Genomic DNA, 229,750 nt, shown 5'->3' with positions numbered 1-229,750 from the left:
CCTTCCCTTTCTCTAGGACTGTTTTCTCTTAAAAGATTTTGTTACTAAGCTCTGTCTGGTAGATGCAGCTTTAAGCAAATAGCACAAACTGCGGATGGAAGAGCTTGATAAACCACACCGCGTCCTGTGTTTCTGCCCGTCTTTTTCTGTTGGCGGGCGCTTTATTTACTGTGTGTAATTTCTCTTGTTAATTTTTCCGTTTCGCTGTGTGTTTTCCTTGGGCTGTAGCGAAATAGCAAAAAAGCACGACAGCGCCTGAGCAACAATCTGCTTACACACACACGCACACAAACACACACACACACACACGCACCACGCATATCTATCTATCTATCTATCTATCTATCTATCTATCTATCTATCTATCTATCTATCTATCTATCTATCTATCTATCTATCTATCTATCTATCTATCTATCTATCTATCTATCTATCTATCTATCTATCTATCTATCTGTCTGTCTGTCTGTCTGTCTGTCTGTCTGTCTGTCTGTCTGTCTATCTATCTATCTATCTATCTATCTATCTATCTATCTATCTATCTATCTATCTATCTATCTATCTATCTATCTATCTATCTATCTATCTATCTATCTATCTATCTATCTATCTATCTATCTGCAGCTTTAAGCAAATAAGCAAATTTAAGCAAATAACAAATAATAATAATAAAAAAAATAATAATAATAAATAAGCTTTAAGCAAATAAGCAAATTTAAGCTAGATGCAGCTTTAAGCAAATAGCACAAACTGCGGATGGAAGAGCTTGATAAACCACACCGCGTCCTATGTTTCTGCCCGTCTTTTTCTGTTGGCGGGCGCTTTATTTACTGTGTGTAATTTCTCTTGTTAATTTTTCCGTTTCGCTGTGTGTTTTCCTTGGGCTGTAGCGAAATAGCAAAAAAGCACGACAGCGCCTGAGCAACAATCTGCTTACACACACACGCACACAAACACACACACACACACACACACGCACCACGCATATCTATCTATCTATCTATCTATCTATCTATCTATCTATCTATCTATCTATCTATCTATCTATCTATCTATCTATCTATCTATCTATCTATCTATCTATCTATCTATCTATCTATCTATCTATCTATCTGTCTGTCTGTCTGTCTGTCTGTCTGTCTGTCTGTCTGTCTGTCTGTCTGTCTGTCTGTCTGTCTGTCTGTCTATCTATCTATCTATCTATCTATCTATCTATCTATCTATCTATCTATCTATCTATCTATCTATCTATCTATCTATCTAAAAGCAGCAATAACAGTAGCACACGGCTCATCCCTCGTAAATAAAAAAGAAACGGCTCAAGTTCTTACTCCACGATCGAGCCTCCACGGACGCAAAGACGAAGTGCACCGAAAATTGGATCCTAAGAGCTGCCTCGCTGTAGCCCCCCCCCCCCCGTCCGTCGAATATGGAACCATTTTCTTTTCCTTCGGACAAAATTCCATAGCAACACTGCACTTCCTTTTTTGTTCTTCCGTTCCCGCCGGCAGCCAGCCGCCATCTTGAAAAGAATGAGCTCTCGTCGCCATAGTGAATTCGATCGTCGGCTGAGACTGCGTCGACGACGGGGATTCCCCGTGCAGAAGAAGCGAATTTTTGACGGGAAAGGGGGTGCAAACACGCTGGCGTGCCGCCGTGGTGCTGTATCATCCATCCGGGCACCTCAAGGAGAGATATTTGTTCGACGATGTAGTTACTAAAAACGAGGGAGAGAAGAATTTGCAGACACGTAATGAAGAAAAAAGTATCTATGAAAAAAAAAGCGACTTCCCTTAAAGGGCCCTTCACCAGCCTCTGAAGATACAAAAACCGAGCGTGTTATTCTCTCCTGGCGTTTTTCGTCTTTCTGGCGCACTTCGTGACGCAAGAACGGTGATTCACGTGACGTCATTACGGTACGTACTTCACGATTGGTCCACACACGCGAAATATCAGTTGTGAATTGTCTCCCACACTGCTTTGCCATGCAGCCGCCCACCTGTCCTTCCTTGTCTCGCGTGACTATCGTGCGCGATCAACTGATTTCACTTCATTTTGATTGCATCCGATTGCGCAAGCGGAGGTAACAGCGTGTAGCCGACAAGCCCGAAATCCTGATGCGCTCAACGCTTAGTGCTGACATCGTACACGTGCTTTTAAGAAATAAGTGGTGAGGACGAGATATCGCCTGTAGGAAGGCTAGCGAAGGCGAGAAGGAAACCACTCTCTCGTCCTTGAACACGAGGGGGTTAGGGGCTTTTTAAAGGGACACTAAAGAGAAACAATGAATTGGTTTAGATTGATAAACTGTATTCTGAGAACTCTAATGTCGTTAATTTCACCATCATAGGTTTATTAATAGACGGGAAAATCAACTTCAAAGTTTCATTTTTTAAATTTCGCGCCGAAATCTCCGCGCGCGACGTCACGGATTTCAAAGTGTATTTATCGTATTTTGGGGCCATTCGCTCAACAAAATTTCCTCAAACTTGGTATGTTAAGTCTGTGACCCCCTCAGAAGACAGTGTACTTCATTTTTACCGATTAGGAACTACGCAGGATCTAGAAGGCGCCGTGAAAACATGTGACGTCACGGAAAATGGTGCGGAAACTTCAAGGTGGCGTCGCCACCCACAGTTTCTTTTTGCGCGTTTTCTCGCTGATTTAAGCATCTTTTCGCAGTAAGCATGGGTGTTTTTGGTATCGTGAAAGAGTAGTTTACTAATACGAGAAAACTCGTTTTGTTCGTTAGTGTCCCCTTAAGTCAGATAAAAGTTTCGCTTGCGTGGATACGCGGCCTTCCCACTTCCAGTACTACCTATGTGCGTTCGTTTACGTATTTTTAAGCGAAGCTTCTACGAGTTACAGGTTTCGGCGATGGCGGCGGCATAGTTCGTGAAAAACCCGGCGCCGGCGAGCGTACGGACACGTGGCCGTACAAAAATACGGCCCTCCCTCGAGGGTGCGCTGCTCACTTGCGTTTCTCTCTCACTCGTGAGATTGTCGGCGATAGTAGGTCAGACACACACCATGCTTCGCTTGCCCCAATTTTCCCGACAGAAGAAATGGCTCCTGATTTTTTTTTTTTTGCGTAATTTCTAATTATGCAGCTCAAGTTATGCCGTAGTTCCTGTTTGCTAAGCTGGTGACCTAAGGCAAACGAAAATGCTCGTCGAATCTTCCTTCCCCTAGCTTTCGCGGTTGTGCTTCTGCGCGGCTCATTTCTTCAACGCACAGACGTGTTTCCTGTGCTATGTTTTCTACCTTCACATAAAAACTTTACCACTTAGAATGACAGAAAGCTCAGCTTGTTGGTAGGTGTTCGTGTTAAAAAGACAGGGCGTGCAAACACGGGCACAAGAGAGAAGTCAAGACACAGCAGACGCCGAATGACAACTGAAAAGGCGCACAGCGGCGGAAAAGAAAGTAGGTACAAAAACATACTTATCTGCGTGCGCCCAGATAAGAGGCGATACCTATCAATCCGGCACACGTGGGGGCCTACGGGGAAGATAACTGCTCAGGCATTTGATTTCTTATTTATGCAAGTTAATCGACGGTTGGCTCACGCATGCGCTACCACTGTTATCGATATGCCAGGGCTCAACCATATGACGCGTGTATTCATTCCTGTGCTGTATAAAATTGTGCATTCATCGAATTTTGACGTGCATTTACACTCTCGACAATGTAAAGGTAGATTAGATGGTGAGGCGCCGGTCAGCGACCTCTGATGTTCGATTAAACTCTGGTTAACGCAGCGGAGGTTCCACTATGTCGCGGTAATGTCAATTGTGGTTGCAGAGTTCGCTGTCTGCTTTTGTAACAATGTAATAAACGTTACGCGCGTATTCCCATGGCTCGGCAAGCCGTTGTCGAGCGTTGCTCGACCACGGAGGAAAACGCCAACGATTGCTAGTCACGCGCATCATCGCAACATAACGTGCACTCCGTTTCGACAGAACTGACGTCTGTGCTCTAACTTGAGTGCTGATGACGTCACGTCAGACGATAAGCTATCCTTTAAAGCACCAACGTAGCACCAGGCACGTGGTGCCTGGTACTATACGGCAATGGGAGAGAGAGAAAAGGTTTATTATGGCAGAAAAGCTGAGAGGTCGGCCTGAATCAATGTTCTGGCCTGCTACTCAGCAGTAGGAAAGGGGAGAGTGGTAGTATAGAGAGTGGAGAGAAGATGCGGATGATGATGATGGAAAAAAGTGGCGACGAAGTAAGTCCTTGAATGTCCAAAAACTATTTACAGTCTCTCGTCGAGCTCTGTATCGCGCAAAAACATGTTCAGCGCTTTCAGAATATCGCGCTGATGACATGGTGGTGGTCCCAACAGAACTTTTTCTGAAACTTGTTGCTTCGATGGCAACAAGACGGCCGCCATTGAATTTCTTTGCGTGAGGTATCGTGGGCAGACGCACAGGAGGTGTTCGATAGTCTCAGGAGTGCCACACATCTCGCAATTGGGACTGTCGGCACGGCCGATAAGGTGTTGGTAACGGCGAGTGAATGCCACACCTAGTCGTAGTCGGTGAAACAAGCTTGTAATACACCTTTTCATGATTGGTGGGATTCTAACACTCATATGTGGGTCAAGTTCGCGAAGCCGGCGGGCGATGACGATGGCTTGGTAAAGACCAATATGCTGCTGTAGTCTCACTCAGGAGTGTGTACACTGCGGTGTTAGTATCCGGTCGGGAAAAGGGGATAGCTGGCCTTATCATGGGCCATCTTTGCCTCCGCATCGGCTTGCTCATTGCCCTGCAGACCGCAGTGCCCTGGAACCCACTGACACATGATACGATGGCCAGTTTTCAGGGCGACATCGTGTAATTCGGCCACTTCGTGAGCAAGTATGGAATACGGCCCTCGTTTAAGTGCTGAATCTATCACTTGGAGTGCTGGTTTACAGTCACAAAATATAGTCCATTGGTGAGGAGGTTGCGTCGATATGTAACGAATTACCTCGCGGATGGCTACAATCTCTGCCGCCGTCGATGTTGTTCGGTGGTCCAGACGGAAGCGTTCACTGGTCTTCAAACTTGGTATAACGAATGCCGCTGTTGACGCAGTGGGTAACACAGACCCGTCAGTAAAAACATGCACAGAATTGGCATATTCTGTAGATATATATGATAACGTTAATTGTTTGAGGCCACATAAAGGTATGCGCGACTTTTTACTCACTCCTGGAATGGATAGGCGCACTGTAGGTCTTGATAAAATCCATGCTGCTATCTCTGCAACTTTTGCGGGAGCGAAGCCTGAGGGAATGACGTTCTCATGGCGTGAGATGATTACTGCAAAAGTGCTGTCCGGTCGGTGGGTGTGGATCGTTGCCAGAGGATGACGTTCATGCCGCGTCAATAGTCGGAGATAAACTCTTAACGGTTCGCATGAAAGATAACTATCCATGGGAGTTATGCGTGCTTCCGCAATAACTCCTAATGTTGACGTACATCGCGGTACGCCAAGACATGTCCTCAATGCCTGAGCTTGCAAACTTTCTAACGTACGCAGGCAGGACGGGCGTAAGTTTGTCATAACAGGTAAGCTGTATCGTAGGTAGCTTATGAAAAGTGCCTCATACAGCTGAAGCAACGACCTCTCTGATGGGCCCCATTTCGTGCCTGCTATATATCTAAGCATGTGTATGAAGCTGCTTAGTTTGGATCTAAGCATCGACACGTGCTTCGACCAGGCAATGGGAAACTTCAATGAAGAAGCTGCCGTACGACCAAATGGGAAGATAGCCGTCAATGGGAAACTTCAAAAAGTATTTTCTTCCTTAAAACGAAAATTGTAGTGATAAAACTTCCCTTATAAGAAGAACTGTTTATTTGCTTTCGATTTAAGTATAAAGCTGATTTTTACCTGGAGCGCCACGTAGTGTAAATTGCCTCTCAATGTGGACAAAGATGACGATTTTCTGAAATTCGTGATTTTTTCCCGTAATGTTTAGAAACTTGAGGGCTCTGAAAATATTTTTATCGCAAAATATACCTTCCATAGAGTAAGTATTCATTACTCATATATTCATAAAAGATGCACTGTCGCAATGGAAAAAATGCGAACATAGAACATTTTGGCAGAATTCCTGGAGGCGTATGTGGCAGAAAAATTGCGCTAATATTATTGAGCTTTAAACAGCTTACACAAACACTTTTGCTCAATAGGTAAACCAAATTTGGTGTTAAAACAAGAAAATATACTCTCAGAATAAATTTCCTTACAAACAACAACCAGATGACATTCCGGGAAATTTGGAAGGCACCCACGTGACCAAAAAATTTTTTCCCTCCGAAGTATTCTATCAATTCACTGTTTTCAATGGAATAAATCAGCACGATTTTTTTCGAATACATTGGAGATTTTTGACAGAATGTCGAATTCAAATGACGACGTCATCGTGTGGCGCCATCTAGTGACGTCGTGATAACGTGAAAAATATTGCTATATGTGACGCCATGATGACGTCACACGGTAATGTCATATGTGACGTCACTATAGTGGCGTGTGTCGTGTTGGTTTTTTATACCACTTCATTCGCCTCGAGTGTTTCGCTCAAGGGGCCGTGCAACGAGACACTTAAGGCCTTAACAGAGTCTTACTCTGTTAAGGCCTTAAGTTACTTAACATTACTTAACATAAGACCTTACAGAGACTTTAACATAAATTAAACATATTAAAAATGTCTCATCGTGGGATTCGAGCTCCGGGCCTCTAATACCGAAGCCCGATGCTTTAATCACTACGCCACAGGCGAATACCTCATCAGGCGGAATAGGAAAGCTGTATGAATGTTTATATGGAGAGCTACATGAATACGTGGAAGCAAGCGCGTTCAGTCACTTGGCGCGTTTTCTAAAACTCTAATAGCTTACTCTTACTCAAGAATTTCCTTCGTGGAAACCAGCGCCGCAGCGCTGACCAAGTGTCATCCGCTAAGTGCGGTGGCTACTTAGATGGCTACTTAGCAGCGTGTTTTGGTGTGCGTCCATCAAATAGCATAATGCCCTGTACAGTGAACGAACACTGAAAATCATATTCGCAGCGACGATGACAATTAGCAGCAGTCAGTTTCTGCTGCAATATTACGGCAAAGCTGTTATGCCCGCCGTTTTTCCGGTTCGCGATGTAGACAGGAAACTATCATCAACATGCAGTAAAGCGTTCTCTTCGTCATCTTCTGCTTCGCTTCCGAACACTGTGCGCCCAGAGCGCGCTCTCCCGCTGCGCCGATATGTCCGGCGTGGGATGCAATAACTCGGATGGGCGAGAATAGGAGTACAGAGAGAGAGGGAGAGAAAGAAAGGGAAGACGTAGCAAAAGAAAAAAGAGAGAAACTGCGAGAAAGAGATAGATAGATAGATAGATAGATAGATAGATAGATAGATAGATAGATAGATAGATAGATAGATAGATAGATAGATAGATAGATAGATAGATAGATAGATAGATAGATAGATAGATAGATAGATAGATAGATAGATAGATAGATAGATAGATAGATAGATAGATACTAGGAAACGGAAACACCCATTCGAACCCGATCGATACCTAACTAATACTCGTGATTAACAAGGTGATCACGTGAACACTTCGTGCATAGGGGTGTCAATGCACGCGTCCCTAGTTAAACCAGTACCAGCCGAGCCGAGTGCCGACCAGCGCTGCTGTTCCCCAGCCTTGCGCGACTCAGTGTAAGCTGTGCAACATTTTTTTTTGTATTGCCATCTGCCTTTCAATAACATCCTATGATGATGATGATGATGATGATGATGATGATGATGATAATATTAACAATAATAATAACAATAACTGTTGGGTTTTGACGTCCCAAAACCGCGATGTGATTGTGAGGGACGCCGTAGTGGAGCGCTCCGGAAATTTCGACCGCTTGGTGTTCTTTAACGTGCACCTAAAGGCCTAAATATGTGGAGCTTTTTTTTTTTTTAAGAGCCAAATGCACTTGAACTGAAACTGAAAAAAACGCACTTTTTTGCTACTGACAATATGCTCGGGCCTGCTCCAACAATTTTTTGCCAGTGTGTTCCTGTCCCCTGAATACGTCAAATCTATATTGCGGCTAATATCTATATAGCCCACCATCGTCGGTATTCAGGAGTAAAATTTGTATTTGGCTCTTATAGATTGGAACATTTCATTCGGGCTTGAATTAGCTCGTAAAAGAAGTCTCAAACGATTCGAAGGTACGGTACAGTAATATTATGCGATAAAATTAACGTCATACTTGTGCCTCCGTCGGTACCGTTCTTCGTCGCATGGGCGTAATGGCGATGACTATAGACTTGAAGAGCGAGTGGTCCTTCCTGGCAGAAGGCGCACTATTCTGGACTGTCGGCAGCGTTTTTTTTTTTTTTTTTTTTGTTCTTCGCATTTACTGAAGCCCTTAAAAAGTGCTCCAGATCTTCTTCTTCTGAGCTCGTTTAATGCCGTGCCGTTTATGATCGCTTCTTCACCATGAACGAATAGATTGGTGCCCAATATCTTCATTGCAGTTGTCTTCTATTTCAAGTATGCCGTCCTGGAGCGAAAGAAGATGATGATACTGAAGCGCTAAACTCGAAAAGAAACAACAAGAAGCAAAAAGAAGTAGGAAAATCGGCCTCTTTGTATTAGAGTTTTTCCCTACAACATCATGTCCTTCAATAAGTTCCAACTCGCCCTAGAAAAACTAATTGTGGAATGTAAACACGGTAGAAAAGCAACGAGGGCACAAATGAAACAGATTGGATGAGACCGCGTTGGTTGTTTTGGTCACGATTGTTGACGCAGCGCTGGTTTAATGAATGTGGCTCAGTTTTATTGAAACAGATGGGAGATTTGGCTTATTTTTTTTATTAGAAACTACCTTCTTGTGTTGACGTTACAATCAGGAATTGCCCCATTTTGATTCTAACTGTTTTAGAAGTTAAAGATACTTAGGCGCGCTATGCGCTCCCATGAAATTTAGCCCAGTTTCGGTTTCTGCATTTGGCTCTTTCTGAAAAAAAAAACGACACATACAAGTACACGGGCCTCGAGCATTGTGTGTGTGTGTGTGTGTGTGTGTGTGTGTGTGTGTGTGTGTGTGTGTGTGTGTGTGTGTGTGTGTGTGTGTGTGTGTGTGTGTGTGTGTGTGTGTGTGTGTGTGTGTGTGGTGTGTGTGTGTGTGTGTGTGTGTGTGTGTGTGTGTGTGTGTGTGTGTGTGTGTGTGTGTGTGTGTGTGTGTGTGTGTGTGTGTGTGTGTGTGTGTGTGTGTGTGTGTGTGTGTGTGTGTGTGTGTGTGTGTGTGTGTGTGTGTGTGTGTGTGTGTGTGTGTGTGTGTGCGCGCATGTGGCGGAAATTTAAGAACGTCGGCGTCACTTCGCCCGCCGCAATGGCCGCTAGGTTTCCGAGACCATGCTCGGATGCCGTGTTGGTTCTTAGCGTAACGGTTTCACCGTCATTTGTGAAGATGGTTCGTGGAGGTGCTTTCTAATTTTTTGTCTTTATGAATCGAAGCTATGTCTGCTCGGATCCCGGTATTTCTTCGTACCCGTTGACAAAACACAATTCCGAGAATTGAAGAGAAAACTGCCCATCCCTATTGGAATTACGGATGAAAGACGCAGCCTAGTATTCTTTTCGACAAATAGAAACACGAAGCAAGTGTCAAAAACCACATAATAGGAGATAAAGCACCCTCAAACGCTTGAAAGCACGTGGCGTTCGCCGTGTGCGTTTTTCGTGCGGAGAAGAGCCCGCCTTGCAATCGATTTCACCTGTGTTACGCTGGCTCTATGCAAAGGACACGCATAGCTAAGACTCCCAAAGAACAGACTTATGTTACAGTGCATTTAGTTTTCTTGCTGTCAATCATTTCATGCAGGCCATTGCTCAATCACTCAAGCCTACGTCTCACAACTCTATCGGATACCACCGCTGATGCCACATCTTCGCTGGACAGCCACCTCCACAGCTTTAATTGGAGTCCATTTATTCCCCCTCCTTCAGTTGATTGTCAAAAATTTCTCTTTTTTTAGAGCTTTCTGAAATGCACGTACTCTCAACCTAAGTTTCCCCACGAAGACAGGAAGGAAGAAGACAGGGGCAACCAGAAATGCGTCCGATTGTCTACCTTACGCTGGCTACCCTACGTGTGATGACGTCATCGTCTGACGCCATGTTATGTGACGTCATAGTAAACTCACAATACGTCATGATAACGTCACAAATTCCGGTGATTTCTGACTTCATGACTGCGCATATACGGTGACGCCATCACGTGATGATGATTTTTTGCATACTCGTGTGGACGCCGAGGTTCCCTTTTCGCATTTGATGAGGCATCTAAAGCTTTCGCCTTAAAATGTGGGAATGATGATAGTTATAATCAAGATCGTCAGCATTATCATTATAATGATAATTATTATCAAACTATGATAAGAAGTCTCACCTTCGGCAACTTTCATGTAAACATAGCTGGCTACGTGAACACACAAAACCACGTGCACATGAGCACCGCGTTGACAACTCTTTTCAACGAAGGCTTCCTGTGTGCTGCTATAATCCCCTCTGAGGCGTTGTAAATATGCGTGACCCCCAAAAAAATGCACTGCCGAGGCAAGGACATCAGCCTTTGTGCACCCGTGCAAGTCCGCCCCCTCTTTCCCTTGAAAAGGTCTGCTATGCTAGGAGAGAGCGCTCGCAAGGATCGTGGCAGCCAACACAAACTCGTCACACAGGTGGCGGTTGGTTGCTTCCACGAAAATCAAAGGAGCGTTTCGCGTGCAGTGGCGCGACACGCACTTTAAAATAGATTTTAAATATGACCTAGGCTATACTATCCCTCGATATTTCGTAGATGATGCGTGTGTGTCAACGCAAATCTGTCCCACATGTTATCTCGCCTTCAAAATTTTGTGTCGGTACTCTTTTAAATGGCCTTAAGCATAGATAAATAAAGCTTAAAAAAAGCTCTCAAGAGTAAGAGTCCCAGGGCATGTTCTTTCATAAGTTTGTCTCCTTACGCAAGCCACTAAAAGATGAGAGTGTTTACGATTCGCATTCTTCCTCTGCGCGTCGCTGCGATGACGCATCATTTAATCTCCGAACGTACACGAACTCAATGAAACGTACTGCTCCCACAAGGTATGAGTGTCGCATATCTTCTTCGTAGAAACTGTCAGCGCTTAGCTGAACGTATATGCATTTCGTAATAAGTCTTAAAGCAAATGCCAGGTAAGTTCGTTATACGCATCTAAGTGGGTTTTCAATCGAAATTTTTAACCCAATACGTAAACCTCCAAGCGTGAACAAAATGGAATGCATGCAAGGAGGAAAAAAAAAACACTCCCGCTCACTCTTAACCTGACATCGTAAATGTCAAGGTCTGTATTCAGAAAGCTTCGCCTTGCGTAAGTGTCGTACACGGTTGACTATAGTCGCGGCAATGAAATTGCTATCGAAATAATCGCTGTCCTCAGTGATGCCTGCCCGGACGCCGGCCTACGAAGAAAAGTTTCATAAGAAAAGCATTGTAAATTTAGGGGAGGGTCTCGAGAGATCGCTTAGCAAAGAAAGCGTTAAACCATTTTCATTCGCGGCTTCGCTTCGAATTTATTTTTCTTTTTTCTAAGGATGTGCGAATATATGAAAATTTTGAATACTGAATCGAATGTACTATTCTATTTGATTCGGTCGTTGAATCGAATAGTCGCTACGCGTGAGTCCGAATATTGTTTTCTAATGGTTTACGAATATCTTGAAATGCAAACGGCACTGAAATAAACACGAAAATTGGGACAAGACTACGGCAAGCTTTCTATCCGCGGGCACAGTGTATTGGCATAAAACGTAAAAGCTTGCGTAGTTCAGCAGGCTACGTCACCAGGGATGCCAGACTTTACCGGGTATACAACAATGTTAAGCGCTCTAATAAAGGGAAACATTAAATCAGTTTGAAAGGAAAACTTGTGCTTTCAGAACTCCGTTGTCATTAATCTCGCCATCACATAATAATTATTCCAAGATGGAATGAAGGTCAAAGTTCCATTTCTGAATTTCGCGCCGAAACTTTAGCACGTGAACGACAGTGTGACGTCACGAATTTCAAGGTCTCTTTGCGTATTTTGGCCACGTTGGATCAATGAAATTATACGAAACTCTCTATGTTAAGACTTCGGGCCCCTCACAACACAACGTAACCAATCGTTACCGATAAACGATTACGTAGGCCCTTGCAGGCGCCGTCGAAATCTATGACGTCACGGCGAGCTGGTGCGGGCAACTAAAGGTGGCGTCGCCACGTGTATTTTCTTGTGCCTTTTCTCGCTCACCAAGCGTCTTCACGAGGTAACGGGGCTGTTTTCGGCATTGTGAAGTCGTAATTTACAAATACGAGAAAAATTGTTTTTTTCCTTTAGTGTCCCTTTAAGAGTTCCACGCAGGAGAAGAACCAGACATTTTTTTTTTCTTGATGCTCACTTTGTGCTTGGAATGCTAAAGTGAGGAATGTTAGAATGTGAACGCAGTCTCATGGCAATTCTAAAAAAAATCAGGTGAAGCTTGCACTACGCCGCGCTATGCTTGAAACAGCGAAACTGGATGATTCTGAAGACTATACTGGTTGCTTCTAGGCTAGGTTGTTTCTAGGTTGCTTCTAGGTTGTTGCTAGGCCTTAGCTAGGTAGTGAAGCTAGGTTGTTTCTACGTTGATTCTCAGCGCAGAGAGGTTCTAGTTAAACCACACACAGTCACAGACACGACACGGATGTCCAAACTCCGGAGACAAAAACTCGCGCTGAAGCCAAGCGTTCGTATACCTCTGAGAGATCTACGGGCACGTCGTCGTTGGCGTAGGCCTTCCATCGCTTCGGGGTCTTCTCGCAGCCGCCGTTGCCTCTCCCGTTCCCTACGTATTTTCTTGTTGTACGCACTCGGGCTGTCTTCGGCTTGCAGCCGTCGCTTCGCAGCCATTTTTCGGGCTAACTGTTGCCTTCTTCCTTTTTAGTGGAAGTTGTGTGTAGTGGGATTTACCCAATTTCTGTGGCCCATACCCGTTTATGATGAGGATAGCATTTTGGAACGGGGTGAACTAGGAACAATTTGCTCAACAGCTTCGCTCTTAAACTGAAACTACTTGATTCGTATTTGATTGGTTTTCAAAAAAATCACCATTCACGCACCCCTACCGTTTCTTTCACAGTAAACTCCCCAACAAAAATATGAGACGCTTACTAGAGCTTCACCCAGTCAAAAATAAGAAGATTAGGCAAACGAAGGGCAATTGTGAAAAAGGATTTTCTTTTGACGTGATTGCGTTGACACATATTTGGAGTTTCCGAGAGGATGGAATACTTCATTAAGAGATTAAGGTCACGAGGCAGCTATCCGAGTCTCACCTTTTAGTAAACGTGCTGAATCGCTTTCATAATTGCTCGATAAGCTGCTCTAGATCATAAATTATATTGAAAAAATCAGCTACTGAAACTATTTATTCGTGCGTGTAAAGTTCCTTATCGGAATACTGGCTATGAGAGCGCTTTAGTTGCGTTACGTGGGGCATCGCGCGGTTTGAATAGATTTCTACGTCAGATCATTGGTAACAAGGTAAACTTAAACGCACGAGAACTTGCGATTGATGGCTATAACTGTTTACGTGATTACAAAAGGTGCGCCATCGGTGTTGTAAACTAAGACAAGTCGAAAGTTGGCCTATCTTTAGAAAAAAAAAAGAGATTAATTAAAAGTTCTTTATCTAGTTACGTTGGTGTATTGCGGTGAAGTACAAAAAAGTGCCGGAATGGGCAATGTTCAAAGTGACAAAAAAAGCTGTGCGCATTCAGGGACACCATACTAGGTCTGTCATGTTCGACGGACAGTGGTATGAATAAGGTTTACTTCTTCACTTAAGAACGCAGCTTTAAAATTAAAAATAACGTAAGGCTGTTCACACCTGACAATGAGAATCATTCAGTGCGTCGTGGAAGATAGGAAGGCCTGGATTTTCGGGCACTAGAAAAGGAAACCTGATAGCACAAACGTGGTCAACTAGTTCAACGTTACGTCGTTCTAAGCTTTCATAGTAAATTCGTTAATTTCGCTTCGGGCGTTTGTTTGACAAATAAATTGAAAAAAAAAATTTCGGTGACCGTTACGTGCGTGCAGCTTTTCTCACGGGTGTACCTGCTTAATAATTGTTGGGGTTTAACGTCCCAAAACCATGATATGAACATGAGGAACGCCGTAGTGGAGGGCTCCAGAAATTTCGACTACCTGTGGTTCTTTAACGTACAGCTAAATCTAAGCGCACGGGCGTCAAGCGTTGTCGCCTCCATCGGAAATGCGGCGGCCACGGTCGGGATTCGATCCCGAGACCTGCGGGTCAGTAGTCAAGCACCATAACCACCAGACCACTGGGCCGGGTGTGTACGCGCGTACGCGACACATTCTTTTCTCTAGCCAGTATCCCTCGGCAATCGACAAGTAGATGAGTTGCCCCCGCCAACTAGGGCTGATGCGTTCGCATGCGTGTTGATTGTAGTCTCAATGAGCTGGCCTTCGCTGTGACAAAAACAGTTATGACCGATGGATACATGACAACACATTCCACAAGACACTTCTTCACTTCACACACAACACCGGCGTAATGGCGCACATTTAATACAAATATACACAACAAATATTATGCAAGTATATGTCGCAAATAAAAAAGAAGTGCGTACACAGTAAACCACTTTACACCCTTAAGGGGGTTTTGCCGTGTCTGTAACTAACATCCTTACACCCTAGGAAAAGGGTGCTTTCACGTATCAAAACACCCTATGGTATGGGTGTTTTAAGCCCGTTCTCATACTGCCACGCTGTGTGAGATTTTCGACGGTTGGGCGCTCCGCATGTAGGCATTGTCTAACGTTACCTGCTAATGTGACTGCTGTCCACGCCACCTCGTGATCGTGAGAGCACACAATATCGCTGTTGCATTAAGAATCAAGCGAACAAAACGTGAACTTATAGCGTTTTTTTTTTCTTGTTGTTTTTGTTGTTGGCCGCTGGGATTATTGATCCAGTAGTGAAGTTGTTATGTTTATGCGTTTTCTTTGTTTGCGTGATTAAATGATATCGCTGTTATAATATATTAGTGTGTTAAGTATACTTTGGTTGTTTTCTTGGTAACAATCAACAGTGACGTCAATAGACGATCCACATAATAATCAAACAATGGTACTTTGTTGCCTGCAAGTTGGCTTTTCCACAAAATGTTATTATGTGAGGCGAAGCTAGATTGCCGTTTAGCATGTTGCGGTCGCTGTTTCTTAGTCGGTGAAATGCCCTGTTGCTCTGTGTAACTGTTATGACAGGCTGTCAAGACGGCTTTGGGGGGGGGGGGGATATCGGTACGGCTCTACAGTTGCGCATGCGTAGTGGCTGACAACACGTAAGAGTTGCTGTTCCGGAATGTCGATCAGCGTATTGTGCACACGCATAGCAATATTGCGCGATGTGATAGCAACTACAAGCTAGGATACCTCCTATTTCATACGACAATCACAGCATGTGAAAGGCGGTAAATTCAAAATTAAGCCATATAAAACAACCGTCATATCGAATAAAAAAATAGAATTACCATAAATACTTGCACCAATGAATTCTCTTAAATAATGGCAACGCATAAAAGCTCTAGAGAATAAATTATAGTATCTACTGAAACATCGCTTGACCGTTCTTTTGAAATGGAAAGAAGTGAGCGTCGACACATTGAATAAAACATCGCAGCAAAGAAACAACTGCGCGTCATCAAAAGTGTACATCGATATCGCTTTACGAAAACCCCGCTCAAGCTCTAACCGAGAAAATAGCCTTTCAGGCCCGATGCCGACGAATATCCTTCCGAAGCGATTTTGTTTTCTTTCACTTCTTAAACTACTTTGCCGAATGTTATCGCGTTGCTCCCGAAAAACACGGGAGGCTTCTTGTGGATAAAAATGTGTATACAGCGAACCTGAGGTGTCGACGCAAGCGTATTGCCGCGGCGGCGAGCGATCTGCGAGGTTTCCTTTTCGCACGGGGCACGATTTACAATTCGCCCGGAAATCGCCGACGCGTTAAGGAGAGCTGGCGCCAGCAACGCCAGCGTTGGCGCGCTGAGTTCTGACGGCTCAGGGGCGGAATGCATTGTTTATCGCCGTCTGGATGAAAGCTTGCCCGGGTGCCACGTTGCATCGCAATGCAACGGGTGTAGTATAGCGGTGAAAACAAATATATATATATATATATACACGATTGCGACGAAGCGATGCCGCGGCATGCAAGTTACACAGAGCATACAAAGCAGAGACCGCCGCCAGCGGATAGAGGGACCGCGAGAGAGCGGGCTTGGCGCGGCGCTCGCGATAAGATGAAAGCGTTGACGTTGAGAGGTCGGCGGCGTCAAGTTAGACTCCCCCGCTGCCGAAGCAAGAAGAAAGAAATAAAAGAAACACCGCGCGTTTCAGCTGTCTCCAGTTAAAACATCGATCGCGAGATCCGCTCGGAGGATGGAGAGAGAGAGAGCGAGCGGAAGAGACTGGGATGCTGCCTGGGAGTACACGCGACAAAAAAAAAAAAAAAATGAAGGAGCGCCCCTTTGCGAGAGGGAGGGGCGGAATCGTGGCTTAGTCGGAACGCAAGCCCCGCCTCCCTTCGATCCCACCCACGTCGCGACTCTCGGACCAATGAGGCGCCGAGTCGGGGAGACCCATCTAAGCGAACGCGAGCGCGATCCCAATTTGCGCGCTCTAACGAAGCGGTAATTGAAAGAGGGCTTCGCTGAGTCACGCTCCGCAGGCACGCTGCGGCTGGTTGCCAGAAGGAAAGATGGGTGAGGGAGGGGGGGGGGGCGGTCAGAACCGAGTCTGTTCTTCTCTTCCACGTAGTCTGGCACTAACCTCTTCTTCCCCTCTCATCTCTCTGCTTCTTTTCTACGCTTTTGCAGCGGCATCAGCGAGTCGCAGGAACCACCGGCGTGAGCACCGACCGCGCGAGAGCTCCTTTCTGGCTCCGGCTTCGTTCGGCTTGGCTACGGCCCCCTGCGAAACCTCGCGGGGGCGCAAATCGCATTTGCAGCGCAGCGTGCTGCCCGGGAAGCACCCCCTCGGGCTGTGCGTCGCCAGACCGGGGCCCCTCCTCGCACAGACCGTACACACTAGTGGAGAAAAGAGGGGGGGGGGGGGGGGGGGCGGAGGAGAGGAAGACGCCGAGGCTGATTGCGTTGGCACGCCGGGAGAAACGGAGGGGGGGGGGGGGGTGGCACTCGCTTCTTCTTCTTATTATTTACCTCCCCCAATCCGCTTAATGCCACACCACCACCACACGCTCGCGTTTCCTTTCTTTTCCATTAACAGATGTCGGCACGTGCTTCCATAAGCGAGCACTGCGCGCCGCGCGCGTGCGCGCTAGAGCTCTTGCAGGTCTTGCACTGCCGCGGAATCTTCCAAGCGCCGAATGTGTTTGCCCGAGCGGTATGGGCACGAGAATATTTGATATTCAGTTCTCGATAAACGAGGCGACGGCGAACAATCGCTTGTCTGGATTCAGCGGGCAAATATGCCTGAAAAAGAAGGCGATGACGTAAATCCGTTGATGTTGTAAACGAGATGCAATAGAAAACACCAGTATATACGGTGAATTCAGGAAAATAACCACGCTGTTTATGCCGTTCGCTAATTATAAATATCCCGAAACCGTCGTCGAATTTCATTTTTAAAGAGGATGGAAGAAAGAAAGAAGAGGGGGGGGGGGTACATGGAATCAGTGCGCTGAATCTACAACGTTTGGTGCGTAATTTCAGCGCGTACTGAGGCACGACATGGCTGTGTTATTCGAGACACCGTCAGATTAGTACATTTCGTCGGCTATCAGTAATTGGCTTGCAGGGGTGCTTCAAGGCCCCTGTTATGAACTAAAGAACGCCGACGTTACAGATTTTTACCGTGCCCGGACACTCTATCGGCTATCAATTAAAAAAAAAATTAACGTTTACGCCCGACTACTTGGCGACGTACGCTATACGTGTGTACTATAGATTTTCGCTAACATTCTATAAGCACGAACGTCCGAGGCTGCTAAAGGCAGCATCTTTTGTCGGCCTAGAAATATGCGCAGATACACATTATTCACTGGTCTTTACGCCAACGGCGCCAACATCTGAACTAATACGGCGATCTGGGCGAGTTAGTATATTAACATCTTCGGGTAAACGTGCAGCGCGGCACAGACGAAGGACGAGAAACGGACGACAGTCACCGTGGCAAGTCTGGCAATCACCATGTGGCTTAAACGCATTTTAATTTGTGCACGAAATAAATTTTTCAGTTGAGAGTCATCGCTCGTGTCGTCGTCCGTTTCTCGTCCTTTGTCTGTGCCGCGCTGCACGTTTACCCGAAAATGCGAACATCTGCTCCACCGTGCGTTTTTGTCTTGATAGTCTATATGCATGTCATATCTTAGTGGCCAAACGGGATGGTTCTGACCATCAGTTCAAGGTTAATGTTCTAGGACTCGCATCAACAAGAAATTTAAACTGTTTATTAAAAAAAAATGCGAGCACGGTCTGCAACCGCAGCTCCCGTAGCCGATGTTATTACGTTCAACAGTGTTGTTTCCGAGTATTTTATGGCATGATTTTTGTTTATCCGTGAACTGCAATTTTATCGCTGGTGGCGATTCTGTAGTCTGTGTACAATGGTAACGAAAACAATAATTACACTGTGGCACGAGCTTGGACTGCTGCAGCATTGTACGCCTTGCCGCACTGAATATACGCTGTGTACACATATATAGTGTCACCCAGTAACATTGTTGATGTAGGTCCGGGGTATCGATTCCAGTACCTCTGACTATCTTCTTTTGTTTGTTTTGTGTTCATGTACTTGTGTAGCTCTGCTCCCATCTATAATGCTTCGTGTTTTTTTTTTTGTTTTTTAGATTAAACAAATGAAATGAGAAATTGAGTCTGAGTGCACGCTAAAATGATGCCAATACCTTGTTAAGACAACGCGCAAAAGTATAGCGCCGCAAAAAAAAAAAGAAAAAGAACGTGCAGACGAACAAGACACACCTTCGTAAGCGTGCCCACTAAAACCGAAGTGTCCGCAATGGCGGAGTGTTGCTATTATACTTGCAAGTCTCTGCAGGCGTGCCCACTATAACCGAAGTGCGCGCAATGTCAGGGTGTTATATTACCGAAAACGGTAATAAAAAGGCGGCAATCCGCGAGCGGGCGAGTCTGCGGCTCCGCGATCACGAATGGGGTAACACGGGCAAGACGCCGCCGCCGCGGAGACCGGGCCCCCAACTCTTGCTCTGGTCAATTCGTCAGCGACCACGTTGACTCCGCGAGTCACCGCGTCTAAGGAAAAGAAGAAGACGAAGGAGAGGACGACTCGCAGAGGGAACGGCTGTGTGCCCGCGTGGAGGTTCCCGTATATAAAGTCATCCGAGGTGAACAACACATCAGAAAAACAAGCGCCCGCCGGGGCAAAGCGTCGCGAAAAACAGGGATACGCGCTAAGCAAGGAACACGGCTGTATTTCGTTGGCAGAGGGGGGCGGGGGATACGCGCCGATTCCCCGGAGTCTCTGTGAGAACGCCGCACACGTACACTGGCGCAACAAAAAAAAAAGAAAAAAAAAGAAGACGTAAGAACATCTGGGGAACTAGAGGATAGAAATCAGGAAGCGAATGAAGGAAGGTGTTGTTGCCTGCAACACGAGGGCTTCGAAGCGTCTCCTCTGCTGCTGTATTATGTATGGCGTGACGATTATACTGGAAGATAACGTTCGGTGAAATGATGTTACACGAGGATAACTGCTGGTAGAGTTGGGCTAAAGAGAACAGAAGTTAGCTTTCGTCGTAGCTCAGTTGGTAGAGCATCGGACACGTGATTCAAAGGTTGTGAGTTCGGATCCCACCGACGGAAAGGGTGATTGTTCGTTCACTCTAATTATTGTCAATTTACGTCATTATTACTACACTATAGTTAAAAGGCATCAGTTAATGCCCTTTATGCTTTCCCTTCTGTCGTGCTCATTTAGTTGAGTCTAACAAAGAGACGTGCCCCTCGAAAATATTCCCCTTCTTTCACTCACGCGTATATAAAGTGTGATATATGTGATAACTGGTGAAAAAACATTACCTACGTGAAAGAACGAAAAAATAATAATTTCTATGGTTTTTACGTACTAAAACTACGATATGATTGTGAGGGACGCCGTAGTGGAAGGCTTCGGAAATTTTGACCACCTGGGTGTTATTTAACGTGCACCTAAATCTAAGCACACGGGCCTCTAGCATGTTCGCCTCCATCAAAATGCGACAGCCATGGCCGGAATTCGGTGCCGCGACCTCCGGGTCAGCAGTCAAGCACCATAACTACTAGAACACCTCGCCGGAATAAAAGAAAGAACGTAAGAAGTCAGAACCACAAAATTGACCCCATGCTTTGCTTGGCTTCATTGGTCCTTAAGGACCATATTCACTAATGAATGTCGATTTATTGGCGTTACAATATGACTAACAGGGCACGTGATCACATGTGCAGTTGATGGCGAATGCGCACGACACGTGCAGTGTACTCGAAGCAAGCGCATCTTGGCAGTGGAGCGAAGGCTACGGAGGCGGGGCTTCCGCGCATTCGTATTGCTCCGCCAGTAGTACGGAAGCAGCTTGCAGCTGATTTCGGCTTTGCTCGCTCGCACCGTTAACGCGTTTAGAAAAGGATGTACACGAAAAATGCGCCCAATAAAATTTGTTGCGGGGCTAGTTGGTGCATAGTTAAGTATAAGACTGTTTCGTCCTTGTCCCTTTTTGCGCCACCGTCTTATACTTAACGAAAAATGCGAATGGGGGAGAGACATTTCGATTGTTCAGTGTACATTTCAGTGCCATATTACGAGTATATTTTTTCTGGGAGAACTAAACACCGAGTTTGCGGCCACACACTGACCCACACACGTCACGGACGCCATGTTTACTTCAGAAAGCGGGCGCGCAGAAAACGCGGTGCTGTCTAAGAAATGGAAAGAAAAGGAAGGCATTCTTGCGAAGGGAACAATAACTGTATTTTACCTACTACTCCCCGTGACTGTCTGAGCCTTATGATAAATTAAGCAGTGTTTATTTCAACAAGGCAAATGAGAAAATTATCAATAAACTTGGGTACTATTTCTTGGCGCGTTAGCAAGCATGCGTTTCGGTTCTGTAGCTTCCACAGTACTGCAACGAAAAGTTGTCCCCGAGTCATTACCACGCAAGCGCACCGACCGACCTTCCATCTCCTCGAGATTCATCAAGGTACCGGTCCACTCAAGATGCCCACAAGAATTGGGCATATTCCCATCAGCTTTCCGTGATTAGTTAAATAATACAGGCACACGCACCGGCCGCAGTACGGGAGCTACGAGCGCCGTTAATTTTCCAATTCATATTTCAGCGAGATTGCGTTCGGCGGCACGTCTATATATAAATATCCACCGTTAAATAATTACCTTATGTTTGCGAACGCTTCTGCCGCGTTCGATCTATCGCCCGTGGCGTGATTAAACGGAAATTGTAATCGATTACTCGTGAGGGTGTCGGCGGGTCACCGGAAATCGAAGCTGTACTAACTGCGGTGGCCGAATGAGTTTGCAAATTTCATACACATTTAATTATGCCAGTCTCGCGTAATGATTATTACTGCGGCGCACCAATGCTCCTGCATTATTCGTTGCTAACTACTTTACGTTCTGAGGTGTGAATAAAGCTCATAGGTAACTGCTCTTGAATTCATATCTTATTACCTATTGCCACCGGTAAAAATGCGTGAACCTTACTCTATTTGTTTAGGTACCCTAGAGGATATAAGAAGAATCTACATGAGCTTTGTAAAGATGGTCAAAAGTAACTCCTTCGTCATGCTCGTTATGGTAAAACTGGTTTATTTCCTAAATTTTATGTCGGTGTACCGTAGTTTACATTATATTACAGTTGCCGTCAACGGCATGTTGATGCGTACGCACGATTTTCCTTGTTTGTAATTAATTAAATAGCAATTTTTTATTGCACGGTTCCGTTTACTCTATCGTTGCTGATAATTTTTCTACGTTTACCATATGTACAGAGGTACCATTGCAGTTTTATTACGCGACCTCCTTCTGAATATCTCGGCCTGTGAAATATTTTACAATGTGGTATGATACGATATGAGGAGAAGGAAAGTGTGAGGAGTAAATAACGGAGAAAAGGGGGCGGGATTGTGTCGCAGCCGCACTATTCGTGAATTGAAGGGGTGGGGGGGAGGGGGGAAGCACACATACACAAAAAAAGAAGTTTAAACGAATGAAGACAATTGAAAACATTTCAGTTTTTCGTCTTTCTTAAACATCACCCACCGACGAACGAATATACTATCCAGTTACGGAAAACAAGGTCACGTGTGAGACCCCCGCTATCGTGCTTGCTGACTAGCTTTTTTATGCTCCCTCCATAAATGGCAACGCTTGATCGCTCCTTTTCGCTTTCGTTACAAAATTACCGGAATTGGTTGACGGAGGAGCAGCTGCAGTAGTTTCGTGCGTAAGCTTTTATAAGATATCACTAGTTATGCTTATCTTCACGCGTGCATGTTATATTTGAATTCTCATCAGCCTAATTTGCACGGCAGCACAAATACCTTTATACTCTACCACGGTAGTTTTAACGGCAGTGGCCTGCCCACATCTATAATATTCCCAACTCCATCAATCCATCTATTTCTCCGAGAGATCGACTTTCTTTTTCCCTGGGTATTCATTATTACTCACTAATAGACTTACAATTCGTTTCTGACTTATGGCCTTGCAGCGTGACTCATAACCTTGCCTCCACCCCCTGTTTTTTCTTTTTGTTATGAACTGAAAAAATTCATGAAGGAGTATTTCAGTTTTACCATATTGCAGCATCTGGCACGGAGATTCCGTTTGCTGACAACGTCATTGGTATCAACGAATGCCTATTTACGTATTATTTGATCTGCGACATTGCAGCAGGTTCTCCAGTACGGCTGCAACGTCCTAATGCGAGCGTCCTTTCTTTGTCTCTTCAACTTCTTCAGGGAATCGCATTAAAAATAAATAAATAAAAGAAAGCAGTCTTTGTGAGATTTGCCGCACGTAGCTGTGCGCGTGAGAGCGGTCTGACATCATTACGAAAACGGAACGAGCGAACCTACTTAGGTAGGCGACGCGAGCTCGCACGCTGAATAAATCGAATTCTCATTTCACTGGTTAAGATAATCTGCGCTCACATTAGGATAATTATATAGTTTTGCCTTAAAACGCCGAAAGATCGAGTTAGCACCGTACTACGCGTGCCACTAAGGCGTTCTCAAAACAAGAACAAAACATTTTCTGACGGCAAACTTCAGCCTGCAATCCCTTCAGCATCTCGGCTCGGGCGATCGGATTTGCATGCGTAGTAACATTAGTTACATAACCCTTCCTGTGTCTCGCTTATTATACTAGTTACGAGTTTGCCGCTTCGCTGCTTTATTTATGGAACTGTTTGAATGAAGTTAACTAGAAAACCGCGCTGGAAACATCTCTTGCGTCATAAACCTGTGTGATCAGTTGGGATGTATCAATAATGCCATCGCGTTCAAGTCTTTGTTCACCCCTTTTTGCGTTCAGTCATATTACACATCACTGATGAAACAGACTGCGCGTATTTGTCGCTCTGGTGTCCCTTCTGACAGCTAGCTAGCTACTGCCTCCCGCAGCGCCTGGCTTGCTGACGCTAGCGCGTGGGTTAAAGCGATATATACCACTAGTGAACCTTACCAATATTAATAATAATTGAAGGGGTTTTATGTCCCAAAACCACGATATGTTCATGCGAGACGCTGTAGTGGAGGGCTCCGGAAAATTTGGCCATCTGGTGCTCTTTAACGTGCACCTAAATCCAAGTGCACGGGCCTCTAGCATTTCGCCTCCATCGAAATGCGGGGTCCGCAACCGGGATTCGATCCCGCGTCCTCCGTGTCAGCAGTCGAGCAACATAATTACTAGGCGACCATGGCGGGTCAGGGAACTTTACCAAGAATCATCAGTGCTTGCGCAATGATTGTTATTCGGGCGTCTTGGTGTGAGAATTTATTAATACGACACACGCGCGAACACAAGCACACACACATACACACAAGTACACATACACAAGGATATACACGCAAGCACATACAAGCACGAAAGGAAACTAACGACACCGATGTTGACGAAAATACGTTGAGGAGTACTGAAGGTTACAGCATGCTCACTTACATCGCGAAAGAAGATAATTAGAGTAAACTAAGCAAGGAAGACAGTACACGTGCGCTGACATACGATAGGAAGTATTTTGTTGTAAATAAGTAAAAACCAACCTTGTGGATTGCGCAATCCTGTATACAAACAAGGGACCAACGCCCCAAAGCAGCCGTCTTTAGGCAAATAAAGCGGTACGACAACAGTAACGTACCTTCTTATTAATTTTTATCCGAGCAAAACAATTTTAGATGTGGTTCTTGTTCTTCTTCTTGTTCTTTTTCTATATATTTCCCTGCTACGCATTAAACTTCAGTTATAAGTCGGTGTTTGCGCTGTGGTCGAGACGCTCAGTAGCAATTCAGCTGGAGATTCCAGCGTGCGTTTGCTGTTTCGAACGCTTTATCATCGCGTTATGGCGGTTACCACGCGTGTGCGAGTTGTTTTGCGTGCAACGCGGTGTCCGCAAAGCTTTCCGGACTGTGGTGCCTCCATCTAACTCATTACAACTTTCCTTATGCATCAGATGAATCGAAGGCAAAAGCCGTCTTCTTTTTCCTCTCTGTCGATGTATTAGCCATCCTAAGCCCACCTACGAAAGCTTTCTGCGCCTAACGTGGTTTTGCTTTGCCTCCGTGATCAGCCCGCCTTTGACCAGGCGAAGGTGTCATTCGAGGACGTCATAAGTGACGTCATGATCCCGTCACAAAATTTGGCGATCTGTGATGTCGTGATGACGTCATGTGGTGACGTCATCGCGTGATGATTTTCGGCATAAGACAACTGTGCCACTTTCGCAAGGGACGAAGAGCCCGTAAGGAGAGAAGTGTTCCGTGCTTTGAACCCGAGGGCGATAATTTTTGCCTTTCCTGTAAAGCGTGCACCACCACTAGCGTTTCAGTTATGTGGCGAAGCAAACACTACGAGCGCGCACTGGTCTCTATTTTTGCGGATGGCCAGAGCGCGTTTTGAAACGAAAAGAGTAAAAGAAAACTGCTAACAAGTGTCATTTTCTAAAGAGGTTTGGCACATTAGGATTGGAAGCTTGTTGAGCGTACTGAGCAATACTTTATTTCTCAGCTCTTTATTTCTTCCGTACTCAGCAATATATCTTGGGGTTTCAGCTCTTGGAGCATCAGTTATGTGCCCCTGTCTTAGTTTTTTTAAATTTTATTTCTCTCTCTCTTTCTCTCTCTCTCTCTCTTTACCTTGTTTTCTGAAGGCGGTAACTAATTTGAAGATAACTTAAAGGCACGTGCAACTGATCTGAATGCGTTCATCAGAAAAGAAGTTTCTAACTTCTTTTAGCAACAGCTACCAATGATGAGCAAACTTTGCATTTTTTTTTGTTATTCCTTTCGAACAACCATTGCTCAAGTACATGCGATGTGGCCGCCTTATCGTGTACTGACACAGTTCAAGAAGCGCTTTGCAAATGTTGGCGCGTAAGTTTTTCAACATCTGTTATTTCCTATTAATTTAAGGGTGTATGCATCCTTTTTTTTTCGTTTCGAATTAAAGCTATGTAATCTTGTGTTTGATCGCAAGCTGTCAGCGCCAAGTTTAGGTATTTAACCACAGGCCCACTGAGGCATATCTGTAGGCTTTAGCCTGCCATGAATTTTCCTCATTTTGAAGTGTGGAATAGTTTAATTCATTCGCGCTTTCGAACAGCGCCTGACCTCCGTAACGCCGCATTTACGGACCATGTGGGCACGCGCTTCACGCTCATTGGCTACTTATCGAAGACCTGCTAGCATTGTTCCAAAGTTCGTGCAGTGAGTCATCAGAAAATAGATAGTGTTGTAGTAGAGCCAGTCACTATCTCTCTCCACTCGTACGGATCTTGGTAACCTCTGGTACAATAGTACGACTAGGTATGCTGCATGACAATGGAGAATTTGATGTTCGCATTTTTTGGGCAACCAAGTTTTAGTTTTTGTCGAGGTTAAAACTGACGAACAGATGGAACGAAAAATCAATATTTCGAATTTCTTGGAACGAAAAGTCAATATTTCAATGTTTCTTGCGAAATCGGGCAAATATGATTTAGAAGTTCATCAAATGTTGCGAATGACTTACATAAAATATTCCATAATAGAAAGAACTGTGTTCCCAGTATTTTTGGGAAGGTTGTGAAAACCCGAAGGAAGCCACCTCCCGTCCTGCCAAGGAAAAAAATCGTTCATTGTGTGCGTTTTCTTATGCCCATTCACTGCCGAGTGGTTGTTAAAATGATATCAGAAGCACTTGTTTTGATAAATTTGTCCGTTAACACGAATTTGGCTGAACATCTTCAAATAAGAAACAGTGCCAAGTTGTTTCTCGAGACAACGAGGTGACCGGACTAGCTCACTGGATATTTCGTTCTAAACGCGACACACTTGACGTTTCCGCATTCTCTGTCAGTGGATTCAGCTTTGAAATCTCGCCGAGGGAGTCAAAATTCATAAAGTTATTTTTGTTCTCTAGTTCGTGATGAAGCTAATTGTAGGTTGCGTGCACTTCGTTGCCAGCGGAATAAAAGTAAAGCACACGCATGCGCGGCGCACCATATTTTCGTCAGTGTATGAAGCGAACATTGTATATACACTCGGTCACATAACTCTCCGGGACGCGCAATTCGCGTGGAAGCCGAACTTCTCGGAATCCCGGGCAACATATTCGAACTCAATTAAAGTTTTGTTCTCTCGTAATCTTCACGACTTACAAAGAAACCCGTGTCTAGTCACAGCAGAGCTTCGCGTTTGCCCTGTAATCCGCATTCAGTGAGCTCTTATGATCGGCCATATTTGAAAAGTGTTGCATTCCTGGAATATATGCAGTTTCTCACATATTTTACAGCCCCATCTTCATCTGCACATTATGAAAAAAAAATTGAAGAGAGAGAGAGAGAGATAGCTTGGTGTACTCTTTTAAGAAAATTTATGTTGTGACATGCAGAAGCTAAGTTTTGAAGTTTAACGTCTCGAAACTGCTCAATAAGCTAAGAGACACGCCATGCAGAGGTGCATTTCTGGTTGTTCTTCTTTTAACAACCTGTGTTCTGTAATGTGCACGCAATTCACAGTAGACGTACGTTTTCCTCACAGCCGAAACATACCGAAAATAAAACCCGCGTCTTCGCGGTCAGGAGGGTGTCATATCCACCGAATCAGCGCGACATGCACACGAAATGCGCTCGCTGCACACGGATGTACTCACGTGAAGTAGCACGTTGAAGATGAACTCGAGGCATGGCCTGTTGGGTCCGCTTACGCAATGTTGACTCCGGGCCTTACCGTACTTCATTCCTCGCTGCTTGTAAACAACGCCTTATGCATCTCAACAGCGCGAAGCAATCCACAAAAGAAAGAGACACTAGCGCCCGTCCTGGTCACGTGTCGCTTCCTGGTGTGATTGTTTGCTTTGCGCTGTTAAGACGTATAAGTTGAGAGTAACAGAGAGCTGGGCTAGTTGGTAGCTATTAATGTTAAAAAATACAGGGCGTGCAAGCATGGACACGAGAGAGTAGTCAAGACGCCACAAACGCCGACTAACAACTGAAAAAGGAGCACAGCGGCGGAAAAGAAGGTTCTTTTCCGCCGCTGTTCGCCTTTTTCAGTTGTTGTCGGCGTTTGTGGTGTCTTGACTTCTCTCTCGTGTCCGTGTTTGCACGCCCTGTCTTTCTTAACATGTATAGGTTCAGTTACCACCGGCAACTAGCTCAGGTTTCTGCGGCAAATAACATCCTCCGCCGTCGTGTTTTCGACCTGGAAGGGCGCGGTGTTCTGGTATAGGAGCGCCGTCCGCCGCCACTTTTCTGGTCTGGGCAATTTTTATTTCGAAGAACTTACGCACCGCTTTCTATCAGCGCCAACACAATGAGAGGCGGGGTCCAAGCCTCTTCGCGTCTGAAATAAGGTTAATGACGAGACAGACGGACAGACACCCAAATTACCCGCCGCTAGCGCCGTTAGTTTGCCTCTAACGTTTTTTCCGCGCTAACATTTATTGCATTTTTCAAACCCTATTTCCTACCCTCGCTTTCCCGAACCTCCCTCTTCATTTAATCCCCCCCCCCCCCCAATCAGCTTGTCTAGTGCATTAGCCGACAGCGTGGCCTTAGCAACCGGCCCTAGCAACAATAGCGAGCGAAAACTGCAGCGTGCGGCGGTGACGTCATAAACGGAACGAATACGTTGCCGGTTCTTCGTGTTTCTTTGAATAAGTGCGCATGTTCTGTCGCACCAGGGGCACACTTTATAGGTCACCGACAGCTTCTAAGTGGTGTGCAGGCTGGCATCTCAGCGTATCAGCTACGAATATCAAATGCTATGCTTTTCATCACTTTGACCACCGGATTTGATTGCAACAGTCAGAAATACGTCATGGCCACCGTGTTTGCCACATGGCATTCGTAGCGTATTTTTTGAAAATCCAGTACATTATACACTAGAGTCACTAAGAATTTGTTTTTACACTTTATATATATATATATATATATATATATATATATATATATATATATATATATATATATATATATATATATATATATATATATATATATATATATATATATATATATATATAAAGAGCACCTTTATAGTGCCATCTAAACTTGCGACATCTAGCTTAAGTAAACACCCCCCCCCCTCTCCCACTTCCCAGCACGCCTTATAAGTGTCGTTCGCGGTCCCAGCTGTTTTCGTGCCTAAAGTCCCAAGGTTTTTTTTATCTTCTTTGTAGAAGTGAAAAATCTAGGGACTTTATTCGTACCTTTTTGTGGAATACCGTAAGCTAAATTTTGCAGCAAATACTTCTGGGCAGCCACTCAATCGGATTGTCGTATTGTAAGAGGAGGTTCTCAAATATATCAGGAAGAAAAAGAAAAAGAAAGAAGAGAAAGCTCTGAGGTGACTGTTATTTTCTTGAACCAATGAGAAACAGCACTCAAGTGATGTGTTCGTGACCATGGCTTCACGTCCTTGATATTGTCACGTAAAAGTTCAATTAACAGAATAATTTTTGACGCAGGCACTCTACATGAAGGGAACAACCCGTCTTATGGCACCTTCATCCATTCGCACCGGTGCGATTCGTCGAAGATGGCATTAGGCAAGAGCGCTTTGTCACCTTGGCCCTGTTTTCCACTGTGGCGTTGTCGTTAATTACGGTGCTGCTTCTTTGTTGGGAGACAGTAGCACTTCTCTTAAACAGAAATTTGCGCACGCTGACGCTCTTCACTATAGATGTGGCCGTGCTCAGAGGAGCACAGAGTACACCCGTTGGTGCACGTGACCCGATATTGTGTAATCACCCCAGAATGTCAATATTTCTGAGAGCTCTCGTCTTTCGTTGCTCTATGTGGATACTGAGGGACCATTTACTTGCCCTGTAGCGTCTTGGTTGGCGAAATCGAAAGTACGAACTATAGAGGGCAGCAGACGACAAACAGGTGCGCGACGTCACGCAAGCGGCGCTCGCAGCTCCACGACCGGTTAATTCGTGCACGTTTTTAAATTAAGTTTGGCACGATGTGTAATAACTTCAGCCTGGGGGGCTATTTTGTAAGCGTTCTAGCATAAAACGGGGGCGGGATCGAACAAAAGGACGAGAGAGAGCAAATAGCCAATAGGCGAGCTGGGAAATTTAGGAATGTATCCAGTGCATAAATAAATGTATAATTAATATAACTAAGCATCAATATTCAGAGGCATTGTTTTTCGCAGCTTGAAGTTGAAGAGCTCGGTGACTTTAACAATTAACTTGCGTTAATTTCTTGACATAGCGCCAGGTGGCGTCGCACTTTCACGAGACGTTCGGAGGTGGCGCTGGCCACCACGCTGTCTCATCCAGTGCTTCTAGTATTAGCGTACTTGTAAAATTGAAACGGCGCGACAATTCGAACCGTTATTCAGTTGTCGAAACGGCGCAGCACACGCACTTACGATGTCCGCGCGTTCCCGACAACCAAAGAGCTGCTGCTCTCACTTATGGAGCAGCAGCATCTCGAGTTAGCCGTACGCGCTAGCGAACTCGTCCACGAGTTTACAGCAGCGGACAGGCGTCGGCTTTGGGGCGAGCTCTCCGACGCGCTCAACAACGAGGGCCCCGTCACCAAGTCCGTCGAACAGTGGTAGGACTGGTGACGGAAACATGTCCACGACGCGCGCCATGACGCCGCCGCGATTGCAGAACTGCAGCGATGAGTGAACACCAACTAGTCCTACAATCTGCGTGCGCTCGCAGGAGCACGGACGGGGGGCGTGCCTCCGGCTCCCATGGGCGTGTGCTTTAACTGGCTGGCACACTGCGCCTGACTGGCGTGCGGCCGCTGGACTACCAGCAGGTAAGCTCACTGTTCGATAATAATCCGTTCCGAATTGAGCAATGCCTAATATCTGCAATTTGTGCCTTAAGCAGATGTTTACAAAAATGGCACCATCACATTTGCAACAAATTCATGGAGATTTGGTGCAGCTTGTCAGGAATAACGCTCGTATTTATATATTAAGAGGAACGGCCTCTGGAAGCATTCAGGAAAACATGCACTTAAGGAATGGGATCATTAACTACTTGATCATTGCAGGACACTGTTTGTGTGCATCTAGTAGCAGTGAAGTAACTGCTGGATGGCAACACGTTGTATAACTGCTGGATGGCAACACATTGTAGTGAAGGGAGGCTTATATGTGTTCTTGACACTTACCAGGACGATGCACCTCCGGCACCCATGGAGGTGGTGCAGACTATGGAGGCGGCAGCCACAAGCTCCACGTCAGGTAAGTGCCATTGTGAAGGTTTTTTTTTATTTGTATTTATGTATGTTTTTACCTTTTTGCCAAATGTGTGTACCTAAGATGGAAAATTGCATTGCATTCACTCTTGTGCACCAACTGCAGGTGCACGCGAGCCGCCGAAGTTGTTGCTACACCCTCTGGTAAGTGCTGCTCATTTGCAAGCCATTAGTTGAAGTTAGCTTTCACACTTAAGTGAAGAATCCCATTAGCACATCAAATCAGCATCACTACCTTTAGATGTAATGTGCAATGCAGTGCAAGTTCATTAAACATTGCCCGTTTCCAGAGCGCCAGCCCCCTACCGCAGGACCTCGAGGGCGGCCTGCTCGACCACCTCGACAACCACGCGCACGTTGCACTGACGTGTTTGTTGACTGATATGCAGTCACAGTGTGCCCGCGGTTTAGTGCAGGGAGCAGACATGCTGAGGATAAGTAGATCAATTTGTATATTGCAGCTTATTGCAAGAGAACAATTATTTTTACTCTTCATTCATTATGGAATCATGACTGTGAGAAATTAAGATACTGTGAGCACCGATTGGAAATGCATGAGGTATTTGGAAACGGAGTCTGAGCTTCCAAGTGAGCTACAGCCGGGCACACAGTTGGTTAGCCCTGAAAAGGGCTGTTTGGAGGTTTGAGGTGCGTTTGAGGTGATGACTGAAGAGGAGTTCTGGCAGGACTTTGGTCTGTCCGAACGAACAGTGCATGGCTTGTACGTCGCACTTGGCACCACTACTGGATGCCGCGAGGCCAGTGGCCATTCGTCAGAGAGGAAATTGTTGTGCGCACGCAGATTCTTGCAAACAAGAGCTTCCAGGTGACAGCTGGTAGCGAAGAAGTCATGGTTATCCACACGTTCATTTCAGGTGCTCCAGGCCATAAGCTGCAGCATGGGGAGACTGGCCCTGGCTGCAGAGGAAAGTACAGCCCTGCTTCAGCGGAGGCAGCGGAGCGTGCAGCCGCGGCACAAGAGGCCATCCTCCGGGAGCTCAGGGACGGGGCCGGCCCACAAAGAGGTCACTCTGAGGGAAGCAAATAAAAAAAATTATTTTTGTGTTCTTTTGCAACCATTGTACCGTATATATTCATTGCTTTGTTTTGCTGTTTCGTTTTTTTTTACTGCTGCAAGAGCAGTATGTCCAGTATATATTATGTTCTTGTTTCGTTTTTATTTATTTATTTAGTCCTGCAAGAACAGCACGTTAAGCATTTTATGTTCTTGTATCTTTTTTTTTACTACTGCAAGAGCAGCATTACCATCATCCTGTGGTCTCGTTTCGTTTTTTATTCATTTTTTTAACAGCTGCAAGAACAGTATGTTTAGCATTTTACAATCTTGTTTTTTTTTTTTTTACTGCTGCAAGAGCAGTATGTCCAGTATTTTATGTTCTTGTTTCGTTTTTTATTTTATTTATTTATATATTTAGCGCTGCAAGAACAGCACGTTCAGCATTTTATGTTCTTGTATATTTTGTTTTTTTTTTTCACTACTGCAAAAGCAGCATTACCACCAATCTGTGTTTTTGTCTCATTTTTTATTTTTTATTTTTTTACTGCTCCATATGACTGTTGCAAGAGCAGCATGTCTACTGTTTTTCTGCATCTGTTACATTTGCTCTTTGCTGTTGTGCTGTTTGATTCCGCATTTCTTGTCTTTAACTGCCACCTACGTATTTTCAAAGCAAAAATCTTTAAAGTTCACGATTTTTTCTTAAGCTATCTCTAACTCTCGCTAAGTAGTACGACTAAACAGAACCTCTGTAGTGGAGCAAGTGCAGTTTTGAAACTCGGCAGACAAAAACACATTTTCTATACATTTTTTTCTATTGGGCACAGTTTAACAAAAGCAAGTGAACAATGAGGGGGCTCAGCAACGGTCGCGAAAATTTTTTCTAACAGAAATGTTTAGCCGCAAGACCATGTACAGGACAAAGGTATCGATTTTTATCAGCTACATCTGTGATGTGCGAGCGTCACGGTTGGGACACTTAGCATGGAATGATCTGATTATTTTTTTTATCTGTTTGTCAATATGTGTACAACATCAGAACTTACCAGTCCTGTGGTGCCGGTGGTGCACTGTCGCCAGGCATGCCTTGTGCACACTGGAACAGGCTGACGACTGCATCGCGTTGCTGCCTGCCCTTGAGGTAGATGTCATACTCTGCATCGTCTTGGTGTGGATCGCTTGGTGCTTCTCCACTGTCGTCGTCCTCATCGAACAGTGGCTCGCCTGCCTCCAAGGCCATGTTGTGGAGAGCAGCGCAGGCAGAAACAATTGCCGCTGCTTGGTAGGGCCTGTAGAGCAGAGGCCTGTAGTGCTGCAAGCAGCGGAACCTGCTCTTCAGCACTTCGATGCACCTTTCCACAACATTTCGCATGGTGGTGTGCTCCTTGTTGTAGAGGCCTTCGGGGGAGACGGCGCGTGGATGGCCAGGAACCGGTATCATTAGCCACGGCTCCAAAGGATAGCCAGAGTCACCTGTTATACATATATGACAGCCGAGTTCAGGGTTGCCAGCTTTGACAACTTTGCGCCAAATTGGCCATTTTCATGGTGTTGACAGGGGGCAATTTGGCCTGGCTACTTTTCATAAAGCTTGGCCATTTTAAAACATGAACCGAAATGTGTGTAGCTCATAACATGCAGGAATTTAGATTTGCCATTTCAGCCACGCCACTTGAAACCTTTTCAAGCTTGTCCATTAGCATCCTGAATCCAACGTGGGCACTTTCGATTCAACCAAATGATCCAAAAGTTTGAATGTTGGCAGCTTCAGCTACTGCTAATCTGCAGCTATGACTTGAATTGTGTGATAGTGTTCAAGTATGTCTTGTTCTTTCGATTTCAGCCAAATTATGAAAATTATCTATATCTGGTGACGTCTTAGGAGCTGGCTTTCGAACATGCATTAACACAACACTGCAACTTAGACATCTTTCCAGCTCCGAATTTGGCATTCGACTTACACAAGGGGCAATGTTTTTCATTTCGAGGCGGAGCCTTGAGGACTGTTGCTTGGGGCCTTATTTTGCAGACCACTTATTGCAGAATGCAACTTCAGACCGTAATTTGCAGTGAACATGACAACCGAGACTACTCTGCATCCAAGGAGCTCTGCACTCGTCAGCATTAAAAGTCGGATATTCGACGAGCTGCTTTTGCAATTTCTAAGGGGGAGTTGCTGTGTGACAGCAACTCAGGAATACTAGCTGCTCGGACTTCATTATTACGCAACACACGATTACGCAACTGACCACTATGCGTGTTTCAAGCAAGAGAACTGTGATTTTGAGCACACTCGTGCAGTACTCATTGTCACAACAAGTCCTTTTTTTTCTAGTCTTCTTAAAGGGGTACTGACACGAATATTTTCAGTTGTCGTTTTTTTGCGTTAAATGAAAGGTCAAGCCCTCAAGAACCTAGAAAAGGTAGCGCTAAGCGCGAGTGCACCCTGAAAAAGTAATTACGGTATGTTTTTAAAAGCTAGTTTCGGTTCCTACTGTACCCTGACGTCACAACACGGTGTGAGCTTCTCGTCGCGCGCTTGTGCAATATATAGTGACGTTTCCACGGCCGCTCCACACCGTGGCTCCGTTGGTGATGCATGAGCGGCCATTTTGGAAGTTTTGATGACGCACAAGCGGTCATCTTGGAAGCTTTGGTACCTAATGTCACCACAACTAGCCAGACTGCTACGTGAAGTCACCAGAATTTGTACTGTAGCCTGACGTCAAGCTAGTCAATATAGATTTACCAGTGCAAAAAAGACAGGACGTTTAGGAAGGACACACACACATAGCCCATGTGTGTGTGTCCTTCCTAAATGTCCCGTCTTTTTTGCGCTGGTAAATCTATATTGATCATAAACCAACTCGCCCAAGCAGCCGTTTTAGTCAAGCTAGTGTCGATGTCAGTAGGAGTGCCATGGAAACATGGACTTTCAAAATAAAATATCTTATCAGCATTTGCTGAGCTTCCCACTTGCTCAGAGCCATCTTTGCATACAGGAGAAATGTGTATGGCAGAGTAAACTCGCCTTCAAAAAAAGGTGTCGGTACCCCTTTAAGAAAAGCTCCACAAGGCACGTTACGAAATTTCGACTTTAGGGACAGCACAAGAGACTTTGTTATCCTGCATAAAATGGTTGCTGAAGTCCTCAATTTATACATGTACATTTGCGATTCTGATTTCGAAGTATTCATGTTGCGTTTATTTACATGTTTTGCCAAAAGGCTTTAAGTAAGTAAGAATGACACAGTACTCAACTGCCCTCGCCATAAGGTGGCTAGCTTTCCTAATTATTAAATGCGAAGCATTTCTTAGCAAACCTCAGGCACTTTGGCCGTTTCTATCTACGTATCTATCTATCTATCTATCTAGCCGCCTACGTCTGGGCGCTCTCCAGGTCGTCTCCATAACTTGTGATATACCAAAATTGGCATAGCAGGGTATCAGTGTATGACGAACACGATCCACTGGTCATGACATGAATAACGTGAAATATCCGACGCGTACATCATGAAACCCTTTCTCTCAGTCACGTGTGGCACATACCCACATACCAGAGTTCATGTTTTGCGGGTATGTGCCACAGGTGATTAGAGTCTCAACCAACATAGTAACTTCAAACACACACACACTCATTGACACGCAAGGAAAGTGATAATAGTAATAATTGTTGGGGTTTTATGTCCCAAAACCACAATATGATTATGAGAGACGCCGTGGCGAAGAGCTCCGGAAACTTTGACCATCTGGCATTCTTTAACGTGTACCAAGATCGCACAGTACACGGGCATCTAGCATTTTGCCTCCAGCGAAATTCGATCACCACGGCTGGGATCGAACCCGCGACCTTCGGGTCAGCAGCCGAGCACCGTAACCGCTACACCACCGCGGCGGACGCAAGGAAAGTGAGGAAGCTGAACACAGAACAGCCCTGGAAGACGCTCAACTACCATCCACTCGTCCACGTGGTCCACAAGGATTATGCAAAAACTGGGATCAGTGCTTCCTACAATAAATCTGCCGAGAGAACCAGGCCTCTCATCCTTACCGGTGACTTCAACGGCACAATGAAATGACATGAAACACTGACAACGAAGAAGACATAAAGATAATAATAATAATATCTGGGGTTTAACGTCCCAAAACCACCATATGATTATGAGAGACGCCGTAGTGGAGGGCTCCGGAAATTTCGACCACCTGGGGTTCTTTAACGTGCACCTAAATCTAAGTACACGGGCCTCAAACATTCTCGCCTTTATCGAAAATGCAAGACATAAAGTCAAGTGTCGGATCTCGTATTCTTCATTGTCAGTGTTTTATGTCTTCTCGTTGCGACGTTTCATAATCATGAACCCTCACAAATTCATCCAACTGTCAGTTCTCTACACTTCTTGTTGGTGCTCATTTTAATCACTCACCAAGTACATATTCACCAGGCTGAAGTTGTGAGGCGAGGCATTTCCACAGTGGGTTGCGCCTCCACACCCAGGAGTCGTCGCACGACCCTGGAAAACGGGGGTCGATGACCAGTATGCGGAGGTCTGCGTCGCACACCTGCAATGAAAAGTAGTAAGAAATGGTGATACGGGTATGCTTCAAGCAATTCCTTCTACCCATCTCACAAAAACATGTAATGCGCATGCACGTTGGGGGAAAGTTGCACACCACTGAACCGGCAACTGGTAAATAACACTGACACTAACCAAGCCCGCTCGTGAAATGGTCCTAAACATTTTCGTGTTCTACGTACCTCCACAGTTACCAGTGACCAACTTTCCTTTCACCATGGCATTTACCCCTGTTAGCGTTACTTGAGAAGGCCGAGCTTCGAGACTGAAAACATGCATTTTTCTCGGTACTTTCATTTCTAGACATTGCCGAGCACACATTAAGCTTCAACGAGCCCGTATTAAGTACCCCGGATGCTACAGGATGCACTCGCATTGCAATTGTTTCGTTACTACAGCGGGAACAGGCACAGTAAAATTTTAAAAAATAATAATTCCACGATAGCCAATTACAGATGGCGACTACGTTTATGGAGAAGTCAGAGGTGCTTACGATCATAACGTTGAGTGCATAAAACCCCTTCCGGGTCATGAAGCTCGCCGTGTCCGCTATGCTGAGGCCTTCCGGCTTCTCAATGGCGATCAGTGTGCCGTCCACGCACGCAAGTACACCAGGAATGCGGCCAAGTCGCGCGAATGCCGCCTTCGCCTCTTCCTTGGCAGCCGCCGTCAACGGAAAGTCCACCAACTTCCGTCGCCTACCAAGGACGATGACAGCCTCCGCCACTTCATGAATTGTGTCGCTGACGGAGGCCTGAGACATGCCGATGAACTCTTCGTAACCTACACTCTCCTGGAAGGACCCGGTTGCAAAGAATCGCAGGGCACACAACACCTTCCTCTCTGTGGAAAGGCCACTGGCTCGCTGGCATCCGATGATGGAGTCAAGTTCGTCGCACAAGCTACGCACTGTTCGTTTGGACAGACGAAAGTGCCGCCGGAACTCCTCTTCAGTCATCACCTCAAACGCATCTTCTACCTCGGGACTTCGTTTATGCGTGCAGAACGGAGACGCCATTTTCGAGATGCGCGGGAAGCCCACTCGGCCCGCCCACTTCCGTTTCGATCCAATCTAAGTCATTTGCGCAGACTGTTTTGTATCCGTTCCTATGCGACAGTTTTGGGAATTTTTTAGCTTCAAGTCTTAAAGGTTTTGTTTCTGTGCACTGTGGGAGCTGAAGACAAGTAAATACCCTTTTGTTTTAATGACCACATATTGCATTATTTGCATTAGTCCATTGAGAAAAAAACCCGCTAAAGTTGGTCACAATCTGTCGCACTTACAACTGCCATCATTGCCATCATTTCTTGAATTGAGCCACTAACAGCCGACGTGCAATCCAAAGTCACGCGTTGTTGTCGGCTTGCTTGAAAGCGTTGAGCGCGATTGCAGCCGGTGTCGCTGTTATTTTAGATGACTTAACCAAGTGCTGTTTTGTAAACTTATTGTGTATGGTAAAGGCGATCAGGTAAAGGTAGCAAAACGATCTGATCGGCAGGCATGGCTTATTACTCGGCCCACGAAAAGCGGAAGGCGACTGAAGGGGCCCTGGTTCCCGTGAAGAAGCCTCGACATGATCTCGTCTCTGCCTCTGATCACAACAAGCGACTCCAGCTGGCTGTAAGTGGGAAATTTCGGGACCTCGAGCTCAATTTACTCAAGTGTCGAAAGTGTTCGAAACAAATATGGCAAGATCGCGATGCGCAAAGTCAACGCATCGTTCCATTTGCCGTTCGAGTAATTAATACAGTACCATCATCCATGACCACCTCCTACCGCTGATTACTGGCACACACAACGGTTTTGGAACACACGTGTACACACACAAACGCAAACGACCGCGCACATCTGTGTGTACGCGTGTGCATACATGTTTACATCTGTGTTTAAATACATTATTGTACCAGCATGTGTAAGCATATTCCGTTTGTTTGTTTGCTTGTTTGTCTCTACGCGAGACGTATCAGTCGAGACGAAGTATGAGAGCCTCCCCCCCCCCTCAAAAAAAAAAAGACAGAAAGACAAAAATAACAGTTATCGCTCTATTCCATGATGTGGTAAAATATGCTCAAACAGTAAACTGTCGCCATTATGAAATAGACGAAATAAAATTGATTGATTAGTCTAAGCACAGACAGATTGCGTGAAAGAAGAGAACGAAAGAAAGACCCCGTTTTAGGTAGAGAAACATGACTGTGCAATATGGCTTTAGTCGTAAAGTCAGTTGTCAAGTGTAGTGTTGCTTCGGAAGCTCAAGTACTTGCTAATACTGGCCAATGTGATGATACTAAGCCCTATTTCAGCTCTATTTATTTGTACATACTGCCAGTCCCACTGAGGGCTATTGCAGGAAGGCAATCAAACAAGATGGAAAGATGCGCTTACAGACAATGAGAGTGACACTGCACGACTGCAGTTCTTATGCAGTATTAAGCGTAGTTCATAGGAGCATATATCGTATGACAATAAACATTAAGATCAGATAAACGGTACATGATGATCATATTCAGTAACATACATGAGAGAGTTACTAATATAGTATATTGAAAATACAAACAAAATTAACATTGGATGGCACTAATATAAAATAACGTATTCAGTAAAAGCACACTAGAGTTACATCAGTACTTAAAAAAAGTGCACCAAATTTTAACCATGGGTGGTACAAATGTGGTCATCAAGTAAAGTTAAAAATTTATTCAGATTGTTACTACTGCTTATTGATATGGTGAAGCATGAAACGAACACTCGCTGAGAAGTAAAAAAAAATAATGAGCTTTTGCTTCTTGGTGAGTGTTTGTTTCATTCTTCGCCATGTTCTTTCCTCGCCAGATGGGTTTTCGTCAAACTTGTAACTATGCTTATAGATAGCTTGCACGTGACATCATGAACGCAGCTTTTAAAAACATGGTGGCTTTGATAACGTAAGGACAGCATAATCACATTGCGGTTAACATGCTTCAGTGTGATGACGACACGGTAGGAACGTTATTGGCCCCTGTGCGATGTACTGCTTGCGATGTACTGATAATATTAACGTGAAAAACTTCGACTACCACCATGTGGTGCTCGAACATGGCGGTTTTGGGGACATCAATGCAAGCCATCTATACATCCAGGTAATCTATCCCATTTTCTAATAGTCTGCGGGAAGAAAGAATATCCGAAGCAGTTGTTGTTTCTTTTGCTTCACGTCATTCTAAGCGTCGACCGATGCTTTCTTTCAGGATATCAACCGCACATCCAGTTTGGAGGCTCCCATCATGCTCCTTACCGGACACCTGGGTGAAATCTACTGCGGCAAGTTCCATCCTGATGGCACGTACCTGGCCACATCTGGCTTTGACAGGCAGATCTGTAAGTATGCTAGCTTGTATCATCAGACCAGTGTCACGTTTCTAAATGGTCGCCTCTCCTCTTCCACTGGTGCAGTTTTCTGGAACACGCTGGGCGAGTGTGAGAACTTCGGCGTCCTCAGTGGCCACACCGGTGCTGTATTGGACATGCACTTCTCCACAGATGGCAGGTGAGTCACTGTGCTGCTTTTGTGTCTCAGTTTTCTCACTCTTGAGCTGGTGCAAGTGCCCTGACATTTAAAAGAAATCCGAATAAGGTAGAAGTTCAGGGGAAGATGGAACCTTGAAGCAATACAAATCCTTGAAACAAGCCGATGTTTGGACAAGCTTCTTTAAGGATGAAATTTGAAGAACATAAGTCTGCCTGTTGAAACATTGGCTCCAGTGACACCCCTTGTTCCAAGGATTTTTATTCTTGGAACACGAGGACAAGCATGCGATGAAGATGATGAAGTCATACTGCCAGTGATCAGACCAGTGATGTCTGGTGTACTACTAGGTACAGGCTTCTATGTGCTGCTGTTGCAATATAACATCACGGTGGAGGTGCGGGGCTATTGCGCGGTTTGTATTTCGTGGTAATATATATATGTATATATTTGCTTGTGTTCTCTGAACATCAGAATAGTATAGTTCTCTACTCTCTACAATAAAAAAACATGCAGTAGTTTGCAGACATATTTAAAACCACAGTGCTAGGAGGGATACTGCAAAAACTCCAGGTCCTCAGGTCTTTTAATACATTCAACATAAGATGGTTACGTGTTTTAACCACAAATTCGCACTGTTGTTTGTTTTTGTTTCCTTTCTTTCCTTCTTGTTCTTTTGGGCTTGCCTTGCAATGAACAATTCTCAAAACTCAGTGTCAACTACACTATAAAACTCTTTCATTCAAAAACCATAGTCCACATACCTAACTTGATTTTTCATTAATGAAAGGGAAATACAGTGTGGCTTCGCAAAGCTTTCAGCGCCGTGTGGCTGCTTGATGTTTTGAGGGTGGCAAGAGAGGTCTAATTCCCTCTCTCTCTCTCTTTTTTTTTTTCGGGGAAGTGAGGAGTCATCTTGTTTGGAAATGATTTGGTAAAGCGTGGTCTGTGACACAGCCACTTTTGGGGATCAGCAAAGTAAACAAAGAGAACGTGTGCTTCTGGCTGTGACATGCTGATTAGTGCACTTTTTTCACGCATTCGTTCTAACATCAGTGCACTTCACACGAGGTAAAAAATTTAATCCTTAGAGATGACTTTTCTTTATTGCGACTACACTATGCAGGGTGATGAGTTGCAGTATGTTGCAAGTCATCAATTTGTTCGCATTTCATCATGCCTTTATAATGTACGATCCTCTTCCTTTTACAACCTGCTTCTTGACATTGCCGTAATATCTTCTTCGCTTCCTTTCTTGGGGACAATCAAGATGTTATGGTGGCACCCATTGCAAGCATAGAAAACAGTATCTGTTGTATTCGCTGTCTACTCAGTATTTTTATATTTTACGTCGCATTGTAGCGCCGCCGCTTTTGCGTAATTCTAACTAAACCTTTTTGTCCTTCCAGCCTGCTGTTCACAGCATCCACGGACAAAACACTTGGTGTGTGGGATACGCACGTCGGTGTAAGAATCAAGCGACTCAGGGGGCACACCCTCTACGTCAACGCCTGCCACCCAGCAAGGAGGGGCCCACAGCTGATCTGCAGCGGCAGTGATGACAGCACACTCAAGGTAGAGTTAGACTTGCAACATGCACAGGAATTACAAGGCTGCCTGCCTTAGTAGCTTCAGAACGTGGAAAAAATCATGGCACGCTACAGTATCTGGTTTCCGCAGATCTACATCGTTTGCATACAGGGCCTGTCAGTAAAGTAATGAGAGTGGGTTGGGTGAAAAGAACTTATTGATCTCATCGGTGCATATTATTTAAATTCTTCAAAATAGCTTCCGCGGTTGCCTATTTACCAAGTACAACATGATCTCCACACTGAAAAGCGGGGCCGGTGCCGGGGGAGGGGGGTCACAGGGGAGCTGGAGGCCCCCCAAAATTTTCGCCTGCCCCCCCTCCAAGAGCAAACATAGTCAAAACACAATGCATAAGTTCCCTGCCTCCTGGCCCCCATGAAGGAACTCACTTGTCGTGGGTCCCTCCCCCACCACCTCAAAAATCCTGGCGCCGCCCCTGCTGAAAAGGCTCCCTTATAGCCAGCTGAGGCAACCTCTCTCAGAGACTGTGACAGCCCATTGGATGGCGGGAACACCATGGAAACGGGGACCTTTATAGCTGCTCTTGTGATTTGGGAACTGGAAGAAGTCTGCCGGGCTCACATCAGGGCTGTGTAGGACTGCATCAGCCCTGATGTGAGCCCAGCAGACTTGTTCACGGGTCCGTAAAAATAAAACGTAACAGCCGAGAAACAGGAAAAACTGAGAAATAAGAGTAGTGATGAAAAGCACACAATTTTATTTGAAATCTTTTGCTTGAAGAAATTGTGCAGTGCCGCCTAGCGCATTTTTTCACGCCCATCAGTACAAGGTGTCTCTCAAGTACCTGCAGTGCCATGTAGTTTTTGGCGGCGTCACTGCATGCAAATCTCTCCAACAAATCCAGCGCTGTTACGGTTGATGAAGCCATTGGCTCTGCAGACTCCAGGCAGCAAAAACTAATCTCGAAGTGCGTACTTTTGTTGAATGCATCAAAACCAATTTTTAGTGCCCAAACACGTTATGGATGCCATGTTTAGATGAAAAATACAGATCTTGGAGGTCATGTTTATGGTGGGGAGACTTAAAAATGCATCGTAGATGTCGCCCTTACCGCTTCTGGCGGCCAATTCAATCGTCAAGCCACCAAGTGGACCAAGCCATGCCATGTGAAAAGTCAACATAGCCGCCTGGGCTGTCTCGTAGGGCCAGTTCACAACGTACAATGTGGAAATGGTCCCACAGTTGTTACGTAATAGCAGGGTTCTCAATGCATAAGATCCTATGGGAACTATGCCAGGGCTTGCCGAAAACGACGTAACAGCCATGAAAACGCAGCACCTGAGTACGTAACAACGAGGTTCTGCTGCACGTGAAAGGTGCTTGGTGTTGCGTAAAATAAGCAGGTGCCATAGGTTGTGCCAGAATTCTCTCTGGGTGAGACAGCGATGGCTGTGAGTGGAACCTACATTTATCCTTAGATTGTAACCAACTATAGTAATGACACGTGTGATCTAATTTGCTCACGTGCCATCTTCTTTTTCAGCTCTGGGACACAAGGAAGCGCACTCCAGCTCACAGTTTCCAGGAAAGCTACCAGATCACAGCAGTGTCCTTCAATGACACGGCAGAGCAGATCTTCTCTGGTGGCATTGACAACCAGATCAAGGTAAAGAATGTGTCGTCTGTGTGAAATTTACCGACGATTAAGTGTTTGCTCTGCTTAACTCACTACATGCTTGGTGCCAAGGTAAGACTGAGAAGTGCTCGTCTGGTGTTGGAACTTAGTAGTGCATGTATCTGCATAAATGTTTTATTGCGATAGCAATTATATGGACATCCTCGACGGGCGTTTGCCGTCACTGTTGTCATCATTTTTCATATCAAGTCCACATTGATAACATCACCCTGTGCGTCGTATGTTCGACACGTGAGTAAACGAGCACTGGTGACGAACGTGGCTGAAGTGGAGATGAAATGAGCCGGCCATCTCCACTGCACGAAGGGCGCATGCGGTAACATCACCCTGCATGCGAGGCCTGCCATTGTTTGCTCTTCAAGCAGAGAGGGAATGCCCCACATGTCTTTCGCAAGCAGTATGAAGGGACGCCAGGAGGCTGCGTCGCTGAAAGGGCACAGTCGTACGCACTGTCTTTAGAGACATCAGGACATGGCTCGTAAACTTGTTGTGCTTTCAGTGCTTACTTCGCGTTTAGAGGACTGACAACATGAAAACCGCTTCAGTCCCTGGAGTGGCTGTATTCCCTTAAACCAGTGTTTTGTTGACTTACGTAAGATTGTATGCAAAAGAGTTTTCTGCTAGCTTTACTTCATATAATACTTCAATTTCTTGCTATGTATCGCATTCATTGCTTTGGCCTTAAGCAGAACAGTGATTTGTTTTGAGATATTTTAGTGCTTTTTTATAGCACCTGAGAACTGCTGTTTGTTCTTGGTAGCGAATGTGACAGTGGCATTGCCTTTACAGCTTTTTGTTATTATTTCAATGATAGGTTATAATTTTTCAATATTGATGTCTTTCAGGTGTGGGACATGAGGAAAAATGCTGTGTTGTACAGGATGATGGGACACCTTGACACCATCACTGGCCTCTGCCTCAGCCCTGATGGCTCCTACATTCTTTCAAACTCCATGGACAACACATGTTAGTATCTGCACGACCAGTGTGCTTTTAGAGCTTTTGTCAAGATGGGCAAACAAAACAGGGTCGTATGTGCTTATTTATGTGCAGTAAGCATTCTAACATTTCAAGACTGCTGGCTCGATGCGACCTGATTCAGTGTTAGAACAATGCTCATGGCAAAAGGGACAAGACTTTCTTTTCATCCCATTTTTACCTTGCACATATTAGTTACTTCCATTGTATACACCTTCTTGTCAAAAATGTACAGTTAGCACCGGTGATAAATTTGTCGAAAAAAAACAAGTTAGAGCACTGTGACTACAGCTGTCGAATTCACAGTATGCAACGTGGTGGATCCTTTTCAAGGAAAGGTATATACATCAATCCAGTTGGCATTTGAGGGGTAGTGTAGTGAACAAACAGCATCATAGGTGCAACTGTGTGTGGGTGTTCTCACCGGTTGTTAAACACAACCTAATGAAACCAACACAGAGTGAAGCTGAGGAATCTAAAAAGGACATTATAGTAACTAGGACATCAATGGAAAGGAATTAAAGTGGATGAAAAAGTCAACTTGCCACCGGTAGGGACCGAACCTACAACCTTCAGATAATGCGTCTGATGCTGTACCAATTGAGCTGCAGCAGCGGTTGCTTTCCCATACACTTTATTGCATATTTATTTTTTATGTTTATGTAATCCTGGGAGTGGTAGCTAGTGCTGCTCGCAGCCATGACAGCGAGTGTGGAAAACTTTTCTTGGGCCAGCTGGCATCACGTAGCTTGTGATCTTATTACGAGCTGGATGCTGACCAATAAATGCTCGCATACTACCAAGTCTGCCGGAATGAGCCCTCTTGTTATGAATGAACGAAAGAGGGGGGATTGATCCAGGGCTCGATGTCATAATTGCTATGCTACGGTTAAAACATACAACTGATGCCCCCTATACTTTTCTGAGCTTCATTGTCTGTTGGTTTCATTGGGTTGTGTCCAACAAAGAAACAAGCCCTCAATGAATACCCTCTCTTTTGTTCACCAGTTGGTGAAGAATACAAAGTGCGAGTCGTATACATAAAGGAGTAACAGCAGAACGGACGTGCGTCCTGTTTCTCTCTCGTTCTGCGCCTTCGATTGATCTTTTCGCCATTTACACGATGAGGTTCTCCAACCTAATCCTTCCCACTAACCATTCTTCTGCGTATCTGTGTTTTTTCTAACAGTACGGATCTGGGACGTCCGTCCATTTGCCCCGCAAGAGCGATGTGTCAAGATCCTTCAAGGACATATGCACAACTTTGAAAAGGTAAGATTTGCTGTGTGCCTATGTATGTGTGTCGTACGTGGCAGAAAACATCAACCTGTGTACATGCACAGATAACGAGCACTCTTTCACAGTCAAACAGGTGCTGGTATTCGAAATGATCACGCATTTCATGCCAAGGCAATTTCTGCCAACTTTGTATCTTTTACGTGAACATAAAGTCATTGTCGATGACATTTTGGAACATTCATAGGCATGTGCATGGACGGGTGCAGAGGGGGCGGAGGCCCCCGCGTGGTCATCTAAAAGGGGCCGCTAATTCCGTCCCGTACATTTACTCAGTAGAACCTTTCATGTGATTTTTATTGCGCAGGGTTATGTCTGTGCATGTTTTAACGCGATTCTGTTGAAAAGCTTGTTTTGCAGCAATTCCAGTGTCAGTGTTGGTCGGTGTCGTTGGTTGTGAGCGAGAAATCGAGGAAGATGCAAATAAAATAAATAACAAAAATGTTTGGTTCGAGTGAGAATCGAACCCAGGATGCGTGCGTGGCAAGTGGATGATCTACCACAGATCCACGCCATTGCTTGAAACTGCTTGTGATAAAAGCGCTATATGAATGTCGTGTAGTAGGAGGAATCTCCTTAACGCATGTAGTATTGCGTGGCAGAAGCGTAGAATCGCGCCAGGCGTCAAAACATGTGAATTGCACAATGAGTGAGGGTTTTAAAGACCCACCCATTACAAATCGCTCAGACATATTTAATCAGCATCATCAGCAAAGTGAACGGCTGTGTAGGTTCGTGTATTGCCTTACGGACGCCTAGTGGGCCCTTCGCTGATTCGCAAAAGGAATAATCATGGCATAGTAGGCACTTAACAACTGTATTTGCAGTGGGCATTCTGGGATAGTTTGAAACGGCCAATGTTACACGCGCAGTCATTCGTTTCCTTACGGCACGGTTGAGGCATGCACTGGAAACTGAAGCCAGGCTAGCAGTTTAGAAAGCGCTGCTCACGGGGCTCAGCTACGCTATCGCGTTCTACTCTTGACGGCGAAGCTCAAGCGTCCTCCAAGTTTTTTAAAGACGATAGTCTTTCTTGGGGAACTTAAAATGCAGAAATTTTGGTCTGTCTGTCTTTCTGTCTGTCTGTCACCCGATTCAGCCACCCGGCCAAAGTTTAACCACTTGCTCAACGCCCAGCCATCTTGAACTGGTAGCGGCGTTCATACTTGTGAACGTTGTCAATCAAAAAGCAAATATTACGCATACCTGAGGCGCAACATCAATACGTAAGTATTTGGTGGTGTGTTCCTTTACTAGAAAATACATAGATATGTAATTCTAAAGACCCTAGTGTTTCTTAGGCTGCACAGTAATTGCTAGTGTTTTTTGGGCTGCTCTGCAAATGCGACGCTATGAGCCAGATGCGGCGATTCAACATAAAGGAGGAGGACCCATGTAGTACGGGGCCGGCAGAAGACTATCATCTTTCGATGACATTTGCAGCGAAGCACGCAGATGCCGGCCAATTTTTCTTAAGTTGTAACCGACTATAGCCTGCATACTTCGTTCAGGTCATCATAGCTCTCGCTGCTAATTAGCTATATTTGTTTGCAACTACTTGTTGTAATTATTGTGTGCACACAAAAGGCACAGGAGACAATGGTCCAATGCCATAAAATGTAAGTTACGTCGCTTTCGCTCAAAAGCACACTTGTGCATTTCCGCATGCATTGGAAGCAATTGAGCGGCGCAGGCCATGTTATAAAGTAAATTCATTCGCCTAGCAGATGATCACACACGAGAACATTTTGTCCTCAGAGATACAGCGCAGACAGTTATGTCTGTCAGTGCTGCCCCCGAGATTATCAACAACTCGAGAGAGTTGTACATGATATTTAGAACTAAGTGTTATATGGATATGTAGGCACATATTGCACAGTAGATGCTCGGTAAACGGAAATCTCTTGAATGGAACTGCTGCTTAAACAACTGCCTGTAATATGATTGGTTCTGTACTTGAATTTTCCACCTGTGTTCATCTCTCAGTAAACAGAACTCCTGTTAAAATGGAACATATTTTTTTGGTCCTTTTATGTTCCATTTAACGAGGGTCTACTATATATAATGAAGTGAGAACAAGTGCGATACTATTGCCTCCAATGACTTCTGACAGACCTCAATGCAACGAGAATAGTTGTGGCCCCATCACAGTTGTCAGTGCACCTGGCCGCTTGTGTAAATGGAGTTTAATTGCTGCCGTAAAACACGTAGTACCTGTGCAGCCGCGTGTTGTCACTTGTAATAACGGCCAACATGGAATGCTACGTATACTACAGTAGCCACACTTGCAAATTGATTTAGTTAGTAGGATCATAAGCTGGGTTATGGTATGCAACGTCTGTTGTTTTCTTAACCATTTTCGACATTTTTTACATAATTGTGTACTACATCACTTGTTTTTGCTAGTTGTGTCGACTAGTGGCTCAGAAAGAACATGATACAATGAGGGTTGGATAAATTGAACCTCCTGCATAATGAATGTGTTTTCGTTTAACTTCATTTTGCACAATACAAACTCACCAAGTTTGTATAGTGTATTCCTGGTGGCAGCACCACTACCGCAATCCTTAGTCGAACTCAAAAAACGCATCAGTGCTGCAGTGCAGGGAATTGACAGTACTACTATGCTACAAAATGTATGGAATGCGCTCGATTACTGTCTGGACGAGTGTGGTGTCACCAAAGGGGCACGTATTGAACATTTGTAGAGGGTATATTAACTTGGTGTATTTGTGGTTATTTTCATATATGTTTCATGTGTATGTGTGTGTAATGCTTATGAAAAGTTAGCCGTTTCAAAATGAATGAGTCATTTATGCTGGCCCTGTATTTCTAGCCTGAGATTTGATTCTATTTACACAAAAACAGAGCATGAATGACTTCAGGATAAATAGATATTTAATTGCAGTGTAATTAAGATGAATTACTATAACACACATAAACCAACGTATTGTGACAATATCGAGTGCCTTGAAATGATGTTGTGTTGATTTGACACATTTACACACAATTCTTCATAGGTGGCATACAAAGGGGTTTATATAATATAAATTTTTACAGAACCTGCTGCGGTGTGCCTGGTGTCCAGACGGCAGCAAGGTTACGGCCGGCTCGGCCGACCGCTATGTGCACATTTGGGACACCACAAGCCGCCGCCTGATTTACAAGCTGCCTGGCCACAACGGCTCGGTCAATGATGTCCAATTTCATCCCAAGGAGCCTATCGGTTAGTGGCCTTCACGAATGCTGCATGCACACCACGAAGACGATGTTTGCCTGATACAATCTAACGTAAATGTGACAGACTCGCATGCGACACAAAAGCGCCTTTGTTGTTTTTAATGTTCATTATAAATGCTTGCACTTGCACGAGCAGGACAAAGACTTGCGATAGAATCTATGCAGAAAAATGCAAACCTACCTAACGCCACAGCCAGGCAGCAACGGGTGTTCTGTCAATCACTTAACCTGTCTTTTATTGTCTTTATGTTCTAATATATCGCATGTCAAGAATGCTAAGCTGTTGATGTATTATCGCAAATATATAACCATGTTATCACGTGAGATTGGCACATTGGCATGCCACCTGCAAGCTTGCCAAGCTAGGCCGTTTGCCAAAATGTACGCACAAGCCCAGCACAATTGTTAAAGGGACACTAAAGGCAAATATTAAGTCGACGTTGATTGTTGAAATAGCGGTCCAGAAACCTCGTAGTGCTGCTTTTGTGCCAAGGAAGTGCTTATTTTGAAATAAAATTACGTTTTTAGTGGTCCGCATCGCGTTAGCGCGCTTCAAATCTCCCGCCTGAAAATACGACTCTCATACGTCACTGCTGCCGTGCCCAATGTTGCCCGCTTTTACTGCGCGGCCGCCGACACTAGTAGCAGCCGAGCGGAAGTAGCGGGACCCACAGTAGCAACAACGGCGCTGCGGCAAAGACTCGCTCGGATGGGCACATTCAAAGCCGTCACCAAGTTGCGGTTGGTCTCGTAATCCTCAGTACGAAAGTGCAGCGAGCACACACGCAGAGGTTTTGACTGTTTGGCACACTGACGCAATGGCATGACACTAAGCCACTTCGAGCGTAAGGGTTCATTTCGCGGCACCCAGTGAAAAGACACGCCGGTTTCCTTGCTGCAGCACTGGCGCTGTGCACCATTCGGGCATCCGGCAATATCACACGCATGCGGCAATTTGTCGAACTTTCTGTCAGAGCGACTTTCACGAGCGCGCAAAACACGCACGGCAGTACGCGATCCCGAAACTACCACTGAGACGGGCGAGGCACAGTTCGGCGAAAACGGAACCTCTGAACCATGTTTGAACCACGCGCGCCGTTCCCCATGGCAACGCCACGGAGGTTTTGTTTTCCATGAATCAAGCGGAAACGAACAAACAGCATTTTATTACGTCTTTTGATGCTCGGAATGTTCTTTTTTTACTGCTGTTAGTTTGATTACTAGTGATTTATTGTAGGCCGACTTCCCTACGTCATCGGGATCACTTCGAAAACGTCCCACTCGTGGCGCTCATCATGTGATACATTTAGCTTAATTTCTCGGTAAGTAGGGCACTGCTGTTGATAATATTGCCGTTTTAGAAGTTCTCATACATTGGGCTTTCACTCTGACATAAATTGTTATTTGCCTTTAGTGTCCCTTTAACAATATAGCAAGTCATGTGACACTGTCAGAAGGGCTAAACAGAATTTAAAAAAATGAACTCCTTAACTGTTAGAGCCACTGAAGGATGACTGATGCATTTTTAAATGCGAAAGCATTTCTTAGTCGGGCTATCCGGCGTTGTCCGCGGCGCCCTCTCCCATAGCAACAGCTGTGGGCGCGCGCGCTTTTATCCTCGCTCCTAGCAACCGGAGCATGTGGTGCGAGCGAGTGTAGGAGAGGGTAGGTGCAGTGCTTCGCCGCTCCTTCTCTCGCCGTTCGCTCTCTCTCCTCCCTGCGCCCCACTCTCCCGTTCGCTCGCGCCTCACTCTCGACCGTTCGCTGGCTGGGCGCCTCTCAAGAACATCCGCAAATGTGTGCTCGAGACGCCGCTGTGAAACGCCTACGCCGAGCCGAGAACGCTGGCGCCCCACTCTCGCGTCCGCTCGCGCCTCACTCTCGACCGTTCGCTGGCTGGGCGCCTCTCAAGGCGATGGCAGAAGTCGGTGAAGGCGAATGTCTGACGGCAATGGTACCCTCTCTCGGCGCAAGGAATGCATTCGCATTTCCTCACGATTCCCTTCGGGGAGGTGGGGGCATTTTTTGCACACCTGTTGATATAAAAGGCTTCTGTAACTTCATATGTTAGTTTATCTTCATCTGCAAACAAAATAGTATCTGTATCATGAAAAACGGGTTCACAGTGGCATGATTTACAATGATCAGACTTGTGTGTCACATGACTTGCGCCGCACATGCTCTATGCTGGTTCTTGGCGAAAATTAATAAGTTGAAATAGACTTTACACAATAATAAAAAATAGTGGGAGGGCTTGTTTGCAGCTGGTTTGTGTAAAAACATTTGATAACATTAAATGTGTCATAGCTTTCAACTAGTGTTGCATAAAATGCATGACGTGTGAGTGACAGTGATTATAACATGCTTTTCATCCTTCTTCTCGCAGTGCTGTCTGTTGCAAGTGACAAGCAGGTGTACCTCGGAGAGATTGACAAATAAACCCATTCTACAATAAAGATATTCAGCCTACTTCAGTGGCCTCCCGTCTTTATTGTCGCATTGTCAACAAACTCCCATGTGAAATTTGTTTTCCGGTCCTTGATTTTGACCCCTTCACTTTCCAGCTCACCTTTTAGTGCATAAAACAAAATAGCCTGAAAACAAAGGTTACCCTGCCATAAGAAATTTGTTATGGGTTACAGATTTTGGTAGCAGTGGCGGCATTGTACGAGCAAAGCCCGGCGCCAGTGAGTGTACAGAAATGCGGCCCTCCAAGGTGTGCCGGTCACATACGTATTTGTATGCACCGTTTTCCAATAATTGATGGTCTCTCGACGGTGAGCATGTCGGCGATCAGCCGCTTCTGATACGCCAACGTGATCTTTTATCGAAGTAAGTTGTCATTTTACGTTGCCATATTTCATTAATGCCTGTATATGTACGCATGACCGTCGTTGTTGCCTGTGGCAAGTGAAGTGTTGCACTGATAAGCATATGGGTGATGGTCTAGTTCCCGGCATGGTGGAAGGAAACAGTTAGGAGGGAGGATTGCACAATGTGATAGACAGAAAGAAAGAAAGAAAAGTAGTACATCAAACATGCACATGCCAAGCTTCGCTTGCCCCCATTTTCCCAAAAGGAAAAGGGTTTCTGAATTTCTCTGTTTTTTTTCTTTTTTTTTTTTGGCAAACAACTTTGTTTCAGGTAGGCAAGACATACAAGACCAAATAAAAAAGATTTGCGAAGCTTCCACTAAGTTGCGCAAGGCTTGAAACGGCGATTCTGAAGAGTAACGATGTCTTAGCGCGTGAAATTATGGAAGCATACTATATTAGAAAGAAGAAAGAATGCTGTGTTAGTGACACATCTGTTGCGCTGCGTGGGGGCGAATTTAGTTTCATCGATTCATTTTTCGATTAGTTAATCTTGTTATCGCGGGTTTTCGACGTGCTTGTGAGGCGATGTGCGCGCGCAGGGTCGCTGTGGTATATATGACGCTGATGTTCTGGGAATAAAGTTAGTTGCGAGTGACGCCCTTTCTGTCCTGTCCTTACTTTTTTCCTTGATGGTACGCGTCTTTTTGGTTTTTCAGTAAATTATATTTGCTTATTTGGAATCATCCCCGAGTGGGAGAACAGCGCTTAGTTATGGACAGGGTTGCCAGGTTGGGCTATAAATAGCCAAATTGGGCTACATTTTTCTGTACTTGGCGGGATTTTTTGTCGTTGGCTATTTGGCTACTTTTGGGCTATTACCTGCCTTCGCTTCAAGCGCTTGTTTTCCAGTGTTTTTTCTCCTCTTTAGTGGTTGTTGCCTTGGTTGTTGTGACTCAAGTTCGTTGTGAATCAAGTGTTCACATACACAGTTATCTTTATTTACTTCGCTCCTTCTACTATCTTTTACCTGTGCTTTTGCATTCTTTAGGTGTCAGCAGCCTCCATCAGACAATTACAGTAGTCAGTAATATATAATGAATCCATTCCCTTCCTTTTAAGGCGAAGCTTCCTTTGCCGGGTTTCACGATGCTGCTGAGTTGTTCCTTCTCACGGCGGATAAATTTGTGGAGTTAAATACAAAGTGTAAATGAAAGCACACACGTGTCTGTGCTATGCCTACTATCACCAAATTCTACGCATCGCCGTTGATTTTAAAGGATATAATTTACCGCTTTACTTTAGCTTAGCTTGATATGGATTCCAACATATGCTCTGAATGTGATCCGCATCGTTTAACAAAATGAGGAATTACTATATTCGTCTCCTCCATAGAGTTCTCCATTCCTTTGATTACAATCATCACATTGTGTCGTCCCTTCAAAGCTTCAAAGAAAACAAACAAATTAATGAAAAACAATAACAAATTCCAGCATATAAAGCGACATTTTCTTTCTATTTCTACTATCTGCACCACATACGCGATCTTGCAAGCAGCAGCACACTTGGAGACAAGTATATACACTCTCTCTGTATAAAATGTAATAAATAAAAATCTTTTTCTATATTTAATCTCTTTGGCTATTTTGGGCTATTTTTAATAATTGCGTTTGGCTACTTTTGGGCTATTAATGGGCCGAAATTTGGCGGGTAGCTCTCTTAGTACCTGGCAACCCTGGTTATGGAAATAAGGGCTAGTGGAAGCCATGGGTGGTCTTTGAACTCGTGAGGCCTGCCTGCGCTCCAGCCCATTTGTATTCTTCAGTAAATCTCCTTTTCGTAATTAGGCTCTCCTGTTAGTAGTTGGCCCGGGAACAAAAAGGGATAGCAGATATCCTAGTTGACATCAAGCGAAAGAAATGGACTAACTGAAAGATTGGGTTCTGAAATTGGTAGAAAGAACCTTCATTTCAGGCAGAAACAACCGTGCTCCCTGCATAATTTCTTACCCATCGACATCGCAAGCCGCCGCCCGCGTCCGCGCGTCTCTCTCAAAACGTGCTTATAAACATAAAGAACCTGACGTGATCTCAACCGGCAGTGAAGCTTTCGGACGTATATTTGTTTTCACAAGCGGAGCTTGCGTCGACGTCTACAAATTCGCCGTTTGTGTTGCGTGTGCTACGAAATAACGGTGAAGCACCTCGCACAATGCCTCTGCGCTGCTCTGCGATAGGGTGTGGGAAACGCAGCGTCAGGAGAAACAGGCCGTGTCATGTGTTTCCGACAGAGCCAGAGCTTCGAAAGATGTGGATTCGCGCTGCGCGCCCATCGCAGCCAACGTGGGTGCCTTCAAAGCATGACTTTCTGTGCTCCGAACACTTCGAGGATAGCGACTATAACCCGAGCTATGCTTTGTTGCTGAGCTTCGGCTTGCCAGCGAAACGGCGGCGCCTAAAGCCTGGTACTATCCCCACCATTTTCTCGCGAAAAGAGACAGAAGAAACGAATGGAGGAATCGAAGCTGCATGCGAAAAAAGAAGGCGCAGCGAGGTACGGTTTTCACGCTTTTATGGCACATGGGGAAAGCGAAAATGATATCAGCGAAGGCTGACCTTGTCGGCTAGTTGGTTGAACACATCGTAGGGGAAACAGCACGAAAGACAACATGTAGTAAAGGCACACGTGTGGTTGTATGTGTGCCTTTACTGTCCTTGTCTTTCGCGCTGTTTCTGCTGTTTCCCCTACGATATGATATCAGCGGGCGATGAGCGAGAACATGATGCAACCTTTGTACTGCTGCTAGAGTGTATTTCTGTTTCTCTAGAGCAGTGTTCGCGGCGGCATCGTAGTAGGCTGAAGCTTTTCGTTGTTATTATTATTGTTTTTAAGTGCGTAGTACTAGAGTGTACTAGAACTGGGGAGTGCTCGGAACCAGGGTGTCGGAACGATATGTTTTTCGTTTCGCTTTTAGTTTCGTTCCACCGCAAAAAGTTCCGTTCCGTTTCTCTTCCGGAACGAAAAAAAAAAAAAAGATGTTCCGTAACCGTTAATTCGTAACGGTTTTCTTTTTGTATGCAAAAATTTGAAGTTAAGGTAATCATAAAGAACATTGGATTTGTGATGTAGTTACTTGCCCTCCTCTTAAGAAAGTGGGACAAGGGTAAAACACGTTCTGCAGAGGAGCGGAAGTAACTGTACCACGAATTCCTACCAACTAACACAAGCCAGTATTAATTTCAAAGTCATAGTACTTATTTTCTCAAAAGACAAATACGAATTTTTTTAGTGGGCTCAATGCTTTTGTGTCAAGGAAGTGAGCATGATCTCAGAAGCAGAACATCATTGAGTGTACTCTCTGATGTGCGAGACCGCTGTTCCGATAAAAAGATCGCCAGGCCTGCGCGGAACACGCAGCACAGTCACAACGAAAGCTGGAAGAGCAGACTTTGTAGAGCTCGTTGGGAGAGTCTCTTGGGGCAATAATACAAGTACATATGCAAGGTACCTACTACGCCATAAATCATCCCAATTTTTCTGAAGTAGAGAAGTTCCCACTATGCCATTTTTCGTCATTCTTCGGAATCTCGTGGTACACGCTACACATCTGTAAGGCATTATGTGCACCTTGTGCTGTGACTGATGATGATAAAGAATTATGGCTGAGCACTTTGCAGTGGGTGGGACGCAGTGTTGCGGAATGGGTGCCTCCATTCCATTTCAACTCCATTGCGGGGAATTAGAACTTGCCGCAATTCCATTCCTCTCAATTCCTCGGAATGAAAAAACTTAGCCCATTCGCACTCTGGGAATGGCCGGGCAGTTCGATTCCATTCCTGTAATTGCTCAACGTAGGAAAGGCATCTTGATAGTTTTATCGAGTTAAGAATGAACGCCCCATAAAGCTGATGTCATCAGATGCATTAAGAACTGCAGAAGTACACAAAAAACGTTACCAAGGTCGAGGGATAGTAGCTTGGTGACATATCTCATTTCCTTGCCCGACATGACGCCTGTATGGAGTATTTTTGCGAAGGAGTTACAAGCACACGCGTGGCACTGTGGTGGAAGACCCGACTGCCACGCAGAGGGCGCGGGTGAAATCCCATCCGATCCTAGAAATTTGTTTCTATTTTAATTTTTTCTTATATCACGGACACCGGCAGCGGTGGACAACTATGGCGCCAAAATCAGCTGTTGTGATCTCATAACAGCTTTCGCTGTAACAAACTTCAGCGCCGACAATGCCCTCTCTACACTGGCCTGCGTGACAGGCGTGCAAAAGTGCACTTGCGTTAAGATAAAAATCTCTGGTTGCCACTGTTTTCGTTTTTCGCACAATTTCAACATATCTTTCCCTTGGAATTCCTGCCTGAGGTACGCGCTAATACTGTACCCTGAGATATGCTCACATTGCATAAGCTCAGTTGCTCCGGATTACGAAGTTTTCTCGTGAACCGAAAAACGATTGAAAAAATTTCGGTTTCACACCGGAACGAAATAATAGATAATGTTTCGGTTACGTTTTTGTTCCGGTCGAAAATATAGTTTTTTTCGTTTTTGGTTTTTGTTCCGTTCCGACACCCTGCTCGGAACGGCCACAGCACCAATGTATAGAAAGTGTAGCCCAAACAGGGTCAATCCGCTTGCGGCGCTGCGATCGATGGTGTGCACTGTGTTGTCGTTTAAGAGTTGCGCGCGGCTTCGTCAAAGTGGTGCAGGGGTAGAATGCCCGCTTCCCACTAGAAGGCCCGGGTTCGAATTGCAGCTGTAGATGGTGGGTTTTTATTCTTAGTCTCACTTTGTATAGCTGTATTGGTTTTCCTTTGTTTCTTAAAACTGGCTTCTGTTGTTACGTATTGCTACAAAAAGTAACTTAAAATGTGAAATCTCGTTTCGAGTCTCGTATTTGCAAAAATCTCGGAGGCCATACTTTACGTTTTTGTTGAATCGCGGGCGGTGGCGCTGCAAATAGCTACGCTCACTGTCAGATTTCTTCTATTTTACTTCACATTTTGCGTTACTTTTTGAAGCAACACGTAGCAACTGAAGCTAGTTTTGAGAAGCAAAGAAGAACCAATACAGCTATAAAAGGTGACACTAAGAATAAAAAACCCACCATTTACAGCTGCGATTCGAACACGGGCCTTTTTAATGGGAAGCGGGCATCCTACCCCTGCACCACTTCGGCGGAGCCGCGCACAACTCTTACACGACGACAAATTGCAGAGTACCGATCGCAGCGCCATAAGCGGATTGACCCTGTTTGGGCTTCACTTTTCGATGCTCGTTCCGAGCACTCCTCTGTTCTAGTACACTCTAGTAGTACTTTGGGGGCCTGGCTTGTTGTCCAACCATAGGTATCATGTGACGTGGTCATGCTTACAATGCTCACAATCATGTGCTCGGTACAGGCCTAAAACATGGCTAGCAATGCTCAACACCGGGTTAAAGTAAACGAACAAGGTGTCAAGTGGTATAATTAACAGCAATAACCTAAAAATGCTTTAGACACATGCGTTTGACTCCTGCACCGTGCAAGAGAGGGCGCCACCGCCTCTCTTACCTGCCCCTCCCACCTGCACTTCGCTGGCGCTTGCTCGCTACATTGGGGGACGGGAGAAACAACCTGATGGAACTCGCTGCAGACGACACATAGAACTGCTGTAACAAGCAGGAAGTCGATAAAGTGCATCAAAAAGTAGTGCGCATGTTACACACTGAGGCTGCGAATTTCCCTAACAAGATTCTACTCGTGCCGGGAAAACCCTACAAGCTCACCTCAAACATTAATGTCATTGACAGTTTGGTAAACGGAGCAGTAAGAACTCTACTAACTGGGATGGCTGCATGACTATGCTACGAACTTCCTCAGGTTTCGTAGTAGTGGAACTGCATTTCATTTTTTTAAGCACGTCACTTTGTAGACAGCTTGCGTTTGGCTACCGCGCAGTTGTCGATAACCTGCTGTGACATTTTGAGCCTGTTTATTCCACAGTGCTTTGACGCAGCCACTGCTTGATACTTTTGTAACAGTGCCGACCTTTATTTCCTGTGTGTGTACATGTAATCGTTTTGAGCCCATGCGACCTTTGACACCTTTTTTTCTCTCTACTTGAGTTTGCCTTAGATTTTCTAGACCTTTTTATCACTCTCTGCTTCAGATTATTCATGAAAGACCGGAAGAAGAAAACTTGCAACACGCAGTGCCAGTTGCTTCAAACTGCACAGTGTCTCTTGAAGACAGCTTCACGAATCCTGTGACTGGAATTAGCACTCAGCAGAAGCATTGTCATATTGAGCAGCTGATTCATGCTGGAGAGATGCATGATGAAGACCGGGAAGAAACAATGCACATCAGTGATTTATTGCAAATCAATGTTTTCTCAAATGGCCAAACAGGTGGGTAATTAGGCAACACCGTGTCATGTTCATGTTTTTTACGTGTTTGACTTTACTTATGCGAACATGTACTTCTCCAGATTTTTCCAAGGAGAGAGAACACCCAATCGAATTCCATGATGAGCATCAAGACGTGCATCGAGCATCGGAAAACATGGAGTCTGGAAACACGTCGTCTACTGCATTCGTCACTGACAGTGAAGGGCAAAAGCTGAGAATTACATTAGATGTGGCAGTTCAAACAACAATGATCTGTCGAAGCCTGGGTACATATTTTGATGCATTGTGACTATTCTCCTTTCCGTCCATTACTTGAAGAGCTTTGTTTTACTGTTGCTTGTTGCTTATGCATAAGCAAGTCTCCATGTGTTCACATATATGACTGTTAAAACTGTTTGTGATTCCCTGAAGGAATGCAAACGACCAGGAATACGAAGTCAATTGCTGTCCAGACCTGCGCCATTGAGGAACCATAAGTGTCATCACCGGTCTTCTTTGAGCACCAGTCCGATCCCTTCGATGCAGATTTTGATGAGGATTTGGAAGAGAACATTGATTCTTCATTTGCTCCGTCAGGGGACGGTCACCCAAGGTATGGTAAAAACTTACTTCAAGTACCAAGATGAAACAATGATGTGGCTTTCCATGTTTCAGAAGTGATGAAAAACACACACCACTGCCCCTTCACGAGGAGCGAAAATTTGTCTTTGAATATTTCCTGGATGAACTTCTCTTGGCTTACCCAGTGTGCACGCAGCACTGTTCAAACTGCACATCATTGGGAGAGGCCTTCGTCCTGCAATGGACTAAAACAGGCTGAGAATGATAGTGATGATGATGAATACAGCTGTGAAATGCACAGTATGCAATGTGATGGATACTCTTAAAGGGCCCCTAAACTACATCCAACATTTCTTTTTTTTTAAGGTGGGGTGAGACCTTGTTTGGTCGAAAAATTCGATTTTGAGATTTTGCAATCATCTGATAGAGAATTTCTTAATCTTTCAGAAAATTGATCACACTTGGGAACTTGCAGTTTCAAAGATAATTTTTTGTCCATTTTATTCGACACATTAACAGGAAATGTGGGTGTACTTTTAAGTGGTCTCTGCATTTTTTTTTTAAACAACATTTTTGGTGGTTTGCGTACCTTTTCCTTGGGAACTATATGGCACCAACCAACAAAAATTCTCATATGTGTTAATTAGCAGCGTTTACATAACTGGAACTAGAATCAGTAGCCTAGGTGCATGTGTACTTTTCTAGTACAAAAAAAATTCATAAGTGGCAATTTTTATACATACATAAACAAACGTAAAAGAACACAACAAATCTAGTTTTTTGTTGCACGCTCACAATTTTAGTTCCACTTCTGTAAAGCGTTGGTTGCTACCATTTTACAAAATTATAATGCTCTGCAGATAGTAGATTAAAAAAAAAAGTGAATATGTAGAAAAAGTAAGGAACATAAATTCAAAATGCTAAATACAATTTAAAACTAATTTTGAGCCCCAATGCAACCTGTGTCTGTCTTTAAAATTCTTTGCAAATTTTATAGCCATAGCTTTTATTGTTGCTGCTGTACAGCCAAATTTTGAAACCTAATTTTCAAAGTCTCACCCCACCTTGAAATTTCAAGTAAACACGCGCATTGAATTTAGAGTGCCATCTCAATAACCAATGCGAAACACAGCAACTCTACATGCTGCGGGTGTGCCACAAAGTAAAAAGACAACAACATTCCCGGGCTCTTCTCCAAGCCTTTCGGTGTCCCCATCGTTGATCGTGACGTCACCAGGAGAATATGTTCATGTCAGCAGCAGAAAGAACCTGTTTGTCTGCCTGCAGGTACGCACACTTCCTGCTTATCCTCGCATGGCGAGGAGGAACACTCGGCCAGGAGGAGAGACGAGCCAAATAATGGGGCATAGTGAAGGAAAGAGTGAAACGAACGAGCGCCGCATTTCGATCATGAAATGCGTGGAACTCTGTTATAATGGCACCATTTCAAAAAATTCTCGCAGCTTCTTTGTAGCCTAGTGCACAACTGCAACACCACAACTAAATTTTCACCTCTGGTTGGTTTTGGGGCCCTTAAAAGGAAAGGTATATCAAACCAGTTGATATTCGAGGTGTAGTGTAGTGGACAAGCAGTGTCATGGGCACAACTGTGTGTGTGTTCTCACCAGTTGGTGAAGGGTTGGGAGAGCCAATGATAGATGAAAAGCAGAAACAGCTGAACGCACACACGTCCTGTTTCTTTCTCCTTCTGTGCCTTCGATTGACCTTTGTACCATTTAAGTGACGAGACTTTCCAACTCAATCCTTCCCATCCACTCTTTTGCACATCTTTTTTTTCTTAACAGTAAGGATCTGGGATGTCCGTCCGTTTGCCCCACAAGAACGGTGTGTCTAGATCCTTCAAGGACATATGTACAACTTTGAAAAGGTAAAATTCGTCTGTGGCAGAACATACATTTGTGTATACTAATCAAATACCACAAAATCCTGAGCAAGCTCCTTTCCTCCCCCCGATGGTGAAAGATAATGCGACAAGATTTGGGGGGGGGGGGTCCTTTGGTCGTGGATCGAGATTCAAGGTGGCAGCAGAAGAGCCACTAAGAATAAAGAATGCACACGTGTGCTTCTAATGCGATGCTTCATTGAATACGCATGCATTCAATGATTTTATTTGCCCTCATCGGGCAAATAACAATAGTGAATGAAACGGTGAAAAATGGCAGGAGAGGAGAAGGGGCGGGGGGGCACTTGCTTGGTCATTGGTGCATATTTCAAATACCTTGAAAAAGGGAGGGCGGGGTGCTTGCTCGGGATTTTACATTGGGTGCTGATATTCAAATTGGTTCACTTATATCTCATGCCAAGGCGATTTCTGCCACTTCCTATATTTTGCATAAATGTAACCTGAATGTTGGTGACACTTTGAAACATTGACCGTGTATAACAGCTACACTTACTGTGAATTTGCAGTGGCTGTTGCTGATAGTGTTATGGAAGCATGATCTTTTTTTTAGTGCTCCAGCTTAGTTCTTGAATTTGAAAGTTGACCACGGGTACATCGAATAGAAATAAAATACTTATGGTAGTATCTATCAAGCACCTTTCACCATAACAGCATCTATACTAGATGATACCTAATATTCTATTGACTCCTTAAAGTGCAGACTCTTCATACGTTTGATGATTGAATGGCTGCATTTTGATGGGGAAGTGCAAAATCACCTCTGTAACTAGAGTTGCCGCTAAAGAACACTTGCAGATAGTCAGAAATAATCTGGAATCCCCCACCACAGTGCGCCTTGTGTTCATATTGTAGTTATGGCATTCAAAACCACAGAATTTAATTTTTTATGTCACATGGGAGCATAGACTGTTGTGGTGGTCAGCACCAGTGATGTTCCATACCACGCAGAAGGATTCCCATTTTGGGACATTAAAATTCTCTATTTTGGGCACTTTTCCCTGCATACTTCAAACAAAATCCCAAGATACGTATTCCCCTTCACAATGGTAGCAATGCGATTGGACGTACACGCATACATGTAGACATTCCAAATAATATAATGTATGAGTTAAAACCATGACTAGCGCCTGTTCTCTTGCACAACACAAAGGCATAGCCTTAGTAGGCAACTCATGTGCTGTAATTGCATCTGAGAAGAGGTTTATTGGCGGTGCGTTCCTGTGGTGACGCTCTGAACAAACACAGCGAGTCGGGGCAGAGCACCGTCCAGAAAGATGCCAGCGACAAGCAGCGCGAGGCGAGCGTTGGCGATACTGCTGACTGGCGACGCGTCTTCTTCACAATTCGCCCCCGCCGGAAAAGAGCCATCCTGGCGACCTAGGAGTCTGAAGGCAGAGGGCTGTGGTATGGCTTGAGACGTGCCACGTGGACGAGGTCACGTCCACGCCGGCGCATGTCGTCAGATGGGGAAACTGGCTCAATGATAAAGTTCACCGGGGATGTTTGCTCCAAAACACGGTAAGGCCCTTCGTACTTTGGGACGAGCTTTGAGGAAAGTCCAGGAGCTTGGTACGGAACAGCCAGCCATACAAGAGATCCAGGGGAATAGCTGGGACTTGGAAGTGAGTCGGCGTTGTTTTCCTTCTGGCGCTGTTGTTCTTGGGATGTAAAGGTGCGCGCGAGTTGGCGGCACTCTTCCGCTTGTCGGGCAGCTTCGGACACAGGTGGGCATTCGGAAGCGTCCGGACGATATGGTAGGAGAGTGTCGATGGTGTGCGAAGGTTCGCGGCCATACAGGAGGAAGAAAGGTGAGAATCCCGTGGTAGCCTGTGTCGCGGTGTTGTATGCGAACGTTATGAAGGGAAGAACGCGGTCCCAGTTACCATGATCAGATGTCACGTACATCGCGAGCATGTCACCGAGGGTGCGGTTGAATCGTTCGGTGAGCCCGTTAGTCTGCGGGTGGTATGCCGTGGTCCGTCGATGAACAACGTGGCATTCGGAAAGCAGAGATTCGACGACTTCCGAGAGGAAGGCTCGACCTCTGTCACTAAGGAGTTCCCGAGGTGCGCCATGTCGAAGGATGAATCGGCGTAGGACGAAAGACGCTACTTCCCGCGCAGTGGCACTTGGCAAAGCAGCAGTTTCGGCGTAGCGTGTCAAATGGTCCACAGCGACTATGATCCACCGATTGCCATCTGGTGTCATTGGAAGTGGGCCGTAGAGATCTATGCCGACGCGGTCGAAGGGGTTGGCAGGGCACGGAAGTGGCTGCAAGGCTCCAGACGCGCGTGAAGGCGGTGATTTGCGACGCTGACAGTCGGGGCAGCACTGAACAAATTTTCGTACAAAGTTGTACATGCCGCGCCAGTAGTAGCGATGGCGAATACGTTCATAGGTTTTGAAAACTCCGGCATGGCCACATTGTGGATCGTCGTGGAAGGCAGCACATATTTGTGATCTTAAGCTTCGGGGAATTACCAAGAGCCATTTACGGCCTGCGGGAGCGTAGTTCCGTCGGTGTAGCAGCCGATCACGAATGGCGAAATGGGCAGCTTGGCGGCGGAGAGATCGGGATGCAGGAGTGGTCGAGGCTCCCGAAAGAGCCGAAAAGAGAAGCGATCCATGGGTCACGGCGTTGTTCAGTAGCTACGGAGTCAATGTCGAGAGATGTGACTGAGTGTGTGCAGTTCGTTGCGCAGGCCGAGTCTGGAGGTAGAGGCGAACGAGACAAGGCGTCCGCGTCAGAGTGCTTGCGTCCGCTGCGATAGATGACGCGAATATCGTACTCCTGAATTCGGAGTGCCCAACGGGCTAGTCGGCCAGACGGATCTTTCAACGTGGCGAGCCAACAAAGGGCATGGTGATCCGTTACCAGGTCGAACGGGCGACCGTACAAATACGGGCGGAACTTGGTAAGCGCCCATACTAGAGCTAAGCACTCCTTTTCAGTGACGCTGTAATTGGTCTCTGCTTTTGTCAGCGTGCGACTCGCATAGGCGACGACGTATTCGGAGTAGCCGGGCTTACGTTGGGCGAGGACAGCGCCAAGACCGACCCCACTAGCGTCTGTATGCACTTCAGTTGCAGCTGTTGGGTCAAAATGGCGAAGGATGGGAGGCGAAGTGAGCAGACGACGGAGCGTAGCAAACGCGACGTCGCACTCAGGAGACCAGGAGGAGAGGTCTGTGTCGCCGCATAGGAGCTGGGTCAACGGCGACATGATGGAAGCGAAATTTCGGACGAAGCGCCGGAAGTAGGAGCATAGTCCGACAAAACTTCGAAGCTCTTTGATGGTAACAGGCTTCGGGAACTCGGCGATGGCACGAAGTTTCGCAGGGTCGGGTAGAACACCGTGCTTAGATACTATGTGGCCTAAGATGGTCAGCTCCCGCGCGGCGAAGCGGCACTTCTTAAGATTGAGTTGCAGTCCAGCGTTGGTTAAACACGTCAAAACCTGTCTGAGCCGATGTAGATGGGTAGGAAAATCGGGAGAGAAAACGACAATATCGTCGAGGTAGCATAAACACATAGACCACTTGAGGCCACGCAATGTGTTGTCCATGAGTCTTTCAAACGTGGCAGGTGCGTTGCAAAGGCCAAAGGGCATCACGTTAAATTCGTACAGCCCGTCAGGTGTAATAAATGCAGTTTTCTCGCGATCAGCTTCAGCCATCGGAACCTGCCAGTAGCCAGAACGTAAGTCTAAGGACGAGAAGAATTCTGCTCCTTGAAGGCTGTCAAGGGCGTCGTCGATGCGCGGCAAAGGATAGACGTCTTTCCGCGTCACCTTATTTAAGCGACGGTAGTCGACGCAAAAACGAATAGACCCGTCCTTCTTGCGAACAAGCACGACAGGAGATGCCCAAGGACTGTGGGATGGTTGAATAACGCCACGGCGTAGCATATCTTCGACCTGGTCGTTGATGACGCGACGCTGGGTTTCGAGTCTAACACCCAGAGTGAACTAGAAATCGCTCTATACAGTTATCAGAAACAAACCTCAAAGGCTATGTCTTTGCGTGCTGAATGTGCGCGCCAGAACTGATTGCAGAAGCCAAAAGCCACTTTGACCGCTGTGTTTTGGTCATCATAGGGAATTTCACAATTCCTGAAATTTCCTGCAGTATCGCAAATATTCCCTTTTTCCCTTTCGTCCGAAATTACGGCTGAAGATTCCCTGAAAAAGGGAAAATTCCTTGCATGGAACATCAATGGCCAGCACTGCATTATGGTACTCAGCTGTGGAACTTGCGAGTATACACACAGAGCACCTTCCTCCTTGAACATTGTGTACCAGCCTACATATTCCATTCGGTGCATCGTAGCTCTTTGCTAATTAGCTCCAATTGTTCGCAACTGCTCATTGTAATTATTGTGTGCACACAAAAGCCACAAGAGACAATGATCCAGTGCCATAAAATGGAAGTTATGTCGCTTTAGCTCAAACGCACACATGTGCATTTCCCTAGGCATTGGAAGCAATTAATAATAATAGTTATGCTTTTACTACCCAAAACCACGGTATGATTATGAGGGACGCCGTAGTGGAGGGCTCTGGAAATTCCGACCACCTGGAGTTCTTTAACATGCACCTAACTCTTAACTACACGGGCCTCTAGCATTTTGCCTCTATTGAAATGCGGCCGCTACAACATGATTCGATCTCGCGACCTTCGGGTCAACAGTCGAGCACCGTAAGCACTAGACTATCGTGGCGATTGGAAGCCATTGAGCGTCACGGGCTGCGTTATAAAGTAAATTACTTAGACTAGCAGATGATCGGATGCGAGAACAGTTTGTGCTCAGCGATATATCACTTACCTTTATGTTTGTCAATGCTGCCCACTAGATTTTCAGCAACTTAGAAGACCTGTACATAACATTTAGAACTAAACTCTGTGTGGATATGTAGGCACATACTGGATATGATGGATTCAGCACTGGTGCAATACTATTGCCTCCGATGATTACCAACAGACCTTGATGCCACGAGAATAGTTGCAGCCCTGTGCTAGTTGTCAGTGCACGTGCCTGCTTGTGTAAATAGAGTTTAATTGCTGCAGTAAAACACGTAGTACTTTCGCAGCTGCCTATTGTCGTTTCTAATGACGGCCAGCGTAGAATGCCACGTGTACTACAGTAGCCACACTTGCTAATTGACGTAGTTAGTAGGATCGTAAGCAGGGTTATTGTGAGCAATGACAGTGGTGACAAAGGGGGGAAGCTGCTTTTTGGGACCAATTATTAAACAAAAAATAGATTTTTTTAAATGTTATTTCTGGGATTCTGTCATTACTGATGCATAGTTTTCATGCATCCTAGATCATTGTTTTAGCCATAACAGCCACATCAGCAACCGATAGTGTTTTGTTCTTTGCTATTTATTTGTTTTTTTTAGTCATAACCTTACCATCTTCAGAAAAGCTTTTCGCAGCTTTGGAACACTCCCTTTTGATAATCAAATTTTTTTTTCTTGCTGAAAAGCTGAGTGTTTAGTGAGTGCAATGGGATGCCAAATGTTACTTTGGGAAGTTATAAATTTTTGGAAAGGTTAAAGTAAGAAAAATGCCTTTTCTCAGTCTTTCAAGTCAGAACTGAGAAGCTTCATAACTTTTGCTCCGAGAAAGCTAGAACCATAAAATTATCCTTGTTGCACCGTGTGGTACCTGCACGATCCAACGACATTTCATTCAGCAGGATCTAAGTGGCCAGTTCATTATAAACACAATCAAAGGAAGTTTTTACAGATAATTAAAAATGAATAGCGTAGTTACACAAAAACTGAGCTCATATATGATATGAGCATGTGAAAATACATAAACGCCAAGTTTTTATCATCCTAACTTAAATAATAAAGCACTGTGAGTCTGAAACCCTCTTCCCCCCTTAATATAATATAAATTTTCACAAAGCCGGCTGCAGTGTACCTGGTATTCAGACTCCCGGGAACAATGTTACAGCCAGCTCGGCTCACCACTACATGCACATTTGGGACACAGTGAGTCGCCACCAGATTTTCAAGCTGCCTGGCCACAGTGGCACAGTCAATGATGTTCAGTTCCATCCCAAGAAGCCAGTTGGTTAGTGGTCTACACAAGTGCTGTTTGCATGCAGCACATCATGAGGATGATGTTTGCCCCAATACAATCAAACCTCACTGCAACAAACTTGCATCCAACTTAAAAACACCATTGTTATTGCAATATTTATTGTTAAGGTATGCACCTATATCAGTAGGAGGGGTCGCAATTGAGTCTACGTAGAAGAAACGCCAACCTACCCAACAACTCCGACAGGCAAGAAGAGAGTGCTCTGTCAGTTATGTAATCTGTAACTTACCAGCTTCACGTGCCACTATGTCGCACGTGTAGGATGCTACGTTATTGGTAAATTATCACAAGTATACGAGACTGGCATATTGGCATGTTACCTGCAACGTGGCCAAGCTAGGTCATTTGCGAAAATGTGCAAAATGTCCAGCATGGACTACCGTAAAATGCCGAGCAAGCGCCCCCCCCCCCCCTACGGTGAAGGATAATTCGACCAGATTTGGAAGGGGGGGGGGCTTGCTCAGTCCCGGACCGAAATTCAAGATGGCGGCGGGAAAGCTGCTAAAAATAAAAAATTCCCATCCATGTTTCTAATGAAATGCTTTATTAATTTACTGTTTTATTCCCCTTCATCACTGTCAAACCATTGAAGCAGCGACCGGTTACCAATTACGACCGACCACGTGACAACGGAATTTCATAAACAACGTTAGATACACATTCAGTGTACTCATTCTTGTGGTTCTTTTTACACAAGTGATGCTCGTCTTGAAAAAAAAGTGGCCACAGGGGTATACCGTATAGAGGGGCGCTTGCTCGGTCATTGGCGCTTATTTCAGATCTCCCGAAAAAGGGAGGGGGGGCGCTTGCTCTACATTTTACGGTACTTAATGCTTCTCTTATCCGATGTTAACTAACAGTATTATTAGTGCCACCAGAATAAACGTCTCGAACTGCTGAGTTAACAGTTACTTGTCTTGCCATGTGTCTGTTTTTGCACTTTCGGTTTCACTGTAGAAAAATCATTGAAACAATGCATGACTAAGCAAATTTCAGATTTACTCTGTTGTATATATCCAATAATTTATTACCTCCGAGGTCTAGCAGTGTTTGACCGATTCTTCGGTTAATTAATGGTAAATCTGTGTGTAGGTTCTGTGGGTTTACAAAAATCGTTTCCTTCCGGGGGCGCGGGCTTATTACGGTATTCACGTAGCGCAACTGAATGAATGAATTCCTCACACACTTTTATTTACGTAACAAACTGGTAGTAGTGCTTCATAGACATAAGTGCTCAGTTACGCTTTGCGCTACAGAATCAAAACACCTGATGAGAAAAGTAAGGACGACGTTGGGTTCTCCTTTTTCACGTTATGGGCAAGCTTGTCTGCATATAGATGGAATCGCATAAGCATACCTTACATGTTGTGGAGGTTGAATATTGATTGAAGCACAGGGAACGCCTTCTCTGGCTGGTTAATTAAGTTGCCCAGTGATGTGGAGAGGTAGACGAGGTCACATAAGTGGGCTTTGCCGCTTGCTTGTGTGAAAACATTTTGATAACATTAAAAGTGCATTGTTTTTAACTTGCATTGCATAATATACCTGATAACATGTCAGGCAATAGTGATTATAATATGTTTTCATGTTTTTCCTCGCAGTGCTGCCCATTGCAAGTGACAAGCAGGTGTATCTCAGACACATCAACAGGTAGACCCGTTTTACAATAAACGTGTTCAGCCCACGTCACTTGCCTCCAGTCTTTATTGTCGCCTCGTCAACAAACTCCCACGTGGAGTTTGTCTTCCTGTCCTTAATTTTGACCCCTTCACTTTCCAGCTGACCCCTTAGCGCATCGCACGCTTGTAGAAGCACCTTGTCCTTAATTTCCAAAGCATGGTTTCGCACAGCTGTCCTGAATGACACCGCGTCGTCCAACACTCGAACCAACGTCGAAGAGGAACTTTCGACCACGTGAGTTGGAGTCGTAGCTAGTTCCAATCCGAGATTGTGAAAGAAGTCGCTGACGAATTCGAGGCAGGCTGCCACAGCTGCCCTTCCCACGTCGTTATGACTGAAGTTGCTGACGTCTTTTGACTGCGACTGAAGCCTCGTATTGATGTGCGAACTAAGGTGTAACACTGACGACACCGCCTTCGGGTAGTCCAGATCGTCAGCGAAAGCGTTCCGAAGATTGAACCTCGTTTGTTCCAGAAGACTGTACAGATCGTTTGCCACTATACTAGCCGTGGGGACCTGTCCACGGACATAGGCACTGGCGTTGCCACAAAAATCGTTCAACGCTTGTACGGAGCTCTCGGCACCTCGAAGCACATCTGGATTGAGGAGTATGTCGGCCCTGTAAGCCTTCTGCAGGCAGAACATGCGAAAGACATTGGCCGAGTGGTTCTTGAGGAACTCTCGGAGGGGCATGGCGTTGCCCAGGGACTTGGCCATCTTGGTGGGCTTGCCGTCGGGGCCACAGACGTGCACCTGTCCAGTGTGAAGCCAGTGGTTGACCCACTCGGAGACGCCGTGGTAGCAGCGGCTCTGGGCTAGTTCGTTCTCGTGGTGCGGGAATGCGAGGTCCCTGCCGCCGGAGTGGACGTCTAGAGAAGATCCGAACACGGTGCTTGCCATGGCGGAGCATTCGACGTGCCAGCCGGGACGACCGCAGCCCCAGGGAGCCTCCCAGCGCGGCTCTCCGGGCTTCGCGCCTTTCCAGAGGGCGAAGTCTCGGACGTCTCTCTTGCCGACCGCCTTCGCGTCTTCGTCACCGACGCTTCCGGGCGTGCGGAACACGGCGTACTGGGGGCATTTGGCAAGCTCGAAGTAAAGCGAGCCGTCCGACGTCGCGTAGGCGAACCCTTTGTCCTTGAGCGCGGAACAGAACGCCACGATGGCGTCGATGTGTTCGCTAACGCGCATGAACAGTGTCGGGGGCAGGACGCCAAGGTTTGCCAGGTCTTCGCGGAACTCTCGTTCGTACTTTCGCGCGTGCGTTTCGTAAGTGACGCCCAGGTCGCGGGCGCGATTGATGATCTTGTCGTCGACGTCCGTGATGCCCATCAACAGGACGACGTCGAGGTCGAAGAATCGACTCAGGATTCGTCTCACGATGTCGGCGCGGACGTAGGAGCAGGCGTGACCCACGTGCGTAGAGTCGTACACCGTGGGACCGCACGAATACCACTTGACCACGCGCGGGGTATCCAGCAGGAACGGCTTCTTTTCGCGAGTGATGGGATCGTAAAGCGATATGCCGGTGTCGTAACCTCGAGAGGTCGAAACAGCCGGGTTAGATGCATGGCTGCACGCTTTGGAAAGTGTCAGGTATGCAAACGAACCGGGCTTGAGCGAGTGACCACTGAAAAGGCGTCTGCAAGTGAATGCCATGCTTCGTCCATCAACAGGCGTCACAGGCCTCTGTAACTATCTCTGCTCACGACAACTACATGTGTAGTGGTAGTGTAGGGGCAATGTAATATCACTTAACACGTGACAAAGATTTGCGATTTCACCAATTTCACTTTCACGCACTTCCCGGTGAAAGCAAAGCGTGCACCGGTGATGAATAAAAACAAAAAGCAACCGAAGGCAGCCATGACTACAACCACGTGACCATTACATACATAAAGTGATGGCGAAATAAACGTTATTTAAATGACCTGTTGTTTTTAAATCTACAGCACGTTACTTGTACAAGTAGCAAGGTTTTACGCATTGGAAAAAAAAATTTACAACATTGCGGAGTGACATTGCAGAGGCGCTCGTAAACATACCAGCATCGAGGGGCGAATTTTCATCATGAAGACATTTCTACTAAAAACAACCATTTACAAAGCATAACATAACGCAGTCGTTAAATTAAACCAGAGATGATTAAAGGTATTGCTTAACTTGATCAATCAAGTGCGTATTAAAATAAAAAAAAGCAAGAATACGTTGAGAGGAGTAACTGCCTTAGTCGCTCTATCAGTCTATGTACAAACCGCAACCCGGAGTGCATTGTGGGAAAGGAAATTTTTTTGCTCGGGAAGACAGCCCGCAACAGCCCAAAACCAACGCCATTTTTCGCGCCAAGCCTGTAGGTGGTTGCTGCGTCGTCGCTTGGCTCGTGCCGTGAGATTTTGTCACCGTCTGGAACCTCGCTTCTAAGCAGGTGAGTTGAGGTTTTTGGATTCTACCGACGCCCGCGGTGCGAAGGATCGTGTTGTTAACCGGCCGAAAGACTCGTAAATGCGCGAATTCTCGCACCGGCGTACTTGGAAGCGTTGACGCAATCCATTGTTGCTAAGCCTAAGCGAGGTGCGCGGTCCCCGCCGGTTGGTTGTTGCGGAAGAGAAGCAAAAAGGAAAGGAGTGAATTTATTTTTGTGTTGTTGGCGTTCGTTGCGCGGCCTGCAGCTCAGTTGCGGACCGCGCGGTTGTAGTTACGTTTGCCGCTTTTAACGTTTGGCCTTTAAAGCCGGCGTGTTGCTGGCGCGCTTTGCTAAGCCTCGTTTGATTGCCGGCGTGTTCCTCGCGCTACCGTAAATTTTCAGTGTTAGCTGTTCTTTCACCGAAGTGAGTTTGCTGCAGTAGCCTCCGATAGCCTGGGCACATTTCATACGCTCTTTCTCGTCTCCTTGCAGGTGTTACCGCCTTTCAGCGGTGTTTCAGCATGGCGCCGGTAAGTGCCTTTTTTTTTCTTTCTGCGTATCCTTTGTTAGCCGCGCTAGCCCTGAACCAGTTAGGCGCACCACGAGTCAATCGGGAGGAGCCGTGGGAGATTGGCGTGGCTGGCGCTATTTCGGAATGCTCCCTACGCTTAGGTTTGAAATTTGGTGCCTTTATTTTTTTAGCTCGGTGTGCTTCAATTGCAAGCGTTGTGTGCCGCAAGACGTGAATCGTTTTATCGCGCAGTCTTGCTCTTCTCTTTTGTCGTCAGTGTCTTCTTTTAATTGCCTTCATCGCGCAGTTTTAGAACATTGGTTGCCTCCAGTGACCTTGCATGCGGCTTAAAGCACATTCGCTCTTTGTCAAGCGGTATTATCTAACCATTGCTCTTAACAATTGAAGCCAAGGGGTCTTCCGGTCGTTTCGAGTACTCGCTAGTTTGTGTGCAAGGTTTGTGCCCGTCGGTCAAGGTGAAGTCACGAGGTTTCATTAATTGGGAAACTAATTTAACAGTAACCTAAAAGTAGCGGTTGAAATCTGTGAACGTGGCACTTCAACACGTTGGCCTTTGCGAGGATTTTGCGGGCATCTGCGTGCCGAGCTGCGTTCTTGGCGCCCTCTGACGAAGCAAATGTCGACTTAGCACTGCGCCTGCGCGCAGTGCGGAGACCATGTGCTCGCGTAGCGCGAGTACTCAAAAACGCACTTCGGCGCTCGCTCGTTAACGGCCGTATTTCTAAGAGTTGACTTTCAAAATTACCTCCTCTACAAGCAAAGCAGCAGTGGCTGGCTCTCTTATCTGCGTTCGTTGTGCTTACTACCATGGATTTATTGGATGCGACATCTAGCTACTTGCAGTAGGGACGTTTTTGTTGTCAGTACATCTGGAATAAAGCTGGCATATTTCAGAGCGTTTTGATATGAAGCCATTCTTTTTTTTGTGATTTTTTTTTTTTTGTCAAGTATAGGACTTAACTCAATTCCTGCAAAGTTTGAGCGGGTACCTTTGCGAAAAATATGAGAGTAATTTGCAAATTGTCATGTCAAATTCTGTAGCAGAATTTGATTCTCGCAGAATATTAGTTCTCCAGTTAGTTTTCATGAAGCGACTACTTCAGAAAAACTACGTACTAACAAGCCCTCATAACGCTGTTGTTCTTAAATGCAACACTGCCTTTAGCTTTGGTCTACTGAACAAGTGTGCAACATTTTTGTTTTTCCAAAATCTCCATATCGTGACTTTAGACATGCCTCTTCATGGATTATTTTGTAATGCAGTAGTCCCAGCTATGTGAACTTGCCTAAGACGTGCTGGTAGGCTAGCTGCTTGATCATGATAGCTTACACAAACCTACATCACACACAAAGGCACAGAAACATTACTTAGGTGGTAATGGAGGGCTAGTTGGTCGTATACAATCTTCAGAATAGTAGCGCAAACTTTTAAGAAAAAAAATGCCTAAACACAGATGCAACACAGGCACGAAACTTCAACTCTTTCCTTGGGCTTTATGCTGCTTCTGTTGTCAAGATGAACATTAGAATAGACAGAAGTGTACCAGTGCTAATTTATCAGCGCCTCCATTTCTGCCAATTTTGTCTTTACCCTCGTTTCAGATTCGTGCTGTGATCAGCCATGCGAAGTGCTGTTGCACGGGATATCGCTGATGAACACGTGGTGCACTTGACTGTTTTTCAGAGGACAAAGCTCTTTGTGGGCCACTTGCCAGACGGACTCCGCACGGAGGAACTCTCGGAGCTGTTCTCCAAGTATGGCACAGTGACCGAGTGTGATGTCATCAATAAGTATGGTTTTGTGGTGAGTGCTGCCTGCCTGCATGCGTTCTGCCCCCCTTGGCTGCGCGCACTTTCCTCGGCCGAGGCAGAACGGTGCTTCGGGACATTGTCGTGTGTTAACTGGCGCACCGTGGTGTGCCCCTTTTCGGTGCATGATTCGTGCAGCACATGGCCACAGAAGAGCAAGCGGAGGAGGCCCTCAAGAACCTGAACAACTACAACTTCATGGGTTCCACACTGTCGGTTGAGGTAAGCGGTTCGCTCGCTTTGTTTTCTTTGTGATTCAGTATATGATACTTCAATTTTGTATGCGTTCTGTGATAGAATGGCATGAAAAGTCTCGAGAGAAAGCCGCACGGGATTGGTCAAGGTTCACCTGGGCGGTCAGATGTGGGAATAGCAACTGGAAACCGCAGTGCTGTCAATAATTTTGACAAAGAACGGGCACAGATTGGAAGGAGGCATCGTTTTGTCCGATGGAACAATATAACTGTCTCTGGATGACTCAAATTTGATCAAAACGTAAACGCTAAGTGTGGAGAATCAAATTGGCTGGCTTTGTCTGGCTTACTCCAATCCCGTGCCGATAGTTTGTGAAAATCTCAACCAGCCCCTTACCGCTGAACGTCTTGTGAAATTGTGACACCACCTAGTGCCCAATGAAGACATTAACACAAATTGTTAGTCATTGCGCTCTTCAATTTCAAGCTTTGAAAAACACCTGCCAATATTGATGTTCAGCCATAGTAATTCTCTATTCACGCGTTGAAAACATTTTTGAAATCCCTCAGCTCTCCTATTGGCTCTTTGCTCCCTCTCGTGACGATTTTATTTTACTCTCAATCGCACAACACTTGGCGATCGAAGTGGTCACCAATGTGAGTAGCTTAGATATTTGTTGCTGCTGATTTATATCTACCTAAAGGAAAGGGGTTACTTTCCCCCCCAGTTAAAGATGCCCCATCCTGCAGATGGCTGCTGACATTGTGGCAGCCATCCTTCAGATGTGGCTATATAATGGCGGTCTCTACAAAGAAGTCTTGTAGAAGCCTCTGCTTGGTTTCTGCAGTGTTATTAGAGATTCTACATCTTTGCTCTATGGACTATGCAGTATAGGGAAAACTGCGTTGTTAAATTACTTACGAGTATATTTTTAAACTTTGCTGCCAGCGCTCCACAAGCAAGTTCCACCAAGAGCCTGGCGCACCGGGCAGAGCCAAGGGAGGACCAAGGTAAGCTGCGTCTGCGTTTCTCTACTTGCTCTATCTGCATAGAATGTGTGGCATCGCCAGTGGAAAAATATAGTGCAAGTTCATCACCATCGAGTGGCAGCTTGGCGGAGTTTTCGTAGCTCTATATTAACATGCTGTTACGTATTCTAGAGAAGTGCAACGTGTGGTACGTTTTTTGTATTGAAGTGCTTCGGCATATAATTGATTATTGCATGTGCTCTTTGCTTGTAGCCCGTATGCGTACTTCTATCATCCGGCCTACGCTGAGTGGCTGTAAGTGCAATACTTGTAGAGACCTGTTCATGATGCGAAATACGATAGCACTTTTGTCACCTATGTAGCACCGATCTGTTTCTCCCCTAGCGCATTCTTTATGAAGTAAGTATTTAAGATCTCTCCCAGATTGCTGCTTTCTTTGTCATTGCGAGGGAGACTGACTTCCTTTTGTTGTCGTGTTCTTTCCAGCAGGCCACCGTACGGCGGAGGCATGGCGAGGAACGGCTACGACGGACGGCCCTCAGGAGGCTACTACAACGGCGGACCAGGTGGATATGGTGACTACCGCCGGGGCGGGGACTTCTATGATCGGGCCCCATACCGGGCCATGGTAGACAGGCCACGCCCCTACCCAGCCCCGTACGAGCGCCGGGACGACCCCTACGCACCACGACGCCCGCCCCCGGGACCCCCGTCCATGGGACCTGACATGTACGAGCGGAGGCCGGCTCCAGACTATGCCCTCTACAGCCGCCGGTCGCCTCCCCCTGCCTCAGGGTCAGCGGGCACTGTCGCTTTAGCCAGTCTCGTGGCAGGCAGTGCCTTTGTAAATTGATGGGAGGCTTAGCTCTGAGGCATTATAACTCTTAACGCTGGAGGCTGCTTGCTTGTTCGAAATTTACTGCTGGGGCTGCGTTCTTGTTTGATCCCTTGCACAGCCATCTCACTGATGCATGCATATCAGTTGTGCGGAGTCCTGCAAGGTGGTAGAAGGGATAAGAAAAGTAAATCTGAAACCTCGTGGCTTCGTGCTACAAATCGGTGGCCGCCAATTTGCCTTTCTTATCCCTTCCGCCACCTTGTGGGATCCCGCAGAACTGATATTCATTAATATGTATCTATATCTATGCTTCGAGTTGTCGATTAATTTGCACTCGCACTGCCAATTGCTATTTCCTGGTTAGTTCAATTGGTAGAGCGACCACCTTGGAAAGGTGTTTGTCCCAGATTAGATCCCCAGACCAGGACGAATTTTTCGGCAGTAAGCGTTCTTTCAGAGAAATATGCATGGATTTCCATAGATGGTCGTCGATTTCCGTACCACCTTGTAATATTTTAATACAGCTGAATGCTTTTATAAGAGATGCACGTTCGAGTAGTTCATGTTCCTTATATGAGGTATCTTAAGCGGGTGCCACGTTCTAATTTTTTAATCAACCCCTCTTTAAATGCAGGCGCACTGGTGTTTCTTTTTCCCAATTGTCTGTTATGTGATTGAAGGTTACGGTAGTTCCTAATATCGGCGAGACCTAATGAGATCAGCGTCGCACCGGCTTTCTGAACACGATCACACATCTAAGGCTGACAGTGTGTGTGCATCTCAAAGCGTAGCTATGGTGCTTGCACACAAGTGTGCTTTCCGTGCTTGCGCATCATGTAGGAAATCTCGTTACTTGTGTATATTGGGTGGTACAGTGTCAAGCACTCGAGCGATGTTAAAATTGCAAGGCGCTGCCGCGCTCAGGCTGGAATTGCAACGATGTGGAGCCCACTCTTGATCAGAGCTGCAGAACGAGTGTCCGAACCAAATGAGGAGTCTGAGGCCGGAAGGGGATGAATGTCTGCATATTCTGTTGCAAACACACTAGGTGCAGCAGTCAACGTGATCAAATTACTGTTGTGCTCAGAGGTCCATGCGTGTGTGGTGCTCTGAAAGCACTCGCCAAACTTATTCAAACTTATTCGACCAACCGTATGTGGCGCACATCACCAGAGCATTAAAATGACCAGCTGACTAACGTGTGATGGCTGTGTGAATGACGCCAGAGCGTAGCCCCAGTTTGTCAGGTGTAAGTGCATGTGGAATACTGCATAATTCCATAGTGCACTAGAGGGAAAACTGGCACTAGTGTCTATGGGTGCTGCAATGCATGGTGCTTCAGCTAGCATGGGAATGATGTTTATTACATGGATTTGCCCAAGCTTGGTTCTTTCCGGTTTGTGTGGCCTGCAGTCTCATTTCACCATCTTGGCCCTTTTAGGCTGACCAAATTGTCTCGCGAGGTTCATGAGCCATTCTTTTATCCTAAACAAATGTCAAAGCAATAAAAGGCAAAATTGCGTTTGAAGCCGCTAGCACGAAGATGGCAGATCCATGTAGTACCCTTTATTCCCATGGTTGCTGAATGATTGCAGCACTGCACTTCCCTCTAGTAAATATTGTAGGGAACACCATGGAATACTGAAGGGCAGGTGTAGGTTTCGGTTTGCATGCTGTACTCTGCATGTTTTGGAAGTGCCTGCAGTGTGGTTCCTCACGCATTTGTTAACAAGCCCTCGTTCTTTCACAGGTACAGCTGGGGTGCTGGCTACGGATCATCGGACCGCATGGGCGGCTACTCCTACGGTGGCTACTAAGGCGCATGCCACTGGTCTCCCCCCGAACAGGTGAGCAAGGCGCCGCCGCACTGTCTCTTTTAAGTCCGGCAGGCGCGTATTGAGAAAAAGCTCGTGTGCTGTGTGTCGCGTCGGCTAGCCGCACTGGCGCGAAGACGCAGGGCAGCGCGTGACTTGTCGCCTTTGCCTCCTCCCCCGCAGCGACGACCCGTGGGACGGTTGCGCTAGCGCTCGGTCGGAGGTAGCGTGCGGCGGCTAGCGCCCCCTCGCCGCGTGTGACGACCGCCCGACCCGTTGCGAAGCCCGACCGCTGGACCGCCTGCGTGTACCGGGGCGACTGAGCCCTTCGCCTCCTCACGTCACACCATACTTAACCCTGGCCACTCACCGGTCGCCAGCGTCTCTCTCTCACTCTGTTCCATTATTTTTTTTTTATGTTGTGTACACCACCACCCACCACCACCACCTCATGTCTCGTCCGAATGCAGTCGCTGCCCGAGGGGAGCGGGCCAGTTTTACTAAAGCGTCGTTTGTCGTCTCTTCTCAATAAATGTCCATGGTCGCCAACAAGCACCCCGTCTCGAGAATCACTGCTGCTGAGTGCGCTCGTGTGTGACAGACCCGCCGAACGCCGTACGCACGCCCGCACTTCGAGGCATTTGTACGCTGTCGGTTGTAGCGGTCCGGCCACTCACAGAATGTTCCCCTCCTCCCACCTTTTTGCAGCCTGCCTTACAGGTCTCCTACACACACACACGTCCACTACCACTGGGGTTGTTGGTAAGTAGGCCCCCAGCTTCTCTCGGCCCCCCCCCACCAGCTGTTCCAGGGTTGCCGCGGTGGCTCAACGGCTATGGCGTTCTGCTGCTGAGCGCAGGGCACAATTCCTGGCCGTGGCGGCTGCAGGGTATGATTCGGAAACGCCAGTGTGTGAACACTTGAAGCACACGTTAACAAAAGTGGCTAGGTTTTAATGTGGAACCACAGGTTTCAGGTTAGATGAGGGACCAGCACTGGCAGCTAGGGCTTTAGTCTTCTCAGCAGGAGCCGTACATCGAGCCTAACATTAGCCGCTGTTAAGTGGAACCAGTTTTTATGACAGGAGTAGCTTCCTAATTTGCTCTCTTAATTCATTATGAACAAACCATCCCAGCAAGGAATGCCATCAGGTAACTTCTAAAAGTTTTCAGTAGCTGCTTGACCGAAAAGTCAGGGTCTACAACACGGGTATTTTTTCAATAAACTGTTTTTCAAAGCACCCTGTGCGTGTGTGTTCATGGATGGACTCTGCTGCTTAGGTAAGTGAATTTGAAGAGAAAGGAAATGGTCTGAAATGTAGAATTGCTGGAAAATTTCCCCTAATCTTGGTAGTGACTGGCGGTGGCAGAGTCTGCAGTGGAGGGCTCCGAAACCACCACGGATGTTAACATTTCAGGTAAACTCGCTCAGGGTGAAAGAAATAGTCTGCGATCAATTTAGGCCATCGTGGAGACCGCCACGAATTCCGGGCCATTCGGAATCTCATTGGCCGTGACTGGTAATGTCCACGAAAACTTGTCTGCTGGAGCCGGTGCTCGTTGCTTTTGCTCGAGCTGGGAGGAGCGACGGTGCACTGCGGTGAACCAGTGAATTGAGCGTAGCAAGCGAGGGCCGCTACTGGATCACCTCGTAGCTTGTTTTTCTCGAAAAATTCTCGCTGCTGCGTGTTTTGTGCACAACCGCAACTGAATTTCGACGTGTGGGTGGTTTAGGGGCCCTTTTTTAAATGGGCTCTGAAATTCGGTGGCGAACGTAGCTGCCGAGTCGTTGCATTGGTTTCGCCTCGCCGAAGTGGCTGGAAATACGCCCAAATTACTGGGTACCCGTGCGGTGAAATGGTCTGTAGGATGACCTGTGACGCCGACCCCCTCGGTTTTACTCGCCGCCATGGCGGCGAATGGCGCTGACTAACACTCCAAGGTTTAAATGCACATATATACGTATATACCCCATAAAGTGGACGGGAGGATGACCGCCGCCGTAGCTCAGTGGTAGAGCCGGTAGAGCATCGGACGCGTTATTCGAAGGTCGCAGGTTCGGTCCCTGCCGGCGGCAAGTTATCTTTTCGTCCACTTTACTTTCTTCACAATTATATTCTAAATACTACAGATAACACCCCCTATACTTTCCTTGGCGTTATTGTCTGTTAGTTCTCATTAATATTGTGTCTAACAAAGAAAACGAGCCCTTAAGAGTCATCTTCTTTCGCATTGAAAATTCCGTGTCTGGAGATAGTAATGAAACCGGTGCAGGGTGAACCACTCGACCGAATTCACTCTTTTAAAGCTTCAATGACTACCAGCCTTCGGGATTCGAAAGGTAGGTGACCGCATTCCGTAGGTATGTCTTCCTTCTACAGTGTACTTGCTTCTAATACGCGAGCTACAAAACCGGAACTCCTTTTTGATTCTAGTTTTGTTGGAACCGTAGTGACCCTAGTTCAGCTGCATGCTAGCGAGCGGCGTGAGGGAGCGCCTTGTTGCAAGAACTTTTCCTGACGCGGTACGAAGGGAGTAGCGAAAACATGATCCCATTCGTTGGACAATTCGATCAAAGCATCGAGTTATGTATTTCATATGAGGGAGAAGGGGCGCCCATTTAGGCAGACTTCGGGGTGGTTTCTACAGCGAGCTAAAGTGCAAGACGACGTTTTTGTCATGGTTTCCTTCCTCCATGTTGAGGGAGTGCGTGGTCTTCGTAAAGATGCTGCGCGTAATGCCGGCTGGCATAGAGTTTCATATATATAAAGCGCCTACAAGTTCATTGGTTAGATCGGCATTATGAAAGCATTTTCCAATACCCGAAAGCATAGTCTGTAGGAAACTCGTGAATCTGAGAACAGTAATGGCCACAACGCATTTTTTTTTTTCGGACGAGCTAAAGTCAAGGGATGCGCTGGTCAATTTATGGCCTCCGAGATGGCGACACGCCGCGCGCTTGACAAAAGTAGTTCCACGCTGCCCCGAGAGGTGTTCCTCTGGCAACACTGTAGCACCGATCTGCCGACTGTGCTAGGGTAACTGTGCGTCTGTTTTCGAGCGCAAAGTAGTGATTACTCCGCGTACTACGTACAATAACACGCTTTGAAATACTCTAGGAAGCGCAGCGAAAATGCCGTAAGCAGCTGGGAGTTCGTCAAGTCCACCTGTGCGCAAGTGAGTCACCGTCGCAATGCAGAACGAGCTTTCGGACCTGAGGCAACGTGTCGCGCCAATGAACTCCAAAGATGAGCACTCGGCGGTAAGTTGAAAACAAGCAGCCTATGACGCGAAAGCTTGGCTGCCGCGATTGCGCATGCTACGTCAAAGTGATGCCGAGCTAGGAGCCAATCCCTGCACTACGATTAATTGTAGGCCCATCACGACCAATATGAAACTAGCCTGTAACCTGCGAAACAGATCGATTGATCTTTGTGAGGCACAACAAGCTAATGAAACCTTTACTTCTATGTTTTAAATGTGGCACAGCAATTATGGAATAAATGCAAAAGAATTGTGGACAAAAAGGCGACTTGCCGCAGGTAGGGACTGGACCTACAACCTTCCGACAATGCGACCGATGCTCTACCATTCGAGGTACAGCAGCGGCCACTTTCCCATCCACTGTATTAGGTATTTATGTTTTGTGTAATCATAGCCTTGGTGTAACCTTGGGAGAGTTGGTCAGCGCGTCATCCGAAGATTGTAGGTTTGGTCCCTACCTGCGGCAAGTTGATTTTTCATTCACTTTTTAATTCCTTCCCATTTATTTCATAATTACTATACTACATTTAAAATTGACAAATAGTGTGCCCTATAACCTCCTTGGCTTCATTCTCTGTTGGTTTCGTTAGCCTCTAAGCTGCGTTGTAGCACATAGTTTTCCGCACTCATCACTTGCACTACGAGAAATTGTAGGCGCATCACGACCAAAATGAAACGAGTCTGCACTTTGTGTTGTAGTGCATAGTTTCCCGCACTAATTAAAAATGTCGATAGCACATAAGTGAGCATGGCGTGTGGCGGCATTTTATTTATTTATTTTATTTAATTACAAAGCCCCCATAGGCGGCAGCAGGAGTATTGTGCGAGGGGAGATTATACAATATACAAATTCACACAAGTGCAAACATTAAAGCCTATGTATAAGCACGTTGTTATGGTAAATAAATACTACAGAATAACATTTTATAATTGTTAGCAGCAGCAAATGCGACATACAATTAATAAACAATGCAGAGATACTCATTTGTAAGGGTAAATCACATAACTTTAACAAATTTTACAACAGCTGGCAAAGAGCGTGAATATGATTTAATGGAAGGTAGAAGCAACTAGCAACAATTTACTCTAGCCTACGCTTTTCTTTAGGGCTTATTTCAACCCTTCAAAAAGCCGGCTCTCGGCTTCATCGGCACGATCCTCACGGAACTTCGGCCAGTGATGAAGGAGCCACCGGTAAGTATCTGCGGCATGTTGTCAGACGCAGACATACACATGTGATGTGACACAGGTGCTTATCTGGAGCGTTGTACGGGTGCCCCACGGTCCACTTTCATTCACGATTGAGTCCGACAGGAATCGACTTTCACGACTGCGATTGGCTTATTTTCATAAGATGCGCAAGAAAGTCGTTCACATCAAGAAATTCGATCCAGATCATGGCTTGATTGCAATCAAAAGGGCCTGTGCGACACCCATAATGTGATTCGGCCGCATTTCAATGTGGGTGGAAAGCGTTTTTAGGTTCACATTATGAATAACCACAGGTAGTGAAAATTAAGCAAGACACACTTAATACAACATGCCTCATAATTGGTTCATGGCTTTAACATGTAAAACAACCTAGTTTAGTCTAATCTTGTGTACATATCTATATTCTTTAGCACATAGGAGAGCTGTAGGCAGAAATTTGTTTTTTTGGGTGGGGGAGGGGGGTTAACCATCCTTTACTGTATGTTTGTGCATGTGTTTATTCGTGCTTGTGTACATATACACATACAAAATTTAAATACTTCGGGGCGTGGGGGGTTAAACCACGAACCCTTCCTGGCTACTCCAGTGGCATACACATCATTTCCCACTACCAATCTTACCAATTCCTTGTTTTACGCGAAATATATATATATGGGTCATTGCCTATAACCCTTCAAAGCCTTTAATAGTCAATTCTGTCCAAGCTTATTGCATACATACACAATTATGAAAATGGTGTGCTGGTAAAAAATCTGCAGTGATGCAAAACATACTGTGGTCCCACTCAGGCTCTCAATACAGAACAGAAGAATCTCTGTCTAATCTGGTTATGTGAACAAAGCGAATGCTGGCATAGATCCCAGAACACTTCAGCACCAGTTATTTCGCTGAAATATGCGAGACATATGTACATTCTAGTGCGACTGGAAGTGCGAGACAATGCAACTTCCCTGCATGACTAAAGGCTTTGCTCGCCACTTTTGATGTGATAGTGGCGAGAGTGGCGTGTTATCGCATAATGATAAGACATAAGGTGTGCTTATACACTAGTCAAGGACCTACGTCGCCATTCACTTCGTCCACATAATCTGATAGGCAAAAAGTCATCACGGAACCGGCAACAACAATTGAGAAAGTTCCACAGGATATAGGCATGTCTTGTGCAGAGTGAGAACTTTTTTAGATTAATCACTTGGTGAAAAACAGTTGCCGGTAAAACAAACGCTGCATTTGTCACCTGCAGTAGTGGCCTAGTGGCTACGGTGTTCACAAAGGTGCAGGCTCGACTCCCGATCACAGTGGCCACATTTCAATGGGTTGAGATGAAAAAAAATGCCTATGTATGGTGCTCACGGATTGAAATGTGACCATTTAGGCTAAAGAATGCACATACTTCCGTTCCCATGGTTTTCAGTTTGTGTTATATCGGCATAATTTCGACTCTCAGCGCTTACATCAGTGCCAGCGCTACCTTTAACAGCCAGATTCATAGCGATATAGTGTGGTTATCTTGAGCAGTTGTGCATACCAGCTGCCATACTAAAAGTTTTGATGTAGCATTTCAATCCATGAGCACTATGCTTAGATTTAGGTGCACATTATTGGAGCCCCGCTTAGTCATAATTAATATGGAGCCCCACACTACTGGATTTCTTTTGTTGTTTTTTTTTGTTTAATGTACATTTGTCAATGTTTATGTTGTCTTTGCTGCACTTTCCTTTGTGGGCTGGCACAGTGCATATCTTTGGCTTATATGCCTTGCTTTTATATGGCCCGCATAACATACATTAACGAAACTTGTATGCGTGAAAAGTTCATTCATTCTTCTTTTTGTTTATGTGTTACAATAAATATTAGCTGCAGTAGTTCCTTCAACAAAAAAGATCTGGTGCAACCTACAAAAAACACCTATTTTCCTCGCTGTACGGAAAGAGTTGAAATGTACTCTGATGATGGTGCCTTTCAATTTTGACTTTGCACTGAAAGATGCAATGCGTTTTTCATATAGGCAAAGAAGGTCATATGGTTGATGGCAGGAAACATCATATGTAGCTCAGTCCTCTCGTATTGGAGTCGATCTTCTGGGAGTTTAGGTGAGATGTGTTGATTGTAGTACTGCATGTTTTGGTTTCACATCATGAAAAACAATATTTTCCTTAAGTCCTAATGTTGTCTTAATATTATGTTTTTGTTACAGCACTCAATGCGTTTACACAGCTGACACTGTTTGACCTGCTCTGGTAAGCATCGCTTGTTGGTTTTGTCTAATAGCCATTACTGTTTCGACAAGGACTAGTTACGTTTGTCTAAAACTTAGTGAAAGTGATTTTTTTCTGACATCAATGTAGGTAAATTTTTTGCTTTGGAGTGATCTATTAATACTTTAGCTTTGTTAAGTTATCAAGGCTCTAGAATGGGGTGGTTATTAACCAATAAATGGCTAGAGGTGCCGTGCTAGAGCAAAATAGTGACAATCAAACAGGTTCTTTTCCTTTGTTGAACTTGACCTTGAGTAAATTGTTTAGACATGCTGGAATACGGAATACAGTGCAAGAAATGAAGGCAAAGACACATACAATTACAGTGCAAGCACCGACTGCCGCAAAATTTTATTCCTGGGAGTAAAGGCTCTTTGACGTGTATTAAAATGAATATTTATGAGTCACTGACACGTTCAAGCCAAAACAGTAAGCGGGGCCACTATTGGCCCATTGTTGTGTTGGCATGGCCCAGTGCAACACAAGTGTGGCTTCACGTTTGATGATCATTGATTTTAATTGCTGCACTTGTAGAGTCTACTCAGTGGGGCTCAGCTTCGCATAACTTGAAATATATCAATATTTTAAGTTGGTTGCTTTTATTCAGCTGCAGCTAAGGTCTCATGGCAGTGGTTAAACATCCCACCAAATTGCATTGACTGGCATATTTGCATATGAATGTGTGCAAAGGAAAAAAATGGTTTGTGGCAGCAGCGCAGTGCTCTTAAGAAATGTCCCCCCTCCCCTTTGCTCTTTATAGCTTAGGGAATTGCTTACTGGGCATGTGGGTGTCTCAGCAGAAGCCTGGGCCAACCTATAGCTTTGGGTAAGTTTTTTTTTTTCTTCATTGAGATGTTCATTAATTTATGAGGCTGCAAAGTTCATTCTTTTTCATATTATCATCCTCATTGCAAAATAAGTTGCTGTTAATTAGCATCACTGTATTCTGATCTGCTTACTAGCAGATAAGCACAACAGCCTTTGAGCGTTTACTATAGTTTTCTACGCAGTGTTAGTTATGTTGCAGATACGATTGAGGAAATTGGAACAAATAAGATACAATGCAGAATCTGTGACTGTATATGAAAGAAATGCAGCAAGTGATAAAGATTAGACATTACTGAACAAAGTGTTCAGATGTTTTGTACTGCTGACAAAAAGCACAATATGTATATGTGCCAATGTTGTGATAAAGGGGATATATGTGTACATAACAGCATATAGTAGGACTAGCTGATGTCATGAGCTTGCATGACCACAAGAAGGTTGATGAGTATTCGGAGCATCTATGCTTTGAAATTAGCGCAGACATAAAAGTTGCGTTTTTTTGGCCTAGAGTGTCACAGTGCAAAAGCTAAGAAAACTGAATATTTAATTCAAAATGTGATGAACAAGAAGCCAAAGTTTAAGTTAGTGCAACCCGCATTGGTTGAGTCACATTATTTTGTGTTTTAGGTATTTGGTAGTGACAACATAGACAGTGTGAATTTCACACCATTCCTTCTTTCAATCCAGGTACAGAAGATGGGAAGTCCTAGCCATTTTGGCCAGCACGATATTGTCACAGCTTGGCTCGTTCTTAGTTTTGAAGGAAAGGTAAGCACTCGGAAACTAAACCTTGGGCAATGTTGTGCCTAACAATTGCTACAGTGCACCCTACAGTTAACTGTTGTGGGCAGCACTCATTGTTTTCGTCAGTTAATGGCAGTTATATCGGCATATTTGTATCAAGACCACTAATTGACTGCGCATTGGAGTCACACGAACAAGAAACGCAGTCTAGTTTGCCATTTCAATCCTCCAAAAACGTTGAGTGAGGAGTGCCGCACTAGAGCAATCAAATTTGGGTAGGCTTGGGAACCACTTCATGAAATACTGCAAATATGAAATATCGGTTCTCAAACGCAGCTCAGTGGAAAGAGCAAAATAACGACATGTATTAGTGAACCCTAAGTGGCAGATGTCATTTGGACATAAAAAGTAAGTTGTGCATGCGCAGTCACTTAACATGAACGGTGGAAAAAACGAAAGCAGGTTGGAATGAATATGACATAGGTACTTACTACTAACTTATTTACTTAGGTAATGTGAGAAACTGAGTTTAGGAAAATGAATAACAGCACAAGGCACAAGAGGAACAAACGAAGTGCTTTGTTTGTCCCCACGTCTTGTGCCTCGTTGTTGCTTGGTATTTTTTTTTAAGTATCACGTATCAACTTGCCCAAGTTTGCACTCCGCCGAGAAGCTGAGTGCTTGTAATTTATAAACACTGTTAAACTATATAGTAGGTTGGCTGATGCACACAGCAGATAAAATATTGACTTTTCTTTTTTTCAGCCTGGAGAGGCTGCTGGACCCAATTGCTGTTCACAAGTGAGGACTCACTGCTGTTCACATTACACATTTCTTTTTTCTTACAGGTCTTGCAGTTACTGGAGATTTTCCTTTGCACAAATATTACTTACCATCGCAGAGTGCATTATGCTAAGCTGCCTGCTCCTCAAAGGTCTAAAATTCATTTTTGCCATTGTTACATGCAGCTATTCAAATGCTCTGTCAATTAATAAACGGCAACATTCCTTAGTTGTCCAGTTACTGGATAATCATTACAATGGCCTTCTTGTTGACCAAGTGACAGAATTTAATGTTATTATTTAGTTGTTTAGTATTAGCTGTCTACATACATAACGGTACTGCATACAGTGGACTTTTGGATATAACCAACCATATTCCAACCTTACTTTGCTCATCCTGTATTATTAATGCAAATGAACTTAGCTTTCAAGGACCGTGCTACAATGGACCGTTGACTACTGCATATCATCCGTGCAGTTTGTTAAAGTTAGCAAAAATGTTTTTAACTTGCGATCTTTAGTGGCATGTTGACCGTAAACGGAAGACGCATCAGTGCTTTGATGACATTTTGGCGGTGGCTCCAATCTCTAATAGTACTCATACTGAGCAACTCGAAAATCTAGGAAAAAATTGAAATTTTTCATCAGTGTATGGGAGTTTACTGCAATGAGAGTGGACGTTTTCTTATTCTTTCACAAAACCCATTGAGTAAGGAGGGTCTTGCAAATCTAGAATCTAGAATCTAAATCTAGAAGTCCATGTAATTAGGCTCAGGTGCACTTTAAAGAACCACAGGCGGTCGAAATTTCCAGAGCCCTCCACTACGCCTTATTTCATAATCATATTGTGGAATGTGTGTTCACACATTTAATGTCAAGTGGTAGGTTCACCTTAATGTTCTATTCTAATAAAGGCCCATGATCGTAAGGATCTATGAGAGCAGAGTTCTCATGGAAAAATGTATTGGTACAAACCACTTCATTGTTTCACTTTAGTAACCCTTTAAAAAGAGTTCAGAGTAATGTAAGGGTATTGATGCAAGAATACAGTGCAGTAAGTCATAAACATTCGGAAAAAAAAAGCAGCAGATCCAACGCGCTCTCTTTAAATCTACATACATCGAAACTGCTTCACATTACTTGTCTTTCTGCCGGTGTTGAGATGCGTACAACGTGACATCTTTCTGAGCTCGTTCTACCCATATTTCATAACAGGACACGATGTCCACGATGTCCATGATGTTGGCAATCATTTCAGATTGAATTTGTCTCCCAGTCCTTTTATAGCTTGTCTGTCACCGAAAGGGAAGTGTATACCAGATGGACGTTAAGTACAGACCAGACGTGGAAACTGGTGAGCCGGAACTCACTTGGCCGACTGGTAGTGGCATTGTGGAAGTTAGCTACGATCACGTTGGATTCGCAGCTACTTATTTTGAGTGTCGGCTAGACAGCAGCACCCAGCGGCTGCAGCAGCCATGGTCAGCAAAACCTGGAGAGATTCACAAACGAAACTTTGCTTTAATGTGCCTGCTATGTTGGGACCAAATAAAGTCCGGATATTGTGGTCATGACCTCTCACGGTGGTCTGTTAATTATGGTGCTCGACTTCTGACCCAAAGGTCGCTGCGGCTGCATTTTGATGCAGGCAAAAATGCTAGAAGTCCATGTAATTAGGCTCACGTGCACGTTAAAGAACCACAGGCGGTCGAATTTTCCAGAACCCTCGTCTACCCTGTATCTCATAATCATATCGTGGTTTTGAGATGTAAAGCCCCCAAAATTATTATTATTGCGGTGATGTATTGTTTGCTGTGTGCAGTGGTCGCCTGCTGCCAGGTGTGGTGCTGGGTCTCTGCTGGCACTTGCTGGTCCAGCTAAGCGTCCAGCAGCCATCATTGGCCAGTGTCCTGCAGGCGTCCAGTTCCAGTTGGCTCCAGGAGCATTTGTCTGACATCAGTCGCAGGTGATTATGTAGTAGTGAGAAAAAGAGAACAGTATATTGCCAGACGTTGTCTACAAGGCCTTGCAAGCACAGAAGTCTGAAGCTCGACATTTTCATGGAGCCAGGCACTGCACGAGTATATTTAGCTGTTATATTTTCAGCTACATTGTAATTCCTGGACTCTATCGGAATATGCTTTCAACCCTAACTTTCAAATGCTGATATTTTTCCTTCAGCAATCAGAGAGTGAAGCTGATTGGATAACACTATTACTGATGGGTTCTCACTTTACAGGTTTTATCAGATAGCTCAATTGCGATGCAGAGGGCGTGCTTTATAGTTATTTGTGGATTGGCCCATTTGCTGTGTCTTTCTGCTTTCAGAACATTTTGTAAAAAACAAATATTGCTCTTCCATTACACTTCCTCTGTATGTGTACACAGATGCTATAACAGTACTGATGTACTATTGTGGTTACATATGTGTCATCACTGCATTGCAGTTCCCTGTAAAATATGACGAGTGATCCGCAGGGCTTCAAAAAGTTGTGCCACAGGGAATGTCTGTGTACTGTCACCTGGCTTTTGGTGAAAGAGTGCGTCTTGCCACAAGCCCTATGTTGTTGGGTGCAGTGTGTGCAGTGTGGTGCCAGGGCTTTCTGGACTGCTGTTGCCACGTCTGAATCCCATTCTTCTCCTGGGCTGGGCCGAGGCATGCCTCCTGCTCCTTTGCCACACACTGCTGCTTTCCTAGTAAGTAGGCAAAAAGTGCCATTGCGATTTATCAGCAGTACTAACTTGTGGGGAACAAACTTTGAGGTTAACAAAGAAGCTTGAGAAGAAGTTAAGGTCGGACCGTGCAGCAAACGATAGAATGTAAAATGTTAGCAATAACATTAAGAGAAAAGAACGCAACAGCGTGTTGATGATAGAAAAGCGTGGGTCACTGATTTTCCTGTTGGCATGACCATCCACTCTTATACGTATTGGTTTCAGGTGCTGTAAGTTACATAGCCTTCAGTGCTGGTTCGTTAATGCCGTTGTAAAATGTACATGAATGTAAAACGTCAGTGTAGTCGTTGTGCCTGGCAATCCCAGTATATGTGCACAACTGCTCAATTTACACAAACACACTGATTCACCTCTTAACGCTTGGTGTCAAAGCAAAAAATACGGCATAGGCTGCTGCTCATTGACTGCTTCGTATGACAGTGATTCCCGCAGTGCATGGGATCTGCCGTATTTCTTTTGTGCTTTCTGTGTGTACATATTGAAGAACATAAGTGCAATGAAGTGGAGCTGACCTTGCCATGTAATACGCTGGGTACAACGGTTCCTAGGGAAGAGATTAAACTGTATTCTGAATTGGTGATGTCGCCATATTGTCGCTTTCAGCGCTCATTTGCATACGCCTTGTTGCAAAAGGAGCTCATTTGCATACGCCTTGTTGATTTTTTATTGTTTTATCAAATTTCGAAACAAATTTTAAAATGTCGCTTGAATTATACTTATTTGTTGTGATGCAGTGGCTGGCAACATGCGGACACCGTGACAGCTGTTCTTCTTGCCATTATGTGCTGTGCTACAATGTTACCTGTGAGCATCCACTGCGCCTGTGTTTTGCTTCAGGTGAGTAGCAGTGGCTCGTCCTTACTGCTTAGGTCTTGCAAATTAAACAGTGAATTGAGGGTGTCATGATTAAAAATCTTGTCTTCACACCATCGGCAGTTGCAAGAGTTCTTCTGTATATTGTTTGTGGAGTTGACTGCAGTTAGCTGAATGGATAGCTGAAGTGGCAAACAGTTTTGCTAAAATAAAATTTTTTGGAAGCAGAGCTTCTGGAATGGAGACAAATCTGAGCACCTTGGTATGTTATTGATAGTCTCTGACGTGATATTGGTGCCAAACCAGCTGCTTAATGTCTGCCTATTGGCATTCCAGTCATTAAATTGAAGATCAAGCCAGTGATTGGTGCTCTGTATGTGCAGACGACGCCACGTCACTTGCTAGGCCAGCTGGACAAGTGTCTTCGGGAGGCGTCTACATTGGACGGTGTGCTGGAGTTCAGACACGAGCTGTTTTGGACACTTGCCTTTGGCACACTGGTTAGTAGCTGAAGGATCGTTTTGTGAGCACTATTTCCTTGCTCGTTTTGTTGAGCAACTTCGAAATATTTGTGAACAGTGGCGTTGCAAATAGTTCAGCCATCACACCAGTGACATTCTGTTCGTGGATTTATACAATCTTCATGCATGCAGTTTCAAAAGTTTTTGGGGTGTTTTGTTATGCCTTTTGTAATCTTGGCTCCAGCGTTCCAAGAATTTTTCATCTCTACTCAATGCTGCTTACAGTGAGCAACCGTCCTCATGAATTCACTTAACTTTCAGGTGCTGAATCTGTTTTGTTATTCTTTACAGTTTCTTTTCTTTATTTAGTTCTTATTAACGATTTTTTGCAACTCTCTCAATTTTGAACACTATGTGAATTGTGGGGCTGCACAGCTCCGCACTTTGCTCAGCCAGGTGTGGTTGCATGAGCTTATTTCTAGAGGGATTAGCAAAGGGGCTTATATTTTTGTGTGTGCTGGTCCCACGACTCGGTTTGCGATGAAGTGTAGCAAAGGTCACTTCGCTCGCAGCAGCAACCGTATTTCCTTACGTCGGCTTTTTCTCCAGTTACGCCGAGTTGGATGCTATAGGAGTTAGCTGCTAGCCTTACTCTATATAACATTCCAGTTTGTTGCTGCCACATTCATTGCTTCGCCCTGGTGGCGAAACTGTTACTTTTCTTGAGTTTGTGCCTTTTATTGCATGCATACGTGGGGTACAGGGGTTCCATGTGTCTTTGTCGAAATCCATAGATGTCCTTCGAGGGCAGAGACCAGGTGAAACGCTGCCTTTATACCTTGGCGACTGCTAATTAACCCTTTTGTTACAGTTTATGCTCTGGGCGTTGAATGAATGAAGAGCTGCGAGATTGAACTTGCCGCTCGGCATGTTCTCTGTTTTGCAGGCTGGCTCGGTACACGTTCGTGTTCGGAGAGATGCAAATGAGCAGCTTGTTCTGGCACACATCGTGGATCGCCTCTCGGGCCTGGTGCCCGAGCTGACTGTCCAGGTTGGTGTTTCATGTAGTACAGTTAAAACTCGGTGTAACAAAACCTGATTTTACTAAGTTTCCAGTCTAATTAAGAAATTTGCATTCACAGGCAGGTAATCATAGGGTTCACTTTTGTCATAACCCGATTTAACGAAGCTAACTTGGTACCAAACCCAATATAATAAGTTTTTCCTAAAATAAATGGGTAAAAAAAAGCAGCATTTTCCTTCTAATTTTGACACAGACGGGTTTTTCTTCGAGCGCACACTCTAACGCTATCGTGTTAAAACATTCTGCTGCGCCCATGCATAAAACAACGTACTCAACAGTTGCTAGCGTTCTTACATACCAGATGGTGCTAAGGGCAGCGATGGTTGGTTACCTCTGTGAATGCTACAAGAACACTACGGTGATTGCATTTGTTATTTCATGCTTTATGCGAGAGATGGCATTAATAGTCTCCTTGCAACCTTGCTGTTCGGCTTGCACATTAACTGCATTCATTCTCCCTGTCAAGTAAAATGCCTTGGTAGCTTTTGGGTGAGCTCAGTTGCAGTCTTAGATTTCAAAGGACCGAAATATCTATTTCTCAGTATTATGAACTGCTCAATTTAACAAAATAATTGGAGTGTGGTCATCACTTTGTTAAATTTAGTTTTAACTGTAGGGCTTTAGTACACGTTTCTCCTTTGTTTGTGGTCACGGAAACCATTACAGGGCACATAAATGGCACGAATGACAAGGGCGAAAGAAACGTACAACGGGACTCAGCGCCAGACCTGTCGCATGTGTTTCTTACATCCTCATTTTTGGCCCTGTTTATGGCATAAATTGGCTTATTGTCTGGCCACTCTAGGCTAAGAAAAACTGAAACTGACGAAGTGTCCTGTCATTTTCGTTGTTGCTGTAGTGGACACGAAAACTTCACGAACAGTGTGCGAATGTGAATTACTGCTGTATCTGGGTGAAAAGCCTTTGCTTGATTCTGTAGCTGAATTAAAAACGATGCGACAGAGTACATGGAAATGAACGGTAGTGTGGCTGCACTGCATTGTTTGGTTTTCGTGAACAGCAAGCGAACTGGCACAACCATGGTTAGTGCAACCATAGAGTTTCCTACAATATTTACTAGAGGGAACTCTTGACGCTAGTGTCTATGGGAGCTACAATGCATGGCGCTTCAGCCAGCATGGGAATGATGGGCAGTGCACGGATTTGCCTAAGTTTCATTCTTTCGGCTCCGTTTGGCCCCGTGTCACCTGCAGACGCTTTGTTGCGAGTGAAGTTCAGCAAACAGCAGTTCTACTTCACCACCTTGACCTTTTGGGCTCACAAATTCAAATCAGCTCACAAAGTTCACAACGATTCATTCTTTTATCCAAAACAAACGCCAAAACACAACAATAAACAAAACCACAAATTCATTCGAAGCCACAAGCATGAAGATTAGGCAAATCTGTGTACTACCCATAATTTTCATAATGGATGAACAATCGCAGCGCCAGAGTTCCCTCTAGTAAATATTGTAGGAAACTCTACGAGTGCAACTACACTCACACTTCAATATAACAAAGTCACAAAAGTGACTTGGTTATATCTGAAAATTTGTTATAAATGTAGCATTCATAACACTATATCTATGACGAGACCACTCTCCATTTACTTCGCTATAATTGATAATTTCTTATATCGATGCTTGACTACAGTCGAACTCCGCTACAACGAATTACGCTTCAACGAAATTTCCGGTACAGCGAAAAATTCTCGGTTCCCCGTCAACAGTCCATAGGAGTCAATGCATAAATATGCTCGCCACAACGAACACTTTTTCTGCTGCCGTTCCGCTTCAACGAAATTTGGTGATGCCATTCGGGGCTCAAAAATTTAATTTACTGTGCTATAAACACAATCTCGGACATTTGAATGCATTTTAGAACATAAAGATACGAATTCAAAGTCTGAATCGCGTGTTGGAACCACCAGAAACCGCCACTGTTGACTGAGCATGGGGGCCGCCATTGCTTGATAGCGACGGCGATCAGACTGCCCTGCTTTCGCAACTGGCTGTTGCTTCTGAGTCGCAGACAATCCGAAGCCAAAGCTCAGTTGTCAACACTGGGGTGCAATCGCGAAACGATAGCTTTTCCGATGCCTTTCCAATACTTTTCGTGCTTTTTGCGCTTCGCTAGTGGTCAGAGCAACGGCACATCCGCCACATCCGCGTTCTCAACGCGAGCAGCCCTGGGGTGCAGTCGCGGAATGGTGCCTTTTTCAATGCCAATGCTTTTCGCGCTTGGCCAGTGCGACCGGTGATCGGAGCAACAATTCGTCCACGTTATCAACGGGATCAGCCAGCCGCGAGTGGTGGATAAGAATAGCATAGAATAAGGCGTAAGTCATCGCTCCACGATAGCACGCCTGCATGCCGCCGCTGTCAGCGATTAGCTAGCGTTAGCGTGTTGGTGCAACTGTGCAGTTCGTGTTGCGCGCCCATGCTTGTTTGATTCGTTCGCGGAAGCCGTTGTTTCTGCGTGCTTTTCAATGTGGCGTCGCTATGCTTATATGAGAATCGCGTCGTAACGCTGCTGGGGACGCAAAGGAAGCAGCAGACACTTTTTGAATATTGGAAATAAAAGTTTCACTGTTCTACTAGCTCAGGTCAGCCATATTTTTTTCGATTTCACTACAACGAAATGTTCGCTTCAACGAACATTTTTCCGAGCACCGTCACTTTCGTTGTAGCGGGGTTTGACTGTATTTGCTTTTATGGGTTATTTACTACAACTGCTATGCCAGTCATTGCATCATCACGGTACGACGATGGAGCACACTGTGTGGTGGGTTCGCTTTGCTTTATTTCATTCCCGAAGGCTGCCTGTGTGTGTCGCATCCATTCCCTATGAATCGCAAATGGCGATGCACCGTTTTTGTGAACGCTCGTTTCAAAGAAAAGTTGCTTTGTCCCCCAAAGATAGTTGCGAAAGAGCTGCTTCACGTCCTTGTTGCGTGTCCAAGACTTGGGTCCTCGAGTGGCGCAAACAAAGGTAGATGTTCATCTTGAGTACCTTGAGTCCTCTCGTTCTTTGATATTTAGTGAATAACAGCAGACTCTCATTAAATGGAACCTAAAGGGACCTAGAAAATATGTTCCATTTAACAGGAGTTCCGTTTGTCGAGAGATGAACAGGGGTGCGGAACACGAGCCCCAAACCAATCGTATACACTATTTTACGGATGGGTTTTGGTGCCTCCATATTGGGCTGTTGGCTTTGCCATTTAGTATCTTTAACAGCCAAACGAACAGTGCTACGGTAGACGCACGCATGTGAAAATGATTGGGTTTTCATGAGCTTATCAATTCATATCGCGAATTCAAAAATAAGAAAACATTCGTTTAACAGGCCAAGGTGATGGCATCTGTACGTACATAAAAGCGTCTATAAGAGGCAGTTGTTTCGTTTAAGCAGCTATTCCGTTCAAGAGATTCTCGTTTACTGAGAGTATATTGCACGTTGCGTCCTCGGTGTTTGCCTTTCTTTGCAGGTGTTCAAGGATGAATGGGCATGGAGCCGAGCAACTGCATTTCATCCATCACGAGACCAAGCAGCTGGGCTGGATAGACGCGAATCACTCGGTAGTCACTCCGCCCAGCACCTTTCTGCTCCGGCAAAAGTGTGATTTTGTGGGCTGTTAGATTCTGAAAAACGGTTGCAACGTGAAGTTGCTCTGCGGCGAAGCAAGAGAACTGCAACTGTCTGTTCCATTTCTGTGATATCGACGTACCATCAGCATATACTAAAACTTGACCAATAGAAAAAGGAAAGACACTTGATCAGAACTTATGTTGGACACAATTGTCGTTCGAACGTGAAGTGTAAGAACTCTGTACCTGGGCCGGAAAGCGTGGTTCATTCCTAAATGTGTGTTTTTGGAGCCTGAGTTATGTTGCTGTATGGTTGAACCTTGACGTGTTGAAAACGAATATAATGAATTATATGTCACAAATAAAGCTGGGTCGTTTTCCTCTGATAACAATGGGTAACCAGTTATTATATGGTTGTGACAAGCATTGAATCTAGCAGAGGTACTTTCATGTATGATGCAGCCGTTACATGTGAGGTACGACTATACAACTTCAGACAAATATGGAATCGCAAGGCTACATTTCAGTTTGTAGTTTTATCAGCGCATGTTTGTGCTGTTGAACGTGGCAGTGTCGTGTTGCCATGGTGCGTGTGCATACTGTCACCTATGTGTTAGATGCTGTACAGATGCACGACAGACTCGCAGTGTGTTTGGATGCAGTGATGACAAAGCCGTGTGAATGCAGTGTAATGTTACACTTGGTTGCGTTGTTGTCGAAGTCATGACGATGTTCTGCCTTGCACTGCTGCTGTGAACGTTGTGCACACAAGCACTAGCGTTCCTGCTGTATAGCTGTGCTCATGCACTGGTTTTAGTGGGACAGACCATAAACTTCAGTCTACTATAAACATTGACAACATTTCTTCAGTCCCAATGACCGTTGGAATTTATGTTGATCGTACATGTTCATGCAAGTTTCTGCAATTTGTTTTGTGCCAGTCTTGTGCCAAACATTGTGGCCCCATAGTATACAATAGCAATGTCTTTAATTTTTTTTTTTTTTTTCGTAACTGCTGTGAGTTTCTACTTAATGCTGGTATGTAACCTTGTGTGACGATGGAATTGTGTTCATTGTTAGCCTTTCAAATGATTGAAAAGGCTTGTAACATTGTGATGCTGCTGTGTCTGCTACTACTATGGGTGTTACGGTATTAAATGTTACTGGATAATGGATGTCTGCTACCGCTACCACCCGTTCCACATTTTGAGAGACTATCTTGTATATTATCAAAATATCACATGTGACAGAAGCGTTAGGGTTGTGTTTGCTTCAAGATTGGAGTCTGGTGAGGCATACAGCTACATATTGCTCCCAACAGGAACATAGCCAGGATTTTATTAAGAGGGGGAGTGTTTGAATGCCTCCATCTGTGTGTGTGTAGTATGCATACACACAATGGATGTGAAATAATTTTTGGAAATTTGGAAAGGGACAGGGGCGTAGCCAGAAATTTTTTTCGGGGAAGGTTCAACCATACTTTTATGTGCGTTCGTGCGTGCGTTTGTATGTGTGCGTGCCTATATACGCAAGCAAAACTGAAAAATTTCGGGGGGGGGTTTGAACCCCCCCAACCCCCCCCCTTGGCTACGCCCCTGGAAAGGGAACCTGCTCATTTTCACCCTAGGCTATGCCAATACACTTCTATATAAAGGCAGCCATTTTTTGTTGGGCCAACTGTTGCCTTCTTTATTTTTAGTGGACCAATGGTGAGTAGTGGGATTTACCAAATTTCTGTGGCACATACCCGTTAAGATGATGATAGTATTCTGCGCTCGACTCACAAGGAACGATTTGCTACGCAGCTTTGCTGTTAAAAGCCGCAAACAAGATTTTCACTATCAGAAGTCCTTAATGTACGGGCGCATGACCATGCAGGTTTTTGACGATGATGGTGACTGAGGACCCCTAGTAGGCCCGTAACCAAAAGGAGGAGGGGGGGGAGCTAGGGGCCAGGCCCCCCCCCCCCCCGTAATTTTAGTGATGTCCTTTTACCAAAAATAAATAATAAAAATAAGTGTTTTTCTCAAAAAGTCAAGGTTTTCAGCAAGTGCCCCTCCCCCCCGAAAAAAAATCCTGGCTACGGGCCTGACCCCCGGTGATGCATTCCGAGAACTGATTACGTCCCACCATCACCTCAGGAAAGCATGGGACCAAAGGTAGACAATTGTGAGCAGGTTTTCCTTTCTTTTTCATTTTTGCTTCCATTGCCAAGCTCGTTATCTTTCGGAATACATCAAGAGAAAGTTTGGGGGGGAGGGGTGGGGTCACTGCGACGATGCTTAAAGGCCAACTCCGGCGATTTTTTGGCCACGTCAAAGTAATGGTGCTTTTATGTTCCTGAGACGCTCCTGTTACGGGCCCGATAGCAGAAATACTCGGCAAATTGGAGAATAATTTTATAAATAAGCAAAAAAGCGCAACACCGAAACCCAACCGAGTGTACTGTCTACGTATGACGTAGACGTTGTTACGAACGAACCGGAAGTCGTGCAAGGCATGCCGGTAATGCCGGCGCGGAGTATGAAAACTGCGACAGCCGGGACGAGCAGGCGCACAGTGGAGAGGTGAGCACGCCGCGCATCAGCTGTAATGTCTGCGACTGACAGTGCCGCGTCTGATAATGACAGTGTCTCGGCCAGCACAGCAGACGCTCGCTGTAGCGGCCGAAGTTAGCGGTGCCCTCGGCTGCGTCACTTTCGCCGCCTTACCAATACTGACGTCACAGACGCAATGTTGCCAATAATTGTGGGAAGCCAGGAGGGCGTTTGCAGACAATCTTTAAAATTCATTTGCAAACAATCTGTGCATGTCTCAAGCCTGTAATTTGGCATAAATGACGGAAACGTGCAAAGGAACGTACCCAACGAATTTCAGAGATCCATCGACCTCGAAAAATCGCCGGAGTTGGCCTTTAACACCCCTTAATTGAGTACCCCGCACACGCCTATATGGCTACAACTCAAGGGCATTTTTATTGTGAAACTAACCGCTTTACAAGCAACGCAAGTAAATTTCCAGTGAGAAACTATAGTCGTTTGACAAGCAACTCAAGTGAATTCCCAGTGAGAAACTCTTCACCTGCTGATTAACGCTATAGTGAATTCCCAATGAAAAACTTCTCGCCTGACAAGCAAAGCTTAGTGTACCTGCATTGCAGACTGTATCCTGAACGGATTAACCAAAATAAACATTATTAAACTATAGCGCTGATTATTAAATCTAGTCGCATCAGCATTCCTTGGTATCAATATTACAGCGAAATTTTTAAAAAATCCGGCAGATCCCACGCACTGTGGGAATCGATGTAATGCGAAGCAAAGAGTTGCATACATCGCCGTGTTTCTCTTTGAGGAAAATTAAGTCATTCATATAATGACATGTTTGTAATGCATGCATGCATGTACAGTCTTGTATATCATGAAACGTATATTCTGGTATATACAATGCGTGAGCTGTAATTTATGTTAGTCACGCACTCATGTCATGCCATAACAATTTTGGTGTATATCTAGTTGACAAAACGGCTGGAAGCGCAACAAGACAACATCATGTAAATCATGCCGTACATGACATTCATGTTAAGATTTGCGTGTTCGGGCCCGTCATTTATGTTCATCATACAGTCATGTCACACAATACTAGTGTCGGTGTATATCAAGCTAGGGAGAGGGCCGCAAGCGCACCATGAGCGTGGCATGTAAATCATGCTGTACATAAAACGCGTGTCATGAGTGTAATGTCATCACCTGCCATTAGTGTTCATAATACAGTCGCGTCGCGCAATACCAATATTGGTGTATACTAGGGGTGTGCGAATATTCGAAAGTTTCGAATATTCGTCGAATATTACATTCGAAATATTCGTATTCGATTCGAAAATCGTGTATTCGAAAAGTTTCGAATATTCGATAACTTCGAATATTCGAAAAATCGAATATGCGATTCGATTATCATGCATAAAATAGCTCGTCTTCCACATTTCTGTTGCGTTCGTATAGCTAAAAACTTTGCCGAGAGGAGCGATAAACATCGTAAGTACACGGAGGCACGATATCTGCCTGCGACGAGCGCCCCAATACGTATGATTTATTGCTGGTGCATCTCCGACGTGCAGCGCTGTTGGCGATCATGTAACCGTGCATTTTCAATATTATGCGGCCGTAACGTGCCGCACTACCACTTGTTCGCTATGCGGCGCCACTTCTGAAGGACAGTGACCCACGGGACTGGTGGCGGCCTGTAGGCACCTTCAGATACCCCAGTCTGGCAAAGCTTTGCCCCATGTAACTCCCTATACCAGCCACTTCTGTTCCAAACGAGCGTGCCTTTTCAGTGGCAGGGGGTTGTCTCTGTTAGAAAGGAGCGCCTGCTGCCTGATCATGTGGAGCAACTCATATTTCCTCATGATAACATCTAGTCGTTACTTTCATTGTGCGGTGATATTTGCTTGTGTTGTGATGTGCATTGTGCTAGCCTGGACATTGTGTTCTGGAGATAGCAGTGTATGTTGTGTTGCCAGTCAGGCTGTTAATGTTTTTTTTTCTTCAAATAGCTACATGTTAAATAAAATATCGTTATTGTGGAGGCATTTTTGCTTTGATATTCGATATTCGATTCGATATTCGAAGGTGGATATTCGTATTCGATTCGTATTCGAAAAAATTGATATTCGCACACCCCTAGTGTATACCAAGATAGCAAAGCAGCCACGAGCGCACCATGAGCATATCACTTGTAAATCATGCCCTACATGACATGCATGTCATGTTACCGCCTGTCATATATGTTCGTCATACAGTCACTTCACGCAATACCAAATTTGGTACATATCAAGGTAGTGACACGACCGCAAGCGCACCATGAGTTGGGCAAGGATGTCATGGCGTACATGACGTGCGTGTCACGATTTTCAAGTTGCCACCTGTCATTTACGTTCGCCATACAGAAATGTGTCGTCGTGCAAATTTCGGTATATATCCGTCTAATTAAGCGGCCGTGAGACCATGTCTGTAAGTCATGCTGTACATGACATGCGTGTCATGATTTTCACGATAATACCTGTCACCTTTGTTTGTCTACACTCTTGTCAACTCATACCAATTTTGGTGTATATTAAATTAACGAAACGGCCGCAAGAGCACCAACACCGTGGCATGCAAATCATGCCGTTCATGACATTCACGTCATGATTTTCATGTTATGACCTATCATACGTTCGTCATGCAGTCATGTTATGCCACACCAATTTCGGTACGTTCCATTAACGAAACGGCCAGGAGAGCACGAAGTTGTAGGCGGCTGGATGGATGGATGGACGGACAGACAGACAGACAGACAGACAGACAGACAGACAGACAGACAGACAGACAGACAGATAGATGCGCTGAATGTCGCAGAAGTTCGCTAAGAAATGCGTCGCATTTTAAAGAAAATTTTGCTGAAGCTCGGGAGCTTCTGCTGTGAATATTTATTCTGCACGCCACGTGCGTCGGGAATTCGGCCCTCGAAGAAGTCCTTCAATCACGCCTGGCTCGGCACATTCAGTTCGGTCGCCCCGTAGAGAGCCTTGATGTCGCTTTTGTAGAACTCCTCCAGCGGTTTCCTGCGTATCCTGAAGCTCGCCGTAACCAGTCCCGTGTCCGGCCTCCACTCGTCGGAGCACAGCTTCACTTTCAGCGGCACTTCGCTCTTCTGGAGCTTGCCGCTCTCACGAGCGAATGTCCGGATCACGTGGGTGGCGGGTTCCGACACTGGCGTCTTCTCACAGCTTCTTCAGAGGGAGCCGCCCACCCCTGGACCTGCCGATGCCTCGAGCAAGGTTTTGCAGTTGGCAATGGTTCGGCGCAACGATCGCCACGAGGTACGCATGTTTCGGGCTGCCGTACACCAGCACGTTGTCCACTAGCGGACACATCCTGAGCACCGCCTCGACGAGGTGCAGCCGGGCGCTTTCGCCGCACTGGAGGTTGACCGGGCGCAGCTTCTTGCGGTCGATGATCTTCAGTGTACTGTCTGGGAATATCTCACCGATGTCACCCGTGAAATACCAACGCACTCCGGCCTCGTAGCGGAATGCCGTGCGTGTGATCGACTTCCTGTTCAAGTACCCTTGTTCGACGCACGGACCGCCGACGACGATCTTGCCTCGGGGGTTTGGCCTGTCAGTCACGTAGCAGGACCCCTCGGGCCAGTCGACTAGACGGACGTAGGTGCCCGGAACTGCGGCGCCCACTCGTCCTACGCTCTTGTCGTCGATGTCATGGGCGGTGGCCACGGCGCACGTCTCGGTCGTGCCGTACGCCTCGATTACATGGCAGAACAGGCAGGCGAAGCGGCGCTTTCGAGTGGACAGCGGGGCCGAGCCGCAGACGAGAACCCTGAGCCGCGAGCCCAGTACGCGCCGCAGCTTGTTGAAGATGAAGAGATCAAGTAATGGCGTCTCGAAGCCGCGGTCTTGCCAGGAACTCTTATAATCCACTGCGTACTGCAACAACGCCTCCAGCAGAAGCCCCTTAGAGGCGACTGCGTCGGAGATCTCCTTGCAGACCCTGTCGACGATCAGTGGCACGGCGGCCATCTGTGTTGGCTGCAGGAGCGTCGCGTCGCCGCTGCAGCCCTCGGCCAATGCCACTGGCCAATGCCGTAGAAGCGTCGGTCAGGGTTAGCGCGGAGGAGTAGCCGATGGGCGTGCCCGTGCCGAAGGCGAGCAGCTCTGCAATCAGCTCGAACATGTGCGCCAGGGGCAGGTAAGCGATGCAGAGGTCGTCATCGCTACAGTATGCCCGGCGAACGGCGCCGAGGCCGTTGATGGCCGCGATGATGTTCTTGTGTGTCGGACTCCCCTGGGTGCACCATGTGGCCTGTTGTACGTATCGCGATCACGTACCTCGTAATCGCACCCCGTCGTCCAGCCGAGGCTTACGCCCTGTGGTCGACGAGAGCCCTCGAACAAACGACCGCATGAGTCCGACGCCGATGAACAAAGAGCGCGAGGCTTTGTTCTTTTGTAGCGTTAGCTACACTGGCCGAGCCGGAGCGGTTTCGCGTGCACGTCGCGCACGTGCCGTGCTGCGCATGCGCGAGGAGCAGTGATGTCACACAGCTGGCGCATCGAAACGCCAGCGACGCCGGTATGAGCCCGGTCGCGTGTGCAGCGTCGACTGACCGAGTGCGTCCGCTGCTGCCACTGCATGGACGCGCAAACTGCGCCACGGGCGACAGCGCCCCTCTGTGAGGCAAGGTCAGTGACCTCACGGAGGGAGTGCGCAGGCCTTCTTGACCGGGCACGACGCTGCCATAAAGACGCTGCCGTCTCTATGGCCCCAACGCTGTCGCTGTGCCGGGCGTTGGGGCCATAGAGACGGCAGCGTGTTACTACACTGAGCACCGAGCCGTCTTCGTGGCAATAGAGAAATGGCGTTGAGCAAGAAATATACATGTGTCACATAATGCGTACACCATGCGCGTGTCATTGAAGTAGCAGTAAGCATGATAATCAAGCTAATCCTAGACAACCAGGAGAGCTAAGAATATTCAGCTGAACCTTAGCTCACGCTACGTGTATCCTGGCATAGCCGAGCTAAGCCACTACACAACTTTTTTATCCGTCATTTTTGTATACACAGTGTTGTTGGCCCAATGGCCTGTTTCACAACTCTTAGATACAAATTACGGACGTTTTGTGGATAACCATCAGATGACCGCACAGAACATCATCGCATGGTCCACTCGTGTAGGTGACGACCGCTACTTCGTCAGACGTCGGCGCACCTCCGTCCACGACATCCGCGCAGAGGCGTTCGAAGCTCGAAAATGGTATTACCTGCGGCAAGCACACGCGCGGTATAACGCGAGTTGTGTCGTTAGCGCGTCTTTCTTGTGTAAATGATTACGTGTTTGAAAAAAAAATTGTACTCTGGTGTGTTTCTTGTTTAGAGTATAAAGTGTAATCGAATCTTACCTTTGGCCCCTCGTCCAACCGGCTTTCGGTCGTCTCGATGCACACGATGTATCTTAGCCACGGCATTTTGTCGACGAGCTTCCGAATACGTGGCAGGACATCAGTAGATGTGACGAGATGCGTAACTTTCGTCTTGTTTATGGCATAGGCGATGCCATAGTCTCCTAGTGACGTGTTGAGCGTTACTAGGGGTATGTTTTTGCGAAGGCAGGCTTGCGCTGTCAAGAACCACTCCTGGCTGGTCTCAGCCAGAATGGCCAGGTACGGGCTCTGCCTCACACCGCTTAAAGGGGTCATGAACCACTTTTCCAAGTGGTTCATGACCCCTTTCTTCTCCCTAAAGTCCCTAGATTTTTCCCTGGAAAAATCTAGGGACTTTAGGGAGAAGAAGCTCACAAGTAGCTTGACTAGCTCCTGTCCCATAAAAGTACATTTTGGCGAGTTTACAGCAGTGCACATCAAGAGCGTAATTAAAAGGGTAAATAAAGAGCAAGCTAATAGAAAAATATCAAAGGATTGTGGAGAAACAGGACTGTCAGCAACAATGCACCATCTTTTTATTGAAAATACTATTAATGAGTGCACATTTGCAACAACTTCTAATGCAGAATTAAACACCGAATTCCGGAGAATTGTGGATTCACGAGAAATGAACTCGGGTAAACGCCGAATTTCCTCCCAAGAAATAAACTCCGAAGAACGCCCTCCGAATTTCAAGAAAAATGAACTCAGAAAACATGAAGCCCTAGTTGCGATTGAAGCGCGACTAGGTGAGCAGGGAACGAACACTAATATCGAAAAACCAAGTTTTATTCAAGGGCGAAACAATCTTTATTTTACGACTTAAACTTATTTCCCGCACAGTTTTATTAAGGCGCAGTGGGCAAATAATTTACGGCAGTGTTTAACAATTGGAAGACCTTCTTCTCAGTGTCCTCAAAAAAAAAAAAAAAAAAAGCGCGCGCCATGATTAGTCAATACAGCTATAATACAGCCCTGGCCGTGTATAGAACGGCGCACTCGCTGAGTTCGTCTACGACGATACGTGCCAATGCGTGCTTTGGTGTTTTGCATTTGCATGCGTTCTCTTGATGATTGGGGTGAGAATTTAATTTTTTCTGGTGCGCGGAGTTACGAGTGCGTTTCATTGAGGGTGAACGTGTTGCATTACTGCACCGAAAAGGGGGGGGGGGGGGGGGGGGGGTCGGGGGTATGACCACCCTCGATAGCTGTTCCTCTCTTCTTGTCACCGATAGATAGTCCCACATACAACTTCAAGGACCTTGTCGACGTTGTTATTTGAATTCCAGAGGTGGCATGTGATCGAATTTTCCTAATTGGCTCTTCTAATCTTGTCTCCCAGAACGTTCTTTGTATGTATGTGGCTCAAGAAACGTGTTGTATTCACTCATCTACTCCCAAACCGAAAGAGCCGCGTGCTCTGTGGCTCTGCGCTCACTTCCAGTGAAACACCACCCTTGCACGAATGAAGCACCAACCTTGCATCCTTGCACGAATAATCTATATACTTCACGTATCCACTTCCCTTGCGTTATCACCGCGGTCCCGGCACTACCCGGTTACGAAAGGCGAACGCGCTATCAGCGTGACACAGCATTCTTGACATGAAAGTGGCGAGAGCCGGGTTTTGAAGAAAGGAAACGTGAGATGACGATTATAGTTACTCGATTTGTTCTTATACTCGGGGACAACTTTGTGTGGCAATGCGGTCAAGGCTACAGAGCCGATCCACGCCGTTTCATATGAGCCTTTAATAAAGCCTTTCATATGAGTAACGAACAAGCGCACGTTGCAACCCTCATCCACGCCGTTTCGACAGTTTCGCTGCGCGGCTGGAAGTAGTCCCACAAGAAAATAATTTGCTGCGTGTAACCTAAGCATTTCCAAAATGTACAGTTCTTATTTTTAAGCCTCACATCGATAATGCCACACAATTATTAGCCAGACTATGTGGAACAGCATTTTTTTTTTTTGATTACCGGTTTTCTTTTTTGTTGCGCCGTTCTCTACTGGTGTCGCATAGGTTTTCTTCAGAAAAAAAAAACAAAACAAAAAAACATGGCCTCGACGGCGCCTTTTTCCTCCGGTAGCTCGCCACTTTCGCCGCATAGGATTTTCAAGAAGAACCAAAAGCTGTCAAAACAAACGAAACAAGTGGTCTGCAACGTGTGCGTCCAAGTGAGACTGACGCAACCCCAAGCAACGCTGGCCGACTGCCGACGTTTGGCTGATCACTGGCAAATAGCCGGCAGCCGACTTCACTGGCCACCAGACATCCGAAAAGGGTCGGCGGCCGAGTGAACGCCGAGCGCGCCAAACGCTTGTCGGCACTTGGTCGGCTGCACGATTCGCACCACCGTTGGTGGCCGAGTGAACGCCGAGCGCGCCAAACGCTTGTCGGGGCGACAAGTCGGCAACACTTCGTGCCGGCCTTGGTTGCCGGCAGAGGATTCGAACAGCGTGTATTATTTTAGGGCAGCATAAAATACACTGCAGGAAGTGTAAACAACTCCTACAGTGTGATTTTTTAAACATTACAAAAATCACCTGTGACACACAACATACTTGTGGCCCTTGAGCTGATTACACCAAGTGGTAGAGATTATTTGTGCGAACAATCCAAATACATTATTGACTAAACAAAAATAATAGCGAGCCATTACATTCGTGCATGGTTTCTCCAGGCGTGCATATCTACTTTTAAAGATTTTTTCGAGACCATCATTCGCCAAGTGTGCGACAGTATTTATATACATGGGCGTTAAACTAGGCTTTTGTCGTTGTTCGATGCTTAAAACTGATTCTTACAAAAATAAACGTGACTGAAGCAACAGTGAACTTCTGCCTAAAATTTGATGGCATAAATATTAAATCGTAAGATTTCATTCCAATTATTGCAAACTCAGTGGCTACAGTTAGTCAGTTGCAGTAGGTAAGTCAGTGTAATTTTAAGGTCATTAATGAACTTTATTTAGATAGGCGATAATTTATTTTGCTTTTTCATGCAAGTAATTTCACCCGCTTGCATTAAACCGAGCTCACATATTACATTTATGTCATTTCTGAACTAAAACGGCCATTAAAAACCATTCTGTATAATCTAAAAGAAGACAACATGAAGCATGAAAATTTTTGCGTGCTGCCCGAGCAGCGCTGCACACTCAAACAGTCTGTGGATAGAGAGACGCAGTGTTTAGTTCTATCAGCTAGTCCTTTATTATGTAATTTGCGCAATGTAATGAGTAAAAGTTCTTATCTTTCGCTGACGGATAAGTCAGGCAAGCGGAAATACCATATATGCTATGTGAGAAAAACTCATCAAAAGGCGTGGCCGCAATGTAAGATTTTAGTACCAATACACGAACAAGAAATATTCTTTCAAGTTTGTTAGAACGAACACACTCGTGCTGTGAAAAATAAAACGCAGGAGGCGGGAAAATGCGGGAAAGAAGAGGGTCAGAAGGAACCGCGCTGAGCGTGGAGTGAAAAGCACATTTAAAAAAAGAAGCAAAAAAACATGCGCTACGGCGGCCCGCGCCCCGGCAGGTCCCGGTGGGGAGAGGGAAACTTCTTTTTTTCCGCTGTTCTGCGGTTTTCTTTCTCAGCGTGGAGCCGCCTCCTCTTTCGAAGAAGCCGCACATCTGCAGGCCCGCCGTCAGTGCCCAGCAGTGCTTTTTGCCGCCAAGATAAGAAAATGGGACACGTCCGAAACAGCACCGCTAAAGACTTGCGTTTGTCAAAATTTACGCGTGTACGTCTAGGTAGCAACAAATTTTCAATTAAGTTAAAGCGAATTTATCTTTTTTTTATTGTGCAATGTAGTTACACCTTTACCTCCCACAGATAATAAGCTCTGGCTGAAACCAGGGAACTAGACGGGTATATTCCCCGATATGCCTATTTGAAAAGTTTCTGTTATCCCATCACTTTGTCAGAGGTCGCCTTGTATATGTTTGTGACATTCATCCTTTTAGCACAGCATTTCAAATAAAAATGAACCCTTGTTTTTAATAAAAGACAAAGCAGGTACACCGTAACCTACATTATAAAGAAGTTAAAATACTGCACAATTAGGATATCACTGCCTCAAGATATGAAACAATGCCAGTCAGAAGTCGCATTGTGGTCGTTTTATACGTCTTGAAAATACTAAACAAAAAGATAAGCGAGCGAATATGATGCATGGAAATGCATGAGAAACATTCCGCGGATTTGTCTAATCTTCTTACTCATACGTATAAAAGAATCGCATATATTGGAGCATTTGCGGCGGGTAACGCGCAACGCACACTGCTGTTCTGTTGAATCAATGCTAATAAAATGTTTGCTAGTTCCGTTATTTCACAGAATAATAATTATCCATAGGAGCAACACGTGCTTAAAACTGGACGCTGTAGCTTTATATTTCTATGATTCTATGGACGCTGTAGCTTTATATTTCAAGACGCATTAGACAAATGCATAGCTAGTGCCTCGCGGTAATCTGCCGTCGACGGTGCCTCGCATGCAAAACGAAAAAAAGTAATAAAATTACATTGCTAATAGTAGACGCTTCACGTGCCGTTGACGATGTGTGTGGCTGACTGTCTGCGCAACGTGAGCGTACAGTACGTTTCTACACATATGAGAGCTTAATTATCAAGTCCCTTGCCGACGCACCATATGGGACCAGGTGCACTGCTCGACACCGTTAGATTGATTTATATATTTGTCCAGCCTTACACCGGCTGCATAGAGTGATGAGGATTTGTCAGCAGAGCTCATCAATCTAACGCCGTTGTTATCGAAAGCAGAGCAAAATAACGCGACGTGGTGAAAAGTATTCGTCTCTGATCGAGTGACAAGTTGAACACCGGTCAATTTTACTTTGAAATTCAACATTTATGTTTCGAGCTAACAAGCGCGAGCGCGTTCGGGCAGTATGTTGAGGAATAAGTCATGTAGTGCAGCTACAAACGCGATGACGTCCTTTGGTCAAACAAGGAAAACAGCAATGACCGTCAACCACAGACGTAAGGGAAACTTCCGGCTAAGGAATAACATCGAGTTTTGCTCTGAACTGACTGAAGTTAAGCTATTATTCGGATGCTGACTAGACATGCGATGGCCATAATGATGAGCGCATGCATTGACTCAATAGGGAAGTTGGAATTCGTCGGCGTTGTGAAGAATTATTCGTTTGGAGACATATCGTTAAAATATATTTATAACCTTGAGAAATCGCAAGATTTGAACACTCTGGAGATCAATGTATTTGCCACCAGGAAGTACATAACGGATAAGAAAGTGCAATCACACGAATTTATCTTTAATGTGGCTTTACAATGGTCCATTGTGCTGCGGTGTAGAATTGACTGAAATAGTTCGCAAATGGCACTTTGATTGTAACCGACCACGTACATTACACCATCTATTAGTAATAAATATTATTGAAAATGAATTAATTCAATCTTTCTCCCATCGGAAAGGTTTTGGCTGCTTTATAGCGAGCCCCCCAAAATATTAATTTCGTCACACGAAACGTGCGAAATAGAGATCTCGCGGACTGTACAACTTTGCTGGAAAATTTCAGCTGCGTGTTTCAGGGGCGCGAAAGCTCTAACTGATTATATGAAAAGCTGAATTGCCAAGTCATCTTAAAATATGGCGTTCTTGCAGCTTATTAAATGTCCATCTGTCTAAGAATGATGTCGCATTTGTAGTTCTGCTCCAATCAATAACCCCAGCACTAAAGTTATGTTTGCTGTGCCTCAGCATTCCCGAATCCAGCCGAATATTTCTGATGTGCACGTTAAGTATTTGACTAGGAAAAGGTACAATTACGGAGTTGGTTAGGGGCGGAATTTAAATGTCGAAGTTTTTCGCCTGCTTCGCAAGAAACTTCGCAACCTTTAGCGATCGGGCCGCCGAGAATCCTCCGCCGCATTGTCATGAGTACCGATCAAGCCCTACCTCTTATGATGAAGCACTTATATGCTCAATGTACAGTGGTACGACATGAGTGCTTTTCAAGTGTACTGAGCGTTTACGGTTTCTGCTTGAAGCTCAAGAAAACATACCGCCTTTGCATGCATTAGATGCAAAGCACTTGAGTTGAACAACAGCAATAAATGGGAACAAATGCGAGTGCCGAGCAGAAATTTAATTTTGATCGTGATACTATAGCGCGCTAGGCTCTATTAAAATATCTACGATTTTGAACTGTCCACCGAAAATTATCATCCCCGCCTCCGCCTTGTCTATGGGTTCAAGTGGAACAGTTCGACACTTCTGGAACGCTAGCACGGTGCTCACGCTTTAGCACTGTCGTGAATATAAATATATGATTGATCTGATCGAGCCGCATGACAAAGGGAGGACATCAGATATAATTGTTACATATAGAAGTGTGCGAAGATTGAACATTTGGAATATCGAATCGAATATCGTCATACTTGATTCGGTCTTCGGGAATAGCCCATATGCGTTAATACGAATATTTCAAAATATCATCTATGCCCAAATAAACACGAAATTAGCGTAAAAATACGGTAATTTCTACGGTCATAAGCTATACGTCGCTTGCAGAGTCAGAATTCGATAGTCCGCACACACTGAAGAGTTTTAAAATTTCTACTTGATGCTCAGTTTATGGTTTTCATGTTAATTTGTTTTAATGTTAGAGTACCAACGATATTTTGTGTTAACAACGAAAACTGTCCAATTCAAATTCGATCCGCTTCTTGCACGCATTAGCGCTGCCCTAAAATGTTCAGGCATGTGCTTCAGTTGAAATTTCCCGCTCCTTTTTTTTTCTCACCCGAAAGAGCTGATATAAGCAACACGTGCGTTCCTCCGAAAAAAAAAAAAGTGGTGAGATCTCTCTCCCAGAAAGAATGACAAGGCCTGAAAGGAGGAACGGTATGTGCCGGTCTCCGTCGTGTTAAGAGGGAGGCGGGGCGCCGGACCCCGCACCTCTCGCGTTTTCTTTTTTTTTCTTTGTCACAACGCTGGGGAGGGGAGCAAGCTCCATGCGTCAGTTCCCGCCAAATTGTAGCTCTTTCGAGCGAGGAACACTGCACAGAGACGGGCAAGCACTCAGAGGCATTTCGTTTGCCTTGATCCTGGAGGCGGCCTTCTCCCATTGCCGAGGATTTGAAGCGAACTCGTAAGTGGCATTTTATTTCCTCGCTGTATCGCATGGTGAGTTTTGTCTAGCGACAAAATCAAATTTTATTTGCACAATTGATGCGTCAATCTGGTCGTCTCTTCTAGCTGGCAGATCAGAAATGTTCAGGCGAACGGCGGTTATATTTGTCCGTGGACCCAAGACTTCGTTGACGGGCAAATATGTCAGATTTTCTTGTTTTTTATTTGTGGCATCTTATTGTAAGGCCGTGACATATTTTGCCGTTTTCTCTAGGGAACCCTGCAACAAGGACTGTAGTGTGAATAGCGTGCTGCGCTGCTCTCGCCAACTGGAAAGAACTCTGGTAAGATGCATGCTTGGTTACGAAAGTCTCACGCAATCTCTTTTCACATTGAATTTGGTCGCAGGTGTGCTGTAAATGCCGACTGCACAATATGTGACTGGCCCGCCGGCTGCTTTGAAGGTAAGATTGTGTTCTCATTAATCTATTTATTGTACCATTTGTTTTCCAGTGACATAGCCAACAACGAAAACCTCGATTCATCCTCTCTCCACATATTATCTAGTCTGTGCGCTGTGGAGCTTGAAGCACTTCTCGGAATTTCAGCACACTCTCATTTATTGTAAGTGCAGTGTTTTTCTTATTTGTGCAGCGACAAAATTATTTTGTTTAGTTGTGTGAATAGAGTTTCTAGACGCGACATGTCTGTGCAACTGGTCAAGTAAATAGTCTACCTTTCTCACAGTATTATTCATTGTTGTTTCTTTCAGTTTTTCCCGACAGAAGAAAAATGCAAGTTTAACATCTCGACGGTAAAACGTCGCATCTGCGCACAGGGCCAAGAGCACGAGAAGTGGCCGAAAGAAGGGAGCCCATCCAACAGGAATGCCGTCCGTCTTTATATTTATATATGTCAGCGTTATCATGCCGTGATCACATGGACTGTACGGTTGCGTTGCACAAGGGCTGATGCAAACGCTCCGTGCGAACAATGTTGCATGGAAAATTAGTGCATCTATACAATTGCAAAATAAAGATCTAAAGAGAGAAAACTTATATTCACGTCTTTCTTTTATTGCGTGTTACGTATTAACACGTTAACAAGTGCAGACCGTTAGAGGCGTTTAATTCCGTCTTACATGTGCACTCTGCCCGTAATTAATTCAGATAGAGTTAAACGCCTCTATAAACTGCCCGTTCACATTAAATACGACACGAATCAACACACCAGAAAAACAATTGATGCGTTTTGTTAGAACACGCACAAAAAATAAGAAAAAAAAAGCAGAGCAATACTAGCGAGAAACGTCCGCAACCGACCCACGGCCGTCGGTAAATCGACGCTTATGTAAGGTCGGGCATTAGTCAACCCGCGAGCGGCATGCACTCGGCCTCGTCGGCCACGGTGGACGGGCCTACATTGGGTGCCGACGCAGGCCCACATGAGGCCAATGTCAATCCCCAAGACCGGCCCTACATCGGGTGCCAAGGTTGGGCCAACGACAGTGCAGTTGGCCAGCGACGTCAGGCCGACATTTTGCCAAGGATAAAATGTTGCTTGGGACCGGGACCCTCCGTCGTTTCCGCATTTCGTTCGGTTAGCCAGCATATACCGCCGCAAGCGAGTGTAGTGCTGCACGGCGCAAGGCGGAGGTTCTGAGTGGTACCCTGACAAGTGAAGCGTACGTATAGGGAAAGAATCGCCACTATGCCTGCATGTTCAATGAGCACATGCGAAAAAATGAACTGTAGCAAATGCATATCTGCAGTCACGCCGAAACTGAAACCGAAACCAGTTTATCGGGAACAGAGCAGTTAGCTCTGCCCCCCGTGGGCCTGCCCCTCCAATCCTGCTATACCCCCTATCCCCAACCCAACCCGGGAGGAGTGGGAGGCGACCCTGCTTGGCTGTTCTGACCTTCAGGCCCAAAAGGCCTTGGTCCGACGAGCCCAGGCAGCAGCCGACGCCAATGGGGTCCCGTACTAGGGAGCCCCACCTACTGTTTGTAGGTGCCGTCCCCGCCTGCATACCTCCCTTGTTTTCTTTTTTCTAATAAATGTTTTTACCACCACCACCCCCCGTAGCTTTCGCTTCATTGCCGCAGAAAGTTGTCCCCGAGTGTAGAGAGTTGGGAGTAGTTCGTTAGAATGCGTTATTCCATTGATAATGTGCCCTCTGGGGGCTGGAAAGCAGGTCTTGAAACCGATATACCACACTATATACAGCCATCTTCACCGTCGTCGTCGTCGTGATCATATATATCATCATCATCATGCCCCGCCTCTCACGTGAAGTAGCCGCGTGAGGTTCTCAAGGCTCGTGCGGCTCGTGCCTGTCAAAGTCAAGATGCAGATCGAACTACGACTGTATGTTCTATTTCTGAAGATTTTGTTCAACGTTACGTCGTTCATCACCTTACCGTGTTACATCTTGTTCCAGAGGCCCTGGAGCGGGTGGGAGCGCTCGACATCTTCGAGGCCCGTCGACCCCGAGGACAAGCACTCTCCTTTTTGGTTCACTACCGAACATTTCGAGGCTTCTGGAGGCCATGAAAACATGGCCGATGCGGCGCTGTTTGGGAAGCCGTTCGGTCCTCAAACGAACAGAAACCAGGGACGTAAGATGCGGCAAGGTAGTCACGAGGAGGCTTCTAGGAGATTATCATTGGCTTACATACCACGACGTGGATTGTAAGATCGACCGGATTTCGAAAGGACTACGTCTAACAGGCGCGAGGCCTCGGCATTACATCGCCATTTTTGCCGACACCAGTGCTCAGTGGTTTTTGATGGCGCAAGCCTGCTTCCGTGCAAACATACCCCTTGTTACCATCTACACTACGCTGGGAGACGGCAGTGTCGTCGCAGCTGTGAATGAAACCAAAGTAACACACTTGGTTACGTCTGAAGACCTGCTGCCGCGCCTGCGGAATATCATGCGAATGATGCCTACGCTGACCCACATCATATATGCATCGAAAGTGCAGACAGCCGGCTGGAGGCATCGGAAGACGATGAGCCTAGGGTAAGATTCGATCTCTCTTTATACTCTAAACAAGAAACACACCAAAATGCAATTTTCTCCAAACACGTAATCATCTACTTATACCGCGCTTGTGCTTGTCGCAGATCACAACATTTTCAAGCCTGCCACGCCTTAGCGTGGATATCGACGGCGACGATGGCGCGCCGACACCGTCCGACGTCGCCGTTGTGATGTACACCAGCGGTTCACCCGGCGCGCCCGAGGATGTTGTGGCAACTCACCGTAACTTCATCACGGCCATCAACGGCCTCGCAGCCGTTCGCAAAGCATACTGCACCCATGGGCCAGGGGAAGGCACGTACACTGCGTACCTTCCCCTAGCCCATGTGTCTGAACTGGCGGCCGAGTTGCTCGCTTTCGGCACGGGAACGCCCATCGGATACGCATCTGCAAAAACTCTAATAGATGGCTTGACGGGGTTGGCTGAAGGCTGCCACGGAGACGCGATGCTCCTGCGGCCGACCCAGATGGCCGCTGGACCGCTTATCGTCGAGAGGATATGTAAGAATATCTCGAACGCCGTCGCCTCAAAGGGTCTTCTCTTCAAGGCGTTATTTGACTGTGCGATCGAATACAAGATATCGCAGTGTGAATGCGGCTTCGACACGCCGCTGCTCAACCTCCTCCTCTTCAAAGAAATGCGCAGCGTACTGGGTTCGCGTCTCAAGGTTCTGGTCTGTGGCTCGGTGCCGCTGTCCACTCGAACCCGCCGCTCCGCCCAGGCTTGCGTGCCATATCATCGAGGCGTACGGCACGACCGACACGTGCGCCGTGGGCACCGTCAACGAAATCGACGACACCAGCGAGGGACGAGTGGGCGCTCCAGTTCCGGGATCCTACATCCGGCTGGTCGACTCGCCCGAGGGCCCCTACTTCGTGTCGAACAAGCCCAACCCGCGAGGCCTTCTACCGCAACCCCATGATATGTCCTAGAGGGTCGGTGGCGAGTCGCGACACCACGGACAATCGCGCCCATACAGAGTTGGAAAAATTTTGGGTAATCGTAATAAATTTGGATGAACCCCCGTTTGAATTTTACGGAGGTCCATTCAAGACATTGTGACCGCAGCGGGTGCTTCAAGAAAAAAAAAAATGTTTGAGGCCAGTCACGTTCCCGGTGCTTACCCGAACGAAGCGTTATTAATCGCAATACTCAAGAAAAATAATACGAGTACGTCACAGTGCTCTTTCTTGTGAAGAACAAAATATCTGATAAAAGTCTAAACACGCTTGATGCCCGGCAACACATAGTTGCGTCGAAAGAAAAAATATATATAAGGGCCCCAAACACCATCACTGTCGCCAGAGTCAGGGGCGTAGGCAGAAATTTTTTTTATTTTGGAGGGGCAGCTCCTTGATCTGAAGTGGGGGCCGGGCAAGCAGATGTGGTCAAGTGTAATTTTGGGCTCTGTATGCCATAGCAAAAAAAAAAAAAAAAAAAAAAAAACTTCGGGGGTTGGGGGGGCATGGGCCCGCGGTGTGACCCCCCCCCCCCCGCCCCCCCCCTTGGCTACGCCACTGACCAGAGCCATGGCCGAGAGCACAGAGTGGCTGCTTACGAATGGTTAGGTAGGTGGTGGGTGGAAGCCAAGAATAACACGCACCACCGGTGGTATCTGTCGCCCAGGTTGACGCCATCGCTTTATCTTGAAAAGCGAGGTCAAGGGCATGGAACCTTTACCCGCTTCTAGAGGTGCTCATGCTTGGTCGATGATCGTTGTCAGTAAGAGGGGCCGACGTTTCTAGAAATGTTTTACTCGTTTTATTTTTTCTTATTTCGCGCGACAGTGGTTACCAGGGGCGTAGGCAGAAATTTTTTTCGGGGGGGGGGGGGGGGCACCTCCTTGATCTGTAGTGGGGACGAGCAGGCAGATGTGGTCGAGTGTCATTTTCTGCTCTGTATGCTATGGCAAAAAAAAATTTCGGGGGGGGCACGGGCCCGGTGTGCCCTAACGTGGCTACGCCCCTGGTGGTTACGGACACCGGCGGTGGCGGTGGCGGCGACCCCACTACCGTTGTGATCTGATAACAGCTTTCGCTGTAAAAGAAAATGCGTTTGCCGAATTTTGGTCACTTTAGCCACGAATATTTTCAGTCTGCACGCCACGGCTCTGCGTGCGTCGTGATTTCGGGCCTGTAAGACCTGCGTTCACACTAGGGCTGGCATACTCTGCTCGGTCGTCCCATAGAGAGCTTCGATGCCGCTCTTATAGAATTCTTCTGGGGGCTGCCTACATATTCAAAAGCTGGCCGTGACCAGTACCATGTCCGGCCCTCACTTTTCGGCGCAGAGCTTCACCTTCAGCGGAACTCCGCTTTTCTGTAGATTGCCGCTCTCGCGCGCGACTGTCCGGATCAACTCGGTGGCGGCTTCTGACACTTTGGTGCCTTCGCACAGCTTCTTCACAGTGAGCCACCCTCCCCTGGACCTGGCGATGCCTCGAACAAGGCTCTGCAGTTTGGAATGACTCGGCGCCACGAAGTACGCTTGTTTCGAGCTGCGGTATACACGAGAACGTTGTCCACGAGCGGACACATCCTGAGCAATGCCTCGACGAGGCCCAGCGAGGCGTTCTCGCCACACTGCAGTTTCACTGGCACTTTCTTGCGGTCGATGATCTTTAGTGTGCCGTCTGGGAAGATCTCTCCGATGTCGCCTGTGTAGAACCAACGGACTCCCACCTCAGCGGAACGCCGTGCGTGTGAGCAACTTCCGGTAGAAAGTGGCCATGCGTGACGTTGGCCTGCCGTTTGGCGCAGGACAGAGCTGGTCGGCACTCGGCTGGTCCTGGCTTGACTAGGCACATGTGAATTCCCACGCCGATGCACGAAGGGAAGACTAAATCCTGGCCGTTCAGCGGGCCCGTGATCGGGCCGGCAAGCCAGACCTGTCGGTCCCGTCGTGGGATTCGCTCGGTGCGCGTTTTGTCGCTTCTTGCTGCACTTAATAAAAGTTCACTCACACTCACTCACTCACTCACTCACTCACTCACTCACTCACTCACTCACTCACTCACTCACTCACTCACTCACTCACTCACTCACTCACTCACTCACTCACTCACTCACTCACTCACTCACTCACTCACTCACTCACTCACTCACTCACTCTCACTCACTCACTCACTCACTCACTCACTCACTCACTCACTCACTCACTCACTCACTCACTCACTCACTCACTCACTCACTCACTCACTCACTCACTCACTCACTCACTCACTCACTCACTCACTCACTCACTGCTGGTGTTTGGGGAGCGAAGCAGACGAAGATGGCGTAGAGAGCACGCGCCGGCATGATGATGAAGACGACAAAGGCAGCGCACGACGGCATGCGTATGATTATAGTATGATTGTTTCTCGTCTACATCGCGAACCGGACCGATGGTGGGCATAACAACTCTGCTGTAAAAACGCGCCACGCCAGGCCTGCGCGGCGCACGCAGCACAGTCACAGAGAAAGCTGGAGGAGCGGCCTTTCAAGAGCCCATTCTAAACTCGGGACGACTACTACAAGTGAAGTTACAAGGTGCCCACTACGCCATAAATTATCATAGTTTTGCGAAATACCCACTACGCCAATATTCATCATTCTGCGGAGAAGCGAGGTACCCACTACACATCTGTAAGGCTTTATGTGCACGTTGTTGATGCTGTATCTGAAGACGACGTAGAATTATGGCTGAGCCATTTGTTATGGGTGGCAAGCGTTAAACCACCCACTCGTTACTTATTCGCATTGTGTGATGCCTGCCTGTTATTTTGCTCCTCTACCACCATATATTACACCGGTTAAAGTGGTGTTAACGCGTCGGCGACGCGACGGCGGACAGCACCGCCGTCGAAATCGGCTGTTGTGATGTCATAACAGCTTTCGCTGTAAAAATATCCAGGATCGAGGGGGATTCGAACCCAGGCCTTCCCATGCGTGGCAGTAGAATATTCTACCACAGAGCCACACTGGTGCTTGGAACTGCACCGCAAAAAGATCCTATACAGTCTTCGTGTCCGGCAGGGAACCAAGTTACCAGATGTAATATCAATAAATAAATAGAACTAAACAGACACAAAAAAGACATAGAAAAAGAAAGAAAAAGACGAATAAAGAAAGAGGAAACCAAGGAGAAACAAAGAAGGCCGCCCAGTTCCGCACTTCACGCTTGGCGCCATTAGTGCGAAGGTGCCTGAATTTTTTTTTTGAACGGCGCGATCTGTTCAAAGGTCTGGCGGAACATCTTTGTACACTATAGGACTATCCACACAGATGAAGTCCCGGTGAGAAACTTCTCGCCTGACGAAAGACGCTGATTTAATGTATATCTGCGTTGAAGACTGCAAAAGGCGTTCATCAAGTCAAACATTAGTATTCCACTACGGCATGTAATAAAACTTACTCAAATCGTAATTCATTAGTATAGCTATCATAGAGAATTTTGACCAAGTGAGCCTGCTGAATCCCGCTAACTTTATCCGTAACTTGGTAAAGCTTATGAATATTTATTTCACATGCACGGCACGGCTGTACGTGCGTCGGAATTTCGGCCCTCGAAGAAGTCCTTCAGTCACTCCTGGGCAATTAGACTGTGCTCGGCCGTGGCATAGAGAGCTTTGATGTCGCGCTCATAGAAATCTTCAAGCGCCTTCCTGCGCGTCTCGAAGATGGCCGTGACCAGTCCCGTGTCCGGCTGCCACTCGTCGGCGCAGAGCTTCACTTTGACCGGAACTTCGCTCTTTTGCAGCTCGCCGCTCTCGCGCGCGAACGTCCGGATCAACTCGCTGGCGGCTCTTATCACATCACGGTCTTCGCACAGCTCCTTCAACGTGAGCGCTTTTCCCGCCACCCAGTAGATGCGTCGAGCAAGGCTCTGCAGTTGGTCATTGTTCGGCACCACGAGAGCCACGAGGTACGCGTCCATCGAGCTGCCGTGCACGAGTACGTTGTCCACGAGGGGACACATCCTGAGCACCGTCTCGGCGTGAACGAGCGATGCGTTCTCGCCGCACTGCAGTTTGACCGTCTCCTTATTCTTGCGGTCGATGATCTTCAGAGTGCCGTCCGGAAAGATCTCTCCGACGTCGCCCGTGTAGAACCAACGTACCCCGGTTTCGTAGCGGAACGCCGTGCGCGTGAGTAACTTTCGGTTCAAGTAGCCCTGCGCGACGCACGGACCACCGACGACAATCTCGCCTCGCGGGTTGGGCTTGTCCGACACGAAGTAGGAGCCCTCGTGCCAGTCGACAAGCCGGATGTAGGAGCCCGGAACTGGGGCGCCCACTCGACCCACGCTGGTGTCGTCGATGTCACTGACGGTGCCCACGGCGCACGTCTCGGTCGTGCCGTACGCCTCGACCACGTGGCAGCACAGGCAGGCCCGGGCGAAGCGGCGCGTTCGAGGGGACAGCGGCGCCGAGCCGCAGACGAGAACCCTGAGGCGCGAGCCCAGTACACGTCTCACGTCGTTGAAGATGAAATGGTTGAGCAGAGGCGTGTTGAAGCCGTGGTCGTACCAGAAGTTTTTGTACTGTACGGCGTAATCGAATAACTCCTTGAATAGAACTCCTTTCGAGGCGACTGCGCCGGAGATGCTCTTGCAGATCCTGTCGATGATGATCGGCACGGCGGCCATCTGGGTTGGCCTCAAGAGCGTCGCGTCTCCGCGGAAGTCCTTAGCCAATCCCGTCGAGGCGTCGGTTAGGGTTAGCGCGGAGGAGTAGCCGATGGGAGTGCCGGTGCCGAAGACGAGTAACTCGAGAACCAGTTCGAACACGCGCGCCAAGGGAAGGTAGGCGATGTACGTGTCGTCTTCGGCGCAGTACTGCTTGCGAACGACGCCGAGACCGTTGATGGCCGCGATGATGTTTTTGTGCGTCGCCACGAGTCCCTTGGGCGCACCGAGTGACGTGCTGGTGAACATTACGACGGCTACGTCGTCGGGGTTCGGCGCGTCGTTGTCTTCCCCGATGTCCGCGCCGAGGCGTTCCAGGCTTGAAAACGGAATGGTCTGCGGCAAGCACACATGCGGTAGAATACGAATTGCGCCATTAGTGCGGTTTTTGTGTGTAAACATTTTAATGTTGGAAATATTCTGGTGTGTTACCTGTTTTGCTTGATTATAAGCGGCCTAAAACTGGCGCTTCGCTTTTGTGAAGGTTTGAACAAAAAATACAGGAAAGATTTCAGTATGTCACCCAGCACCTCTCACAGGCGTTTTGCAAATCGCAGACAGCGCATTATTCGGTATTATGTATAAGCAATCTAAGCCTTTATAGCATTACACACAAGGTGACTTATTTTGCCACGGGCATGATGAATACCCTCTTGTCGGAGCGTAGGCTTATAGCGACGTTCCTCATCTGATAACCTCTCATAACTTCAATCCTGCATGTCTCTGAAAGCTGTCTTGCTAGAATGATACCAAGGCATATGCAATATGTGTACATAGGACTTACGTCATTGTAGCCGCCATGTTAAGGGTACCACCTCGTCGAGTAAGCAAGAAACATGGCAGCATGACATGCGTGTACAGGAGCCCAAATCTAACTGTCGTGCGCGAGCAGCGATCTTTCTGTGCCTCAGAGTTGTACGACGAAGCAAGTTGAACACAATGCGAAGGTAAGCGCATACTAACGTTTCGTGCGTGCTCAAAAAGCGCACTCAGCTGAACCCATCGTCTGCTACGCTATTCTTCTTTAAGGAAGTCACCCCACATATCAGCGCACTTCACATTAAGAGGCAGCGTGAGTGTGGGCGGACGATCTTGCTCGAATTTCAAGTTCCGAAGGCGAACTGCAAGTAACCCAGGAAATACAGTTTAAAAATTCGCCACACGACACCACGCTCATGAGATAAGCCGATGAATAGGTTTCTTCTGATGTGCGTTAATATGGGTTGGCGTCCTTAAGATGGAACAGCCTAACAGGCGATGGGCAAAGCTGAGCGTGTTTTGTGGGCACGCGCATACCCTCGCCCGGCTTGCAATTGGCTCCATTATACGACGCTCACGCGCAGAAAAAGTCTCTGCTTGCGCACGCTATAGTTGAAGGTATCGGCTGCTGAACGTCTCACTCTGAGACGACTGAGTGGATAACAGCGATAATCTAACGAAAGACTGCCACCGTGAAGCGGTGCGACGCGGTGCATGCATTACAATATTGCGCACTGACGTCAAGGTGGCCACCGCGTCTAGTCACCAATGCAGTAGGAAGCCGATTTCATGACGTGACTCGTGATCTAGCTTTGTACACGAACGTATTTAGTGATATGGAACCTTACCTTCGGGATGTGCTCTTCCAACGCCGGCAGCCATGAATTGGGATTCTGGATGCAAACGACGTGCGTCAGCGACGGCATCCTGCCGACGACGTTCTGCACGCGTGGCAGGAAGTCTTCGGAGGTGACCAGGTGCGTCGCCTTGGTTTCGTTGATAGCGCTCAATACGCCGTCGTCGCCCAGCGTCGTGCACAGCGTCACCAGCGGGATGTTACTGCGAAAGCAGGCGTGGGCCGTCAGGAACCACTCGAGCCGCGTCTCGGCCAAGATGGCCAAGTACTGGCGTGGCCTCGCACCGATGGACCGAAGGCCGCGAACGGTGAGCTCGATCTTGCGGTCGACCTCGCGGTACGTCAGCCACTCGTAGTCGCCCAGGTCTACCTTCTTGACGATCTTGCTGCTGCCAATGATCTTTCTTTCGGTCTGGCGCAAAATGGCTCTGGTCCCGAGACAGCGCCGTAGGGGCCATGTCGCAACGGCCCTTCGGGCCAGTTCGTCCAAAGTACCGATGTGTCCCAGGATCCTGGCCCGTTGGTAATTGTGTACGCGCCAGTACGGCGCGTACGGGTTGTGCTCCTCGACTGGCTTGGCGAAGCGCGTCTTCGAGCGTCGCCAGTAGTTCCAGGGCCGCTGGAAGACGAAGTACGCCGGTAGCGTGAAGACCGTGCACACGTTGGTCGCGATTTTGACGAGGAGAAGTATGATTTTTACGAGAAAATAGTGCATGGCTCGGTTGTCACGCGTGGAGCTCGGGACCTTTCACGCCGGTGCTTTTCACGCTCTGGCGGGCACGCGGACCTCGAGAGGTGGGGCATGATGGTGATACATATGAAGACGACGAAGGCGATTAGGATGGTGTGTTCATAAAAACTCTGTCTGTTATTCATTATTTGCATCAAAATTTTCAAATACTTTAGAAGTATTTTATTATCTTATCCAAAGACATATACGTCTTATTCGCTTGGTGTGGCTACCAGGTCACAAAGGTTTAACCCTCCATGAATATGCGGATGCACTAGCAGTAGCATCACACGATGGTCCCATAATTTCTATATTGCCGACGTTGGCGTTTGTCTCGGCGGCGCAATTTGAAATGATTGCCACGTCGGATAACTTCGCTAAGTCTGCTTTGCCAGCGTCTTAGTTTCCTCATCTTAATTATGCTTGAAAGAATCGATGGTGCTCCACTAGAAGGGCAGAAATATGAATTGCGAGACGATGACGAGTCCCCCACTGAACTTTTACCAACTCAGGTCTGGTCTTGTGCAGTCACTTTTACGCCTACATTGCAGTGAGGGTGAATCCCTGCATGACTTCTAAACATGCAGATTGTTTACCAATCAAAGGAAAAGACTTCTAGGCGGACCCCTTCGAAGAATGGGCTTAAATTTAACACTTCCGGTGGTTCTTTCCTTTGGCGCTACCGTACTGGGTTTAGCCACAGGAACGTTTGCGATGCCGTATGTGATTTCCTACATGAGAGAAAGCGAATTGAATGTTAAGGTTATCTAAATTCGGCTTGTTATTTTTTTCTTTTCCTGAATTTTTTCTTCTTTTCGTTTCTTTAATTAAGCTAATGAGTTATTTCAAAATAATTTTAGAATATAAACAATTTTATTTATACAAGGCACCGCCCTCTTCATGGCCGATCCCCCGCGGTGGGTTTCGCCAGTTCACTGAGGATCAACCAACCAGCGAACCAACTCCGTAACTTCAGTGGCCATAGTGACAGATTCATTGTCATTGTGTTCTGCTCTAACAACTTCAGCTGAATCGCATACTCGGAGATTATTGCGCTTACTTGTTCCAAATCATTTGTAAATCCTGCGGTTTAATTTGGGTACCGGGACACAAAGGTATTGAATGAAGTTGCGGACGCGTTGGCAAAGGTTTCCCTTACAGGCCCAGTTCTTGCTCTGCTTCCAGTTACGGCGTTCGTCGCTGCAGCGAGATCTACAAAGTATGCTCTATTGCTTACTCCATGTCTCGCTTCATCAACAGATTTTCAGCACCTTGAGTTCTCTTGGAAGAGAAAATCGTATAGGACAAGACACACAAAAGTAGCAATGACATGGATGTGATGTACAATCCCAACTCTTAATCTGTACTTGCTTAGAGCTGGTCTGTCGATCGCTCCTACATGCTCATTTTGCAAAGAGGTAGAAACAATCGATCACTTCTTGCTGGTCTGCCGACGTTTTTCCTCAATCAGAAAAGGAACTGTTGAAATTAAAATGCGGCAACTTCTACCAGTTACTTACACTGTACTGTTGTCATTTGAGGCTTCTGTGCTGGGACACTCGGACGGGAGTATATGCAGTGCTGTAGCGAAATTCTCGTGCGAGTCAAATTGGTTTATTCGACACATCAACGACTAATAATTTTTATATTATGTCCTCCTGGCATAATGATTTTGGTCCTTTGGGAGGTTATGCAACAGGACCTGGGCTAAAACTGGGATTTATTAAAAATAACTCTTCATTCTAATTCACACTGTGACCTCTATCACTTGAAAAATATTCCTAGGACAAAGCGATCAGCCACGTTTTTTTCTTCAAAGTTTTTCTGTGCCATCTGATCGTGTGCATTTTTTCGACGTCATTTCCGTACTCTTGGTGGACCCCGGCACAAAACACTTTCGTGTTAAAAAGAAAAAAAAAAGAGACGAAGAAGGAAAGAGAAAAATAGAGACAAGGAAGGCCGCTCAGCTCCGCACGTCCTTCTGGCTTAGAACTACTAGTGCATAGCTGCCCTAATTCTTTCTGTTTTTTTCTTTTTTGAATGGCGCGATCTGGAGGAACATTATTGTAACGTATAGAAACATCCACACAGATGAATTACCAGTGAGCAACTTCTCACCTGACTGAAGAAGCCGATTTATTCTACCTGCGTTGCAGACTGCGAAAGGCGTTCATGAAATTCAACATTACTATTCAACTATGGCACGTAACAAAATCTACTCAAATGATCCTTCCTTCGTAGAGATATTATAGAGAACTTTGGCCAAGTGAGTCTGCTGAATCCCGCTAGCTTTATCCATAACTTCGTAATGCTTGTGAATATTTTTTTTCCCCACAGGTTATACGTGCGTGGGAATTTCGGGCATCGAAGAAGGCCTTCAATCACGCCTGGGTCAGCACACTCTGCTCGGCCGTAGCGTAGAGAGCTTTGATGTCGCGCTCGTAGAAGTCTTGCAGTAGCTTCCTGCGTATCTTGAAGCTGGCCGTGACCAGTCCCGTGTCCGCCGTCCACTCGTCGGCGCAGAGCTTCAGCTTGACCGGCACCTCGCTCTTCTGCAGCTTGCCGCTCCTGCGCGCGAACGCCCGGATAAACTCGGTGGCGGCTCTTGTCACTTCAGCATTTTCGCACAGCTCCTGCAGCGTGAGCTCTCTTCCCATCGCCCAGGGGATGCGTCGAGCAAGGCGCTGCAGTTGGTCATTGTTCGGCGCCACGAGAGCCACGAGGTACGCGTCTATCGAGCTACCGTACACGAGTACGTTGTCCACGAGCGGACACATCCTGAGCACCGTCTCGGCGTGACTCAGCGAGGCGTTCTCTCCGCACTGCAGTTTGACCGGCTCCTGTTGCTTGCGGTCGATGATCTTCAGAGTGCCGTCCGGGAAGATCTGTCCGACGTCGCCCGTGTAGAACCAACGTACCCCGTTTTCGTAGCGGAACGCCGTGCGCGTGAGGAACTTCCGGTTCAAGTAGCCCTGCGCGACGCACAGACCTCCGACGACGACCTCGCCTCGCGGGTTGGGCTTGTCCGACACGAAGTAGGAGCCCTCGGGCCAATCGACAAGCCGGACGTAGGAGCCCGGAACTGGGGCGCCCACTCGTCCCACGCTGGTGTCGTCGATGTCGCTGACGGTGCCCACGGCGCACGTCTCGGTCGTGCCGTACGCCTCGATCACGTGGCAGCCCAGGCAGGCCCGGGCGAAGCGGCGCGTTCGAGGGGACAGCGGCGCCGAGCCGCAGACGAGAACCCTGAGCCGCGAGCCCAATACACTTCTCACGTCATTGAAGATGAAATGGTTGAGCAGAGGCGTGTCGAAGCCGCGGTCGTGCCAGAAGTCTTTGTACTCCACGGCGTAATTGAAAAACTCCTCGAATAGAGGTCCTTTCAAGGCGACGTTGTCGGAGATGCCCTTGCAGATCCTCTCGATGATGAGTGGTACGGCGGCCATCTGGGTCGGCCGCAGGAGGGTCGCGTCTCCGCGACATCCTTTGGCCAATCCCGTCGAGGCATTGGTGAGGGTTAGCGCGGAGGAATAGCCAATGGGCGTACCCGTGCCGAAGACCAGTGACTCGACGGCCAGTTCGAACACGTGCGCCAAGGGCAGGTAGGCGATGTACGTGTCATCTTCGGCGCAGAACTGCTTGCGAACGACTCCGAGGCCGTTGATGGCCGCGATGATGTTTCTGTGCGTGGCCACGAGTCCCCTTGGCGAGCCGGGTGACGCGATGGTGTACATGACGACAGCGACGTCGTCAGGCTTCGGCGCGCCGCTGTCTGCCACAAAGTCCACGCCGAGGCATTCCAGGCTTGAAAATGGAATGACCTGCGACAAGCACACACGCGGTATAATACGAGTTCTGCCGTTAGCGCTTATTTTGTGTGTAAATGTTTACCTGTTAGCAAAATTGTATTCTGGTGTGTTACCTGTTTTGCGCGATTGCAAGAGGGCTATAACGGTGGCACGTAACATTTCTGTAGGTTTATTGAACTTCACGAACCAAAAATACAAGGATGATTCCAATATGTCACCTAGCACTTCTCAGAGACCATTTACAAGTTGCGGGCGGCGCGTTCATTCAGTAATGTGCATAAGCAATCTAAGCTTTTATAGCGTTACAGACAAGGTGACTTATCTTGCAACGGGCATGATGAAAACCCGCTTGTGGGAACGTAGGCTCATAGCGACGTTCCTTATCTGATAACTTCTCATCACTTCAATCCTGCATGTCTCTCAGGACTGCCTTGCTTGAACGATATATACCGAGACATGTATAATATGAGGATATAGTTAGAACTGGCGTCACATTAGTCGCCATGTAAGGGTACCACTTCGTCGATAAGCTAAGCAAGCAAGAAACATACAGCACAACAGGTATTATGTCTTGCTCCGAGATGTCAATTGAACTGATATTAGTGATAATCCAGGGAAAGACTGCTACTATTGTTAAAATACAGTGGTTTCGGTTTCGATTACGAAACCTGCTGTCTTGCCCCCAGTGGGCGCAATAGCCTTGCATGTAATAGTATATAATAGAGTTATTATATGGCACCATGTATACATTAAGCAGCTATGTATACATTAACTCTAGTATATAAGCCATAGTCACTAATAAATGTAGTCCTTCGCTCGGCACCCGGCTGCGTCCCTTTTGTCTTCCTCGGGACCACCGTCCCTGCGTGCACCCGGTACTTTGTTCCCTCGGCGTCAGCGTCCCAGGCGGCCGCACCGACACCACAACTATCATGCGGTGCAGAACGATGCACGAATCACGATATTGCGCACTGGTGTCATGGTAGCCACCAAGTTTATCGGTGCGTTAAGCTGATTCCATGACGTGACGCTCAAACATTCTTTATGAACATGAGCCTACGGTTACGGTGCTAGGCTTCTGACCCGAATGTCGCGGGTTCGATCCCGGCCGCGGCGGTGGATGGAGGCGAAATGCTAGAGGTCCGTGTACTCTGCGATGTCGGTGCACGTTAAAGAACGCTGGAAGGTCAAAATTTCCAGAGCCCTCCACTACGTCGAACTTCATAATTATATTGTGGTTTTGGCACGCCGGAGATGCGATGTTGTTGTTGTTGTTATTATTATTATTGTTATTATTATCATTATTATTATTAGCTGAACCTATTCAGTGATAAAATATCGAACCTTACCTTCGGAATGGGCTCTTCTAACATCGGCAGCCATGAATCGGGATTCTCGATGCAAACGACGTGCGTCAGTGACGGCATCCTGCCGACGACGTTCTGCACGCGCGGCAGGAAGTCTTCGGAAGTGACCAGGTGCGTCACCTGGGCCTCATTGATGGCGCTCACTAGGCCATCGTCGCCAAGCGTCGTGCACAGCGTCACCAGCGGGATGTTACTGCGAAAGCAGGCGTGGGCCGTGAGGAACCACTCGACCCGTGTCTCGGCCATGATCGCCAAGTACTGGCGTGGCCTCGCACCGATGGACTGAAGGCCTCGAACAGTGCGGTCGATCTTGCGGTCGACCTCACCGTACGTCAACCACTGGTAGTCGCCCAGGTCCACGTTCTTGATGACCTTGCTGCTGCCAATTTTCTGTGTTTCAGTCCGTCCCAAAATGGTTCTGGTCCCGAGACAGCGCCTTTCGGGCCATGTTGTGAAGGCCCTTCGAGCCAGTTGGTCTAAAGTGCCGACGTGTCCCAGGATCCTGGCCCGTTGGTATTTGTGTAAGCGCCAGTACGGCGCGTACGGATTGTCCTCCTCGACTGGCATGGCGAAGCGCGTCTTCGAGCGTCTCCAGTAGTTCCAGGGTCTCTGGAAGACGAAGTACGCCGGAAGTGTGAAGACCGTGCAGACGTTGGTCGCGACTTTGACGAGGAAAAGTATGATTTTTACGAGAAAATAGTTCATGGCTCGGTTGTCGCGCGTGGAATTCGGCAAATTCCGCGTCGGTGCTTTGCGCGCTCTGGCGGGCACGCGGACCTCGAGAGGCGGGGCTAGATGGTGATACATATGACGACGACGAAGACGAAGATGTAGATGTAGATGTAGATGTAGATCCTGTACTGTTGGCTCACACCTACTCAGGCGGATTGACCAAGAACCGGGTAGCTTAGAAAAATTTTCAAAATATTTAAAAGACGAAGATGTTTTCAGACAGAAGAAGACGAAGATTGACCGCAGAAGGCGATTTTTTACGGGAAACAAAAAGAATAGAATGTTAAGTTTATGTACAATTTCACTGTTTCAACCTATTGGCTTCTTAATCTTTTGTTTATTTGCTTATTTTTATTTTCTTTACCTTTTTAAAAAAATCTGGATTGTACCAGTGAGTTTATTTTTAAACCATCCATTCCTAAACATATTCGGATTGTAAAACACTTATTTTTAAAATAAGGTACCACCCGTTTCATGGCCGATCCCCCGTGGTGGGTTGCGCCAAGTAGCTGAGGATCGACCAACCAACCAACCAGCTCATTGTGAACAAGGCTCCCGTTCTGGGTGCCGAAACGTCGTTACATTTTTATTCTCTTGTGGTCGGCGTCGTCGTCTATTTTATTCAACCAACCGATCGTGCTCCACGGACGTTCTAACGTTCTACCTGCTCTTGCCTACTCTGGGGGTTTTGGCCAAAGTTTGAGTAGCGGCTTGAATTCTCTTTCTGATAGGTCTTGTGTCAGAATTGATTAGCGAGTACATTTTTGGCTAGTAAGACCAGACAGATGCCGTTTTCCTCACCTGGACCAGGGGCCTTCCTTTGGTCTGCTTCTCTCCCTACGCAGGAGCTATCAGTAGACCTGTTTCTACGCAATGGAATCTCATCTGTGCCTGTGACCCTTGTCCCAAACAACGAAGGTGTCATACGGATGAAAAATCCAAAAGTGATCCAGGCGGAGCTGAGATCAGCTACAGCTCACTTCCACAGCGTCACAGAGGTCCGACAGTTCGGCAAGGGCGGCATTCTCTGCTTATCGTCTGACCAGCTCCGTGTTCGAGGTTTGCTAAAATGCTCGGTGTTCGCTACCAATCCGGTAAACACCTTTATTCCACCCCACCTATCATGCGTGAAAGGACTTGCTCGGGGCGTCGTTGTCAACATGACTCCAGCTGAGGTACTAGAGATGTTTTCCGAGGCAGGCGCGATCGCAGTTTATAGGTCTGGACGAGTTGTAGACAAGAATAAGGTCCCAACTGAGTCTGTGATCGTTACATTTGCCGGGTCGAGTCGCCCAACTGAAATCAAGGCGTGGCCTCTAATATACAGAGTGGAACCGCTTTCGCCTCGTCCCCTACAGTGTCTTAAGTGTTGGCGCTTCGGTCACACAATGAAAGGATGCAGGTCAGCTCCCAGATGCCGAATTTGCGGTGAGGCGCACAATTCACATGAATGTAAAAGTAATGAAGAAAAGTGCTGTCTTTTCCATGAAGCGCACTGCGCGCTGATAACCCAGATTGCTCGGCCAAGGCACGGGAAATACAAATCCTTGAAATTGTCAATCGAAGACGATATTCTCAAAAAGACGCCATTGCTGAAATTCAGGCTCGAACTCAGGGGTACGCTGGTGCTGCAGCCCGCCATAACATAGCAATGGAAGCATCTCTTTCCCTGTCCATTGCGGACATGGTCGAAAAGGCTATGGAAAAGGCAATGCAACGCCTCGCTACCACTCTTTGTGAGTCCTTGTCGCATATTATAGCCAACCAGATGGCGCACGTATGCGACACGTCAAGGGATATGGGCACAGCTTCACAAAATGCTGAGTTTACACCCCTAATAAGTGAAGCTGAATCTGAGATAACTGCTTCGAATGCACAGCCTGCATGCAGGGTCCTTTCGAGGGGGCATCCAGAGGCAAAGTGATGTCATACCGGATGATAATCAGGATTGAGATTATATGGACAAGGACCTCAAATCTCTAAAGCGTTCTAGATCCCCTACCTCCAAAAAATCTGGTTCACCGAAACATTCGAAAAGCAAAAAAATACCAGAAAGAGAACCTCTCGAAAAGCGATTTTAAGAACGTATTCTAGATAAGGCTGTCGCCGGCTCTATTCTGTCGAAATCATAGGGTCCCTGAAAATTCTGCATTGAAACTGCCGATCTATTCACTAAGCTTTAACAGATTTGTTGTATTTGTCTTCTAAATTCAATCCATACATTACTGCAGTGCAAGAAACTTGGTTTTCCGCACATCATTCGTTTCACTTAGCCAACTTCAGATCGTTTAGACTAGACCGTCCAGCCAAAGGCGGAGGTTTAGCATTCTTTATCAATACTAAAATTAGTTTAAGGGCCAATATTTCGTACAAATGCATGTCCGCAGAATGCGAAATTTTTACCTTAGACATCATCTTGCCAGGATGCTTAGCTTCCTCTCTAGTAAACGTCTACTTTCCTGTTGGCGTACAAGACACGCGAAGTTTAGAAGTGGCTGTCCATTCATGGTGTAAGGAAAAAATTCTGGTTGGAGATTTTAATTCCCACCGCACCTGTTGGGGTTTTAGAACAGATCAATGTGGCCAACAATTGTGGGACTGGTCTATAGACAACAATTTATCGTGCCTCAACGCTAGAACTCCCACATTTATCCGAGGTCGATCCCGCTCTGCCTTAGATTTGAGTTTTGTAAGCTCGACAATTCCTAGCACTTCGTGGACAGCCCTGGACTGTGCCACCAATAGTGACCACCTGCCCATAATGTTTGAGATTGATTGCCCCATAATACCATCATGTTGTCACGTCCGAATTTTTATAAATTATTCAAAATTTAAAAATGACCTAAAAGCAGCTTTAGCTTCTCCCTCTGAAGACAGTGATGAAACTAAAGCTATGAAATTAGGCGCAGTAATTAAAATAACATAGAAAAAGCAGAGTTTACTATTTAATCGGCCAAGAGGGTGCCTTATAGTCCATGGTGGAATTCAGATTGCTCACGTGATCACAGACGACGAAAGGCAGCTTGGAAGCAGCTAATTCATAATCAGTCCCCCAGAAATTGGTCTGACTACAAATTCATTGCTGCTGGATTTAAACGCATGGTGGCCCAAGCTAAAGAAGACTATGACAAAAGACATTTCGATTTTTTTCCAAACCTAAAAGTAAAAAAGCGCTATTTCATTATATGAGATCTCGCAAAATCCTACCGTCTCCAGTAAATACTGATTATATGAAAATCTATCGCCGGAAGAAATGACAAAATCTTTAGAGTCAATTGGTAAAGGCCTAGAAAGTAGATTCCCTTCGACTTTGCCGAACAACTGGCAAAAATCTACCATAACGACTACCTTTGAAAAAGACACTGCCCGAAGCGTCAAACGTGATTAGATATTTACTTTCGTCTGCTCCTGGTCCTGATGGAACTACAGTGCCTATGCTTAAAATTTTATACAAGTTATCACCTTGTGACGTCCTCAATTTGATAAACTATTCTTTAAATAACGCCTGGATACCGTATGACTGGAAAATAGCCGAGGTAATTCCTATACTAAAAAAGCAAGGGATAGGTTTTAACATAGAAAATATCAGAACCATCTATCTAACGTCTAATATGATCAAGTTTATAGGGAGGGTCCTAAGTGACAGATTAAATATCTGGATGGCAGACAAGTCAATATTAAAACCAAACCAAATCGGTTTTCGTAATGAGTGTTCAATTTGGTGTGCTCATGCTGATTTAGAGAGTCGAATACGGCTTTCCCGAAAAAGAAGACATTACGCTGCTCTTGTCACACTTGACATAGCTAAAGCTTATGATAGCGTCGAGCACTCCATTTTACTGAATACACTACAGAGCTTAAATTTTCCACAATATATTATTGAGTGAGTACAGAATTTTTAAAATCAAGGGAATTTTATTGTGTTAAGGATGCATGTTGTTCATCTAAATTCAAACAGAAACGCGGAGTTCTTGAAGGGGCAGTCCTATCCCGGGTATTATTCAATATACTGATGAGCTCTATCCCAAATGTCCAGGATGTCAATGTCTACATCTATGCAGACGATATCGCGTTTTTCGCGGCAGACAGTGATATTTACTCATTACATCAAAAATTGCAAAGGTATCTTAATACCATAGAAATTTGGCTGCAGTCGATTTCATTGTCGTTAAACATCAGTAAAAGTGCGCTCCCTAGCAGATTCAATTTCAATTTCCGTATTATATAAGCAGGAACCCATTCCACAAGTGGATTCTATCAAATATTTGGGCATGATTTATAATGAAAGACTTAATTGAAGTCCACACATAAAATATATAGCAGCAAAGGCACAACGAGCGTTAGGCTTATTGCGTAGGCTGAGTAACCGAAAATACGGGGTACGTAGAGACACCTTGTTATACAAAATGTACATGCGCTCATTATAGGAATTTGGGGGATATTATTTTCGGACGGCCCTGCTTATAAAACAAAACCTTTAGTTTTACTGGAGCGTGAAGCGCTGCGAATGTGTCTGGGACTCCCAAAGTTTGTGGCCATTAATGTCATGTATCAAGAAGCACACCTTCCAACACTTCTTTGTCGATTCCGCATCTTAACGGTGCAAACTTTTTAAAATTTTATAGCTTGCTGGCTAGAAGATCTGAATACGCCTTTATCAGTGACCCCGACTTCTTTCTTGCTCATTGGCCACGATTTCATACACCCCAAATAATTTTTGTTCGAAAGAAACTGGACAGCATTAAGGTGGACATTAGAACGATAATTGGAACTAATGGCTCACATCGTAATATTACGATAGAATATGATGAAATTTTCCCCCCAAAATCTAAGTTCCAATCTCTCAGATTTTTGAATAATAGGTTGAAAGATTACTTGGTACATGCAGAAACAAAAACATAATAGCCACAGATGCTTCTGTGAATAATCAAAAGGCAGGCGTAGGAATTGCTTCCGATTTGCTTGGCTGGTCATTCTCAATGAGGCTGCCAGATTTTACTCCTGTTTCTGAAGCTGAGCTCATGGCTATTGTTCTGGCGCTTCGAAAACTGCCTTCAACCGAAATTAGCGCAATCATAATAACTGTCTGGTCAGCTCAAAATTTCAAACTTCCGTTATTATAATATCACTTATTTCCTTTTTTGTAATTAATGTAATTATCATCCATAGGCTATACTAACCTTTGTAATTTGATCTGCACTTTATCTTCGTAATTTTTTTCTATTTTAGTGATGGGGGTAAACATTAATGTAATTATCACCCATAGGCTACAATAATTCTTCTTGGCCAATCCCCCAGAGTGGGCATGTGCCAAAATTGGTAGGCTGCAAGCAAGCAAGCAAGCAAGCAAGCGAGCAAGCAAGCAAGCAAGCAAGCAAGCAAGCAAGCAAGCAAGCAAGCAAGCAAGCAAGCAAGCAAGCAAGCAAGCAAGCAAGCAAGCAAAGCAAGCAAAGCAAAGCAAAGCAAAGCAAAGCAAAGCAAAGCAAAGCAAAGCTAAGCTAAGCTAAGCTAAGCTAAGCTAAGCTTCCTTCAACACTCCCTTCCCTCTTTCTGAGGTCTCTCTGTGCTGTAGCAAGAGCATTCTCACAATGCTTCCACACTATCGTTTGCGCATGCACCGGGTTGCCTGGAAGATGGAGGTCCACTTCAAGTCGAGCTTTCGCGAAGGTGTCCGAAAGTGCGTTGACGGAGTACATACATGATTTAACAAACTTCGTTCTCTTTCTATACAGCGAGGCTGTATATAGCTAGGGCATTCCGATTGTACGCCGAAAAACCCTTAGTGCCTTCTAGGGAGCAGTGCAAAAATAAAGAAAAAAAAAGAAACTCACAGGGTTCCTTATGCATTCGCCTAAGACGACTCGAAGGTGATGAAGCAGCACACAAAAGGACAAAATCACGCACACATAAAATGACACAAACACAAGCGCTGTGTTTGTATCATTTTATGTGTGCGTGATTTTGTCCGTTCGCGCGCTGCTTCATCAAATATCGTGGATCACCAACAAGCCCATCACTACATATTACGAAGGTGAACACCATCTTCTTTTTCTTCTCACTCGATGTACTGATCCTCCCCCGCGCCCTTCTCAAAGCTTTCTGCACCTCGCCTGGTTTTGCACTGCCTCCATGATCATTGAAGCAGTGCAAAAAAAAAAAATAAATAAAAAAATAAAACCAACTTTTTCACGTCGTGTGCAACGCCAGCATTAAAATGGATGTTAGTGCAAATTGAAAGACCGTGACTTTTCGTGACTTGAATAGGGTTTGTATTTTTAAAATGCACTTGAAAGTCGCAAAATCTGATGCGTCGCGCAGCCTGGTGGACTAGCCTTGGTACTCCGCGAAGGAGCCGTTCAGACTGCTGTACACAGTTCCACTGTTTTCTATAGGCGCGCCATAATTCGCTTTAAAGTAGAATTATGTATGCTTCTAGGCATTACCGCTTTATTCTTTGATTATTATGAGGAGGCACCGCCTTTGCGGCAACTAACGAAACCGAAACGGCGCGATCGGCGCGACCTCTGGTGATGCATTCCGAGAACCGATTACTTCGCACCGTAACCTCAGCAAAGCCTGGGACCAACCAAAGGTAAGCCATTGTGAGCAGCGGTTCCTTTTCATTTTGCCGTCCATTGCTAAGCTCGCTTTCTTTTGGAGTCCACGCGGAGGGTTGGGGAGGGGGGAGGGATTCACTGCGACGATACTTGACACCCCCTAATTGAGGACCCTGCGTACGCCAATGGCCACAACGCAAGTGAATTTCCAGAGAGAAACTTTTCGCCTAACGAGCGAAGCTCACTTAATGCACTTTTAATCGAAATAAACGTGATTAAACTATAGCTCGTTATTAAATCATCGGCATTCCTTCGTGTAATTGTTATAGTGAAATTAAAAAGAAAATGCGTTTGCCGAATCTTGATAGCTTTAGCCATGAATATTTTTAGCCTGCACGCCGCGGCTATACGTGCGTCGAGATTTCGGGCATCGAAGACCTGAGTTCACCCGAGGGCCGGCACACACTGCCCTGCACCCCGGCCGTGGGTCACAGAACAGAAGCTGTAGTCACTCCACGAGCTCTTGTAGTCTACTGAGCAGTCGAACAACTCCTTGAACAGAAGTAATTTCGAGATGCTCTCGCACAGCCTGTCGATGATGAGCTATACGGCGGCCATATGAGTCGGCCGCAGGAGCGTCGCGTCTCTGCGGCAGCCTTTGGCCAATCCCATGACCAAGATTTGGGGACATATGCACGTTGCGCATTCTCCCGTCGGTGACAGCCTGCCGTAACTGAATGGGAAATAGGCGAAAAGAAATCATATCTGACAAAAACAGCGAGTTATCAAAAACGACTCCCTGTTCTATACAGACACCTATTAGGACATTCTGTTAATGTTACAGTGTCGCACTACAATCCGCATGGCTTCCCAGATTTTACAATGGGGCCCCATGTGTTTCTAATGGGCGGTGTTCAATTGTGCTGGGAAGCCACGCGCTTTGTAGTGCGATACTGCAATTTTACCAAAATGTTCCAGTAGGTTTCTGCTGTGTAGAAGCCGGAGTCGTTTTTGATAACTGGCTTTTTTTCAAGAGATATGATTTTTTTTTCGCCTATTTCCCATTCAGTTGCGGCAGGACGCCGTTGCTGCCGCCGAGAGATGGCGCCACGTACAGATGTCCCCAAATCCTAGGAATGCGTCGAGGCGTCGGTTACGGTTAGCGCAGAGGAGAGGCGGATGGGCGTGCCCGTGCTAGAGTGTACTACACAACCGCTTCTAGTACACTCTACCCGTGCCGAAGACGAGCGACTCAACTAGTGAAGCCAAACCTACGAATTTACCAAGATCTAGGGGTTTTCTACATCTTTCAGTGATTTGGCGTGCTTTTTTTTTTTGGAATCTAGGGGATTGTTCAAAGGCTCTGAAAATGTTACATTGCGCAGCGTAATGACGGGCGTTGCTGAGTAATCACGCTTTTTCAACTAGAAAGTATAAAAAACCATAATTTTCGTTATTGGCTGTTTATCATTTGTGAGAGCTTTCGTATTCTGCTAGGCCTAGTGATGGCGAGACATGCTGGATACTGGAGGGAAACGGAACTTTGTTCTCAACGTGGCTTCTTGGCCTAGTTGGTTGGATGCATCAAAAGGTGTCAGAGCGCTAGCACACACGGACGAGGAAGACAAGCGCTCGTCCCGTTGTGTCTTCATCGTCCGTGTCTACTACAGCACTAAAGTAGGACTGACATTTGGGGTAGTCGGTACGCATTCATTATCAAGAAAACGGCGTGACGGAAAGAGACGAAAAAGGCTGTTAATGTGTTTTCAGTCTTTCCGTCGCGCCGCTTTCATAAGAGCGAAAATAGTGACAAAATTATTTGGCTAAATGTGAAGCTGATAGAAAGTACTGTCGCGGCATGGCTATCAGCGAGTAAAAAAGGACCCCCTGTACATCAACCGCCAATCATGCAACGCTGACTGCAAATGTGGAAAATTAGAAACAGACCGCCACTTCGCAAGCGGCAAACACAAGAAGGGCTCTACAAACTTGCAGTGAGAAAAGTGAGGTTGATAGCGCCTTCTGTATAAGCGCTTCATGTGCAATTACTTCACAGAAAATGTAGACAGAAGACCTTCAGGGGCTGTTAAAATGTTGATTTTGACATTCAATAAGATAGATAAGAATTGGACCAGAGAGCGGACTATCATTATACTTTGTTAAAGGTGAATTAGCCTGAATTAACACTTTCCCTCCCGTTGACGACTATAGTCTTCATGAGATTTTGTACTAAAATGACCGATGACTACTATACTCGTCATCGACAATAATTTGTCACAGATGGAACCAATGACTAATACTCGTCATAGTTGTGTTTCTTGATGCTAGATGCAAAAAAAAAAAAAAAAAACGGCAGGAAGTGGAAGATGGAAGCTTGCGATGAAAAAATCCGTAAACAGGGGGTGGGTGCTCTAGCCAACGTTTCGACAAGTGGACTTGTCTTCCTCAAGGCTGGAACTGATTTCATTTCCAGCCTTGAGGAAGGCAAGTCCACTTGTCGAAACGTCGGCTCGAGCACCCACCCTCTGTTTACGGATTTTTTGATGCTAGATGGCCACACTTGTCCATGTTGTGCCATTTGTGCCTCGACTTTCATTGCATTGCCTTGAGGTGAAGCGGTGAAGCCTCGTTCCAGCTGTCTTTTTACGCAATTAGTGAAATAAAAAAAAGAAACATTGAATTGAAAGAATGGTGCGGTTTTATTGAAAAAAAAAAAAAAAACGAAAAGCTCTGCAAACTGCGCACAAAAAGATTTCCGGTAAATTTGGTACAGTTTTCTTCTTTTCTCACGGTAGGGAAAGGGTTAAAAAGTCAATCTAGGGATTTTTATTGCAATCTAGGGTATTTTCGGGAGTCACTATAGGGATAAAACGTTGACTTTGGTTTACATCACTGGATTCGACGGCCAGTTCGAACACGCGCGCCGAGGACAGGTAGGCGATGTATACGAGTTGTCTCGTACGTGTACGCCTCGCGAACGACGCCGAGGCCGTTGATGGCCACGATTATGGTTCTGTGCGTAGCCACAAGACCCCTGGGCGAGCCAGGTGACGCGCTGGCGGGAATTACGACGGCTCCGTCGTCAGGCGTCGGTGCACCCCCGTCTGCCTCGTATAGTGCGCGCCGAGGCGTACCAGGTCTGAAAACAAAATGATCTGCGACAAGCACGCGGTATAACACGTGTTGTGTCGTTAGCGCGTCTTATGTGTGCCAACGATTAACGTGTTAGATAAACTGTATTCTGGTGTGTTACCTGTTTCGCGCGATTATAAGCGGCCAAAAAAGGGGCGCGTCACTTTTATGAAGGTTTATTCAACTTCACGAACAAGAAAATTGTGGGAAGTATATAATATGATATTGCAAATAATATTATTGCACATAATATTGCAAATGAGAATATTGCAATATCATGTGTCCATGTGTTTAGAGTTGTCGATTAATTCGCCCTCGTGCTGCCCATTACTGGCTTCCTGGTTAGCTCAAATGGTAGAACGACCGCCCTGGAAAGGCGTTTGTCCCGGGTTCGATCCCCGGACCAGGACGAATTTTACAGCGAAAGCTAGTATGAGATCACAACAACAGCCCTTTTTGTCGCCGTAGCTGTCCGCCGCCGCTGGTGTCCGTAACCGCTATCGCGCGAAATAAATAAAAAACAAAAGCAAAAATATCCACGATGGAACGAGATTCGAACCTGCGTCCTCTCCGTGGCAGCCCATTATTCTACCACAAAGCCATGCCGGTGCTTGAAACTCCTTTGCAAAAATACCCTATAAATGCTTCATGTCGGGAAGGAACCACAATAACATGTGTAATATGGCGTGGTAGAAAAGTGCAATAACAACCTGGCGTCACACAATGCGAATTGCACAGCGGGTGGGTCGTTGAATGCTTCCAACCCATTACAAAGGGCTCAGCCATAATTATTCGTCTTCATCAGGCACAGCGTCAACGAAGTGCACATTATGCCTTACAGGTGTGTAGCGGGTACCACGGTTCTCCGCAGAATGACGAAAAATGGCACAGTGGGTGCTTCCCTACTTCGCAAAAATTACGATTATTTGTAGCGTAGTGGGTACCTCGCAAGTGTACTTGTATTAGTTGCCAAGGAAGCCCATAAGGACCCCATGATCCATTTCCTCAGGGCCTCAGTAAAGTTCTTTCCCTCTCTCTTTCTCACGTTAACATATACGTGGTAGGATAGTACAACAAGGACCGGTCGTCACACAATGAGAATTACATAACTAGTGGGTCGTTTAATGCTACCAACCCAATACACAGGGCTCAGCCATCATTCTTCATCGTCATCAGCCGCCGCAGCAACTTAGTGCACATAATTCCTTACAGGTTGTAGCGGGTACCTCGCTTCTCCGCAGAATGACGAATAATGGTGTAGTGGGTGCTTCCCAACTTCACAAAAAATATGATTTGTGGCGTAGTGGGTACCTTGCAGTTGTACTTGTATTAGTAGCCCCAAGAGAATTTACAAAGGGCTCTAAAAATACCACTCTCCCAGCTTTCGCTGTGACTGTGCTGCGCTTTCCGCGCTGGCCTGGCGTTTTTTTTCGGCATCCAAGAAGCCTTCTTTCGGAGAAATCCCTACGGGTTTCCTTGTGGCATCGAAGTTCTTGTTGCAAACGGGTGGTTGTCATTTCCCTTTCCCAACTTTTCCGCCACATTGCGGTATTCCGCAGAACTCATTTGCGAGATTCAGTGCCCTTCATAGGTGAGCGCTTAGCGCACACTGTTTTAATTGCCGCACTAGTTCAGAACCGTTTTTCAATTTTCAGTGCTCGCGTTTGTCGAATACTGTTCAACTAACAGCGATAACGTTGTACGCGTTATCACCTTCAGAGAGTGTGCTCTCATCGTTTCCATTGTCTAGTGGCGTTCCAGTGTTATCATTTCAGCGACGTTGTACACTGAGGCGACCCATCATTCGAGAGGTGATCGCGTCACTCCACCATATGTCTGCCGACCGACATGGAAAGCAGGGGCGGCACCAGTATTTATTTACGGGGTGGGGGTGGGGAGGGGGGGGGGGGCATGGAGGCGGGGAACTGGTGCGTTGTGTTTTTATTATGTGTAATGAAGGAAATTTCAACAGCGCGGGAATAAACACGGATGCACGAAAAGAGAGCTGACGCGGACAGGCGCTGACTTTCAACTTATTTATTATTCAGAAAAAGACATATATGTAGTGAAAAATTGCGCAGCGCAAAACAACGTGTGACTATTACCGCGCTTGATCGTTAACAGAGACGAAATAAATAAAAATAAAATAAAGTCCAGACAACGTTATCTTGCGATGGCGAAATTTATAAAAATAAATATAAAGTCCAGATCCTTCATCTTGCGAGAGCATGCGCATGCGAAAGATAATCCGCTTCTTTTTTGCGCAAGCGAATGTAAGGCATGCTAATGCATGCCTCCCCCAAACGTGCAATGTGGGCCGCCTCTACAATTTCTCTAGTGAGCACATTTTTGTTTTTGTAGATGACCTCAGCTTGATTGTAGCGATCATGCGCGGTAATAGTCACCTGTTGTTTGGCGCTGCGCAATTTTTCACTACATATATGTGTCTTTAATGAATAAAAAAATCAGTTGAAAGTCAGCGCTTGTACGTGTCAGCTCTCTTTTCGTGCATCCGTGTTTATTCCCGCGCTGTTGAAATTTTGTTCACGATGAACTTACCCACTCGCCCAAACAATCACGTTAAAGGGACACTAAAAAGCAGAACGATTTTTCTCGCATTGGTAAAGTAGTCTTCCGCGATACCAAAAACACCACGCTTGCTGCGAGAAGACGCTTAATAAGCGAGAAAACGCGCAAAAATTCGCGCACCATTTGTCGTGACGTCACATATTTTTGACGGCGCCTGCTTGGGCCTACGTACTTCCTAATCGGTCAAATCGAAGTACATTGTCCTCTGACGGGGCCAGAGACTTGACATAACGAGTTTGTGGAAATTTCGTCGAGCCAGTGGCGCCAAAATACGTTAAATGCTCTTTTAAATCTTTTGCGTCACGAATTACAAAGTTCGGCGCGAAATTTAAAAATGAATCTTTGAACTTGGTTTTCTCCTCTAATAATAAACCTATGGGGGTGAAATAAACTACACAAGAGTTCTCCGAGCACACTTTATCAATCTAAACCAATTCATTGTTTCTCTTTAGTGTCCCTTTAATGTGTAATGAAGTGTTCTCTCTCTCTCTCTTACTATGTCTATGTTTGCTCGTGGGAGTGGGGCTGGTGGGAATATAGTGTACATACATACATACATACATACATACATACATACATACATACATACATACATACATACATACATACACACTAATAATAATATCTGGGGTTTAACGTCCCAAAACCACGCTATGATTATGAGAGACGCAGTAGTGGAGGGCTCCGGAAATTTCGACCACCTGGGGTTCTTTAACGTGCACCTAAATCTAAGTACACGGGCCTCAGACATTTTCGCCTCCATCGATACATACATACATACATACATACATACATACATACATACATACATACATACATACATACATACATACATACATACATACATACATACATACATACATACATACATATATGAAGCTTCCTCTTCGCCTTCCTTCTGACGTGCATATCTTGTGTTGCTAGTGACTGTTTTCTCTTGTGGATGTCGGGTCTAAGCTGGTCCCCAAAGGCTTTATTGCTTCACATGGAATCTTTCTTGACCGAGTTTAGCATAACCTTTTATAGAGTTTAAAAACATGCACGTGAAGTTCTTGAGCTTCTGTAGGATGAGTGAAGTCTTTTTTTATTGGATGATACTGTCAGGCCAGTGCTATAGCTCGCCCGGTTTCTGAAACGCAGTCGACTAACAAAAAGGATGCTGCCTTCGTGCAAGCACGCCATCTTTAACGAGCAGTTCGAAGAAATCTCGTTCCTTTGACGGTGCGTTCTAAGCATACGAGCGCGCAGAAACGTGCGTCTATTCAGGTCGCCTTTTGACAAGCAACACACACACACCTTGCTTAGTTTGCTTGCATGCGCCCGGCGCTAGCGCATCAGACTAGGAGCTCGTGCGTGCTTGTACGTGCAAACTGTCAGCACTTTTTAAATGCAGTTCGCCATAAAGCGTCATAGTGAATAGAACGTGTACTTCGGCTTCATGTACTCGTGTTCTGTAACAGGAGTATGGTGTCAGATTTCTCACTCAACGTATGGGCACATCCCGAAGGCTTTGCAGTCTAACAGTGTCTCACTAGTCACGTGAGGCACTGTTACGTGAGTCACGCGAGAATTGAAAATCGGGCGAGTTGGTGCTAATTCGTAATTTAGCGCTCAACAGACTGGGACAGAGAATAGTGTCGGGAGTTTCTTTTCCGCTCTCCTCATCTGTTTAGAGCTATAGATTATCGATTATGGATTCAGTAACCGTATTTATTGCAGTACATCATAACACTGGCTAATGTATGCTAGAGTTAGCTAAATTCACATGCAATACTTTGGTTCCCTGCGCATGCGGGACTTGAGCGCAACGAAAGGGCCGACCGGCTTGCTCGCGAATTTAGCATCCGAGCACCGGTCGCAACCCTCGAGTAACCACCAACTCCACGCGACATCATCGAAAATCAAAGAGGAGAACGGCAAAAATACAGTTACCCTCATCCGGATCTTACCGGAGAACAGACGCGAGATTGGCGTCGATTGCAAACCAACACTTACCCTCACTTACAAAGACAACACCACATACACCCCACAATGTACGCGCGCAGCTGTCCGTGGTGTGAAGAACGGCCAACTCTCGCCCACATTACGTGGGAATGCCAATCGCGGCCCCCAAACGTCAATTCTCCCCTTTTGGGGACACAATCTCGATCAAGGCAGTGGGAGAGCTGGCTTGCTAGCAAGGATCGGGAGAGCCAGCTGGCTCTGCTCGACCAAGCCCAGCGAGCCGCAAAGGCCAGTGGAGCCCTGGACTGAGGACCTCACCCACTTGCCCAGAAATGTTATATAGGCAATAAATGTTTTTACTACTTAGCTAAATTATGGGTGTCGCCTAGCGTCGGCTTATGTTGGCTAAATAACAGCTAATCTTGGCTGGTGCTCGTTAATGTTGGTTAAAGATCCATGGCTAAATAATAGCTAATCTTGGCTAGGGCTGGATAATGTGGGATAAAAATTTATGGCTAAATGGTTGCTCATGGTGGCTATCCGTTGTTCGACCACCAACATTGGCTGTGTTCCAACACTCGCCGTATAGACGGGAAAGTAGACAGAGGGCAGAAAACGTTATGGACCGGGAAAAGGAGAGAAGTAAACATTGGTTCACACATACAAGACGTAACCATATGCGAACATTTATACGGTTCATATAAACCTTGCAACATCAGCGCGAGACCATTGGTCGCGCCAAGTCTGTCTCTCCTCCCAGGGAGATCACTGGGCTAGATTGTACAGCAGTACCACTCTTCCTCTTGACACCAACACACTGAGGGCTTCACTGTCCAATGTTTGGGGTAAGAGAATGAACAGTCTCTGAAGAGCCGCCTCTCTTGTAACCGAGCTCCAGTAAAGGTTAATTCTGCGTTGGTAAGTGAATGCAGCAAAACGTCAAGGTAGAACGTTGAGTCACTCTGTTCACTTAACGTCATCTGAAGATATTTGCGTCGTTGTCTTCTCGTTGCGACGCTTCAGACGTGGCGAAGTCGACTTTCCTCTCCCGACTTGTACAGCGCGTCAATGTCGCTCTGGTAGAATCTCTGCAGTGGTTTTCTGCAAACCTTGAGCGTAGGCGTCACTAGTCCCGTGTCGGGCATCCACTCCTCGGCGCACAGTTTCACCTTGAGCGGAACTTCGGTCTTCTGCAAGTCGCTCGAGATGGCGTACTCCAAGATGGACTCCTGGGCCGCCTTGCACACTTCGGCGTCACCGCACAACGCCTTCAGAGTCTCGTAGTCTCGCTTGCCGAGACCAGCGGCCAACGCGTGTAGTTTTTCGTAGTTCGGCGTAACCAGCGCCACCAGGTATGTGTGCAGCGAGTTACCGTACACGAATGCGTTGTCCACCAGTGGACACGCCTTGAGCACGGATTCGACGCGGCCGAGGGCAACGTACTCGCCGTGCTGAAGTTTGACGAGGTCTTTCTTGCGGTCGATGATCTTGAGCGTGCCGTCGGGGAAGATCTCGCCGATGTCGCCCGTGTAGAACCAGCGGACGCCTCCTTCATCGCGGAACAACTCCCTCGTCAGAGTCTCGTTTTTGAAGTAGCCCTGGGCGACGCATTCGCCTCCCACGACGATCTCGCCCCGCGGGTTCGGCTTGTCCGACGTGCTGTACCGGCCTTCGGTCCAGTCGACCAGGCGGACGTAGACGCCCGTGAGGGGAACCCCGACGCGGCCCGTACTTTTGTCTTCGGGCTCCATGACGGTGGCTGCCGAGGTCGTCTCGGTGAGACCGTAACCCTGAACGACGTCACAGCCCAAGCAGGCTCGCATGTACTTGTGCGTGTGGCTGGAAAGTGGCGCCGACCCAGACACAACGAACCTCGTATTCCCTCCCAGTGCGAGTCGAGTCTTGTTGAAGAGTAAGCGGTTGAGCACCGGAGTGTCGAAGCCCCGTTCGAGCCAAAAGTTCTTGTACCGGACCGCGTAGTCAAAGAAGGCGCTGAAGAAGGGCCCCCTGGAAGCGGCCGCTTCGCTGATCGCCTTCCGTACCCGGTCCGCGACAAGGGGCACGCAGATCACCGTGGTCGGCTTCAGCAGCGTGGCGTCACCGCGACAACCGGGAGCAACCGCCGGCGACTTGTCGGTCAGGGTGAGCGGGGACGAGTACCCCATCCGGGAACCGATGCCGAACATGACCGTCTCGGCCGATAGCTCGAACACGTGGGCCAGAGGCAGGTAGGCGATGTAAGAGTCTTCACCAGCCCTTGCGGCTCCGTAGGTCTTGCAGAGGCAGGCGAACGCTTTCACTGTGGCCATGAGGTTGGTGTGTGTGGCCACGACACCCTTCGGAGCGCTCGTGGAGCCGCTGGTGTACATGATCATGGCGACGTCGTCCGGCGTCGGCGGGCTTTGCTCGACGTCGGAGTCTGTTTGCCGTGTTTCGAGGCTTCGGAACGGGATAACCTGCAGTGTAATAAAAGGAAGCTTATTTTATTTGATAGGTCACCAACAAATTCCACGTTGGCTATTTTGTAGTAAACAGCAATGTCATCCAGCACTGTAATCAGTGTGACTACACAGCTTTTCTTGTTTTTCCACCTAAGTTCTATACCTTTACTCTGTGAGAAGCTGGTTTAGCTGTCACTGTTCTGTGCAAGCTAAAGACCTTCCCTTTGAGAGGTAGTTGCGATGATTTCTGGAGTGCCATAGATTATAGTATCCTTATAGCTCACACGAGACACACACTAGTGCAGGTTAGACGAACTGTCCAGTAGTGAAGTAAATACGCTAGCAAAACTGGAACAGCGAGATACTGCGGATCCATACACCACTGTTTACTGTGTTTATTAAAGCTTTAGAAGCGATATTATGTTATCTTGGAATAGGTGACGAACGATGGCAAACAAAGCTTGGTTGTGCTATTTTCCATATCTGACAACGCTTTCTCTTTGTAGGTATATATCACGCAATTCATTTTAATCATGCACGAATAGTAAGCGGGGTTTTTCACACACACATTCTTGAGCAACCATCTTGTAATGTGTCCTAGCTGCGCGCCTGCACGTTCAAAGACGCGAAAGCCACCGTAATTAGGGGTGAACTATTCAAAGCCAGAGATTGGCTTATTGATGCCCTTTAATTTTGATCTTGAATGAGCAAAAGAACCGCGAAAGGACACCGGGTCCTTTCGTCCTTGCATGGTGCACCCGTTCGTGGTCGTTACTATAGTTAGTGGACCTGAGCGCTGCAGTACAATGTGGGCTTAGGACGACAGAAAATTGAGCTGTTGTTGGTAGGTAGCCATCGTGGATAAACGTAAGGCGTGCAAACACGCACACAGAAGAAGGGAATATGACCGTGGCCTCCGCAATCCGCGCGCTGCCGGAGCGAATTGCGGAGGGCCATGACTGGCCAACACAAACGACGTTTGTGTTCCAGGCTCCGTTCACTTCTGTCCGTGTTCGCTCGCCTTACCGTCTTCCAAGATGGACTTTATTTGCGGTGATCACGGAAACTCACTTGGAGGCCTTGAGCTGTCGGCACTGGAAACTTGGACTGGGCGTTGTCCATGTACACGATGTGCCTAAGCGACGGCATCCTCTCAACGATGCTCAGCACCCGGGGCAGAAGATCCTCGGACGTGACCAAGTGCGTCAACTCGGTCTCGTTGACGGCGCTCACAATCCCTTCATTGCTCAGCGTCGCGTACAGAGTGACGAGCGTGATGTTGGCGCGGAAGCACGCCTGCGCCGTTACGAACCACTCGACGCGCGTCTCGGCCAAGACGGCCAAGCACTGACGAGGTCCGACGCCTATCGACCGGAGACCTCGAATCGTCAGGTCGATCTTGCGGTCCACCTCTTCGTACGTGAGCCACTCGTAGTCGCCCAGGATGAGCTGCTTGAAGACCTTGCCACCGGGTAGCTTCTTCTCGCTGCAGCTCAGTACCGGTCGAGTGCCAAGGGCGGGTCGGTGAGAGAAGACGCGGACGGCCTTGCGGGTCAGTTCGTCCAGCGTTTTGACGCCTTCGAGCATCTGAAAGCGCGTGTCCTTCAGACGCCTGTATGGGGACGTTGGGTCTCCTTCTATAGCGGGCGCAGCGTAGCGGGCACGCTTTCGGATCCACAAGACCCACGGCTTCTGGAAGACGACGTAGACGGGTAGTGTCACGACGTCGTAGGTGGCCAGCAACGCTTTGATGAGGCCTAGGAACGACTCTAACGCGAAAGGAAACATGTTTTCTGTTTTTTCGTAACACCTTCAGCTGAGAGACCCCGTTATCGTTGAGAACAGAGACACATCGGTAGGGTTATTCGAGGAAGTCGGACTTTCACGATGACTTGTGTTAGGTGCCTGACAGGTCTGATACGGTCGGGTTCGCTTTGCGAGAATCGGCGAAGGTATAGCCTTGGTGTATTCGTGGCGCTCTTCAGTGAATCCGCAAGCTTGTTTTTCATGCCCTCGTGTCCGGGTGCGTTCGAGGCAGCCTTGTCTTTGCGGTGCTCTCAATTCCTCTTCGTAGCTTTTAATGGCCCTGGAGGAAACAAAAACTACGAGTTAGCATCACCCTTGATTGGCTTCCAACACCAGTTGAAAGAGGCATAGAAGTGACGGTTCCCCTGGGCGTTTATCCTTTACGTCAGGCGGTATTATATGGTGTCAAGTGTGCACGCGCTACCAGGGAACGAAGAGCGCAGTCGAGGAAGGCAAGAAATTATATGGAGTGATGAAATTAAAAAAAAAATTGCCCGCGTATCTGCGTGTTACGCTGCAAATGTCGTCGAAAGACGATAGTCTTCTGCCGGCCGTTTCTGCGCCGTTTCAGCGTAGCCTAAGAAATACTAGCATTTTCAGCGCAGCCTAAGAAACACTAGGGCCTTTAGAATTACGTATCTATGTATTTTCTAGTAAAGGAACACACCTCCTAATAACTTACGTATTGATGTTGCGCCTCAGATTTACGTAATATTTGCTTTTTGATCGACAGTGTTCACAAGTATGAACGCAGCTACCAGTTCAAGATGGCGGGGCGTTCAGCAAGTGCCTAAACTTTGGCCGGTTGGCTGAATCGTGTGACAGACAGACAGACCGACCGACAGACCAAAAAATATGCCTTTAAGTTCCCCAGGAAAGACTATCGTCTTTAAAATTGCAGTCTTAACATTGAATTGGCTTGCGCAAGCCAGGTTAGATTGGAAATCATCGTGAGGGGGGCTTTCATACTGCAGTGGGCATAAAGGTAGGCTGATTATGATAATGATTGTGATGTATCGCCAGTATCGCCCTAAAACAATGTCGACCGAAGAGGTGAAAAGGTCTATTTTTGTTCCTTGCAATGCGTGAGAAGGTACTCATAGATAATTCGTTTTTCCGAGGCGAGCTTGCATGTTATCGGTGTTTTAGTGATACTGCAGGAGCTGTAGAGCCGTAGGAGAATGAGTGTCGTGCCACTACGCGAGTGCATAGCTATGCAGAGAGATAAGTGTATGCGAAACCAGCGTCGATATTTCAGTACGCTTGAATGTCGTGCCAGAGTGTAAGACCACTTGACATTTCAAACTCCCTTTCTTTCTTTCTTTCTTTCTTTCTTTCTTTCTTTCTTTCTTTCTTTCTTTCTTTCTTTCTTTCTTTCTTTCTTTCTTTCTTTCTTTCTTTCTTTCTTCTTTCTTTCTTACGCGCGCGCGCGCGCGCGCGCGCGTGTGTGTGTGTGTGTGTGGCAGCTTGATCTGAACTCCTACACCTATCCACTTGATTTTAAGCCTCTCGAAACGATTTCCATTGTTTTCCATTGCAATCGAACGTTGGGGTAGACAAGGTTCACGAGGATAGCTCGATGGGCTGGCTGGCTGGTATTACATCTCAGAAATGCTACAACGCGCACAGACGGGAACAAAGTGAAGCAAAACAAGACGCAGTGCTGAGACATACATAGTCTTGCGTCAACCGCAGATAGTTTTCTGTCACATGGAGCGTAAATAAAGAGTTAAACAAACAAACAAAAAAGACAGCGCAGCATCGGACGACAGGAAGGGAACGAAGACTATCGCTATCTCACACGTTGCAAATAAACGGCGCGCGTTCGGGATGGGCGACAGACAAAAGTCAAACGGAAGCACTGCAGACGTGTCACTTAAAACGGCGGCACAAAAACATCATCCGATCCCCTGTCAAGGTGTTTCTGAAGTGGCCTCAGTTCCCAAAGTAAAATATGAACAGCGCGAACGAAAGAGCCAGCAGACAGCGCCCATCCATGGAGTCGTCTCTTTTGTTTGTCTTTCATGTCTTGCCCGCGCTAATGAAAATGTTACCAACGGCAACGAGCGCGGGACATTGCACGTGTAGGGATTTCAATTCGTTGAAATCGTACATTAACGGAACAGTAAGCGGTATAAAACCGAATCCACGTCGCCGCCGAAGCGCGGAGCACTTTACAAATGTAGACAGATTCCCACAACATTTTTTTTTTTTGGTTGGTAACAATTTTATTGATGGTCCGGCAGAGCTTTCACCGACTGGGCTTTAGGTCTCCCACGTTTCTTCCCCCGGAAATTTAGGGCTTTATAAGAATGAGTGTACCTAAGGCGAGCTTTATCAAACCTGTAGAGAAAGAAAGAGAGATGAAGGGGAAATACAGGGCGGTTAATTAACAAGAAAAAGAAATCTGGTATGCCACTAAATCAGTGGGCAGACGATAAGGGTGGTGAGATGTAAAACGGGAGCACAGACGTGTCATCACAGCCGCTCGCTATTCCCCATGAAGTGAGGAATAAAACTACAGGAGGGAGTGTCGCATGACTCCGCTAGCCTCCGCAAGCAAACCTACCCTGACGCCGCCGACCAGAGTTACTGTATATGCTACCTTTAGGTAACGTAGCATATACAGTGACACTACTCCCGACAAGAGCGCGCTGCTTCCTCGGTATGATTAGGCACCCGCAGCGCCAGCAGCAGAGGCAATCAAAGCGAGCCGGCCAATGGTAGCGCTTGCCTATCACTGTGACCAGGGCCTATTTCTTCCTTAAATCTTCTTACGACTAGGCTTAAAGATTGTCACGTGACGCTCCCTCGGCTTTTTTTTTCTTTCCTGCACGCTGTTCCCATCGAACGTCACTGCAAGTATCACTTGTCTCTCATAACAAACTCCAAAGCGAGAAAACTGCGGCAGTGCCTTCGTTTCCCTCAGCTGCGATGACTCATAGCATCGACATTCCAAAATGGCTTGCTGTTATATATCGGTCTATAAATCGAAGCGAGCTAATGAAACTTCGCTCGAGTGATGGTCTCTGTATAGATTACAGCGAGGACAGTCACACAGAATGCGTTGAATGATCTCCTCACGATATCACAGTCAACACACGAGGCATCGTATGCCTGTAGGATGAACGAACCAGCGGGGCCGTAAAAAGGTGCGGATGTTTAATTCAGCGCATTAAGTGTGTACGTCTGACGCGTTCACGTCGTTGTCATGCGGGGGCAGCAGCGACTGAAGCCGCTGCACTACCTAATCGATGCCAACATGGCTTGTTGCTGAGCTAGTTGGTTCATTACTTGAGGGAAAAATTGCCATGACGCAAGGAAGACGGGGACGAAGCGAAGACACGAACTGACTGGCGCCCGTGTCTGTCAGTTCGTGTCTTCGCTTCGTCCCCGTCTTCTTTGCGTCATTACAATTCTTCCTCAAGCAATCGATACCTATCGAGACGTTTGCTATCTCGGCTAGTTGTTATACGCTTTATAGTTGCGCATTCTAAGCACTCTCGGTGCCTTAAGATAGCCGTGTATTGTGGTTCAGAGGGCTAGGCGACGTCGCCTGTACAGAGCGTGCACAGCATAACGAACAGGGCACGTCTCAGGTCTTTATGCGTCAGTCGTGGAGCACGATCGTTATAAGGTTCGTGGGGACGACGCAGACTCCTTTGTAATTAAGTTGATAAAACGTTGGGGTTTTACGTAGCAAGACAACGATATCGCCTAGTGGAATGTGTTGATTGGGTAGATGGTTCATTCTGATGCGCGAATCGGGTAAGAGTGCACAATGCAAGAAGAGGCACACAGATAGATGCGGAAGAACGTGTTGTTGGGCGAGTTGGTGCTTGCTGAGTGACATAATGCAGCGCTAAAAAACACACACCACAAAGTAAGGAACACAAACCGGCGGGACAGGCGCCTGTCCCGTCGGTTTGGGTTCTTTACTTTGTGGTGTGTGTTTTTTAGCGCTGCATTATGTCACTCAGATAGGTGCGCGCTCGATTATTCCTTGAAATAAAAAGCAGAGCGCAAGAAAAGTCAGGACAGGAGAGACACGAAGACCGGGCGAGCGCTCATTACCAACTGGTTCATTTAGAAAAATTTGAGGAAGATATACACTGAGTACGTCGCAGGCGCACCTGCGCGCACTTTTGTCAAACGGCGAATCCAATCAAGAGATCTGCTACATATTACGGTATAAAGCCAGTCAAACTCATCCCCCGCCGACGCACAGATGTCTGACAGGCGCGATCTGTCTTCTTGTCTCTCTTGTCCTGTCTTTATTGCGATGTGTTTTTTTTATTTTAAGACCATTAATGAACTGTTTCCATAAATGACCATTAATGATCTGTTATTATCGCGGCCTTTCATAGTATTGTGTTATTACTGAACATATCTCATAGCCACGGTACTTACATATGTAAGTGCGTAGAAAACCATCTGTAGGGACACGATCCGCGGCAATATATCTGAGCACCCTGTATGCATTGGCTAATTCTTTATACGCCACATATCGTATATGTACTACATCGTGCTTCCGATCATTTAATTTTGTATTTTCTTATTCTTTAAATTCTTCAACTTTTTCTTGTTTTGGTGTGTTTCCTCAATACTATCATGTTGATGGTATAGCCGGCCTCCATGTTTCTTTTTCATATATGATTAAAAAAAATGAAGCAACATGACCTGCCTCTGGTTCTCGGCTTTCCGGGGCGTAAATGCGAGAAGTAAGCAGTTCTTAAAGTGCAACGTCAGGAATCTTCGGACGCTATTATCGTCAAAAATCGGCGAGGCCGTAACCCCGCGCAATAAATAGTGACGGGACAGGTCCCTCTGAATAAAGTACGCGGCAGATTTGGCATACCCCTTAGATGATTAGAGGCGAGGGGCGGCCACCCGCATCCGCACCCCCCCCCCCCCACCTGTGCGCACGTCATGGGTGTACTGTTTCCTGATTTGCGCATTTAGCAATAACACCGCAATGTGACCACGCTGCACGCCGTAGCGGGGGAATCCGTAACCGTTTAGACCACGTGGGGTTCTTTAACGTCCACCTAAATACACTGGTGTACACGGGTGCACAAGTATCTACCACGGCGGGTGAACGTGTTTGAGGATATCGTGGGGGCACCTGAAAGCCTGGCGATATTAGTGCCTGGTGCGTTGTATATGTATACATGTGGACGCGTAGTGTGATACAAGCACGAAATTTTATGAGTGTGTGCGACGTGTTTATAGCAACAAACTTGTGGGGCTTGTAACCTCGAGCCGGAAGTCCAGTGACCTGGTTCAATTAGCCATTTTGTGACCCTCCTCGACCGCATATACCGCAGTAAACGGCTTGCTCTCTATCAGCGGCTGAGGAATCTGGTGACCAAAAACAGTTGCTTAGGTTCCCTTTGGTTCGTGTATTTGTCATAAATCGGCGGAAATATACAGGTACATGTATCAATAAAACTTCTAGCAAGGATGGGTGATGACAGACTGCTAAAATCACCCAGGACCACCGCCCCCTTTTCATTCAAAGCTACAGAGTAGGTGATGATGATAATGAATGAATCGTTAGGTGTGCAATTGCTGTAATATATTCAATGTTCATAACCCCAAGTTAGGTTAGGTATGGCTTGGCTGGGCTTGGCTAATCCAGCACAGGTCGGGTTGTTATTCTGCATACACTTCTACAGGCTGATCACCTTTCGCCGTTTCGGATTGCCGCCTGCTCTCAAGGTAGGTAAAATAGCATTTGCGGGCCCGACCAAGCCTTTATGTTTCGGTTATCTGCAGCAAGTCTGAGCGATCGAGACGACGATGTTTGGACCAAGCGCTGCCTGAATTCAGATTAGCACAAAAAGCTACCATCATCATGAACGGGTATGTGCCACAGAAATTGGGTAAATTCCACTACTCCCCGCTGGTCCACTAAATATGAATAAGGCAAATAAAGACATAAATAGAAAGAGAAAGAAAGGGAAGAAATACAGAAAGAGAAAGAGAGAATGACAGAGAATAAAAAAAGAAAGAAACATAAAGCATAAAAATACAGAGAAAGACAGAAATCTACAGAGAGAAAGGAAAGAAAAACACAAAAAGAGAGAAAGACAGAGAATCAAAGAAAGAGAGAGAAAGAAATAAATATATAGAAAGAAAGTAACCGGAGTTGGTCAGAAAACTTGAGGATTAATCAGCTTCGCTTTGCCAAGCTTGTCGCGACTTAGTGCAAAGTTCCCGCAATTTTTAATTTTTTTATAGAGTCGGAGTCGTCGAGAGAGCTACACGTTCACAACACACGTCATTGTGAACGCGCTCAGTATCATTTTTTTAGTGGCGAGAGCAATGAATGACAGTTTTGTTTCTCTTCCAAGCATATCCGGCCGAGCGTTTACTTCATGTTCTCAGAATATCCGTAAAACGTCTTCTCAAAAATATAGAACTCGATGGTTCTGGTCGAAGTTAAGAGTTATATATGGGATACATGCAATATCGGAGCACAACCGTACTTAAAATAGGGCCAACTTACAGTCGGGATAATGCATTAAGATTGATTGAACGGGATCGATCGTTTAGAGGGTAGACGGTTTTCTTGCGAGCAGCTGGTATCGTGGCGGCACCTGGCGGAACATATCTCAGCGACGCCCTTCTTTTTACGTGGCCTCTGGGATCAGCTTCGGAAGTGTAACGAAACACGAAGTTCACTCACGCAGTTCACCAGTGTACACGAACGCCAAAGTACACCAGGGTACACGAACGCCAACGTGTCAGTGCCATTACCAGACACCCAAGTCAAGTATTAGGGTCGCCTCAAGAATTTCTTTTTTTTTTGTCTCTCGAATCTCCAGAAGCGTGCGCGCTGCTACGCCAACAGCGCTACGCACACGTGCGTCGGCACAAAGTCGTGTAATGCAACATCGTTTGCAGCGTCGAGAAAATCTCTTTAATTCATCGATACACGTTGTTTGACGCTGTATACATCGCCATCGTTGGCGTAGCCATTGGAAGGGGGCGGGGGTGCAAACCCCCAGAATATTTTCATATTTACTTATGTACACGCACACATACACGCACACATACAAACAAACGCACGAACATACATAAATGTTGGTTGATTCCCCCCCCCCCCCCCCCACACACACACAGACACACCCCGAAAAAATTTTCAAGTATGTCTGACTACGCCCCTGATCGCCATACTTACATACCGTCCGCCAGAAAGTAGCGCAACATGCACGTTCAAGTTTCGCGTCAACAGGACGTGTGTCCCTCAAGCACCACACAACTCTGTACAAACACGGAACTAAACAAGAGAAAAACAATGACAGGCATGAACGTATCGATCACGCTTAACAACGCGCTTACGCGGAAGTGTTCGCTGACAGCGGTAGAATTCCGAGTTTGCGGTAAGACGAGACCTCCACAGGTGTCTGTATACATATGCGGGCCTCCGAAGAAGCGGAAAGGGGAGGTCGGTGCAATGCAAACTGCATCAGGCGTGTAAGCGTCATCAGGCAACAATCCGCGAAAACAACTCGAATGCCTTGCGTTCTCTCGATTCTATGTACAGGCACCGGACTCGCGATCCTGAGCGTATATAAACACGCATCTGAAACTGAAGTTTCAGGTATGATGCTACGGTATGATGACAATGTGCAATAAAACCTTAGTTGAAAGTTAACGCTTGTCCTGTCCTCATATTGTCCCGTGTTCGTTTTTTAGCGCTATGGTTTCTGAAGAACGATGAACCATAGGTCGGCAAAAAATTGGAGCTCTCTTATAGACTCACTCAATAAGTTTATTTTGCTCTGAGGGCTTACTCGGGCTCAGACTCACCAACATATTACTCAGCCGGATTCACTCAGACTCACGGCTTTACGTGAGTCTGGGTGAACCTGGGGGAGTTTGACTCATAAGTCCGTTAGCGTAAAATTTGCGTTTTCGATCATGGTGTCAATGCTCTTTAACGCCCATATCTCACATAATAGGCACTCTACGATACGCCTTTTGACCTTGTACCTTCAAATACGAGTTATCTGTGGTTTCAGTCCAGTAAGGTGATCTTTATGAAATATGCTACTCGCACGAGATATTAATATCAAGAACTTCCCGTGAAGGAGCTTGCGGGGAGAGGTCATGACACCCCCACTCCCTAACTCGCGCTTCTGATCAATAAATACTGATGTGGCGCATGAACGCTAGTGCGTTGAGATATGCGTAAATAGACTTGAATATAAATGCTGAAAGTGAGTAGATAGGACCGTAGGTCGGCAATAAAAGGTGGACCTCACTCAGACTCGCCCAAGAAACATTTTCCGCTTAAGGCTCACTCAGCCACAGACTCACCAATATTTTCCTCAACTGTACTCACTCGGACACAGACTCACTAAAATTTTCCTCAGTTGGACTCACTCGGACTGAAACTCACCAAAATATTACTCACCCGGACTCACTCAGGCTCACTGCCCGATCTGAATCTGAGTGAATCTGAGTGAGTCGACTCATGAGTGAGTTTGCCAACCTATGCTATGAACTATACCAACGTGCCCAGACTTCCCCCCTTCAGAAATTTTATGCCGCGTCGAGCATGGTAATCTTGGTGACATGCACCTAAAATATTTCCTCTAAAAAGGGACGGCCATTCGCCTAAATGTCCTTCGCTCAGCCACCCTATTGAGGACACCGGCTATAATTTAAACGGCGGACGTTATCTCCACAAAGTGTGAGACACGCAAGCGGTCAGGGTTCCGTTCTCGTTCGATCTTCTGAAGATGCCGGAAAGCGTACGCAACACCGAGCCGTAATCAATGGATTACGGGGCTTACGACCTCTCCGAAGCCGCCGTGGAAGCTGCAAGCGCAAACTAGGGCAATGCCTAAGGAGGCGATATATTGCCTGCGGTCGAGGTCATTCCACTTTTGTGTCGTAGGTGCCTTGAGAGCGAGTGTGTGTGTGTGTGTGTGTGTGTGTGTGTGTGTGTGTGTGTGTGTGTGTGTGTGTGTGTGTGTGTGTGTGTGTGTGTGTGTGTGTGTGTGTGTGTGTGTGTGTGTGTGTGTGTGTGTGTGTGTGTGTGTGTTGTGCGCGCGCGCGTTTGAAGAGGTCAGCCTCGACAGTACATATCCGCCACCAGTGCTCGAGGTACTGGGTTCGATTCCCGGTGCCGCCGAGTAGCCACCGGTCTTTTTCTCAAGGGACATTGTACCTTCGGTAAGAACACTCACTAGCGTTTATTCCGTAGGTACAATTATATAAGCTTCTTTGGAAAAGGAAATAAGAAAAAGAAGGCAAATCTGTCTTTCTTGTCCCGTTTGCCCGCGCTTTTTGCTCTTATGAAGCCGCGCCGAAAAGCTAAAGTTGAAACCCTTCCAAAGGCTCAAGAGAAGTACCCCGGTCTCTCATTTCCGCTTTATTCTGTAGTTCACTACTACTACCCGCCTACTACGCGTCGCCGGGGTTCCCTATGGGTCGCAGAAAGCCGTTTTTCCTATTCTCAAACTGCTATCTGTCCTCCACACGGGATAATCCGGATAATCCGAGGGATAATTCAATGGATAATCCGACTTCTTCTTTACACTGCAGAAAGATTTGCGTGGAACGACATGCGTAGGACGCGAAGTGCAGGGGCGTAGCCATAAAATTTTTTCGGGGGGGGGGGGGGGGGGTTCAACCATACTTTATGTACGTTCGTGCGTGCGTTTGTATGTGTGTGTAATATATACGCAAGCAAAACTGAAAAAATTCGGGGGGGGGGGTTGAACCCCCCCCCCCCCTTGGCTACGCCCCTGGCGAAGTGGAATGAAGATTATCAGTGGCGTAAATCCAGAAAAATCACAAGGGGGGACAGACATCTTGCCATGCGGCCATTTTGTTTTTATAAGTATGTTCTATTTTTAGTAATCTGAAATTGAAATCACGCTATCAGAGAAAGTTTAAAAATAGCGAGCATTAGTGTTGGTGGCTGGTCTGGTTAAACAGCACTGATGAGACAATAGTGTATGCGTACGTTTTGTGACGATCGTTTCTAAGCGTTCTTATGTTCACCGGTGATACTTTAAGTAACACGATCATTGTCGAGCAATTGGATTCATACTCCATTGTGAATGCCTTCCAACAAATAAATAACGGTAGACGATCGGTGATTATTTACTGGCGGTGCGCTCATATTGAGACCTGTATACATAAGTCTCCCAAAAATGACTCGTACCCTTCACGGTGTTGTAGTGGGTACGGTGCTTGACTGCTGATCCGAAGGTCGCGGGATCGAATTCCGGCCGCGGCGGCTGCATTTCGATGGTGGCAGAGTGCTAGAGGCACGTGAGCTTAGATTTAGATGCGCGTTAAAATAATCGCATGTCGTCGAGATTTCTGGAGCCCTCCACTACGGCGTCTGTCATACAATCGTACCGTGATATTGGAGTAAAGTATCGGATTGGGCTAGTTGGTATTCCATTATTGAACGGCTCAGCGTGACATTGGGACGTAAAACGCCAACAACAACAAAATGAATAGATACGATCGAGGTTTCAGTGTAGCTATATCTTATCGGTCCCCACGATTTTGGAGTGTGTGGGTTCTGTGCATTCCACGTCGCGGCATTGTGGAATGCACAGTGCTTGAAAAAATGTTTTTTTTTTTCGTTACATTCTTTTTTTTGTTTTGTTTCGTTTTGATTTGACTGCGAGTACACGCTCGACAGAGGACGAGCGACAGATGCGTCTCCACATGACGCCTCAGACGTGTGACGGTTGAATCTGACAGCACGAGTAGCGTGGCGCAGGTGCAAGGTTTTCGAGAAGGACAAATCTGTGTGGACATCTGTGTGTACTGGTCACTTGGAGAGATGCGAGAAACCGAGCATTCCTTCTGCAACCATGCGAGCCCACTTCAGTGAATGCGCTATTAATCGCAGGGCAGTGAAACTAGGGAGAAAAAAAAAAAAAAACCCAGTGAAACCAGCAGACAATCAATCAAGCCAAGGAAGGTATAGGGGGTGTTATTTGTAGTCTTTTAACTGTAGTGTAGTAATTATAAGATATTAATTATAATATAGTAATTATGATATATGGCAATAAAGAATAAATAATGATATAAATATAAGGGAATTAAAGTGGACGAATAGACAACTTGCCGCCGGTAGGGACGGAACCGCGGCAACCTTCTGATAACGCGTCCGATGCTCTATAAACCAAATGAGCTACAGCGGCGGTCGTCCTCCCGTCACTTCGTAGGGTATTTAGGCGCTTGTAAACCTGGGAACGTTAGCCAGATCCGCTCGTAGCCATGACGGCCATTGTCGAAAACTTCTGCCAGCTGGCGTCACTTAGCGCGTGATCGTTTTTACGAGCTGGCAGCTGATCAATAAACCCCCGCATAATACACCTGAAGGCATCACGTCTGCCGGAACAATACCATCGCTATGAATGAACGGAAGAATGGGAATGGATCAAGGGCTCGTATTCTTCGTTAGATAAAACCTAATGAACAATGAAGAAACACTGAAGCCAGGTCCGTAGGTTTCATTAAGTTGCGTATAACAAAGAAAAGGAGCCCCGATCATTTGTTTCTTTTATAGAACGAATAAGAAGCTTATATATGCCACGCGAACAAAACCAGAGCTACAGTGGAGTGCTGCGTAGACGACACACACAAACCTGTGTCTTTACTACGTCCCGTTGCAGCGCCGTTTGTCTCGCTTCATTTTACCCCACCGTCCCACTCCGGTGCTATCATTGCAAAGCATACAAACACGTAGCTGAGACGCTGCGGTAAAAACTCACAGGGTATGCATTCGCCTAAGACGACTCGAAGGCGAAAGCCATCTGATTTTTCTTCTGAGTCGATGTATTGATCCTGCCCCAAAACACCACCGAAAACATTGCGCACCTAAACTGGTTTTGTACCGCCTCCGGCATCGTAGGCATTGCAAGCTTTCTGCACCTCGCCTGGTTTTGCACTGCCCCCGTGATCGGCACCTTTGACCAAGCGCCGATGTCATGCTATGGCGTCATCATGTGACGTGATGGTGACGTCACAAATTTCGACGATATGTGACGTCATGATGACGTGATAAGGGGACATCATCACGTGATGATGATTTTTTGCATCACACTTGTGGACGCCGACGCCGCGGGACGCCGACGGTCGACTTTCGCATTTGATGAGGCATCTAAGGCTTTCGCCTTAATAAAAAGACACAATGTCCCTTATGTATTTACTAGGGGTGTGCGAATGTTCGAAAGTTTCGAATATTCGTCGAATATTACATTCGAAATATTCGTATTCGATTCGAAAATCGTGTATTCGAAAAGTTCCGAATATTGAATAACTTCGAATATTCGCAAAATTCGAATGTGCGATTCGATTATCATGCATAAAATAACTCGTCTTCCACATTTCTGCTGCGTTGGTATCGCTAAAAAGGTTGCCGAGAGGAGCGATAAACATCGTAAGTACACGGAGGCACGATATCTGCCTGCGACGAGCGCCCCAATACGTATGATTTATTGCTGGTGCATCTCCAACGTGAAGAAAAAAAAATTGACGAAGACTTGGACAAAACAGGTAAACCCACACACACACAAAAAAAAAGGAACGCTTATAGACGGGTGGCCAGATATGTTTGGTCCATAAAGGTCAGCAGAGCTCGATGGGCCTGGTCGCGTCGAGATACACAACATCTCGGAAAGAGGTAATCGTCGATGGTCGCGCATTTAAGTCCGAGGAATTTATATTCCTTAATCAGCAAAGCCCGCTGCGTAGCAAACGCGGGACAGTGTATTATAAGATGCTCAAGTGTTTCACATTTCTTCACATTTCTTCACATTTTCTTCACTTTCCTATCTCCTTTCCTCTTTTTCTCCTCCTAACTTCCTTTCCTCTGTCTCTTCCCTCTCCCGAAAGAGCAGGCAGGCGTTGTGCCTCTCCTGGTGGCAGTTGCCAGCTTGCTCTCTCCCTCTTTTCCCTGTGTCCTTGTGCTTGTATGTATACAAATCAAATAAATAAATAAATAAATAAATAAATAAATAAATAAATAAATAAATAAATAAATAAATAAATAAATAAATAAATAATCTCCAACGTGCAGCGCTGTTGGCGATCATGTAACCGTACATTTTCAATATTATGCGGCCGTAACGTGCCGCACTACCACTCGTTCATTATGCGGGACCACTTCTGAAGAAAGACAGTGACCCACGTGACTGGTGGCGGACTGTAGGCACCTTCAGATACCCCAGTCTGGCAAAGCTTTGCCCCATGTAACTCCCTATACCAGCCACTTCTGTTCCAAGCGAGCGTGCCTTTTCAGTGGCAGTGGGGGGGTTGTCTCTGTTAGAAGGGAGCGCCTACTGCCTGATCATGTGGAGCAACTCATATTTCTTCATGATAACATGTAGTCATCACTTTCATTGTGCCGTGATATTTGCTTGTGCTGTGATGTGCATTGTGCTAGCCTGGACATTGTGTTCTGGAGATAGCAGTGTATGTTGTGTTGCCAGTCAGGTTGTTAATGCTTCTTTTTTTTTTCAAATAGCTACATGTTAAATAAAATATTGTTACTGTGGAGGCATTTTTCCTTTGATATTCGATATTCGATTCGATATTCGAAGGTGGATATTCGTATTCGATTCGTATTCGAAAAATTTGATATTCGCACACCCCTAGTATTTACCAAAGACGACTCGAAGGCGAAAGCCATCTTCTTCTTCTCAGTCAATTTTCGTGTCATTATACCCATTCAATGAAAATGTGAATACGAAAAACGAAAGTACTCCGCGTGCGGATGCTTTTGTGCGTGTGTTATGCAGTACGCATAACGCGCAGTTTTTGATCGTTTCTTTAATTAGCAGTGTATCTACATCGTTATACACTGACTGCAGTCGATATCACTTACATCGATCTATCGGGTACGCCACACCGCATGGTCGTTGAAACCGCGCCAGCTGTTTAAAGGTCACACCACGTCTCTCGCATTGTCGTGGTGTTGTTTTTATACATAACGTGCATGTGGAACTCGGCGGAATTGGAAATAAGCCGCTGTCGTCAAAAATGTCGTCGCGAAGCATGGAGTCGCTGCACTTTATATTCACTATGCGCTTGCTTCGCGCTTCATGCATTAACCAACTATAGCTGGCTGGCTGACGTATACTTTTTTTCCTTGTTGGGGGACAAACTTGCGCAACGGCAGCCACAACCTGCCGATCCGGACGGTCGTCTACACAACCTTCGGTGCGACCTGTACTCGCGTATTTTATTTAACCTCGACCTGTTGCTGTTGTGTCCCGGGGGCATACCGCAACACATGTGGAGCTGTTGCCCCACACACTGCGCTCGTCAAAGCGCTTCAAAGGTACGCGCAACATGTTTTAAAGAAAGGGTATGCGCCCTACTGAAACATTCCTCATGCCATTCCAATTATTCCATATTACAGAGAAGGTGTACGGCTCGGTTCTGGAGGACCGCGTCCGCGGACAAAAGACGCGTAGAAAAACAATTTTTGGCGAACCAATTAACTCGACTATTCGAGCATTTTTGCGTCGAAAAAAATGGACATGGCGTAAAAGTAAATATAAAGGTGTATGATTTCGCCGAGACGGCAGAATGACGTGAACAAATTTGCCTCATAGATATGACCACTTGCACAATTGAGACGAACATCATGCCATTTTCTTACCTTTGAAACAACGGGGTTTCTGAAGTACTTCAGGGTTTCATTTTGAGACAACCTTTGACGATAACATGCGTCATGCGCAAAAGAAATACCGGGACATTTGAGTGTGTTTCGTTATTCGCTCAATGTAGTCAATAATGATGATGCATACATTCGCGATATTTACTATACCAGACCCACCGCAGTCACAGCCTAGCTGGCATCCATCCTCACAGTTGTGACAGGGATTTGAATTCCTTTCTTAGGGAATTCATATATTTTCCATACATTTGGCCTATATTTCCGTGTAAATCTTAAGAAAACTTCCTCGGCAGATTCTTATGTACCCGAATACCCTAAGAAGACGGCAAGCCTTCCAACATATAACGCGCCGCTGTGGTCTAGTGGTTATCGTACTCGACTGCTGACCCGAAGGTCGCAGGATCGAATACTGGCCGCGGCGGCCGCATTTCGATGAACGTGAAATGCCGTAATAGGGTGTGTCCAGATAAGGTCGAACACGAGGTCCCGGTCACCATTCCCGATTGTGATGAAATTTACTGTAGGTCTAGGCATTACACCCAAAACAATGGTTTCGCAGTTAGTTTTGCGAGAAAAAATTTTGTTCGCCTGAAAAAAAAATATACAACTTTTGGCCGCAAAAAGCGCTTTTCCGCCAATTTCGCGATTTCTGAATTTTGAGAGCACCTAGGGAAAAAACGGTGCACTTCTTCGTCACAATATTTATTCCCCTTAAAGAACAAGTAAAATACAATCTCATGAGTCTATTATTTTCCTTGCTTGTCGAAGCACTTTTGAAGAAAAAAATCACAAACTTGGCAAATCGCACAAAATACCTCTATTTCAGGAATTTATTGCTGCAAGCAAGTTAAAGTGAGGATAACAAAAATCGGTACATATTAACTTTGATATTTTCACTCTCTTTCAAAATAAATTGTGTGGTTTTATCGCGCTCCGTTTTACTCGATAATTGGGCTGAAACGTTAGTGATTTACCAAAAACGCCGAACTTTGAAAATGATTTTCTCAAGAAGGCCATTTTTAATTTTTTTTAAAATCCCTCTGATTGAAGTCAAGGATGTCATCTACCATTGTGCAGAAGAAAACGTTGCATTATTTTGGTTGCTAACAAGTTATAGTGCGTCAAATGTGACCATGCCAGCCTAGCGGCCGCGTCGTTCGTTATGGGCTGAAACTCGGATATAAGTTGCTAAAAATACTTGTACGTGACATAATCACAAATCAGCAGCGCCACACCAACAAATGCGCAGCCCGGTGTCATGGTTAAGCAAGCTTTGTCTTGGGATCAGCCGCTTGACAAACCCGCAGCAGCGGCCGCTCGATGCTGCGGGCACTCACATTACATGAGTACCGCTTCGACTGCGGATGAGCTCCGCTTGCACGCCAAACTACGCTCAGAGGACAAACGAGAGAAGGAATGCATCACTGTGAAAGTTAAAGGCCGTCAAGTGCCAACAAATGTCATAGTATGCAACGAAAACTCTGCCGACAATTTCCCAGTGAGCGCCTTATACAGCACGGATGTATTTTATTTCCCTGCTGTTATGCCCGAAGCCGCATAATATCGTGATAAACGCTCGTCTTGCTTTGAATATTCTATCTGCGGACGCACAACAATACAGTATTGTAAAAGCGGTTCTTTAATGAAGTAAAGGACTTGGACGCACTTCTTTTCACAGACTGCTGACACAAGTGCTCTGGCACGAGATGAACAACTGCAGTTTGAGTTGCTCGACCATCGGAAGCACGTATGACAGCTTTCTTTAGATGTCAATGGCTTTCTTTTGTGTCATATGTTGCTCATGGAATGAACCTAATTATCTTTAGGCCATCCGAAGAGAGAAAGCAACACATGAGCGCACTACTGGAGACGCTCACTGGGAAATCGCCGGCAGAGTTTTCGTTGCATACTATGACATTTGTTGGCACTTAACGGCCTTTAACTTTCACTGTGATGCATTCCTTCTCTCGTTTGTCCTCTGAGCGTAGTTTGGCTCTCAAGCGGAGCTCTTCCGCAGTCGAAGCGACACTGATGTAATGTCAGCGCCCGCAGCATCGAGCGGCCGCTGCTGCGGGTTTGTCAAGCGGCTGATCGCAAGACAAAGCTTGCTGAACCATGACACCGGGCTGCGCATTTGTTGGTGTGGCGCTGCTGATTTGTGATTATGTCACGTACAAGTATTTTTAGCAACTTATATCCGAGTTTCAGCCCATAACGAACGACGCGGCCGCTAGGCTGGCATGGTCACATTTGACGCACTATAACTTGTTAGCAACCAAAATAATGCAACGTTTTCTTCTGCACAATGGTAGATGACATCCTTGACTTCAATCAGAGGGATTTTAAAAAAAATTAAAAATGGCCTTTTTGAGAAAATTATTTTCAAAGTTCGGCGTTTTTGGTAAATCACTTACGTTTCAGCCCATCTTGAAAAAATTATGAGCGCACAGAAAACACGGACGACAAAAAGACACACATATGCACACACGTAGGCGCTACTTCCAACAAAATTTATTCTTGTGATCCACTGCTACTTATAGCACACAATCAGCTCATATCGATGCGCCATACTCCCCCCCCCCGCCATTTGACACATTTTGCACCGTTTTGCAAGAAGTGTGGCTGTGTGCCTTTGTTTGACAAATGTAGAATTGTTAACAAGAACCGAAATCAGTTGACAAGAGAGATACTCGAGGCAGAGCAGATTGAAAAGATGGGCGAAAAATGCGTAAGCATGCCGTCCATTGCGCTAAGAAAAAAAGAGTTTGAATACCTGGGTATGACAACGTCAAAATAAAAATGTGTCAAATGGCGGGGGGGGGGGTTGGGAGTATGGCGCATCGATATGAGCTGATTGTGTGCTATAAGTAGCAGTGGATCACAAGAATAAATTTTGTTGGAAGTAGCGCCTACGTGTGTGCATATGTGTGTCTTTTTGTCGTCCGTGTTTTCTGTGCGCTCATAATTTTTCAAGATGGAATACCAACGTGCCCAAACCGCCGCACTGCTGAACTTTGTTTCAGCCCAATTATCGAGTAAAACGGAGCGCGATAAAACCACGCAATTTATTTTGAAAGAGAGTGAAAATATCAAAGTTAATATGTACCGATTTTTGTTATCCTCACTTTAACTTGCTTGCAGCAATAAATTCCTGAAATAGAGGTATTTTGTGCGATTTGCCAAGTTTGTGATTTTTTTCTTCAAAAGTGCTTCGACAAGCAAGGAAAATAATAGACTCATAAGATTGTATTTCACTTGTTATTTAAGGGGAATAAATATTGTGACGAAGAAGTGCACCGTTTTTTCCCTAGGTGCGCTCAAAATTCAGAAATCGCGAAATTGGCGGAAAAGCGTTTTTTGCGGCCGAAAGTTGTATATTTTTTTTTTCAGGCGAACAAAATTTTTTCTCGCAAAACTGCGAAACCATTGTTCTGGGTGTAATGCCTAGACCTACAGTAAATTTCATCACAAGCGGGAATGGTGACCGGGACCTCGTGTTCGATCTTATCTGGACACACCCAATATATAATTGTTGGGATTTAACGTCCCTAAACCACGGCATGATTATGAGGGACGCCGTAGTGGAGGGCTCCCGAAATTTCGACCACTTGGGGTTCTTTAACGTGCAACTAAATCTAAGTACGCGGGCATCAAATATTTTCGCCTCCATCTAAAATGCGGCCGCCGCGGCCGGGATTCGATTCCGCGACCTGCGGGTCAGCAGCCGAGCACCTTAACCACTAGGCCACCGTGGCGGTGAAATGCCGTATAGGCCCGTGTATATTGATTTAGGTGCGCGTTAAAGAACCCCAGGTGGTCGACGTTTCCGAAGCGCTCCACTACGGCGTCCCTTATAATCACGTCGTGGTTTTGCGACGCAAAACCTCGACAATTATTACTGTTGACCTTCCAACACAATGACGTGATCAGCGACAGCTGTTCAATAAAGCACACCAATCGTACAAGATCTCTGGTAGCAGTTATATATTTCCAGTTTCGTTTTGCATTCACTCCACGTTGTTATACGGATCGCGAGAGGCGATCGTGCTGTCATCCCCTACATTCATTACTCTAGCAAAAAAAAAGTAGCATAAAAATTGGGAATAGGAACTGTTTTGAGGCACTGGAGTGAGGGAGCCCGTCACTCTAACAACTGAACTATAGTGACGGGGAAGCTGTTATGAACTTATTATGCACATGCGACGGCCAAACCATATGACGACGTAGCATTATTTTGGATTCAGCGGGCTGCGCGTGTCACTTGGGCGCGCGTAACGTGCGGTTCGGCCGAAGCGCGTGCGTGATAACATCCTACCCCGTCGCTACGGTGCAGTTGTTAAAGTGACGGGCCCCTTCAATGAAGTTAGTTCCTCGTTTCTTTTTTTTTTTTTTAGTGCTCGCCACGAGCTATCTGGCCTCTGTGCAAGAAGATCAAAACGTAGCAGATGCGAAAATAAAAGAAACACACGCAGCAATTCGTCGACTGTCGAAGAAATGTATACAGTATACAGAAGCTCACCTTACTCGCGGGCGTTACTAAACATCTTCCAAAGCTACCTAATGTCGATGTGTTAGCGACGTACTCCCTGAGCACACGCACTCGCTCAAAGATTCTCTCAGCAGTCGTCTTGCCGAACACTGTAAGAGTTGCGATGGCAAAACCTCCTTTGCTGATTAAACAATGTGAGGCAACTGCGCGGAACAATGGCAACGTGATATCTCTGGAGCTTCTTGCATACAGAAAAAATAAATAAAAATAAAGTGGATATAATTCTGTCAGCGTGCCTTTACTATTGCTCCACCGAAGTGCAATCTGGTATGCCTTGCCAACATGTGACGTAGCATTGTTTACGCTGATATCTCGAGCTCCTCGTTGCTTTTACTGGTTGTTATCTAGTATACGCGTATATATAGAAGGAACAAAAGTAATAAAGCTTGGTTGTTAGTCAGTGCCTCCTCTTACCTTTGCATTCGTTTCTACTAACGCTGTTTTTTTTCAAGTCCTTTCCTTTAATATTGAACAAAGTTCACAAACTATATGTGACTATACTAGCGCTGTTTTTCTTCAAGTCCTTTCCTTTAATACTGAAGGAAATTCACAAGCTATATGTGAGTCGCAGCAAGCGGAAATTGCCAGCCTAAGGGAAAGACGGATACCCTCGGCTATGGGTCACGGTCCCCTTGTAGGACGACACGCTGTGCCGCTGTAAATAAGGTTGCAGGTTCGGCTACTAGGCGCTTTGAACCGCATTTCCGTGGATGTGCAGTGTTATAAAGCGCTTCTTTCACTTTCATTAAGTGGACATTAGAGGCCTGGTGGTGGAAATTAGTCTGGATATTATGGCGAAAGCTTTAGATGCATGATGAAACGCGAAAAGTGATTGTCGTCGTTGTCAGCCCGAGCGATGAAAAAAAAACCATCTCGTGATGACGGCACAGGTCACCAAAGTTCGTAACGTCATCGTGGCATCACTATGACGTCACCTAACGTGATGTCACATCATGACATCATCACACGGCATTTTCCGTTGGTTGATCAAAGGTGGGCCGATGACGCACGCAATGCAAAACGACACTGTGTGCGGAAAGCTTCCGATTCCTTCGATCCCGCGAACGCAATGCACAACCACGTTGGATGCGGAAAGCTTTCGGGTGGGGTCGATGCAATCGACAGGGAAGCAAAAGGTGGCTTTCGCCGTCCAGACGTCTTAGGCAAATGCATAATGGACCATGCGACTTTCTTCTGTGCCTTCCGAAGCAGAAATCAATCAATCAATCAATCAATCAATCAATCAATCAATCAATCAATCAATCAATCAATCAATCAATCAATCAATCAATCAATCAATCAATCAATCAATCAATCAATCAATTGAATAATCAATCAATCAATCGACTAATCGCTCGATCGATCAATCGAATGAATTAATGAACGAACGAACGAATGAATGAATGAATGAATGAATGAATGAATGAATGAATGAATGAATGAATGAATGAATGAATGAATGAATGCAATCAGCACGGCTCTTCTGAGGAGCTTAGATGCGAAGTGTACATGTGAGTGGCACCATCGGGACACTATGCTTGCATTCAAAGCAAGTCCCGCTAAAAGGTCCAGTGTTTACCAATAGCCAAGGGACAAAGAGAGGACACTCCCCTGAAGCGATCGCGTCGTGTTCGGACTGAACGCTGTTAACGGGAGCGATCGAAGTCGTCGATTGACATACGCAAATCAGGAGGGCAGAGGATGTGCGCTCGGCCGTGCAATCAAGGGAACGGCGGTTTCAACCTTATCGTGGCGAATGCTGCGAGGTACGGAAATTAAAACAAATTATTGCTGGCAGGGGTGTAGCCAGGCAGTTTCTTCGAGGCGGGGGGGGGGGGGGGGTATTGAAGCAACATTTATGTATGTTCGTGCGTGTGTTTGTATATATTGTTACGTGTTGTTGTAGCCAACTGGGATGACGAGGAAGAAAGCCACATGGTACGGGCAGTCGTACTGTAGGAAGACGATGAGGATGAAGTGAAGCTGAGGCGACGGTGCCATGTTTGTGTTTGAAATATAGTGTTCTTTTCTGTTGTGTGGACGTCGTGTGGTTTCAGCGTTACATTTGGTGGCAGCGGTGGGATGCGAGCGATGGATGGGCTCAGAGATGAATTGGTGAGCTCCATGGAGGAGGCGCTGGAGGAGCTGGACCGCAGGCAGCTGCGCAGGTTCGAAGAGTTTCTTCGCTGTGTTTTGGGAAAGGGAGCGCAGTGTTCTGCCGAGAACATAGGTGAAACGTCAAAGGTTCAAGAACGGGCCAGCGTTGAGGAGCAGAGGATTGTTGACGGAAGCACTGGTCTGTGGGAGCGAGGGGGGACAGATAGCGGAGCCTGTGTAAGAGTGCACGACGATGGGGAGAGAGAGTGTGAGGTGGCGCCTTCGCCGTTGGTCGAGAGCTGTGCTGTCGGCGAGTCCACTGAGAAGACATCAACGCCATCACAACAAGGGCTGGAGTCAGAGAAGGAACAGCCCAAAATCCATTCTGCGACCTCTGCTCAGCGGCTCTTCATCGTTTCGGCGGAAACTTCCCAAGGTAACTTCCCCAGTCAAGTTACTGATTGCAACAGCCGAGACTGGCTGCTGTGCACTCCCGTGACAACAGTTGCCAACAAGGCTAGCACGCCGATGTCCGAGCCGGCAGACGGGAGTCTCAGTGAGGTAATGATGGAGCACCAGCAGGATGCCTGCGGTAGTGGTGAAGCTGTCAAGGCGCAGCTTCTGTCGCAACCTGCGCCGCTTTCCTACGAACCCTTCGTTCAGAAGTTGTTGCCATACACACGCTGCAATGACTTTCTGCTGGACCCACGCGGTGAGTGCATGTATGTGAGGAGCCCAGGGGAGGAGCATGCCGAGGCCACACAGCTGATCAAGCTCTATGTAGATGATTGTTCCAAGCTCAGAAACTTCTTGGCAAGGAGGACCGTTCACTTTTCCAGCAGTGTGAATAGTGCACTCATGCACGACTCGGACAACCATCCAACGGAAGATACTGTCGCACTGGGGGCCGACGGTAGTCGCATGAATGATTGGCAGGACCACGCCAACGGTCTGAAGAATGTTCGGCGTGCGCAGAAGCGCGAACTCCAGGCGGCGGACATCGACACCAACGTTCCGACCGTGGACTCAACGTCATCTGTCGCATACGGCAAGGTGGCTCGCCACCGCAAGGAAAGACCGCTGCGCGTGACAGTCCCTTCAATGCGTGCATTTTCTAACTGTGGTCTACTCATACGACATTAATGCGGTCATTTGCTATAGGGAACTGTCAACCTTCCGAGGAAGGATACAACCTTCTCTGCCCAGCTGCTCTCGTTCCGACGCCCCCCCCCTCCCTCCCCTACCCCGGTGGGAAGATGTTACGTGTTGTTGTAGCCAACTGGGATGACGAGGAAGAAAGCCACATGGTACGGGCAGTCGTACTGTAGGAAGACGATGAGGATGAAGTGAAGCTGAGGCGACGGTGCCATGTTTGTGTTTGAAATATAGTGTTCTTTTCTGTTGTGTGGACGTCGTGTGGTTTCAGCGTTACAATATATATATATATATATATATATATGTGTGTATACATATACACACGTCCAAAATTGAAAACGTTTGGAAGGGCGGGGAGATTGAATACCCCCCCCCCTTCCACGTGGTGTGATGTGGTATGCCGTCGCTATGGAATTATGCTTACATTTTTTTTTCTGGTCGTTGCAAACAACTTACGTAAGACGGGAGATGACATCTTAGTGGCAATAGCGAAGACTGATAAGTTCTTTTTTTTATATATACATGGCATCGGAAACATCGGCAACTGCTGCTAATCTTGGAACAATACAATGTAAATGACGAAGCAGATTGAGAAAGGAGCTACGTGGAGGAAACTTTACCCCGCAGGAAGAGTTAAGGTAATAAAATAGTAATAATTACCAAAACCACGGTATGGTTATTAGAGACGCCGTAGTGGAGGACCCCGGAAATTTAGTCCATCGTACAGTATACGGGCCTGTAACATTTCACCTGCATCGAAATTCGATGGAGGCGAAACCCGCCACCATCGGGTTGCAGCAGTCAAGCACCGTAACCACTAGGTCAGCGCGGCTGGAGCGCCCAAGAAGCAGTTATTGTGCGGCAAAGTAGTCTTCGCTTAAAAGAAGACAGGGCAGGACTAAAAGAAGACAGGATGTATGTCATAAAACACGGTAAGACGTGCAAACACGGATATAAGAGAACCGATCACAAACTCTGACTACCGCGCCTTGTATTGTTCTCCTGTCTTGTATCCGTGTTTCGCTCACCTTATTTTCTTTTATAACAAATCGTTGCCAACTACTGTCTTATAACACTGTCTACTCTCTACGTATATACTGTCTACTGTTTTATAACAAATCCTTGTCAACTTTCTGTCTTTCCTGTAAGTCTTCTGACCCTTTCGTCGGTGTAGTTTTTTCATCGACAAGTTTTTTGGCTCTTGATCCTAGTATTCCTAGAAATACCCAGTAGTACCCAACGTACCCAAACGTACCCAACGAAGTAGAAGGGAAAGCGCATTTTGTCGTAAACTATAGCTCAGTTGGTGGAGCATCGTAGGTGTAACTCGAAGGTTGTGGGTTCGGATCCCACCGACGGAAAGGGTAGTTTTTAGTGCACTTCCATTCATTTCAATTTACGTCAAAATTACTACGCTACAGATGAGGGCAACAATTAAGGTCTTCAATGCTTTTCCTGGCCTCATTGTTCCGTTCATTTTGTTGTGTCTAACCTATAAACGAGTGCCTCGGAAAAAGAAAATCCAAATCTTTCGTTGGTTCTAGAAATGTCACACCAGCTAGCCCAACAGTTCGTTCACGCTTCTACAGCTTTCTGTTGTTCCAAGCTTAACCCGCCGCTGTGGTCTAGTGGTTATGATGCTCGACTGCTGACCCGAAGGTTGCGGGGTCGTATCCCGGCCGCGGTGGCCGCATTTACATGCAGTCAAAACGCTAGAGGCTTAGATTTAGGTGCACGTTAAACAACCCCAGGTGGCCGAAATTTCCGGCGCCCTCCACTGCCTCGTCTCTCATAATCGTATCGTGGCGTTGGGACGCAAAACCCCGCACATAGTTATTATTATTAATAGCTACGTCAGCTTTCTGTTTTTTCCCGTCAGTCCTGTGTCCCTTTTGTCAGTGTAGTTTTTTTTTTTTTCATCAACAAGTTTTCTCGCTCTTGATCCCAGAAACGTCACACCAGCTAGCCCAACGGTTAACGCTTCTACAACTTTCAGTTGTTCTAAGCTTGGAGGATTGACTGTCCTGCAGTAGTACTCCGAAACAGGAAACATAAAAACAACAAGAAAACAAAAAACGAAGGGGCAGCGCGGGGGTTTATCTTTTGCATTTGTCATAGCGAGCGTGCGTGCAGCAGCCGTTCACGTTGAAGGCGAGGAGAGAGCACTTACCGCGCTGCTCCGTGCGACGTCCCGATGGAATAGCGGCCAGCCGGGCCGTTTTTTCTTTTCCGCCTCTTCGGGGGGCGCGGGCGTCACGATCGCGGCGAGCGACGAGGAGGAAACGCTACGCGGCGCGGCCGTCAACGTGTGTGTGTGTGTGTGTGTGTGTGTGTATAGTCTCGCCAGTCTCGCCCACCGGCGTGATTTCACCCACGTGACCTCCCCGGCTGCGTCGCTGCGAACGTCCGCTTTGTACAATACGTCGCGGAGGTTTTACTGCTCCAAGCAGTTGTGTACGAAGCGCGGTATGAATATTTTTTTTTAATACGGTCATCTCTCTTGTGACCGCTCGCCGGTAGTTTGCTGTGAGCATTTTGCAGCTGCGGCGTTACTATATAGGTGGCAGCTGCAGGCGGGCGGATGAGCTGATTGGCTTCGTTTTGCCGTGCACGATTGCATTTAGCTTCGAACAAACACTTGTTTTCGAGACCTCGTTTGTTGTGGAAGCGCTTAGGCCGCGTCGACTGTTCTTTTTTTATTTTTTTTTACCCTTTCGTTAACCGGGGTAGGTATCTTATATAGGTCATGTCTATGCCTATAGGAGTTGTATTTGTGCCTCGGCAGCTGCTATTAAAACAGTCTTGTGTTCGTGTCTCAACTCTAATGCAGTATATACTCGAAATCTTCGCGGTTAAAAAAAATATTAAAGCTAACTATTTCCACATAAACACGCACGCACGTAACACAAGCATAGTGGGTCTTATACAAACAGAACTATAATTGTAAACTAGACAATCAATTAATCAATCAATCTGTGAAACGTCAATTCTATATGCATATTATGTCCATGTCTGAGCTGGCTTGCTGTGAAGAGGTTGACGTTTCTATCGCTTCGGCTACTCCATTCCTATGCGTTCTGCAGCGCAATACATATACATGACATGTATAAAGAGTTGAAGTTTCGCAGACTCACACACATGTTCAAACAGTTTGTCGCTAACAGCCGGTTGTACATATACTGAAAGAGAAAACGCACCACTTCTGGTTCTCAAAGTGAAATTCTATAAATTTAGGGGCGAAGCTCCTTAAAGCGGCACCCGTTCGTCCCTCGTAGTTGTCGTAGTAGTGCGTAACCAGTCGTAACGCTAGTACCAGATCTTGACCTCCAATGTGGTGCCGGTGGGAGATTTTTCCTGTGCGTTGTTGAACAATAAAAAATTTGCAGCGTGCGCGTTAACTAAAAGCCGAATTCTTCTGTCTCTCATTCCCCATTAGCAGCCATTGGCATGTTCCAGTAGGAAACGTTAGTAGAAGTAGAAGTGTAAGTGTTAGCTAAAAGCCGACTTCTGTCTCTCATTCCCATTAGCAGCCATTGTTTACCTCCAAGGTAGTGCCTGGTGAGATTTCTCCTGTGCGTGATTAAACAATAAAAATTTTGTTCAAAACGCCGTTGATTGATGAAATAAACCAACGAAAGACGCCAGATGTTTTCTAAAAGCAAAACGAAAGAACGCCAGATGTTTCTAAAGCAAAACGAAAAGACACCAGCTGCTTAACGAAAGACGCCAGATGTTTTCTAAAGCAATGGTTTTCTAAACAATGAAATTTCACAGCGTACATGTAAAATTAAAGTGAGCTGCAAGTCGTCATAACTCTCATAGAACCTTTAGTATAAACGCGCCCGATCTCACGTCGGTGATGATGTACTGGGCAGAATTCACGGAAGATTCACGGTTTACCGATGAACCTCCGCAGCTTCGCCTACTCATCATCATTCACTCCGTGGATATGCTGTGATTTTTTTTCACTGCCCAAACTAATAGCTGACCTCCGACGCGTGGCCGGTAAACCTCGACACGATTAGTATATTTTACTTATCGCAATCGCTAAAATATACACCACAAGGATCTTACACATTTGAGTGAAGCATACGCGATGACATCTTTTATTTCGTTCATCATTAAGAGCTATCTTTCGAAAGGAAGCCCGGCGCACCGACGCAGGTTGTGTTGTTCGGCACTGCTCAGATTGCGATATTATTACGCCGATCACGCCTTCGCGCGCCGACCTTCGCCGCGCATGAAAAACCTACGTGTTCCAATTCCGGACAGCATCGCAGACCGTCTACGCTGACAGCTTAGAAGGCAGCATCGAGCCCCAATCGTCCTAGTAATGGAACGCGTCGGGATGACGTCTGTGCGACGTGACGCCATCCTCGCGTCTACAAGAGAAAGCTAAGAAAAACAAGCATAATTGTTATTTACTTCTTTCGTGTTCAAATCTATGAAAAATTGAACGCATCTCACACTGAATGCGTAGGAAGCGCCTGCTTGTGAGCAGACCACCATACCGGTGAGATCCGGGCTCTCTGAGCATTTCGCTCAGCCGCCGTCTTGCTTAGGTATTTGTCTCCGATGCTGTCTTCTCCAAGCTCTCCATTTTGCCGGCCACGTGAGGAGTGGCACGGGACTTAGATGGCCGCTGTACGCTTAGCTGTCTATTCAGCCGGCTACGAGTGTTGGAACACACTCATAGGAGAGAACATTGCAGTGTCACTGTCAAATTTGTCAACTGAACATCTGCCCACGAAGTATCTCAACACGTGACCTATGATGTACAGCGTATTGGTGGAGAATGTTTGGTTTGCTGTAAATCTTACACGATGCGAACGATTTCAACAGATAGATAGATAGATAGATAGATAGATAGATAGATAGATAGATAGATAGATAGATAGATAGATAGATAGATAGATAGATAGATAGATAGATAGATAGATAGATAGATAGATAGATAGATAGATAGATAGATAGATAGATAGATAGATAGATAGATAGATAGAGTTTCCCGCAATAATACCTAGAGGGAAATTTGTCGCCACCATCTATGCGAATTTCTTAAGCGTCGCTGTGCCTTCCAGGGAATGACAGGATGTGTCTACGAGGCTTGTGTTGGCTGGCGGGGCTTGGCTTCAAACGTGGATACGGCTTTATAAACGGATCTCATTCAGGCGTATTATATTCTAGAGTAAAGGTCCGCTCACCTCTGTGGCGTAACCAAATGGTTATGTCATAGAGATCTATCTATCTATCTATCTATCTATCTATCTATCTATCTATCTATCTATCTATCTATCTATCTATCTATCTATCTATCTATCTATCTATCTATCTATCTATCTATCTATCTATCTATCTATCTATCTATCTATCTATCTATCTATCTATCTATCTATCGCCGCCATGCAGGTGCAACGAAGCACAGGAGAATGAAAGAGAAGAAGAGTTTATGAAGGTGTCATCAAGCGATTATGACAATGTCACTGTCCGACTAACACAACTCACTATCCAGTATATGTCGTTCAGTCATAGGGAGCCTTCATGTGTGCGCGCCCCCTCCGGAGGGGGCGAGCGCACATGAAGGCTCCCTAGTTCAGTCAGAAAACGCAGCGACGCCTTTGTTCTCCCGTTAAAGTGCGTGTAGGCCAAGGCCCCAGAATTTGACTTCCTGTGTGCGGTTGTGCAGCTGGCGTTGTGAGGCTTACAGCGCTGCTTTTCGGTGGTTAAAACTAGGGCACTGATAGCGAAGGTGCGCGAATATTTCGCTGCATATGCGGAGCCCAAGCAGTGGGTTATTAGTCGTTTCAATCACAAATGAACAAGCCTCTTAAAGTTACACTCCAAGCCACGGACGGACAAGAAGGCTGGAGTCACATCGTGACAGATCGGACCCACCACGTCCCAAAGGCCGCGGGATCGAATTCCGGCCGTTCCGGTCGCGGCGGCTGCATTTAGATGGAGACGAAATGCTTGAGACCCGTGTACCTATAGATTTAGGTGCACGTTAAAGAATTCCCCCAGATGGTCTTCCGGAGCCCTCTATAAAGGCTTGCCTCATAACAGTATCGTGGTTTTAGCCTCTAGAAGTTCAGCACTTATTAGTTATTTCTTGTTAGTGTTGCTCTTTGTAATAATAATAATATCTTGGGTTTAATGTCCCAAAACCACGATATGATTATGAGAGACGAGTCGAGAGCTCCGGAAATTTCGACCACCTGGGGTTCTTTAACGTGCACCTAAATCTAGGTACACGGGCCTTAAACATTTTCGCCTCCATCGAAAATGCAGCCGCCGCGGCCGGGATTCGATCCCGCGACCTTCGGATCAGCAGTGCAGCGCCATAACCACTAGACCACCGTGGCGCGGCAGGTTGTTGCTCTCTGCAGCTCAAAATAACTTCCTCTCTCCACTGAACTCCCTCGACAGTTCGGCTGTAAGTCAGTCATATATACAACTGCCAATGATGACAGAGAAAGTTGCGTTTGGCTCGGTAGTCGCGCACGCTATCGCTATTCTATCGTTCTGAGCTATTTTATCTATTAAAACTGTTCTTACTTCCGCCAGCTGGGTTCAAATAGCAGCTGCGACTGTAGCGTGGTTACGCTAAACGTCGACGCGCAGCACAACAGCAGAACAATTTTTTAACTTTTTCTTTAAACCTCCCTGTACGTGACGTCACTGATTCCTCATCTTCCTCCTGCTCTGATGATTTCGACATCGACATGCGGAAATTCCGTTTTGTTTGCCGAACTATTTCATTTGCGTACGAAAGCGGAAATATCCTTTCCGTATCCTAAAGGGCGTAGTAGAGGTACTTCCGGTCGCCGTCACGTGCCGAAGAAGTCACGTGACCTGACCAGAAACGTCATGCATGACGTCATATCGCCGCCAAAATTTGAATGCAAGGGAAAGGTTCTGCCAAGCGTTGAACAGGTATCGCTATTTTTGTCACTGTCACTGGCTGGCCCGTATATAACTGGCAGGGGTAACGCCAGGATTTTCTTTACTGAGGGAGTAGGGGTGGGGGGGGGGCATGATGAGCTCCTTCTTGGGGGGGGGGGGACTTCTGCGTTGTTTGACTATGTTTACTCTCGGAGGGGGGGGGGGCAAGAGGGGGCCGGCGAAAATTTTGAACTTTTTGGGAAGCGCCCTCCATAGTAGCTTTTAGCGCAATAAAATGATCCAAGAAAGACGACAGGGGGCAGCGCTACACTCTCAACTGATCAGTTTCGTTGCGCTAAAAGTTACGTGGCATTGCGTTAAATAAATGAAAGGAAAACGTTCTCCCGCAGCGATATAGATGACTGACGGCAAACCTACGTGAGAACCCCGGAATTTAATATTTAAAATTTACCCATTTGGTAAATACCACGCTTTCATACGTCGAAGTTGTGTCGAGATGCAAGCGATAGTATCTCAAAGCACATAGTCCTGACATGGCATCTGCTAAGGAATTTACTGGCGGCCACACGTGCAACGACGCCTCGCACGGATACCGCAGTGACGGCCGAGTTGCTCGCAACGGAGAGCTCGCGACTTGTGGTAACACGACACCCTCAAAACTTGCCGCTGTGTCGGCAGAACCGCGCCTCTCTTTCTTTTATCATCCAACTCCAATTTCAGCTCGGCGAGTATGCCGGCCTTCTCCAGAATCCGATTATTGCGTAATATAGGACGGATACGCGTCAAGGGCACGGTGGTTTCCGCACGGACGCGTGTTTCATGCCACGGACCGCAATCACGTATCTGTTATCAACGTAACGTGGCAAACGTTTCGCCAAACGTTACAAGGCATCTTATCGTTCACTGTATGCCACCGTAGAATATAATTGTTCGGGTTCAATGTCTCAAAGCCACGATAAAATTATGAGGGACGCTATAGTAGAGGACTCCGGAAATTTTGACCGCCATGGGGTTCTTTAACGTGCACCTAAATCTATGTGCACAGGCCTCTAGCATTTCCGCCTCCATCGAAAATGCGGCCGCCGCGGAGGGGATCCGAACCCGCGACCTGCGGGTCAGCAGTCGAGCACGTTAACCACTAACGACGCCGTCACATTTTTGTGACGGTGAATGAGCGCGCATACCCGAAGCGTATAAGTTTAAGAGCCAATAGGCAGCTTTAGAATTGATAACAACATAATTGGTGGGGATTTACGTCCCAGAAACTAACTTTTGGGGTATCACGTCCCAGAACAATGGTATGATTATGAGGGACGCCGTATGGGGTAGTGCTCTGGAAAGCACATGGGCCTCTAGCATTCCGCCTTCATCGAAATGCGGCCGCCGCGCCGCGGCCGGGATTCGATCCCGCAGCCTTCGTGTCAGCAGTAAAGCACCATAACCATCAGACCACCGCAGCGGAGTTTTAGAACAGGGTACGCGAAGCTTTGCGTTATGGCGTTTGTCGCCACTGCGCATGCGTCGTACGCTATCCTTTCGGGCACTCACGTTAATTTACAAAAACCCAACGTACCCATCGCACTCTATAAACCTCAGTACGCTATTCTAAAGTTGTCTAATTTCGAAGTCGACTTCGGTGGCACAACGGTCGCGCTGCTCGGCTGCTGACAAGAAAGACGCGGGTTCGATCCCGGCCGCGGCGGTCACATTTCGGTGAAGGCGAAATGCTAGAGGCCCCTGTACTGTGCGATGTCAGTGCACGTTAAAGAGCACCAGATGGCTGAAATTTCCGGAGTCCTCCACTACGGCGTGCCTCATATTCATATCACGGGTTCGGTGCCAAATATTATTGTTATTAGGAACAAATTTCATTATTGGGTGAACGCTGCCCAGCAGAATGAAGAACACTCGCAGTGGAACTCAATAGCGGCGAGCACAGTCGTGGCGATCGTTAAATATTTTATCTGTGGACCTGACGCGTCGGCTATTTATACACGATATTCATTTCAGAACTATGGAGGGTGCTCGCGTCCGTTCTAGAATGTACTTGTATATTCACGTCGTGCTCGCAGTCTATCGAAAGCGTTTGCGAAGGTAACGGCACGAATATGTGGACCAGCACAAAAGCAAAGCTTGCAGCCACGACTTCTTTTCTTGTGAACAAATGGGGGAAGGGGGGAGGGGGCGGGGGGGAGGTGAACTTATGTGTTGCGTTTGGGGGACCCCTGCACCCCCCTTTCGTCGCCCCTGGAGGAGAAAACGGGACAACATGAACGCCGACTATCCATTGTCTCAATCCTTTCTCCTGTGTCCGTGTTTGCACCCCCACCTTCTTTCATGACGAATACTTAACAATTAGCTCAACTTTTCTGTCTCTGTAGAGAAGAGAAGCTTGGTCACAGCTGATACGTGTTTGTTACTACGCGCCGTGCTTGGTTTAAACAGGTAACGTCCCCCTGTGCAGCGATCGCACAGTCGGCGTGTGATTTGGGTGTGTCCTGCACAAGTTTAATGGAAGCTGATGGTTACAGTGGCCCCGTTCTCCCCCTCTTTCTAAACCCTGGCACAGTACGCACAGTAAAAAAGACTTTGTGTATATAAATCTAGAGATAAAGAAAAGCTAAAAAATATTCCGGAGTCCTTGCTCCATCGGGAAAATTGGGGCAAGCGAAGCATGGCGTGTACATGCCTGACGTAATACTTTTCTTTCTTGCCTTCTTTCTTCCTTCCTTCCTTCCTTCCTTCCTTTCTTTCATTATTTCTTTCTTTCATTTCTTTCTTTGTTTCATTCTTTCGCATCGCGCAATGCTCCCTCCTAACCTTCTTTCTCCTCCATATTTTCACCCATGTGCTTAGCAGCGCAACACTTCATTTTCTACAACCAACAACGACGGTCATGCGTTCATATCCAGGCAACAATTAAATATGGCAACGTGTAATGCCAGGTGACTTCGATAACAGATCAGACTGCCACGTGAGAAACAGCTGATCGCCGGCAAGCTCACGATCGAATCAGCATCAGTTATCGGAAAACGGCGCCTACAAATACGCGTCTGTCCAGCGCACTTTTGAGGGCCGCATTTATGTAGTACACTACCGGGTTTTCCGCGTAATACTGGCAGGGGGATGAAACTTCGCGGTTTTTCTGTCCCGTGACCACAGCGATCCTAATGTTTGGGGGCTGTACTATACCTACGAGCATAAATGAACGCTGTTGTTCCATTTCATATTTATTACCAGGTTACTTATTAACTCCGGAGTTTTTAATACGCAAGTGAACATAAAGGTTGCAGTTCGAGATAGCGAAAATACGAGCGCCACCCGGAGTGGAAAACGGTAACTGCGCCGTCCTATCTCTCACGGCGAAAGTGGGGCGTTTCTTGTCGCGCGCCCATCTATGCTACGACCTACGGTGTCCCAAAGGCCGCTTTTACCACCGTAAAGTTTGTTTCAGCGAAACCCTTGCAAGCTTCAGCGAAACAGACGCATGAGGGGACTCGCGCCGTCAACACAAATCATGCTGTGCTGAGTGGTGTCGCAATTCTTCACGCCACACCGGCATAAAATTCTTTCCGATCCCGGCGGACGAAAGGTACCTTCTACATGGCACTCGTTTTGTTTTTCTACGCTTGCACGGCATGTCAGGAGTAAAAACGTAAAATATTCAAGTTGTGTTTTTACTGTATGATTGGACGTTTAGGCAATAAAACACTCAAACTCTGCTCTTTATTCTTGTCTAATTTATGTGCACACGTAAACAAAAACAAAGTCTTACTTAGACTAAGTGGTGCTAAAATAGGTGGATGGGCAAACCTTCATCAATCAGAACGCAACGATTGACGATTTGATCATAAGCCGGGTTGCGCAACAGGAAGAAGGTCGCGCGCTCGCCATCTGAATACCTTCCACTATTTGGCTTGCTGGTGCATCACAATTGAATTTGGCGCAAAGTCGCCCCCGCTCCAACCCCCCCCCCCCGCTACTCGGATCTTCAGTCCTCATCAAGATGGCGTCCCCCAGTTTGTGTCTGCAATGCCCCGCCATGTTTTAGTACCGCCCCCAAACATCAGGTGTTCGTCCGGCGCTGCGAGCGAGTATCGCGTTCCATGGATGGTACAGGAAGTTTCACTCCCCTGATACTGGTAATACGCCACCGGCGCCACCGATATCTGTAACTCGTGACTAAAGACCGGATTTTAGGCAAATGCCTATTTTGTTCCTTACGCTCTTATCGCGCCACCTTTATATATGAGCATGAATTAGAGATTAAAAAGGGTTTTTATAGTGTTTTTATAGCGCCTATAAATGTCTACTTTTGGCGTTCGTGCCTATGTGCATATAAGTACCTATAAATAGCTCCTTTAAAAAAACTGGCCTATATGAACACTATTTAACCTCAAGTTACGCTTCCCGATGAAGTTTGAGCCCGTTATTCGTGTTACCGCGCAACACTGATTGTTCGGAACGCTGTGGGGTTCAACCTAGTCCTGTAGTTCAACGAACTCCCGGAAACAACCGCTAGCAGCAGTGAAATGGGACGCGCCGGCGAGCATACGCCGCCGCGCTGACATGGCACGACAGGCTGGCAAATGCCAAATTGCGGAGAGCCATCAGGGGAGAGTCAAGCGCAAAAGAAGAAAGAAAAATGTTATGTGCACGGGGCTTTTGATTAGTTTGTAGTTTACTTTTTAAGGTGTTCTCCGCCAGGGGAGAAACTGGCTCTATACGTGATTCGACCCGGCCAATAGGAATAATCCCCTGCTTCAGGCCTTTTAGCGATCTGGGTGTCTGCCCCTTCATGCTCTGCCCTTCTCAGTCATGCGAAAAGAAAGTCACAGAAGTGCGTGTTGATTCTACAGTGGACATTTGACCCACCATGCTACAGAATAAGCGGAGAGACCGTGTTCGGCAAAGCGTGCGTGACAAAGCACAATTGCACGACTACGCTCAACTGTTCGTGCCTGTGTGCCACAAAACGCGCTTCTTTAGTGCCTAAAAACGTGGCCTCTACTCGTAAGAATATTCGCTTGAAAAAGCAGTGTGATAACGGAGTGGCTTTCAACGCAATCAGCAACGCAGCAAGCGGGACGTCGTTATCTGTAGTTCTGTATTTTGCCGAATGCGCGCTCTATCGGGAAGTCCTGTTTGTGTGTGGCTGGACTGCCTGATTAGTTTCGCGTAGGGCTGCTAGGAGGCGCCGCTTGTTTGTGGGGGAAGCCAGGGGGAAGCCTCTGCGATTGGAGCGGCGCGGGTCGGATGATTTTTGGCGTTCCGTCTTGCATTCGTGATCTACGGTGCTATAGCATACTACTAAATACAGAATACTATTCCGTTTGCTCTGTGTCGCCACGCTTCGCGCCTCCGGCGCTACCCAAGTGGGGGGTTCTTACGCATATCGAAAGGGCTAATCAGGGAGGACCAACACGGAATACTAAATTCCGTATTCCGCGGTTCGGCATAGGCCCCCTAGTTATGGTCGATTAATTTTTTTAATGGGTTAGAGATTAATTGTTCGCTACTTCAGCCATTCATCGATTAATCCCTATCGATGACTGTTTTTCGTCGATTATTCAATTAACCAACATTTTCGGCGAGCGCTTTCAAAAGGGCTGAGACAGTTTTATACTCACGCACAGTTTCTACAATCCCACTTTCCAAACAAGTGTAGAGACCCTGGGTGATATTTATTTTTAAGGGTGGTGGAATAGGGATGAAAAACACGAGTGCGTTACGTTTTGATCAATCCTATTTACTTCATTAATTATGAATTATAATTCGTTCTAATGAACAGTAAAGCAACAAACAACGCACGGTACGGTACAAAACCAAACAAAACAGAGATTCACAGAGTGATAGAGATGTGAAGTGATGAAAAATCGTCGAACAAGGAGAGTGGCTTTAGTGCAGTTGAGCGATAGATGTCGCTACGAAATGGCACTTGCTGAGTGCATATAATGAGGCTGAAAGTACGGGTTCAAACCCGGCAATTCCAAGAAAACTTTCGTTCTATGCATTCATTTCTTTATAGCGATGACCTTCTTACCTGACTGAGGTACGAACGGACGGTTTTTCTTGTTGAGTCGACTTAGATATGGTTATGCGCTTCAAAGCCCTCTCAGGACGACACGATGTAAAGCCGACATGGAGGATTGTACGAACTAGGAAAAGTTATACTATCTGCAAACATTTAATGGTAAACAGGCGTTTCGGTGGTCACGGTATGCGGCTGCTGTGGGGCCGTTCCAGACACTGATGAACGCTAGAGCGATGAAGAAAGACGCCACGCCTATGCCGCTTGTAAACTGCGTTCATGGGAAATGTGCAACCTACAATAAAACTCCACGCTTGAGAATCACTTAAACAATTCCAAAAGGAGATTCTGCGAGGATTTTTCATTGATTCATTCATTGGTATGGACAACGCCTTCTCGCTGGTTATGGCTATCAAAGCTTCTTTTGGTTGAACCTCTCCCTTGATTGGGGACGTAGTCATTGCAGACATTCAACACTAGTCCAGGCAATTTCTTTAACTTATAGTCGTTTGCTTAAAGGATAAAAAGGAAACGTATTTTGTTTTCTGCAGTACATTTAATTGCGCAGGCTACAAGTAAAGCTATTTGTACAGGCAGCCGAACCCTGAAATGTAACCGGATTCAGCATGGTGGCTTTTTAGGATGAGTCAAGCCAGGTGCGCTCTTGTTTAAGGTGTCCCTTGTAATAAATATTTTGTTCGAATTATGTGTCAGTAAATCCGTTTCCGAGTGTAGAGTACGTATGGTACTCTGGATCGTTAACATTGTGTTATAAACACTAATTTGTCGCATAGTAGGGGTGTATGTAGACCTTTTTTTCGCGGGCGTCGCCATAATACCTGGCGGGTGGTGCCGTCTCTGGTCTGGCAACCGACTGGCATGTGCGCGAAGCTCCGCGCTATTATAGACCTTATGCAAAATTGCTGCCATCTGTTGGAGGTTTGACGAAGCTAACGATTCGGCGCCATGTTGGAGGCTTGTGCCCGAATTCTATTGCTGTCGCCGCTATCACTTCTTGCTTGTATCCGCTTTGGTAGTCGGCAATCAGGGCATAAAAATGTCAGGCGGGCCTGTACACGTTACCGGCATTTCCTAGTTTTTACGTTGACGGTTATTACGTGTAAAGAACCGCCTCACAGCGAGAAGAAGGTACAAGTTTGACACTGCGAGTCACGTGCAGGCCTGTCGTCGTCGATAATGAAGCTCTGCGCTAGGTTACAAATTGGCCTGTCTGTTTTCAGTGTAGCGAATAAAGCGTTGTTAGCTATCTGAATATCATGCTTGTATAATGTAGGATGGTTGGGAAGCGGCTTTATTTAGCGCGGCTAGGCGCAGCGATGACGGGAAGAAAGTGCAGTTGACCCAATTCAAAGCATATTTCATGAGGGACAGCCTATGTCGAGCCGACGTAGTGTCCATCTAATTTTAAATAAAACGTTGTCCTCTTTTTATCTTTGAAATAATATTTCGCTGTTGTAGTGATCCGACCTATGTTATGTACAGAATTACCGTGCGATTAAAATGCAGAAAATTGCGCATCTCATGCACGTGGAAAGTAAACATGAAAAGTGTAGTGTCTCCTAGAAGTAGATGCCGATCAGCTGGTATTTTATTGAATATCCTTCCGATATGTGATCCTATATAACAGGAAACGCCAAGAATATTCGTGTTCACATTGTCGCTTTAGGGGCCTACTGGTGCTTTACAATTTAAACCCGTTGCGGCAAGGCAGTTTTGCTTCGCCGACTGAAACCGCCTCAGCGCGTAACCAGCGGTAGCACACCCACGGTAGAATGTAGCACATTTCCTGGAACAGCATTTTATTTAGTTTCATAAGAAAAGTACCACGCACTTGAAGCACCTGTTAACATTTCATAGCAAACTGGAGTGTACAGAGGATTTTTCCGAAGGGGGGATCAGCTTTTGGGAGAACCTGATTTGCTCTTCCTGGGGTATAAGTTAAACAAAAAAAGTAAGGGGTGGGGGCGGTCAGGACATCCGGGCAACCCGTCTGAACCTGGCAGTGATACCACATGAAATGCTTGAAAAATACGCATAGTGAAGAAATACGCACGCAAAGCATCCCACCAGACGCTACCTTGTTAAACTCCACCATAGAAAACAAACTACAAACAACACGCTCCAGCACAATCGGTCCGTCCGCTGCAAATCAATGACGCGCACGAGCTATCTGTCTAACATGTAATTGTTATCGCAATTTAATAAACAAGCTAATATCAACAGCAGCGCAGGCATGCGCGAGTAGCCGCGATGCAGCTTTGAAGCTCGTACACGAAGCGGGTTTGTGCCTGCAGCAAGCACACGGTGCGAAAACTTTCTTGTTCTGGCATGACATGAAAGAGTGTTCTCTGATGAGTGCCGATGCTGTCACATACCGCATATATTAACGGCGAACGGAAACACGGCGTTAGTCGTAAGCAGTAACCGAAGCAACGGAACGATCTGCTGATTCTCGTCGGCCACGAGGAAATGTACTAACATGGAGGCTTGTTTCCTGCAAACCTTCTTTCAGCATCCCAATTTCCTCAATCTCAGCAACACAGCACTCGAAAATATGTTGGCATTTTCGTTCTTATCAGCCGCCACACGTTGATATGTACGCTCCTTGTCTACATGCGGAGCGCGCTTAGCCTTCAACATGGCGGAAATGCACACAGCGGCCGCTAGATGGCAGCAGATTTTGCATAAGGTGGCATTAGGACAACATGAAACAAGGAAGCTTTTTTTCTTCATTCTCTTTTTTTTCGCCTTCGAGCCTGGTGGCAGACATGTCACCGCCCCGTTATAAAGGGGACGCTCATAGCATCCATCCATCCATCCATCGGTCTATAGAAGGTGTGCGTGCGGTTGCAGTTGCAGTCGTTTATTTTCGCTCTGGCGCGCCGAATCTCGTATCAAGTGATGCAGTTTAGGTAGGAAATGAGTCTGTGAGAGGGCCTGAAAAGGTTGTATCCATTGAGGGTCTAATATACGGTGGTGCGAACGTGTCGCAAGTGGTTATATATTATCAGCACTGTCTGTTGGTAAAGCGCGCAAGTATTTCGACTCGTTCTCGCTGGGCAAGCAAGTGCTGGAACCCTTTGGGGACATATGGATTGGAAAAAATTGGCCGCGTATCTGCGTGCTTCGCTGCAAATGTCGTTTAAAGACGATAGAAGAGGCGCTGCGTGAGATATGGACGCCAACTGGCAATACGTCGGGAAACATGAGTGCTGTGTTGCGGGCTGGTAGTCCCGGCGCAGCAGCAGGTGAAGACCGGCGGTGACCAACGCGACCGGCAGGGACGCCAGCCAGCCCGAACACGCGGTTTGGCGCGAAGCGCTGAAGCAGAAGAAACGTCCGCACTCAACGAGTACTCTCCACACACTCTTTTATGTACACGTCGGCTGGGTAAAACAGGAATGCCAGAGCGGCGCCCCACGGCATTCGTACAGTGCAATAAAACACAACAATTCGTGCAGAGGGCACGGAGGAAGGCAAGTTTCAGCGCAGTCGCATTTTCAGCGCAGCTTAAGAAACTAGGATATTTAGAATTACGTATGTATGCATTTTCTATTAAAGGAACACACCACCTAATATTTACCTAGTGATGTTGCGCCTCAGATATGCGTAATATTTACTTTTTGATCGACAACGTTCACAAGTATGAACTGCCGTACCAGTTCAAGCTGGGTGGGCGGTAAGCAAGTGGTTCAACTTGGCCCTGTAGCTGAATCGAGTGACGTGCCGACAAACAGAAAGACAGACCGAAAGACAGACCAAAATTTCTCCGTTTAAGTATCCCAAGAAAGACCATCGTCTCTAAAACTTTAGGTCCTGCAGGACGCGCTCAGCGCGTAACGGGCGTCTCCCACTTAGGGCCCGACAGAGAATACCTGGCGGCCGCTTCATGGGCCTGCTGGACAGCCCATAGCTGCAACGAATTTTTTTCTCGCACTGTAATCTTTTAGTGTGTTGTTTTATTCTCCGTTTTTCTATGCCGTCGCACCGATTGCCGCTCGTACATGCGGATGTGCGTGAGCGCACAGTCTCAATTTCATGGATCGGATGGCGTCTGTTTGTTGCTCACAAACTGTCGGCACTCTTGTTTCTCGGGTTTTAAGTGACCGCTTATTACTCGCTCGTTTATTGTCCACCGGTGCAAACAAAGTGAGAGCTGTTTACAAGGAAGTGCGGGTACATAAAAACGATGCTGGCGCCCTTCTTTTTCTTTTTTTCTTTTGAGAGTCGTGACATTTGATAGGATTTCGGCGGCGATAAGGTGAAGATGGTTAGAAAGTTTCTTCTGTTGGTGAGGTACCAAGCGCGCCCGGGCTCGAGCCTATGATCGGCATCGGAGGTGATTCGTGTTTACTTTTTTTATAACTTCGTTTACCAGATGTACCCCTTTTGCGAAATTCTTGCTGCCGTTCGCAAATCTAAGCAGCAAATTGGCAGTTATAGAAACACTAGACAAGCATAACAACTTGGTTTTTGTTTTGCGCTTAGAAGAAAATTAACTAGGTTGTATATCACTGCGCGGCTTGTCGGAAACGGTTCTTGACCACGTAAAAAATTGTCTTCCTGAGGCGCAGAGACAGAACTTTTCTTCTTCTTCTATCGCTGTTTATTTCTCTTTCTTTTTTTTTTACTGTTCGGCTTTTATATCACACATTGTATAGGATACACACCGCTTTCTTACGGAAATGGTAACCTCACGACAAGGATCTGTAGTGTTCAGTGAATGTTCGGGCTTTACAAGGCCGGTGCAGAGCACAAATTAAACGTATGATTCCGCGGGTTACCCTGCTGCGAAGTGAGGGATTTCTCGTCCGTTCTAATACCGCTACATAAACTGCAGCGATCACCGTGTTGAGCCGATCTACGAGGCTAATTGTTAGACCTACCACATCATATTAAAATGTAATAATAAAACGAAGCGAAAACAACCCGGGTGGCTACTCGAGCGCACGGTGCTTAGATGTTTCGCGCTTTACCTGACAGGGCCGTACTTGACGCTTACGTTTGTTCGCCTACCTGGACATATCCGATTCTCATTTGACTGTGTGGAACACTAGGTATATAGGATATATTGCGGCACTTGCCGATTTAGAACGTAACACAAACGGTGTACCTTGAAGTGTCCGCAACCTCAAACACTCCGCGCCTGGAGATACACGTCGCATACTTATTCAGACAGCAGTTTCCCATTTTTCTGTCGTTGTTAGGACTACAAAATAAAGTTCTGACTCACTCACTCACAACCAAAACAACCGAGTGGTTTCCTCTTGACCTTTCTGTGGCTGACATCGCAATAAAAGAGAAGAACATCCGCAGGTCGACCTAAAAAACGCAAAAATTGTTCGGCAATGCCACTCATCGAAGCACCAGCCCGCACACTCCGCGCCGTCGCGCACGAGCCAGAGAGGAGGAAAGCGGTGGTTGCCAGTCCGGTCCTCCTCGCCCTATGCAAAGGTTTATAGTACCCTAAGTCGTTAATAATTCGTTCTAAGCACTGCATTTTAAAAACGTTCGTGGCCCAGCGACTCATACGCAGTACACATACAGATGTTGCTAACCTCCATTTCTGCATTTTCCTTCGTCTGTTCAGGATAGCTCGTCGCTCTCCCGTAGATCATTTGCATAGTATTCTGAACTGTCGATATTTCTTAACACACAGGTTGCTGCGTCAGTGAGCTCCGCTTGTAAGTATGCGATTTCACATTACTGCAGTCTTATGATTAGACCTGTATGCGCCACCACTTGTTTTAACTCGACAGTGTTAAAGAGCTCGTTTCGCAAAAATTCCGGTGTCGGCGGCGGAATCTTTAGTTTTGAGCGAAAAATCAACGTTGTCCGTGAGCGAAAATTCGAAGTAGGCGCAAATAAAGATATAACAAAAAATGTTCGGTTCGACTGGGACCAGCCATTCGAACCTGCGACCCTTGGCTCCGTGGCAAGGGTTTGACGACGTGCTCGACAGGATTTTCGCGTTATTCATGTCATGACCCGACAGTCATGTTAGTCAAATGCTCTTACCCTCTCATGCCAATTTTGGTGTACACCAAGTTAAGGAGGCGATCATGAGAGCACCTAGACGTAGGCGGCTAAATAGATAGATAGATAGATAGATAGATAGATAGATAGATAGATAGATAGATAGATAGATAGATAGATAGATAGATAGATAGATAGATAGATAGATAGATAGATAGATAGATAGATAGATAGATAGATAGATAGATAGATAGATAGATAGATAGATAGATAGATAGATAGATAGATAGATAGATAGATAGATAGATAGATAGATAGATAGATAGATAGATAGATACGCTCAAAGTGGCAAAGGTTCGATAAGAAATGCTTCGCATTTAAAAAAAAAAGTCAAACGAAGGGTGTTGCTATAATGTTGTGGAACATGTAATGTTGCTATAATCGGACACTTAGTGCGTGCATATCTTGAGGTTTAGCGCGAAGAAACGACGTAGGACGACAAGAAACACGAAAACGCAGCGCTGTAGCGTTTTCGTGTCTTACGTCGTCCTGCGTCGTCCAACAATAATATGTGCAGCACCAACTATACCACCAGTCTGCTTTGTTGGACTTGTTGAGTGAAACACTGGAGAGCTAAGCAAAAATAACAAAAGAAACGATACTAATGAAAGGTGAGGTCCATCAAGGATGTGCAAAATAATTCCGACATGTAAAATAAGAGAGAAAAGAAAGTTACTGGTTTCGATGTCTCGAACCACGTTCTTTTTTCTACAGATCAAAGGAATGTTTTTAATTCGTAGAGATTTAGTTGTCACTTGGTCAATTCGCACCGCTAGCATTGTTGTTTGGGTAGCAACCGATAAGCCTGATCCTCAGAATCCACGTGCTCGCCTTTTTAATACTATGGTCCGTACCAAAAGATAATTGTGTTAAAAACAGGCAAAAACATGCTACAAAAGACACCGGCAACTTGAGCGACCACACAGTCAGCATGTCAGAATAGTCGCTCGGACGCTGCACAATTTCCTGCGATCGACAACTCCATGCACTGCTATGCATTTGGGTGTGCGCACTGGAATGGAGGGGAAAAGAGAGGTGTGAACTTATTTTTCGACTTGTACATTTCATTTTATTTCATTTTTTGTAAAACTCGAATGGAAGTTATGGAATATATATATATATATATATATATATATATATATATATATATATATATATATATATATATATATATATATATAGCCCTCAGAAGCTCTATAGCCCTCAGAGCCCTCAGAGCGCTCTGCGTGTGACTACAATAGAGTACGTGTCCCTTCGTCAACCCCCAGCTCTCTTTTTCACTGGAACTCATGTTTGCCTCAGGTACACCATTAGAAGCAGTGATCACTCCAAGGATCTGGATCGCGGATAGCTGCTATATACCTTGCATTTGGATTTTTTTTAAAGCGAATCGCGCAGGATGAAAAAGAGAACCTGCATAAATCGCATACCGCAACGGGGAAACGTATTACCTGTTGGTCGCTTTTAATGAAATTGTTTGACCGTTCGTACAACTACGTTGGATATCAGCTTAGAGTCTGCAACGCCGTGCCCACTGACTTGTTGGGTGGTTACAATTCTTCTACATATAAAGTCAAACGATTATTGTCCTTTATTACAAAACGAAAATGTCGCCAGTGGTGCCTCAATTTGTCAGTGGGAAAAGGGGAAAGAAAAGAGAAAGAGACACACGTACAGTCGCGCTCAGTATAACTTGCAAAATGGGAGCGTGTGGCCTCATGAGCCAAAGGATCGCGCATGGCTTCAATCTGCCTTCATTTGCTCAACTAAATTATATTTTATTGTATTATATCCTCCCCAAGTGAAAGAAGAGCATTCAGTTAGTGATGTAATGGGTTGTGGAAGCCATCGGTGATCTTGGAGCTCTTGAGGCCACGTGCTCCCGTGTTGCTAGTCATATTGTGCGCGACTGTACTCACACACCCAGCACTCCAGCCAACAACGCCCGAAGGTGAGGAGCGTTCCTGGGCACGGTTGTCTCAGCAAGAAGTGATGTAAGGGTCCATGTTCAGGGCTCCTTTATCTTACAGGTCAATGTAATCATTACATATATACAAGACGTTGCACGGTCTTAATTACGGCAGCAGTGCATATTGCGCAGCTCACTCGACGTTGTTCTCGTGTTTGGTGTCCGCTTGACCATCGTAATCATAGGCGGGCGCACAGGGAGAGCAGGGGGGCGGCCGCCCACCGAATCGTCTAAGGGAGGCGCCAAGTCTGCCCCGTATACCTTACTTAGTCGGACCCTGTCCGGCCATCGTTTGAAGTTCGGGGTCATGAACATGCAAGTTTTTTCACGAGAATGAGGGCCGATGACCCCTGATGTTGTATTCCAAGAACTGTTTACTCGCCACTTTTACCCACGGAGAGCCGGGGACCAAAGGCAGGCCGTTGAGAGAAGTACGTCGTCGCTTCATTTTCAGTTCTGCATCCATTGCGAATCTTTTCTTTCGGACTTTACCAATGGGGGGGGGGGGGGAGGCACTGGGGTGACACTTCACCCACCTCTAATGGCGAACACTACGTACGCCTACGTTTGTAATGTATGACGAGTGCCCATTTCTTGGTCTGCAGGCACGCCATTTTGCGAGAGCTTCCTCCGTCAGTGTCACTCCAGTGCGGGCCTTGTATTTGAACGCTTGCCAGTCGGTATAGGTAAGCTATGATACCCAGTACTTCAACCGTATCACAAATATAGCCTAATAACTTCCATCACAACTACTCGGGGCGGTGTATGAGAGGCACAACGCATTCCTCGTCCGACTCGTAAAGAGCGTTTATATCACTCTCGTAGTACTTTTGCAGAGGCTTTCTGCAAAGCTTCAACGTGGGCGTGACTAGTCCCGTGTCCGGCGTCCATTCTTCGTGACATAGTCTCACCTTGCGAGGCACCTCGGCCTTCTGCAAATCGCACGAACGCGCGTAGTTCAGAATAAACTCCTCGGCGGTGCCGGCGACTACGGAATCGGCGCACAGCTCTCTCATAGATGCTAATTGTTCCCTGCCGAGGCGTCGAGCCAAGCGCAGCAATTGGTCGTAGTTGGGCGACACGAAGGTCACCAGGTAAGCGTACCGGGAGTTACCGTACACGAACGCGTTTTCGACGAGTGGACAGGACTTGAGCACCGCTTCGACGTGGACTAGGGCCACGTACTCGCCGTGCTGAAGTTTCACGATGTCCTTCTTGCGGTCGATGATCTTGAGCGTGCCGTTGGGGAAGATTTCGCCTACATCGCCAGTGTAGAACCAGCGGACGCCGCCTTCCTCCCGGAACGACTCTCGCGTCAGTTCTTCGTCCTCGAAGTACCCCTTGGTGATGCACGGACCTCCGACAACGACCTCGCCGCGAGGGTTAGGCTTGTCGGCGACGCTGTAGCCGCCCTCCGGCCAGTCGACCAGGCGCAAGTAGCAACCCGGAAGCGGGGGTCCCACGCGTCCCGTGCTTGTGTCCCGCCGATCCATGGCCGTGGTCACGCAGCTCGTCTCTGACAAGCCGTATCCTTCGACGACCGGGCAATTTAGACAGGCCCTCAGAAACCAGCGGGTCTGATTGGACAGCGGGGCCGAGCCGCTCACGATGAACTTGGTTTTGCCTCCGAGAACGCGGCTCGTCTTGTTGAACAGTACCCGGTTGAGGATGGGAGTGTCGAACCCGAGGTTCAGCCAGCGGCATTTGTACTGTACGGCGTAGTCAAATAGCGCCTTGAACAGGGCACCCTTGGAAGCGGCCATTTCGTTGATTCCTTTCCGGATCCGGTCAGCCACGAGAGGAACACAGGTTATCTGAGTCGGCTTCAGAACGGTCGCGTCTCCGCGACAGCTCGGATCGACGCCGTTTGACTTGTCGGTGAGCGTGAGGGGAGAGGAGTAGCCTATGCGACCGCCCACGCTCATGAGCAGTATCTCGAAAGAAAGCTCGAGCATGTGGGCCAGAGGCAGGAAGGCGATGTAGACGTCTTCGCTGCCTGCGACCCCGAAGTTCTGGCAGAGAAAAGCGAAGGATCTCATCGTCGTCATGAGGTTGCTGTGCGTTGCCATGACACCCTTGGGAATTCCCGTGGATCCGCTGGTGAACATGATGATCGCGATGTCATCAGGCGTGGGCCGGCACTCTTGCAAGTAGCGCTGGCTTCCCAAGGTTTGAAGACTGGAGAACGGCATGACCTGCGGTGGATGAACGGAAACCCTGATTTAGGACGGGGCGACAACTTACGCCTTCAGAGTCATCACACAACTGTTTACGCATATACATTGTTTTTCAGGGTGCCATTTCCCGCTCCTGCCTTCAGATTGTTTCGTACCGGTCGGTGACCTGCCTTTTCTGTAAACGGTAAACCTCAGCATCGACCGCGCATTGGATGTGCTCACATCTTACGCATCACTCTTGCCTACACGTAATGTTTCTGGCGTAGTGTAAAAATATAGGCACAATATCAATGTACGCAAGCATTGTGCACTGACCACAAGGCGCTATGTAGCTTTCATTTGACGGCCCAGTGTCGGTAACATCGCCGCTAGAGGTACGCAAAAACGAAACTCAAGAAACGTGAGTTTGTAAGTTTAGAAACTGAACTCACTATATCAGCGCGAGACGGTGCTGTCAGAAAGCTGATTATCAGCGCCGAAGTTCCGTCGCTACAGCACTGGACTGAGAACCTTAGCATGAAGCGTTGATTCCATAACTCGGTGCCCCGTGCTCCATCCAAATAAAACTTTAGCAGACTATTTCTTTGGGCTTGTTGGGGCATTGCTTAACGAAAGATTTGTGGCGCAAACTGACAATCAAGGGAAAATAAGAAGACAGGATCTTGGCGTCCTATCCTGTCTTCTTGTTTTTTCCTTGATTCTCAGTTTGTGCCACCACAGATGAGGCGTTGGTGCTGCAAGTCTTTCGTTAAATGAAATAAAGCCTTCCGTTCTTTCTCTGGCAAAGAGAGCTGTGACACTGGTCCAGTATTAATTAATAGATATTAGCTGTCAACACTCTACTGTATTTTCTGGAGGAGTCGTGGACAAACGACACTGACCTATTATAGCGCGACCGAACTTTACTGAAGATCGCGAGACAGTGTCACGATTGAGCACAGAGTCGGGAAGTAACCCTAAGTGCACTTGCCTGAGGACCCTGAGCTGCAGACGGTTGGAGCTGTTTGGACGAAGCGTTCTCCATGTAGACGATGTGCGTAAGTGACGGCGTCTTGCCCGAGATGCTTATCACCCGGGGAAGGAGGTCCGCAGAAGTGACCAAGTGCGTCACCGCGGTCCTGTTTACTGCGCTCACTATCCCTTCGTTGCTAAGCGTCGCGTACAGAGTGACTAGCGGGACGTTGGCGCGGAAACAGGCCTGCGCCGTTACGAACCACTCCAAGCGCGTCTCGGCTAGGATGGCCATGCGCTGACGTGGTCTCAGGCCTATGGCCTGCAGACCGCGTGCCGTCAGGTCGATCTTCTGGTCGACCTCGTCGTACGTGAGCCACTGGTAGTCGCCCAGAACAAGTTTCTTGAAGACCCTGCCGTCGGGCTGCTTGTCCTCGCTTTGTCCGAGGACTGGCCTCGTACCCAGAGCGGGTCGCTCGGGGTACGACCGAACTGCTTTGCGGGTGGCTTCGTCCAGCGTTCGGACACCCTTCAGGCATTCGATGTCGAGCGTTTCCGGGCGTACGTAAGGCGACGACGGGTCGCCATCTTTGATGGGTTTGGCGAACCGCAGTCGTTTTTGCTTCCAGTAGACCCAGGGCTTCTGGAGTACGAAGTAGACGGGAATGCTGATGACGTCGTAGGCGGTAACGAGGACCTTGATTAGGAAAACGACTAGGTCGATCGCAAAGGAGAACATGGCTTTTTGTGACCTGAGAGCGTTAGCGTTGAGAAGAATCAAACATCGAAGTTCAGGTGAGTGTAGCTTCGTAGGATGATTTTCATGTTTTGCGGCAGTGAGGACATTGAAGAACTAATCAGCGCTGGTGGGGAAGACGGATTCGGTGCTTTATATGTTCAATTCATTTTTTTCTTCGAGTCGTACTAGGCCCTAGATGGTAAGTCGCTCCTTGCCGCGTCTCTCTGTTTCCGTTTTAGCTTCCGATCCTGCGAAGGAAAAGAACATTGGTCAGCATGCTTATTAAGTCGCTAACACAGACAACTACAGAATTATACGGAGCGTCAACAAATAACTAACTAAATACACACATCAGCAATATGGGCTCTCGCTGACGACACTTTGGACTCTAGTAGTTCCACCTGCAAGAGCCTATCCGCCTTCTAATTGAAATAAAAAATAAACGAGGAAAGATATCGCCATTTTCTCGCGACGGCCACCGCTTCTCGTTTGTTTATTACTATGTATAATATGAAAATTTAAAATAACGTTAAGTTTCACACTCGGTGAGTCAAATTTCAGTATGTGTGCGGACGTGCTGTTCACGTACGTTGTCTGCTTCGTATGCGACGTTCGAAAATGAGTGGCATGGTCGCACCTCGAGTATACAACGTAGTATGCTATTATCGCATCCCTTATTATTATACTAGTGCCTGTCCAGTACCTTCGAAACGCTTGCAGTACTAGGTGTCGCTTCAGTGTTCGGATTCGCTACGTGCAGGCGTAGGTAACGGACGCTATGTACATTGTAGAGAGCGGTTTCTTTTTTCGGTATAATAGTGTCAAGGCTTGTCTGAAGAAAAGAAATCAGAAAGAGATAACTAGGGTGATATACTGCATGCACTATAAGGAATAATACCTGATTGTAACAAGAATGATAATTGGCTACTTGTCGTTGCCTTGTTGCGAAGAGTGTGCCAATAAATATTATTATCAACATGTAATTTGGCCGCAAAGGCGCTGCGCGGTTAAGAACGAGCCAGTAACATCACCAGGCGGATGCATAAGCGTCGAGTAGGTGCTCATCGCTTGCTCAGTGCGCCTGCATATACGTGACTTGAGTTTTGATACATTAATAAACGTTCGCCACAACCGCGAGAAATGCCTCGAAAAGCATGCCGGAGCGCACTGAAAGAAATAATAATAGTAAAAAAAGATTCCCTGTTGCACTTTGGTGAATGCTGATTTGTCACATATATAACTGCCTTCAAAGATCCACTATTACTCTCTTTTCGAGATCCTTATACTCTCTTCGGAGAGTCGTGGGAGCCGCGACTCTACAAAAGAGAGTTAACGCGTACCCTTAAAGGGAGTTATATATATGCGGCAAGTCAACACTCACCAAAAAAGGAGTAATTGGGTAACCTTTTGGTTTTCATCAGCGTTGTATACCTCTAGCAGGTGGGAAAATGTGGCGGTCTGTGAGTGTGCAGGAAACTATAATGAAGAAGCGATACAAGCATACAATGGTATACCTCGAACAGTCACCTCGCTTGCGCTGTTTCTCTTCAGGTTTTGTCAGCACATACACTCTAAGAACTGTGACTCTCTTTTTATACATGTGAGAGTCATATGTGAGAGTCGTGGAACGCACGACTTTCCAAAAGAGAGTCAATGCACCTTTCTCTAAAAGAGAGTCACCTTTCCCCTCTAAAGGGAGTGCTACACATGTGACTCTTACATGTATAAAAAGAGAGTTAAATGACACCTTTTCTTTTCTTAGAGTGTATAGCTGGGGATGATACCCGCCGCAGCATGAATCGCAACCCGTAAGATCCTTTAGCTTTTCTTAATATCCTTTAAGCTAACGTCCTTGAAGCACGCATCTCCTAAGTGTGGTGACAGAGAAATCACCAAAAGCTATAACAGAAGACGCATCGTGAGATCCCAGCCCGTGATAAACATTGGGGACGTACGTTTCAGCTTTGCTGGTTAACCGTCTTTTTATTTTTTTTTCGTAGAGTGAAAGACAGGCATGTGGTCCTGTGTGCAACCCCGACTTTCGCCTGGAATGTGGAGTGTTGGCTGGCGAGAATTCCGGGCCGAATTCGCGAGCTCCAATGCCGTACGAACCCAACCAGCCCGATGAAAAATGCTCGTCGGCTCGAGTCCTAACCCCGTGCCCGAGTAAAAATCGACCGGGCTGTCAAAGATCGGCCCGTGACCCCCCCTCCCCCCAACCTCCCTCTAATCTGTAGCATCAGTCAAACCCGGTCGCATTCTCTTGTGCTTTAGGGCAGCCACGTAGCCGAGTCATTATAGATTCATGCATATGTCACAGCTAGCGCTCTGAAAACTGGGTGAAAGACATATAGCTGGCAAATGGGTTGAAAGTAGGCCGCAAATATTTCATTAAAGCCTTGCTTGTACGAGGCCAGCTGCTACGCAAACATACAGAGTTCACGGACGCCTTCGGCGCGGCTGCTAGCAAAACGGAAACGATAGATTGCGCGCAAATTTTTAGAGAACGTCTGAGAGTTTCCCGTCAGTGTTTCGTGATACAGCCTCGACAGCCAATTTGTCACCGCGATTTAGCGATACAGAGTACATCGCAGCGCAGCAGAATGTCGGTATTGTAGCTAATGTAGGCGAAATAAAATATATGCTTGTGGCGAAGCAATCATACTTTATGTATGTTCGTGCGTAACAATACCTTTTGTGTGCTGTGTGCACATATACACATGCAAAACTGAAAAATTTCTTGGGAACGGGGAAGGTTCTTCGACCCCCCTCCCCCAACAACACCCCCCCCCCCCCTGGCTACGCCAGTGGAGGGCCGCGTTTCTGTACGCCCGCCGGCGCCAGGTTTTTTGCGTACGACAACGCCGCTACCGAAATCTGTGACTCCTACCAAGCTTCACTTGTAAAATAAGCAATGAGTGTGCGCTGTTAGCGACAGTAATTTAAATACTTGCTCATCTACGCCCTTTCCATACTTCCTCCTAAAATCTTATTTGTTTCTTTTCTTTCCGGCGTACGAAGGTCGAACATTTCTCAGTGTGCTCGGATACATCAATTATCGCCATGCAGCTGGCACAACGCGTGGGAAACCCTCTGGCAATATTTGTACGCAAGTGCGCAGTTTTCTATTTGAATGCCGCTCTCGACCGGTTGCGAAACATCGGCTGTAATCGCGCAAGCGTCGTTTTTTCAGGTGTTGTGCGACCTCCTACAAGGTCGTGGCGGCAACGCGAGATGACATATCGATCCTCTATACGTATAGCGTGACAGTAAGGCTTTGCATGCGGGCACAACAACATTACTATTCAAGCGGAGCCAGTTATTAGTTACAAATTTCTGTGGTGGCGGCGGCATGGCGCGCGAGAAACCTAGGCGTCCGATGTACTGCGTCAATAAGACTATAATAATACATTTTTGGAATATTACGCGCAAAAACCACGATCTATCTATAACACTCGCCGTAGGAAGGCACTTCGGATTACTTTTGTCAAGCGGTACGTTTTTAAAGTGCACCCAAGTCTATGTACTCTGTTGTTCTTGTGTTTCGCCTATCTCAAAACGCAAACCAATATGGCCGGGAATCGAACGCATGACCTCGAACACGAATGCGCAAGGCCACCTCCACTATAATCTAACGCGGCTTTTTAATTAATTATTTAACGTACCTTCGGCCACCTAGGCGGGGTATTGAGCAAGGGGGATTAGCAAATGAAATAATAACACGATTAAGTTAATTGACACAACGTCTAACCACTCTAAGAACAATTGTGACGTATAAGAAAGGATTATCATTACACAGGTGACCTCCGAAGCATTGAGGCTGTGACACGTTTCCGGCTGTGCAAACTGCTTCCGGTGCATCCATCCTACAAAAGCATGGTCTTCTACGCAATGTGTCACTACGAATGAGCGGTGATGGCACTCTGCATGCGATTGCGGGCTTTGGAAACGAGAGTAAGGCTGACAAAAATATTCGAGGAAGTTACACGGCTTTAGCTACACAATAAAGTAGCATATCAATTGAAAGAGCGCTTCTCAGCCAATCTAAAACCAGGAGCCGTATTGAAAGCTCTTCACTGAGCTTTGCAATCGAAGTTGAAAGAGGCCAGAATGGGTATAAATCGAGCCAGCTCTCATAGGCTGTGTGGTAAAATCTTCAAATGGCCTGGGAAGGTAGGCGCCTTGTGGCACGTTCTTCTAATTACACCTAAAATGTTCTCGTGGTTCCCTAGTATCTGAAACCGAGAGTCGCTTTCAATATCATGTTTCGTTCGTGAGAGATGATTTTTTTTTGTGCTTCCCATTCAGTTAAGGCAGGGCGCCCCGCCGCCGCCGAGAGATGGCGCGACATGTACGTGCCCCAAAATCCTGGGGATGTTAAGTGATTCAATCATCAGAGCTTGCAGCGTTCTCACTTGTTGATTAACTCAAGCTCGCGCTTTCTCATTTTAGCTCAATTTTCACGCTTGGTGAGGCATCTGATGCTTTTGCCTTAACATCCTGATAGTTTTATCCAGAGGGCGATATAGACAGTTTTCTCGTGCTTAATTGTCGTAGGTTTGTATTACCAAGGCGACTATTTTTTTCTTCTTGCCGTCGTAACCTGACTTCGTGCTTTATTCACTCCGTTCCGTGTACTACGCGCGCTTAGCCCCTGGGCTCGTAGAGGCCAAGAGAACTTTTAAGTGCGTGTTTCAGCAATGTTTCTATGCATCCCCCGCACAAATCTATATACATATTAATCTGGTTTCACGACATAGAGAGCATAGAGAGACTGGATCTTTTTAAACCGTATCTTACGAAGCAATGTATCATGCTCTGCGCGCACAAACGTTGCGCATAATCTTAATGTTCACTATAAATGAGATATAAGAAACCGATTTATAAGTTTGCCTGTTATCGTACTACATTGAATGAACGAAAGAAGGGAATTTTAAGGGCTCATTTTTGTTTGTCAGAGAAAACCTTAATAAAAACAAACAGAAATAAAGCTAAGGAAAGTATATAGCGGACGTTATTCGTAGTATTTTAACTGTACAGTTGTAATTATGATATAAAAGTGGATAAATTAAAGTGGACGAAAAGAAAACTAGCCGCCTGCAGGGACCGAACCTTCGACCTTTGCACAACGCGCCCGATGCTCTGCTTACTACATTGAGGTCCTCGTGGGCACTGCTTCGTCGACATTCGCTAGAGTCGAACTCCTGACTCCGCCATCCCGAGATGTTGTCATGAGATAACCTTGTACTGTGTAGGTTTTTGTGACCAACGCATCCTTTAATAAGCACCTCGATTGGCTTATCGCCACAGGGCAAATGCCGTTAACGCACTTCTAGAATAAGTTACCAAGTGCGTCATACGCGTCACAAATTTCGCAGGGGTGCGCGTTTAACAAGTCGATGTTTTTCTCTTTTTTTTTTTTTTGGAAGGCCGTTCAATCAGCCGTCCACAATTATCCACAGGATTTGTGCTTATAGGCTTTACGCGAGAACCATTTTTCAACGAAGCTTATACACCTGATTTGGAAAACAAGCAGGAAGTCATGAACCTCGCGTTCGTTATGATGCTGACGCTGTAATGAATGCCAAATTGATTGATTGATTGTTTGATTGATTGATTGATTGATTGATTGATTGATTGATTGATTGATTGATTGATTGATTGATTGATCGAACTTTCTCTTTAAGTTTTGCTTCTCAGAGTTTGAGTTTCCAATCGCTCTGACGTGATGTACTTCTTTCCGTTTTGCCGAGCCTATTGGAGTTCGTAAAACTCGGAGATCAGAACACATAAAATAAAATAGATAGATAGATAGATAGATAGATAGATAGATAGATAGATAGATAGATAGATAGATAGATAGATAGATAGATAGATAGATAGATAGATAGATAGATAGATAGATAGATAGATAGATAGATAGATAGATAGATAGATAGATAGAAAAGGGCGAAATGAACGGGAATGCAGAGTACTGTTCTTTCGAATTTTAGTGCGATTCATAACGAATGCCGTCATCTATTGCAAGAAAAACTCAAGATAGCGATGGTTACCACGACAACTGTGAAGATGATGATGTGTGAATTGGTTATGAGAATGAAGCATGCGTATATGCCTCCTAGACATTTCGAAGCGTTTCTATTTACATACGCAACTGTATAAATCTGCATCACCTATAGATTCCTGAACTCACGTAGGAAACATTGCGTTCATGCTACCTTACTGAATTAATTGTTTTTAACTTCGTCACGCGTTATGATATATATTTTTTAATTTACCGAGCGATGGTGAATATAAGCAGGTGGTGCCACCTAAAGACGTTACTGGCTGTATTGCGTCACGACTCTGAGCAGCCGCCCGGCGTGGCTAAAAGAAACACCAGTTGCCATCACGTCTGCCTGTGGTTTTACTAGAGGCGATTGATTGATTTAATGTTGCGGTTTTACGTCCCAAAACCACGATATGATTATGAGAGATGCCGTAGTGGAGGGTTCTAGAAATTTCGACCATCGGGGTTTCTTTAACGTGCGCCTAAATCTGAGCACACGGGCCTCTAGCATTTTGTCTCTGTCGAAATGTGGCCTCCGCAGTCGGGATTCGATCCCGCGACTTTAGGGCGAGCAGTCGAGCACCTTAACCAGAGGTGAATATTCTTGAGCATGCAGCAGGTGTCACGGGTGCCAACGTTTAGACAAGCTGTCTTGTCTTCATGTTGCTACCTTGAAGAAGGCAAGACCACATGTGAAAACGTTTTGCTCCAGCGATACCCCGTGTTCAAGTATCTTCATATCTTGAAGCCTCCATCCTCCCTTGAGCTTCGGCCTTGGAGGTTTTACTATGATTTATTACCTGCAACTGCAGGCTGCAAGATACTCACGCGAACACTCACGACATTCCTCCATGGTGGGAAACCAGCATCATTTTGAAAGAACCACGTGAGGAGTTAGCAAAACGTGTTGCTGGGCCCTTGCTTCCATGGCTTTCACGCTCGACAAGCGCGTACCTTATAAGAATGTCGCATGGTTACTTTCGATCGCGATCGAGGCTGTGTCGGTATCGAATTGATCGGCCACCATTGGCTTCCTACAAAAACCTCCCTTCAATCGGGACTACAATCGGACTCGATAGCGATTGAAACTGGGCCTTGTGGCACTCGCGTTAAACGGGAAATTGAAATGTTATAAGTAGGGGTGTGCGAATATTCGAAATTTCGAATATTTTTCGAATAGCGTTTGCTATTCGATTCGATTCGCACTGAAATTTTACTATTCGAACTATTCGAACTTGCCAAAGACAAATGCAGTCAACGTCCGGTTGAAAGTGACCCCTTCAGGTTTTCAATATGCTTCACCTCATTACACTCTCGTAGTGCGGCAAAGCTGCCTTTCAAGCTCCGTTACGGTCGAACTTAGCCAAGAGGCAGTCAACGTCCGTTTGGAAGTGGTCCCTAGATTTTCAATATGCTTCACCTCATCACAGCCCCGTGTTGCGGCAAAGCTGCCTTTCAAGGTCTGTTACGGTCGAACTTAGCCAAGAGACAGTCAACGTCCGATTGGAAGTGGTCCCTAGATTTTCAACATGCTTCACCTCATCACAGCCCCGTATTGCGGCAAAGCTGCCTTTCAAGGTCCGTTACGGTCGAACTTAGCCAAGAGTCGGTCAACGTCCGTTTGGGGGAAGTGGTCCCTAGATTTTCAATATGCTTCACCTCATCACACCCCCGTATTGCGGCAAAGCTGTCTTTTAAGCTCCGCTACGGTCGCAAATGTATTAACTCAAGAAAACGCTGGTTCCAATATGGAGATGAAAGATGTGGCAGAATTGGGGGCTCAATTAATGCTGTTTTGGACCTGAAATTCGGGCAGGAAGTCCGAAAAATCGGACGCCGAAGCTTTTTAGCATCCAAAATTTCAGATGTTCTTATATATCGATGTGTACGAGGCAGATTTGGAACTCCGGACTTGAGAGCACACTCTTGTCCGCCACATCAGTTGGGCTTCCACTGAAGTTGAAAGAGGAGGAGAGGCCGAGGAAATGGCATCTTTGCCTATCACTTGTAAAGTGTTGTTGGCAACACTTTGGTTGCACCAAATCATGTACATAAATACAATTCGGTCTCTACATTGCCTCATTCTTGATAAGAAAGACAACTATGAAATATGACCCCACCAGCGCTTCATCAACCTAGCGAAAAGAAACACTTTCATGTTGCTATCTCACAAGAACATACTTAGGGATTCTCTGCAACTTTTTCTGTAATTTCACTTCGAATTATTCGAAAAATGTTTGAGAAATATTCGAAAATTATTCGAAATTATTCGATTCGATTCGCACTCAATCTTTATTATTCGAATTCGCTTCGCACTCAAAATTTCGCTATTCGCACAGCTCTACAAAAGAGTTCTATATATAGTAGGGGTGTGCGAATATTCGAAAGTTTCGAATATTCGTCGAATATTTCATTCGAAATATTCGTCGAATATTTCGAATGAAATATTCGACGAATATTTCATTCGACGAAAATCGTGTATTCGAAAAGTTTCGAATATTCGATAACTTCGAATATTCGAAAAATTCGAATATGCGATTCGATTATCATGCATAAAATAACTCGTCTTCCATATTTCTGCTGCGTTCGTATCGCTAAAAACGTTGCCGACGGGAGCAATAAACATCGTAAGTACACGGAGGCATGATATCTGCTTGCGACGAGCGCCCCAATACGTATGATTTATTGCTGGTGCATCTCCGACGTGCAGCGCTGTTGGCGATCATGTAACCGTACATTTTCAATATTATGCGGCCGTAACGTGCCGCTCTACCACTCGTTCACTATGCGGGACCACTTCTGAAGAAAGACAGTGACCCACGTGACTGGTGGCGGACTGTAGGCACCTTCAGATACCCCAGTCTGGCAAAGCTGCAAAGCTCCCTATACCAGCCACTTCTGTTCCAAGCGAGCGTGCCTTTTCAGTGGCAGGGGGTGTCTCTGTTACAAGGGAGCGCCTGCTGCCTGATCATGTGGAGCAACTCATATTTCTACATGATAACATGTAGTCATTACTTTCATTGTGCCGTGATATTTGCTTGCGTTGTGATGTGCATTGTGCTAGCCTTGACATTGTGTTTTGGAGATAGCCGTGTATGTTTTGTTGCCAGTCAGGCTGTTAATGTTTTTTTTTCTTCAAATAGCTACGTGTTAAATAAAATATCGTTACTGTCGAGGCATTTTTCCTTTGATATTCGATATTCGATTCGATATTCGAAGGTGGATATTCGTATTCGATTCGTATTCGAAAAATTTGATATTCGCACACCCCTAGTTATAAGCTCTTGTCTTTCGTGTATATACTTCGCAGAACTCCTATAGGGTGCGCGCTTGCCAAACTTGGAAGTGAGGAATTAAGTTTCGCGTTATACCGGGTGTACCAGCTAAGTCGGACCAAGATTAAAAAAAAAACAAAAAAACACGCGCTCTAGTAATGCGACGAAAGGGGCTAGTTGGTTCATGTTGGCTTGCTGATGCTCTTACGGTAGGGAGACGCTTTAAGGTACACAGTACCGTCTCCCTACCGTAAGCGCATCACCAAACCAACATGCGCTGTAGGAAAGTTCTACCTGCTGTATATTAGTGGTAGTCGTGTGTACATACAATTCGGCCACGCAGCGTACAGTGGGGATGGAAAGAAACGCGAACATGCGACATCTACATTTCCTGCTGTTTTTCATTTATTTTCAAGTGGCTGTAGCCTGGATGGTGATAAAAAGCCACTAGAATAATCCACGATACAATCAAGAATCATCTAGCGTCTTTTTATTGCCACCGAGGTGAGAGCGTGATGACAACAGCGCGCCGCGCTGTTCGCGTTTCTTTCCATGCCCCCTGTACGTCACCCAGCATACGAAGGGCGAGCTATTTATATACACCATTTACCGCTGGCGGTGCGCAGAGCCTGGAGGTGCTTCAGCGTATTCACTATCACACGCAAGATGGCGCGAAGGGTGCGCTTTAAGGGGACCGACAACTGCCCACAATATGAAATGAGTTGACTCCACTGATGTAAAGATTGTCCGTCGCACTGACTCAAACCAACCCTGTTTTTTTTCGTGAGAGATGGATTTATATTTTATTTCTTAATTGAAAGTCACGAAAAATGACCTGTGGCGCCTCTGGCGGCAAAAACATGAATGAACCGATGAAGACGGTCACGTGACCGTTGATTGCTGCACGCGGTCGATGATCTTTTTGTTAGTATTAAAATATTGTTCGTTTCTTTGTATTAAAAGGTATTACTCCATAATAATGTACATATAGGCCTGCGTTAGTAGTATGCATTAAAGTGGCGCTGCCTTCGTGTGACGTAATGATCCCATGCTCGTCAGCGCGTCTTGAGCAACTTTTCAGCGTGCTCATGCAACCGTGCACGCAGTTTCCAGGTCGCTAAGATTTCGGAGCAAGATAGTTTTGCTACCTACACTTCGTCTCAGAAATGACGCGCGCTGCTACTCGGTGCGGCCGTGCATATGCACAGTTACGTTTTCGATTACTTGGCCTGGCTCGTGTATCGAGAGAGTAACGACGCCGGAACAAGCCATCCATGACACAGGCGCAGGCAACCTTGGGCGCAGGCGCACACAACGCTGTACAAATACCGGGAAGGTGTATAAAGCCACACATCTCATTGTAACAGCTTGCTATTTTCAAAAATGGTTGGAAAGCTCAAAATAAAGGTGGTTGAGCATAGTTACAGTAACTCCTGTGAAAGCAGACCAACGACAGCTTTCACAAGAATTTGCGGCATCGCTATCAATTCTCAGCGTTGCTGAAGCAAGCCTTCATGCGTGTTTGGAGCCTTTCAGATCGAAAAATACTGCTTATAAAATAACTACGTGCTTTTCGGATAAACCACTGCAGCTACAAACGCTACGAAGGGTGAGCTTCCTGTCGCGCCGTAAAAAACTGGGTCGAGAAAAATCAGTTGTCGGTCCCTTTAAAGGTCGTCGCATCGCTCATGTTTCGTCGGAGGTGGGATGTGCGCGCGCCTCCTGCCTGTACTTTATTTAACCTGCAGGGCGTTTTCGCCCGTATTCGCACGCCTGTCTCGTGAGGGGTAGGTTTGTACGTTTTGTGCTTTCACCTCAAGGTTTGCGTTAAAGCTATAGACCGCGCGAAGGTCACTTCGCTCGCTGCAGCGGCCGCGTTTGCGAAAGGAGCGGGCTGCCAGCTAGAAGAGCCAAAGTAGGGGCTAGTTGGTTGTGCATAGTCGGCACTTGCAGTGCGCTGTTCAAACACAAAGAAGCAACAACTGTGACACTTGTTAGTTCGTGCTCGTCATTTGTATACCTGTGCGTTCTTTTCGTGCGTCCTTCTTTGTGCTTGAGCAACGCGCTGCAAGTGTCGAGCTGTGGCAGTTGTCTATAGTTCGCGCTCGTCCTGTGTGTGTTCTTTTCGTGCCTCCTTTGGGCATGAGCAGCGCGCTGCAAGCTTCAAGCTGCTTGCCGTCCTTCGTGTGACATTCCATTTTGTTGCTGTCGCATTCATTGCTTCGCCCTTACGGCGACATTGTGGATATTTGTACATTTGAACGAAACAAGAGCGCCACGTGCTGTTTTCGTTTCGCTCCACTGTTACAGCACACGCGATGGCATAACACATATGCGATGCGTCTATCTTTCGACTTAATTGGCTGCATTATCCGCGTTCTGAACGACTCCAGGAATGTTGCGCAGGCATGCTGCTATACTCATGCCGGTTATATAGATATTTTGTTTTGCTAACACCTGGCGCACGCTTGTGTGCGAGAACTTGTTTTGACGAGCATTTCGCAATGAAATGTGCATTTTCTAGTAGTGCCTCTGCCGTAATACGGGATCGTGCCTTTTCTGTACTGGCGCACTCCTGGCGCACTGTACTGGACTGGCGCACTCGAGTCCCTTCTGACTTCCGGCTTATTTAGACCGACCATTTAGGTCAGGAGTCTCAAACACGCGGCCCGGCCCACACATGACTGTCCTAGTCCCATATTTTTTTTATTTTCCTAATATGTACGTTCATAAGAGTTGAGCATTGCTGGGTGGTATTCTCATTATTTTCTCGCACATTGCGATTAATAACGCCGTGTTGGGGTAAGCTTTACTGACGTGACTAATCTCAGGCATTTTTTTAGTGAGGCACCCCGTGCGGTCACCATGTGTTCAGGCATAATCGTGGAACAAAAACTCTATACCTCAGAATCGGCGTCCAGATTTGAGTTATTCTGGCGATATGTATCGCTAGGTTTCTCGAATTCTGACATGAAATCCCTTTCAGAAATGACTCATGTATAAGATATGGGAAAGGCCTTCTCTCAAATGGCAACGTTAGCTGACGTGCAGAACGGACAACTCGAATGCTGATAACACTCGAATGCTGATATAAACCTGATTGTAAACTTTAAATATCTTAGAATCAATAGTCCAAACAGGACAAAACTTCAAAGGAAGATAGCGGTTTAAAATGATGAAGAATCGTTAAATAGGAAGTGTTGCCGGAGCCAACGCGTGGACTAAGGGATTTGTGCTTGTCTAGGCAGCAACAACCGACAGCAACCACTGCTTTCCTCGGAAACCTTTTATGCATGACTAGCAAACTCATCGTGACCCTCAGAAGGAAATGCGAAGAATAATAAACTTGTACATAGAGAGATGTAAGTGAAATCTGTGTTCTCAAATAAAAAAAGGGAACAAAATAAATGGTGGCGACAGGAATCGCGAAGGGTTTGGCGCTGAAATGTAAAGAACAGGCTTCAGCGTCATACCTCGTTAAAAAACTCCAATAGAACCTTCATCTGGCATAACATTGCTGAACACTCGTATTTCCTTAATTCCTCGCGCAAATATGCAGGTGCGGTGTGCTTTATAAGGAGTCACACGTTGCTGTTGCTCAGCGGCTGCGTCATTGTGCTGTCGAGCTGGAGGTTGTAGATTCGATATAGTCCGCAGCGACTTTGGGTTGTTTTGAAATTCGAAAACGCTCGTATACGCTCACGTACGCTCATGTCCGCTCATGTACGCTCACTCACGCTCATGTAATTAAGAAACTCGTGCTCATAAAATGGAATCAGCTCGCGCAGGAAAGGGTAAATTGGAGATCGTTGGGAGACACCTTCGCCCTGCAATGAAGATATCATAGTATGATTACCATGACTTACATCTGACCGTTAAAGAACACTAAAAAGTTGACACGAATCAGGAACTCACTACGGCGGTGCCTCCCACAATCCACTGTGAAGCTTCGAGAGTATAAACGAAAGCAACCTTTGTGGATAGTTTGGTTTTCTAGAGTTCCGCCGTGCGCGTAGAGACCTATATACAAACGACGGCATTGGAGTCATCAACAACTTCGATAAGTGCTTGCGATTCAGCGTTTAGTTAGTTATTAAACCTACTGCAGTGCTTGTTTTATAGCGAAAGCTGTTATGAGATCACAACAAGGGCCGTTTTTGGCGCCGTAGTTGTCCGCCGCCGCCGGTGTCCGTAACCACTATCGCTCGAAATAAGAAAAAAAAAACGAAATAAGAAAAAATTTCCAGGATGAAACGAGGTTCGAACCTGTGCCCTCTGCGTGGGAGCCCAGTATTCTACCTCAGAGCCATGCCGCTGCTTGAAAGTGCGTTGCAAAAAGACCGTATGCAGGCTTCACGTCGCGAAGGAACCGCATTAACACATGTAATGTAGCGTGGTAGACGAGTAAAATAACAACCAAGCGTCCCACAACGCGAATTTTGTAACCAGGCGTCACACAATGCGAGTTGCGCAACGAGTGGGTTATTGTTGAATGCTTCCAACCCATTACAAAGGGCTCTCCAATAATTCTTCATCGTCATCAGCTGCAGCATCAACAAAGTGCACAGAATGCCTTAAAGGTGTTTAGCGGGCACCACGATTCTCTGCAGAATGACGAAAAATGAAATAGTGGCTGCTTCCCTACTTCAAAAAATTATTATCATATATAGCGTAGTGGGTTCCTCGCAAGTGCACTTCTATAGGTTGCCAAGGAAGCCCATAAGGCTCCCATGATGCATTTCCTCAGGGTCTCAATAAAGTTCTTTCCCTGTCTCTCTCTCTCTCTCTCTCACGTTGACCTATGTTATATAGCGTGGTGGGAGAGTAAAATAACGACCGGGCGTCACACGATGTGAATTGTGGGTCGTTTAAAGCTTCCAACCATTACAAATGGCTCAGCCATTATTCTTCATCGTCATAAACCGTCGCATCAACAAACTGCACCTAATGCCTTGCATGTGGTAGCTCGTTTCTCCGCAGAATGACGAATAATGTCACCGGTGTGTGCTTCCCAACTTCACAAAAATTATGATTTGTGGCGTAGTGGGTACGTTGCTAGTTTACTTGTATTAGTAGCCACAAGAGAGTTTATAACGGGTTCTAGAAATGCCGCTCTTCTAGCTTTCGCTGTGACTGTGCTGCGCTTTCCGCGCAGACCTGGCGTTTTTTTTTTTTTTTGACTCACTGTCACACTCGAAAGCCCCTGACAGTGGCAGCTGGATTGCTACTATCCAATAACCACTAATAGCTGGAACATTACTCTACATAGTGGGAATCAGAACAGCTTGTTCCCCTTTATTTCTATCTCGGGCCAAAAGAATTATTAGTTGGGTTATAACGTAATTAGTGGATACTTAATGAGTATTTCTCTTCGACTATACAAACCTGAAGCTCCGTCACATCATATAAAAAAAAAACGAAACGACATGCCTCTCAAGTTACGCTCGCATTCTGAGATATCAAAACTGGTGCACCGAAAACTCTGCATTTGGTGTTGATTGGGGTGTGGTTAAACGTCTGCAGAAGTTGCATGGTGTCATATAAGTATAGTTCATTTCATATGCAGTACCCCGCCATATATGGCTCTACTTGGTGTCGCATATGGTGTGGCCGTGTCATACACGGCTGCATTTGGCGCCATATATGGGCCAGCAGCGCCATATATGGCAAACGGTAGCCCTATATGAAGACATATATACGCGCATATGGCCGCTTATAATTTATATAAGTGCCATATATGGCATTCACGCAGGGGTGAGTAAAACTGAGTTTAAGAACTCGCTACCCTACGAGAAAATGAGAGACAGAAACATGAACTCACTCGTACAGTTTCACAAAAAAGTACAGAGAGCGAGCGAGAGAGAGATTTAAACCTTATTGTCTGACCAGGCGCGCGTTCTCTTCGCCCAGAGGTGGGTGACTTTCTTATTCCAGGTAGCCGTGGCTTGCAGCCAACGCCCGAGCCCTGTCCGCCAGCCGGAGCAGAGAGACTTACAGAAGAAAGCTAGGGAGGCTAACCACCCTTTACCACTTCTTTTTTGCCGCTCGTATGATATTTCAATGTCAACGGTGGCGCAACGTTTCCTGAGGCGTGCCGCTGGAACATTGCTCGACTGGAGCTGTCTTTCAAGCGTTATTCAGAACATGCTTTGTTCTATGCTCCCCGGCGACTGATGTTGCTGTTATAATTAGACGTTTCGAATGGCACCGTAGCGTTCGTGATCCTGCTTCGACAAAAAAAAAACAAAAAAACAACCGCATAGCTCGTTTTTTTAAATGCCCAAAACAAGTGGCATTGGGTGGCTTTATATCCTTCTATCGGCGTGCCATGCACCTGTAGCCGCTTGCATAGATTCTCGGTTCTCTGTCGACTTCGATTTCAACAGCTGCAGTACAACTGCCGAATACGTGTCATTTCCCTTTCTTTTTGTCGTTAATGTGCGCAGATGCACTCGGCGCGTGCAGTTGTTTGTCTATGATGAAACATGATAAAAGGTGTATCAGAAACCGAGATGATTATCATACATGAATCACGCGGGATTTCGTTGTGCAGTTTTTATTTTTTGTTACCTTACATCTTGGTGGGTATGAAAGAGGAGGAGAAATCAACCTTTATTGTTCGAAACGGTGTCGGGGTGCTAGTCCCGCTTCTATCCTAGGTGGGAGGTCTGCTTATTCCAGGAACGCTCTTATATGTTTTTTTTTTTTTTCGAGGAGCTCGTTTCTTTGTTAGACACAGCCAAACGAATCCAAACAGACAAGCCAAGGAAAGCAAATGGGACGTTATTCGTTGTTCTTAACTGTGGTGCAGTAGTTATGACCTAAATTGAAATTAACTAAAGTGGACGAAGAAGCACTCTTTCCGTCAGTGGGATCCGAACCCACAACCTTGGCCTGACCAGCCTCTTTTATGCTGGTTAGGTGAGCTCAGTTGATGCTGTCTGATGAAGAGGATCAAAGAAAGTACGAAAATTTCGCTAACTATAGCTGGCATAATTTCAACAACCTTACTTATCCTCTGGGCCTAACCGTATCAACGAGGACAATGATTACGGTCAGTATGAAAAGGAACAAATGAACAGTACTCAACAAAATTAAACAAAAAAATGTATACATTGAAACGCCTCTTTTTTACAATGTTAGCTAACAATTTTTTGTACTCTTTATTAGTTATGTCGTCAGTTTGAGAAGGAAGGTGATTCCACTCTTCCGATGTCCGTGGCAAACAAAAAAAAAGGAAAAAAAAAAAGACAACAAGGGAGCGGCTCGCTGCGTGCTGAGTCGCGCACCTCAGGAATTTTCAATAAAGTTTTGCAACCATCCACCCATCACTTTGCGGTACTTCTTGCAAATAATCGAATTCTGGAGCTCGCCTGCTTCCGCTATAGCTACCTAGAATGAGTTCATAATAAGAGACCAGCTTCGGGGCAGGCGTTCCGTTAATGTGTGACGAAGCGAAATGGCATCCCAGTCATATTTCTGAGCGTCAGCGCTTAAAAGAAAAATTTGACGGTTTCACAGGGGTTGATGTAACGGGAGCGATAGCTCCACTGGCTAACAACTGTTTATTGAAGTACAAACCGACATAGCGATAACAAATAAGAAAAAATCTCGTAAAAAGGGGTACTGAACTTGCCTTTTTAGAGTTTTTTTTTCGCATATCTGTAAAAGCCATTTCTTTTAAAAGTAAAACACTTGCGGTGTGTTTTTTAGCGAATATATGACGGCGCTTTTTCTAATAATGGTCACGCTAGTCTAAAAATTTCCAAACGTGGAAACCACTGGCTTCATTTCGTGAATTGCAGTGCGCCCCAATGTAGCTAGTTGGACGTTAATTATTGGAATTTCGTTAATTTATCAGTTATACATTTCGATATGTTGCGCATGTATTGTCGGCTTCTTGAAGCAGTCCACACCGCTCGATGTGGACTCAAGGAGTACATCTGTGTTACATGACAATTTTCTTGAAAAAAAGGTATGTTAAAATAAAACGCTTGGTATATGTTTGGTATACACAGCGGTACTCAGCAGAAGATTATCTCTTGAAACTCAGTGCGCCTGCGTCTATTAAATTTTAGTTGTGCAGCCTCATTACTCAAAGTGCAACTTCGTTTAATCTGCGTGGTTTAGTTTATTTAAATGCGCGGTTTAATCTTTTTTCTTTAAAGGAAGAGAAATACCTGATAATGATTTCTTGGCAAATATGACGATGCGAAGGAGCACGAAGATATTGCGCTGCTAATATCGAGGGCGTGGGTTCGATTCTCACCCACGGTGGTCGCATTTTGATTTGGGCGAAATTAAAAAAAAAAAGGAATGTGTGCTTGGTTTCGGCACTTGTTAAAGAAACCCCGGCTGCTCAATATAATATCTCGAGTACTATATTACAGCGTGTCTCGTAATGATATCGTGGTTCTGGCGCGTAAGACCACAGAATTTAATAATAATAATAATAATAATAATAATAATAATAATAATAATAATAATATAATAATAATAATAATAATAATAATAATAATAATAATAATAATAATAATAATATCTGGAGTTTTACGTGCGAAAACCACGATATGATTATGAGGCACCCCGTATAGTGGAGAGCTCCGGAAATGCTCGACCATCCGGTGTCCTTTGTGCACTGACATCGCGCAGTACACAGGCCAGATCATTTCGCCTCCATCGAAATACGATCGCCGCGACAGGGATCGCACCCGCGACTTTCCGGTTGAGCATCCGAGCATCCGAGCACCGAGACCACTGTACCACCACGGTAGACAAAAAGGAAAATGAAACCCTAGAATGTGATATTTTTAACGCTAATAAATGAAACACAATGAGTGCACAAAGCAAAAAAATTTCGCCGCGTATCAGCGTGCATCGCTGCAAAATCGTCGCCGGCCGTACTACACGAGTGCTCCTCCTCTATGTTAAATCGCAGCATCTGGCTCCTAGCGTCGCATTTGCAGCGCAGCCCAAAAAACACTAACATTTTCCAGCACAGCGCAAGAAACACTAGAGTATTTAGAATTACGTATCTTTGTATTTTGTAGTAAAGGGACACACCACCTAATACTTACGTATTGATGTTGCCCCTCAGGTATGCGTAACATTTGCTTTTTGATCGACAATGTTCACAAGTATGAACGGCAGTACTTGTCTGGGCGTTCAGAAAGTGGTTAAACTTTGGCCGGGTGGCTGAATCGGGTGACAGACAGACAGACAGACAGACAGACAGACAGACAGACAGACAGACAGACAGACAGACAGACAGACAGACAGACAGACAGACAGACAGACAGACAGACATACATACATACATACATACATACATACATACATACATACATACATACATACATACATACATACATACATACATACATACATACATACATACATACATACATACGGATGGACGGACAGACAGACAGACAGACCAAACCAAAATTTCTGCGTCTAAGTTCCCAAGAAAGACTATCGTCTTTAAAATCAAGAAGGGAGCCGACGGATGGATGCACGTTATAGATTTCAAAACAGGAGAAAGTGCCTCAGATCAGGCTGGCCGACGTTTCGATAGGGGACCTATCTTTGTCAAAGGCGCCTTGTCATCCCTGGCGTGTTAGTTTTATGGGGTTAGTGATGACGTCATGTCAGCGGCGGCGCGTCTGTTGCTGTTGGTAATTGATGCCTGGAAAGAGAGAAACTCGAAAGCAGAGGAGTAAAGCCCTTGCCACATTTCAAGAGAGATTGCAAACACGTTCGGGTCTGCCATGTCAGAGTTAAAGGTAGCTGCAAAGAAAGAAAAAAAAGAAAAAAAAGGGGGGGGGGGGGGGGCGGGTACAACCAAGCGAGAGGGCGGGTGCAGCCATCACAAAGAGCTGCAGAAGGTGGTGAGGAAGGGAACTACAGGCGGGGAGAAAAACAGGGCGGCTTCCGTTTAAATGTCCGCCAAGGAGCTGCAGAAGGTGGTGGGGAAGGCAGCTACAGACGACAAAAAAAAAAAAAAAAAGAAAGGAAGGTACTCGGGCGGCGTACGTTTAAAATGCCGCCTGCCTACTTTAAGTGATATTGAAAGGGTTGCCTGAAAAGCAAGCTCCTGCTTAATGGGTGAAGTAATTGGCTGGCATATGCATCCAGTGTCGTCGGCGGCTTCCAAAAATTGGGCGCCCGTCAACTAAGAGGGAAAAAAAAAAATTGAAAGGAACGAGGGGCGGCCGGGGGGGAACAATCGGAATAAGACTCGTAGAACTTCCTGAGAAAGCGAGGGCTGTGACAATGCTGGCCAGAAGCGGCCTTTGGAGCGCGGAAAGGGGGAAGGAAACCGTGGTTCGGATTCACTAGAAAATGAAAACGTCTTAAGAGAATAATATCTACACGTATGTGCACACTTATACATGCAAGGTTAAGAGATATTAAAAAAGAATATTGATAGTGTATTATGGGAGCTGGTCGGGATTTTATTTTGCGAATAGGTTAAGGTTTTTGAAAGCTGAGCGTACTTCATGTCTCTTAATATTATAGGAATCATGCTATGGCTTTTAACGATTCCAAATTACCACGAGCTAGATTTATTCCTGATGGGTGTAGGGATTGAAATTTGTGTATCAAATACGATTCCATGTATTTCCTCTCACGTGGTGACCGGAAGTTTGTTTGTAGAATGTAAAGTTTGGCTTGATCGAAATTGTGGTCTTGTTGATTGAAGTGGCTGGCTACTGCTTTTGGTAAGTTGTGCTTTGTGTCTGCGCGGTGGCCGTTCAGTCTTACATGAATTGGTTGTCCAGTTTCGCCTATGTACTGTTTTTTACAGGTGGCACACTCAATGCAGTAGATCAGGTTGTTTGAGGTGCACGTGAAGTTCGATGTTACCTTGTGAAGGTAATCGGATGCTGTGCTTTTTACGGTGGTGGCTGGCTGTATATGTTTGCACGTAGAACATCTTGGACGCCCACAGGGTCCAGACGTTGGTGTAGTTTTTGTTGCGAGTTTTGCATGTACGAGCATATCTTTAAAATTGGCGTTGCGTCTGTAGGCAACCTTAGGCGGTTCGGGGAAGATTTTTTTAAGTTTCTGGTTGGTTGTTAGAATCGGATAGTATTTTGCGAGGATGTTGTTTATGTTCGGAAGTGCGTTGGAAAATTTTGTAGTGAGAAGAGGCGTTGTTGTTGTTGTGGTTTTAGGGCGTGGTTTGAGTGTCTCAGTGCGATCTAGTTTTAGTGCGTCCGTGTAAGCCTTATGAAGGAACGCGTTTGGATGGCTTCTGTTTGCTAGTGTTTCTTTTAGGGTAGTAAGTCTGTTTACGTAATCCTGATCCTCTACGCATATGCGACGTAACCTTGTTGCTTGGCTCCTGAAAATGCGCTGTTTACAATGTTTTGGGTGATGGCTAGTATAATCTAGGTATTGTTGCTTGTCAAATGGTTTCTTATACAGCGTAGTCTTTAATATACCATTCTCAAGATATATGGTTGTGTCAAGAAAGTTGATGCTCTCAGCTGAGGTCTCGGACGTGAACTTTATCGTTGGGTGAAAGGAGTTTAGGAACGATGTAAATTTAGCTAGATTGTCCCTGCCGTGACCCCATATTATAAGTATGTCATCCATGTACCGTAGGTATGTGTGGGGTTTGTCTGCGCAGCGAGCCAGGAAGTCTGTTTCCAGAATTCCCATGAATATGTTTGCATAAGTGGGTGCGAATGGGGTGCCCATGCTTGTTCCTTGTATTTGAAGGTAGTAATTTTCTTCAAATTCAAAATAGTTGTGTGATAGTACTAGTTCGAGTAATGATAAATATACTTCAGTAGAATGCTGTACATTATGTTGATTTAAAGTTTGCTTTATTGAGGTTAGGCCCTCTGGGATCGGGATATTCGTGTATAAAGCGGTAACGTCTAGTGTGACGAGGATGGCGTTTTGTGGTAGTGTGCCTTTGCTGTTAATCTCTTCTATTATTCGCAGTAGGTGTGGGGTGTCCTGTACAAATGACGGGAATGTCTTCGGAATGTCCCCGAGAAAGTGGTTAAGGAATTCGGAGAGGCTCTCGGTTGGGGTGTTGTTATTTGATACTATTGGGCGCCCTGGAATATTGGCAGTGTATAATTCGGTGGATGGTACTTTGTGAATTTTGGGGAGGAGGTAAAACCGCCCTGCTGCTTTGTTGTTTGGTTTCAGAAACTTGAATTCTGATGGAGTTATTAATTCATCAGCAAGGAGGGATCTAAGTGTGTTAGTGATTGTGAGTGTGTATTGTTCTGTTGGATCGCTGTCTAGTTTGCGGTAGTGTTCTGGGTTATTGAGTTGTCTGTAAGCCTCGTGCTTGTACTTCTGTGTTGGCCAAATGACTATGCTTCCTCCCTTATCGGCTTCCTTGATGATAATGTCTTCGCGCGACTTGAGGTTAGAGATGATGCGACTCTCCGAATAAGTCATGTTCCTAGGCTTTTTAGATGATTTCGATTGATTAATGATTTCTGTAGTGATAGCTTTAAGATATAAGTCGAGTTCAATTGCCTGTTCTGGTTCGGGAGTCCAAGTAGACTGGGCCCTGAGCGTTGTAGTACCTGTTTCTGCTCCATCGTTATCTGCAAAAAAGTGTCTAATGCGCATTCTTCGTGAAAATTCTGTGAGGTCTCTGTGGAGTTCGAATTCATCTATTGTGTTGTTGGTTGGACAAAAGTTTAGGCCCTTGCTAAGGACCCTTGTTTCCTCTAGACTTAATGTACTTGAAATGTCTACAACATTGGACTGCTCTATTTGTGTGATGTTAGCTGTGCTTGGTATTTCTCTGTTTGTACTGTCAGTTGTTAGCGGGACTAGGGTGGTTGTTCGGGAGGGTGTTCCTTGATTGGAAATCATTTTCTTATTCTGCTTTTGCCTCAATTTTTTATTCTGTTTTTCTTTATATTGTTCTAGGTCCCTTTTTTCTTCGGTTGTTAGAATTATGTTCTCGAGTTTTTGGGAAAATTCTTCAATTTGCTCCATGCAGTGGCTCTTGAGTATATTTAAGAGAGAAAATGAAGCGTTGTCTAGTGCTGTTTGCCAGTTATCTCGGTATTGGGTGGAGAGAGTACCTAACGCGGGTGTCGCTTTCAGTTTTAGTCCTTTGGGAATTGTGTTGTTCTTTATGCAGTGCTTGTACGTGTTGAGGTGGCAGGTGTAGTTGGTGAGTTTTTGGGTTAGTTTTCTAGCTTGTAAAAATTCAATGCGGCGTGTATGGGGAGTAGTGATTTCAAGGGTTTGTCACTTGTTTGTCTTAGTGCGGGTGGATCTGCGTGTGTCCGCGCGTTCCGGTTTGGGAGCTGTTTGAACTTCTGGTTCGTTAGGTTCGACGACTGTTGCGGCCTGGGTGTCCGTGTGTGGAGGTATGAGAGTGGGCGTCTGCGTGACAACTTCGGTTGCGGATTTTGTTTCGTCGGTCTCGGTTGTGTCGGGTTCCTGGTGGTAGTGTGGAGGTGGGCATGTAATTTGTGTGGAGGTTCGGCTGTGGGCCTCATGTTGGATGTTGTTTGTGTGTAAGGCTTCGGCTGTGGACCTTGCGTTGGGTGTAGTTTGTGTGGAGGCTTCGGCTGTGGTGTATGTTGCCTCCGTTTGGCTCCCAGACGAGTGTGTTTTCGGTGGTGAGTTCGTCTTTTGTTCTGTTGTTTGCGTGTGGGATGTTGCTGAGTGGGCTAGTGTGGCTCTAGTGCGTGGCGCTGTAACGGAGACAGGGATGGTGGAAGGGCCTTGTGTGGGCTGGTAAGTGACGTTATGTTGTCCTTTAATTAGATGTTTAATGCGCTGAGCGACTGCTGCAACGCCTCGGTGGTTTAGGTGGAGGCCATCCCAGGCCAAGTGTTCGTGTGGTGAATTGTGTATTTCTGTGTGGTGGATGGCGTCTACGTTCTTGTGAAAATGTGGCAAGTTAAGTATCAGCGTGTTTAGTTTGTTTCTTTCCTCAGTGTGCCTCATCAGTGCGGTTGTTTGGTGAATCAGTGGGCGGTGTTTGTTTTGTAGTCGAGGACTGATTCACCAAACAACCGCACTGATGAGGCACACTGAGGAAAGAAACAAACTAAACACGCTGATACTTAACTTGCCACATTTTCACAAGAACGTAGACGCCATCCACCACACAGAAATACACAATTCACCACACGAACACTTGGCCTGGGATGGCCTCCACCTAAACCACCGAGGCGTTGCAGCAGTCGCTCAGCGCATTAAACATCTAATTAAAGGACAACATAACGTCACTTACCAGCCCACACAAGGCCCTTCCACCATCCCTGTCTCCGTTACAGCGCCACGCACTAGAGCCACACTAGCCCACTCAGCAACATCCCACACGCAAACAACAGAACAAAAGACGAACTCACCACCGAAAACACACTCGTCTGGGAGCCAAACGGAGGCAACATACACCACAGCCGAAGCCTCCACACAAACTACACCCAACGCAAGGTCCACAGCCGAAGCTTACACACAAACAACATCCAACATGAGGCCCACAGCCGAACCCACCACACAAATTACATGCCCACCTCCACACTACCACCAGGAACCCGACACAACCGAGACCGACGAAACAAAATCCGCAACCGAAGTTGTCACGCAGACGCCCACTCTCATACCTCCACACACGGACACCCAGGCCGCAACAGTCGTCGAACCTAACGAACCAGAAGTTCAAACAGCTCCCAAACCGGAACGCGCGGACACACGCAGATCCACCCGCACTAAGACAAACAAGTGACAAACCCTTGAAATCACTACTCCCCATACACGCCGCATTGAATTTTTACAAGCTAGAAAACTAACCCAAAAACTCACCAACTACACCTGCCACCTCAACACGTACAAGCACTGCATAAAGAACAACACAATTCCCAAAGGACTAAAACTGAAAGCGACACCCGCGTTAGGTACTCTCTCCACCCAATACCGAGATAACTGGCAAACAGCACTAGACAACGCTTCATTTTCTCTCTTAAATATACTCAAGAGCCACTGCATGGAGCAAATTGAAGAATTTTCCCAAAAACTCGAGAACATAATTCTAACAACCGAAGAAAAAAGGGACCTAGAACAATATAAAGAAAAACAGAATAAAAAATTGAGGCAAAAGCAGAATAAGAAAATGATTTCCAATCAAGGAACACCCTCCCGAACAACCACCCTAGTCCCGCTAACAACTGACAGTACAAACAGAGAAATACCAAGCACAGCTAACATCACACAAATAGAGCAGTCCAATGTTGTAGACATTTCAAGTACATTAAGTCTAGAGGAAACAAGGGTCCTTAGCAAGGGCCTAAACTTTTGTCCAACCAACAACACAATAGATGAATTCGAACTCCACAGAGACCTCACAGAATTTTCACGAAGAATGCGCATTAGACACTTTTTTGCAGATAACGATGGAGCAGAAACAGGTACTACAACGCTCAGGGCCCAGTCTACTTGGACTCCCGAACCAGAACAGGCAATTGAACTCGACTTATATCTTAAAGCTATCACTACAGAAATCATTAATCAATCGAAATCATCTAAAAAGCCTAGGAACATGACTTATTCGGAGAGTCGCATCATCTCTAACCTCAAGTCGCGCGAAGACATTATCATCAAGGAAGCCGATAAGGGAGGAAGCATAGTCATTTGGCCAACACAGAAGTACAAGCACGAGGCTTACAGACAACTCAATAACCCAGAACACTACCGCAAACTAGACAGCGATCCAACAGAACAATACACACTCACAATCACTAACACACTTAGATCCCTCCTTGCTGATGAATTAATAACTCCATCAGAATTCAAGTTTCTGAAACCAAACAACAAAGCAGCAGGGCGGTTTTACCTCCTCCCCAAAATTCACAAAGTACCATCCACCGAATTATACACTGCCAATATTCCAGGGCGCCCAATAGTATCAAATAACAACACCCCAACCGAGAGCCTCTCCGAATTCCTTAACCACTTTCTCGGGGACATTCCGAAGACATTCCCGTCATTTGTACAGGACACCCCACACCTACTGCGAATAATAGAAGAGATTAACAGCAAAGGCACACTACCACAAAACGCCATCCTCGTCACACTAGACGTTACCGCTTTATACACGAATATCCCGATCCCAGAGGGCCTAACCTCAATAAAGCAAACTTTAAATCAACATAATGTACAGCATTCTACTGAAGTATATTTATCATTACTCGAACTAGTACTATCACACAACTATTTTGAATTTGAAGAAAATTACTACCTTCAAATACAAGGAACAAGCATGGGCACCCCATTCGCACCCACTTATGCAAACATATTCATGGGAATTCTGGAAACAGACTTCCTGGCTCGCTGCGCAGACAAACCCCACACATACCTACGGTACATGGATGACATACTTATAATATGGGGTCACGGCAGGGACAATCTAGCTAAATTTACATCGTTCCTAAACTCCTTTCACCCAACGATAAAGTTCACGTCCGAGACCTCAGCTGAGAGCATCAACTTTCTTGACACAACCATATATCTTGAGAATGGTATATTAAAGACTACGCTGTATAAGAAACCATTTGACAAGCAACAATACCTAGATTATACTAGCCATCACCCAAAACATTGTAAACAGCGCATTTTCAGGAGCCAAGCAACAAGGTTACGTCGCATATGCGTAGAGGATCAGGATTACGTAAACAGACTTACTACCCTAAAAGAAACACTAGCAAACAGAAGCCATCCAAACGCGTTCCTTCATAAGGCTTACACGGACGCACTAAAACTAGATCGCACTGAGACACTCAAACCACGCCCTAAAACCACAACAACAACAACGCCTCTTCTCACTACAAAATTTTCCAACGCACTTCCGAACATAAACAACATCCTCGCAAAATACTATCCGATTCTAACAACCAACCAGAAACTTAAAAAATCTTCCCCGAACCGCCTAAGGTTGCCTACAGACGCAACGCCAATTTTAAAGATATGCTCGTACATGCAAAACTCGCAACAAAAACTACACCAACGTCTGGACCCTGTGGGCGTCCAAGATGTTCTACGTGCAAACATATACAGCCAGCCACCACCGTAAAAAGCACAGCATCCGATTACCTTCACAAGGTAACATCGAACTTCACGTGCACCTCAAACAACCTGATCTACTGCATTGAGTGTGCCACCTGTAAAAAACAGTACATAGGCGAAACTGGACAACCAATTCATGTAAGACTGAACGGCCACCGCGCAGACACAAAGCACAACTTACCAAAAGCAGTAGCCAGCCACTTCAATCAACAAGACCACAATTTCGATCAAGCCAAACTTTACATTCTACAAACAAACTTCCGGTCACCACGTGAGAGGAAATACATGGAATCGTATTTGATACACAAATTTCAATCCCTACACCCACCAGGAATAAATCTAGCTCGTGGTAATTTGGAATCGTTAAAAGCCATAGCATGATTCCTATAATATTAAGAGACATGAAGTACGCTCAGCTTTCAAAAACCTTAACCTATTCGCAAAATAAAATCCCGACCAGCTCCCATAATACACTATCAATATTCTTTTTTAATATCTCTTAACCTTGCATGTATAAGTGTGCACATACGTGTAGATATTATTCTCTTAAGATGTTTTCATTTTCTAGTGAATCCGAACCACGGTTTCCTTCCCCCTTTCCGCGCTCCAAAGGCCGCTTCTGGCCAGCATTGTCACAGCCCTCGCTTTCTCAGGAAGTTCTACGAGTCTTATTCCGATTGTTCCCCCCCGGCCGCCCCTCGTTCCTTTCAATTTTTTTTTCCCTCTTAGTTGACGGGCGCCCAATTTTTGGAAGCCGCCGACGACACTGGATGCATATGCCAGCCAATTACTTCACCCATTAAGCAGGAGCTTGCTTTTCAGGCAACCCTTTCAATATCACTTAAAGTAGGCAGGCGGCATTTTAAACGTACGCCGCCCGAGTACCTTCCTTTCTTTTTTTTTTTTTTGTCGTCTGTAGCTGCCTTCCCCACCACCTTCTGCAGCTCCTTGGCGGACATTTAAACGGAAGCCGCCCTGTTTTTCTCCCCGCCTGTAGTTCCCTTCCTCACCACCTTCTGCAGCTCTTTGTGATGGCTGCACCCGCCCTCTCGCTTGGTTGTACCCGCCCCCCCCCCTTTTTTTTTCTTTTTTTTCTTTCTTTGCAGCTACCTTTAACTCTGACATGGCAGACCCGAACGTGTTTGCAAACTCTCTTGAAATGTGGCAAGGGCTTTACTCCTCTGCTTTCGAGTTTCTCTCTTTCCAGGCATCAATTACCAACAGCAACAGACGCGCCGCCGCTGACATGACGTCATCACTAACCCCATAAAACTAACACGCCAGGGATGACAAGGTGCCTTTGACAAAGATAGGTCCCCTATCGAAACGTCGGCCAGCCTGATCTGAGGCACTTTCTCCTGTTTTGAAATCTATATCGTCTTTAAAAAAAATTTGCTAGGCGCAAGTGCTTACCTCGTATAGTATAGCGTCGATGAGAGTCGACGTCCGTAGGAGCGTAGGCGCGGTCGCGTTGGTCTTGCCGCTACGGGTTTCCTCTGGCGTGTGAAAGAGTAGCCGAGTGGTCGTCGTGTGTCTCCCCCTGCGAAGCAGCGAGTGTGTGCGCTCCCACCTGACCGGGAGGTGAGACGTGTGGCGTGCATTGCGCACGTACGCCTCGTCAACGTTGCCTGCAGTTGGAGCGAGCTGTGCGGCTGCATGTATGGAATAGTGTAATGACATCGTAGCCTTCGCTTTATTAGCGGCACACCGACAACTTTTCTGTTCGCTTGTATGGAAACGCGTCCTGTATCTATCCATCTACAGGGCCGACCACATCTGAAGTGAACACCTCCTTGGTATTCAAGCCGGTAAAACTAGAACGTTTTTTTTATTCTACTACGCGAGGAGAATGTCCGTTATATAACGTATAATCACGGCGTCGATAAACACAGTCATAATTCTTCGAGTAATGTATTAAACACCAGCTGCTGTGGGGTCTTGAATATTAATGAGGCTTTAAAGGCATTCAGTTTTTTTTCTCTTGAAGATACTGGAATTCTTGGCCGTTACTAGCGCATTTTGTTTCAACGACATAATGTATATTTATGTGACCGTTGACTATGTTGTTTTGATTGTTATGCTGTGTGTTTATGTGATAATTCCTCTACATGATGTATGACTTCGGAATTTCACATAAGGCGATAATGATCTTTGAACTTTTGAGGCGTCATAGTGTCATGATGTTGTTCAAGTTGCATATTATATGGGCTGCGGATTTGTTATGTTCGGAAATTTTGGACCCTGTATACACCAACGTTATTAGAACAAACTCAGTTTCAAAGCTCCGTATCTCCGCCAGCGGAGGAGGGTGGTCCGAACGGCGGTCGCGAGAACTAGCGGCGCTGCAGTTCCGTCTTGCGCCACTATCGGCGCGTCGTCTGCTGCCACGGCATAACGCTGCGGTACGCCGCGCAGTTGCTCGCGGCAACTGCGCAGCAACTCTCTTATTGTACTAGTTAGGTGGATACTTAGGTGGATATGCATAAGGTCTTCTCTATGCATTGGCCCGCGTGCGTTGTTCATTGATTGGCTAAGAATCGATGTTCGGTCTATATTGCCACGCCCACTTCTTGTTTTATTTTGATATATTCGGGTTTGACCAGCAAGGACGGTTATCAACGCTCGACGCTGTCCGCGAAGCAGTGTTCGAGAAGCTTCGCGATTGTAGTAGATCGTTTTGTTAAGATTGCGCGCCGCACGCGAATGTTCCAGCTTTGTCGAGAGATAACGCCGCCACCAGCGATATCGCTGGAAAGTTCGATAGCGCCTGTATAAAAGCCGACGCGCTTGACCGCTTGTCAGTTGATCGACGGTCGACGCTCTGTTCGCCGCTATCACTGTATTGCTCTAGTTTGACTTTCAGTTTCCCGGCCACAAGTTCGGCCAAATAAAGAGTTTCATCTCGGACCTGCTGACTGCTGCCTTCGTCGACGTCACGACCCTGTGACAATATTTGAGCTGTCTACATTGCACTAACTTCCAAGCATAGGAGTTTCTAAGCGAATGAGGGTTTTCAGCGTAATCTTTATAACTATACCACCACAATTTTAGCCGCTGCCGTCTTATCTAGACCAAGAACAACCCAACACGTTTGTAAAAGCCTTTAGAGTGTACAAAGAAGCTTACTTACTCGAGATACAAAAACGTTCTAGAAAAACAGTACTCATGTATCTACAATTTATTGAAAAAAACTTTCTCGAAAAACATCACCAATGCTTTGCAATGTTTACAAGACACGTTTTCGCGACGGTTAAAGGGATACTGACCCAAAATCGGAAAATATTACGAGAACTCGGTAAATGAAATGTCAGTGTGCGATTACATCAAATAGATGTCGTCTCTGAGCAATTTTTTCGGCGGATAGTTGTATTTTCGGTGTCTCATCTTTCTACGTCGCATCCTTCTACGGTGCATTAAACAATTCGAACAGAGCGGCCGTGATGCGAGCACCGAGCAGTTATTCGCGCGTACTCTGTCGCTAGAAGAGTCGTCAGTATTCAACTTCAGTTTTTCAACTTCACCGAGCAGATGTTCCATGCCCGCAGCACTTCTTACACTGCACGACAGCCGTTTGCGTTTTGTGCTGTAGCCGTTCACTACGCAGTTAAACTGCTCGTCAACTACAATTATCTTTTGCACAAGTAAGTCTCCGTTCCCGAAGGAAAGTGTGGGATTCGGCTTGTTGGTATTCTATTATTAAACTGCTCAGCGCAAAAAATTTGACACGGTACACATAGAAAAGACGAGGACCAGCGCTGGTCATCGTCTTTTCTATGTGTACCGTGTCAAATTTTTGCGCTGAGCAGCCCGTTCCCGAGCCGGCGAGTGTAAAATATTCCACACATCTTGTTCAATACCTCGTCGTAAAATCTCTCGAAAATTCACTACTTTGAAGGCATAGCGACAGCTGACAATTGATCGAATGTCAGTGTGATGTAACTCTGTCTCGGTAGCGTATATAGGTAATCGCCTGCCTTTCGTTTTGCTGTTCTATTTCTGGCGGCTCCTCCAAATTGGGCACCGGGCTTTCGCAGGACGCCGTGCGTTTTGGGGGGGATTTGCGCCTAAACTCCGAACATTTTGGCTTTGAAATGTGGGGTGGAAGTGCTGGGAACAAGCGCGGCACGGCACCTGGCGCGAGTTCCCACTTTCCACGTGGGATCAAAACTTCTTGTCCCGCAACGACACGACGATAGTGCTTTACAATGTCGTCACTCTCAAAATGAACGTCACAGACCTTGCATTTCGCAGTCAGCTTTCTATCTTTGCGATGCAAAGCTTGAATGGCGTAGGGTCTTTTGGATGTCCGAAGAAGTGTCGTGAAGCGGAGTCGTCGTTGCGGTAGCCGCTCTTGCAGCCCGGCGCAAAGCAAGTCGGCATACCGCACTGTGAATCTGTTCGCCCTCGTTACGCTTCGTACATCATGCACGTGTCTTCGTACAAGACGCTAAGCCTGGTCAAGAACAGTCGCAAAAATGACGAGCTAACAAAGCGCAGACGACGCTGTAACCCACGTGCGCTCGTACATCGGCGGCGCCGATCACAACAAGCGCCAGCCGCGGGAGCTAGACGTGACTGCAGCGCCACTAGTTCTCACGACCGCCACGCGGACCGCATCTCCGGCGGAGCTTTTAAACTGAGTTTGTTCTAGTAACGTTGGTATACACTCTATTTTTGACACCTCTACTGGCTAAGGAGTAGCCAGCGCCTTATTTGTGCACCAACATCTCCTCACACCATGTCAATAAAAAAAAGAAAATGGATGTGTTTATTTTCGATGTGGACGACCCTGTTCGGTCGTCATCAAAAGTTTAGAGACCACTATAGGTCTGAGAAAACTTCGAATTTCCCAGCAATTTGGGACTGTATTCGGTCTAACTGCGCAGCACATGTTGTCAGCGCGTTTTAGAACAGGCCGAAAATCTAAATCAAGGCTGCCTGCCGAAGCAGTGGGAATACTCGGCTTTTTCTGGTGTGTCGTGGTGCCTATATTTTTCACACCGACTATAACATATCTCATCGAAAGTAAAACGCCAAAAAAAAAGATACATAGAAGATTGGTGGACAATTTCAATCACTGTTAGTGGACTTATCATATTGTGTTGACTGTTATGTTGTCCATATGTACGAATTCATCCCCATGATGATCAGAGGCATTATTTGAGACATTATTAATCACATTTCGGACATTTTCTTTCACGCGCGCTTTGGTGGTGTTCTTTTCCATATGTGTATCTTTTATGCATGTGTGTTCGTGTCTCTTTTTTCTGTGTCCGAGTGTTCGTACGTTTATTTATTTTATTGTTTTCTCGACCCATTCAAGAGCAAAGGAGTAGCCGCGGCGCCTTATTTTTGCGCCGTCTCCTTTACGTCGCATCAGTAAACAAATACAACAGAATGGTAGTATGAAATTGAATGAAGACAATTTTGTTGTGATACCAGCGGATAGCCAACATAAACCTTCATTAGACATAATTTAGCCATCGTTAGCTTGTAGTAACGAGCGCTGCTAGTATGCAAGCAAATGCGGTAGTTGAAGTCACGTGACTTAGTGACACGCTCTGATAGGTCGCGCTATACACCAGAGCACGCCTGGCTGCTGGCGAGCCGAGCGGATACTCTCGCACCCAGACGCCGGGCTGGCCGGGCTGCCAAGGCGCGCATGGGTTGCGCCAAGTAAACAGGGCAAGCTGCAGTTCTGAGGCTTTAAAGTGCGAAAAAGTACCCGTTCACGCCGCTTCAGCGTACAAGAGCTCGTCTGGGCACTACTGCTTCGTCTTCGGATGTTAAAACGAGAAGCGCAACAGGAGGATATTACTTAGCGCTGTCTGCGACGATCAGGACGCGCCGCGGAAATAGTGCCGGTGCTGTGTTGGCCGCGAGTGGATAACTGTGATTCAAGCAGAAAAACTAGAAGCCGAGTGAAAATGCGCGAGTAAGTACACTAACTGCGTGTATTCTGTAGTGTGATGCCCACCTATTTCATTTTACGAACCTAATTTGCCTGACACGCAGGTGGGTTGAAGGCAGACGCGAGCTTTGTGTGGGGGTGCACTTCATACCTTTGAGCGTTTCCTTTGACGAAAATGTAGTGCGAGGTAGTGCTTTCAAGCACAAGCAAACAGCATGTTTTGCCACTTTCAACGTAGTATTAAGCTTTAGTGCTTTTTTTTTATGGCACCCACGCCTTCAAGCTTTCGCCTTTAAAAGGTAGTAAATGGAACGGTGTTCCTCAACAGCTGGCCAGAATTTCGTATTTTCATTTCAGTGTTTGATGTCCCCAAATTTATTTGGACGCGAGGCATCCAGCTGCACATAATACATATTGGCACGTAGGTAAACAGTACTCGCACCAGTGTCCTTTACGTCGCAGACGTAGCGCTAGCTGAAGCAGCTAAATTTTCAGCATATTTACACAGCACACATTTAATAAGAGACAGCTGGGTTCCACCCATTTCAATACCGGCTTAACTAAGAGTAGCACAGTTTCGCTTGTAAAGAATCATCGTTACAAGATTAAAAGCGTGCAGATAGCTTCCAAAAGGGATCGATGAACGATACTGCAGGTGATACTCTCTGATCGCACGCTTTTGTGAGCAAGACGTATTATTGTAAGAGCGCTCGCGAAACAAAAATTACGTTCCGCGAAACTACCCGTAAAGCGTTCTCTAATTATTACGCGATGCATGTTGAAATGATGAGTTTTCAGAAAACTTTGTGTACAACTTGTAATATGGGGCAACAAAACATCGTTTCACTCTTTCGCGAGCTGCATTGCAATTACGATTCACGCGTCCTACAGCAAGGACGTTATCTTACAAATGTAACAACGTACGTACCTGATGAGCCTGCTTCCGCAGCCTGCTCAGCACGTACTGTATACATTGGGGACTTGCATGAGCAAGGTGTTGTTTATGTTCCAATAAAACAAGGAAAATGTCTAGGCTAGAAAAGACGCGAAACCCGCTCTCCGACGGGCTGAGTTTCGGGATTTTCCCGTTTGCTCTGCACAGTGCGTCTGCTAGCATGGCAGCCCGGGCGTGTTGTTTCGTCGCGTGTGCGATGATGGCGCGACGCGCGATGCAAATATGGCGCTGCGCATGGAATTCGCTGTGTTCTGGTCTATACCATAGGTGTCAAACCATATTTGTCGTCACGACTCGGAAATTGTGCTATGTTGCAGGGTTTGCGGGAGGAAGTTGGGAAATGATGCATTACCTATAAAAAGCTTTATCTCATTAGAGAGCTTTAGAACTGGGTGTGCGGGCCTTGGATTGATGGGATACATGCTCTATTTTCGCAAAGTGGGGCCTAAACGCTATCCCATAGCGTGGCTTACACTTGACGCATGCGCACTGGCGACGAACCAAGGCGATCGCGTGCGCGAGCTTTACGTGCCCAATTATACAAAACTCTGTAATGACCACTGGTCCAAGTCATCGATGGCAACTTAGAAGTGTGGGGTTGTAGCCAACTTGGTTATTTATGATTGGGAAAAGTAACGTTCCGCAAAAACACACGGGACACAGAAAGAGCCAACAAGAAGCGGTGCATAGACAACACGAACCGCTCCGCGTTGTCTCCTTATGTCTCCCGTGGAATCTTGCGGTTACTTGTCCTGATTATGGATTGCGCTTACACTCCCACTGAGCGGGGTACGGTATAAATTGGCTCCCGCAGCCCATTTCTTACATGGTTGACGCGGGCCACGAGAAGTGGCCATAGGGTGTCGCGGAGTTCCAAGGTGCAGCAGTTATACAGCTTTGCCTGGAACGGGGATTTTTAAAATATGATTGCAGAACGATTACTCACGTACGGCTAAGCGTCTTCCCCTTCCTTGAAATGAAGGTCCATCATTAATTAATTAATTAATTAATTAATTAATTAATTCATACTGTCACAAAGAAGGCGAACTCGATAGGAGACCTTGGAAAGCGTATGTAGAGCGGCTGTTCTCGGTTTCATACACCAGGTGCAAGTGCAACGCTGTGGAAGCTACGAAAGAAAGTTCGGCCAACGAATTGTTTGTTATAAAATATGTTTTTGGGCTAGTTGGTGCATACTGCGCAAAAGGTGATGACGCAACGCGAGGCGAAGAAAACGAGAGGACAGGAAAGAGCGTCAAGAAGTTTACGGCCCGTCAAACAGTTCCCCGCAAAAAAAAGAAAGAAAAAAAAAACTAAATGACTTGCAGCCGTATTGTCCGGTATGTATTACCATAGTACCGAAGAGAACATATGTTTAAAATTTTATTGAGATAAGCAAACATTAACCAATCACAAGTGAACTTTTATTTAAAAATCACAGCATATCCACGGAGTGAATGATGATGAGTGGGCGAAGCTGCGGAGGTTCATCGGTAAACCGTGAATCTTCCGTGAATTCTGCCCAGTACATCATCACCGACGTGAGATAGGGCGCGTTTATACTAAAGGTTCGATGAGTTATGACGACTTGCAGCTCACTTTAATTTTACATGTACGCTGCGAATTTTCATTGTTTAGAAAACCATTGCTTTAGAAAACATCTGGCGTCTTTCGTTAAGCAGCTGGCGTCTTTTCCTTTTGCTTTAGAAACATCTGGCGTTCTTCCGTTTTGCTTTTACAAAACATCTGGCGTCTTTCGTTGGTTTATTTCATCAATAAACGGCGTTTTGAACAAAATTTTTATTGTTTAATCACGCACAGGAGAAATCTCACCAGGCACTACCTTGGAGGTAAAGAATGGCTGCTAATGGGAATGAGAGACAGAAGAAGTCGGCTTTTAGCTACCGCTGCGAATTTTTTATTGTTCAACAACGCACAGGAAAAATCTCCCACCGGCACCACCTTGGAGGTCAAAGCGTAAGACTGGTTACGGACTACGACTACGACTACGAGGGACGAACGGGTGCCGCCTTAAGGAGCTTCGCCCCTAAAAAGAAATGTGCAAGTCCGCTCGTCTCGCTCTCGCGCTTGCCTTTCGTCGCTCTAAACGCTCGTGCGAGCCGAGCACGAGCCCGCGCGTGGTGAGGCGTCGCGACAGGCTGCAAATGAAACACAAAAACGACGGAAACGGAGAGACGCTAAGCGATCCAGAACAACTTATTGACAACCGTATGACAGGGTTTCTTTGTTTATAAGGCACAAAATATCTTCATTGATTACTCAGCCTAAGAACGAAAAAAAAATCACATTGCGGGTGATAATATCATCGAACAATGTCTTGGCGATAACGCATCTAGTGTAAGGAGTCTCGCTAGCCTCGATAGATGTATGAAACGGAGTATAGGCATTCGATGATGCAGACGTCTGTGTTTCATTCTACCGGCCGGCGAGTGCTCCGGGCAGATCTCTTCCACTGGTTTGAAGCGCTTTCCTGAGCCCCTGCTGGCGGTAGGTCCTATTCCAAACTCTTTCTCGTAATTCGTGGGAGGCCGCTCTTCTGGCCACGGCGGTTAGGACGATCAGCTCTGGCTGGTAGACAAATACTGGCTAGAGACGTCGGCCAGGAGGCTCCCGGACCTCTAGGAGGCCGAGCACATTTAGAAAGATTATTAAATAAAAGTTCCACCCTTCCTTCCACGCTCACGTTGGTGTTATCGGACGATCGTGCGGCGCGAAGCTGCGACGCGTATCAAGTCACCGACGTATCGGGTGAACACGGCGCCGGTGCATCGCCGCTTCCTAATATTGCTTGGCACCGGTAATTTTAAACAGCCTACGGGAGAATGACCGCGTCCGATAACATTCTTTTAACGTGATAGCGTTCAAGAGCCCGTTTCGCAGAAATTCCGGCATCGTTGGCTGTGAGGGGAAAAATCGGCGTTGTCTCGGAGCGAAAATTCTAGAAAGGTGCAAACAAATAAATAATAAAAATCTTCGGTCCGCGTGGGCATCGAACCCCGGCCTTCCGCGTGGCAAGCAGGTGTTCTACTACACAGGCTACGCCATTCTTTTTTTTTTCTTTCATAGTATTTATTATAATGCGTTTTTGAAATTATCACAAGCGATATGACGTAGTGATGCATTCACTTAGCGACAATAATCGCACAAGCACTGCACAAGCATTCAGAGGCTTACGCATGTATACTGTGCAAGTTCAGAGAAACAGGAAAAGTTCTTCAAAGCTTGTTAGACGTGGAGGCTGGTAAGGATGAACACCTCATCAAGATGGGGTGCCAGTCTGGTCTCATGTCAAGTTCTTCGTAAATGTCCTTTACATGGAGAGCCATACGCATGAAATGCATACTTAAAGCAGTGGTTAGTTCTGCATTACGGTCTTGCATGCGCGTTTTTCACAGACTGTGCAGTCCCATAAGGAAAAACATGTCAAAGGGCACTTCATCAAGAGACGTTGGGAGAAGGTAACGTATAATATGTGAGTTAATGTTAAAATATTTTTGACCAGTTCGTTGAAGGATGTCCCAAAACAGAATGGCATCTTTGCAGCTAATAAAACAGTGTTCTACTGTCTCTGGTACATCGCAGAGACGACAGTTAACTGAAGAAACAAAAATACCCTTCCTCTGCAGCCATGATTTCACCGGCAGTGTATCAGTATGGAGTTTGTAAAAGAAAGTTTTTATATAAGGAGAAGGATACATTTTCCGAACTCGTTTTAGTACATCATGTCCTGGAAGGTCAGAATATAATGAGCGGTAAAGTGGAGGAGGAAAAAGCATGAATAACAAATCCTTGTAGAGTCTCTTGCGTGATACTGTGTATAGATATTCTATGGAAAACCGGACCTTGAGAA

General features: G+C 46.2%; 10 protein-coding genes, 1 long non-coding RNA gene and 1 pseudogene across 12 annotated transcripts; 5 read left to right on the top strand and 7 right to left on the bottom strand.

The window, feature by feature from the left end:
• Window positions 1-30,939: 30,939 nt before the first annotated feature.
• Window positions 30,940-37,689, bottom strand: LOC119373818 (putative nuclease HARBI1). The gene is made up of 4 exons (XM_037643881.2): window positions 37,159-37,689; window positions 36,516-36,651; window positions 33,138-33,564; window positions 30,940-32,104 (listed from the first exon to the last, which is right to left on the bottom strand). Coding segments are annotated over exons 1-4 (1,089 nt in total). The 5' UTR covers window positions 37,684-37,689; the 3' UTR covers window positions 30,940-32,103.
• Window positions 37,690-38,009: 320 nt separating this feature from the next.
• Window positions 38,010-51,406, top strand: LOC119375530 (U5 small nuclear ribonucleoprotein 40 kDa protein). The gene is made up of 9 exons (XM_037645725.2): window positions 38,010-38,286; window positions 39,894-40,023; window positions 40,099-40,192; window positions 41,581-41,746; window positions 43,266-43,388; window positions 44,264-44,384; window positions 45,586-45,668; window positions 48,753-48,918; window positions 51,319-51,406. The coding sequence occupies exons 1-9, from the start codon at window positions 38,167-38,169 to the stop codon at window positions 51,369-51,371; spliced, it is 1,056 nt and encodes a 351-aa protein (XP_037501653.1). The 5' UTR covers window positions 38,010-38,166; the 3' UTR covers window positions 51,372-51,406.
• A 2,408-nt stretch (window positions 51,407-53,814) lies between these two features.
• LOC119374602 (THAP domain-containing protein 5-like) lies at window positions 53,815-60,562 on the top strand. Its single transcript, XM_049410993.1, has 5 exons — window positions 53,815-54,298; window positions 57,910-58,147; window positions 58,228-58,413; window positions 58,559-58,739; window positions 60,514-60,562. Exons 1-4 carry the CDS (start codon window positions 53,957-53,959, stop codon window positions 58,621-58,623), a joined length of 831 nt encoding a protein of 276 aa, XP_049266950.1. The 5' UTR covers window positions 53,815-53,956; the 3' UTR covers window positions 58,624-58,739; window positions 60,514-60,562.
• A 7,607-nt stretch (window positions 60,563-68,169) lies between these two features.
• Window positions 68,170-70,221, bottom strand: LOC119374601 (probable cysteine--tRNA ligase, mitochondrial). The gene has a single exon (XM_037644771.2). The coding sequence runs from the start codon at window positions 70,079-70,081 to the stop codon at window positions 68,432-68,434; it is 1,650 nt and encodes a 549-aa protein (XP_037500699.1). The 5' UTR covers window positions 70,082-70,221; the 3' UTR covers window positions 68,170-68,431.
• A 463-nt stretch (window positions 70,222-70,684) lies between these two features.
• LOC119374061 (RNA-binding protein lark) lies at window positions 70,685-77,555 on the top strand. 2 transcript variants are annotated; one of them, XM_037644119.2, is made up of 8 exons: window positions 70,685-70,847; window positions 71,319-71,356; window positions 73,043-73,162; window positions 73,306-73,389; window positions 74,311-74,372; window positions 74,838-75,080; window positions 76,940-77,036; window positions 77,187-77,555. In XM_037644119.2, exons 2-7 carry the CDS (start codon window positions 71,348-71,350, stop codon window positions 77,004-77,006), a joined length of 585 nt encoding a protein of 194 aa, XP_037500047.1. In that variant the 5' UTR covers window positions 70,685-70,847; window positions 71,319-71,347; the 3' UTR covers window positions 77,007-77,036; window positions 77,187-77,555. The 2 variants fall into 2 exon arrangements, with proteins under 2 accessions (XP_037500047.1, XP_037500045.1); XM_037644117.2 differs by having other exon boundaries at window positions 74,838-75,146.
• Window positions 77,556-80,075: 2,520 nt separating this feature from the next.
• On the top strand, window positions 80,076-95,951 carry LOC119374489 (zinc transporter 6). Its single transcript, XM_037644598.2, has 13 exons — window positions 80,076-80,264; window positions 81,374-81,460; window positions 83,487-83,571; window positions 83,676-83,718; window positions 84,497-84,562; window positions 85,252-85,332; window positions 86,074-86,109; window positions 87,913-88,056; window positions 88,668-88,787; window positions 89,561-89,663; window positions 90,023-90,139; window positions 91,047-91,151; window positions 94,677-95,951. Exons 1-13 carry the CDS (start codon window positions 80,196-80,198, stop codon window positions 94,809-94,811), a joined length of 1,191 nt encoding a protein of 396 aa, XP_037500526.1. The 5' UTR covers window positions 80,076-80,195; the 3' UTR covers window positions 94,812-95,951.
• A 4,277-nt stretch (window positions 95,952-100,228) lies between these two features.
• LOC119373563 (fatty acid CoA ligase Acsl3-like) lies at window positions 100,229-101,800 on the bottom strand (annotated as a pseudogene).
• Window positions 101,801-109,832: 8,032 nt separating this feature from the next.
• LOC125756367 (uncharacterized) lies at window positions 109,833-110,215 on the top strand. Its single transcript, XR_007414446.1, has 3 exons — window positions 109,833-109,907; window positions 110,015-110,091; window positions 110,163-110,215. It is a non-coding gene; the product is annotated as an uncharacterized LOC125756367 (long non-coding RNA).
• Window positions 110,216-117,337: 7,122 nt separating this feature from the next.
• Window positions 117,338-119,235, bottom strand: LOC119373527 (fatty acid CoA ligase Acsl3). Its single transcript, XM_037643576.2, has one exon. It carries the CDS (start codon window positions 119,004-119,006, stop codon window positions 117,501-117,503), a length of 1,506 nt encoding a protein of 501 aa, XP_037499504.1. The 5' UTR covers window positions 119,007-119,235; the 3' UTR covers window positions 117,338-117,500.
• Window positions 119,236-123,330: 4,095 nt separating this feature from the next.
• On the bottom strand, window positions 123,331-126,830 carry LOC119375054 (fatty acid CoA ligase Acsl3). Its single transcript, XM_037645251.1, has 2 exons — window positions 126,108-126,830; window positions 123,331-124,770 (listed from the first exon to the last, which is right to left on the bottom strand). The coding sequence occupies exons 1-2, from the start codon at window positions 126,828-126,830 to the stop codon at window positions 123,331-123,333; spliced, it is 2,163 nt and encodes a 720-aa protein (XP_037501179.1).
• A 14,902-nt stretch (window positions 126,831-141,732) lies between these two features.
• On the bottom strand, window positions 141,733-145,599 carry LOC119374353 (fatty acid CoA ligase Acsl3). Its single transcript, XM_037644431.2, has 2 exons — window positions 144,592-145,599; window positions 141,733-143,535 (listed from the first exon to the last, which is right to left on the bottom strand). Exons 1-2 carry the CDS (start codon window positions 145,306-145,308, stop codon window positions 142,099-142,101), a joined length of 2,154 nt encoding a protein of 717 aa, XP_037500359.1. The 5' UTR covers window positions 145,309-145,599; the 3' UTR covers window positions 141,733-142,098.
• A 42,776-nt stretch (window positions 145,600-188,375) lies between these two features.
• On the bottom strand, window positions 188,376-220,518 carry LOC119375052 (long-chain-fatty-acid--CoA ligase 4). Its single transcript, XM_037645250.2, has 3 exons — window positions 220,427-220,518; window positions 191,906-192,873; window positions 188,376-190,953 (listed from the first exon to the last, which is right to left on the bottom strand). Exons 2-3 carry the CDS (start codon window positions 192,623-192,625, stop codon window positions 189,508-189,510), a joined length of 2,166 nt encoding a protein of 721 aa, XP_037501178.2. The 5' UTR covers window positions 192,626-192,873; window positions 220,427-220,518; the 3' UTR covers window positions 188,376-189,507.
• Between the last annotated feature and the right edge of the window lie 9,232 nt (window positions 220,519-229,750).

Source organism: Rhipicephalus sanguineus, chromosome 11, assembly GCF_013339695.2.
Source record: "Rhipicephalus sanguineus isolate Rsan-2018 chromosome 11, BIME_Rsan_1.4, whole genome shotgun sequence".
NCBI classification, from domain to species: domain Eukaryota; kingdom Metazoa; phylum Arthropoda; class Arachnida; order Ixodida; family Ixodidae; genus Rhipicephalus; species Rhipicephalus sanguineus.
This window is presented reverse-complemented; position numbering and strand designations above follow the sequence as displayed.

Coding starts and splice junctions, on each gene's coding strand:
- LOC119374601 (XM_037644771.2), bottom strand. CDS start 70,081: ATGGCATTCACTTGCAGACGCCTTTTCAGTGGTCACTCGCTCAAGCCC.
- LOC119375530 (XM_037645725.2), top strand. CDS start 38,167: ATGGCTTATTACTCGGCCCACGAAAAGCGGAAGGCGACTGAAGGGGCC. Junction 40,024..40,098: donor TGGCTTTGACAGGCAGATCT/GTAAGTATGCTA, acceptor CCACTGGTGCAG/TTTTCTGGAACACGCTGGGC. Junction 41,747..43,265: donor GTGATGACAGCACACTCAAG/GTAGAGTTAGAC, acceptor CTTCTTTTTCAG/CTCTGGGACACAAGGAAGCG.
- LOC119375054 (XM_037645251.1), bottom strand. CDS start 126,830: ATGAACTATTTTCTCGTAAAAATCATACTTTTCCTCGTCAAAGTCGCG. Junction 124,771..126,107: donor TAGAAGAGCCCATTCCGAAG/GTAAGGTTCGAT, acceptor TGCTTGTCGCAG/GTCATTCCATTTTCAAGCCT.
- LOC119373527 (XM_037643576.2), bottom strand. CDS start 119,006: ATGTTTACACACAAAAACCGCACTAATGGCGCAATTCGTATTCTACCG.
- LOC119373818 (XM_037643881.2), bottom strand. CDS start 37,683: ATGGCGTCTCCGTTCTGCACGCATAAACGAAGTCCCGAGGTAGAAGAT. Junction 36,652..37,158: donor ATGCACTCAACGTTATGATC/GTAAGCACCTCT, acceptor TTTTCATTGCAG/GTGTGCGACGCAGACCTCCG. Junction 33,565..36,515: donor GCCTGGTGAATATGTACTTG/GTGAGTGATTAA, acceptor TATGTATAACAG/GTGACTCTGGCTATCCTTTG.
- LOC119374061 (XM_037644117.2), top strand. Junction 73,390..74,310: donor GTTCCACACTGTCGGTTGAG/GTAAGCGGTTCG, acceptor CTTTGCTGCCAG/CGCTCCACAAGCAAGTTCCA. Junction 74,373..74,837: donor AGAGCCAAGGGAGGACCAAG/GTAAGCTGCGTC, acceptor TGTTCTTTCCAG/CAGGCCACCGTACGGCGGAG.
- LOC119374602 (XM_049410993.1), top strand. CDS start 53,957: ATGCCTCTGCGCTGCTCTGCGATAGGGTGTGGGAAACGCAGCGTCAGG. Junction 54,299..57,909: donor AAAAAAGAAGGCGCAGCGAG/GTACGGTTTTCA, acceptor TCTCTGCTTCAG/ATTATTCATGAAAGACCGGA. Junction 58,148..58,227: donor TTTCTCAAATGGCCAAACAG/GTGGGTAATTAG, acceptor GTACTTCTCCAG/ATTTTTCCAAGGAGAGAGAA.
- LOC119374353 (XM_037644431.2), bottom strand. CDS start 145,308: ATGTTTCCTTTCGCGTTAGAGTCGTTCCTAGGCCTCATCAAAGCGTTG. Junction 143,536..144,591: donor CGACAGCTCAAGGCCTCCAA/GTGAGTTTCCGT, acceptor ATTACACTGCAG/GTTATCCCGTTCCGAAGCCT.
- LOC119375052 (XM_037645250.2), bottom strand. CDS start 192,625: ATGTTCTCCTTTGCGATCGACCTAGTCGTTTTCCTAATCAAGGTCCTC. Junction 190,954..191,905: donor CTGCAGCTCAGGGTCCTCAG/GCAAGTGCACTT, acceptor CATCCACCGCAG/GTCATGCCGTTCTCCAGTCT.
- LOC119374489 (XM_037644598.2), top strand. CDS start 80,196: ATGCAGAACGAGCTTTCGGACCTGAGGCAACGTGTCGCGCCAATGAAC. Junction 89,664..90,022: donor GCGCCTGTGTTTTGCTTCAG/GTGAGTAGCAGT, acceptor CTGTATGTGCAG/ACGACGCCACGTCACTTGCT. Junction 91,152..94,676: donor TGCCCGAGCTGACTGTCCAG/GTTGGTGTTTCA, acceptor CTTTCTTTGCAG/GTGTTCAAGGATGAATGGGC.